The following is a 244296-nucleotide window of genomic DNA, read 5'->3' on the forward strand; positions in this document are numbered from 1 at the left end:
GAAGCCTATGACAATCTAACTTGTCACTGTCCCTCATGATTTTGATCTAAAAGGCCACTCCTTGGCCCCCTTCTCTCCAGGGACAACACTCCTGGCCTATCCAGAATCTCCTGATAACTCAATTGCCACAAGTCTGGCAACATCTTTGTGAACGTTTTCTGCAACTCTCTAGTTAAATCACATCACTCCTATAATATGGCAACCAAACCACATACACTGGAATACTCCAGGTGTAGCCTCACTAGGATCATGCCAATTGGTCATAACAAAATGTCCTAACTCTTGCCCCATCCAATAATGCCAAGCTCAATATACATCACCTTCATTATCTTGTTCACCTGTCACATCACTTCCAGGGAACTTATGTACATGTTCCCATGGGTCTTTCTGCTCAACAACACTCCATAGGTCACTGTTTTTTACAGTATAAATCCACCTTTATTCAGCTTAATTTCTTGACACTTGTCTGAGTTGAAAATCCATCTACAACCCATTTGCCCATCTTCCCACTTTCTCAGTTGATCGAGTTGCTGTTGCAACGTTCAAGTCCATTTTTAAATGTTTAAAGATGGTGCTCACAGCTGGACTTTTTATAATTATCATTGTAGGTTGTATTTTACTTTGCAACTACCATGCTGAAAAGCTTCCCTATAAAATATATTTTGTGCGAGTATCAATTTTTACTACAGAGTGAAAAAGAGGTTGAAGTTTGGTAAGTGATCATAATGAACTCAGGATATGCATCTTTACTTACAAGAGAAAATCTTCAGATGCTGGAAATCTGAGCTACACACACAAAATGCTGGAGGAACTCAGCAGACCAGGCAGCATCTATGGAAAAGAGTACAGTTGATGTTTCAGGCCGAGACCCTTCCAAGAGTCCTGTTGAGGGGTCTTGGTACAAAATGTCGACCGTACTTTTTCCCACAGATACTGCCTGGCCTGCTGAGTTCCTCCAGCATTTTGTGTGTGTTGCTCACATCTTTACTTAGATCAGTTTTAGACCACTCGCCTCAAGTTTCCGCCTCACTACTGAAGTTGATTATTTGGTGATTTGTATAATGAATTTCCTGTTCTCAAAATAGGGCAGAGTCATAGAAAAATCAAAGAACACTACAGTCCAGAAACAGTCTCCTTGTCCTGTTTAATTCATGCTAAACTATTATTCTACCTAGTCGCAGTGACCTACACCTGTACCATAGCCCTACACACCCCTCCCATCCTTGTCCCTATCCAAATTTCTCTTAAATGTTGCAACCGAACCTGCATGCACCACTTCCACTGGCAGCTTGTTCTACACTTCCACCACCCTCAGAGTGAAGAAGTTCCCTCTCATATTTGCAGCTTGCATTTATAATCAGAACCAGGATTACCCCTCTGTGACATTGCCACGATAGCCTACTTTCACCCATTATACTGTGTAACTCTATCCCTGCTCATCTTACCAGCCATTGTGTTGTAGATCACACCATTGAACCTCCCACAACATTCCTCCCACCTCCCCAGCTCCCCATGATATATATCCTGGTTGCTGAAGTCCTTAACCATCTGCTTGTGATTCCTTTTGCTCTTCTGACTAGTATCCCATCTTCCACCTTTCAACAACATCTTCCTGAACCTTTCCCCCTCCTGTCAATGCCACAGTGCTCAAAGTTCAATCATTTTACATTGTTCAGTATCTTATATCAACAATTATAAATTTATTATATAAATATAATAAAATATTATAAGCAACCCAAAGTCATAAAATTTCCTTCCTTATTTTCAAAAGTCTCCAAGACCTAACCTCCTTACGCTACAATCTCCTCTTAACCTGCGCTCCTCAATACACGTTGCCACATCATATCTGCCTCCAGTGTTAAGCCCACCAATGCTGAATGTGCTTCATACTGCCCAGACTCCTAAGTTCTAAAATTTTATCCTATAGCTTTTTGTATCTGCATCCTCTTTTAAAATGCTCTCTGAAGCCTAAGTTTGCCTTCAAACTTTGTCATTACCACACATCTCCATGGTGCAATAGGCATTGGATAAAATATTAAAGTGCTTTGTAAAAATAAACATTTTTGTTACATATATATAGCATTTTTTTGGAATTTGGAAACTTTAATCTGCTAATGTTGAGCTTATGCTCCAATGTTGATTATTGGCTTGGCTATTTGGCCAGACAGACCCACACTTCAACAAAGGACATTTTAAAAATCCTATTGAGCTAAAACTACCCTGCAAAATTGTTGCTTTCATAGTTTCATATTTTCTTTCCACTGTGGTGATTTCTGTTTGCTTAATACTTAAGACTAAAGGACTAAACCATTCCTAAATTACATATAACATTCAAGTGTTTTCTGGGAACATAAGAGAGTGAAGAAGGAATAAAAAGTTTTACAAGTCCTAAATTCAAGTTCAAAGTGCATTTAATTTCAAAGAGTTATACAACCTTGGGATTTGTTTGCTTACTGGCTGTCACAAAGCAAGGAATCTGAAAGAACCCAATTCGAAAATAAAATAAAAGACCAACCCCAGTGCTCACAAGGAAAGATAGAAAAAAACAAATCATGCAAAGAATAGAAGCAAGCAGCAACAGCATTCTGAACCAATGTCAAACTCAATTTTAATTACTGACAATCAAAGTAAGTTTTTTCCAGAACAAGTCAAAACATTTATTCTGATAACTTTAAGGCATCTTGATGTATCTGTACATGATAATTAAATGATTATGATCTGTTGTTAAAATGTCTAAAGGCAAGCTGCCATAATACTTCATTGGAGACTTTTGCTTCCTTTCCCTTTTGTTAAGAATTTATTATTAATATGATGGAACAATAATTATGGGTATGTTAGCAGTGTGAATGTAAACTGTAATAAACATTGTGCCAATTGTAAATTTTGCTGTAGATCATATTCAGTTGTACTTGTAATAAATGTAAAATATGTACCTTCTACCTGCCTGCCCTGTGGCAATCGTATTCTAAAAAGAGAATTAAACATTGCAAATTTCTAAGGTTATCATGATGTCCAAAATTAATCCAAGTATAAGTACTTACTCCAGATTTCAGATAACAAAATGCACTAACTCTTGTTCCATCTGATGAAGGCAAGCACATCATATATCTTCTTCACGGCCTTGTCCACCTACACCACTACCTACAGCAAACAATGTACTTGTACCCTCGGGTCACTCTGCTGAACAATAAGCCTCCGGTTAATGTTATTAACTGTGCATGTCCACCTTAGTTCAACTTCATCACTTGATACTTGCCCGGGTTAAATTCAATCTACCATTCTTTTGCCCACTTTCCTATTTGCTCAAGATGCTTGTTAGATCTAAAAGCTCCAGATTTCAGATGGTGGAGTGATTTTCTTTTACTTGCATTTAATTCTACTCATGGATGAGATGATTTAAGACGGAAGACACTAACATACTTTAATTTTATATGAGGCCTTTATTTCTGGCAAGGGGAAATTTCATATAGGAAAGCAACAAAATGAAAATTTGTATTGCTTTTTATTGTTTATTTGTAATGTATTTACAGTTCCATGTTATCACTTTTTATATACATTGCACATTTACATGATAGAAAAAGTACAAAACTATATATTTGGATGAATTTAGATCTGTCATGTTTGAAAATATAAAATTGTATCTGCAACATAATTTTAAGCAAAATGAAAAACCTGAACTGTTTTGCATTTGTCAAAACCTTTACAGCAACAACCCAGTAAAAGTCAACCTGATTATAATTCCATAAGATGAACCTGTAACCTTACAGTTGCAGAACATCTCCAGTTGACAGCACATTCCAGACACAGCATGTTTGATCAGTTACCATAAACAATATCTGAAGCTTTATTTACAATGTGTAACATATTCCAATAAATAAATATAAAAGGTAAAACATGCAGCTATTATAGCTAAAATCTCTAGTACAAAAGGAGAATGATCAGCCACATTTACAGCTATCATAATGCAATTTACAGTTCACTGGAAAAGTATACTTTACAGGCATCATATGTCACAATAAATTAATGATAACACTGTTCTTTTGACGAATATATTTCCAAATCATGTTGGCCTATTTTATGTATAAATTATAAACATGACAGTATAAATAAAAATCTACTAAACTCAACTATGTATACTTCTTCAAAATAAATAAGCGTACACTTATTTACAAATAAGTACACCGACTCCTTCCTCTTCGCACAGGGTGAGAAAATTACCAAATCGAAAACGCTGATTTAGGAAAGGTGTTATTTTCTTGCTCGTCTTCTTCATCTTCTTCTTCTTCAGTTATTGCTATGGGAGAATATAGGGTAGCTGTTGTATAAATAAGGATCACAACAGCACGGAAACTCAGTGCATGTTTTCAAATCTCTCTTACAGCCCCAATAGAGTTTCTTTTAAAGAGGCACAAGGATGCAATTTGTGTCATTTACTATTATGAAGTAATGTTTTATAACACCATTACTGACAGGGATGTGAATATTCAATGATCATGTTCTATGGCAGTGTTCTTCCAGTCTAACATTTACAGCTTTTCCATCCATTGTATTCTTCACTGCTACTGAAATAAACCTATCCATGAACTATTTAAATAGCCTTTACAACAGTGAAGCATTTGGAAGATCACTACTGATAAGAAGGCATCAGGCTCGATTGGAATCAATGTCGAAATTTATCACTATCATGGCATGTTAATCTCCCATGGCATCTTCTTGCCCTGATCGGGAGCAGGAAGCATCGTTGTCCAAGAAAGTGTTCACTATTTATTAACTTTAACATTTACTCAGAGCTGAAGCAGAAACACAACAATTCCTGGCGAACCTTTTAATCATATTTGAAGATAAGTTGATGCCCAGTTATTTCTTAAGGAATATTACATAATCCATTGACATACCGATATCATTGGATGTTCTTCCCTCTGGGAATCATGCAAACAGTGTTCGGAAAATAAATGTACAATTGTTACGTATATATTTTTAAAGTGTCTACTGTTACCACAGCAAAAAAAAGGCAGCATTTAATATGCGGAAGGGAGGTTTCGAGTGACGTGGGCTAAAAAAAAGGATAATATCTATAGGAATAAGAAGATTCACTTGGTCAGAATATTTCATCTGCTCCTCCGAAGAAGGCGTGTGCTTGAAACGCTCATCACGCGCCCCGCAAGTCCAGGCGTTAAATTCTCCCATTTCGTTAGTGAACGCAGTTGCACTTTTGGAGAGGCGGATAATTTCTTCGGTATATCGACATGTGACATAATCTTAAATGCGAGTGTAAAGACTGAGCTTATCATTTGACTACCCCCAACGAACAAATCAAATCTCCCTCCACTGTCCCTTGAAATGACGAGGAACATATGCATAGTCTTAATTGGTAGATAATAGGTGGCGATACATTTGATAAGATCCTTGTCATCGGAGAGCTCGAGCCGGCAATTGAAAACCATTTCACCGAAATATGGAAGAAAGAGCAAATCTTATTTTTGGCCTAAAAGTTACTTACAGTTGCAAGATCCCGTGTGTTTAACCTCCAGCAGGGTACCAGAGGAACAGGCTGAGTTTTTCATTGCGCACTCGTTGGGGTAGGTGGTGTTATCAGTCGCGCAGACTGGCTCGTCCCAACGTCCGGCCTGACAAGCATTGCAAAGTACGCATCGACCCCTGCCGAGCCGCCTGTCCCATAAACACTTCTTTCCGGAGCTACATTCTATGTCATCACAGGATTTCGCTTCTAAAAGAATAAGAGAAAGAAAACAAATTTATTTTAAAAATGGTCCTATTAGTCTTCAATAACATCGTCATCCTCCAAATTCTACTTTGAAACAGGCAAATAAGAAGTCTTCATGCATTGTGTACGAGCCAGCCGTTCGCACGCCACGAGTCCAACCATAAGAAAACTGTTCTTAACTCAAGTTTGATCCCTAGGCTTTCGCAGGTTCAAAGGATAGATGTTTCGTATGTTTCGCTACGATCATATATGAGAGTTAATGCAAAATAAAATTTAAAAGGAAGCGCCCTGCATCCCTGAACTTTTCCTTTGAATCAGATACAAAAATAAAACGTTAACAACTTTAGAAACTGATTTTCTAAATTAGACATCGATGAGATATACTTTTATCGTTGCATCATCCAATTCTTAGAGATAATAAAAATGTACGGAATGGAAGTAGGGATAGGCCATTCGGTCCACTGTATCCCCTCCAACAATCAACAAGTTCGTGGCTAAACTTTTACCCCAGCATTGTATTCCTTAACTAAACCTATGTCCATCGATTCCCGTAATATCTAGAAACCTGCGCCAGTCATTCAAAGTAGCAGTTCACGTGACCAAATCCAGCTTCCATCGTCACCCGAAATCACAGCTGGCTGGCTAATAAACCCTGGGAATACGTCATGCACCTTTACTGATATGGGAGCGCTTGAGAACTCCTTTAAAACGATTCGGTTCCTTAAAAGGCTCTTTTACAAAGACACGGAATAAGAGTTTGAGAAATATTTCTCCCCTTCGAAGCATAGCTTGAAGACTATTACTTCAGAATGAGAACTTAAAAGTTGAATATCTTTGAATTTCATGCAATTGCAATTTTGGATTTAGTTACTTTATGTAAATATAGTTTGGAAACAAAACATAGAACACAGTACAGGACAGTGCAGGCCTTTTGGCCCACGATGTGTGCCAACCTTTTAACTTACACCAGGATCAATCTAACCCTTACCTCCCAGAACTCTCCATTTTTCTTTCATCCACCCGCCTATCCAAGAAGCGTCCGAATCTTCATAATGTACCTATCTCTACCATAATCAGCCCTGCAGTGCATTCTACGCACTTACCACTCTCGGTGTAAAAAACATACACCTCTGACATCTCACTTACACTTTCCTCCAATAACCTTAACGTTATGCTCTCTCTAATTAGCCATTTCCGCCCTGGGAAAAAGGCGCTGACTGTCCTTTCTATATGGAAAACATGCCATTGCATTATGAAACAGACTCACTGCTCTGCTTTAGGAAGTTGAAAAGATAACGTGATTAGTAAAGATGACCTTTGTGCTACGTAGGTGGCCAGTGATCTAAACGGTATCAGTGATTAGGAATAATTGGTGAGACAGTGTTTCATCTGCATTTCATTTTGTCCACTGCATACTAATTATGCCAACAGAACGAAAACTCTTCCACGTGGTCTTCAGCCTCTGCAAATTTATGCGGGTTGCACTTGGTTAGGATTTGAGTACGTACTTATACATTTCCCTTCGTATGCTACTCCAATGGACCTTCCCATCAAGCAGGTGGCGCGTCTGATATGGCAAGCGCTGGCATACGTGATCCCATCATTACCACACAGATACTGCTCCGGACTTGAAGGTTCAGGACAAATCCTCGTGCTACACATTACACAGTAGGCACTGTTGGTCTGATCTACCACACACACCGAGCTGCCTGGACATAAGACATCCCGGCAGGTTTCTGAAAAAGAAAGGAAACACTAAAAAAAATGTGAAATGTACATCTGTTGAAAACAATCACGAGCAGTCGGCTGCGTTGATCTTTGTGAGGACCGACTTAAGGTCAAAATGTGCTTATAGCAAATGCACAGCAATCCTAATTATGCAGAAACTATTTAGTAGACAAGAATTTGAACCATAATTATCCAAAAGAATGAACCACATGCATATTTAAAATCAAATATGTGTATAATAAATCATTCAAAAGTCGACTCTGCATTTGAGTCGAGCAATTCGTTATTTGGTACAGTTTAAGAGAGCTTCTTTCTCAGTTCCTGAAAGACGTTGCCATTGAGCGTAATCCTGTCGCACACGTACTTCTGCATTTGCCTTGGTACTGGACCTCCAGTTCGGGATGTCCTTTGCATCTCGCCTTAAGAAGAACGCACTCGTCTTTGTAAGTTTTCCCGTCGGTCCCGCACACAGATCCCTTCCAGGTGACGTTAGAGCAGTCGGGGGCACAGACACATCGAGGCTTGTTCTTCTTGTTCATCTTGCACCTTTTACCGGGCCCGCAATCGACGTTATCGCACGTTTCTGGAAAGAAAATGACACAGATGCAATTGTCTGCAGACCGTTTCAATGCAGCAATTAAGAAAGGGAAATTGAGTCAATTGTCCTTGTTTGCCAAACTAATCACATAACCAGCAAATGAGAAATGTGCTTTAATGTTATTTTCCTGATTTTTAATATTAAGCAGCCGCCATTTTATTAGTTCTGCACACCGAAAAGATCCAAGCTATTCCATGTAAATTAAACTCTAAAGCATGTTAGACTGAGCAATTGTCAACGACAAGTGTGTATATCAAAGTATGTATTAGAATTGTTTAGCCACTACGCGCAGAATATAATACACATTGTTCGAAATTTGATTTTAAGATGTATTGATGCAAAAGGTTTCGATTCACGGAGACTAACAAAGGTGTACCTTTACAAGGCGTGCAGCCAGGGGCTCCTCCGTTAAAGATGATCCACCGAAAAAGCGTGCTAGACGGGACGTCATCCTCAGTCCAAGCCGTACCCAATCTTCCACTTTTGCAGCACTCTTCCCGGTTGACCCCAGTCATATAGAGGACTTGGCATTTGCCATTTTTGGCTTGCTGTAGCCAGCAGTTCCCAGCTGCAACGCACAGTCATATTACTGTCAGGTCTACTGATCTAACACGTGCACTGTTACAATAATGTGTACTTCAAGTATTTTGCATCAGTCCATGAAAAGCACAGAAGCTGAAGTAATCGATATTCCCCAGCGGTAAGCTTGTGACGTTTTTGAATATCACGATTGTTAAGTTATCTGGCTCCAAATCAACACAAGCTGAGGGCTGCATACGCGTGCGTTGAAGGAAAAGCACAGTCGATTAGGCTCATCGATACTGAGGTTCCAGAAAGAACCACATCGGCAGGGAATGGTATGACGAGCTACTCGTCATTTGGGCGTGAAAAAAAACCTGGGGGCTGTCAGTTTGACAGCATCTATACCAAGCATCCCAAACCTTAACGCAGCTATCGATAAATCATGATCTCGTGACTTTATTTATCGACATTGTCACTCAGGAATAGAAACGATCACAGTATTCCTGTATTCTAAGCATGTCTGAACTCTGCTGCCTCTTCTGGAGAGTCTAGACACAGTTGATACCGCCTAATATAAATCTCTTTATTTATATGTATAGCGTGTTTGGTTCTACTATAACTTCTATGTTAGCAATATAAGCGGGGCTTATTATAAGACACGTGGCGATTATTTCCACTGGGCCAAAAATATTAGTTCAGTGTTTAAGTAACGCTGCAGCTTCGCCTGATACAGTGATGTACCTCACCTCCACTCACCCTACCGGACGCTTACGCGACGGTTCATATGCCGATCAATGGAGCGTTTTGCCTCTAAGTAATACCCTTTTGATTTTACTAATTGAATAAAGACCTACACAACGTTGTTTCCAAGGGTCCAGACTCAATTTCCTATTTACTTTCTGCTTGAGTCCATGGAATGCCCGCACAGGTAACGCGATTTTGCACCTTACTCTTCAGCGCGACGGTGTTCCAATAAATGTGAATAAAGTACAGAAACACGTGTTCGAAAGGTAACTTGCTACATCGCATTGTATGCTGCGAGTCTTGAACTAGAAACAAAATGTAAGTACGCTTTGTGGATTATTGTCAGGGTTTTCGGGATGGAGAGGGAGAGGGAGAGAGAGGGAGAGGGAGAGGGAGAGGGAGAGAGAGAGAGAGAGAGAGAGAGAGAGAGAGAGAGAGAGAGAGAGAGAGAGAGAGAGAGAGAGAGAGACGAAGCGCAAATTGAAACAAATTTGAAACTAAGAGCCATATTTACACATCTAACATGAGAGAGCGAACTCTTCCCATTCTGTTTTTAACTTACCCTGCACTCGCTCGTCTCCAATGGTGAGGAAGATATAAAGTAAAAAAACGCGAGACACAGCTCTGTTGCTTAGCATCCTTAACATTGTTGCACTCAGTTTCGCCGCAGATAAGTACTGATCTGAGAACACCAGTCTAGTCTGATCGCAGACTTGAATGAACGTCAAACTGTGAATGCAGTCACTCTTAAATATTTTGGCTGAAAAGGGTCTTGGCTGGTCTGTTTGGTGGGCGGTCTTCTGATGGCATGGTAATGTGCTTGGCAGGATGGGGGGAGGAGGAAGTGATCACAAAGTTAAGGTGGACAGAAACTTAATCAGGTGACATTTCACCGCCTTCCCTAAAAGTTCTATACAATCTCAGTCAATTACACCACAAATATAAGATACAGAATTATGATCTGCGCGCCGGCTTGCAGGTGACACGACACCATAAGCTAATGGCGAGATAATGTGGCAATGAACGAACTTATCCCGACTGTTAGTCTTCACTTACTTGTAGTACGATCTTTGATTTTGTTTTGCTCTCGTGCCAGTATTAGCATTATATGATAACGATGGAATAAATACTAAAAAAACAGTATGTACTTTATTTCCCAGGGGTTTACATTCTCAGCAAGATATGCACCATTTGAGGGCAAATATAATCCGTCCTGTCTATTGATTATCACCCTCCCCCCCAACAAAACATTATCATATTTAATGAATTCCAGCTTTAAAGGTACGGTTCCTTTCGTAGCGCAATAATAACAAGCCATATAGGTCAATATTGATGTTTCGTCTAAAATCTACGAGTAGGAGGTTTGTTTACATGGAAAGCAAGTTACTATCATAATTGACCTCCTTAAGTTTAGTCTCAAAACACACAGGGGGAGAATTTTTTTTATTGCTGCAATATTGGCTTAGAAGATCAGAGCCATCTGACTATTTCGGTGGGACCAATCAATGTATTAAATAATAAAATAGGGAATCAGAAATGAAACCAAAGAAACGGATACCGTGCATGCATTCTGCTGTCTCGTATGAGAAAAGCAGTTAGATTTAATATGCAGAACTGGCAAAGTTTCACGTCTATTACTGGATCAGACTTCGCGTGTCTATGAAATGCCGTAGGCGGTCTCCTATTCTCATTTAGGAGATTGTGACATCGAAAGTCGAATCTTACTGTTGCTCAATGAAGTCACTTTTGGCAAGGAAGGAGAAGTATGTGGGAAACCTTCCTCCAGGAAAAGATAAAACGCATGATCCGATTTAAATCGTGATCGCCCTTAATCCCGGGCAACTTTTTAGTTGTGATAGGTGTATGGACCTCACTCGAAATAACTCAGTGATAACAGACGTTTTCCACCAGCTGCGGGATATAATGGTAATCTTTTAATAAAGACTTATTACAATAGGCTCTTTATAATAAATGCCAGAAATGCAATCGTTCTAATATTAGAGTAGACAGTTGTTTGGATGATCGTAATACTTATCACACAAGAGGGTTCAAAATAGACATCCCAATAAAAGAAGGCCCTAGGCATCATCATATATACAGCAAAAAAAAATCACCTTCTCGATACAGCAATTCCATGTAAATCATTTTCGGGCTCAGCGCCTCGGAACTCCAGTCCCAGCATCTGGAGCATCCTGGATTGTTGTTCCACAACATGGCAATTCTGACCTACAGCATTAATTCTCTCTTTTTGGGAAAACGTTATGCAGCCCCCTAACGATTCAAATAGGGTAACTGCAACAGAAAGGACCAGTTTTGAAAGAGCCAGTCCCCCCCCCCCCCCCCCCCCACCACCCCACTCCCGGACCCAAATGACTAAATGATTTCCACTCTCAACAACTGTTTTCGTTGCTTTGTCATAGCAGTGGAGAGTCAAATGAAAGCGGAAATATTGCGAGTCACGTTTTCAGATTGCAGTTCGGAGGCCCGAGTTTGGATTCATTTCGACCAACATGAAATTATACTTAACGGCACGAACAGCCTTCCATTCCTAAATCGGTTTTAGGTTTAGAAAATGGCACTCGGCTGAGGCGAAATAAGTTTCACAGGATTTAATTTACGGTTTTAAATAAAACCATTAAAAGGTGCTAATAAGTGATCGATCGACTATCACTGCACACAATGCTTCTCGGTGGTGTCATTAAGAATTTGTTTCATAGGGAGGGAAATGGCTTCTAATCAGAATCTTGACTACCCTTTAGCGGGCAGGTGATCAGCTTTGGTCAGGGAATATTTACTGCGCAAATTTAATATTTTTGCCTGATAAATCCCACACAGCACTGCTTATCAGCACCTGTAGCTAAATCAGAAACTTGAATCAAACTATGGGAACTCCTCCAAGGCAGAACATTGACAGAAAAATGGAAGTGCAAACTAGAGTTGAAGCTGGAGATTATGTGTTAGTTAGGGATGGTCGTGGCCGGATAGAACGGTGCAAGCAGAGAATAACATCAAGTTTAGAGAAAATGAATGGAGATAAATGTAAGCAGGATTCACGAAAAGGAAAACACAAGGATATTGCATACAGAGAGATGGCCACGAAGCTTGAGAAATGTGATAGACTATTAGAGATGGGGAGCGCTGAAAATTCGGATAAAAACATTCAGATTGAAACGCAGCCACTGTGTGGGTCTTGTGTAAAACCAAAGTGAGACATCTGGAGGACGAAAGTTGCATGCGCTCATCCACCTTTACAACGTGATTTCAGGAACTCGACAGGTACGCTTCCAATTTCAGTTAATACCATTCTATATATGAATTTCAACTTGCATTAAAACCACTATTTTATGTGACCGGGTTTATTTTTTTAACTGCAAATAGTTTAAGATTTAGTGTGTAATATGCGCCCCATCACAATTTATAAAACAAATTATTGAACTTTTTGTGTTATTCCCGGTTCTATATCTGGATCATTAATACATCTTTATAAATTAAACTACTCCCCATTTTTAAAATACGACAGAACTTGATTTCTCCTGAAGTCCTAACTTTGCTAGATCGAAATTATTTATCAATTCGTTTTACATCGGACCTCTTAATGAGTATAAATCTTTGATAACAGAGGCCTAGTCGAATGGATGATACAGATTAACAAATCCTCATAAAATACTATCGACTGTGTGTGCTGAAGTCTGTACAAATATTGCACCGTAAATTCTTATGCATTACTGACAAAAAAGAAGTTCAATGTCGACAGGTCGTCTTAATTTATTGCCTATTGGCTGTACAGAAATAACAGTTTTATTGATAATTGATTGTGTGCTTTATTATTTAGTTGGAAAGTATTATTTAAAATCGAGTTATATTGAAATCAAGCGTTTAACTTTTCTCCTTGTAAGTAATTCAAAATATATATTTGAAAATATTCTTCTCTAGACGATATCAAATTAGTGCTACAAAATGTATTTATTATTGTTGCTGCTCCGCACGCACAAGAGTGATATTTATTAAGTTATATCCACGGGAAATATTTCTTTCAAAATATTAAATCATTCAAAAAATAAGAGTAATGTGAACATGAGGTAATGAAGATCGGCTAAATCAAATTCAGTTAAATGTGAAAGCGTTTCCCTTTCTGGTTTCAGAGGGTATTATCTTCTTACAGTCCTGTACTGTTATGAAAATATACAGCGTATCAAGGGCACACGCTCTCAAGTAGAATAGGTTACCAAACTGTTTGCGGAGTAAAATGCTTGTTCATTTGACACAATTTATTCAGACTTGATCAGATCCGATCTAAGTACGTCCAAAGCACAAATCATTTCATATCAGTCATCACCCATGAGTAGAAATGGAAGCAAACGTAAGGCCACTAATCAACTAATGATAAATTCAAAGCAGACCAGTGCGACCTCACATGAAGTAGGAAATTTGTTCCGATGGCGTGTACTATTTAAAGGAACCTGTGATTGGTACGCAATTATATCCAGTATCAAAATTGATTCTACACTCCGGACTGTTTTATCTAACACCCACTTTATTGAATTTCTTGTTTTCGAGATCAAGAAGAATTCCACACGAGTCAATTAATTTGAGTGGGCATATTCGGATATTGTAAATCATTATGAAATAAATCTGGTAATTATGTGTTCAGAGGACCATTTTACTCATCCTGCGACATAATTCTTATTAATTATTCGTCTGTATAAAACAAACATAGAAACGAGTAACTAACGTGCCACTGGCAACATTAAGGTCAGTCCCGGTCTTTATTACAGTTGCTTCATTTCTGAAAGAGAAGGACATACGGAAGTAAACACAGAGAAAACTGAGGCAAGGATTTTATCGGTGACATTTTCCAGGACTATTTAACATTTCTGCTGTCAATAAACCAGATAACTATCTGAACTTCGACAAACTGCATCTCCGCTCTTGTATGATGTATTAATTTCATGTCAAAGTTGATCTACTTATTAAAGTGACTAAAAAGGATTGGACCACTATACCCAAAATCATAATGAACTTTAATTAGTTTCTGACCATTGAAATGTAATAGTTACGCTTTCAGAGTACAAATGGTATTTGGAGGAAATGGTAGCCGAGTTTAATCCTAAAACAACATTAGAACCTGGATGTAGTTTCTCAATAGATTAGGATGTGAAAATAGACTATGGACAGCGTACTTTGGTTGTGCATAACTTGTATCTGGTCTCATTTGATTTAAACTGACGCTGCAATGTTAAACTCCCCCACCCCAACAAAGCACTAGTGAATCAAGTTTTCCAGATAACGCCTTGTGAAACGCCATTAACATTTCATTACAACTTATTACTGCTATTTTCTTTTAATCTTTAATACTCGTACTGTGTTTAATGGAACATACTTTAACATCTGATCCGACAAGCGAAGGATCCAATTGGAAGCCGAGGAAACCAATTGGGTTCCACTAACAGACCAATAAGGTGACAGAGAACAGCAAAACGATTACCGACAGGACGAATCAGACGGGAAAAAAAAGCGAACCAGAGCAAAAATTAAAATGAATAAAAGAGCTTTATTGAACATAAACCTTGAACAAAATACATTTGACGTCAGACCTCAGTGTAATCGGACGTAACTGAGCACACGGTAATGGTTTGCACCAGCCGCTGGATTCTTGAAGTGTAATCACTGGGAAAACGACAGAATTCAAAATTCTGAAACCAAAAAAAAAATGCAGCTTTCTGTTACTGACTTATCACAACCCGATAATACTCAATAGCAAACCTTTGGTGTAATCAAGACAAAATCTGTCTCTCTTTTTTAGTAGAAAAATGAGTAGAAGCACAGAATTAAATCCTCAAAACACATAAAATAATAGGAATCTGGTTTACAGAAGGATGAGCTCAGTTCAACTGATGATCCAGTGTACAATTATCAGCAGTATTTCATTTATTATCAAACAATCTTTTATGGGAGTGGAAGACAACAATAATGCCTTCATTTAGCTATGAAGGGAATGGCATAAAGTGAAGAAAATTGTAGAACTGCAGATTTAGTCCTGAACTTTTTAATAAACCATCACAGTTACATATCCTAGAAATCTTTCTTGCTAAAGAAAAGATTCTATCATAAATCATCTCAGCTTTGGGAAATTAACTGAGCATCTCTAAAACATTTATTGTGACACAAACCTGATGTAAAGTTAAAATAAAAATCTAAAAAGAGGTAACTTGAGGCTCAAGTCAGACACATTTATGAATTTACAAATAAAATCTGATCTGGAAAAAATAGAGCAGGAAATATAACTTCCAAGTCTGTAGAAATGCAAAAATGGACTATTCCTGATCATTGACCAAGGTGAGGCAATTGTGTTATGTGAAGAATACTTAGTGTTATGATCAGTTTCTCATATGAATACCATAAAAGCTCAACAAATATGTATTTCATTGACAAGCAGTTGGATACATGACATTCCTAGCCTACCAGCACACTTGATTGCACCATACAAGGCTCATTATGTTGCATCTGTTTCATGTATTTTGGTTATGGCCTTCATGTCCATTTAGCCTGAACATATTTATTAATCATAATCTGGTAATTTATCCCTGTTGCCTTCTACCCAACATACAGCAGTTCATGATTGATGCTTAATTGTGAAGATATTGCACCTCCTTCGACATTATTTGTTTACTGAGTTCAATTGCCAGAGGTGAGCTTCTCCAAGTAAATACAACATTTAGATTATAAAGTTAAATGAACGCACATGAATTCCATGACTGGAATGAAAGCACTTTGGATCAACAAGTGCAGTGGCAATGAATATAACCCTTTTAAAGGTTTTGCTTTATTCACCAAAGGCACCCAATAAAATGTTCTCAGTTTACATCTGTCAAAGTTTCTACTGATAGCATTTGCGGATCATGTTAAAGGTGAATTAGGTCTGCTGGACTGTAGACTTCGTTGTGATTTTCTTAAGGAGCTGTGAGATCTATCGACCTTTGTTTTGATTGTTTTATGGATTCGAAATTTCCGAAATGCTTTCTGTATTGTCATGGCAGCCTTGATCTCTTTTCGTATCATTAGTGTAGTTGTGGTTGTTTCCATGGTGATACGAATTGGGAATATTTTCGTTGACATTTTAAAAACATCACCACTTAGCTTTTTCAAGGGCTCCGACTGAGTTACCTTTCCAACAATTACAGCACTTAGCGCTTCGAGGACATCCAAGCAATGTAACTTATTGCCATCAATTAGTGGCAGATTCAGAGCTGCAAGTTTAACTGCATTGGGCTTTGGTATTCGTAAAGGAGATTTCAGCTCATTTAGGAAATCAGATAACTGATCGTATGTGATGAATTGTGTAGCTTTCACATCATAGTTACTCCAGACTTCATAAAACATGTCAACATCTTCATCAGTAACTCCAGCGAGTTCTTGTTCTTGGGCTTCATGAAAGTTTTCTAATATAACAGCTACATACATATTGATGATCACAATATTTGCAACAACAATATATGATGTCATGTACATGAATGATACAAATTGACGTTGAACATGAGAATTAATCATCACATGAAGGATCTCATTCCATGCAGCAGCCGTTGTCAATCTAAACAGAAGCATCATACTGTTTCCAAAAGTTTCAAAATTTACCATGTCATTTATTGGAGGTTCTCTTGGTAGATCCCGAAACAAACTCATGCCCAATATTGAATAAATAAACATTACGAGACCCAGCAGGAGTCCAATGTTGAAAAGAGCTGGGATAGATATGACTAGAGTAAAGAGCAGCTTCCGAATTCCTTTTAAAGATCGGACCAGCCTCAACAATCTTGCAAGTCTTACAATTCTGAACACTCGCAAAATAGTTGGGGAGACACCTTGCTTTTTGGATGCAGATGAATCTAATGCAATTCCTGAAGGAATGAAGAGAGCAAAATATTAGTAAAAGGGGAAAATGAGTGGTTAAATTCCAAAGTAACAAAGCATACAGTAAAGGTGAATTTGTGTCACATTTAGAATTGACTAAATCAAAGCAAACTGAATCTAAAAGTAAGAAGATAAACAATGATGTACACTTATTATACCCTATAATAAAAGTTTTTGAAAGTATTCAATGGTTCAATTCAATATCTGAGAATGTATCAGTATACAAGCTGAAATTATTACTGTTTGTAGACATCCACAAAACAGAAAAATACCATAACAAATTTTTTGCATATTTAAAAATAATTGCCAGATATATTTATTTCTACAATTTTCTGGTTAGAAAGGAGATACAGTGAGTGTAGTGACTTCTGACAGGGTGTACTAAACAAGTACTATTAATTATTGGTAGAGGTATTGAACAGAATTATACTTAACCTTAAAAGTTTGTTAAAATAATTTTTCACTTTCTAAGTTATGTTTTGTTTTTATTGGTCTTTATGCCTTAAATGTAATTTGTCATCAAATTGATGCTTCAAAGAAGAGATTTTTTTTTTACCTTAACAGGATGGGAGTAAAGGGAAAACAAATTGAGAGCTTCCAACAATAATTGTATATTCCAGAAGTCCAATGTTGAATATTTAAATTGGATTAAATGTGTGAACATTATAATAAATCAATGAGAGCAGTATGAGTAAAGAGTTAAGAGAAGGGTCAAAAGTAGCAGGCTTTTAGGAATTCCACCACCTAGAAAACAACTTTCAAGTGATCTTGAAGTAGATCCTTCATCACTGATGAATCAAAGTCCTGTACAACTCTACTTGATAACACTTTGTCATGAACTACAATGGTACAATATAGAAAGTCAAGACCACCTTCTTAATGACAGAAATTGGCATTAAATCCTGGCCTTTTCAATCATGAACAGCAAATTTTAAAATTTTATTACCTCACAGCAGCATATATGGTAGAGGAAGGGGAGAATATGCTGGTATAAAAGGAAGTTAGCATTAAATCAGGAATGGTAACTCACGAAGATTAACAGAAGCAAATTAACAGTAAGGCAGAAAGTAAAAGCGTAAAAGAGTTAGAATTTCCAAAAATTAGGAAGTTTACACTGCAGGTTTATAATACTTACTTATATATATCATTTTATTTATTTTTCTATAAATATTTAGATATAACCACATTTATATTTTTTCAAATTTATCTTGATTCAGTATTAATCACTATGGATAGGAAATGTACAAATGTCAGAAAAATGAAGGATGAAAACCAAAAAGTAACAGAGTAGTTAGGCTGAGATCTATCCTAGGGAAATTGCTAGTGTCCATTATGTTCACTGGACTGATATCTGAGATAGTGGGGTTGACATATGAAAAGAGATATGTATTCATTAAGCTTGTATTCACTAAAATTTAGTAGATCAAGAGGGAATATTTTAGAAATTTACAAAAATCCTAACAAGAGTGGATAGATTAGATGTATAAAAAAGGGAAAGGGAAAGGTATTTAAGGTGGAGATGAGGAGAACTTTCTCCTCCCAGAGTAGTGAACCTATGGAATTCTGTACCACAGATGGTGAATGAAGCCATATTCCAGAAGAAATATGTTACTTTTTTCCGGGGCTAGCAGGATCAAAGGATATGGGAAAAGGGTGGAACAGGGCATTGGATCTGGATGATCAGTCAAAATTGATGTGCCAATAGGTTGTGCCTGAGTAAAATAATCAGAATGTTCAAAAAAATTACTAAAAGGTGTATGAAGGTTGTTTATATGTGTTTTCTAATTGCCTTCAACAAACGTCAGAATATTCAGGCAAATTATTGACTGGAATGCATGTAATTGTGATTGTACTCAAATTGGCAGGATGTGACTGATGATTCCCAGTAAGACTTAGGTATTCCCTTTGAAAAACAAACTGAAACAATGTCTGCACTGTACAGAATAAAGGACATGATTTTACATATATTATGTTGGCTTTTATCTTCCGCATCCGGCTGAAGGCACAACAAAATTAAAATCCAGGCAATTCTAAATGATTCAAGCAGAAGGGATTGCACAATATTAAAATATATAGATAGCCAAGGTATTCCCTTGATAAAATTTGTATACCAAAAGGAATCCACTATCATTTGGTGGCACCCCTTGCATTTAGTAGAAATGCTGCCACACAGTGAGAAAGACCTGATTTCAATCCTTTCTGTCAATCAGTTGTATGTTCTCCTTATGTATGTGTAGATTTGCTCTAGGAGCTCTACTTTCCTTTCATATCCCAAACACATATGGGTTGGCAGGTTAATAGATCATTGTAAATTGCATCTCCTCTGTAGATGAGTGGTAGAACTGATGACAATGTGGGGAGAACATAAAACGGGATCAATGTAAGATTATTTTAAATGGGGGAATTGTTGCTCAGGGGACCGATGAGCCTGTTTCCATGTTCTATCTTTCTTATTAACCACAAATGAAACAAATGCGATCCTGTAGCGGTGTGCTACACGCAGCGCTAAAATTACGACACGGAGTCGGTAACTGCAGTCGAAGGAAAAAACTTTATTCGAAATCTTCAGCCTCACTTTTAAGCCTCCCTCAACCTGCCCCCCGTGGCGCAGAGGCTCCAAAGCTCTGTGCTCGCAAACCCCCGTAGGCTATCTAATTGTGAGTCGGTTCGGATGTGCCAGGAAATGGGTCGCCACAGTCCAACACCTTATATGATGTTGAGTGCTCCATGTACCTTAGAGGGATGGGATTTATAACATTTTAATAGGTGCATTTTGTAATAGTGGATTGTAAATCTAGTCTGGTATTTTACAAATTAGATCTGCAAAGTAAATATCAAGAGTCAACAGCATATTTTCCAAAGAAATGCACATGTTAGTGACATCACTCCCTTAAGAACAACATAAGTTTGATTATATAAAACAATGATAATGGAAAACTGACTTCAAAAAAGTCTTGCGACACACACAAAATGCTGGTGGAATGCAGCAGGCCAGGCAGCATCTATAGGGAGAAGCACTGTCGACATTTTGGGCCGAGACCCTTTGTCAGGACTTATTTTGTATGGAGGTGAAGAAGATCCAGTTTGCTTGCAGTCTTGGATTCCTTCTGGGTTGTGGTTGCCTGGCCCATCTGACAACGTAGCATGAATTCCATCACCCCAAAATCAGTTTTCTTTCACTCCCATTCACATGTAAATGAGATATTAAAATAATCTGCAGATGCTGGAAATCTAAAATAAAACAAGAAGATTCTGGAAATATTCAACAGGCCAAGCCACATCAGTAGAAACATTTCAGTTCAGACCTGAAGCATGGACCGTGTTTCGTTTTCCACACATGCAGCCTGATCTGTTAAGTATTTCCAACATTTTTCTCTTTTTATTTTAGGTTTCCTTAGAAAACCTTGCCTAAAGTATTTTTATTTATCACAGAAGAACGTTAATAGTAAATGCGACTTACCTACAAGGGAAAGAACAACGACTAGAAAATCAAAGATATTCCATGCCTGAGTGAAGTAGTATTGTCGTTGGCCCAAAAGTTTTAAAATTGCTTCAACGGTAAACAGAGCGGCAAATATTACGTTGAACCGATTTAATACTAAAGCAAACATTTTTGATTGGCCATAATGATCACATGCCATCACCAGCACATTCAATGTAATCAAAGCAATAGTGAATGGTTCAAACCATTTGTTGCTCACAAGTTTGTAGAACTTGTAAAGTATTATATTCTAGGGAAAAGAAATGAATAATTAGTAACTAAGTATTGCATTAATTTCTGTTATATACTTAAAACAAGTTGATTTTGCAATCATTTCATGCTGATTGATATTCCACTAATACAAAAATATTACATATAAAACCCTGCAACAGTATGATGTCCACTGTAAAGTAAAGCAAATTTTCTGACAGAGAAAGCAATGCTCTCCTCTCAATATGCAATTGACTTGAGCAAATATGAAATTGTGATGGTTGTATGGGAATTGCATGTTCAGATCTCCTTATGTGATTTTTGGGACTAATCATCACTATTGTGAGCTTTAGTAGTGATACATACTCCTAGTTGTCTGAACTACCTGCCAACAATAACCAACCCTTACTCTAAAATGGGAAATCATTTGGAGTTGCAAATATTATGGAAATCATACCTTAGATGAGGGAATACTATGGCAAATAGTAGACAAAGGAGAAGAACCACAGCTAGAAAAGGAGATGGAGAGATGTTCATTACTGATAGAGAAAAAGGAAGCCCCCGTTCATCAGCAGAAGAAGTTCCAGAAGAAGGAGTGAATTGCAGATCAAACTCCGGAGAAATGTATCTATATATGGGAAAACATTTATAGAGCAGTTCAGCACAGTACAGGGCCCTTGGCCCATCATTTACCCCATAACCTTTATCCTACTCCAAGATTAATGTAATTCTTCCTTCCCACATACTCTTCAGTTTACTTCTGTTCATGTGTCTGTACAGTAAAAAAGTCTTTTAAATGTTCCTCATGTATCACCAATCTTGGCAGCCCATTCCATGCACCTACTAATCTCTGTGTAAAGATAGCCATCTCTGACATTCCCCCTATACTTTCCTCCATACACCTAAAGATTATATCTAAATGTTATGCCAACTTGTATTAGCCATTTCAACTCTGGGAAGAAAAGATTCTGGCTGCCATTTGATCAGTGCCTCTTATAATCTTGTACACCTCTATCAAGTCAACTCTCATCTTCCTGCTCTTCAAAAAGAAAAGCCCTAGCTCAAGCTATCCTCATAAGACATGCTTTGTAATCCAACCTTCATCCTGGTAAATCCCCTCTGCAACCCCTCTAAAACTATCACATCCTCCCTGTTCTATAATGAAGTGACCATAACTGAACACAATGCTCCAAGAGTAGTCTAACTAGAGTTTTATAGAACTGCAACATTACTTTATAGCTGTTGAACTCAGTCCATGACTAATGAAGATCACCACATCATATATCTTCTTAACCATCCTATCAACTTGTACTGCAACTTTGAAATATCTTTAGATAGGATCCCAAGATCCCACTGTTCTTCTGTTAAGAAACTTGCTATTAACCTTGTATTCTGTAGTTTGACCTAAAATGAATCACTTCAAACTTGTCCAGAATTGAATTCCATCTGCCACATCCAGACCAGCACTGCGTCTTATCAATATCCCAATGTAACCTACAATATCCACATCAATTAAAGTTCAAAGTAAAATTTATTATCGAGTACATACATGCCACACATACAACCCTGAGATTCTTCTTTCTGCGTGCATACTCAGCAAATCTATAGAATAGTAACTGTACACAAGATCAATGAAAGAGCAAGAGCATAGAAGGCAACAAACTGTTAAAATACAACTATAAATAAATAAATAGCAATAAATAATGAGAGCATGAAATAACAAAAAAAAAGAGTCCTTAAAGTGAGATCATTGGCTGTGGGAACATCTTCTTTTGTCCAAGAGTCTGATGGCTGAGGGGTAGTAATTGTTCTTGAACCTGGTGGTGTGAGTCCTGAGGCACTTGTATCTTCTGCCTGATGGTGGAAGCAAGAAAGGAGCATGGCTTGGGTGGTGAGGATCTTTGATATTGATACTGCTTTCCTACAATAGCATTTCATGTAGATGCACTCAATAGCAGGATTCCCAGAACAGATCTCTGCAGAACACCACTAGTCACATACTTCCAGATAGAATATCCTCTATCTATTATCACCCTCTGCCTTCCATGGGCAAGCCAACTCCAAATCCACACAGACATGTTTCCCTGGATCCTGACTTTATGAATTGGTCTATCATAAGGAAATTTGTCAAATGTCTTACTAAAATCCATGAATACCATATTCATTTCTCTGCCTTCACCAATTTGCATTGTCACTTCTTCAAGAATTAGAACATAGAACATAGAACACTACAGCACAGTACAGACCAATTGACCCATGATATTATGCCAATCTTTTAACCTACTCTAAAATCAATCTAATTGAATCAGGCCCACGAGGCACAGTTTGCCCCTCACAATGCTATGTTGAGTATCCCTGAATGGATTATGCTTCTTCAAGGATCCTCTGCAATAATTTTCCCACCACTGATGTAAAACTCACTGGTCTATAATTCCCAGGGTTATCCCTTTTACCTTTCTTGAACAAAGGAATAACATTGTTCACCCTCCAGTCCTCTGGTACTATCTAAGTGACCAGTAAGGATGCAAAGAAATCATTGCTATTGGCACAGAAGTTTCAGTGTACCCTCTGCTTAACCTTGACATGTTCCAGCATAACCGCCTCTTCTACGCTGACCTCACATTTGTCAAGGTGACTTTCACTGGTGAATACTTATGCACAGTATTTATTAAGGACCTTTTCTATCTCCTCCGATTCAGGCATGTTTTATCCCTGATCAGCCTACCCTCACTCTAGTCATCCTTATGTTCTTCGTGGATGCATAGAACACCTTGGGCACTTTTTAATTCTACTTTACCAAAGCCTTTTCATCTGCCTTTCTACCGCAGCTCTCCTAAGTTCATTCATAAGTTTCTCCCTGGCTACCTTGTAATTTTTATAAGCTCTCTCTGATCCTTGCTTCCTAAACCTTAAATATGCTTCTATATTGATCTAATCATCATGGCCAAAGATCATCACCAAAGGCACAGGAATCTTTTTCCTTGCTTCCCATAGTAATCTGGGTTATGTCCTGTCCGGGCCTGGGGACTTATCTGCCCTAATGTTTTTCAAAAGTTTCAGTACATCTTTTTCCTTAGCATCACTTCCCAGCATATCAGCCTGGTCTACGCTGACCTCACATTTGTCAAGGTCTCTCTCACTGGTGAATACTTAAGCAAAGTATTGGAGAATTGGTACAACTCCATTTCCCTTCTGCAAAATCTTTATACAATTTTATTATGTAATAACCTCATTACTCACTTAACCTCAATCTGTCTGGAGTAGGATTTGGGAATAGCACTTGTTTGTTCCACTACATCCCCACGCTTACCACCTGCTGCTTACAATATGTTTCACAGCTTACATATACTGCCAGCTGTTCAACTACAGCATTGTTACACACACACACACACACACAGGCCAAGGGTGGACAGAATTGCCAACAACAGTAGCAGACTGACAGGCCATACATGTTGGTATCAGCTCACTCACCCAGATAAGAGAACTCTCACTGTTATTGCAGTTGAAGCTGAAACTGCTGGAGAAGCAAGGACCACAGAAATGATTTATGACATATCCTCCATCAAACATTCCACATCTCCTTACTCCTGCTGTCTCTTTGGACTTAAGGGAAGCCTAGACTGTATACTTACACCTTCTCTACCCTATCACTCTGGCCTTGTGCTTTTTGGTTCATTTAGGATCATTAAGAAATTTACTCTGGCCCAGCAGAGTTGGCCAAATATTGAGTAGGAATGAAGGAGACATTCTTCCATTTGAAGTGGGGAGCTGGAAGGTGATGGGTGGAGGTGCTGAAGGCTGAAGAAGGTGAATCTGATAGGAGAGCACCATATCGCCTACCATCTCTTCCCCCAACATTTTTATGCTAGCTCCCTTTCTTCCCAGTCCTGATGAAAGGGCTCAACCTAAAACATCAACTGTTTGTTCCCCTCCACAGATGCTGCCCGACTTACTGAGTTCCTTTAGTATTTTGTGTGAATGTTGCTCAAGATTTTCACTGTCTGCAGAATCTCATGTGTTTGCGACTCTGCCATTTGGTCTCATGTTTGGAGAAGCAAAATGAGACATAAGTGAGCTGTGCATTTGATGCTAGATTCTGAAGGATTATTACCAAGCATATATGGGCCTCAGGAAAGCCAGGTGAAACACTGTGAAGAGGGTTTTCCTCTCTACAGGGGAGAGCTGTTGGAATGTCCAGGTCCAACCTCACACAGGCTTTGCTCAGAGCTGGAGACCACCTTTCCAGCACAGAAATTCTGGCCAGACCTATGTCTTTACTGGAGGATCCAATCACCTTGTAGGTCTGAAAGCTGATGTCTTTCCTTACACTAAAGCAAAATCATTTAAAGCCTGCATGCCACTGTTGGAAGCTCACATGACTGCCATCATGGAATCAGGTACGAGTACTGGACTGGGATTAGCGCAAGACATGACGTCCTCTGACAGGTTACTAAAATCAGTGACGTAGCACATCAGGGGAGTGCGAGTAGTTTGGGAACCTTGGAGCTGGTAGACCCTTTCAGCATAACAGAATGCATCCTGCATCCCAGCCTGCAGCTTGATCAGCGTCCTTGCTGTCGCTTATTCCTACCAGTCTGCCTTTATTACCTGCAGTCATGTGCCACTTTTACTTGTAAGAGGCAAGATAGGAAATTAGTCTGCATGATTTGGTTGGTGTGCCTTCCTTTGCTGAAAACTAATCAGCCTGTGGAAGCTGTGGTATCAGTATTAGAGTTCTGTTACCATGGCAGTCTGTGCCAGGACATTTCTGAGACCTATTTTATATAAGGGCAGGGAGATTAAGTTGCCTTCACTGACATCTTGCATGTGACCCCACTTAACTTCTCCCTACACTGGATCCAAGCACTTAGGGTTGGACTCCTGCTGGTCAGTTGCTCTGCAGCTTTCTCTTAGACAATAGCGTGCCCAGAGAACTTCCTTCCCTGGGAGAGAAGAGAGCACATTTCATCTACAAGCACTGGCAGCTCAGAAATGGGGAATCACTTTCTTCTATTGACAATCATCACTTTGAAAGACATGTCATCTGTTGAGTAATGTCCAAAGAGACCCATTCCTCCAAGGGGAATTTTAGATTTTTGCTGATATCTATGACTAAGGAGTATAGTTCTAAGAACAGCAATAGTAATATTATCACTAGCTTGTTTGAGTTTTTTGGAAAATAACTGACATTATTAGGGTTTCTTAAATGTAATTCTGAGTGCCCTTTAGTTTGTGAGGCCATTGTTTGCGTAGAGGAAGCAATCTCGTTGGTGGTTTTGTTGTCATGTATATTAATGACGGAAATCCTTATCTGAAGAACATTAATAGACTCAAAGGTGTGACAATCTGCTAGTCTTATGGTCACTATTATTGAATTTGCAGAGGTATTTAATGACTTGAATTTAAATTCTCCTCCTGCTGTTGAGTCCTTTGATTCATTGCCAAGTCTCTGACTATCAGCCCATTAACTTAACAACTATGCTACCACACCTCTCCAAGTATGCAAAACATCATACACGAGTCTTTTGTATGACCTTTGTAGGCTCAAACAGGTGCCAGTCATATGTAGGTTGCAAGCCATGGACATATGTTCTAATACAATTAAATTTTCCCTTATGAAGTATGTATTTGATCATTTTTATTTACTACAGAATCTACACTTGCCTAATTTAAACGTTTGACAATATATCACAATCCTTGGTTCAGACACTGAATGTTATTGATTTTATCCCCAATTAAGTTAATGAATGCACATACTCATTTGACTTTACAGTACTGCACTCAGATGCTCTCTTTCAAACGAAAGATATAGGAGCAGAATTAGGCCATTCAACCCATTAAGTCTTCACCACCATTTTATCATGGTTGATTTATTAATCCCTCTCAATCCCATTCCCCTGCCTGCCTTCTCCCTGTAACCTTTAACACCCTTACTAAACAAGAACCTATCAACCGTGGCTTTAAATATGCCCAATGACTTGGTCTCCATGGCTGCCTGTGGCAAAGAATTCCACAGATTCATTATCCTCTGACTAAAGAAATTTATCCTCATCTTTGTTCTAAAGGGACATCCTTTTATACTGAGAATGTCACCCATGCTCTTAGACTCTTCCACTATTGGAAACATTTTCTCCACATCCACTCATTTCAGGCCTTTCGATATTCGGTAGTAAGAGACAGAACCAAAGCTCTGGCGAATATTTGAACCTTGATAGACTACCGGAATATGCATGCATATCTAAGTTATTTTCCTATGAATACTATGGAATTTTGTTTCATTATTTTTAAAATTGCTGGTTAATAATTTTTGATTCCAAAACACTGCAATCGATAGTCAGGCTAAGGACGTAAGTCTATGCACAACTTTTCTTATGCTTTATCTTCAAAGACTGATGCATCTTCAGCCTAAGCTGAAGTTTTTTTAATGGGTGGTTAAATCTTACATAACGTTTTAGAATGAGTCTGTGTGCATGTACCGGTAAGGCATGTTTTCCCTGGTGGCTCAATGCAATAAAGGAGTGTGTTATGCCCTTAACGCACGGGTCAAATAGATTCCAAACAACTGATTGATTAGAAACTCAGTGATGGAATTAAGGCAAAAAATGATCAAAAACTATTAAATTTAGAAAGTAATTATGGCAGAAGCTTTGTTAATGTCCTCATAGGAAACAAGAATGTACAGTAGTGGTATATTTTTATTTACGCAGAATACTGTTCCTTCTTTATTCTGTACAGAATAGTGAGTTAAGCCTTGGTGTAGCATGCTTTTTTTTTCATTTTATCTGTTAATGATGAAGTGAGTCATGGCATGGCATATAAGACATTTCAATAGCCATTAAACCGCAGTAAAAATTCTCTTTAGAATTGGCTGACAGCTACTATTGTTCACTAGATACTGAACAAGTATTAGCATACAGTCTAATGCCTCACAACCAGATGAACTCAACACTTGCTATGCCCACTTTGAAAGGGAGAACACAACTACAGCTGTGAAGATCTCTGTGGCACCTGATAACGCAGTGATTTCTGTCTCAGAGGCCAATGTTAGGCTGTCTTTAAAGAGGAAGAACACTTGCAAGGTGGAAAGCCCGATGGAGTACCTGATAAGGCTCTGAAAACTTCTGCCAACCATCTAGCGGGAGTATACAAGGATATTTTCAACCTCTCACTGCTACAGGCAGAAGTTGCCACTAGCTTCAAAAAGGCAACAATTATACCAGTGCCTAAGAAGAATAATGTAAGCTGCCTTAATGATCTACAGTGATGAAATGCTTTGAGAGGTTGGTCATGACTAGACTAAACACCTGCCTCAGCAAGAACCTGGACCCATTGTAATTTGCCTATCACCACAATAGGTCAACGGCAGATGCAATTTCAATGGCTCTTCACATGGCTTTAGACCACCTGGACAACACAAACACCTACGTCAGGATGCCGTTCACTGACTATAGCTCAGCATTTAGTACAATCATTCCCACAATCCTAATTGAGAAGTTACAGAATCTGGGTCTCTGTACCTCCCTCTGCAATTGGATCTTCAATTTCCTAACTGAAAGATCACAATCTGTGAGAATTGGTGATAACATTACCTCCTTGCTGACGATCAACAATGATGCACCTCAAGGGCGTGTGCTTAGCCCACTTCTCTATTCTCTCTATACCCATGACCGTGTGACTAGGTATAGCTCAAGTACCATCTGTAAATTTGCTGATGATACAACCATTGATGGTAGAATTTCAGAGGTGACAAGAGGGCGTACAGGAGTGAGATATGTCAGATCAGGGGAAGGATGTCTGAATACGAAGATGGGGGGATGGGAAGGAGGACAATCTAGAATGTGATAAGTGAAGCCAGGTGCATGGGAGAGGAGAGATGTAGTAAGAAGCTGGGAGGTGATAGGTGTCAAAGATAAAGGCTGGCAAAGAAGGAATCTTACAAGAAAGGAGAGTAGATCATGGGAGAAAGGGAAGGATGAGGGGCATTAGGGGAAGTGATAGGCATATGAGGAGAGTTCAGGATTTCTGCATGTCCTTAAGAAAAGTATGATTGCTAGAACATTGTTGGTAATTCAATCCCACCATATTGAGAATAGTCTAAAGTGTCATATTATTTGAACCAAATGATTTAAGTTGCATCAATTGGGTCTTTCTCTCTTTTTCAACTGTGATTATACTCTCATTATCTGTGATAATCAAGAGTAAGATATAAACTTTATTTTAAGAAATATCTTCAAGTGAAGCATGAAAAAATGTTCTATCAATTCTACAGAGATCAGGATTGAACCTTATCCCTTATTCTGTCCACACTCTCTCTAGCCTTCTCTGACCCACTCCTCTGGAAACTTTCTCAAACAGTAATAATGAAGTTAATAATGTAAAACTGGCAATTCCTATCAAATTGTTTGTATGTAGATATGAAACCAAATTTTGCTTAATTATACCAGTGAAGTCCAGATAGTTTCCACCCATGTTTAACATTTTGTTTCATGCTGCTTTTGTAAAATTGGGCCCAGATCAACTGCATATGTTCGAAGCAATGAGTCATCAGATGATGGCTGGACCAAAGACTGAGGAATTCCAAGTGCAAAGTCTTTCTGCACATGAAGATTGCAAGAAAGATTTTGCCATCTGTTGAGTAATTTCTAGCACTATTTACAATTCCATAGCCTCTTTCCTCTAGGCTGCATGTCAGATTTTTTTTTATTGATAACCTGGAATAAAGGAATGCATATTAGAGCTAGGACCATCAATATAATGTTATCACTAGCATATTCATTTGATTTTTTTGGAAAAACACTTGCAATATTAGTGCACAGTTCCAAATGTCCTTCAGTTTGCAAGGCCATCCAGCATGAATGAGTATTGATTTTCCCCTAGTAAGATATTAAAAGCTGAGGTATGCATGCCATTCTGCATGCCTAGCACAACAAAATAATTTGCTGGGAAAGAAATAAACCCTCACAATGCTTAGCTTTTTTCACAACTTTCTCTATTAGGGATGCAGCTGATAATAGTCTACAGTAGGATTTAGCCACCAAGTGAGAGGCAATGAATACTTCCACCAAATAAAGGACCAAGTGCCTTGCTGTGACCTTCGATAATGTCCTCAGTTCTAAGCCCCAGCATCTACTGGTCACCATGTGCAATAGTTTGGTTTTAATGAGGGCACATCAGAGACTGCAGCACTGAACTGGTTCCATGGCTCTGGACTCACTTCCAGAGACTCTGTGGTTCATGTTCTTTGCTGCATTGGTTTACTTTATTTTATATTTTTGCATGATGTGTTTATTTTTTCTCACATTGAGTATTTGATGGTTTTTATTGTGTTGGCTTTTTTAGTGGGCTCCATTGTGTTTCTTTGCTTTGTGGCTGTCTGTAATAAGATGAATCTCCAAGCAGTATATGGTATACATACTTTGATAATAAGTGTACTTTGAGACTGGGTAACTTGTGGCATATGAATCATCAAACGAATTAAGAATGTTGTGAAACATTTATCATACACCTGGAGCAATATTCAGGAACCCTGTCAGCATTTACGTCAAAAACGATTGCAGAAACTGGAATCTGGAGCAACAAGCAATCTGCTGGAGGAAAGGATCTGTTCACATTCTGCATTGAAACAATGTACCAGGGCCTGGCCTAATCTGCATCCTGTTGAAGAGTTTTGACCCTTAAAATGTTGACAGTTCTTTTCCTCCCATAGATGCTGCTCAATCTGCCATGTGCCTCCAGCAGATGGGTTGTCCTAGATCAAAGTAGTCTGTTGACATTATGAGTCATGATTTCTACTCACAGAAAATTGTAATTGCTATATGATGCTTTGTATGGAATGCTCTGTAATAACCCAGCGACAAAGAAAGACTGCCATGTGAATAATATTGCTACCATCAACTTGACCAAAAATACAGGGAAGATACTAAATGAGGTGAGGCAGACAGAGAAGCTGAGGGGTTTAGGGAATTATTTTCAGAATTCATCATCTGGCTCTTAAGATCACACTTGAATTTTTTTTTCAAAGGTTCTTTCCAGTTTCAGATTAAATTCAAATAACTGGCTTCTTTGTAAATAAACATCAGGATATGTTGCCTGGCTTTTGGTGAGAAAATCTGTTCTTCTCAGGGCATCACTATATTCTGCAATTCCGCTAACCTTTGATTTTATTCCCTTTTATCGATAATTATTAAAGCAAATGGTATAAGTCTTAGCAGCATGTAAAGACAGAGATAATCTGGGGTATCTTTGAAAATAGTAGGACATATTGAAAAGTCTGGCAGTAAAGATGGAATCTTGGCTGTATTAAAAAGGCACTGATTACAAAGATGAGGAGATTATGTTACATTTTTGGCCCCATTTGGATTACTGTACTTAACTTTGTACAGTCATTTGTGGCCTGGAAGGTACCACATGAAGAGATTGTGAGGCAGATGAAGGAACAAATGTTAAAGTGGAACTAGATGGACATTTCAGATGAAAAATATTGCAGGACAATAAGAAATGCATAAGAGTGTGATTAATTGAATTGTAAAGGCTCCTAATTGACTATCAAAGAGGCAACCTGGATACAATGTCCATCCACTGTGCTGTATCATTTCAAGGAGAAGTAAGGATTGAAAGCGCAAGTTGCTGGAGTAGGAGAAATCAAATTTTGTGTGGTTTATCAGCTGGAATTGAATATAAAGATAGAAACATTGAACAAATACATGACCATTTTGTTTTGAATCTAATGGGAGATCTGAAGCCAATAAGGAACAGTCTCAACAGGTGTATCAGGCAAGCAGGATGGAGGACAGGATGTGAAAATTGCAGATCTAGCTGAATTAATATTAGCTGTTTGGAAGATGGAGGTCTAATCAGCACAATTTTGGCAGAGTCAACTCTAAAGATTGCAAAAAGCAGGGCTGATAATTTCAGCAGCAAAATGACATATACTGTATAGTTATGGGCTTGGATGATTTACTGGAAGTGAAAGTTATATGTGATGCATTGGACATGGCAGCATATGATAAAAATGTAAGCAGTTTGAAAAAGTTGGGATAAACTTTGGCTCTAAGGTGCTTGAATTTGAGGACAAGGGTGTGCTGTTTCTGTTCTAAGATGATGGACATTTTGAAGTTAACTTCTCTAGGTTTAGTTAGTTTACTTCATGTGGTTTCACACACTTGATATTCAAGTTGTGGAACTTTGCACAGCTGATATAAGCTGGAAGTATCCAACAGCTGATTATTTCCAGATGATAAGCACAGTACGTTCAATCCTTTTAATCAACAATGTGCCCCAGTTCTGATGATGAACAGTACAGAAGGTCAAAACCTAAAACTGCAGATCCTTGAAATCTGAAATAAAAGCAGAAATTGCTGGAAATAGTCCATAGATCTAGCCGTATTGGAAACAGAACTAACAGTTCAGATTGAGGACCTTTCATAAGAACTGGTGATAACTAGAAATCAAACATGTATTAAGTTGCGGAGATGTGGGTGGGTTGAAAAAAAACAAAGAGTAACATTTATGATATATTGGAGAACAAGGGAAACTGTGATGCAAATGTTGGTGTGGCTGGCTAAGAAAGGATGGTGAGCACTTGTTACTTGTAGATGATCTGTTTGGGAAGAAGATGAATGAGGATAGAGGAGACAAAGAAGAAAGTGCTGAAACTGTGAAATCTTGTACATTGTTGTTGCTCGAAGTCTGAAATTAAAGAGATTCTGGAAATCTCCAGCTGCTTTGACAGCATCTGTTTTTGTTTCTTTTTGGCAGACAATCTGAGGAAAGAGTAAAATTAAGTCAATATTACAGACTCATAGCCTTTTACGTTACAGGGTGATTGGCCAAATCAATATTTTTCCACAGGTATTGCTTGCTCTAACCTATCTCCATCTATAGAGGAAACACTCTGTTCATTAATCAACCCCCAGAATTGTCATCAAACCTATTGACAAAGATGACACTGTTATTGTTCTGCAAAGTGAACTCTGACTCACCTCCTCATATTCCCTTACATTTAATTGGAATAAAGGAGTTAATTATTATCCACTGAGAAACTATGATTGCATCAGATAGATATCTACACCCTATCAATTAATTTTAAATGGACCAGCGTTAATTTCCTTTTTAGCTGATTTTGGTGAAGATCATCCTAATGGAAGTGGTCCAAATGAAAGTCATGGATAAAACCCAGTGGAGGCAAAACCCTCCCCACCATTGAACATATTTACATTGAACACTGCCCTATGAAAGAAACACTCATCATCAAAGACATTCACCATCCTGGTCACACCCTCTCCTTGCTACAACTAGTACAGAAGACTTAATTTCTTCACCATCAGGTTCAGGAGAAGATACTTCCCTACAACCATCGGGTTCCTGAGCTGACATGAATAACTTAGTTTACCACTAATTTGAACAGATACTACAACCTCAGGCTCACTTTCATGGACTCTTTACCACTCATGTTCTCAGCATTGTTTTCATTTGCAGTTTGCCTTCTTTTGCACATTTGTTCATCTTTAAGATCATAAGAACATAAGATGTCAGAGCAGAATTAGGTCATTTAACCCATCTAGTTTACTTAGCTATTCAGTCACAAATGATTTATTTTCCCACTAAACCATTGTCTATGTATAGTATTTTGTGATACTCTATTGCATTTCCTTTTTCTTGTAAATACCTCTAAGAAAATGAATCTCAAGGTAGTATTTCGTAATCTATATGTAAATTGATAATAAATTTACTTTGAACTTCTTGAAATTTTGGACTTAATGAACATACACTTAACTGAAATAATTTCATGGTAGGAACTTCTCAAGAACTACCTCTATAGCTTTATTGGAGATGGTGCAGTAATGACAGGAATGGGAGTTTCTAGCTAGTTATGCTGTTTGTCGATTTTACTTACTTTCCGCCAAAGTTATGTCAGGAAATCTAGAGAACCCCTGTGGAAATTCCTGACAAATGTGCTCAGAGAAGAAGGCTTACATTTGGAAACAGAGACATAAAGCAATTTCTGACAGTTCCTGTGCAATAAGGCACAATGCTTAGCACACTGTTAGAATGTGAAGGTTTAAACCTCCAAGATCACTTGAATTTCAGGGAAGTGTTGCAATGGTGTGAAGAAGATTTAAAAAGAAAAATAATTGATTTGTTTCTGGCAATCTATAGATCTTGGACACCAAAGAAAGCATTTCATCTGATGAGGAAGAAATGAAGCTGTGCATTTTATTTCTGTTCAAGGAATAACCAAAGATATGGAACCTGAAGGCAATAATAAGCACATCTGAAAAACATTTCATATTATATATGAAAAATATTTGCTTAATACTATGTTTCTATCTGAGGGATGGGGAGAGGGGGAGAGGGAGAGGGAGAGAGTGAGAGTGAGAGAGTGTGAGAGAGTGTGAGAGAGTGTGAGAGAGTGTGAGAGAGTGTGAGATAGTATGTGTGTGTGTGAGAGAGAGAGAGAGAGAGAGAGAGAGAGAGAGACAGAGAGACAGAGAGAGAGAGAGAGAGAGAGAGAGAGAGAGAGAGAGAGAGAGAGAGAGAGAATTGACCAATATACAATAGACTTGTTGCCAAATCATGTTGAGAGCACATTAGATAGACGGTCATAGCTAGGATAAAAGTTAATGAAATTAAAGCCAGATTACTGAGAGAGGAAAAAAAAGAGTTCAGATCTTTAGAAGGCTTGAGATATTTGCAGTATAGCAGAAGCCAGGAAAAGATAGTGAGAGTTCTTAAGCAATACCAGCATCATTATATGTTATGAGTGCAACAGAGATGTCACTTCATACAGTGAAATAATCCAATCCAGCTGGTCAAACAGATTGTGAACTGTAGAGATTGAGGGAAATTGGATAAAATGGCCAATGTCTAGCCTCCAGCTGAATGTGTGTGTATGTAATGGAAAAAATACTATTTGCTACAGAATGCCATCCATATCGGATAGCAAGGAATAAAAAAGAGCTTGGAAAAACAGATAAGAGTGAAAATAATATGAATGATGATGTCTGGCAAGTGGTGATATTATATGGCTAGTTGATCACTTGAACAATAAAAAAGTTTATTTCAAATTCAATCATTTTATTGATTTGGCTTTATAATAAACATGTATGGATTGAGTACCAGGAGAAAAGACAGAAAGCAGGGTAGGAATAAGTTTGTCTTTCCCTGCTGTTGGTGGTCTCCAACATTTGCAGGTTCGGAAAATGCTACCAACAGGGATACACAGGAAATAGTACTGAGACTTCAGCTGCTCACGGTTCATGTTAATAGGTTAGATGAAAGTTAAAATTGTAAAAAAAATCTAACTTTACTGAAGATACAAGCAAGATTTCAACTTAAACTGTGGGAGGATGCAAAGTGAATAAAGAATGACATAGTCAGGCAGATGAAGTATAATTTTGGAACATGTAAGATTGTGTTCTTTGGTAAATAAAATTAAAAGAATTGAAAACTTAGTCAATGTTAGTGCTTATTGTGTTGTTTTGTGAGATATAAAATATAAGCAGGTGAGTAGAGTAAATGGTTAGGAAAGCAAATGCCATGTTAGTCTTTCTTGAGTTAGGTTTAGACTACAATAGCAGAGAGGTGTTATTAAATTTGTACAGAATGTTGGTGAAATCTCACTTTTTTGGTATCCATATATATAGCAGGATATTTTTACTTCGGGTTCAGAGCAGCTTTTTTTCACAAGGTAGTCATCTAACGAAGAGAGACTGAATAAGATTAATTTGTATTCACTGGATTTTAGAAGAATAAATGGTGATAGGATGGTGACATATAAAATTCTGAAGACTGACAGAAGCGTTATAGAAAGTTAGCTTCTTTCAGCTGGGAATTCCAGAATAAGGCAAAGTTTTATGTTCAGAGTTTGGACATTTAAAACTGAGGTGAGAAGAAGATGAAGAGATATTTCTCTTCCTATAGAATGTCCTAAATCTTTGGAATATAGACATTATACACAGTTCTGAGTTTGGAAGGCTTTTTACACTAAATGGCTAGAAGATATTGGGATTGGGGCAGGAGAGTAGTGGACTGAAACATAGGACAGGGCAGGATAGTGGTTCATGGCTGAGGATCATTAATGATATTAAATAATAGAATGGGCTAAGGTGTGGTTTTGGACTGCTATTTTCTCTGTTTTTATATTATGCCACTCTCATAAGAAGCCAGATGCAGTCCACAAATCATTTGCAATTTTGTTATATATTTTAGTGACAATATCAAGCCAATGGAAAATGAATTGTGGCCTGTGAAATACAAAAAATATCAAAGTACATCATTATAATTATAGACCAAAAGTGTAGGCAATCCATGAACATTTGCAGATGTGAACAAGAAGACAAACCTAAAGAATAGAGCAGTCATTAAGAATAAGTTCATAAAAGAACGTTAACACATTCAGAGACTTATAATACATGGGCTTGACAGCAGAGGCAAGTGTACAATTAAGCACTCACCCATCAAAGGTAGTGACATTTATCCCCTCTGACTAAATTCAGAATGAGATAGATACAAATTCAAAACATCAATTATATGAAAAAGAAGGCAGGAGCATAACGGCTGTGGTCAACTTACAGAGCGGAAATGAGAAAATACAGAAAATATAGAGCCACAAGCATCTCATTATCCCAAACAGATCATTAAAAAATGTTAACTGTTATGAAAGCTAAAATATATTAGCATGTTTACAACATGTTTTGGCTACAGGCAAATACAATTAGATGGACTTTTCAAAAGTATGCACATTTAATGGTCTCCTGGCAGATACGCCCTTTGGTAAAACTCAGTTGAGGAAATTACGCAACAGATCTCATTGAACATGACATTGAAGTTATGTTATAACGGATACTTTGTTTAATCAGGATCTTACAACAGAAGCATGGCCCATGATGGAAAATGTACTCATGTTAGGCAGAACACTGAACTAGGACAACCCTGATACATTGAAGTCATGGTCCCATCAACATTACTCTAATGAAAAAGCAGTAATTGTATAGATAGGAACTTCCATTGTTATCTGTTGCATATGTAGGTAAGGTTCTTCCTACTTGTTCAGATGCCATAAAATGAAAAAAAATGTGCTTATGAATGTACAGAAAATATGCTTATATAACAACTTAATAGTTACAATATCTTGAAACCTGGAGGACTATGCAACAAAGGTGCTGATGGAAAGTAAACTACCTGAGTAGTGATCCTGAAAGAATCAGATCTGCAGACTTTACAAAGGGAGTGATGGGGCAGCAAAACTTGCCATTTTTTTCCTATGGATATGGCTCATTCTAACACAGTTTGCATTTTCCTGGGACAGATGAGGGGCAAAAAAATTAAAGAACTCTCTATTACCCTTGACTTTTGGTGGGGGTAAAGCTATAAATTATGACATAAATCAAAATTTGTGTTGCATTGTCAGTTTGTGGGTTTGGGTCAGATTTTCAATAAAGGTTTGGTAGGAGTTATTTGTACAAAACCATTAAATCAATGTGGTTAAAGGATGGACAAGTGCCAGTTTCTTCCTTCTTTAATGGAGTGCACACATGATTAGTTACATAACCTTCCAAAGAAATAAAGAATAACAAAGAAATGTTCTATACTTTACTATAGAAAGATTCTTCCAAGGACTCAGTAATGAAGTACACACTTGCTTTACACACAGCCTCTTCCATTATCACCTAACAGCTGTTAATGCTTATGTTTTCACTACTAGAGGTGTTGTTAAGCATGTGGAAAAGGAATCGTTTTCCTGTAAATATAACATAATAGTTCACATTTTTAATTTGTACCTTACAATGAAAATATTTATAAATTGGTTTTGGAAGAATTCAACTATTTCATCAGATCTTATGCCAGTGTAACTCAACAGTTCAGCATTTTTTCCCAATGAGTAGTGCCCAAGTGTCATAAAAGCATCATAGGTGGAATTGGAAGGGCTTCAGGAAGGGCAGTTGTTTTGAGCATTCCGTTGATTCTGTGTAATGGTGGAAATTTTCCTCAAAAAATAAGTGGAGGAAATTGTTCATGTTTTAGACTTGGAGGAACGTGGGGAGATGAGCATGGAAAATAATAAGGATTTAGTGATACAATCCTCATGTGCTAAACACACCATGATGTTTGAAAACTCTGAATACCCACCAGAGTCAGATGACCCACTAAAATTCAAATCATTGACCTGCAATATGGTTATAGACTGGCTGCTGTCTCCATATCACCAGTAGCTCAGATGGGGAAGAGACAGCAGCAAGTCGGCTTGTGTTAGGGTTGAGGAGTTGGTAGGGAGCTGGAGTGCCTTTCTGTTCTGTACAAAACCAGCGTGAGCCACTGTCACTCTGCTTTAATCCTCCCTTAGATTGGTTCTTGTCCTAGGAAGTCTCCTGCTGGAAATCAAAATTCACTCGAGTAAAGATGTACACAGATGGAGGTCCTAAAGCTATCATGGGCATCAAACATATAACTTGTAATGCTGCTTAATTCTATAAATACAGTTCTTCCATAACAATGATAATTTATTGTTAGCTGTTAAATATATTAGTCATGTAAAAGTTTTTGAACACTTTTTTAATAATGCAGTTTCTTATTATAAAAGTGTACCTTTGGAGTTGGGATTTTCTTAACTGGTTTTGTCTTACTTAGACGTTTAAGTGTGCCATAAAATCTTCTTTGATCTTCTGTGAGAACTGTAACCAAAGCCCCTTCTTTTCGTGACTGCAACAAAGTCAATGGGAAATTCAGAAATGCATAAACTTAGACAAAATCTTTACTTATTGCAGCATAGATTTCAGCTGTGATTACAGCATTTTAACAAAGTGTTGTCTGTTTTAGTGAGACATACAATTTCTGTTGTGTTTTCTTTGACTTAGCAGTACTCCCTCTGAGAATATCAGTAACAAAGAGGTATATGCCTGTTTTCAATTACTGAATCATATATGTCAACCCATAGTTCAACCAAATTCCCAACTTCAACAGAAATAAACAAACAATGCTGTCTATGAGCCTCGACTAAATAATGTTAATTTTAATTACTGTAGCTAAAGTTCACATTCAATGAAAAATAAATAAGTAGGCATGACTATATAATTCAATTCTAATAAAACTTTGTTTTTGGCTTATTGTGCTAATAATGGAATTAGCATGCATCACACTGGCTCACAGTAGGATTGGGGAGGAATAATAGAGGCCATTTTCGTCTCAGTTGGGATGCTAGTGGGACAGTAGACAGTCAGTTCTGCCAGATTCCTACTCACTTAATTCCCTATCTGGTTTTCATAGAAGTATTTCAGCAAGGATTGTTGGACAGTGTATGCCATCTTCATGCCCATGGGTGTGTTGGATGCCAAGTTTCAAGTTTGGTAGTAAAACCCAGCAAAGTTAAAGGCCTTGGCAAGACTGGCAGGTAGTGAAATATTTAATGGGTTAAGTGCATCAAATCTTGCTTTTTAAAATTTGCAACTGGTACCTGCCTGGACGTTGGAGCAAATCCATTTCTTTTAAATCTTAATCAGTGATTTCTCTAAAAAAAATCATCAAATTTACTTGCTTGGAAAACATGAGGAATGTAGAGTCAATGCAAAGCTGTTGGATTGCTTGAGGAATACTCAGGGTCCCCTATAATCAGCAGCAGCCAAATACATTTACAGAATGAGGTCATCAACCTGAAGTGTTAACTCTGGTTCTCTCTCTGCAGATGCAGTCGAATTCCTCTGAGTATATCCAGCATTTTCTGTTTTCATTTCAAACAGTATTTCCTCTTGGGAATACTGATTGACATGAAACACTTTTTGATATCTTGCAAGGACGAAGGAGCTATTTAAATGAAATGCATTTTTGTTCAGTTTTTTTCCTGTTAAGAGATCTACTAATGTAAAATGAAAGTCATTTGACACTTATCAATGCCATACTGAATGTTGCAAATTTCTTATTGCTTCACTAACTGGGGAGTTGCAATTGGAATGGAAATCTGTGGAATCTTGGGCAGTTGACCCACTTCTGACCTTATAGTGGAGGGCAGGTCATTGTTGAACAAGTTAAAGATGTTTGAGCATGGAATACTACATTATTAAACTCCTATAATAAATGGTCTGGATCTGAAGTTACTGATTTGCAACAACAGTCACCCATGTTTATGTAACCAATGGAACCAGTCAATCAGTAAAGAGTTTACCCATGACTGCCAATACATTTGATTTTATGATTTTACTAGGTCCCACACATGGTGTCAGTGTGGCAGTTATTCTCCCTCTGTCTAACTGAACTCTTTTGCCCATGTTTTGTCCAACAATGAAAAGAGATCTGAAGCTGTATGTCAACTGCTGGAATTCAAACTGGGCAGGTTATGGTCAGTGTTACTTAAATGTACCTGAAGTTAATGGAACAAACTTTCAGAGTTGTAATATAAAGAGCAGCCAGTGCTACTTAAAATTGTGCCAAGCATTTGTTTTGTTAGGTTAGAGCTTTTTTTTAAATCTCAGTAACTATATTGTAATATTTGTGTTCAAGCATCACATTTGGTTTGGTTGAAAGGAAAATAGCTTACACACTTAGATATTATAGAATATAAAATGGCCATACAGCCTTTAGTTCCATGCTGGCCTGATGCAGAGAAATTCTAATTGTCCCCTTCCCCTTTACCCATTTAACCCTCCAGGTAGTTCCTCCTCTCTCATCAACATTTGTACGTCTTGAACTCCCCTTTGATTCTTCTGCCATTGATGGTGGTGGGGGTTTTATAGTAGCTAATTAACCTATTGGCACAGTTTTGGGATGAGGAAGAAATTAGAGCAACTAGCAGAAACCCCTGTCACAGGGAGATCCTGCGTGCTCCACACAGACAGCACCAGAGATCAGGATCAGGATTGAACCAGATTTCCTGGAGCTGCAAGGCAGCAGTGCTGACTATTGCAGCACTCATTGACTAAATTAATCAATTCTTAGCATAAAATTATAAAAACATAAAATGAATGGGTTCAGTTTGATCATCTCTAAAAGTATAAGCATCCCCAATGATTTTGCAGTTTAATTTGGAAACCATATGAAAGAGTTGTAATTTTCCATGACTATTTTAAGTTTACTTATCACTTCTTCAAATATTCTTGACTAAATCTGAAATAATTATGTCAATTATATTAATTTGGGCAATCTTATAATGTTATAGATTTAAATTAGGTCTCAATTAAATACTTACTTTCAAATTTGTTCTATTTCTGCTCTACTCACAAAATTGCTCTGAGCCTGGCTGGTCAATTTTACATCCATTTCAAAACATAAATATGTGCTATGAAAATCATGATTCAGGCAAAACTTTAAGAGAGCTCTGCCAATGCACTTTAAAACTTTTAGTATAGCCACTGGAGACTGCACTCAATTATCTTTACACTATTGGATTTCTAATTGCTTTCCCAATTTGTCTAGACATTGAATGTGATAAATCTGCCATCACTCCAATGTTGCTCCCTAAATCTTCCCTTGATAGTTTAATTCCATTCAGTTTCAACTTATTCATGCTTTCAGAACTCATGAACAATATTTCACATTTATCAGCATTCAATTTAGTTTGCAATTTGTCTGGTTAATTATATTGATTAAAATCCTTATGCAAAACTTCAAGTCTGAGGAGTTCATCAACATGTCACTGTGATTTAGGCCATCCATTCAGCAGTCTCTGCCACTCCTCTCTCTTATGAGCAAGTCAGGTTCTCCTACGTCTGGCCTTGCATCTTTGTCTAGTTTCTCCTATCTCCCCTTGCAGAACTTCTCATTGAGCCCACTATTAAATGCCTTGATCTAATTCACTCCAAATTCACCCCAATTTATTAATCAATCAACATTAATTGTTACCCTGAATATTAGCTGTTGTTAACACTTCTTTCTCCTCAGTTACTGTTCTATCAGTTAACTCTTCTGGAATTAACTGAATCTTCAATTAAGTTCTTGCATGTTAACATCTCTGAAGATCTATCTATCCTGGGCCCAACATATTGATAGAATTCTGAAGAAGGCACAACAGTGATTATACTTCATGAAGAGTTTTAGAGCATATCTTTATTTCATGCAGGAAATTTGCACAGGAGAAACAACAAATGTTGCAACAATTATGCAAAATAGGACTGGTAGAGAACAGTGTTAAAGGTTTATTGCAATGTGGGGAGAGTGATCAGGGGAGGAAATGGCTGTTAATGTTTTTTAAGGGTGACGGGACTGGAAAGACGACTTTAGGCAGTCAAGTGAATGGACAATGAGGGACAATAAATCCTGAGGATGGCAGTGTGGACACAAACCGCCATTAAAAACACAAGGAAGATGAAGAAGAGTTTGAGGAGACTTGGTATTTCGCCAAAGACTCATGCAAATTTCTACAGATGAACCATGGAGGACATTCTAACTGGCTGTATCTGGTATGGAGGGACCCTGCACAGGATCAGCTAAAGCTGCTGAAAACTCCATCTTGGGCATTAGCCGTGCCAGCATCAATGACATTTTCAAAAGGTGATGCCTCAAAAAGGCATCATTCATCATTAAAGACTCCCATCACCCTCTTCTCATTGCTGCCATCAGGGAGGAGGTACAGGAGCCTGAAGACACACACTCAATGCTTTAGGAACAGCTTTTGCATCTCCACCATCAGATTTCTGAATGAACAGTGAACCCATGTACACTACCTCACATTTTTTTCTTTTTTTGCTCTCTATTTGCACTAATCTAATTTAAATACTAAATACAAATTAAATTATTATATAGGTTTATCATTGAAATTTATCATTTTAAACTATATATCACAATGTACTGCAGCTGAAAAGCAAAATACTTCATGACATATGCTAGTGGTATTAAAATTGTTACTGATTTTGGTTATATCTTCTCTGTTTTGGAGCTATCAGATTTTCTCTTTAGTGTAGCAACCACATTTAATTACAATGTTCACATTGTGCTTATTATTTCTGCTTTTCCATGTCATGCTATTCTCTGATCTCATTTGTCCAGTAAAAACATCAATAGCTGGGGATTTTAAAAAAAATGTTTATTTATTTTTTTCTCTGTATTGCTGGCAAGGTCAGCAGTAATTGTTCATCATTAATTCCTTTTGAACTGAATGATGTGTTAGGCCATATTAAAGCCAACAAACTTTAATATTTCTGCAGGTACAGGAAGGCCACAGCTGGTAAGAAGGCATGTTTCCTCCACTGTAATAAATGAGATGGATTTCCGTGACTAAATTCACGAGATGATTTTTGAGCTACTGTTTAGGGAATCAAAAGCTTCAATTTTTTCATGAATATTCACTTTCAGATTAAAATTATTCCTAATTATACTCTTTTCTTCACACCACTTCCCTATCAATCTCCTCAGAATCTCCACGTCAAACCCTTGACTAACCTGTGTAGAACTAACAACATCTTGCAAAGCCTCCAGTGCCAATGATCATCTCCATTTTTGACCTTCCTTCCCATTATTGTCTCAACAGCAAGATCAGCTCTCCAGGCTTTCCAAGGAATTCACCCTCACCAAAATATGGTTCCAAAACATTTCTTTTGCATCCTCCAACATCCCCTCTGGTGGAAGTTTGCAGAGGAATTGCTGAGATGCAGAAGGCCAATCTGTTTGAAAATGCCTTTGGCTTCATGAGTGATTGAACATTGAAGCCCAAAGTCTGTGAAAAGCCTCCTGGAGTTCATATTAAGGAAAAATAAAATCGAGTATTACAGTTCTTCAGGTGCCGTCAAAGTTTTTTTTAAATATGGAGAGGATAGTGGAGGAAAAGAAAGAGTAGGATGTCCAACTACAACTTCAACCATTACGTAGTTGTGGACCCTAGAGTCCATGGATTCCAAAACCCAAAATTGGTATTCTCAGTTCATGTACAAACAAAACAATTACAATTATTTCTATAGTAAAAAATATACAGTACTCACCCTTTTGTGCATGGTGTTGAAATTATCAATAATTATACCAATGAAAAGGTTTAGAGTAAAAAATGTTCCAATGACAATAAAAGCTACGAAGTAGAAGAGGCTGTATGGATTTGCACCCATTTCTGGTTGAAGGTCAATCTGTAGGAGATATTACAAAATTCAGTATTCAGAAGAGGTGATGCAATTGATTGATGGAAGGTAAAGCTGCGGACGTTTTCTACATGGATTTTAGTGAGGCATTTGACAAGGTCCCTCATGGGAGGCTCATTAAGATGCATGGGATCAATGGTGAATTGGCTCTTTGGATTCATAACTGGCTTGCCTGTAGAAGATAGAGTGTACTGGTTAAAGAGACTTATTCTAGCTTGAGGTCTATGATTAGTGGTGTTATGCAGTGATCTGGACTGGGATCTCTGCTGTTTGTGATGTACAGTATATAAATGACCTGGATGAAAATGGGTAAGTTAGTAAATTTGCAGCTGATACAAAGATTTACTGTGTTATCAATAGCATAGATAATGGGCAATGAATACAGTGGGATATGCAAACGTTTGTAGATTAGTAACAGATATGGGCAGAGAAATGGCAGAAAGAGTTTACCTTAGCTGAATGTGAAGTGGTTGCACTTTAGTAGGTCAAGTATAAAGAGACAGTACATGGTTCAGGGCAAGATCCTTAATAGGGTTGATGACCGGAGGGATTTTGGGGTCCATGTTCATAGCCCCCTGAAAGTGGCTACACAGGTTGACAGGATGGTTAAGAAGGGATATGGCATGCTTGCTTTCATTAGTTTAGGTATTGAGTCAAAAGTCAGTAAGTTACGTTGCACCTTTATAAAACTCTAGTTAGGCTATGCTGGAGTATCGCATACAGTCCTGGTGCCCATGATAGGAATGATGTTGAAGAGGTTTATCAGAACACTACCTGGATTGGAGGGCACATGCTATAACGGGAGATTGTACCAACGTGGGTTGTTTTCGCTGGAGCGGTGGAGGCTTAGGGGAGATTTGATAGAGGTTTATAAGATTATGTGTGCTGTATTGTTTTATGTTTTATTCTCCAATAGGATTGTAACAGTTTAAATTCCATTCCACAGCATTCAGCCCAATATGTTTATGCTAGTCAAAATTGAAATCTCCAGCTTAATCCTATCTTCCAGCACTAGAGCCATAGTCCCACAAGTTACAATTTTTCTATTGCATATCCAATACTTTTTAAATATGATGAGGGTTTTGCTTTTCCCCTTTGAGTTCAGTCCCCTGCAATTCTTTTGGTGATCTTACTTTGCCATTAAAGTCTTCCGAAATGGCAAATGATCTTAATTTTCTGAATTGTTAGCAAAAATTACTTTCTTCAGATGTAGACATTAATTAGATTACCTTAATTATTTAATCAACTTACACGATCATCAAATTATGCCTTAATACAAATACCACAATATTAAATCTTCAGCTGGTAAATAGATAGAACTATCTATACCTCAGATTAAGGATTCAAAAATAACTTATTACTGAAAGATAAGCAGCTCGGTGATTTCTCACTGTTGTGCATCTTATATAAAGTGGATGCATTCTGATAATGTCAGAAGGAAGCAGCTCCAATGGAATTGGAAGCTGGATTTCTATTCTTTGCACACATTCTAATTGGAGTTTAAAAATTTAAAATAGGGAAAATATTGTGGAGATTACCACTGCTGGCATAGGTATTCACAATTCTGTTTGTCTGGTTGGTAGTCTGGATTTTTAAAGATCTTTACGGAATCTTTAGAGTGAAAGGATATGATGGCCACCATTTTTGTTGGAGTGATGATGGCTGAACTGGTGGTGTTTCCCATTGTTAAGTCTTGAAACTGAAATCATCTTTCGCATTTCCAGACATATGTGAGTTAATGTTGGAATCTGGAAGCTGCTGTCATTGTCAAAGTAGGAACTATGCTGACCACCTATCCCATTTGGGTGGGACAGTCCTGAATTCTAGAAGTCCATTCTTGATAAATGTGCTTTGATCGTAGAACATTATTTGGCAAGCAGAACCCTGAGCTCCAACATGCACCACCATACTGCAGCTTCCTCAAAGCAGGAAAACTCCAAATGGGGCTTAGTGATTGGAAATGAAGAACCAGGGAATAGATGTTGTGGGAGATGTGATGCTGAGTGACAACTGCAAAGGTAACAAGGCTCCAGATGTTATTGGCTGAAAGGTGGGGCCCTGGAGGCTGCAGAGGGAGTGGTGTCCTTAGGGATTGGAACAGTGTTGAGGTCTCAGAAGTGGCAGGACTAGTAGAGGTTTGGTACATTGTAAGGAGGAGGGGGATTCCTTGCCCATGTTTGATCTGATCCAATGAAACATCATGGAGTTTGAAGTTAATGCTGAAAACTCCCAGAGCCAATTCTGTTGCTCCGGTATGCAATTATACTGCCATCCCTACTGGTTCTGTCCTGTTGGTGGGCCAGGACATTTCTTGGAATTGTGATAGAGTATCTGGGGAGCCGGGTGAAAGGTATGATTCTGAGAATATGAGCCTTTTAGATTTTTGCCTGACTGATCTGTCCCAGTTTAGACACCACTGTCCAGATATTTTTGAGGGGGACTCTGGAAGGTTGATCAGGCTGTGAGAAATGTTGGATTGGGATTAATTTTTTGCATGGTGTCTGAATGGTTTCAATTTATTGATAAGGAAGATCAGGAAAGCACTGCAGATTGGTGAAGTAGATCTGTTTAAATAACAACCCATCTAATAGATATTTATCATTACAGCACTGAGCATTTATTTAAAAATCCAATTAGCAAATGAAAATCATTAGCTGTCTAGGTCGAATATTATCTCATTGCTGGAACATTAGTCCAGATCTTTGATATACTAATCTGGTAATTTATCTACTAATTTAATCATTTATCCATTGGAGCATTTAACTCTGTTTTGTTAATGATTTACTTCTCCGCCAACTTTGGCATAGCTGGACTTCACTGAAATCAAAAGAAATTGGATGATTTGACTGGGGTTTTAAGTATTTGTGAATTTATTTCACTGTAAGTTAACTTAATAATGTTATCACAATACCTATATCATAAAAAGAGAAATTCATATTGCAGAGATCATTTTGTGGGGTGCTTTCTTCAGAAGCTAAAAAAAAAATCAAAAAACCTACCCCACGGGTATCCGCAGCATTTGCCATAATTTCTAGCCAACCCTCAAATGTTGCCTGTAGATATAAGAATAAGAGAAATGTGTAATTAACATGAATTTTGTAAGCATGAGAATAATATTATTATAAGTGCTCACTGCCATAGAACTAAGTTGTAACTTTGTAATAGTTTCTCTGATGATGTATTTTGATTTGAAATGTTGAACTGGATTATGTTCGACCCAGTCTTAATCTTGTTTTCATCACCCAAGTGATACCTATAGCTGCACTATTGTTTTGGAGCTCTGCAGGTCCATATGCACTTGAGACTTCACTACTTTGGCTAAACCTCAAAATGGAATAGGCAACCCTTAGGCAGTGATTGCACCTTAGGAGCTGGAACCCAAGGCTCTTTTGGTGGGCCTTCTGTGTCCAGTAATTTTTAAATATTTTTGAAAATCAGAGACATTTAAGATGGTTCAAATAGATTCAGCTAATTTAAAAACTAAAACTTTAAAAAAATATTTGTCTTTAAATTGCAAATTTAAACATAAATGTTAATTAAAATTTTTTAAAAAACTGTTTTTCTTCAGCTATCTCTTCCATCATGATTGGTGATCTCATTCAAATGAATGGCTCTGTGCTAGGTAGGTGGACGTGAAGTTGAGAGGTCAGATACAGAGTGTATCCAGCTACAGTACTTGTTTCAGTATGATCTGGGAGTAACCTGGACTCAGCTAAGATTGCAGTCAGAAATACTAATCTTTAACCTCCATGTGTTCTATATTTCAGCATTAAGGAGTGCACAACTGTTGGAGACACGCTGAATGGCAGAGGTGGATGGGAGCGGCAACTCACAATAAAGTACAAACTGGCCCGTCGTTTTGTTTCATTTCCCACAGGTTCTGTCTGACGTAGTGAGCATTTCCATTTTATGTTGTAAACTTGCTGAGTATTTTGATTTTACTCTGATTCATTTCAGTCATTCTGATTTTGCAAACTGTTTCCTTTAGCGCCGATCTCAACATGGATACTAACACTCGCCAGGTTCACTTACTATGACTGAGCCCCTTTTACAAGCTGTGTGCTGCATCTTGTCTGTTTTATAATTTTGCTAACTTGAAAGGACGGCTAATGCCCCAACTGTGCAGTTAGGAGAAAATTAATTGTTTAGTCTTTTATTCAAAAAGTTAAGTTTGTTATAAAGCAGACCAATGCAAAGAACAGTTTGACAGGATCCTAGTTGTGGCCTCTCAATTGCAATCTTCAAAGAAGCTTCATAGAGAGTTCCTGGGAAGATATTAAATGTGGCAACTCCCACCAACTTCAAACATGTACCATATTTACATTTTGCAGGTTTTCAGACAAACCACTCAAAATATGCAACATTCAGTGCCTAGAAGAGTTCAGTTTATGAAATGAGGCAACACAATTAGAAGTTCTACTACCACTTGTAATGCTTTGCATCTAAATTAGGAATACCCTTTCCACATACTAAATTTTATAACTGTATAACCATATAACAATTACAGCACAGAAACAGGCCATCTTGGCCCTTCTAGTCCGTGCTGAATGCTTACTCTCACCTAGTCCCACCGACCTGCACCCAGCCCATAACCCTCCATTCCTTTCCTGCCCAGATACCTATCCAATTTTTTTTTAATGACAAAACCGAACCTGCCACTGGAAGTTACTCTTACTCTTGAAGAGAGGAATTATAAAGAGAATATGAGGCATCAGCACTTTTAAGCAAAGCATAGAGAAGAAAAAAAGTTTTCAAAATACTTTGCAGTCATTTCTTTTTCATCATTATACTGTAGAAAATACAGCAACCAATTCTAAAAGCTGCAATGAGCGTTTTCAATTACATTGATTGAAGGTAACTATCCACCAGCATTCTAGGGATACTTCACCGGATCTTCTTCAGCTTAGTTCCTTGGCATTTGTAACCCCACTTAAGGTAGGAAATTATATCTAAGTTTTTCATCTAAAGGGTAACAAATCTGAAACTGTGTGGGATGCTAGAACCACGAGGCCAATCTGGAATTTTGTCTTTAGTACCTGGAGTGGGATTTGAACTCATAAACTTCTGATTCAGAAGCAAATTTAATGACTGCTAAGCCACAGGTGTCAACAAATGAAAGAGATTGTTCTTTGAACATAATTAGCATTAGACAAATGGCTTAAGGAATTGTTTCAAAATAATATAATATTTAAAATTTCCTCTTGCTCTTAACACTAAGTTTTTAAACGTTGTATGAATTTCCCCAAAGGTGATGGACTATAGCATGTATGTGTGGCTACCAGCATCAAGAATGTAGGGCAGGTGGTTGAAACCAAAAGGTTATACGTAAGCATCCCCAAGAATATATACAACCAGTGCCGATGATGTTCAAACAGGTCCTTTAATAGGAAATATTTTGAGAGTACAGACTAAATGCTGGTAAATGGGACTAGCTCAGATAGGCACCTTGGTTGGCATGGATGAGTTGGGCCAAAGGGCATGTTTCTGTGCTGTATAACTCTGACCCTATGATCAAAACTGAGAGATCCTGCTTATCTAAGTCTTTTTTCTTTCAGTTTCATCATTTGGTGAAATTTGTTATCCTTGTTTAGAAATCTTTGAGATCAAGATTAAATTTAGTTTTACTAGGCAGCCATTACTAGGCAGTTCATTATTTAGGGAGCGTTTTATAGTTGGCTTCGCTGCCTCTCTGTTGAGGTGGATGGGTAAGATATCGCCACATTGCTGCAAGAAGGAACTTAAAATTCTTCTTAACTCTTGGCTGATGTTTGATCCAAACTCCCAGATTAAGGGGCCACTTACTAAATGTGGGACCATACTTTCAATGTGGACCTTGGCTACATGTTTGCATACAAACCAACAGCAATTCTTCAGATGTGAAGTGGTTTAAAATGTGCAAGATCATGAAAAAATCCAAATTAATTCAACAACCTTTCCTTTGGCAAATGGTGTTAGAAAATTTCGAATAGGGAATTATCACACCACTAGTGCTTTACACCAGCTGGATTGTAAGTGAACCCAGATTTTTAAATAACAGTGATTTCACTGAAGAAAATTATTCATTGACTGTGAAAAGGCTTTGGGAAAAAATTATGATTTCAATGGATCTGCACACTGTATATTATAAACATTGACTGTTCTTTAACGTTAGAAAATGTCACATATATACAACCCATAGATTTAAATCTACACCTGTGAACTTAGAATTTCCTCATTATTGACAGTGTAACTTGTAGTTTACAGCTCAAACAAGTTGAAAGTCATACTTAAACACAAAAGATGCCATTAGTAATTATAATATTTATGTTAGTAAAAACAGATTTCACTATGTAATTATCCTACAATTGGCCTATGATTTACCCAAGTGTATAAGCATTTTTTTACTAATAGTGTATGTCAAGCATAAAGATTCTAGCTTGGATCTTCAGTTAAGCATTCAGTTGTTTGTGCAAAACTGCAGTGTTTTTACACAAGTAATCATGTAGAAATACACAAATTCAGAAGTTGACCTTTTACTCAGGTGGTCCTTCCTGGGAGGAACAAGGAGCCTTGTAGAATAATATAACCTTCTACAGATTTCCCTGCCCTTATGCTGGGAAATCTACCCACTGTTCTTACAGCAGGGTTGGGCTGTGCAAGAACAGCAAGAGAATTTGAATGTGAAGAAATGGCTGCATTTTTAGTGTTTTAATTTATTTGTAATCCTTTCACTAATTTTTTAATAGAACAGTTTAATACTTTTGAATTTCAATGTTAGAGATTTTGTTTGGAAAGCTTGTAAGCTTAGTGGTATGGCTGAACTGCTGTCAAAATACTCAGTGGGTTGGCCTTGTTCAGATGCTGGACTGGGCCTCGCTAATAGCTCCCTGTGGGTCACCGATGGAAGATAGTTTCCGGCAGAATTGCTCCAGGTCAGACAGAGTTTAATGGGGTTGTGACTGGTGTGCTCAGTTGGATTGCTGGTCACTATAAGGTTGCAGCTAACGTTTTGATATTTATTTATTTAATGTCAAATCTATTTATTGACAACATGCATAAAATTAATAATTTTAACATTGTTAATTGACGTGGGCAACAAGCTTTATGATCACTAAGAGGAAAAATGCTGTAATCTATTAATAGGGAAGTTATATGGCCTTCAGCCAGGCCTAGCAATGAGACCAAGGAATGAGTCTACAAGGGTGGTTCAAGGTAAGGCCAATTGGTTAGTTCTTCCTGACAGGTTTAGCATTGAGGTTGAGGACACAGTTTAAAAGGGAAGCAGAGTTTGATGGGATTGACCACTTTGAGAAATGCTGTCTTGATGTAAAAGTTCTGAGCTTGTTGTCTAAGTTCAGCTGCTTTGATGAGGGAGGCTTAGCCAAGATAAGGTATGGTAAGTCAAAGTTAGTTCCATCTTCTTTTCCTTTTCGGTAGTCAGTGGTATGGTATGCTCCTCTTGTGAGTTATGGGAGATGAGGGAGAAGTGAAATGTCTGCGATGACTACATTTATTTATTTTTTGAGATACTACGCAGAATAGGGTCTCCTGGCCCTTTGAGCCAAGCCGCCCAGCAACTCCCAATTTAACCCTAGCCTATTCACAGGACAATTTTCAATCTCCACTTAATTTATTTACTGGTACAACTTTGGACTATGGAGAAAACCAGAAAACCTATGCATACCATGGGGAGGATGTACAGACTCCTTACAGATGACATCGGAATTGAACTCCAAACTCCGATGCCCTGAGTGGTAATAGCATCGCACTAACTCCTATGCTACCGTGGCACCCAAGAAGTGTGCCGTCAAGGATGTTTTCACAGGAAGGTGCTGGAAAAGGGCAGTAACATCATGAAGGACCCCACCCATCCTGCTCATGTCTGTCCCATTCCCATCAGGGAGGATGCAACATGGAACCCACACCAGGCCCACCCGATTCAAAAGCAGTTACTTTCCTCAAGCAGTAAGGCTGATCAATACCTCCACCAACTAACTCCACCCCTACTTTATTATTTCCTGTCAGTCACCTTACGTACAGCCTAGTGTCACATTATGGACATACAATCAGTCTATGTATATAAGCTATCTTATGTACATATATTTATTTTGTGTTTTATTAATATTATCGTGCTCTTTAATTTTTGTGTCTTTTTTGTGCTCTATCAGATCTGGAGTAACAATTATTTTGTTCTCCTTACCCATGTGTACAGGAAATGACATTAATTAATTTCGAACTGCCTTCTTGTTTACTTACCACCTGCAGCAGTGCCATGTAGGCTGCCAATACATTATCAAAATTAATCTTGGGGTTGACCCATTGGTAGCCAATATCCTGATTTGCTTCACATTCGGATCGATTATTTACAATACTTATGGGAAGACGCTCATTATTTTTATCCACACATTCAAAGAAAGTTCCACCGAAGATCTGAACTCCAACAATGCCAAATATCAGCCAGAATATGAGACAAACAAACATAACATTTGAAATTGATGGGATTGAAGCAACCAGAGCATTAACCACAAGCTGTAAGACAAAAGAAAAGGATTATATTGGTAAACCAACAAATCTAATATAATGGACAAGTTTGACAGCCCATTTCTTGACATAGAAAATTATGTTTGCAATAATAATGTGATTTGTTACTAACCCAGGAATATCATAAATTAATGTTTTTGTAGTTAAAATGTATGTCAAATGTAGGTCTAAATTTAAAATAAAGCAAAAATATTGTGATCATTTCCACAAATAGTCTGATATAAGCAGTGACAAAAATATCAGGTGGATACCTGTATTTGTCCAACTATTTAAAAGGAATATAACAGTACACTTAAAAACCCTGCCTTGAGGAAATTGGTAGTACAGGGGTTAAAACTTAATGAGTAAATGCGAGACTTGAAACTCACTCATTGGCGTTATAAGGGAGCTGTGTTTTTGACAGTTGATGCTGCTGTATTGAGGTCCTGAAACTATTTTAATGATCTCTTGGGAAAAGGGCTAGAACAAAGTGTTTAACCTCAGCCTATTCCACTATTCATTCTGCTTGGCAACACAGAAATTTGCTCAGGGAATAAGTTGTAATGCGACAAAGAGTGGCTACAGGGAAGAAGTGATTACTATTAGGTTAGCCATATAGGAACATTTTGAGTTAAAAGTTTCAAATGGGAAATTAATGGAAGAAGACAGGACTTTCTAAAAGGCATTCTCTAGTCCTTGTGCTAGCAGTCTAACCTCTATGGAATATGTAACAAACTGTCCATCTGTTCTGAAAAAATCTATTGAATCAGCCTCTGATTTGACAACGAGCTGAGAGGGGTGGGATGAATCACACCAAATTCCAATATCCTATTCTGTCCCTGTTTCTGAGAAGGATGTGGCAGGTTACATTGCTACTAATTTCACAAGGCTTACAGGCAGGTTATGGCTCTTCTTCAGACTCGACTTGAGGAACTTGGCAAGAATGTTTGGATCATATTTATCCCTGGGTGGCAAGTTTGCTCTAAAAGGAGAAGTTAAGCAGACTAGACATGTAGACTTTGATTTGAGATGATTGAGAAGTGATGTCACTGAAACATTCAATTTTCTTACAGAGCTTGTCAGCGTAGATATTGAGTTGATGATTCACCTGGTTGAAATGTCCAGTACTAAGGGCCACAATCTCTTACAAGCACCTTGCCTGCATTCAGATATTAGCCTATTTTATGCCAAAAATTCATGCACAACTTTTGCCCACCACAATGGCTTACTTTCAAGCCTTAAGCAAATTGACATCTTGTTTCACTTAATAAATTTTTTTCCCACTCTCTCCATAAAAGATTCTGATAAATCTTTATGTGATGTTGTTAAAACTTCTTCCAAATGGTGATCTAATGGTGGTCACAATCTTGAAATGGTTTCAAGATTGAGAAGGATATGGGATACAGTTGTAAATATGGGACAAGAAATGGCAGATGGAGTATAATCTGGTCAAGTGTGACGTGTTGCATTTGGGATTTCAAATATAAAGGGGCAGAACAGTTAATGGCGGGACCTTTAACAGGGTTGATGTACAAATGGAAATTGGGATTGAAGTTCGTAGTTCCTTTAAAGTGGTTGCACAAGTTAAAACAGAAGTAAGGAAGGCATATGGCACACTTGCCTTTATTAGTCAAGGAAATGAGCTTGTGTCAGGAAATTATCTTCCAGATTTAAAAACACTGATCAGGCCACATCTGGATTATTGCATTCATTTCTGGTCACTATTATAGGATGGATTTGCAGAATTTGAAGCGAGTGCAGGAGAGGTTTGCCAGGATGCTAAAGATGAGGGATGTAAGCTCAAAGAGAATGCTTGGGGCAAGTAGTTTTTAAAGAGAGAGTGGTAGATGCCTGAAATGTGATACCAGGGTGGAAGTTGAAGCAAATACAATTGAGGTGTTCAAGAAGCTCTTTGATAGGCATCTAAATATACAGAGAATGGAGGGATAATGAACATGTGTAGGCAGAAGAGATTAGTTTTGTTAGGCTTTTGATTATTAGCACAATTAGTTTGGCCCAATGTTGTGGGCCAAAGAGCCTATTACAGTGCTGTACTGTTCTATGTACTACACTCAGTGGACGTTTAATTAGGTACCTTCCATGCATAAAGTTTAAAGTAAAAATTATTATCAGAGTATCAGAGAAAATTGGCTTAAAGAGAGAAAGCAGAGGTTAGTTGTGGAAGGAAAGTATTCTGCCTGGAGGTCAGTGACTAGTGGAGTGCCGTAGGGATCTGTCCTGGGACCCCTGCTATTTGTGATTTTTATAAATGACCTGGATGTAGAGGTGGAAGGATGGGTGAGTAAGTTTGCAGATGACACGAAGATTGGAGGAGTTGTGGATGGAGCTGTAGGTTGTTGCAGGTTACAAGAGGATATAGTCAGGCTGCAGAGTTGGGCAGAAAAATGGCGATGGAATTCAATCCGGACAAGTGTGAGGTGATGCATTTTGGAAGGGCAATCCAGAATACTGAGTACAGGGTTAATGGTCAGTTACTTAAGAGTGTGGATGAACAAAGCGACCTTGGGGTTCAATTCCACACATCCCTCAAGGTCGCTGCGCAGGTTGATAGGGTAGTTAAGAAGGCCTATGGGATGCTAGGCTTCATAAACGGGGGATTGAGTTCAAGAGGAGAGAGGTCATGTTGCAACTCTACAAATCTCTGGTGAGACTACACTTAGAGTATTGTGTTCAATTCTGGTCACCTCATTATAGGAAGGATGTGGAAGCTATGGAGAGGGTGCAGAGGAGATTTACCAGGATGTTACCTGGTTTGGAGAACAAGTCATATGAAGCAAGGTTAGCAGAGCTGGGACTTTTCTCTTTGGAGCGTAGAAGAATGAGAGGGGATTTGATAGAGGTCTACAAGATTATGTGAGGCACAGATAGGGTGGATAGTCAGTACCTGTTACCCAGGGCACCAATAGCAAACACCAGAGGGTATATGTACAAAATTAAGGGAGGGAAGTTTAGGGGCGACATCAGGGGTAAGTTTTTTTGCACAGAGGGTTGTGAGTGCCTGGAATGGCTTGCCAGGGATGGTGGTGGAGGCTAAAACATAAGGGGTATTTAAGAGCTTCTTGGACAGATCATAAAAAAAAGAGATCAGATAAAGAGAGATCATTGGTTGTGGGAACATCTCAATAGATGAATGTGGTTTTTCTCTTTTGTTCAAGAGCCTGATGGTTGAGGTGTAGTAACTGTTCTCGAACTTGGTGGTGCAAATCCTGATGGCAGCAGCTAGAAAAAAGCTTGGTCCATATGATGTGTCCAGGACAGGTCCTCTGAGATAGTGACACGTGGGAGTATAAAGTCATTGACCCTCTCCACTTTTGATCCTCTGATGATTACTGGCTCATAGACCTCTGGTTTCCCTCTCCTGAAGTCAACAATCAATTCCTTGATTTTGCTGACATTGAGTGAGAGGTTGTTGTTATGACACCAGTCAGCCAAATTTTCAATACCCCTTTTGTATGCTGATTCATCACCCCACCTTTGATACAGCCCACAACTGTGGTGTCATCAGTAAAATTGAATATGGTCTTGGAGCTGAACTTAACCACACGGTCATAGGTGTAAAGTGAGTAGTGCAAGGGACTAAGTACACATCTCTTTGGTGCTCCTGTGCTGATAGAGATTGTGGAAGAAATGTTTTAGCCAATCCGAACTGACTGGGGTCGGCAAGTAAGGAAATCTACTTGCACAAGGGGTATTGAGGCCCAGGTCTTGGAGGGGTTGATGGTGTTAAATGCCATGCTCTAATTGATAAAGAACATTCTGATGTATGCATCTTTCCTGTCCAGATGTTCCAGGGTTGTGTGCAGAGCCAATGAGATGGTGTCAACTGTGGACCTGTTATACGGGAAGGCAAATTGGAGTGGATCCAAGTTGCCATTCAGACAGGAGCCTCTCAAAACACTGTATCACTGTGGATGTAAGTACCACTGGGTGATAGTCATTGAGACATGTTACCACGCTCTTCTTGGGGACCAGTATGATTGAAGGCTGCTTGAAGCAGTTGGGCACGACATACTGCCAAAATGAGAGGTTGAAGACATCTGTAAACATATCAGCCAATTGGTCAAGACAGGCCTTCAGTACTTGGCCAGGTACTTCGTCCAGACTGGATGCTTTCTTTGGATTCACTCTCTTGAAGGCAGCCTGCACATCATCCTCAGACACTGAGACCAAAGGATCATGCGGGTGTGTGATGGTTCCTCCCTGTTTTGGTGGTCAAAACGAGCGTAGAAGGCATTGAGCTCATCTTCAAGTAAAGCTCTGCTGTCCCCCACGTCTCTCGATTTAACTTTGCAGAAGGTTATGGAATTTAATCCCTGCCACAGTTGTTGAACTTCCCTCGTTGATTCCAGTCTAGTCCAGAATCTCCACTTTGCCTGTGAGAGGTTTTTCCAAAGATCATACCTGCACCTCTTGAAGCATTCTTGATCTCCAGTCTTGTATACCTCTGATCCGCCTCTCAGCAAATTCCAGATTTCATGGTTTGTCCAGGGCTTCTGATTGAGGTAGACCCTGAATGATTTCACAGGGACACACTCATCTACAGTTGTTTTAATAAAGTCTCTACAACCCTGGTGTAGTCATACAGATCCACAGATGAGTGCTTGAACACGGAGCAGTCTACTGACTCAAAGCAAACCTGTAGCCGTTCCTCTGCCTCCTGTGACCATCTCTTAGTTGTCTTAATCTCTGCTTTGCTCTATAGGCTCTGTCTCTATGCAGTTGGTAGGAGAATAGACAAATGGTCCAATTTGCCAAAATGCAGTCTAGAAAAGGAACAATAGGCATTCATTATTGTAGTGTAACAGTGGTCTAGTGTGTTGGGGCCTCTGATGCAACAGGTTATATGCTGATGATAACTCCAACCAGCCTGGTTGAAGTCACCAACTATAATTTGAAATGCATCAGGATGGGCTGTCTCTTGTCTGCAGATGATAATCTGCAGGATCACAGATGAGAACTTCTGATGCAAACAGAATGGTATGCATTTGATTGTTAGGTGTTCTAAGTCGGGAAGCAAAAGGTTGACATAACTCCCACATCCAAGCACCAAAGAGACTAACTAAAAATACACGCCATCACCTTTTTCCTTACAGACTTCGCAGTTCGATCCATTCTGAAAATCGTAAAAACTTCTTGTCTGTCCACTGCATCTGTTGTGACCACTGATACCCAGGTCTCGTGCAGCAAACAATTGAGATCTGTCTCATCTACCTCTGATACAACAGCCTTGCCCTGAGATTGTCAATCTTGTTTTTCAGCCATTCATGGTCGCCAACAAGATTCTGGGTAGAGGAGGCCTCATCCCTCTGGGCTTCAGTCTGACTGAATCCCTCCTCTCTTGCTGCATTTCTGGCCATGGCAATGACGTTTAGAGGTGCTGTGCTTAATTGCCATGTGGTCTTCTGTTGCTGTAGCCTACCCAGTATAATGTTTTATGCATTCAGAGATGTTCTCTGCACACCACTTTTGTAATGAGTGGTTATTTGAGTTACTGTTGTCAGCTTGAACCAGTCTGGCTGTTCTCTTCTGAACTCTCTCATTAATAAGGCATTTTTGCCACAGAACTGCCACTCACTGATCTTTTTAGTTTTTTGCACCATTCTCTGCAAACTCTACAGATTGTTGTGCATGAAAATTCCAGGAGATCAGTAGTTTCTGAGATAATCAAACCACCTCATCTGGTGCCAATGATAATTCTATGGTCAAAGTCACCTAGATCACATTTCTTCCCCATTCTGATGTTTGGTCTGAACAACAACTGAACCTCTTGACTTTGTCTACATGCTTTTATGCATTGAGTTGCTGCTGTATGATTGGCTGATTAGATACTTGCATTAGCGAGCTGGTGGACCTAATAAAGTGGCTACTGAGCATAAGCTTCCACTGTACATTTAGGACAAGGATTTTGATTCATTGAAGGGACATGGGTATCCCAGGCATCTGGTTGGAAGACTTACATTTGTGTCAGTTATGAAAACAAAAGAACTGAAGAGGCTAAATAGCTGCAGTATAATCGAAAATGCATTGCTGAAAGGAGAAATGGTTATTGCAATTGAGCCAGACAATTTTGTAGCATTCTGGGGTAACATTGAAGATGTTCAAGGAAGTCAATGAGCCATTCCTCAAGAGGGGAATGGAGTTGGAGAGGGTTGGTAGCTTAAAATTCCTTGGTGTCACTATATTAGAGGATTTGTCCTGGGACCTGTACAGAGGTATCAGCACAAAAATAGACACCAGAGTGCCTTTAGCTTCTTTGAAGTTTGTGTAGATTCAGCATGTCACCAAAAACTTTGACAGACTTCTATAGATACACAGTAGGGAGTATGCTTACTGGTTGCATCACAGCCTGGTACTGAAATACCAATGCTGAGGAACAGTAAAGGCAACAGAAATACAGCCCAGTCCATCACAGGTGAAGCCGTCTCCACTATTGAGTACATTTATAAGGTGCACTGCCACATAAAGCAGCATACATCATCAAAGATCCCCTCCAACATCCAGGCCATGCCCTCTTTTCGCTACTATCATTGGGTAGAAGGTACAGAAGCCTTAGCTCCCACACACCAGGTTCAGGAACTGTTATTACCCGACAACAATTTGGCTCCAGAACTGACATGGATCAACTTATTTATCCATATTCTGAACAAATTCCTTGACCTACAAACTCACTTTCAGGGATTCTTAACAGCCTATGTTCCCTGCATTAAATGGTTTTCTGGTACTTTGGGAGATCTGTACATTAGGTCTTAAGTGAATTAATTCCCCAAAATATCTCCATACATTGTTCAATGTCTTTAACTTTTAGTTCTTGTCGGCTGAGACAAATAGAGTCACAGCGTTGTATACCAAAGAAACAGGTCCTTCAGCCCACTGCATCTAAGTCTGTATCATAAGACCATTAGATATAGGAGCAGAATTAGGCCATTTGGCCCACTGAGTCTACTTGCCTTTTCATTTTATCTGATCCAATTTTCCTCTCAGCCCCTGCCCATCTCCTGCCTTCTCCCTGTATCCCTTCATCCCCTGACCAATCAAGAATCTATCATCTATCTATCATGTCCATCTTGACTACATTAATTGCACACCCATCTCTGCTTATTCAAATACCCATCAGGATAATTCTTAAATGTTGTTATTATTCCTGCTTCCACCGCTTCCTCTGGAATCATATTCCAGATCCCAACCATTCTTTGTATGAAAGCTTAGCCCTCAGCTCCCCTTTAACATCCACTTTCCCACTTTAAAAATATGCTCCCTGGTTGTTAGAAATCCCTATCATGGGAAATTGACACTGGCTCTCTATCCTATCAGTCCTTTATTTTATTTTAGTTATTTAGAAGTTCAGCATGGTACAGACCCTTCCAGTCCAATGAAGCTGTGCCACCCAATTTCACCCATGTGACCAATTAACCTACGAAACTGTACGTAAGACCATAAGACATGGAGCAGAACTACACTATTTGGCCTATTGAGTTTACTCCGCCATTCCATCATGGCTGATTTACTATCCCTCTTAACTCCATTCTCTTGCTTCTTCCTGTAACCGCTGACACCCTTACCACTCAAGAACCTATCAACCTCTGCTTTAAGTATACCCAATGACTTGGCCTCCACAGCCTTCTGTGGTAATGAATTCCACATACTCACAAACCTTTGGCTAAGGAAATTCCTAATAATCTCTGATCTGAAATGAAGTCCTTCAAGATACCATGAATTTGATAATTGACTGCATAGACCTCATATCAGAGGGAAGACATAAAGCTCAGATCTGTGCTACATACACTAGTTGGTTACTCACCATGACTGGTACAAATTTATTACAGCTTGATGCACATCAAGTATCAAATTGGGTATCAGATGAGCAACTAAAACAATGAGTTGTGGACAAGTGCCCTTGTGTCGCATTAGAAATCTTACACTAACCACTAGAGTACCGGATACATGTGATGATGGTTATGACCAAGGATGTGATGCTGAAGCATTATAAGGCACTGGTGAAGCCTCACCTTGAGAATTGTGAACAGTTTTGGGCCCCTCATCTTAGAGAAGATGTGCTGGCATTGGAGAGGGTTTGGAGGAGGTTCACAAGGATATTCTAGGGATGAAAGGGTTATCAAACAAGGAACGTTTGATGGCCCTGGGCTTGTACTCACTGGAATTCAGAAAGATGAGGGGGGTTCTCATTGAAACCTTTTGAATGTTGAAAAGACCTAGACAGGGTAGATGTGGAAAGGATGTTTCCCATGGTGGAAGAGTCTAGGACAAGAGGGCGCAGCCTCCGGATAGAGGGGCACCCTTTCATAACAGAGATGAGGAGAAATTTCTTTAGCTAAAGGGAGGTGAATTTGTTTCCACGTGCAAGCCAGGTCATTGGGTGTATTTAAGGCAGAGATTGATAAGTTCTTTTTTGGACATGGCATCAAAGGTTACGTGGAGAAGGTTGGGAACTGGGGTTGAGGAGGAAAAAAAAAGAAAAGATCAGGCATGATTGAATGGTGGAGCAGACTTGATGGGCCATACGACCTAATTCTGCTCCTCTGTCTTATGGTCTTATGGTAAAGGAAGGTTTTATGTCAGTGTGGCATTTCATATTCCCTGACATGGAAATAATTTAACCTAATCTTTGAAAAGAGTTCACAATCGGGGCAACTATCATGAGTCTTAGAAGTTCTTATGTCATGCACCAACACATACTATTGTTATGAATGGTGCCAGGAAAGGGATATCTTTTATCAAGATGGCATAAAAGGGGAAAACCACTGGGCATGTCCAGAAGAGATTACAAGACATAAACTTCTGGCTGGTGGTTTCAGTACTTATTGAAATTGTTTATTGTACGTTCTACCTGTGACTAATGAGTTCTTCTTACAACGTGCATTGGTGGGACTGATGTATTATAGAAAAAGCAGCCATGGGTTATACCGAGGGACGAAAAGAGTGTCCCTTGGAGAATCCCAATGTTGCAATTGGGAGCATGACTCCAGATTTGGCTATTGCAGGATGAACTTTCCCTCAAAAGCAGTGGAGAATATGGCGAAGGAGAACCTTACAATCAAACCAAGATGTTTGTGGGACTGTATTATTACTGAGTTGTCACCAATTACTCATTTGACCGCTGACTGGATACAAGTTGTGGAGGAGACAAAGGAGATCAATGGATTAAACATACAAAAGTTATTCAGACATGTTGATAAAACAAATGAAATATTGAGTGACTCAGACTCCTGGGAAAAGCTTTGTAATTGGGGATCAAATGTTCAAATATATCCATGGGTGAGGATAGTATTGTATGTTGTGGTAATATCAATTTTATGTATGCTGATATTGTTTAATGTGTATCAACTCAGAAGGTGAAAGGCTGAAGTTGTGTAAAAGGAAGAGGATGATGGTTTTGCAACACAGAGAAGATGATTGCCTGTATACAGAGTGTATGAATTCAGTAAGTAAATGGTACCTTTATCTTTATATAATGCTGGTGTTCATAGAAGTCCGATGAATAGTCAATATACTAGAGAAAGATAGTGATCTTAAGTTAAATATCTGGATCAAGAGGAGGGAGATGTTGGCCAGAAAGAACTACAATCTGAAAATCAGTGAATTTGAATGGATCAAGGGCAGTGGAAACAGACAGACCAATTGCCTTTGTTCTTGCCATGAGTGAGGAGATGGAGGTTGCCACTATATGAAGAAGATGGAGTTTGCCAATTTGTGAGTCAGTCACTTGTCTTGACCAGTGTTTTAAAGTAGACACACTGATGCCTCAGGTAATTTGCTGAACTAGGGATCATTTCCAAATTGTGAGGTGTTCTTTGGTTGGATATAACATGCACGTTTGTGAATATTTGTCAGTGTGATTCAAGCATGTGGCTGATTGAGAACAAACAAAGAGCCATAAATTACTGACTATCATTTGCTGGGAAGAGGGCAATAAATGGATGCTGGTCTGGAGCAGAGCAAATAAAAAGGTATTAAAGGTCAGATACCTGGCCTGCAGCATTCTGACACCGGAATGCAATTTTTTAATTGTTAAGAAATGGATAAAGAGGCAGACACTTCAAGTGTTCTGGTAGCGATAACTCTGTAGGAGACTAACAATCGAGGAAGTGGGGTGCCCCACAGAAATGTGGAGATTCAAATGAGACTACGAGGAAGATGTGGCCAGCAGCAGAAACTCCTTTTTAATTAATAATATCCTTTCTGTTCTTTGACTGTTCATGGAAAGTCAGGAAAACTTAAATGGTGTGCACACAGCTATTGGTTGTGTAAGTTCACATGTTTTTTGCTTGAGAAAATAAAGGTACTTATCGGTAATTACAGGTTCTCTCTCTGCGCCTCCCTGATAATTTTTACAAGGGCTGATTCTTGTAACAGTATGAATGGTTAGCCCTCAGCTCCCCTTTAACATCCACTATCATGCTTTAGAACTATGTTCCCTGGTTGTAGAAATCCCTATCATGGGAAATAGACACTGGCAATCTATCCTGTCTGTTCTTTATTTTACTTACAGTGCCTATAAAAAGTATTCACCCCTCTTGGAAGCTTTCATGTTTTATTGTCTTACAACATTGAATCTAGAGAATTTAATTTGGCTTTTTGACACTGGTCAAGAGGAAAACACTCTTCTGTGTCAAAGTGAAAACAGTTCTCTACAAACGGATCTAAATTAATTAGAAATATAAAACAGAAAATAATTGATTGCATAAGTATTCACCCCTTCAAGTCAGTAAATAGTAGATGCAGCTTTGTCAGCAATTACAGCCTTGAGTCTGTGTGGATAGGACTCTATCAGCTTTGCACATCTGGACATGTGCAATTCTCCCCATTCTTCTTTACAAAACTGCTCAAGCTCTGTTAGATTGCATGGGGATCATGAGCAAACACCCCTTTTCAAGTCCAGTCACTAATTCTTAATTGAATTGAGATCTGGTCTCTGACTTGGCCACTTCAAGACATTAACTTTGTTGTTTTTAAACTGTTCCTGTGTAGCTTTGGCTTTGTGCTTGGGGTCATCGTCTTGTTGGAAAACAAATCTTCTCCCAAGTCACAGTTGTCTTGTAGATTGCATCAGGTTTTCCTCTAGAATTTCCTGTATTCTGCTGCTTTCATTTTACCCTCTACTATCACAAGTCTTCTAGGGCCTGCTGCTGTGAAGCATCCCCACAGCATTATGCAGTCACCACTATGCTTCACGGTGGGGATAGTTTATTTTTGATGTGTGGTGTTTGGCTTATGCCAAATAGTGTTTAGTCCGATGGCCAAGAAGCTCAGTTTTAGTTTCATCAGACCATAGAACCTTCTTCCAGCTGACTTCTGAGTCTCCCACATGCCTTCTGGCAAACTCTAGCTGAGAATTCATGTGAGGTTTTTACAACAGTGGCTTTCTCTCTACCACTCTCACATAAAGCTGAGACTGGTGAAGCACCTGCACAATAGTTGTATGCCACCTCTACCATCTCAGCCACTGAAGCTCATTCTTCTAAACTTCAGTGAGTTCAAGCCCAGAGCCATCAAGCACTCCTCATTCATTAACTATTTCATTCCTGGAATCATTCCCATGAACATCCTCTGGATGCTCTCCAATGCCAGCTCATACGTTTCTGGATAATGTCCAAATTTGCTCACACTATTCCAAGTGTGGACTGACTGATGCCTAATAAAGTATTTGGAGGAAATACTTTTCCCACTGTTTGCTCTAAAATTGATTTTGTGCAACCTTTCATGTAGAACAAACAAAGCAAATTTTCAACTGTACTTCAAAATACTTTTTTTCTGATTAATCCCATATTTTGAGGCTAATGATGTCACCAATGCAATGTGATAAAGTGAGAGTGGAAATAATTTAACTTTCATTCTTAAGAATCCACAAGAGTACTATAAACCCATGCTTATCTCCTTCAGTGCCAAGCATGTACAAATCAGATGTCAGCTCAGAGTAGTGTTATAAAGCCAACAAAGAAAATTACTTCATGTCCCCGAGCTAGATGTATTTTCTTGTAAATTAAATTTTTAAAATCATTTTCCTAAGAATTACATTGGCAGAACATTTGCTACAACAACATCTGGATTTTGTATATTCCTTAATGCCTATTCCCAGAGCAGAGTTTAAGCCTTGAACCTTCAAGATGATGAGCTTTCTTCATATTAATTTTTGTAACATCCAGTTCTCTTCCTTTGATTATAAGTTGTTTCTTATGTGCTTATGAGCAAGAATTTATTAATCTTTAAGCCTAATGTGCACTGTCATTTAAGCATGTGTTGAACTCTCAGATTTTGGAAGTTATTACAGGACACACACCCAAGGTCAGCTATGTTAAAGTATTCCAGTTACCGCACAAAGTGTAGTGCATATAAATGTAAGTGAACCTTCTAGTCTGACTTTGAAACAAGATTGTATGAGAACTTCTTTTTGTTGAAAGTGAGTCATAAGCCCACCAAGTCTGTCTTGACCATCATACACCCAGTACATTAAACTTACCTTGACCCATTTTATCCTGCACACACTCATCAAATCCACCTTTCACCTACACAATAGGAACAATTCACAGTGGCCGATTGACCTACTAACTCACATGTCTTTGCGCTGTGGGAGGAAATTGGAGTACCCAGGGGAAGCTCATCCATGCAGAAAGCACTGGAGGTCAGGATTGAACCGAGGTTGTTGGAGCTGAGCCACTGATAGCTCTGACTTCGTATTTTATTATGCAAGTAGCAACAGTAAAAAGCCAGTAAAAACTACGTTGGTGTTGAGTTTGGGATGCTGCTGGCTGAAGCAGTATCAGAATAACGATCTACTGTGGAGTAAGTAGCATGGCTCAACAACTGAAACAATGTTCAACTAAACTTTGGGCAGAAGTTGTTGGCTATGAAGCATCCTCTGGTTCAAGAATCTTTACCAAGAAATGGAAGAAAAGAACTGCAGAGCAAAGAAACAAGCTCATTCAGAGAATCAGACCAGGATAATGATTCAAGGGAGATAGTCTGTGTTTGGAGCCAGTGGATGTCTGTCCATTATGAGCTGCCTGTGTCAGAGGCATCATTTGAGACATTAAAATATCTTGCAATTAAAATACTTAATTAAAGTATTTTGACTTGGCCATTATAAGAACGTACTATCAATGTGAATACCAAGAATATCTACAAGCATCTTGCCTTTCCTCAGAGATGCTGCCTGAGTTCCAATAGCATCTTACGCTTGTTACTTTCGGTATTGTTTAATGTGGGGGAGATTTGTTCAATAACATTTGGTAGATCTTTCTCAGCTTTTTCCTGAGATCCCCATCTCAGAAGCCAGGTTTCAACCTTCTTTGAATCATAGCATGTGTTATCAAGATATCAGCACTCATTACAGCAAAGGTTATTGCACATACCTGCTGTAGTGTTAAAGACCTGCACTGTAGAACCAACTGTACCTTTTACCAAGCTCATTAATTGCCACCTATTCAGCCTACTCTCAGTCAGCAGCAGAGTGAAGCAAGGTGTTGTTAATACTGGTTCCAAATTGCAGTAGGCACCAATAACCCTGAGCACTGATGACTAATGTGTATTTTCTGGGTGGCATTCAGTTGCAAACCTGATCACAGCCTTGGTACAAAAATGATTGGAAATCTCAATTCCAGAGTTGAGATGAGAGTGACCCCACTTAACATGAAAGCAGCATTTTGTCAGGAATGGAAACAAGAAACTTTGGCCAATTAATATCAGGGAAAATACCTAAATGGCTGAACTCATGATCTGCCAAAAGGAAAGTTATGGAGGTTGTAATTGTTAGAGGCAAATCATCCCAAACCCAGGACACCATTTTAGCTGTTCTCAATGGCTTTTATTCTCTTGTAAGGGTGGGAATTGGTAATGTTTGCTGATAAGTGCACAATATCAAATTGAATTTGCAACTCCTTAGCAAATGAAGCAGCCCCTAGTTGCATGCAGCAAGTCCTAGACAACGTTCTAGAATGGGCTGATAAACCAAAGAAATATTTGTCCAATAGAAGTTCTGTCAAAGACCACATCCAATCACCTATTCTTCACATTCAATGTCAATACCATTAGCATCTATGGTGACTTTTGAGTAGAAACTCTGCTGAATTGTATTTACAGGAATGGATCAATAGCTGGGTACCTTGCAGCCTGGGTCTCCTCTCCTGACTCCAAATCTCTACAAGGTATAAATCAGGTGTGTAAGGAAACACTTGCCATTTGCCTCAGTGACTGCAGATCCAATAACACTGAAGAATGTAAGATATAACATACAGCACAGGAACCAACTCTTCAGCCCACAATGTCTGTGCCAAATTAAACGAAATCTTTTCTGTTTGCAAATGATCCATATCCCTCCCATTGCCCACACATCTATGCACCTTTCTAAAAGTCTCTTAAACGTATCCACTGTACCTGCTTCCACCACTACACTGGGCAGCCCATTCCAGGGACCTACTATTCTCAGTGTAAAGAACGTGCATTGCACATTTCCTGTAAACTTTACTTTTCTCTTCTTAAAGGCTTGTGTGCTAGTATTTGACATTTCCAATTTGGATAAAAGACTTTGGGTCTACCCTACCTATAGCTTTAAGCTTAACACCACCCCACATAAACTACTGTTTGAGTTGTACTTCATCCACCAAGCCAACTATTAACTTCTTCCATCATAGGCACATTGTGGCTGTAGTTGCAAATACACTGTAATTACTCTCCTAGGCATTTCAGCTGTACCTCCCCATCCTTTTACCTCTAATACTAGTATCAAGGCACTGGATTGCATTGGAATACCATCATCTGCATGTCCCCCTTCAAATTACACATTATCCTGATTTGGATGTATATCACTTTCCTTAATTGTTGCTAGGCCCTAGTCTTGGAAGTCTCTACCCAGAAGTAGTGTGGGAATACCTTAACCATAATGACTAGAGTTACTCAAGAAACCAGAACACTAGCGCCTTCTTAGAGGCGGTTAGGGATCAGCATTAATTCCTGCTCTTGCCTGTAATCAGACCAAGATAAGTTCATTAAAATAAAGTGCTTTATTGCCTTATTCAAGCATTAATTGAGTTGGAAGTTTTCATAGAGAACTTCATTACCATGAGAAAGTAGTTCAAAACCGTTGAAAATCCAAGGAAGGATATCAGATTGGTCTGTCTTTATTAATCTCAGCCTGATGGTCTACAACCAGTTTACAGCAAGTTGGATTTAAAAAATCATGACATTGAAGTTGAAAAAATTGGAGATGATCCAGAAAAAGAAAATCAGAGGAGATAATTTTGTGACTTCAAACAGGACAGCAGGAAACAGAAGAGGTCCTTGTGGGAGTGAGAATACAGAGGAACAAAGATGGACAACTTTAAGAAAATAACTAACAGGAAGTGTCAAAATGAATTTTTGGCATCCAATAATGTACAAAATACAGTGTATAATTGTTACTATTATTGTTACCTCTGAGAGTTATTGGCAGGTGTTAAGTCTTATTTGAACAGTTTAATGTGTACAAGAGAAAGTCTAAGGAGATAGTGGGCAAGAATATATGCTTAGTGGCTACTTTATTAGGTATCTCCTGTACCTAATAAAGTGGCCACTGATGTATGTTTGTGGTCTTCTGCTGCTGTAGCCCATCCATTTCAAGGGTTGATGTGTTGTGCATTCAGAGCTACCCTTCTGCACTCCACTGTTGTAATGTGTGCTAACTTGAGCTACTGCCTCTTTCCTGTCAGCTTAAACCAGTCTGGCCGTTCTCCTCAAACATGAGAAAATCTGTAGATGTTGGAAATTCATGCAACACACACAAAATGCTGGAGGAACTCAGCAGGCCAGGCAGCATCTATGGAAAAGAGGACTCAGACATCCTGATGAAGGGTCTCGGCCCAAAACATCAACTGTTTACTCTTTGCCAGAGATGCTGCCTGGCTTGCTGAGTTCCTCCAGCATTTTCTGTGTGTTGCTTGGCCATTTCCCCTTTCTCACTAACAAGACATTTTCACCCACTAAGCTGCTAATCACTGGATGTTTTCTGTTTCTCATACCATTCTCTGTAAACTCTAGAGACTGTTGTGTGTGAAAATCCCAGGAGATACGCAGTTTTTAAGATACTCAAACCACCCCATCAGGCTCCAACAATCATTCCATGGTCAAAGCCACTTAGATCACATTTCTTCTCCATTCTGATGTTTGATGTGAACAACACCTGAAACTCTTGACCATGTCTGCTTGCTTTTATGCATTGAGTTGTTGCCAGATGATTAGCTGATTAGATAATTGCATTAACAAGCAGGTGTACAGATGTACCTAATAAAATGGCCACTGCATGTATATTGTAATATATTTACAATTATAAAGACAATTACGCTGAAGCAACAAGTGCATGATAAATGTGGGGGAATATATATATGAAGTCTATTTCAAGAAATGGTCCACTAGAAGCAGTGATGCCTGGATTGGATAGTTCAGCAGTAAAAGGGATAGTTCAACAGTAAAAGTTATAGTTTGTAATAAAGAGAAAGGAAACCAGAGTGAGTGAATTTATAGTTGGTTGGATTTACAAGCCTATGTCAATGTAAATATTTAACAGCAAAATTTCATGTATAAAGACAATTCATTTCAGGTTATAAATTCAGCAGATTCTGCAGATGCTAGAAATTCAGAGTAATACACAAAAATGCTGGAGGAAGTCATCAGATCTGGCAGCAACTATTGAAAGAAATAAAGAGTTGACGCTTCAGTGCTTTGGGATATGATGATATAAAAAGAAAAGTGGAAATAGATACTTGTTTTCATAAAGGCATTTCCTGACCACAGAATATCCTTAAGCCAGTTATCTAATTTGAAGTGGCTTTGCAGGAAATAATTCAATGCTCAGTCTGGGCATGGCACTACAAGGAGCCACGTGATAGTCACTAGAACATTTATTTTAGTGATGTTGGCTGAGGGTTAAGTTTTGATGTCTAGATGAAATTGTCTACTCTTCCCTGAATGGATACCATGTTCAAATTTTCTGCTAACTTAAAATGGGCTAGCATTGTTGTAATGTTAAGGTATTTAGAACACCAGAGTTCTTGTTAAGTATTCTTTGACGTTCATCAGAAAGACTAGGCGTACAGCACCTTCTGACTCAGGTTGTGAGGCATTCCCCGGACATGGTTTTTGTGTATGGTTTTGAAGCTGAACTTTCTGACTAAGAAATGAGCATGCTGTTATTTTTAATCTAAATCCATCTGCACAAACAGATCATAAACCTCAGTAGATTCATCTGCTGCACTGAGTGTTCACTGAACATGAGTCAACATCAATCTGTGGTCAAACAAAAGGAAAAACATTTGTAAAAGTGAGGGCCATTGTGGTTGCAGAAAGTGTTTTGAGCACCATTACTCTGAGCTGCGGAATGATAGAATGCTAACATTTGACCACAATTCTCCACATATGGGAAGAAGATTTTGCTATTGTTGGTGTAATTATAAACACATGTATAAAGAATGCATTTATGATTTTGTTACCAATAACAAAAAGACAAACTCTTCTGTTCACCCAAATCACTCATTTCAGCTCTTCAGTCAGAATGGTGCACAGCTGGCTTTATTACAAGAAGGTCGGAAAATCATGAGTAACATCAATCCAAGTCAATCCAATGTTAATGAAAAAGCAAAGGAAGGGATTGACAAAATGACAGGACTGCGCCGTTATTGAAAAGCCACTTTCGATTACATCAGTAGAATTAGGGTAACAAGCATGGTAGTTAAATGTTTTCTTCAAAGCCTTAATTGAAATAAAAGTCATCGGCTTTGCTCACATAATCTAAGAGATAACACTTTTTACCAATGATTAATCAGGAAATTACATGTTGTTCTCCATATCATATTGGCCAAACTTGTATATCTAGACTGTTAGGACACAATATCCATGGTCACCTCTGACTGATGGAGGCCCCTCAATCAGGAAATTACTTAAGTTGATGCGATAAGTTTATCATTATTGGATATCTATTGATAGTCAATTTTTTTCTCCAATCTTTTAAAGATATAAAAATCTTTTGGAATATTTATAAACATAAGGTATGTAGGAAACACTGAATTTGTGGTGAAGATTTCTTGTTAAGTGTAGAAGATTCAATGCACCTACCTTAGTGAAAGAACAATATGTAGTAAATGAACCATAGAACCATAGAACCATAAAACATTACAGCACAGTACAGGCTCTTCAGCCCTCCATGTTGTGGCGACCCATATAATCCTTAAAAAAATACTAAACCCACACTACCCCATAAACCTCTATTCTTCTTTCATCAGGTGCCTGTCCAAGAAGCTCTTAAATACCCCTAATGTTTTAGCCTCCACCACCATCCCTGGCAAGCCATTCCAGCCACTCACAACCCTCTGTGTAAAAAGCTTACCCCTGATGTCTCTCCTAAACTTCCCTCCCTTAATTTTGTACATATGCCCTCTGGTGTTTGCTATTGGTGCCCTGGGAAACAGGTACTGACTATTCCCCTATCTAGGCCTCTCATAATCTTGTAGACCTCTATCAAGTCCCCTCTCAATCTTCTATGATCCAAAGAGAAAAGTCCCAGCTCTGCTAACCTTGCTTCATATGTCTTGTTCTCCAAACCAGGTGACATCCTGGTAAATCTCCCCTGCACCCTCTCCATAGCTTTCACATCCTTCCTATAATGAGGTGACCAGAATTGAACACAATACTAAGTGCAGTCTCACCAGATATTTGTAGAGTTGCAACATGACCTCTCTACTCTTGAACTCCATCCCCCTGTTAATGAAGCCTAGCATCCCATAGGCCTTCTTAACTACCCTATCAACCAGTGCAGCGACCTTGAGGGATGTATGGATCTGAACCCCAAGGTCCCTCTGTACATCCACGCTCTTAAGTAACTGACCATCAATCCTGACCATTAACAGCAAGGTTAGGCTGCATATTTGGAGAGAGCAGCACCCAATAATTAATGTCAATGATCTTCCAGATGACACCTGATCCATTCTCCATTTCCTAATTTTATTTCAGATATTCACTACCCATAGTATAATACAAAGTTTAAAACAATGTATGCTGTCATAAAGTACAGTTGAAGAACTAAATCATATTATTTCTCTTCATAACAGCAGTCTTAATTTTTTTACTGAAATTCCAGTGCCCTCAGATGTTCTGTATGTGGCATACATGCTCCTAATTTTATTTAAGTGAGTTGGTTCCTGTAATTTTGGGTTGTATTATTGCCTGGTATACTTGGTTAAAGTTTCTATTCTGATGCATTTCTAATGATAAATTTCCAGATATAAATGTTAATAACTGCAGGAAAATCATGGTGCTAGAAGTCATTGGCTTGCCAGAGTCGTGCACAGGAAAAAAACATGCTTAATCATTGGAAGAGAGGGATACTTGTTGGGATAATCATGGTGTGAATGGTGCAAAGCATGAAAATGACACTTCAGATTAAAAGTTACATCTACAGGTAATATTTTTCACACAGGTAGCTGGATCTATGCACACTGATAATTGAAAGAGTCAAAGAGGATTTTTCACGCAGAGCCCTTTATCCACATATGTGGAGATTATATACAGGATCCTGATCTTAATTGGTAGGGAAATGCATACATCACAAAAAAAAACAGACAGATATTACAACAATTTTATGGTATTATCCATGTCAATTCTTCAGGGTAGTAACTCAATTTCAGAGGAACTGAATGTCAGGCTTGTGCGAAACAGACAGTCAATATGATCATGCCTGATTTGATCTATCACCTCAAAGGAAGTTTGGCCTCAGTGTATTTACATTATTATGCCTGCCAGAGGTTTATAACTTTAGCTTTGATGTAAAATTACTGAAAATTTGCACACATTATGAAAATAAGCACTACCAACCCTCATTCCTTCCCAACGAGAAATGGCTCGCAAGGGCCTCAAAGCACGTAATGTTCTCAGGGATCGCAGGGATTTGAAGGCCTGAATGCTGCTGCCCAGCATACTGAGCCACCCAATCTGCAAGGAAAAGAAAAAACATTGAAAATATAGTTGACTACTTACATGGTCTCATATGATTACATAAAGTCAGTACTTTAAAACAAAATCAACTGTTATTTTGTAAATTAGTTGTCATTTTTAAAGTTTTGGAATTTCTTTGGGTGCAATTCGAATGTTTCATGCAGAAAGTAAAAGGATCAGAGCAATGATGTCCAATATCCATCTCTGGCTCAGACAGAGTACCTGGCCAAGCACTGAAGACCTGTGCTGATCAATTGGCTGGAATGTTCACCGATATCTTTAACCACTTGCGTCAGCAGTCTGAGGTACCCACCTGCTTAAAGCAGGCTTCAGTTATACTGGTGCCTAAGAAGAATGTGGTAACCTGCCTCAATGACTAGAGCTGAATAACACTTACATCCACTGTGATGAAGTTCTTTGAGAGGTTGGTGATAAAACTTATTGACTGCTACCTGAGAAGCGCCCGAGATCCACTCTAATTTTCTTACCACCATAACAGATCAACATCAGATGCCATTTCATTGGCTCTTCACTCAACCCTGGAACATCTGGACAGCAAAGATGCATACATCAGGATGCTTTTCATTGATTACTGCTTGGCATTCAATAATATCATCTCCTCAAAACTAATCAATAAGCTTCATAATCTAGGCCTCACTACCTCCTTGTACAAATGGATTCTCAATTTGCACACTTGCAGACCCCATTTTGTTAAGACTGGCAAAAGCACTTCCTCCAGAATCGCTATCAGCAAAGGAGAACCACATGGCTGTGCGCTTAGCTCTACTCGCTTTATACTTATGACTGTGAGGCTAAGCACAGATACAAAGCCATATTTTAGCCTGTTGACTGACGACGTCACTGCTGGCTGAATCAAAGGTACAGATCAATCAGCATATAGGAGGGAGATAGAAGATCTAGTTGAGTGGTGCCATCTCTCACTCTCACAACCAGTCACTCAATGTCAGCAAGGTCAAGGACTTCAGGAGGACAAGATAAAGGTCTATGAGCCAGTCCTCAATGGGGGATTGGAGGTGGAGTGGGTCAGCAACTTCAAATTTCTTGGTGTTATCATTTCAGGACATCCATTTTGGTTCCAGCACATAATTTCGAAGAAGGCATGTCAGTGCCTCTACTTTCTTAGAAGTTTGTGAAGATTTGGCATATCGTCTAAAACTTTAACAAACTTCTGAAGATGTTCAATTGATTGGCTGCATCATGGCTTGGTATGGAAACACCAATGTCCTTGAACAGAAGTAAAGGGTACAGCCCAGTCCATCACCAGGTAAAACCATACCCACCACCGAGCACATTTACACAGAGCACTGTTGCAGGAAAGCAGTATCCATCATCAAGGACCCCCACTATCCAGAACACGTTCTCTTCTTACTGTTTCCATCAGGAAGAAAGTATAGAGGCCTCAGAACCCACTTTGCTAGGTTCAGGAACAGGTATTACCCCTCAGCCATCAGACTCATGAACCAGAGGGAATAACTTCACTCAACTTCAATCACCCATCACAACTCATGGACTCACTTTCAAGGACTCTTCATCTCATGTTCTTGATATTTATTGCTTATTTATTATTATTATTATTATTATTATTATTATTATTATTGTTGTATTTTTATTTTTTCTCAGTTCCAGCTGGTAAAGCTTGAGGTATGGGCATAGCCAAGCACATTCATTCAAATTAGTGATCATTTCTTCATTTTTCTGGGTTGTGCTCTCATTTAAGTTTAGTGGCATGTACTTCTTATCTGAATTGCACGTGCTCATGTTTATTCCATAATCCTGCTTTCATTGATGGAAGTACATTCTTTTGTCCAGATTTTGTTAATCTAAATGTGTTTGAGTGTACATAGCATTTTCTAAAATTTGTCATTTCTATTCTTATTTTTCTTTGTAAATTTTCCAGATTGGTTTTGGACCAAATTATTATGCCAAAAGAATGTGTTAGTATGGGTAGAGTTAAAATGTTTATTGCCTTTGTTATATTTTTACAATTGAGCTCTGTTTGGCAGAGTTTCGTGTGCCTTGAAGAAATTCTGTGGAAAGTTTTCCCCTTATTGCACTTTGATCTACTTACTTTGTTTTTTAATATTCCAGACACTTATATATTTCATATTAATTCATTGGTTGTATTGTATCCTGCTGCTCTGTTTTATATTCTACTAAATCTATTGCACCTTTCTTTACGTTTACTGTTCTGCATTTATCTCAACCACGGTTCATGTTTATAACTTTCGATGATAGTTCTACTATTTGAATTAATTCCTCTAGCTTTACTAATGAAGGAGCATATAATTTCAAATCATCCATGTATAGAATGTGTGTCAAGGTATAACTTGTTTGGTTGTCTCTGATTTGATACTCTATTTTCATCCAATTCAGTAAATTAAAGAGAAGATTTAAAGCTAGACAAAACCATTGTGGGCTTAGAGAGCCACTTTGTAAAATTCCTTGCAACAGACACAAAATGCTGGAGGAGCTCAGCAGGCCAGGCAGCATCTATGGAAAAAACGCCATCTGTACTTTTTTCCCTAGATGCTGCCTGGCCTGCTGAGTTCCTCCATCATTTTGTGTGTGTTGCTCAGATTTCCAGTATCTGCTGATTTTGTGTTGTCTGTAAAATGCCTTGGTTTATTTTGATAATGCTGGGTCTTTTTTGGTTGTTAATAGATAAGGTTATTATAGTACTCCAAGCTTCAACAGATGTTGCACTCTTTACCACACTATCCACTTGTGGTGCCACTTTCAGGGAGCTATAGACTTGCATCCCAAATCCCTCTGTACATCAGTGCTTCTAAGGGTACTACCATTTACTACATACTTTTCTCCTACATTTTGCCTCCCCAAGTGTATCACCTCACAGTTGTCCAGATCAAATTTCACTTGCCATTTTTTGGCTTGTATTTTCAACTGATCTATTCCCACTGTATCATTTGAAAACTTGCCTCACTGACCACAGCCCTTCTAATTTTTGTGTTATTTATACAGTATATGTCACAAACAGCAGAGGTTCTTGCTGATCCTTGCGCAACAGCACTGGTCACAGACCTGCTGTCAAAGTGACACCACTCCACCGCTATCCTCCGTGTTCCACAGGTAAAGCAATTTTGAATCCAATATACCATGTTTCCATTGATCCCACGTGTCTTAATCTTTTGGATAAGTTTACCATAAAAAACCTTGTCAAATGCTTTATTAAAGACCATGTAGACAAATTCTACCACCCTATCCTTATGAATTATCTTCTTCATCTCCTCAGAAAACTCAGCAAAGTTTGTAAGACATGACCTCCCCAACACGAAGATAAGCTGACACTCCCTAATAACTCCACACTTCTCCAGACGTGTGTAAATCCTATCCTAAGAATATTCTCCAATAACATATCTACCATTGATGTAAGCCCTCCTCTTGTCTATATTTCCTTGTTTGTCTTCAGTGCCCTAATTAAGTATGCTTCTTTCTTATACATCATAGAACTCTGAGTAACTAGAGGTGGTGCTGTTAATAGTATTATAATTCAGAAGTACTTTTAATTACTCCTATGTTTTATCTGTGGACTTATGGTTTTTTATGATTCTAGAAGATCTTTTTTTTTAAATTTTCAGTCAGAGAACGTCCCAAAATATCAGCAACTGTGTAAGCTTGAGCAAAAGACAAAAAGAGAAGAGAGATCAGCTATGGTCCTTTCGCTTGATAGATGACTGTTATTTCTCTCCACAGGGGACTGGAGTATTGTGTGTGGGAGGGAATTAAAGGAAGAGAAAATAGTTTAATTTCCAAAAGATTTCAAATCTCTAATGTTATTTAGATATTTTTGTGTTGACATGTTGTATCTTATAATTGGATGGATGTGCTCCTCACAGTGAAATCTTATTCTAACAATAGCATAACTATATGTAGCATGATCACAAGAAGTAACTTGCAACATTGAAAACAATAGACTGACAAATCAGTATTGTATTGAACCGATCTCAGTTTTTCAGACACCACACCAGTAATACAATGGATAAGTAAATGCTTTTTATCCACTATTGGATTAAGATAATAAAGATCCTTTTAAAATCACAGGTGACTACTCATCATATGTGTGCCTAGTAGTGTCCAGATATGAGCCGAGATATCCTTTCTGAATTTGAATATGTCCTCACCTAATGCTGACATATGTGCATTTTTCCAGAAGTCCTAAGAACCCAGTAAGTTTGGGAAGTTCTGCTAAGTTACCCTCCTCTCTTTAAGTAAAAAGTACTGAAGGACTTAGTTCCAATCATATCGCCACCAAAAGATTTTATGCTTCTGGGGACACTAAGTGATAAACTTAAACAAATTGTATGATATATAAGATAGAATGTTTTTGGTGGAAATTAGGACAGATTGAACTGATGCAATTTCGCTCGCTGACATGAAGTGCATGGTCTTGGACTTCACTGCTGTGATTCCAGCACAATAAATATTTGATGTTATTTGGTATGGTGAAGAGAGGAGAGTGGTGCAAATCAGAGATAGTCCTCTTCAGGGACAGAGATGAAATCAGTGAGCAAGTTACATTATTTAGTTTCTAGGTCATAGGAGCTCCCTTTAATCTGGAAGTAATAATTATATATTTTTTAAAAAAAGGCAAAACTCCAGTTGCCACAATATAACTATTATAGCTAAATTAAGTGACAAAAGCATTTTAAAAAAGTATGTTTCCCATCAAAATAATTTGTCTGGTGTTTACAATTCTGTTTACTTTGAATAAGACATCTGTATGTAATGAGATAATTCACTGCTGTAGCTACACGACTAACCCACAGATGTGTATCAGGTGTTTATAAGAAGATGTTTCTCCAGGCAGTTTCCATACATCTTACATTTGTTAAGAAACACACATTGTCCTTTGAACACTAATATCATCTGAATAAACAACCATGCTACATATTGAAAAATGGTGTGCAGATGTTCACTAATTATTACAAGCCTGAGAACAGAATCAAAATCCTATTCTTTACTAACAACTTGTAAAGTAATCAAAGCAACACTAACACATGAAAAATTACTCCAGAAAGAGCATTAACACTAAAACCAATAGACAAAACTTACCACTACAAGGAAGAAATCCAGTAATGTCCAGACATTTGTAAAATAGTCTGTTAAGCCAAGTCCCAGTACCTTAACAATCATTTCAAAATTGAAAAAGAAGGTGTAAAAGTAATCCAGATACTTCAGTGCCAGCTGGACCTTTTCATCTTTTTGCAAATATTTGTCGTCTAATGTCTACAAGGATAAAGAAGATATTCTTAAGCATATTAAGTTTACCAATATAATACAAATTTAGTTAGGACTTTTGAATTCAAAAGTCAAATAAATTCCAGAAATCTGAAATAAAAGTGGAAAATACTGGTAATACCCAGCACATTTGGCAGCATTTATCGAATAAAAAGCATTGTTAATATTTAAAAGATAGCAGATTTACTCAAATCTTAATAGGCAGGAAGTGTGATAGCACAGGGTGACATGCTCCAGGTTACTGCTGGCTCTGGAACACCTACTCTGCGCCAGTGGGCTCCACCTGGAGTTAAACAGGGCAACACAGACTTCCTCAGATTTCCTTCTCAGACTAGGATATCTGTCTGCTGAATCCAAGCCAGATTAGTTCTGGTGCAAATTATCAAGGTCCAACTGAAAATTAGTGGGAAGGAATGGCTGCTGTGACAATGTGGTTGACTTTTTAAATCTAATTTAATTCAGTTGGTTTAAAATGTTTTGATATATTATTTAAAGCATATTTTAATAGTTCTACTTTAAAATGCTTTTAAAAAATAGTTCCTGACTGCTTTTGAATATTTGAAAATGTTAAAAATATGTAAATGACAGCTTTGACATCTGGTGAATTGGGGATGCAAACGATCTGACAGTCAATGACACCAGTATCAGGTTTATTATAACCGGCATGTGTCGTGAAATTTGTTTCTGAAGGTGGAGACACCTTGTATTCATGCTTAGAGACTCTCTGCATTCTGCAGCGCCTGGCTAATCAACTGGGAGCTAGCCTCCTAGAGAAGATTGTGCTCATGAACACACTGGAGGAAACACCATGAGCAGGTGGGCCAGTGACTTCAGGTGGCTCACTAGCCAATAGAATCTGTGGCCCAATATTACAGTAATCAACATGATCAGAAATGTATCACACTACAAAACTGACAATTACATCTATAAGTGCCAGCAAATGCATATGTTCTGATCTTGATGGACATAGCCCACTGCATTCCAATATATGAGACCCACTGGGAAAATCTGTTTGCTAAACCTGTGTCAGATTAAACCTATTGTAAAAACAGCACGTCCAGTTATTTCACTGGAGATGAACAGCTGTGAGATGGAGGGGGCAAGCAGATTTGTTTTGAACTTATTAAGTTAGTTTTAATGTAAATTGTTTAAAATGATTCAGATATACTGTACTTCTTTGTTTTTAATGATTTATAATTGTCTGATGTACATTTTATTAGTTGGTATACTAACGTACAAAGTTTGTATTTCACACTGAGCAGAAATAGAATGTTGCATGTTTGATGTGTGAGAAACCCATTGATCTACTGGAATCTTCGGTGCTTGCACAATACCAGCTGATTGTAAGGTGATAGCATGCTTGCTGTCTCATAAAAGATTACTACACAATTTTCCAGACCATTGATGTTGTACTGGAGCATATAAATTTTCCCCCACTATCTTTGAGATGTATTGCATACCATGAAAATCAAGCAATCATGGTATACAATAGCAACACATGCTGCAGAAAACCACTGCTTCTGATCATTATTCTTCCTGCTACAGAGCCAGTTTTAGGTTCAATTTGGATCACATGGGCTTACATGTCCGGTTGGTGCGCCATATGGGACTTATCCATGTGGAATATGTCATGTATTGTCCATATCAATCCTTGTTATCTTCTGAAAATATTTAAATGACAGTCACAAACAACCTTCTCTTAACATGCTGATTAGTCAGATTTTTCTTTCAATATTTACTAACCACTGATGTTCAGTTGACTGCCCTATATCTTCATTTAGTATAGCTTTCTCCCTTTTTAATTAACAGTTACACAGAAGTAGATTTTAGGTTATTGAGCACAATGTCAGTAGCTAAAGAGGATTGGTAAATTATATTATGAGTCTGTTATTCCCCCCTTACTTTGCCTAAGACCTTGAGATAATTATTAATCTTACTTGACGTTTTATTCACTGAAAAAATTTAGACCCCTTGAATATGCCCACTCTCCCTCAATGCTTATTGTGCATACAACTAAGTAGGCTGATTGTACAAAGTAGGATGGCAGTGTGAGTTGTGAGGAGAATGCAGAGAAGTTCCAAGGGGTATATGGGCAGGTTTAGTAAACGGGCAAGGAGATGCAGAATACAGTGTTTACTACTTTGACAAAAGAAGTTAATGCAGAGCATTTTTTAAATTAATGAGAAATAGAAAAGTATTGGTGTTCAGACTGACTAGAGTATACTTATACACTAAACACTGCACTGTTAATGTTTAGTGTATAAGGATACTCTGGCCGTCTGGCACAACAAGCAATTAGGAAGGCCAACAGGATGTTAGCCATTATTTCAGAGGGATATAAGTACAAAAATGTTGCAATTATAAAGGACCCTGTGGAGAACTCTACCTGAAAAGTTGTGTGCAGTTTGGGTCTCGCTACATTAAGAAGGATATGCTGGTTACAGAAAGAGTTCAGTGAAACATGAGATTATGGAATGGGGGAATTGTCCTGAGTTAATGGAGTAGTTAATTTATAATCTGCAGATTATTCAGCTGGTAAAGATAAAGAGAAAGACAAGGAAATTTTGAACAAAGAATTACCTTATCTATATACTTCTAGCTTTAAAAATAACTTGTTGCCAAAATAAGCTTAAATATTTTATATGCCTTAAAAAGATTTTGCCAATTAATCTTCTCACATCATTGAAATCCATGTTGTATACTGGCTAGCATTTTAAGATTTAAAAAAGTTTCAGACATATGAATAAAAGAGACAAAATGAGAGAAATACAATACAAATAAAGAATTCTATTTAGGACCAATATCTCAAGGTATTTTCTAACAAATGAATTTTGCAAATTTGAAAGGAGAAATTGTAGAAAATTACAACGCAAACGATAACAAAGTCTTTGATTAGAAATTCAAGTTATAGTGGAGGTTTGGGAAATATGTTCAAAGCTGGTTTAATAGGATTAAAACCAACATTTATGAAAGGAAATCTCGCCGCAATGTAATGGACCAATTAGGAACAATGCCATGAAAGCAGCAGAAACGTCTTTTAATTTAAGTCTATGATTTACATAAATGGAACTGTGTAAAACAGGCTTAAGTCTGATTTAGTGGGGATTTAATTTACAGTCTTGGCAAATGTGAATTTGAATTGACACCAGCATGAAATGTATTGTTGCATTCTTGTGAAAATCTATACAGTTTGGCTGCTCTATATTGTGATAAAGAGGCCAACCCACAGTTGGCTCAGGATGCAATCCAGTTTAGAAATACCAGCACAAACTGGGTATTGTTCAAAAGCTGCTTATGTTCATTTACTAGCAACAGTGATTAGCTGTTAGATACCAAGCAGCTGCACATTGTTTGTCTTCCTCAAAGATACAAGTACAATGGCAAGACTGCCTGCGAGAAGCCAACAGACATGTGTATGAATAGTTATGCCTGTAAGGACAATGCAATTTGAAGAATCTGTTTGTAATCTTTGTAGAAAAATGTTGCTTTGATGTGCATTTTGAAAACAGCCAGGTACACCTGATTGTATTTCAGTGCTTCAGCCAACTAACGACAAAAACAGCTTGGGCTGGAAATACAATTATGTTGGGTAATGTTTTTGTGGGCTCCAGAATTAAATTTTATCTGAAAATTACTTATGAATGTGATCAGGTACTTACTACATCTTTAATAACATCTGCAAAAATTAATTCCAGGTCCTCCATGTGTTTGAGGTATTGATGCATGTAAATCTCCAGACGTGTGCAGTAGCATTCAGCAACAGTCAAGGAATGTTTGAATTATACTTTTGCGATGTTCAATTCTGCTCCCATGCCTGCAGATTGCATGTGTCAGTGATGCAGAAACAAGACTTCATTCTGTAAGTGAACTTATTTTGCATTACTGGCTGCCAGTAAGTGATCGTTAAGTTAGAAACTTGTCCCATGTATGAGTCACTTTTGGTCCCACCACTACCAGATTCAAATCATGGCTTCATTCTTGAATCTCCAACCCTCACCCACCTGATGTCCTTATCCAACATTTGTGGACCCAGTTTTTTCTAGTGGTAACTTAAACCTAACCCTAGGGCTGGGTCCATTGCAATTCCAAAAACTTAGTCAATGACCAACCTGAGAACCTTCAACCTTTCCACAATGAGGGATAAGCATGCAAAAGGATCTTGTAGTAGCTGATCCTTGTGCAAGACATATAATTGTCAGAAACAGCAAAGAAAAACAAGTTATTCACTCACCTGCTCGGTGTGTCTTTTCTGGTACTGAACAAGTCAGTTCCAAGTGATAACCTGCACAATTAGACCATAAGATTTAGGAGCAGAAGGTAGGCCATTCAGCCCATCAAGTCTGCTCTGCCATTCAAAATGGGCTGACCCACTTCATCCAGTCATCCCCACACAGCTGCTTTCACCCCATACCCTTTGATGCCCTGGGTAATCAAGGACATATCTATCTCTGGTTTAAATACACCCAATGACTTGGCCTCCACCGCCACTCATGGCAACAAATTCCACAGATTTACCACCCTCTGACTAAAGTAATTTCTCCGCATCTCAGTTCTAAATGGACGTCCCTCAGTCCTGAAATCGTGCCCTCTTGTCCTAGAATCCCCTATAACGGGAAATAACTTTGTCATAACTAATCTGTTCAGGCCTTCTAACATTTGGAATGTTTCTATGAGATTCCCCCTCATTCTCCTGAACTCCCCAGGGAATACAGCCCAAGAGCTGCCAGACGTTCCTCATACGGTAACCCTCTCATTCCTGGAATATTCTCGTTAGATCTCGTTATAATTCTGTCAGTCAGTATTATAAATACTGATGGGGAGTCCAAAGCACAGAAACAGGCTCAACTATCCAGCTAGTCTGTACTGGAACACTCCACAAGAATTTCAAACCGCTAATAAATTTTTCAGCCATTTTCCTAATAATCACTCTCTTCCCTTTTCCCACATTTATTTTTTGTTGATATATACTGTACATTCTCTTTTAATATTTATTTTTTCGATATTTTGTTTCTCAGTATTCACTAAATACTGTGGTATCATATACAAATGGAAATTATTTCACAGTGAGTATTGAAAAGGTATTCAATAATGGGGAAATAAAACCAAGTCTGTGCCCTGATGTTAAGCTCATACAAACTTTTTCCATCATGAGAGTTTGGAGAACTGCACTAATTACTTTTGCCCCTGTGGTGAACTACATATACCTGTCTGGACATGCCCCCCCTGCTGACTGCTCCTGTGCCTCCTCCCACAGACCCCGGTATAAAGGCGATTGGAGGCACTGCTCCTCCCTCAGTCTCCAGGATGTTGTGTGATGGTCTCTTGCTGCTGATAGTGCTTTCTCTTCCAGCTAATAAAAGCCTATCTCTCGCCTCATGTCTCTGAGAGTTATTGATGGTGCATCAATTTTAATAGCTGGAAGTTTAAAACATGGAGAGTATTTTACTTCCAGAAAAATTGGACATTGATCCTCAAGCTCCAGAAGCAGCTCTTGCCTTTCAACTCTGGCTTGCATGCTTTCAATCATACCTGGAAGAGATTCCCGTGACTGAGCCTGTTATCATGCACAATATCCTCCTCTCGAAGGTCAGTCTGAGGGTATACTCCCTCATCAGGGACCTGCCGACTTACCAAGGGGCACTGGACGCCCTCAAAAGACACTACCTGTGGCCGGTGAACACCGTCTATGCAAGACAACGCTTAGCGACGCAGCGGCAGCGGGCCAGAGATTTGAGCGCTGAGTTTGTCCGGGTCCTACAGACACTTGTGTGGGCCTGCGACTGCAGGGGACTGATGGTGGAACAGTATGCGGAGCTCCTGGTACGAGACGCCTTCGTTACGGGGATCAGGTCAGTGTATGTGCGCCAGCGGCTGCTGGAAAACGCCAATCTTACCTTACGCTCGGCGATCAAGCTGGCCGACACACTGGAGGCTGCTCTGCATAACGCTGATGCTGTCCAGCCGCACGATCTCCCGCCAGCCCCGTGGACGCCGCAGACCCCGCCACCCGGCCAATTGACCTCAGCTGCTGCCACTTGCAAGTCCGTGAACTCCCCGCAACCCTCCGGTGAATCAACCACAGCTGCTGCCAGTCGCAAGTCCGTGCAGTGCTACTTCTGTGGACTCGAAAAGCACCCCCGAAAACGCTGCCCAGCCCGAGAAGCTACCTGCACCAGTTGCGGAAAGGGCCATTTCGCCAAGGCCTGTAAGTCTAAACCACGAGCGGGGTTGAGCATCGCCGCGTGCGAGGCATGGGGGTCGCCATCTTGGTTGCCACCATCTTGCCTGCCCGCCTTGTGCAAGGCATGGGGGCGGCCATCTTTGTTGGCGCCACCTCGCTTCCTGCACGTCCCCTTCAGTGTCACAAATGGTGTCTCTGTCTTCCAGAGGGAAATGGACCAGATGGTAGACCAGTGCCAACTTAAGGCCACATTTCCCTATCTGGATAACATCACCATCTGTGGTCGCGACTGGCTGGATCACAACGCCAACCTCCAACGATTTTTCCAAGCGGCCAAAGCTCTGAACCTTACTTATAACAGGGACAAGTGTGTGTTCGGAACCACCTGACTCGCTATCCTTGGGTATGTCGTGGAGAATGGGGTCATTGGCCCTGATCCTGACTGTATACGCCCCCTGTTAGAACTCCCTCTTCCCACCACCCTCAGAGCCCTCAGACGGTGCCTGGGCTTCTTTTCCTATTATGCCCAATGGGTCCCTCATTACGCAGACAAGGCCCGCCCCCTGGTCAAGTTCACCGCATTTCCCCTCTCAGCCGAGGACTGCGTGGCCTTCAGCCGCATTAAAGGGGACATTGCCAAAGCAATGATGCATGTGGTGGATGAGACCATTCCCTTCCAAATAGAGAGTGATGCCTCCGACTTTGTGCTGGCTGCTACCCTCAATCAGGCAGGCAGGCCAGTAGCATTCTTTTCTCTTGTACCCTCCAAGGCTCTGAAATTCGGCACTCAGCGTTGGAGAAAGAAGCCCAGGCCATAGTGGAGGCTGTTAGCACTGGAGGCACTATCTTGCTGGCAAAAGGTTCACCTTGCTGACCGACCAGCGCTCAGTTGCGTTCATGTTCAGCAACCAACAGCGGGCCAAAATCAAAAATGATAAAATTTTGCGGTGGAGAATAGAACTCTCCACCTACATCTACGACATCTTGTACCAGCCTGGAAGGCTCAATGAGCCCCCTGATGCCCTATCCCAGGGAGCGTGTGCCAGCGCGCAGCTCGACCGGCTATATGCCCTCCATGCAGATCTTTGCCACCCGGGGGTCACCCGATTTTATCATTTCATGAAAGCCCAGAACCTGCCTTACTCCTTTGAGGACGTCAGGACAATGACCAGGGACTGCCAAGTCTGTGCTGAGTGCAAACCGCACTTCTACCGTCCTGAAACGGCGCAACTTGTCAAGGCCACCCGCCCCTTTGAGTGACTGAGTGTTGACTTTAAGGGCCCCTTCCCTCCACCGACCGCAATGTCTACTTTCTCAACATAATCAACGAGTACTTATGGTTCCCTTTTGCCATCCCCTGCCCCGATACCACTGCCACGTCCGTCATAAAAGCCCTGCGCCAGCTCTTCACTCTGTTCGGATATCCCTGCTATATCCACAGTGATAGAGGGTCCTCCTTTATGAGTGATGAGCTGTGCCAGTACTTGCTGGCTAGGGGTATTGCTACTAGTCGGACCACGAGCTATAATCCCCGGGGAAATGGACAGATGGAGAGGGAGAATGCAACCGTGTGGAAGGCCACACTTTTAGCCCTTAAGTCAAAGGCGTTCCCAGTCTCTCGCTGGCAGGAGGTCCTCCCCGAGGCACTCCACTCCATCCGCTCCCTGTTATGTACGTCCGCCAATGCCACCCCTCATGAGCGCCTCTTTTCTTTTCCCAGGAAGTCTGTCACTGGGACCACCCTACCGGCTTGGCTGACGTCCCCAGGGCCAGTGCTGCTCCGGAAACATGTGAGGAGCAATAAATACTCTCCGCTGGTTGATAGGGTTCACCTACTACATGCGAACCCCCAGTATGCCTACGTGGTCTTACCTGATAGGCGGGAGGACACGGTCTCCGTCTGCAACCTGGCGCCCGCAGGAGCAGCAGACCATTACCCCGAACACTCCACAGTAACTATGAACCCTGTACCTGATGTGACACCGCGCACACCAAGCCGTACACAGACTCCTCACGACACTCATATACTGGGCACCTCACACACGCATGAGGGGTCACTGACGCTTAATGGGCCGACTCCTCCAGTCAGGCCGGAACCAGCACAACCACCGTCTCCGGTGCAATCACCGCCGGTGCTACGTAGATCGCAGTGACAGATTCGACCACCTGATAGACTTAACCTGTAAATATACTTGTAAGAAACTTTGTCCCATGGGGACTCACTTTTAAAACAAAGGGGGGGGGGGTGAATGTGGTGAACTTCATATACCTGTCTGGAGACGCCCCCCCCCCCCCCCCACCGCTGACTGCTCCTGTGGCTCCTCCCACAGACCCCTGTATAAAGTCGATTGGAGTCACTGCTCTTCCCTCAGTCTCCAGGATGTTGTGTGATGGTCTCTTGCTGCTGACAGTACTTTCTTCCAGATAATAAAAGCCTATCTCTTGCCTCACGTCTCCAAGAGTTATTGATGGTACATCAGCCCCTTCTTAGCCTAGGTGCACAGGGAATGATTCTGTTGAAACTATGATTGCTTCAGCCATGATTGGTAAACTCTGCACTCAACAGCAAATACCCTTATAATTCATATTGTGCAGTTTCATTTGAGCTCCACAGTTACCAATGAAACACCAAGGTAGAACAGTGAGTCATCAACACATCAAGAATAATCTATGAGTAAATGACTTGTCTTTCAGAATCAGGTTTAACATCACTGGCATATGTCATGAAATTTGTTGTTCTGCTGCAAGAGTACATTGCAATACATAGCAATAAAAATGGTAAATTGTTACAGTTCTTCCTGTTGTTTTCAAAAGAACAAGATCTGATTATTACCTTATTACCTGAATTAAAATTAAGCAAGGTCTCAGATTTCTGGGCATCAGTTAAGGCTTACTATTCTGATTTCTTTTGCATTTTAAGATTAGAAGGATGTTTGCAGTTAAGACATGAGTAAGCATGTGATTAGATGACAGATAAAAGCGCAATAGGTTGGCAAAAAATACAAACAGAAAGCTACATCAGATCTGTGATCTTTGTTGGTGGATGTTAAAGATGAGCACCATAATAGAATTTTCTTTAAATATGTTAGTACTTACCAGGGTCATCGTACTCAAAAGTATGACAAATAATACACTTCCATCAAATACTCGATTATTCACCACTTTGAACATCAATGTCCTCACTTTCAGAAAGATTTCTGTCAAGAATGTACTCCTAATTATATTGCAACAATTGCACTTCTCATTGCAAATGGCTGGCAAGCAGGGTTGCATTATCTTTGTCTCTGCTTTGGGTTCCTCGTCCTCAGCTTCTTCCACAGAGGATGCCTGTTTTTGATCTGCTGCTTTATTATCTTCACAGACACGCTTATCATTGATTTGTTTTTCTTTTTCTAGACTATTGATGTTCACAGATGGAGATACCTGTTCACTTTCCATTTCTTGCTGCACTTCTTCCAAAGTCTCCAGCTTTTGTGAGAAAAAAGAGCGTCAGACATTTTTGTCTGATTGCAAACCCTTAAATACTAATTCTCAAATGTCTATTCAATGCAATAGGATGCAACATACTCTGTATTCATGGAATTTAGGAGTGAGACAAAATTTGAAAATAATAATAGTGCTCAGCAGGTTATGTAGAATCTATGGAAGGAGAGAAAAAGAGCCAACATTTCGAGTCAATTACCTTTTATGAGAATAGTAACAAAAAGGATTAACAGTCTGAATTGCTGGGAGTAACCTTAGTCCCAAAAAGATATGGTCTAGGTCAAGTGGAATAGAAACATTCTAAGAATCTCTAACCTGAGTTCAACCCACCTCAAGACCACATACTTCCAGTTTTACTGGAGCCATTAGGCATCCAATATACTCCCAGAGGATGGGCTGCACAGTCAGGTATTTCAAAGATGCCATTGTTTTCATATTTAATCAGTTTTGTTGTTTGATAATGGCTGGTTGGTTATTACAAGACTAATTTAAGGGAAGCAAGGACTATTCTGCCATTGCCTATTCTGGCAATGCTTGTGAACCTGGAGAAGTCTGAGACCTTTAGTAGTCCACAGAGGCCTTTGAAGACCTATTGCCCCCTTTATGACCAATCCTATGCAAATAAAATCACTCCTATCATTTTCATGTGCTTTCAAAAATAAGTTTCATGCATGATCTCAGCATCAAGGAATGTCTGATATTTTGGATCTAACTTAAAATCTGGTTCACACATGGCAACTTATATATTCTTAATAAGTTCACCATATCTGACTTCCTGTCCCCAGTTTATCATATCATATACTGTGCAATGCTCATTTTCAAAATTCATTGGAACTTTTCCTCTACTGGTCTAGTTACCTTTATATTTAAATATCCCTTGGTATTAAAGCAATGGAAGGAAGAAAATTACTGCTTTTTTGTCAGAATTATGCAGCATGCCACACCATATCCCTTAAACCCTTTCCTATCCATGTTACTGGTCAGATGTCTATTCAATGTTGTAATTGTAACTGCTTCTATCTCTTCCTCTGGCTGGATATTCACCATCCTCTGTGTAAGAAAAAAAATTGCTTCAGGTTAAAACTTTCCTCACTCTCCTTAATATAATGCTCTCTAGATTTAGATTCCCCTACTTTGAGAAAAAAAGACTGTGCTAATCTATCTTATCTATACACCTCATGATTTTATAAATCTCTATAAGGTCACCTATCAGACTCAGTCTATGCAGTCTCTCCATATAACCTAAACCTTCCTAAACCAGTAAAATCCCTGTGGATCTTCTCAGCACCCTCCCTAATTTAAATGCATTGTTCCTTTAGCATCATGAGCAGAACAGCACCCAATACTCCAAGTGAAGTCTCACCAGTGTCTTCTACACAATGTCCAAGCTCCGGTACACTGTACCCCAACTATTCAAAGCAAGCATGATGTACACCTCTTTACCACCCTGTGACATTATTTCCAGGGAACTATGTACTTGGACTCCTTAGCCCCACTGTTTTCCAGGACTCCAATGGGTCCGGCTGTTCACTGTGTATATTCTGTCCCAGTTTAATTTCCCAAAATACTTCCCTGTCCACTTGTCTAACTTAAATTCCATTCCTTTCCCCACTTCCCCAGTTGATCTCATTCTGGTTGTAACCTTAGACAACCTTCATCATTGGCCACTACATCATGAATTTAAGTGTCACCCGCAAACTTACTAATCATGTCACCTCCATACTTTTCCAATCACTGATATACATGACAAACACAGGGGACTCAGCACTGATCCCTGAGGTCACAAGCCTACAATCTGAGAAGCAACTCTCATCTACCACTCTCTGACTCCTTCAAGCAAGACGATTTTGTATGCATTCTGTCAGCTCCCACTGGATCTCATATGATCTAACCTTCAGACCAGCCTATCCTGTGGGACCTTGGCAAAAGCCTTGCTAGTCCACGGGAGAAAGAGAAGGAAGAGGGGCACCAGGGTGGAAGTGATAAGCAGGTGAAGAGAAGAGAAGCGGTAATGGGAGGGGTCAGAGTGGGGTATTGAAGAAGAGGGAAGGGAGTGGGGGAAAATTACTGGAAGTTGGAGAAATTGATACTCAAATGTATCATGTCCTCTTTTTTCCCACCAGATTTCCATCGTAACTATATTCCCATATTTCTTATACTCTTCAAGGGATACACTTGCTCCCAGGTGCCTATATCTGACATATGCATTTTTCTTTAGTTTGACAAGAACTCTAATATCCCTCATCAACCAGATGCCCTAATCCCACCAGACGTGTCCTTCACTCTGACAGGAACATGTTGGTTCTGAACTTAACCTTTCGTGTTTAAAAGAGCAGCCCACTACCAGATGTCTCTTTACCTACTAATAGCCTTTCACAATCAACCTGTCTAATGCCATTAAATTTACGTTGCCCAAATTTAGGGCTTCAATTCTATTCCTAAATTATTCCATAATTATTTCAAAAGTAATGGAATTATGATCACTGGTCCCAAAGCGCTCCCTTATTAATATGTCAGTCACTTGCACAGAGGAGGTCAAGTGTAGCCCTATCCCTAGCATATCCATTTAAATATTGCCTTAGTTGTCTGGCAGTTCCAGTCAATAACAGGGAAGATAGAAACCCCAACTATTATATCTCTGTTGTTATTATACTAATCTGCGATACTGCTACATTTTGCTCCTCTAATTCCAGCTGACTGTTGGGGACCCTATCTCATTGAAGTGATCGCACCATTCTTATTTAGAAGTTCTACCTCTTCAGCCTCACTGAATGTTCCCCCAGGAATACCCTCTCTAAGTTTTGCCATGGTATCCTCCTTGATCACTATCACAACCCACCCCTCCTTACTCCACTTTTATCAACCCTATTGCTCTGAAATCCTGCACCACTCAGCTACTAGGTCCTGTCTCTGCCTCAGTGTTTCAGTGAAAGCTGTAATTCACAATTCATCTGTAATGTTTACATGATTGATGTTGCTGCCTGTTCTTTGCTACTTTACACAGCTTGTGATGAATTGTTGGGTATATCTGCAGCACAGATTGCAAGCCTGTATCCCATTCCTGGATGACTCCTAATTCTCAGATAATGAACCTAATTGATGGGAATGCAACAAAGGGCAACCCAAGATAAGTACGTCACACTTGGACTGTGTTAGTTGTTGATGCGAGCAAAGCTTTTCACTGCATGTTTTGAAGTACATGATGGTTTTGATGATCTAATCTTAATTCCAACCTGTGACAATGTTGAAAAGATCCTCATAGAGGCCATTACTAAGAACTGAATAGTATAGTGTTATTGGGGCAGGTGCTCAAAAGGTTGGTTGAAGTAACATCATAAAGGAGGAAAGAAGTGGAGGCAATTAACTTAGGAAGGAATTTCCAGAGTCATGGCAGCTGACGGACTGAGCCTTGAAATAACCAAGGGTTGAAATTCTGCAGCGTGGATGTCTTGGGTGAAAAATAGGACTGGAGCATTTATGCTTCAAGTAGTTCAAAAATACGGAGGACTTTGAAACCAAGTCTGAGAATTTTCAGTGGAATCTTCATGAGTCAGCAACTTGTGGAAAAATGAGTGAGATATTATGAAGAGTAAGGTAAAGTAAGTTTCTTGAGCTAAGGGGTTGGTGTATCTGTGGAATTCATTGCCACAGACAGCTGTGGAGGACAAGACATTGGGTATGTATTTAAAGCAGGGTTTGATAGCTTCTTGATTAATAAGGATGTCAAAGACTATATGGACAAAACAGAAGAGTGGGGTAGAGAGTGGAAATGAATCAACCATGATCAAATGTCAGAGCAGACCCAATAGCGGAATGGCCTAATTCTGCTCTTGTGTTTTATACAGTGCCTATAAAAAGTATTGACCCCTCCTCCCACCTGCATGGGAATCATGTTTTATAGTTTTACAATATTGAATCACAGTGGGTTTAATTTGTTTTTTGTTGACACTGATCTACAGAAAAAAGACTCTTTCGTGTCAAAGTGAAACAGATCTCTACAAAGTGATCTAAGTTAATTACAAAGCACAGTACAATTGATTGCAAAAGTATTCCCTCTCATCAATATGATACACCAAATCATCACTGGTACAGGCAGTTGGTTTTAGAAATCACATAATTAGATAAATGGAGATACGTTTTTGGAGACTTGTGTGCAGTCACAGTGTTTCAATTGATGGTAGTAAAACTACACCTGTATCTGAAAGGTCCAACAGCTGATGACTCAGTAGCCTGGGGAAATGACATCATGAAGACAAAAGAACTGTCCAAGGAACTCTGCAAAAGGGTAACTGAAAAGCACAAGACTGGAGATGGATACAAAAAGTTTCCAAGTCACTGAATATAATTTGTACAGTTAAGTCAATTATCAAAGAATGGAAAGAATATGGCACAGCTGTAAAGTTGCCTAGAGCATGCTGTCCTCAAAAACTGAGTGACCGTGCAAGGAGGGGACAATTGAGGGAGGCCACCAAGAGACTTATAACAGCTCTGGAGGAGTTACAAGCTTCAGTGGCTGAGATAGGAAAGACTGCACCTACAACAACTGTTGCCTGGGTGCTTCACCAATTGCAGCTTTATGGGAAAATGCAAAAAGAAAGCCACTGTTGAAAGAAACTCATATGAAATCGCAGTTAGAGTTTGCCAGAAGCCATGTGGGAGACTCTGAAGTCAGCTGGAAAAAGGTTCTATGGTCTGATGAAACTAACATTGAGCTTTTTGGCCATTAGACTAAATGCTAAGTTTGCCTTTTGCAAGTCATCATAAACACATTATTCCCACGACGAATCATGGTGGTGGCTGCATCATGCTGTGGGGGTGGTTCACTGCAGCAGGCCCTGGAAGACTTGTGAAGGTAGAGGGTAAAACAAAAGCATCAAAATACAGGGAAACCTGGAGGAAAACCTGATGCAGTCTGTAAGAGAATTGCATCTTGGGACAAGATTTGTTTTCCAACAATACAATCACCCCAAGCATAAAGCCAAAGCTTCACTGCAATGGCTTAAAAGCAAGTAAGTTAATATACTGGAGGGACCAAGTCAGAGTCCAGACCTCAATCCACTTGAGAGTTTGGGGCTTGATTGAAAAGGGCTGTTCACTCACGATCCTCATGTAATCTGACAGAGCTTGAGCAGTTTTGTAAAGCAGAATGGGGAAAAATTGCAGTGACCAGATATGCAAAGCTGAAAGAGATCTATCCACACAGACTCAAGGCTGTATTTGCTACCAAAGGTATGTCTACTAAATATTGACTTGAAGGGGGTGAATACTTATGCAATAAATTATTTTGAGTTTTATATTTATAATTAATTTAGATCTTTGTAGAGGTCTCTTTTCACTTTGATACAAAAAATATTTTTCTGTTGATCAGTGTCAAAAAAGCTAAATTAAATCCACTGTGATTTAATGTTATAAAACAATAAAATATGAGGACTTCCAAGGCGGATGAATACTTTTCATAGGCACTGTAGTTTTGGAAGCAACTTAGCAGCTTTTGCATTTGGCTTGAACTGGGTTTGTTCATCCTGAAAGGCTTGTGGAGGTAGAGGTTAAAATGAGTACAGCAAAATACAAGGAATACCTGGAAGAAAACCTGATGTAGTCTGCAAAAGAACTGCGACATGGGAGAAGACTTTGTCCAGGGAAAGAGCGTTGCATTCAGTGGAAACAATTTTGGAAGTCAAGCAATGCACAACTACTCCTACAGTGCACAATTACCATTGATGGACTAGGGTGACCAAATACAAATTTGTCACAATTATGACATCTGCCACATCTACTATATTTACATAATGTTAACTTCAAAGCAATTCACCAAATTGAAGCATTTTGGGATATTTCTAATACAATTCTGCACGAATTTAAGTCAATATTTCAGGAGACTGTTTTAATATGCTTAAAATACATATAAAATACAAATAACTTCGAAGTTTCTGTGTAGATGAAGGACAGATTTTTTTGTGAGCAAGAACTTTGTATAGTACCTAATTCTGCAAGGATCCCATCCTGATGGTTTTCCAGCTATTTCCTGGTCATATGACAGGGACACTAGGCAGATCTTCCATTCTTACTACACGAGGAGAGGTCAGGACTATGAGCTTGCATGTTAAAGATTGCCCTGGGGCAACCCTTAACATTCTATCATTGAAAGCCCCAGCTAAACACATGCCAGCTGAGTCTCTTTAAATATTTTCAAAAGGCTTGAAACTTTTCCAAGAATTAAGGTATCATGAAGGGGATTAATTATTTTCTGCCTGGAGGAAGCCGAAGATTCTATAGTTTATTTATATCTTTGATTCCAAAAGGCCTGGCATTGAAATATCCTTCCAGATTTGCTCTAACCATGAAAATAATCCCATCCTTGCTATCTGAGATAAAGCTTATGGCTAACCACATAAGTGGAGAGAGTTTTTCTCTATGACTTGTTCATTTGGGAAGCAGCCATGATGACAATTTGTTTCCACTAACTATGAGACTAAGAGCTAAGTCTAAATAAAGTAATTTCCATACCATCAAGACTGCTGATCCATTTTCATACTTCCGCCCACCAACAACTGGATCACACAGTGCACTGACAGTCGGCACTTCGTTTTTGTCTGGTGCAGGGAGTACACCACTGTGGGACAATGTTTGCATTGCTGTTGGTTCAACAATACTTGACAATGTTGTTTCCTTTTGGATGTCTATAAGAGGGAACAAATAGTTTCAAGTGATGCCATCAGAAAGCGGGATCTTATTTTATGTTTGCAGAGCATCATTAGGTCAAACGTATGCATAGCACCAGCTGAATTTGACAAGCCACACTTTAACAAATTACTACTTTGTCTTATTTAATCAAAGAAGAATTCTTTCACTTTAAACTAACATTGCATTTGTTCTTGTTCTAATCATCCTCTATTACTGTCACCACTGGAAGTGTACTCACAGAATGGAGTAGAAGTCTAATGCAAAAAGAAGTGATTGTATCTCTAAATAAGGTTTAACTTGCATGTGATTTCTTAGTTCTACAAAAGATTTCTAATAATATTGTACCTGCACTGGAATAATATGTGCAAAATAATCATTAATAATGGTACACATATTGCATGCACTTTGTAGCATGAAAAAGTGCGTGGTTTATTGTATCTGGGGTTCTCATTTAATAAGTCCTCAGCCTCTGCAACATTACCATTGGGCGGCATCAAGTGGAACCTTCAACACATCCCAGCAAAAAGGAATAAAGATTGGACAAAGGTTGAAGTTGGTAGGTACAGAAATCTTTATTTCAGCCTTCCATTATTCATTTTCTGTGCCTTATCATTTTTTATTCTATGAATTGTTAAATTTCATGTTTTTTGATATAAACTACTATTATACAATTCTCAAAACTACCATCAAAACTAGTCAGTACTTTACTAAGTGTGAAATGGACCATATTGATTGTAATTGTGGGAAATTATTCTGCTATTTTATATTAGAAATGATATAATATTTTGGTTAGATTGAAAAGGGATATATATGGAATAAATAAGTTATTAATTAATTCACTCAATTATTATTTTAACTGCTTGTATAATAAATAAAAACACTGAATGTAGATTTGCAAATCTCCTGCTGGACCATGAAAATGATTAAAAATTTAAAAAAGAATGGAATTTGATTTGTGATAAAAGGAAGGTATCCTTACTTATATTGTGTTCCACGTTGCAGTTTGCTAAAGGCACCTCATTGGAAGGATGAACACTATCTGCTTCTGAGGTATTGTTTTGCTCTTCTGGTTGTACTTTACCCAAAAATGGTTTATTTGTTTTTCGACTTGCTAGCAGAAATAGGAAGTTCTTGATATAATCTTTATATGGCGATCCCTTTTCTTCTTTTGTGTTTGCAGTTAGTGTATCTCCAGAAAAGAAATTGAGGAGAAGAGCCAAGAACAAGTTTAACACCTGCAGGTTAGCACAGAGTAAGTTTAAAATTATTATTTGCAGTTAAATGGGTAACACCATTATTTCACAATTATGACTTGCTAATGATTTGGGCAAGATGGCTGAAAGGCCTAATTCAAAGTACAAAGTTCAAAGTGAATATATATATATATATAAAACTACATATATGTCACCATATACTAAACCTGCGATTCATTTTTTTGAGGTCATTCACAGTAGATACTAAGAAACACACCAGAATCAATGAAAATGGCAAAGATGGACAAACAGCTAATGAGCAAAAGACAGCAAATTGTGCAAGTACAGTAAAGATAAAACAAACAAACAAACAAACAAATGCATAGTAAATATTGAGAACATGATTTGTAGTGCCCTTGAAAGTAAGTCCATAGATTGTGGAATCAATTCAGTAATGGGTGAGTGAAGTTATTGTGGTTGAGAAGTAATAACTGTTTCAAAACCTGGTGGTGTGGGACCTAAGGCTCTTGTACCACTATCCAGGTGGCAGCAGCGAGAAGAGAGCATGGCCTGGATGGTGGGGGTTCTTGATCATGCATGCTGCTTTCCTGCGACAAAGCTTCTTGTAGATGTACACAATAGTGGGAAGCCTTTACCTGTGATGGACCGGGCTATATCTGCTACTTTTTTGTAGGTTTTTCTGTTTAAGGGTATTGATACTCATGTACCAGGCTGTGATATAACTGGTCAGTATACACTCCACCTTACATCTATAGAAAATTGCCCAAGTTTTAGATGACATACTGAATCTTCACAAATTTCTAAGAAAATAGAAACACTGCCATGCCTTCTTTTTAAAGGCAATTACATGCTGGACCCAGGATAGGTCCTGTGAAATTATAACACTGAGGAAATTAAAGTTGCTGACCCTCTCACCTGATGGACCTCTAGTATCCTCCTTCACTCTTTAGTTCTGCTGACATTGAGTGAGAGGTTGTTGTTCTGGCACCATTCAGATATATTTTCAATCTTCCAAATTGTTTACGGATTCATCCCCACCCTTCAGTTGGCAAACAAAAATGGTACCACCAGTAAACTAGCATTGGAGTTTACTTGGCCTTATAGTCATAAGTATAAAGTGAGCAGAGCATGGGGCTAAGTGCATAGCCTTGTGGTGCACCTACATTGATGGTGACTGTGGAGCTGACTGTGATTCTAATCCAAACAGACTGGGATCTGCAAGTGAGGATATCCAGGATCCAGTTACACAAAGAAGTATCGAGGCATAGACCTTGGAGCTTATTATTTCGGACGGGCTGATGGTGTTGAATACAGAGCTGTGGTCAATGAAGAACATCTTGATGTATGAATCTTCACTGTCCTGATGTTCCATGGTTGAGTGAAGAGCCAATAAAATGCTGTTGTCCCATCGTGATGGAAGACAAATCGCATCGGATCTAAGTTGCCCCTCAGGCAGGAGTTGATATTATTCATCATCAACCTCTGTAAGTGCTGCTGGATAATAGTCATTGAGGTAGGTTACCACATTTTCCTTGGACACTGGTATAATTGAAGCCTGCATGAAGCAGGTGGGTACCTCAGACTGTCGAAGTGAAAGGTTGAAAATGTCAGTCAATACTCCAGCCAATTGCTTAGTACAGATCTTCAGTACTTGGCTTGGTACACTGTGTGGGCCAGTATCCAGGGGAAGGATACGCTCAGGTCGACCTCATATGTCTTATGACCTATGGTCTAAGATTTCTACATGCTTGATCAGTCCTGATGAAGGCTCTCAGCCCAAAATGTTGACCCTTCATTCCTTTCCATAGACGCTGCTTGACCCATTGAGTTTGTCCTGTATTACTCAAGATCCCAATGCATCCTTAATTTGCCCAAGCTTATCTGGATATTATTTACCGTAGATGCACTTGAAGGCAATTTCAAAGTGTGAACACTTACTTCATGGCATCGACTGAATCTAATTTTCCTTCCTGGCTTAATTGGTCGCATGTTTGACTTGGGGACAGTTGTTCTGGGCTTAATTCCCATGTCAGAAGTTAGAATATAAAAATCAATGCTAACAATTTGAGGCAAAGTAGGCAGTGCCATCTGTAGATTGTCTGGAAAACTGATGTACTTTAGTCTTAATCAGTCTATTTAACTTGTAAGATCTCATGGCACTATTTCAAAGAGCAGCAGAGTTGATGTGCCTGGCACTGTGCCTGACACTGAATCCACATTCAGCAGACCACAAATGATAATTGTCACAATAATATTTGATAAAGCTGGCTCCAATCACTAGATTCTGGAATGCTTCCGGAGGACTGGAAAATTGTAAATGTCACTTCTCTCTTTAAATGTGGTGTCGGGGGCGGGGGGGGGGGGGGATGGTTTGTAAATGACAGGAAATAATTCATCTGTCTGTCTGACTTAGTAAGATGTTGGAGTTCCATTAATAAGGATGAAGGTTTGGGGTATCGGGGGCATGTCCTTCAGGGAAAACCTTGCCTGACAAATCTGTTGGAATTGTTTGAGGAAATAACAAGTTGTTTACTTGGATTTTCAGAAAGCCTTTGACATGGTGTTGTTTGTGAGGCTGCTAAGCAAGATAAGAGCCAATTGTATTACATGAAACATACTAGCATGGACAGAATTTTGGCGGACTGGCAGGAGATAAAGAAAGGGAATTAAAAGGGTCTATTCTGGTTGGTTGTTAGTGACTCATGGTGTTCTGCAGGCATTGAGACCACTTCTTTTCATGTTATATATTGATGATTTGGATGATGGAGTTGATGGCTTTGTGACCAAATTTGTGGATGGTACAAAGATAGATGGATGGGCAGGTAGCGTTGAGAAAGCAGGGAGTCTGCAGAAGGACTTATACAGGTTAGGAAAATAGGCAAAGAGGTGGAAGATGGAAGTGTATGGTCATGCATTTTGGTAGAAGGAATAAAGCCATAGATTTTATCCAAACAGGGAGTAAATTCAGAAATCAGAGGTGTAAGGGGACTTGGAAGTCATCTTACAGGATTGCCTAAATGTTAACTTACAGTTTGAGTTGGGGGTAAGGAAGGCAAATGCAATTATTAGCATTCATTTTGAGAGGCAATATAAAAGCAAGGACATAATGCTGAGATTTTATAAGGCATTTGTCAGACTGCAGTTGGAGTATTGTGAGCAGTTTTTGGCTGCTTACCTCAGAAAGGATGTGCTGACATTGGAGAAGGCCCAGAGTAGCTTCATGAGAATAATCTCAGAGTGAAAGGTTTGACGCATGAGGAGCATTTGATTGTGCTGGGCGTGTGCTTGCTAGAGTTCAGAAGAACAGTGCAGATCTCTTTGAAATCTATTGAATATTGAAAAGCCACTATGGATTCTGGTGTTTTAATCTAAGATTCTTTTAGAAGTCAGGAACAAGGCACAAAACTTGTTGCTTCATGGTTGTTTTAGTAAGCATTTTTAGAACAGAAGAACACTGAACAGTGATAGGGAAAGCGGAGACTCAAAGATGAAGATGATGCTGTGTTGTGTTTAGTTATTTCATATCCATAGAGATAAGGAAAATTCCATTCACATCTATAGATAATAAACCAATTAGAAAGTACTTATAATTGCTCATAGCTGCACATGTTCCCTCTCTTAACTGCTAACAGAAAATCTAATGTCATATGTATGATTTTGGAGAACCATCTTATGCATGGCAACTATTCAGCAATTTCATTGCTTACTATTTCTAAGTCTGCAGCAGCATTTTTAATCTCTTATTCTCCTTGCAACACCATATTCCCTGAGACTACAACTAGAGGTCATGGGTTAAGGATGAAAGGTGAAATGTTTAATAGGAACATGAGGGGAACCTGCTTCACTCAGAGGGGGGTGAGAGTGAGGAACAAGTTGCTAGAAAGTGGTGGGTGCGAATTCAATTTCAATTTTTAAGAGAAGTTTGAATATGTACATGGATGGGGAGCGGTATGGAGGGCTGTCGATAGGACTAGGCCGGGGGTCGGCAACCTGCGGCTCCCGAGCCATTTGTGGCTCTTTCACCTCTGTGCTGCGGCTCCCTGTGGCTTTGGGAAATAATTGGTCAGTATTTAATTAAAATGTATTTTATGTTAGTTTGTTAGCTTTTGAAATGTAATTCTAAATTTGAAGATTATGGTGATCTTGTACAATCTAAGTGTGGCGACACATTTCCTCACAATTAGCCAGCATTCCGGCTAAGGGAGATAGCCTACGGGGGTTTGTGAGTACGCGTCTTTTGCAGCATCTGCGTCCATGGGGGCTGAGTTGAGGGAGGCTTAAAAGCAAGGCTGTTTAGTTCGAATAAAGTTATTCGACTGCAGTTTACTGACTGCGTGAGCACACCGCTACAACGTGTTTTTATCGCTATTAATATACGTCACCACTGCCAATACCTGACACCCGCCAGTGCGCGATTTCTTTAATTTTTCGATCCAAGGTAAGCCAACTATGGAGAATTCTAAAAAAAGAAAAGTGACTGAAGAAAACAGAACGTTTAATGATACGTGGACAGATTCATTTGCTTTCACTGTTGACGAGACTGGTTTACCGGTATGCTTAATATGCAATGAGAAACTAGCAAACAACAAAAAGTCAAATGTCGCAAGGCATTTCCAGAATAAACACGCAGCCTTTGCTCAAAAATATCCGGATGGAGATGAGAGAAAAAAAGCCGTTTCGGAACTGATGCGGAAGGTTGATCTGAGCAAAAATCATTTCCAGAAATGGATGAAGTCTGGAAAATCAACGACATACGCCAGTTATATTGCCGCTCAGGAAATAGTCAGGCACGGGAAGCAGTTTACAGATGGTGAATATATAAAAGAATCTTTCATTAAGATTTCAGAACATCTATTCACGGACTTTAAAAACAAGAGTGAAATTGTGCAGAAAATCAGGGATATGCCCCTCTCTGCAAAGACTGTCAAAGACAGAACCATAAAAATGGCAGAAGACATCACAAGACAGCAAATTAAAGACATCAATTCAGCTGTGGCCTACTCGATTGCCTGTGACGAGTCTAAAGACAAAGGTGATATTGAACAAATAGCGTTGTTCTGCCGGTATGTAAACTCTGCCGGGCCACAGGAAGAACTGATTGAGTTGATACCTCTAAAAGACCAAACACGGGGGAAGGACATCTGTGAGGCTGTCTTGAATTGTTTAAGAGCCAAAGGAATAAAGACCACCCATCTGGTGTCAGTAGCTACTGATGGGGCACCGAATATGACGGGAACGCACAAGGGATTTGTGGCTTTACTGCAGAAGTCGCTGGACAGAAAGCTGCTGACTTTTCACTGCATCTTGCACCAAGAGGCACTGTGCGCTCAAACATTTCCTCCGGAATGCACAGAAGTAATGGATGTTGTCATTCAGATTGTCAATAAAATAATGGCAAAAAGTTTAAATCACCGTCAATTCCGTTTGTTACTGGACGAGCTGGAAAGCGCATATTCTGATCTCCTGCTGCACAACAAAGTCCGGTGGCTGTCCAAAGGGGAGGTGCTGAAATGCTTTGTCGCGTGTCTGGAAGAAGTGAAAACTTTCCTGGGCAGCAAAGGGCTCACCTTTCCTGAGCTGGAACAGCCAGAGTGGCTGGAAAAGCTACACTTCATGGTAGACATGACAGCGCACCTGAACACGCTGAACACAGCTCTTCAGGGGTAAGGACGTACAGCCCTGCACATGTTGGAGGATGTTTTGGCATTCGAGCGCAAGTTGACAGTGCTTGCCAGAGATTTACAGAAAGGCACATTGTCTCACTTCCCCAATTTGAGAGAGTTCAAACAAGGTCACGACATGATAAATTCGGAGTATTTACATTCTGCAATCATCGCAATGCAAACATCGTTTGGGAAACGCTTCTGTGAGTTCAGAGAGGAAAAAAACACATTATCCTTCCCGGTCACTCCCCTAAGCATCGATCCATCCCTACTAAATACGACTGCATTGTCAGGTGTGAGTCAACCTGAACAAGTATGATAAATATTTTAATTGCCTATTATTTTACGTATATTCATATGTTTTCATTGTTCAGTGAAATAGTCCTTTTATTTTTCAGGTTGACAGCTGGCTGACGTTATTTTTGGTTTGCTGCTGGCGGCAAATTTAAGTTTGGCGTTTTTCATAAATACAAGAAGGACTCAAATAGACGTTGAGTATTTTACTTAAAAGTAACCTTCAACCCAACGTCTTTTTTTCGGAGTTCAAAATGTTTTTGTTGCATGCAGAAATGTAATTTCATTTTCTCTGCAGGAGTTCATCAATTTCATAAATGCAACACATTATAGTTTGTTTATACATAGCATAAAGGCAAAACAAAATGTTGTATGCAGTGTTATTTCATTTTAAATGTCAAGCGGGTTTTGCGGCTCCCAGTGTTTTCTTTTCTGTGGGAAACGGGTCCAAGTGGCTCTTTCAGTGGTAAAGGTTGCTGACCCCTGGACTAGGCTGTTTAAATGGTTCGGCACAGACTAGATGGGCTGAAGGGCCTGTTTCTGTGCTGTAGCTTTCTATGACTCTTTGACTCTCTATAATGGGAATAAAATTGGTGCAAAGAAATCTCCTCCTGAAATGTCTCGTTTACTTCCCTACTGGGAGGTAAAGGCAAGTTGTGTGATCATCTCATGGCAAGAAAAACATGCTTAGATAACCAGATACTAACCAATTATGTGGAAGAGCTATGTAGTCTCCACTTCCACATAAAAGTGTGTACAGTATTGTTCCATGAACTTAGACCATTTCTTATCACTTGACAAGAGCTTTGTTGAATTGTAATATTTTCCTTATCATCAATAATACGTGAAAAGTCATTTCAACTAGCACATTATGAGTATGGAAAATTGGCAAAAAGATAACAACAATAATATTCAAATAAACATTACAATGTCCAGTAGTTGTCGACTTGCTCTAAGTCTTCAGGCTCACTGTAGCCCAGCACTGTGACCAAGAGGATACCAGCATGTTATCCACAGCATTTAGTTCACTTGCGGTGCTAGGTGTGTGTCCACTTACTTTTTCCTTCTATTTTCACAGCCAAGTTAGTAACTAACAGTACTTGAAAGGGGACTTTCTATCCAGCTACCAATGGTTCCTTTTGTGCCTTTTTAATCAGGGCTCACCCGCTTGGGAAGAACCCCCTTCTGTTGGTTCTTACCAAGCGGCAAAAATCTGCTGAGAAGCAGAGTGGGCAGCTTGAGTTAGTTTCACACAATAGTTAACTAAACTGTCATAATGTGTATATCAGCCTCTGCGAGATCAAGGGCTCCAGGCAGTGACATACCTGTTATCACCTCAAATGCTCTTAATTTAATTTTCTTGTTTTGATACTACACTAGACCAGAGGAAGAACCATAGGATATGGAACGTCTTCCTCATGATACTTAGTCAGCCATAGTTTGATGATACCATTCATTCATTTGTCTTGTCCCGATGACTTTGTGTGATATGGACAATGAAAAGACTATTCAGTGTTCATCAGTTGACATAATTCCTGAAAAATAGTCCCAGTGAAGTGTTTTACTTTATCAAAGTCGATGTGATATGACAATCCTTATCTAGGAATTTGGTCCTCATTGATAGTTTTTGCTGTGTGTGTGTGGGAATGGCTTTCCTTGCTGGAAATTTTTTCACCCATCTCGAAACCTTGTCCACTGTTACCAGCATGTCTGAGTATCTCTGACACTTTGGCAAAGTAATACAGTATACTTGTAGTGTAAAAATGGACCAAGTGGGGCAGGAACATTTAATTGAGGTAGCTTTTCCGCTGCTCCAGGATTTGAGTTATGGCATATTTTGCTTCTTTCAAACATTTGTTGAGCTTGTGCCCTGAACTTTGGATTCCACCACCATTGGGAGAATCTGTTGATCATCTTTTGCACTTCAATGTGTGATGCACCATCAATAACTCTCCGAGATGTGAGGCGAGATATAGGCTTTTATTGGCTGGAAGAAAGAACAAGCAACAATTGACCACCACACTACATCCTGGAGACTGAGACCAGGGCTCAGGCTCCAATTGCCTTTATACCGGGATCCGTGGGAGGAGCCACAGGAGCAGTCAGCCGGGGGTGGGGGGGGGGGGGTGTCCAGACAGGTAAATGTAGTTCACAACAATGTGTTTTAGAGAGTGTATTTGCTGTACCAGATAATCTTGTATGTTTGTCTGTGACACAGAATTCAACTTGTTTCCATAACTCCAGTTGTCGGGTTCATTGTAAACATTCTCGGTACTTCTTCTACCCCTTCCGGTGCTGCCCCTTTTGTAATTTCATTTTGGAGTGGCTTTTACAGTTTAATATGATAACTTCTGATGGCAGTTGTATGACATCCATTACTACTTGTACAAGCTACTTGATTTGGTTTTCTACAGAAATCCTCTTTGTCTCCACATGTTTCCAAAATCATGACCATCTTCAAAAGCATATTAAAAAACCATAGAGATATTAGCTGATCTTCCTTCTGACAACCTGCAACTTCAATCAAAGCTTTTTGTTCTGCCTATTGCATAGAGGTACTGGGAACCAGGTTTCCTAATGCCAGCGTTTCAGTTTCAGAAACAACTGCTATTCAAATTCCTCTCTCAATTGTTGAGGAACCAGTCTTGTACAGAATCAGATCTTTGGCAAAGTAATAAACAAGAAGATGCTATTGGTCTCCATGTTCTTGAGTTAAGACTGACATCATGCAGTCATGTTCCTCGTTAACATAGTGTAAATAGTCTATCTGTATAAGGGATTACTAATACAGATTCAATGGCACCTTTAAAGTTTGATAACCTTCCAGCTGTTCTTCATTTAGAATCACAGGGTCATCTGAGCACTTACTGTCCTTCAGCAGATTGTTTTGTGGTTGAGCAATAGTTGATGGATCTGCTGCAGGTAGCTTGTCAATACATTGATTAACAGTGGTCTTATCTTCAGTCCTGTGTGTCTTCACTCCCTTGGTCTTTATTGGAGCAAGCTGTTAATCTTAGTGTTCCATCGCTGTCATCCTCACTTATGTTTCTAGAGGCCTGCTGTAGAGTCCATGTCATGTCCATCCTGTAATTCCTTGAACTTCAGGTGTTGTTGCTGTCCCAGTTGACCGTCTGACGTAGTATACTTGAGTTCTCCAGAGTTTGAACGGTGGTGCTGTAGAGTGAGACTGCTTGACGTGAGTTGTAATTCCTCAGCTGGAGGTTCAGAAGTCGTCGTATCCCTGGGCGGATCGTCAGCAGTATTAGCATTAGCAATGTCACCGGAAGCATCACTAGCATGACTGCCAGCTCGAATTCATGGCTGCACTTCCTTATATTGTTTCTGTTTGTTTAGAAATTCCGTACATTGCATGTTAATTGAATTACCCTGTTGTTCTTTTGCTCATTTGGTTAATGCATGCAAAGATGTTCTCTTTAGATTCTTCACTGTCTCTGTCATGCTGTTTTTGTAGTTTATCATAAATTTTGTGTTTCTATCAATTAGTAAAAGACTTTATTTGCCTTGTTAACTTTCAATCATTCACAGATTCAATCAAACCGACCACACAGTCTTGTACCTAAATCAGTAGCAGCCATTTTCTTTTGCTTAGGCATTTTCTGCATCATAATAAAATCAACACTGTTGGTATATTTTGTCTGGACTTTTTCATTGATTTTATCCAACCGAGATGTTTTATTCAAGTCAAGTCACTTTTTATTGCCATTTCGACCATAACTGCTGGTACAGTACACAAAGTTCTTTGTATATTTCAATATGTTGGTCATTGATTCGATCTTAATTTATAGATACTTCTATCAGTTTAAGCGTGACCTTGAAATACTAACAGATTGTAACCAAACAGCAAATAGATTGACCTAGCAACTGCATTGGTTGATCCAACAACCATAGATTGATCCAGCGACCAAACTGATCGCAACCAAATAGATTGTACAACCACTATTTCAACAGGTACCAAAATAGATCGCCATGTGACCCGAGATTGTAACTGAACAGGTCAGGACCAAATAGATTGCAACCAATATTTCCACAGTTGTTTTTCTTCTTAAATAGAAATGCAGTAGTCCTCAAACCTGATTTCCATCTGGCATTCAAAGCTGGAACTTTTATCTCGCAGACAATAGATGAACAGAGGAAGTTCTTACCCTTTTGTTGCAGGCTAGAAACTCCAGTACTTGTCTTCAAATGTTGATAAATTCTAAACTCTGGAATATCCTGTTGTCAGCAATGCCACTTGATAAGATTCTGGTGTTTTAATCCAAGGTTCTTTTGGAAGTCAGGAATGAGGTACAAAACTTACTTCATGATTGTTTTATTATTAGTTGATAGAACAGAAGAAAACTGAACAGACAGTGACAGGGAAAGCTGAGATTCAAGAAGATTAAGATAGCACCGCTTTGTGTTTAGCTATTTTATACCCACAGAGGTAAGGAAAATTCCATTCAAATCACTAGATAGAATAAAGCAATTAGAAAGTACTTATGCACTTAATGCAGTACAAAGAAGTTTCCAGAGCATTTCAGAATTATAGTTTGTATAACCACTAAAGGCATATTATACTGTTATTTGCATACTATAGCCACTAGGAATTGTTATAAGCAGCTACTTGTCTATAAGTAATTATATAAAATACAAACAGATAATTAATTGTTAAACTAAAAAGAAAATGGCAATTAAAAAAATCTAATCCAAGAGTTAAACATTCAGACCCAACACCAAGTTAGAGCAGATGTGGAGATGTTTCTTATAGTGGGGAATTTAGGACTGGAGGCACAGTCTCAGATACAAGGAATGCCTCTTTAGAACAGAGATGTGGAAGAATTCCTTTAGTCTGAGGGTGGTGAATCTGCGGAATTCATTGTCACAGATGGCTGTGAATGCCAAGTCACTGGGTATATGTAAAGCGGAGGCTGATAGTTTCTTGTTTAGTATGGGGATTGATGATTATGGGGAAGGCAGGTGAATGGAGTTGAGAGGGTTAATAAGTCAGCCACGATAGAATGGTGGAGTAGACTTTATGGGCTGAATGGCCCAATTCTGCTCCTTTGTCTTATGGTCCTATATTTCCCACATACAGTAATGCACTTTAAAAGTACATTGGCTTCAAACTGTTTGGAATGACCTTGTGGTCATAGAACTTCAAATTATACCAGTATATAGTCAACAAACATGTCAATGACAATTATATCCTTTATATTTTGTGTGGTCCCGTTTGTCAGAATAATGAATGGTCATGTTTTCATAAAATGAGTGATGCATGGCAATCATTAAAGGAATGTGCAGTCAACTAGGTAATATTTAACTCAAGGAGGCTGTGTTAGAATTAAGGTGTTTTAGTTTTGTTAATAAATTCAGTCATTAGTCATTGGAAATCAGAACCTTGTCCTGAAGCCAATTCAGGCCAATATTCAGTTCATGTGAGGGAGGAATTCTGTTTTTTATACAAAGTGTCACTAACTCTCCTATGTTTAGGATGACTTTTTTGGCTGAATTGAATGATATTTGGATCAGAGAAAATTAGCAATTTTTTGCAGAGACAGGTAAGGGGCAAGAGTCATTCAGATTAATAGTTTGAAGTCTCAGTGATGTCCTCCCATTCAGCAAAAGCTGACTAAAAGCAAGAAAATTGCTAGATATTGCTTTCAAAGGGCTAAATAGAGAACTCACAGTTGTAATTATATAACAATGTTACTATTTATTGATTAATTGATCAACTTGTAAATTATTTTTTTTCATATCTTCAATAGCTGAAAGTTAATAGAGATTATTTTGTTCTATTATTGATTGATATATTGTACATTCTGGAAAGCTAACCCAGATATTGAGTTTAGTGAAAAGATTCCTTAATTCTTAGGAAGCTGAGACAAACCAATATACAGAGAAGCCTATAAAAGAATATGTAGACGATGAGGTATTGTCAGAGACTCTTAGGTAGGCACGTGGATGAAAGAAAAATGGAGGGCCCTGTGGGAGAAAGGGTTAAATTGATCCTGGGGTACGTAAAAACTTGACTTATCATCATGGGCCAAAGAGCCTATATTGGGCTATGTTCTGTGTTCTAAAGGGAAGATGGCAAAACACTAAACAAAACCAGCACAAACTTAATGATTGAACTTTAAGTTGAGGTACTAAAGAACTTTGGGGATAGATGGTTGGAAGGGATGAGGCAGTTACCAAATGACTGGTTCCCAGAAAGTATACACCTAACAAAGTTATGGGTTAAGGTTACTGAATTATAAGGAATGAATGGTTTCTACAGTTATATTAAAAGCAAGAGGATAGTGAGGGATAAAATTGGCCCCTTAGAGAATCAGAGTGGTCAGCTATGTGTGGAACCGAAGGAGATGGGAGAGATTTTGAATGATTTCTTCTCTTCGGTATTCACTAAGGAGAAGGATATTGAATTGTCTAAGGTGTGGGAAACAAGTAAGGAAGTTATGGAACCCATGACAATGAAAGAGGTGGAGGTACTGGCGCTTTTAAGAAATTTAAAAGTGGATAAATCTCCGGGTCCTGACAGGATATTCCCCAGGACCTTGAGGGAAGTTTGTGTAGAAATAGCAGGAGCTCTGACGGAGATCTTTAAGATGTCATTAGAAACGGGGATTGTGCCGGAGGATTGGCGTATTGCTCATGTGGTTCCATTGTTTAAAAAGGGTTCTAGAAGGAAGCCTAGCAATTATAGACCTGTCAGTTTGACATCAGTGGTGGGTAAATTAATGGAAAGTATTCTTAGAGATAGTATTTATAATTATCTGGATAGACGGGATCTGATTAGAAGTAGCCAGCATGGATTTGTGCGTGGAAGGTCATGTTTGACAAACCTTATTGAATTTTTTGAAGAAGTTACGAGGAATGTTGACGAGGGTAAGGCAGTGGATGTAGTCTATATGGACTTCAGCAAAGCCTTTGACAAAGTTCCACATGGAAGGTTAGTTAAGAAGGTTCAGTCGTTAGGTATTAATGCTGGAGTAATAAAATGGATTCAACAGTGGCTAGATGGGAGATGCCAGAGAGTAGTGGTGGATAATTGTTTATCGGGATGGAGGCCGGTGACTAGCGGGGTGCCTCAGGGAACTGTTTTGGGCCCAATGTTGTTTGTAATATACATAAATGATCTGGATGATGGGGTGGTAAATTGGATTAGTAAGTATGCCGATGATACTAAGGTAGGAGGTGTTGTGGATAATGAGGTGGATTTTCAAAGCTTGCAGGGAGATTTATGCCGGTTAGAAGAATGGGCCGGTTAGAAGTGAGGTTCTACATTTTGGCAGGAATAATCCAAATAGAACATACAGAGTAAATGGTAGGGCATTGAGGAATGCAGAGGAACAGAGAGATCTAGGAATAACTGTACATAGTTCCCTGAAAGTGGAATCTCATGTAGATAGGGTGGTGAAGAGGGCTTTTGGAACGCTGGCCTTTATAAATCAAAGCATTGAGTACAGAAGTTGGGATGTAATGCTAAAGTTGTACAAGGCATTGGTAAGGCCAAATTTGGAATATTGTGTGCAGTTCTGGTCACCGAATTATAGGAAAGATATCAATAAATTAGAGAGAGTGCAGAGACGATTTACTAGGATGTTACCTGGGTTTCAGCAATTAAGTTACAGAGAAAGGTTGAACAAGTTAGGTCTCTATTCATTGGAGCGTAGAAGGTTGAGGGGGGATTTGATCGAGGTATTTAAAATTTTGAGAGGGATAGATAGAGTTGACGTGAACAGGCTGTTTCCATTGAGAGTAGGGGAGATTCAAACTAGAGGACATGATTTGAGAGTTAGGGGGCAGAAGTTTAAGGGAAACACGAGGGGGTATTTCTTTACTCAAAGAGTGATAGCTGTGTGGAATGAACTTCCTGTAGAAGTAGTAGAGGCCAGTTCAGTTGTGTCATTTAAGGTAAAATTGGATAGGTATATGGACAGGAAAGGAGTAAAGGGTTATGGGCTGAGTGCGGGTAGGTGGGACTAGGTGAGATTAAGGGTTCGGCACGGATTAGGAGGGCCGAGATGGCCTGTTTCCATGCTGTGATTGTTATATGGTTATATATGGTTATAAGAATTTACTTCCACTACATCTTGTATGGTGCAAGACATTTACATTTAAGTTGTAGACATTTGAACTCTGCAAATAGATAAAGTTAAATAGAATGAGTGAGCAAAAGCTTGGCAAATAGACCCCAATATGGGTAATTGTGAAGTTAGGCATTTCAAACCTTAAGGCAAGCGATACTCTTAATGGGAAAAAGAGTGCAGATGAGCAAACTGAGTGGATCTAGGTGTCCTGGTACATGGGTTGGAAACTGGTAATAGGCAGGTCCAGCAAGCAGCTTGAATGGCAAATGGCGTATTGATCCTGCGTTGCAAAATGGCTGGAGCTCAGAAATGGGGAAATCTAGTTTCAGGAGGACGACTAAAGTGAGGCTAGGACCATCCAGGGATAAAAGAAAAAAAAACACGCATGGAGTAGATGAAGTAGGGGAGGTTCTTAGTGAATACTTTGCTTCAGTATTCACCAGTGAGAGGGACCTTGATAAATGTAAGGATCTTGATGATTGCCACCTTCCATTACAACAAAGCTACATTGACTAAACCTATGCTTCTCCAAATCCTCATAAATCCCATCTCAGAGTATCCTCTCCAATAGTTTGCCCACCAATGATTTAAGACTGACAAGTCTACAATTCCCAGAATTATCTTTTTTGATTTTCCTGAACAAAGGAGTAACATTTGCCACTCTCCAATCTTCTATTACTATTCCTGTGGCTGGTAAGGCTGCAAAGATGATCACCAACAACGCAGCTTCCCATAGCTTCCCTAGCTTCCCATTATAACCTGGAGTATATCCTGTTTGGGGACTTATCTATCCTACATTTTTCAAAAGATCCAACAACTCCAGCACCTCTTCTGCAGGGGACCACTGCTCAATACAAGAGGACATGACTTTAAGTTAAGGGGTGCTAAATTTAAAGGGGGATATTAGAGGAAGGTTTTTACCCAGAGAGTGGTTGGTGTGTGGAATGCACTGCCTGAGTCAGTGGTGGAGGCAGATACACTAGTGAAGTTTAAGAGACTATTAGACAGGTATATGGAGGAATTTAAGGTGGAGGTTTGTATGGGAGGCAGGGATTAAGTGTTGGCACAACATTGTGGGCTGGAGCGCCTGTACTGTGCTGTATTGTTCTATGTTCTATGTTCCACAATTCATCTTTCTTAACCTCAACATGTTCCAGACCAATAGCCTGTTCTATGCTGATCTCACATTTGCCTTAGTTCCTCTCACTGGTGAGTACTGAAGCAAAGTATTTATTAAGGACCTCCCTACCTCCTCTGACTCTAGGCACATGCTTCCTCTTTTATCCCTGATTGGTCCTACCCTCACTCTAGTTATTCAGTGTACATGAAGTCAGACGCTTTCTGTATTTGACTTCAAACCACATTGACTCAGCAACTGTTCCCTCCATGACGTCCTCCTTTTCTGCAGCTGTTATATTATCCATGATTAGCAATGCCACCCCTACCCACCATTTTTCACCTCCCTGCCTGGCCCTGGCCATAGAAATATTATGCTAATTTTTGTATCATAAGTTAGATTGAATCTCTTTATGCTTTGCAAAATGCTAATGAACATGTTTTCTATAATATAATGCCCATCGAAATTTCATTCTTTTCTTTGAACCAAGACTCCACAAGACAATGAGCCAAAATAGACTCATTATTATATCTACATTTCAAATCCAAAGCAATAGAAATCACTGCTTTAAATATGAATGAATATCAACAGATCTCTTAATGAATGCTGAAGAATGGTAAGGATACTAGTAATGGATTTGCATTTAAAAATTTGATCCACAGTTGGCTGTGGTTATTTTACCAAACTGAAAGCAAATAACCTACATTGAATTATTTTTTTAACATACTTCACATTCTTTTTATAGGTACTAAGACATTTAGAATATCATAGTAACAAACTAACACCTTGATGCCAGCTGAAGGCATGTATAGTCTGCACTTACCAGAAAATTTCCAGCTATATATGTCAGCAGGAACAGCGGGAGACAGAAGTAGATCTTTGAACAACGCATACAATCATATAATGGTTCTATCCACTCTCCACATAAAATTCGAAACACCATTATAAAGGAATTGTAAAAGCCTCTGAAATTCCATCTTGGTATTCTATTTCCAGCAAATGCCTCCTGTAACATAACATAATATCACATAAAAAAGATTTGATGAGTGAAAAACAGTGAGCAGGGACAGGTGAAATATTCATCTTGTTCCATAAAGGTTATATAATAGTCTACTGAATCTAAAAATATGAAACATGAACCTTTAGAAAATAAAAAAAGACATTGTTGTTTTCCATTGTATGTTTTGTTAACATCTTTTATTGTTATGGGAATTATTCTTGGCAGTACAAGTGGATAAACAATGATCATATTTACAACTATGCTTTCCATGCTATAGTTATATTAGCATGATTAAATTGTGTAAATACTCCTTTTACAACTGAATCATAAAGCCAAATAGCACAGAACCATATCATTTGGCTCAACTCATCCACAACGACTAAGATGCCCATCTAAATAAATCATATTTTCCTGCATTTGACCCATATCCTTGTATTTCTTTCCCATGCATGTATCCATCAAAATAATGTTTAAGCACTGTGTTTTGATCTAACACATGCCCCTTTCCCCCACCATCTCTTTGACAGCTTGTTCTATATTCCCACTATACTCTGTGGAAAAACTTGTCACTCAAATCTCTTTTAAATATTTTCCCTCTCTAATTGAACCTACATGCTTGAATTTTAGACTCTTCTCCCCTTTGGAAAGGATTCTATCCATCTATACCCCATATAATTTTATTGACCTCTATAATGTCATTTTACATCCTGCATTCCATTGAGAACCATCCCAGCCTTTTGCAATATCTCTTTGTAACTAAAGCTCTCCATTCCAGGCAAATCTTGCTGAATCTCTTTTCCACTTTTTATAATCCTACACACCCTTTCTATAATGTGATGACGAGAAATGCATGTAGTTTTCCAGATGTGATCCAACCAATATCTTGAAACAGCTGCAATATGATGTCCAACTTTTACACTCAATACTCCTATCTATGAAGGCAAGCAAACTAAACACTTTCTTCATGACCCCATCTACTTAGATGACCCAACATGCATCACATCACATTTGTCAAGATTAAATTTCATCTGCTACTATTCCACCCAACTTTTCAGCTGATCTATATCCCTCTGTATGTCCCCAAAATCTTTTCTACCTACAATTACAACTATCTATTTTGTCAGTTAACTTACTTATCAGACCATGGACATCCTTATTCAGGACATTCACATATATGACTGACCACAAAGGTCCCGGCACTAACATTCACAATATGACTGGTTACAAAATTCCAGTCAGGAAAACAACCTTCCACTAATACCCTCTGCCTCCTATCACCAAGCTGGTTTTGGATTCTTTTTGACTTCAGGTACCATGTGCCCCAATGTGCTGGGCCACCCTAATGCTTAAGGCCTTGTCAGAAGGAAATTTTCAATTGTCTGTATGCATTGCTCATATAGTAAGAGTAAACTCAAGGTTATAAATGTACTTTTTTTTAAAAAAAGAAAAAAACACTATGAATGATCTGAAATTACACTTTTGGATTATTAGTGGGATGCTGTTTTGAAAATCCTCTAAATATTATGAGATATCTCTACTTTCAAAATTGTTTGCTTCCCATGGGTAACAGAACTAGTATGAATCATTGACATATGATAATGGTATGATCATTTTATTTTTTTTCTACAGTTTCTAATTTATTATCAGCTTTTCTGCAACCTGATATCCTATTGATGCTGTTTAAGTTAAGACATAAGGAATGCCATGATCTCAAAGAACTCTTGTGGAATTGCATGCAATGACAAAAGAAGTGAACCAAACAAAATGGGGATAAACAGACACAAGGGGATAGAAATTGTCAAGTGTTCTTTGTTGTATATTATTGTATGGTGTTTACATGACATGCTGATGATCATTTTGATTGACGTCCTAGACCCAGGGTCATTACTGAACCAATGTTACATAATTTTCTTTGCACAAAGTGCAAGGGACAAGTAGGGGGATGGTGGATGAATGGTATGGCTGATGAAGAAACATCTAGCAGTGATACAGGTAGGTCCAATTGGGGCCAAAGAGCTTGATTTCAGATTGAGGTGAGAGTGATTGCCCTTTTCATCAAGGCAGTAATTGAATAACATTGTATCAAGGGTACCTAATAAAATCGATCTAGAGAACTCAAAGGGTGATGTCTTTTGCACCACCATTCCAGTGGTGCAAATCATAACTCACAGAAAAGAAGATGGATACTGTTGTCAGAGGCCAATCATCTCAGCCAAGTGACGTCACTGCAAGTGCAATGTCAACCTTCAGGCTTTTAAATTAAAATAAATTCAGATTAAATTAATAGAAATATCAGAATCAGATTTAATATCACTGGGATAAGTCATGAGATTGGTTAACTTTACAGCAGCACTACAATGAAATACGTGATAAATATTTAAGTAATGCAAAAAACAGAAATTAAAAAAACATAGTGAGATAGAGTTCATGGGTTCAAAGTCCATCTAAAAATCAGATGGCAAAGGGGAAGAAGCTGTTCCTGAATCATTGAGTGTGTGCCTTCAGGCTTCTGTACCTCTTTCCTGATGGCAACAATGAGAAGAGGGCATTTCCTGGGTGGTAGGGATCCTTAATGATCCACCTGCTCCTTGAAGATGTTTTGGATACTGCGGAGGCTAGTACCTGTGATAGAGTGACAAATTTATGCAGTAAATCCAAGCTGACTTCAAAAGTTAACTCTCTAAGCCCTGATATCAAAGCTCTTCTGAACTGCTCTGAGCTTTACCTCCTCTAACACTGATGCACCATCAATAACTCTCAGAGACGTGAGGCGAGATATAGGCTTTTATTGGCTGGAAGAAAGAACAAGCAGCAATTGACCACCACACTACATCCTGGAGACTGAGGCCGGGGCTGTGTCTCCAATCGCCTTTATACCGGGGTCCGTGGGAGGAGCCACAGGAGCAGTCAGCAGGGGGGACGTGTCCAGACAAGTATATGTAGTTCACCACAAACACTTAACTAAGCCCTTCACTAGGTGAATCTATTTAGATGCTGACAACACAGGACACTGTGAGATGTTCACTTGAGGATGCATGACCAGCCCAGCTTAGCAACACCCTTCAGGATACGCAGAGCAGCAAAACCCACCATTGCATGTTACAAAACTGTATCTTTATAAAATCTTTAATTAATTTGTAGCACATAGCAATGAAATAGATATACAATCAGAAACAAACCTGGTTCAAAAACATACAGAAGAATTAAGACTTTGTAATATACTTACTTTATTTTCATAATCGTGCCCAACAAGCTGCATTCCTATTACAGTGAATATATAAATGACTATGATGACGATAAGTGTCAGATTTCCCATCTCTTTCAATGATTTGAATATGATGTTAATTAATGTATTTAGCGTTTTCCAATTCTTTGCCAATTTAAAAACTCTTAGCTGTGTTTAAAAGAAAACAACAAATATGACACATTCAAATTTTGGAAGAAGAGACAGTTGATAATGTTATTTTCCAATTTTACCGATGAAATAATTTCTCCAAGTTGGATGTTTATAACCTTTCTGTGTTCAATGGTGGGGTGGGGTGGGGGGGGGGGGTCTGCAAAAAGCAATACGCATTACGTCCTTATCTTACTGTGTTCATAAGAAGAAGTGACATTTCTAAGGATTTTTAAATATTCTTTATCAAAACTGGGGTGACTACGTACTCAAAATGTTATTTCTCTTTTGTATTTTTAACCTATTGATCATCTCCTTTGTTGTGTCCACAGATCTTGCAGGCACAGAAAGCAAATTGGGAAACTACGATAAACAGATTGTGCTGAAAGTTTGGAAATGATATGTCATAGAACATAGAACAATACAGCTCCGTACAGGCCCCTTGGCCCACAATGTTGTGCTGACCCTCAAACCCTGCCTTCCATATAACCCCCCACCTTAAACTCCTCCATATACCTGTCTAGTAGTCCCTTAAATTTCACTAATGTATCTGCCTCCACCACTGACTTAGGCAGTGCATTCCACGCACCAACCACTCTCTGAGTGAAAAAACCTTCCTCTAATATCCCCCTTGAACTTTCCACCCCTTACCTTAAAGCCATGTACTCTTCTACTGAGCAGTGTTGCCCTGGGGAAGAGGTGCTTGCTGTCCTCTCTATCTATTCCTCTTACTATTTTGTATACCTCTATCATGTCTCCTCTCATCCTCCTTCTCTCCAGAGAGTAAAGCCCTAGTTCCCTTAATCTCTGATCATAATGCATACTTTCTAAACCAGGCAGCATCCTGTTAAATTTCCTCTGTACCCTTTCCAATGCTTCCACATCCTTCTTATACTGAGGCGACCAGAATTGTACTCCAAGTGTGGCCTAACCAGAGTCTTATAGAGCGGCATCATTAACCCGCGACACTTAAACTCTGTTCCTCGACTTAAGAAAGCTAACACACCATAAGCTTTTTTAACTACCCTATCTATCTGTGAGGCAACTTTCAGGGATCTGTGGACATGTACCCCCAGATCCCTCTGCTCCTCCACACTCCCAAGTATCCTGTCATTTACTTTGTACTCTGCCTTGGAGTTTGTCCTTCCAAAATGTACCACCTCACACTTCTCCGGGTTGAACTCCATCTGCCACTTCTCAGCCCACTTCTGCATTCTATCAATGTCTCTCTGCAGTCTTTGACAATCCTCAACACTGTCCACAACATCACTACCCTTAGTGTCATCTGCAAACTTGCCAACCCACCCTTCTACTCCCACATCCAGGTTACAGAGAAAGTGCAGTGCAGGTAGATGACAACTGAATTGAATAGAATTGACTTTATTTCTTACATCCTTCACATACGGGAGGAGTGAAATTCTTTATGTTACGTCTCCGTCTAAATGTGCAAATGTGCATAGTAATTTATAATAAATACAACGGTCAATGTAACATAGAAATACACTCAAATCAGCATGAGTTAATCAGTCTGATGGCCTGGTGGAAGAAGCTGTCCCGGAGCCTGTTGGTTCTGGCTTTTATGCTGTGGTACCACTTCCCGGATGGTAGCAGCTGGAATAGATTGTGGTTGGGGTGACTTTTTACACACCTGTCTTTGTAAATGTCCTGAATCATGGGAGGTTCACAACAGATGTGCTGGGACATCTGCAGAATCCTGCCATTAAGGGATGTACAGTTCCCATACCAGGCAGTGATGCAGCCAGTCAAGGTGCTCTCAATTTTGCCCCTGTGGAAAGTTTTTAGGATTTTGGGGCCCATACCAAATTTTCTCAACCATCTGAGGTGAAAGAGGTGCTGTTGTGTCTTTTTCACCACACAGCTAGTGTGTACAGATCACGTGAGATGCAAGGATCATGATTGGAAGTCAAGAACATACAAGACGTCAATTAAAAATAGTGAGATTGAAGCTGTCCTTCAGCCTGGTACTAATGCTGCTTATTTCCCACACACATAGCATGAGGATAAAAGGATCCAAGCTAGCAAAGCTTTAAGTCAGTTGTTTCCAAGGCTGAATGGTTGGCCAACTTCATCAGATCACCTATGGAACCAAACACATTGGTATAATCTCATGAGCAAACACGAGGAAATCTGTAGATTCAAACAACACACACAAAATGCTGGTGGAACACAGCACGTCAGTCCTGACGAAGGGTCTCGGCCCAAAACGTCAACAGTGCTTCTCCTTATAGATGCTGCCTGGCCTGCTGTGTTCCACCAGCATTTTGTGTGTGTTGATGTAATCTCATGGCTGACGTCGCAAGCTATATTAACTGTAAGAAATTTGCAGAGATATTCTGAGTGCTGTAGCGCGAGCTCAGATAATGTTACCCAAGATCAGTTTCTCTCCATTGAAGTTCACTCATGCCTCACTTCAAAAGGGTCTCTTGAGTACCAACAGATTATCAGAATTGCTGAAGCACCACACAAGGAAATGGCATGAGGTGTGTGGTGTACAAAGCTGTTTTCTCAGGATGGCTGTACTCATATTCCTACTATTGCTGCTCTGTCAGTGCCCTCGCTGTTGTGTGAATGCCAGTCAGTCCAGACTGCTGCAGCCTGGGCTAAGATGATGGAGCAAATCTTCAAATTAAAAGCTGAGAGTTCTATCTGGATTGCTGATCTCCAAAATGTAAAGTTCAAAGTAAATATATTATCGCAGTACATATATGTCACCATATACAACCCTGAGATTTGTTTTCTTGCGTGCTTACTCAATAAATCTAATAATCATAATCATAGAATCATAGAAATCTACTGCACATTACAGGCCCTTTGGCCCACTATGTTGTGTCAACCATGTATCCAACTCCAGAAACTGCCTAGAAGTATCGTACTGCTTTATAACCCTCTATTTCTCTAAGCTCCATGTACCTATCTAAAAATCTCTTAAAAGAGCCTATTGTGTCGTCCTCTACCACTGTTGCTGGCAGTGCATGCCATACATCCACCATTCTCTGCACAAAAAACCTATCCCTGACATCTCCCTTGTACCTACTTCCAAGCAACTGAAAACGATGTCCCTTCATGTTAGCCATTTCAGCCCTGGGGGAAATCCTCTGGCTATCCACACGATCAATGCCTCTCATCAGCTTATACACCTCTATCAGGTCATCTCTCATTCTCCGTCACTCCAAGAAGAAAAGATCAAGTTCATTCAACCTATTCTCAAAAGGCACACTCTCCAGTCCAGGCAACATCCTTGTAAATCTCCTCTGCATCCTTCCTGTAGTGAGGTGACCAGAACTGAACACAGTAATAGGGTCAATGAAAGATCATATCCAACTGGGTGGACAACCTGTTATGCAAATACAATAAAATATATAAATGAGCAATAAATATCAAGAACATGAAATGAAGAGTCCTTGAAAGTGGGTTCATTAGTTGTGCGAACAGTTCAGTGATGGGGCAAGTGATGTTGAGTGAAGTTATCCCCTCTGGTTCAAGAGCCTGATGGTTGATGGGTAATAACTGTTCCTGAACCCGGTGATGTAAGTCCTGAAGCTCCTGTACATTCTTCCTAATAGTAGCAGCGAGAAGAGAGCATGACCTGGGTGGTGGGGGTCACTGATGATGGATGCTCTATGTAGATGTGCTCAATGTTGGGGAGGGCTTTATCCATGATGGACTGGGATATATCCATTACTTTTTGTAGGATTTTCTGTTCAAGGGAAATGATGTTTCCATACCAGGCTCTGATACAGCCAGTTAGTATACTCTCCGCTACATATCTATAGGAGTTTGTCACATGTTACATGTTATTACAAAAGCATTTGACACTGTGTTAATTCTCTGAAGAAAACCTGGCAAGTTATCAGTATTCTAGTGGAGTTCTGAATATTGAAGCAGAGGCATACACCTCCAACAAGGACCGTAATTTTTTTTCTCTGTTTGGCATCAGGTCAATCTGAGTTGGAGCTGCATTGGTCAGGCATTTATGGGGCATTTACTGCTGAGCTGCTCACTTGGTAAACGTTAGCTCTATCCCCACAAACACTATATTTTAGCATTTGTCAACCAAGCACTGTTTTGAATCAGTTCGTGGGGTATAGATGTGCTGCAACAGGTAACATATAACAATCACAAATATATGTGCCTGGCTGACCAAGAAAAATTACTCCACTGCTTAATTGGTTTCTTGGTGAATACCCTGCTCTGGGGCAACAGCAGAGGGGCCAGTTAGGGCACTTGCTTGATTCTGTTTTGCTGAAATGAGTAAATGGTTGCTATCCTTGGTGGAGGAAATAAATAAGCAGGAGTTCCGTACCTTTTTATGCCATGGTGCCTTACCATTAACCGAGGGGTGCATAGACTTCTGGCTGAGAACCCCTGATTTCGGGGTCTGCTGCTTTTCACTAACCAATGCCATCTGATGATAGATGCTCACATGGATAGTAGGTAAGGACACAGTAAGGTTCAAATAAAATATCCAGAATGATGAACGGTTTGAAAACATCAATTTTCCAATAATCCTTTGTTATTATAGTGAATTTCTGTTATAGTCCCAGAAGAAGTCCACCAGAACAAAAACAATTTGGATAGGATCCAGATATTCCATATTTCAGTTTGAATTTGGTGATTCCTCCAAGGTCTTAATGGGGCAGAAACATTCCGTGAAACAATAACAAATGCCTTTGACATGGGAGAAGAGTGAATACTCAGGAATTCCAGTTTTCCAGCCTTTCTGGCTCAACATTGATACAGTGAGCACATATCTGATAACATTTCTGAGAGGAATAAAGCACAAAGCACCAGAGCTCACCTTGTCAACAGCGTTTGTTAGAATTTTGTGCCTCCTCAATACACTACCAAAGACTTATTCCTCTCAGCTCACCCCCCCCCCCCACCCGTTCACCAAGATAATACAGAATATTACTGGCAAAAGCTGAGGTAAGACTGCAAAAGAATTTTGAGGTCCTATGGTGTAAGCTGAAGAAAAAAAAACAATCCTAATGTGATTTGACAGCCTTTACAATTGAAGTATTAGCCAGCACCTTCAGGAGGGGAAAGAAAAACTATGAGGGAGTAAAAAAGTGTTTACTGCCATTTTCTGAGTAGATTGCCTATTTTTAGTTAGCATGTATCCTATCAAATAATGACATTGCCACATTTTATTTAATCACCAATATTTACATACCATGAATACAGCTTTTAAAACTATCTTCTTAAAATGCAGCTTCATTAGATTTGTAATTGTAACAGTGCATTTTGTAATAACTAATAAAATAAAAATGTACCTACCATTCTCAGTGATCTTATCATGGAAAGTTTAAGTGTTGGAATATTTATTGTGGAGAGTACCCACTCTAAGCAAGTCAGAAGAACAATGATAAAATCAAATGCATTCCATCCATTTCTAAAATAGGGTAGAGGATTTAGTGCTGTCACCTTCAAAATAGCTTCTATTATAAAAATAATTGATAAAACCTAAAAACAAATGAGAAACAGTTGTTAATAATCAGTAACAAATCTAGATATAATAGGTGCAATCATAATTCAATGAATAAATAACTTGGAAAATACAATTCATGTCAAAAAACCTCCACCTCTGCACTATTTTAATAAAGATTTATTAAAGTAATATTACAAATAGTTGTTTTCACAAATCTTTTCGTTCTTGAAACAGAAGTATGTATTTACTGATTTGTACCTTGTTATCTCCAAATCTTCTGTGGACTGAAAGCTCACTGAAAATTAATTAATGCATTAACAAAGTACAAATAGTGTATGAGAATTAAGTGACTGACTTGCTAGGCTCTTGAACCTCTCAACCAATTTACACTACTTTGTCCATAAGAGCAATTCACTCTTGTTATTTTTAAAAGCTTACTGCATAAGAAATCTCTAACTTGAAGGTATCTGTAAAAATGTGTTTTTGCGAGTGCAAATTTAGTTGACAATTGGTCAAATGAAGCAAGAGATCCTGAGATAAACAGGTCCCAAAAATACTTCATATCTAGTTCATCCCAATCCTTAAAGACTTTGTCAGTCATGGAAGGGATAAAAAAATAATTAAGGAGAATGTGAGATGATAATGAAAAATTCGCTAAACCAAAAAATTTTCTAAATTGAGACCAGATCCTTAAAGTTTGCTTAACAATTATGTTATCTGTTGTTTTATTTGCTGAAAAAGAAGAGTATGATCCAAGAAGAGAGACAATAGAGGAATTTTTTATAGAATTAACTTCTAAGGAGACCCATGATGGGCAATCTTTACGATAAATATAATGGGACCAAAAAGTAATATTACTTATATTGGCAGCCCAATAGTAAAACCTAAAATTGGGTAGGGCAAATCCACCCATCTCTTTATTTCTTTGTAGGTAAACTTTACTTAAATGAGCTTGTTTGGTATTATTGCAAATGAAGATATAACTTTAAATACTCCTAACCTACAGGTTTTAGTTTTTACCTCTCTTTTAGCAAGGAGAGCAATCTTGCTCAAATGGAAGGAGTCTACCCCTCCTACACACCTTCAATGGCTACGTGATATTATGTCTTATTTGAATTTAGAAAAGATCCGCTGCTCAGTCTTAAATTCAAAACAATCTTTTTATATCTGGGGACCTTTCCTAAATTACTTTTCTAATTTATGAAGTTTAACAGTGCACAGACTTTTATGTATATTTTTATCTTCTCTTAAGCGAATACGTTTTTTTTCTAATTATCCATTATCATCCATCAGCTTTTTTCTTTGGTAGTTGGTAAGGGGTTGACTTTTTTTTATATCAAAATTTCTTTTATGATGTATGACGTATCTTTAAATTTTTGATTACAGTGGTATACCTTTATGTGATATGCTACAACATTTTGATCAATTTTATTACAATATATGAATGTACACAATTTATGTTGAGATGTATCTATGTGTTCCACTCTGTAAATCTTGTTTTTTTTTCTGAATAAAAATATTGTAAAAAGAAAAGACCATGACCATGACCATGACCATAAAGTGTTATGCATGGTTGTTAGGAGTGCAAGGATGTTTTACCAACATGATAGGTGACAATGAATTGGTAATAAAGCAGTTCATCCTGAAATTAAACAACTCTGAAGTCTCAAACGTTTATGTTCTTGGAAATATTAGCAATTTCAGTTTTTAATATGATTTCCTCTTCTCTCCAGCCTCTGCTTATTCTCTCTCTTAACTACTTCTTCCATCTTCATCTTTTCTGTTTTTATATCTGCCTCATTTAATCCTTTCCTATGACAGTTCCTCCCAATTTATATATCTCTCTTTATATCACTCTTTATATCTGGCAAATCCAGAATGTTATTGATTAAAAGGTGGAGATAATATTGTAGCTAATGAGGACCACTTCAAAATGCTTTTCTCTAGCAAAATCCATCCCATTTCTCATTTTATCATTTTATATTTTCAATCCATTGACAGAAATCTTTCTTATATTTATTAAAGTTATAAATTTAATGTGTAATCCTTTCAGTATAAAATTGATGATAAATTCACAATATTAAAAATATCAACATTTTAAATCTGAGACACAACTGGCTGACAGTCAATGTCAAATGTGTGTAAACAGTTGAAGCCAGGAACGAATCAAGGTGAAGCCTGTATGAGGTAGTAATACTTAAAAGTGTGATCTTATCCAGACTTTATAATAAACCTCATGCCTAAAGCTCAAAATCTTTAAAGCAAATATCTGCAATGGCATTTTGTAAAACATTCCATCCTGCCTCCTAATGAAATATGAAATGATATAATGATAATGAAATGCTAATGGAAATGTTAGTTAATGGGCTGTTTAGTTTTTGCCACCAGTTTTTTACAATTTGTATTTTTCTGCAAAGGTTCTTCTGATACATAGATAGCTATGCAAGACAAAATCATGTATGACTTAATTTGAACTGTCAGTCTGGCTTGATTTATTGAATTATATTCAAGCTAATACTTGAGTACTTATCAAATTTCCCATAGCTTTTCTCATCTGAAAAATGGACGGGCGGGGGGAAGGGGAAGGGTCGACGTAGGTAAAAACTAGAATGTGGCAGCTGGCTGGAGTGGTGGGGTGTGGATTTATTGGGAATAGACGTTTTTCGCACATTTGGCAGCTAACACTATTTTCAGCATGTTCATGTAAAGCAGGCTGGAGACAACATGCACTTACATGCTGAGTCCTATCCTATTCTAAAAACTTGTTTGCAGGTGCAAGTACCTTGATCATACAGCATACGCACTCCAACTATTTAGTAAAAAATCATTCTGTCATTTGGTAGCCCTCTCCTGCTCCACAGTTGGCCTCCTCAGCTAGTTGCTCATTCTGGGTTTGTTTATAATGGGGTCACTGATATTCGCACCCTATAGGGGTTGGTGACTGTCTATCAGAGTAGGGGTGGAAGGCTGTAATGCTGGCTGGAGGTCTATGACCAGTGATGTTCTGTAAGGATCAATGTTGGAACCTGTGTTCTTTGTGATATAGCTCAATGACATGGATGAAAATGTAGATGGGTGGAATAGCAAGTTTGCAGATGACACCAAAATTGGTGGAGTTGTGGACTGTCTGAAGGACTAGCAAAGCATACTGCAGGATATAGATCAGTTACAAACAAGCACAGAGAAGTGGCAGATGAAGTTTAATCTCAGTGAGTGTGAGGTATTGTACTTTGGGAGGCTAAATGAAAGGAGAAAGTACACTAACCTGTTAATGTTAGGCTATTTAACAGCATTGAAGTACAGAGGGATCATGGAGTTCAGATTCACAGTTCACTGAGAGTGGATACACAAGTAGATGAGATGGTATATAAGGTATATAGTCCTTATTTTTTGGGGTGTTGAGTATAAAGGAAGGGAAATCATGCTGCAGCTATATAAAACTTCCATCAGACTGCACTTGGAATATTGTGCCTAGATCTGGAACGATGTGCAGACTGTGGAAAGGATAGAGAAGATGTTGTCTAGATTAAAGGGTATGAACTATAAGGAGGGTCATTCTCCTACAGTATCAGAGACTGAGGGGGAGACGAAAAAAAAAGTTTTTAAAATTCTGAGAGGCATGGATAGAGAAGACAGCCTGAATCTTTTTTCGGGGGGTAGAAATTTCAAACACCAGGTATACTTTAAAGGTTTGGGGGGGAACAATGTAAAGGCAATGTGAGGGGCAGTTTTTTAGACAGAGAGTGATAGGTGCCTGAAATGGGTGACTATGGATAACAGTGGAATCAGGCAGTTTGGCAGAATTTAAGAGGCTTTTACAAACCCCATTTCCAGAAAAGTTGGGATATTTTCCAAAATGCAATAAAAAAAAATCTGTGATATGCTAATTCACATGAACCTTTATTTAATTGACAAAAGTACAAAGAAAAGATTTTCAATAGTTTTACTGACCAACTTAATTGTATCTTGTAAATATACACAAATTTAGAATTTGATGGTTGCAACACACTCAACAAAAGTTGGGACAGAGTTAAAATAAGATTGAAAAGTGCACAGAATATTCAGGTAACTCCGGTTTGGAAGACTCCACATTAAACAGGCTAATTGGTAGCAGGTGAGGTATCATGACTGGGTATAAAAGTAGCATCCATCAAAGGCTCAGTCTTTGCAAGCAAGGATGGGTCGTGGCTCACCCCTTTGTGCCAAAATGCGTGAGAGAATTGTTAGTCAGTTCAAAAGGAACATTTCCCAATGCAAGATTGCAGAGAATTTAGGTCTTTCAGCATCTACAGTACATAATATTGTGAAAAGATTCAGAGAATTCAGAGACACCTCAGTGCGTAAAGGGCAAGGTTGGAAACCACTGTGTGATCTTCGAGCCCTCAGGCGGCACCGCCTAAGAAACCGTCATGCTACTGTGACAATTATAGGCACCTCGGCTCGGGAGTACTTTGGATAACCATTGTCACTTAACACAGTCCGTCGCTGCATCCAGAAATGCAACTTGAAACTGTATTACGCAAGGAGGAAGCCATACCCCAACTCTATGCAGAAATGCCAGAAAGCTCTCTGGGCCCGAGCTCATCTCAGATGGACCGAAAGACTGTGGAACTGTGTGCTGTGGTCAGATGAGTCCACATTTCAGCTAGTTTTCGGAAAAAACGGGCATTGAGTTCTCCGTGCCAAAGATGAAAACGACCATCCTGATTGTTATCAGCGAAAGGTGCAAAAGCCAGCATCTGTGATGGTATGGGGGTGCATCAGTGCCCACGGTATGGGTGAGTTGCATGTATGTGAAGGTACCATTGACTCCGAGGCATATATTAGGATTTTAGAGAGACATATGTTGCCATCAAGGTGACGTCTCTTCCTGGGACGTCCATGCTTATTTCAGCAGGACAATGCCAGACCACATTCTGCACGGGCTACAACAGCGTGGCTTTGTAGACACAGAGTGCGTGTGCTTGATTGGCCTGCTGCCTGTCCAGATCTATCTCCTATTGAAAATGTATGGCGCATCATGAAGAGGAGAATCAGACAACGGAGACCACGGACTGTTGAGCAGCTGAAGTCTTATGTCAAGCAAGAATGGACAAAATTTCCATTTGCTAATCTACTACAATTAGTATCCTCAGTTCTAAAATGATTAAAAAGTGTTATTAAAAAGAAAGGTGATGTAACACAATGGTAAACATGCCTCTGTCCCAACTTTTGTTGAGTGTGTTGCAGCCATCAAATTCTAAATTTGTGTATATTTACAAAATACAATTAAGTTGGTCAGTAAAAGTATTGAAAATCTTTTCTTTGTACTTTTGTCAGTTAAATAAAGGTTCACGTGAATTAACATATCACAGATTTTTGTTTTTATTGCATTTTGGAAAATATCCCAACTTTTCTGGAAATGGAGTTTGTAGTTAGACAAGTAGATATGAAAGGAATGGGGAAATTTGGATAATACACAGGAACAGGACAACTGACATCAAAGTCAGTACAACATTGTGGGCCAAGTGGCCTGTTTAGTGCTGTACTGTTTCATGTTCTCGAAGCCTTTATCTAGGGGTCAGCTTGACAAGATGATGCTGGCAAGGCCTCTATCCTTGCAGCTTAAGGTGAAACAAAGCTATAAAAAAAAGTAGTGTTTTAATACAGGAACTGAGAAAAGTACTGTGTTTACAAACATAAAACAGGTCTTATTTTGGCAAAGCAGTGTAAATGTTCTACTAAGAATTTCTGGTGGGCCCTCCAAGGTTATGGATGGGTTCCAAATTGCCTACATCTCAGCAGCTGCTGTTGTATAGATGGTGCAAGGCCAGGGAAAATCATCAGAAGAAATTTAGTGCAGCTACTATGTCCATTTTTTAGGAGGAGTACATTTGAAAGAAAATCACACTTCTATATTATTCAATGATTCAAGTCCAAGTTTTGACCTGGACCTCCAAGGTGGGGTTCATGTCTGTCTGTCAGAGAATAGGTTTAATGCATCTATTTTCCTACCTACTATTTATTACATCTCCTTGACACTGTTTGATGCAGGTTTTCCAGAGAAGGAAGTCTTGACAAACTTATGACAGTAACTACACCTAAGAGCATCATTTGGTCCCGGTTTCTGATCATCTGGGTGCTGGTATAGTTTCTGACATTCTTACAGACATCCACGAAAGCAGGAAAATGCTGAAAGAATGCAGACATTCTGGCTTTTATTGAATACTTTGATTATATAACATTTCTTGTGCTTATCTTTATGCAATACTTACCGTGTTCCCACTTTCTAATGAATGAGTATATGGTGCCTGATGGTAGTCTATTGACAACAATAGAGTATTTATTAGGATGCAGATAGTAATCACTCCTTCAAAAACTGGGTGTGAAACAACCATTATTAGATACTCCTGCAGTCTTAGGAATCCTGGACAACAGATCCAAGAACAGAACATTCGCCTCAGTCTTTTTTTCAAGGGGTTACATTTTGAATTCTTTTGGTTTTCAGTTTCTTCCTTGTCGCCTGCAGAAATGCATACAATATTAGAAAGTGTCATTTCAGAACGTATCAGATTATAAGCATGGAAACAGATATTCCTGAGCTATACAAAACAATTAGTAACTGTACATTCATTCCCAAATACCTGTTGCAGGATAGTAAAAGCAGTACATCCACAGTCATGGTACTGAAGGCAAAGAGATATGTCTGCAAATATCTGTCTCTGCAGTGACTTTAACAAAGCAGAGGACGACACATAGTATCTTTTGTACTCCCTCTTAAGAAATGTACATTACATCATCAGTAGAGAGGCACTTTATCAAATTAGACTTTTCTGATATCTGCACTGATAAATTTAGGTGAAAATAAAGCAATGCTACATGACACTTAATACACACAAAGGATTGAACTCATATATGAAGCTACTATGTGGAGAATATCGACACCATATTTTAGCTGACCTATAACTCAGAATCAGTTGTTAACTTGTTTTACTAATGTCCAGCATTCACGTAAATTAAGGGAACAATACACAGATGAGCAAAGGCAAAATAATAGGTATTGCATAATTTCAATGCAGCATCTTAGTTCAAAATATTGTAAACTACTTTGCTTGATAAAAGGTCATGGATATGTCTATTTTTCCCACACTATTGCAGACTGATTTGCTGAGGAGTTCCAGCATTATTCTGTCCTTATTTCAAATTTCTATTGTAGCACAGATAATCTTGGTTGCAAAAAAATAATTTACTTCTTTCAGCCAATCACCTTTTAAGGATTGTGATAAATTGCACTCTGGGCTGAAGAACATGCAATGAAAACCCCGGAAGCAGTCTGTGAGAAGCCCTTGAATACACCACAAATACCCATGTGTATAAAATGCTACACTCTGCAATGGATGCTTTTCATGGTTTAGAATCCTCTAAAAACAGATAATTTGCACTATTGGCAAGAGTAGGGTGGTGAAGAATCATAGCCATTAAAAATGACAATGTTAAAGATGCTTGATGACTACACTTGTTGATGGTAGACTGCTTCTGAAGTGCACAGATTAACATGGCACGTCTGAGGTATAGGCTTGAGTTAGAGAAAAATAGAGTCAGCTGCAAAAGTAGTTATGAGTGAAAAGACAACCCTATTTACTGTTTTAATAGTAGTCCAGTCCTCGGTTGATTGCATTGAAAATTTCAGTAGCTGTAACGAATTGTGGGAGCCCTTCTGTTTACACATCCATTGAATGGAAATGTTTTGCAGAGTGAATAACATTGCTGATGTAAAGGATGAATGCCAGAGACATAAGCAAGAAGGTTTCCTGTTAGTACTAATGATGACAGCGAGCAATGTAGCATTGGCAAACATATCAATCCCAATGGATGATTGACATCCCATTTAAGGAAGTAATAGGAAAGCTACAAAGATACTTCAATTTAGTGCAGTCGGAGAATGTAGAAAATTACAAGCATGGAATGGATACTCCTGAGCTACAAGAAACAATTATTAACTGTACATTCATTCCAAATTACAACTGCACTGCTTCTTTGTAGTTCATCCATAGTCATGGTACTGTAGGCAAAGATCTGTCTCTGCAGTGATTTTAACAGAGCAGAGGACACCACACAATAGCTTTTGCACTCCTCTTAGGAAGTCAAGTCAAGTTTATTGTAATTTGACTATATACAAGCATACTGTCAAATGAGATGTTTCTTTGAACTAGAGTGTAAAGCACATAATACACAATAACTTATGAAAGTAAGGATGAAATCTACAGAGGGATCATACATAGATAAATAAACTAAAATACATTAATTAAATATTGCAAGATTAACCAGTGACACCTTGAATGCAATGCAGCAGGGAGCTCAGAAGGCTAATGGTCTGCATAAGAAATTGTTTCCCATCCTGACCAATCTTGTTTTTATGCATTGGAGTCTCCTGCCTGATGGTAGAAAGTCAAAGAGAATGCTGGATGGATGGGTGGGATCCTTAATAATACCAAGCACCTTGCATACACAGCACTCTTGATAAGTATCCCAGATGGATGGTAGGGAGACCCCTATGATCCTCTCAGCCATTCTCACAGTCCTTTGTAGGGACTTGCAGTCCGGTGCTCAGCTGCTCCCATACCAGATGGAGATACAACTTATCAGGGGAGAGAGATTCATTTTCCTCAATCTCCTCAGGAAGTGGAGATGCTGTTGTGCTTTCTTGTTCAGGGAGGTGATATTAAGGGACTAGGTGAGGTAATCTGCAATGTGATCTCCCAGGAACTTGGTGTACTTAACTCACTCTACAGAGGAACCATGTATCAGCAGAGGGGGATGGTTCATCTGCACCTTTCTGAAGCCAGCAATGATTTCTCCACATTCAGACATAGGTTGTTCCTCTTACACCTGTCCACCAGCCGCTCCATTTCTCCTAGTACTCGGACTCATTGTTGCTTATGAGCCCGACCACTGCTATTTCATCAGCAAACTTGATGACTCAGTTTGATCTGAATCCTGCTACACAGTAATGTGTCAGCAGTGAGAACAGCAGTGGGCTAAGCACACAGCCGTGGAGGATGCCAGTGCTCGGTATAATGGGACTGGAGATGTTGCTGCTCACATGGACTGACTGTGGCCTTTCTGTTAAGAAGTCCAGGATCCAGTTGCAGTGGGAGGTGTTGTGGCCCAGCGAGGACAGTTTCCCCACCAGTTTCTGGGGTATGATGGTGTTAAACTCCAAACTGAAATCTCTAAAGTGCAACATAAATCCCACAGTGGGGCCAGTGTATCATCACTCTGAGCACAATCAAGATGTGAAACATCATTCAGCAGATGATACTGCAACAATACCTGCTAAATCTATGAGTTCAAAACAAGTAACACGAATGCCAGTATAAAAATTACAGAGTGAATAGAAACCTGTGACTTGGTTAAGTAGGTAAAAGTCGTAAATATTTTAGATCCGTTTATATTTTCTATTTTGAAAATGAGGAAGCCATGCGATATATGTAATGTTACTTGCTCTGATAAGTCCCTTCAAAGATTGCTTCGTGTGGCAGAGTGCCTCGTTGATTCATAGAAACATAGGAAACCTACAGCACAATAGAGGGCCTTTGGCCCACAAAGCTGTGCCGAACATGTCCTTACCTGAGAAATTACCTTGGGTTACTTATAGCCTCCTATTTTTCTAAGCTCCACGTACCTATCCAGGAATCTCTTAAAAGACCCTATTGTATTTGCCTCCATCACCGTCACCGGCAGCCCATTGCATGCACTTAGGTTTCTATGCATAAAAAACTTACCCCTCATATCTTCTCTGTAACTATTTCCAAGCACCTTAAAGCTGTGCCCTCCCATGCTAGCCATTTCAGTCCTCGGAAAAAGCCTCTGACTATCCGCATGATCAATGCCTCTCATCATTTTGTACACCTCCGTCAGGTCACCTCTCATCCTCCGCCGCTCCAAGGAGAAAAGGCCGAGTTCACTCAACCTATTCTCATAAGGCATGCTCCCCAATCCAGGCAACATCCTTGTAAATCTCCTCTGCACCCTTTCTATGGTTTCCACATCATTCTTTTAAATTCATTTTGTCTTCATGGGCATTGGGGCAAGGCCAGTGTTGTGCAGAACCCAAATACTCAAGAGGATGAAGATGAGGTATCTACATTGTTTTCAGTGAAAATACTCCACAGATGCCTTTGGGTGGGAGAGTTCCAGGAGTTGGAATGATGAGGGACTGATGATATAGTTCCAAGTCAGGATAATACATAGAATGCAGGGGGGATATTTCAGATGGTGTATTTCAATTTGTCTGTTGTACTTGTCCTTGTTGGTGGAGGAGGTAGTGCGAAATGCAGCTGAAGTAAACTAGATGAATAACCACGGTACATTTTGTTGATTGTACACTTTGCAGTCACCTGCACCAGTGGTGGAGAAAATGCATACTTAGGGTGACTGATGGAGTACAAATCAAGGGGACTGCTTTGTCCTGGATAGTATCAATGTTGCAACCGATGCACACATTCAGATGAATAGAAAATATTCTATCACACCTTTGTTCTGTGCCTTGTAGACAGTAAACAAATCTGGAGGTATTATTTGTCCCTGTTCATGTCCTGAACTTATTCATGTGGCTTGTTTTTTTTTACTCCTGCTCGTTGGTAACACCCTACGATTGTGAGGGACTCAGTGATCGTCAAAGGCAAGTGGCCAGATTTTCTCCTGCTGATGATGTCACTGCTGTAACTTCTGTACCATGAATATTTCTTGCTACTCATTACCCTATTCCAGAATATTGTCTAGGTCTTTTTTGCATGCAGTTAGGAATGCTTCATTGCCAATTGTTCAGTAATAAGCAAATATCCCCTTTTTTGACCTTATCATGGAAGGAAGGTCATTGATGAAGTAGCCGAGGATGTTAGGCCTATGATACTCTCCTAAGGAATTCCTGCAACGAAGTCCAGGAATGAATGATTTCAAACAACCACAACCATCTTTCTGTGGTCTGACTCCAATCACATGCTATGTATCACTGAATCTAGAACACAACAGAAGCAGAAAGTTTTGAAGCATTGACTAAACTATGCACACTTTGGTCTACCTATGTTTTAAATATTTCAATCAGCCTCTCAGCATTGGACTGACCCAATGAACATATGTAATTTTATATGCTACATTTGCAATGCTTTACTCTTGCATAGCATTTGGTTCAGCTAACAGAGACACGAAAGATTTGGCAAAGAGCATTGTCAACATCAAGTTTAACTTTCCTTCAGATTGGTTCATGATATACTTCCGTGCAGTGTTCTCCAAGGAAGCCAGGAACTAGATTCATGGGACAGCATAAATATTGAGCAATCAAACTGCATGTCAATAAATTACTTTTAGGCTGAGGAGTATCTGACTGTATTTCCCATTTGAGAATGGTAGGCATCGACATAGTCAAATTTATGCCAGTATGAACATCTTTCATCTGTCTATCAGCAGTGCAGAGGGGACCTATAAAAGTAGTTTTGTTTAAGAAGACATTCTTAACAACAAATGATCCTTGTATGAGAATGGAAGTTCTGCTCTAATATGATAGCAGCTTTCTTTCCCATTTCCTTTTCAAACAAAAACTGACTTGTGCAAAAATAAAGGGGATTAGAATGAGAATAACAATTGCAGGCCTATCAGTTTAACTTCATTTCTGGAAAAGCTGTTAGAAATATTGATTCAATGAAGGATTGTTTGTCACCTGGTTGAACAAAGGATCAACCAAGGCAAGCCAGCATAGGTTTGTTAAGATAAACTTGTACTCAATGAATCTGACAGATCTTTATTTACTTAGATAACTGGTAGAATTGTTGAAGGTAATTCAGTTGACATGACGGACAAGGACTTTGGAAGGCGTTTGATATGAAGCCGCATGACAGGATATCAGTGAAGCTGAAGTGCATGGCATACAATAAGTGGGACATTGACTATGTGGATACAAAGCTGTCTAAATCATCAGAATCAGAATCAGGTTTACTATCACCGTGTGACATGAAATTTGTTAACTTAGTAGCAGCAGTTCAATGCAATACATAATCTAAGAGACAGAAAAAAAGTAATAAAAAATAAAATAAAACAATAATAAATAAACAAGTAAATTACACATATTGAATAGATTATCAAAAATGTGCAAAAACAGAAATAAATATTAAAAAAGTGTATATTAAAAAAGTGAGTCTGAAGCTTCAAAGTCCATTCAGGAATCAGATGGCAGAGGGAAAGAAGCTGTTCCTGAATCACTGAGTGTGTGCCTTCAGGCTTCTGTACCTCCTACCTGATGGTAACAGTGAGAAAAGGGCATGCCCTGGGTGCTGGAGGTCCTTAATAATGGACACTGCCTTTCTGAGATACCTTTCCCTAAAGATGTCCTGGGTACTTTGCAGGCTAGGGCCCAAGATGGAGCTGACTAGATTTACAACCTTCTGCAGCTTCTTTTGGTCCTGTGCAGTAGCCTCCCCACACCAGACAGTGATGCAGCCTGTCAGAAAGCTCTCCACGGTACAACTATATGTGCCAAATCTCTTCAAACTGCTAATAAAATATAGACTCTGTCTGTGGAGGGTTGTAGCCAAATTATGATTTTTGGATAGGAGAAAACTGAATAATGGCATTCTGTAGGGTTTGGTTTTCTTTCTTACCTACAGTACTGTGCAAAATCTGAGGCACACACACACACACATATATATATATATATATAGCTTGTGTTCCTAAGACTTTTGCACAGTACTGTATTTGTCAATATGGAGCAGAGAGTGAGTTTGTAGATCTTGCAGGAGCAAAGGATGTTCGGAATGGCAAGGTCAAGCACACCTGAGGGATGTGGTACAGGTGGTAGAGAAGGATTGCCAGGGGTGGGTTTGGCGCAGGTGCAGACACACCCGGCCCTGAGACACCAGACAACATCATTTGATTCCAAACAATTGATTTATTGATCATTACAGAATGTCTCTCAGGTGCTTTGCACTCCTTCCCCTCTCCCTTTCCCTTTTCCCAAGCATGGATACCCTCTCCCTTCTCCCTCCCCCCTCTCAGTCCATAATAAAGACCCATATCAGAATCAGGTTTATCATCACTCACATGTCATGAAATTTTTTGCAGCATTTGTACAGTGAGTGAGTGACCACCATACTACATCCTGGAGACTGAGAGGCCGGGCTCAGGCCTCAATCGCCTTTATACAGGGGTCTGTGGGAGGAGCCACAGGAGCAGTCAGCAGGGGGCGTGTCCTTCGGTGTCACGAATGGTGTCTCTATCTTCCAGAGGGAAATGGACCAGATGGTGGACCAGTGCCAACTGCAGGCCACATTTCCCTATCTGGATAACATCACCATCTGTGGTCACGACTGGTCGGATCACAACACCAACCTCCAACGATTTTTCCAAGTGGCCAAAGCTCTGAACCTTACTTATAACAGGGACAAGTGTGTGTTCGGAACCACCCGACTCGCTATCCTTGGGTATGTCGTGGTAAACGGGGTCATTGGCCCTGATCCCAACCGTATGCGCTCCCTGTTAGAACTCCCTCTTCCCACCACTCTCAAAGCCCTCAGACGGTGCCTGGGTTTTTTTTTCCTATTACGCCCAATGGGCCCCCCATTACGCAGACAAGGCCTGTCCCCTGGTCAAGTCTACCACTTTTCCCCTCTCTGCTGAGGCCTGCGCGGCCTCCAGCTGCATTAAAGGGGACATTGCCAAAGCAACGATGAATGTGGTGGACGAGACCATTCCCTTCCAAGTAGAGAGTGATGCCTCTGATTTCGCACTGGCTGTTACACTCAATCAGGAAGGCAGGCCAGTAGCATTCTTTTCTCGTACCCTTCAAGGCTCTGAAATTTGGCACTCCACAGTGGAGAAAGAAGCCCAGGTCATAGTGGAAGCTATTAGGCACTGGAGGCGCTATCTCGCTGGCAAAAGGTTCACCTTGCTGACCGACCAGCGCTCGGTTGCGTTCATGTTCAGCAACCAACAGCGGGGCAAAATCAAAAATGATAAGATTTTACGGTGGAGAATAGAACTCTCCACCTACAACTATGATACCCTGTACCGGCCTGGCAGACTCAATGAGCCCCCTGATGCCCTATCCCGGGGAACGTGTGCTAGCACACAGCTCGACCAGCTATACGCCCTTCATGCACAACTTTGCCATCCGGGGGTCACCCGATTTTACCATTTTGTGAAAGCCCGGAACCTGCTTTACTCCCTGGAGGACATCAGGACGATGACCAGGGACTGCCAAGTCTGCGCTGAGTGCAAACCGCACTTCTACCGTCCTGAAACGGCACAACTTGTCAAGGCCACCCACCCTTTTGAGTGACTGAGTGTTGACTTTAAGGGCCCCCTTCCCTCCACCGACCGCAATGTCTATTTTCTCAATATTATCGACGAGTACTCGCGGTTCCCCTTTGCCATCCCCTGCCCTGACACCACTACCACGTCCGTCATAAAAGCCCTGCGCCAGCTCTTCACTCTATTCGGATATCCCTGCTATATCCACAGTGATAGAGGGTCCTCCTTTATGAGTGACGAGCTGCGCCAGTACCTGCTGGCTAGGGGCATTGCTACTAGTAGGACCACGAGCGATAATCCCCGGGGAAATGGACAGGTGGAGAGGGAGAATGCCAGAGTGTGGAAGGCCACACTTTTAGCCCTTAAGTCAAAAGGGTTGCCGGTCTCTCGATGGCAGGAGGTCCTCCCTGAGGCACTCCACTCTATCCGCTCCCTGTTATGTACGTCTACCAATGCCACCCCTCACGAATGCCTATTCTCTTTTCCCAGGAAGTCTGTCACTGGGACTACCCTACCAGTTTGGTTGACATCCCCAGGGCCAGTGCTGCTCCGAAGACATGTGAGGAGTACTAAATACTCTCCGCTGGTCGAGAGGGTTCACGTTCTACATGCGAACCCCCAGTATGTCTACGTGGTCTTACCTGATGGGCGGGAAGACACGGGTCTCCGTCTGCGACCTGGTGCCCGCAGGAGCAGCAGACCACTACCCTGAACACTCTCCGGTAACTATGAACCCTGTACCCGAGGTGACACCGCGCGCACCGAGCCCTACACAGACTCCTCACGACACTCATATACCGGGCATTTCGTACGCGTATATACCAGGCGCCTTGCACATGCGTGAGGGATCACTGACACCTAGTGGGCTGATACCTCCAGTTAGGCCGGAACCAGCACAACCTCTGAATCCTGTGCAATCACCACCGGCACCTGTGCAATCACCACCACCAGCACCTGTGCAATCACCACCACCGGCACCTGTGCAATCACCACCACTGGCACCTGTGCAATCACCACCACCAGCACCTGTGCAATCACCACCACCGGCACCTGTGCAATCACCACCACCGGCACCTGTGCAATCACCACCACCGGCTCCTGTGCAATCACCACCACCGGCACCTGTGCAATCACAGCCGGTGCTACGTAGATCGCAGTGACAGATTCGACCACCTGATAGACTTAACCTGTAAGAAACTTTGCCACATGGGGACTCTCTTTTAAAACAAAGGGGGGGGGGTGGTGAATGTGGTGAACTACATATACCTGTCTGGACACGCCCCCTGCTGACTGCTCCTGTGGCTCCTCCCACAGACCCCTGTATAAAGGCAATTGAGGCCTGAGCCCGGCCTCTCAGTCTCCAGGATGTAGTATGGTGGTCACTCACTGCTTGTTCCTTCTTCCAGTCAATAAAAGCCGATATCTAGCCTTCACGTCTCAGAGTGAGTTATTGATGGTGCATCACAGTGGAATACATAAAATTGCGGCAGTACTGTGCAAAAGACTTAAGCACCTAGCTATATATATGTACCTAAGACTTTTGTATACTTGTGACTTAGACTGGGACTCAAACTACAGTTTTTAGATTTGTAATGTCACAGAATGGCAATAATCTGAAGTTGAAGAGGATAATGATACATCAGAGCAGGATTCAAACAGATTGGATGAATAGACAGGAGCTTGGAAAATAAATTTTAGTTTAAGGAAATGTGAAGTCTTGCATTTTGCTTGGAAGAATGAGGAGGCAATATGGAATAAGGGGTCAGGGGAGCTGAACCCATGGGGATATCTGTGCACAAACCGTTGATAGAGGTGGCGTAAGTTGAAAAAAGGGATAGAAAATAATGGGGTTTAACAACAAAAAGTATTAAAGTACAGAGATTACGCTATAATATTGTGTTCCATTTAGAGTTGCCATTTTACAGAAGGGATGTGAAGGTATTAGAGACAATCTTGAAAAAAAAAGAAAATGGATGAGGGATTACATTTACAAGGATAAATTAGAGAGAATAAAACTGCTTCCAACAACTTGTCTTTGAATGTGAGCAAAACAAAAGAGATGGTTGTTGACTTCAGGAGGGCATGGAGCGACCACTCCCCGCTGAACATCAACAGCTCCTCCGCAGAGATCATTAAGAGCACCAAATTTCTTGCTGTTCACCTGGTGGAGAATCCCACCTGGTCCTTCAACACCAGCTCCATAGGAAAGAAAGCCTAGCAGCGTCTCTACTTTCTGCAAAGGCTGAGTAAAGTCCATCTCCCACCCCACATCCTCATCACATTCTACAGGGGTTGTATTGAGAGCATCCTGAGCCGTTGCATCACTGCCTGGTTCAGAAATTGCACCGTCTCGGATTGCAAGACCCTGCAGCAGATAGTGAGGTCAGCTGAGAAGATCATCAGGGTCTCCCCGCCATTACAGACATTACACTACACGCTGCATCCGCAAAGCAAACAGCATTATGAAGGACCCCACGCACCCCTCATACAAACCCCTCTCCCTCCTGCCATCTGGGACAAGGCACTGAAGCATTTGGGCTCTCATGACCAGTCTATGTAACAGTTTCTTCCCCCAAGCCATCAGACTCCTCAATACCCAGAGTCTGGACTGACACCAACTTACTGCCCTTTACTGTGCCTATTGTCTTGTTTATTAATTATTGTAATGTCTGCACTGTTTTGTGCACTTTATGCAGTCCTGGGTAGGTCTATAGTCTAGTGTAGTTTTATCTGTGTTGTTTTTACACAGTTCAGTGTAGTTTTGTATAGTTTTATGTAGCACCATGGTCCTGAAAAACATTGTCACATTTTTACTGTGTACTGTACCAGCAGCTATGGTTGAAATGACAATAAAAAGTGTCTTGACTTGACTTGATAGAAGTGTGTAAAATTATGAAGGATCTGGACAGAGTGGATAGTGAGAGGCCATTTGCTAGAGGGGTCAAGCACTAGTAGTCACAGCTATAACATTAGAGAAAGAGAATCAAAAGTGAATGAGGGAAGATTTTTTAATGTGTTTGGTATCTGAAATTCTTTGCCTGCGTATGTGGTAAAGATAGACTCCATTGTGGCCTTCAAACAGGAATTAGGTTAAGTGTATGAAATAGTTGCAAAGCGACAGATGAAGGTCCAGTGTGTAGAAGTGGAGAGTTGCTTTGGTAGAGAACTTGTGTGAATATGACAGGCTGAAAGTCTTTTACGTGAACTGAAATTTCTAAGCTGGCACAATAGGTTTAGAATTCATGTTCATTATTGATTATTAGTCCAAAACTCTGGATTTCTAATCTTGCAACATTGCCCCTGTGCAAATATATTTATGTTACTTGCCTTTTACTATACTTAATCAGTCTATTTTTGCTCTCATGATGACATATCTGTTAATGTAAGAATGTACAGTTTTGTTATACAGGAAGCATCAGAAAGTTTGTAAAGTTCATCAAATTGGAGATTTTATATTCCTCAAGGGTCAACTTTATTCACCACATACACTTACATGTATTAGGAATTGGCTGTGTGTGTTGGAGCTACATGCAATCAAATCATCAACATTCAATGATGCAGAATAACAGATTATATCAAAATAAAATTAGCAAAGATATGGAATAAAATGTGCATAAATACATAAATACCAGTATATATTTACAATGTAAACAACATTATAAGAAGTGGTTTAAAGTGTTTACAGTGCAGTGGAGGGACTGTGGCACAGATAGAGGTGGTGGTGCGGGCTAACCAGAATGGCTGATCAGATTAACTGCCTGGGGGAAGAAAAAATCACAGAATAAATCTCTTTTAGCATCAACATTTAAGAAATGTAGCCTTTTTTCAGTTTGCTGATTTAGGCAAGGCTACCTTTATTACACATCCTGAGCTGACTGTTAATTAATTGTTTAGGTCGTCCTCCAGCCCATATTGGGAACTACCCGGACCCTTGAATGTTTAGCATCACATTTAGATTAGAATCTATTCTCTGACGTCTTTTGATGGTCAAGTTTTTAGGCCTTACATTGAACTGAATGTCAAGACTCACTATGCCGGAATATTGGTTGGATGGCGTGGTACCATACTAGCAGGTCAGCTCTAATTTCATAAATTCAAATATATGTTCATCTCCTTAATACCCTTGATACTTGTGAAAATATTCAACAACTAGCTGTTACTTTGATTTATGACTAAGCAGCCCTCTTTGGACTTGGAGCTGGCATTGATTTTGGGGTGAAATGTTGACACACCAAGTGGCTGTTGTGAAAGCCAGAAATACCACCTGCACTTTGACAAATGTTCTCATATTTCAATATTCCAGTTAGCTAGGGAGAAAAATGATTGACAAACCTCATGATCAATACAATATAAAGCTCTTGCCTCTTGCCTCAAACGTTAATTTGTATTTAGCATTTGGAATGAGATGTGGAAAAATGTGGAAAGTACTTCTATGCTTAGCTGCATATATATTGAAATGGCAATATTAATTAAAAAAAACAATTGATTCACAAGTATACCAAAGTGAACTCACCGAACTGTGACAGTTGTGTCGTTTGAGACAAGGCAGAATCCACTGAGAAACCTCGAACCAGCTTTTGTCCACATTTGCGAAAGCGATCTTTTGGATTTAGATGACTACATTTTCTATTCTTATAAAAGAATAATTTAACAAGTGTGATTAAGGGTATAAAAAGAAAGAATACTTCTTGATATTAAGCAGTAATAACAATGTCGTGTAGAACCAGCATCAATGTGGGAAAATCAAAGGTTACTAATTTTTATTTAGAAGGTTCCCTGTGTTCCACAAACTAGAAGCATGCAGCATAATTTAGATGAATTGCCCCCTGTGACACTGACTTCTTGATATTAAGCAATAATAATAATGCAGAGTAGAACCAGCATCACAGTGAGCAAATCAAGGGTTACTAATTTTTATTTAAAAAGTTACCTGTTTTCCATAAGCCTGAATTATACAGCATAAGTTAGATTAATTTCCTCTTCATGACAATGTGTAACTCTGGTTTTTAAATCTCTATACTGAGAATGATTATCAAACTTATTTGTACTGTATGTTGTTAATTATCAGTTAAATTACTGTTGAAATAAAGCAGCTAAGTAAGGACCATATTTATAAACAATTATGTTGATACAAATATTGGGTGACTTATAACTTGTGTGTTAACATGGAGATCAACTGCAATGAGTTGTAGAGTGCATTGGATATTGGAATTAATTTAAAAATCATGCAGTCAGTTGTTAACTTGTTCATGCCATTTGGAAGAGGCAATGATAGCTGGGTACTTAACATAGAACTAATTGACTTAGATTCCACGTGGCTGACAATAGATCTACAGAGGACAAGGAGTAGGGTATCAACACATTTTTTTCAATGATGTATGGTGTATGATGCAGCAACACCTAAAAAAAGAGAATATGTGCACTACTTATAAAAATATTGGGAAAAAGTGATCGCTTTGAGGAAGTGGCAAAAATAACAGACCCCTCCCAATAAATGATTCATCCCATTTGAAATATCAGCAGCTTCATGGAAAATCAACCTCTCTTTACTTTGGCACTTTATAATCCCATTCAATCATTGCTTCATAAACAAAGCAAAATCATAGATATTCAGATCCAATGTATTATCCTTCTATCCTTAAGGTCACAAAGTACTATTACTGGTAAATAAAGACCAGGTGAGTTGTTCACCAGTTGAGAAAGATGTTATAAATATTTCACGACAAGTATCATGTGCTAGTGGAAAGTTCCATTGTTTCTTCACAATTTTTGAAATATGATACAGAAGTTTGAGTGACATTGGAAGCATGCTGGGTAGCACTTTTGTGAATTGCGTGACAGATCTGCAATAGTGTTCTGAGATTTTAGAAGAATGTGCTGTTACCAAAGTGATGCTATCAGAAATATTAATTCATGGCTAGTATGAGTAGGCATATTTTTAAGGTGATTGGCGGAAAGCATAGGGGATGTCAGGGCTTTTTTTACAGATAGATGCTGTGTGCATGAACATGCTGGCAGGGGTAGTGGTAGAGGCAGATACATTAGGGACTTTTGACAGACTATTAGATAGGCACATGGATGAAAGAAAACTGGAGCGTTCTGTGGGAGGGAAGGATTAGGTTGATTTCAGAATAGGGTAAAAGGTCAGCACAACATTGTGGGCCAAGGGGTCTGTACAGTGCTGTACAGTTCTATATTCTATGTTCTATAAACTTTCAATAAGGTCCTGGAATTGAGAGAAGTAACTCCAGTGTGGTATACTTTGACACGATAACATTACTCATTTTCTCCTCCAAATGTTGAAATCCTCATTTGTGGCTTTATTACCATAGGATTGACTGTACCAATGCTGGGGCTCAGGTATGTAGATTCTCTCCAGGATACATGGAGCAACCTTTGCTTAACTTCTATTAGGGTCTCCTCCTTCAATTTCTTTTTCAGAAATTGATGCTTATTCCATTTATACAAGATTGGTAAATGTCATATTTTTGCTATCACCCTCATGTAGTCCACCTGAAGCTCTTCTCTTCCCTTTTTTTGATCTTCCTATTTCCTTCTGAATGGTTAAAATCACCACAAACATTGAGTAGCTGCCCAAATACTGAAGACCTGTGTTGACCAACTGGCTAGTGTATTCCTGGATACCTTCAACCTCTTGTTCTCATAGTGTGTTGTACCCACCTACTTCAAGCAGGCTTCAATTGTAATGGTGCCCAAGAAGAGTGTGGTTACCTGTCTAAATGACTATTGCCCAGTGGCACTTACATCCACAGTGATGAAGTATTTTGAAAGGCTGGTGTTGAAGCATATCAGCTCCTGTCTGAGTGGGAACTTGGATCTGCTCCAGTTTGCCTATTGAAGTTATAGGTCTACAGCAGATGCTATTTCATTGCCTCTTCACACAACCCTTCAACATCTGGACAGCAAAGATGCATACATCAGGATGCTCTTTATCAATTACAGCTCAGCATTTAACACCAGCATCCCCTCAAAACTAATCAGTAAACTCCAAGACCTGAGCCTCAGTACCTCCTTATGCAATTGGATCCTGGATTTCCTCACTTGTAGACCCCAATCAGTTCAGTTTAGCAAAAAAATCTCCTCCACAATCTCCATCAGCACAGAAGCAGCACAGGGCTGTGTGTTTAGCACCCTGCTCTACTCGCTTTACATCTATGATTGTGACTATGTGGCTAAGTACAGCTCCAATACCATATACACATTTGCTGATGACACTGCTGTTGTGGGCTGTATCAAAGCTGGTGATGAATAAGCATACAGGAGGGAGTCTGAAAATTTGGCTGAGTGGTGTAATAACAACAACCTCTCACTCAAAGTCAATTAGACTAGGGAACTGATTGTAGACTTCAGGAGAGGGAAACCAGAGGTGCATGAGCTAGTAATCATCAGAGGATCAGAGGTGGAGAAGGTCAGTAACTTTAAATTTCTGGCAAACCTCTACAGATGTATGGTGGAAAGTGTGCTGACTGGCTACATTTCATCCTGAGGTGGGAACACCTACGCCTTTGAGTGGAAAATCCTACAAAGGTAGTGACATCATTTTCAATGAATTATGGACCTGTATTTCCCGATCCCTTTGTTCAACCACACTCCTCAGTGCTCTACTGCTCACTGTGTCAGACCTATCTTGCTTGGTCCTATCAAATTGTAAAACTGTGCACACATCTGTATTAAAATCCATCTGCCATTATTGAGACTATATCCCCAGCTGATGCAGATTCCTCTGCAAGCCATGATAGCCTTCCTCACTGTCCACTACACTTCCAAAAATCCAAAAATCTGCTGATCCAGTTAACCACATTATCATCCAGGTCATTGATATAGATGAAAAACAAAAATGATCCAGCATCAATCCCTGTGGCACACCAGTAATTACAGGCCTCCAGTCAGAGAGGTACCCCTGTACAACCACTCTCTGGCTTCTCTCACAAAGCCAATGTCGAATCCAATTTACCAGCTCATCCTGAATGCCGAGCGACTGAACCTTCTTGATCAGCCTCCCATGCGGTACCTTGTCAAATGCCTTAGAAATCCATGTAGACACCATCCACTGCCTTGCCTTCATCCACTTTCCTGGTAACTTCCTCAAAAGACTCTGTAAGATTGGTTAGACATGACCTACCATGCACGAAGCCACGCTGACTGTCCTTAATCAGTCCATGTCTATCCAAATACTTATATATCTGGTCCCTTCGAATACCTTCCAATAACTTTCCCACAGCTCATGTCAGATTCACCAGCTGATAACTTCCTGGTTTCCATTTAGAGGCTTTTATAAACAGCAGAAAAACATTGGCTATCCTCCAATTCTCTGGTACCTCTGCTGTCCCAAAAGATGTTTCTAATATCTCTGCTAGGGCCCTGGCAATTTCTGTACATACCTTTTGTAGAGTACGAGGGAATGCCTTGTCAGGCCCTGGGGATTTATTTACCCTGAGTTGCCTCAGGGTAGCAAACACCTCTTCCTCTGTAATCTGTACAGGGTCCATGAAGTTGATGCCACGATAGCTCACTTCTAAAGACTCTGTATTTGTCTGCTGAGTAAATACAGATGCAAAAAGTTCATTTAAAATCTCCGCCATCTGTTTTTGCTCCACATATGGATTACCATTCTGGTCTTTGAGAGGACCAATTCTGTCCCTTGCAATCCTTTTGCTCTTAAAGTAGCTATGGAATCCCTTAGGATTCTCCTTCACCTTGTCTGCTAAAGCAAATTTTTGCCATCTTTAAGCCTTCCTGATTGCTTTCAAATGCTAGTGTCCTCTTGCATTTCTTTTACTCCATGAGCACCATATTTGTTCCTACTTGTTCCTGCTCTGCACCTCTTTTTTCCTCCTAATCAGGGCCTCAAAATCTCTTGAAAAGCAAGGTTCTCTGTACCTGATATCCTTACATTTTCTTCTGGCAGGCAGATACAAGCTTTGTACTCTCAAAATTTCATTTTTGAAGGCCTCCCACTTTCCAACTGCATGTTTGCCAGAAAACAGCCTGTTTCAATCTATATTTGCCAGGTCATTCCTAATTCCATCAAAATTGGTCTCCAGTTGAGAATCTCAAACTGCCCATCAGACCCATGTTTTTGCATATTTACTTTGAAACTAATGGCATTGTGGTCACTGGATGCAAGTGATCCCCTACACAAACTTCTGTCACATGCCCTGTCTTGTTCCCTAATAAGAGATCCAGGATCACATGTTCTCTCTTTGGGACTTCTATGTACTGCTGAAGGAATCTATCCTGAACACATTTGACAAACTCTATCCCACCTAGCCTTTTTACAGTATAGGATTCCCAGTCAATATGTGGAAAGTTAGAATCACCTACTATAACAACCTTATGTTCCTTGCGACAGTCTATGACCATTTTACAAATATGTTCCTCTAAATCCCTCGGTCTGTTGGGTGGTTCATAATACAGCCCCATTAACATCAGAGGGTTGAGAGACTCTGGAGCATGTTGCCAGCACAAGTAGTGCATGCAAGCTTGATTGCAATGCTTAAGAAAAGTTTGGAAAGTTACATGGATAGTAGAGGTATGGAGGGCTATGGTCCCAGTGCAGATTGATGGGAGTAGTCAGTTCAAATGGTTCAGACAGACTAAATGGGCTGAAGGGATTGTTTCATGCTGTACTCTAAGGGTCTTTGACCTTGAAAATTCTCAGTGGACCAGTAGGATCCCTCAGTGTAAACACTGATGCTACTTGATCAGCCGTGTTTTTAAACGTTTTTAAAAATTTCATTTCAGAGGATAGGTTCTATTTGCTTAATCTCTTCTTATAGGACAAACATTTCCAGGTATCAATTTGGTGAAATTCTATTGCTCTCCGTCTGTCATAAATACATATTTTCTTCAAGACCTATGCACAATATCCCAGATATGATCTCACTGGGGCTCCATTAACTGTAACTGCATATAAATGTTTTTACCCTGGTATTCAAATCCTCTTGAAATAATAGCTTTCATACTGTTTGGCTCCCTAACTTTTACGGCACCTTCATCTTAACCTTCAGTGATCTGTATACAGAGAGACACAGATCCTTTTCAATAGCAACATCTTTCCTTCTCTCACCATTTAAGATGATACTCACACACTATTTTTCTAGCAAAGTCAATAATATACAGTTACACCCAATCTGCCAATTCATTGCCGATTCACTTAGTCTACCTATAACATCTTGGCATCCTTCCAAGTCACACCCCCAACTAACTTAGATTCATTAGCAAATTGGATGTGGTCTCTCCATTTAAATCATCAATCCACCCCACAATCTTGAATGAACATTACTATAAGAACTTCAGCAGTTCAAGAAGGCAACTCATGAGCAATGATGACTCCTTGTGTATCATTAATTATCTTTGTTCTGTTATTGGTGGTCAATATCTTCAGCTGTCTCAGCCTTGCACACTTGAATTCAAAGGTTACAGAAGTTCCAAAGGTACATTTAATGTCAAAGGAATGTATACAATATACATCCTGAATTTTTTTTTCTTTGCAACCATCCACAAAAACAGTGTTCCCCAAAGAATGAATGACAGTTAAGTGTTAGAACCCCAAAACCACCCCTCCAGCTCCCCCCTCCCAAGCTTAAGCAGCAGCAAAGCAACGTTCCTCTTCTCCCCCATCATCAAAATAAGCATCAGTGCCTCCAACAAGCACTCAAGCTGACAGCAAAGCATCAATAAAAACACAGACTTGCAGTACCCCAATGACTACTCGTTCACCCAGTAATTCGACACACCACAGGCTCTCTCTCTCTCCCCCCCTCCCTAGTAAGGGAAAAAGAAATGTCTCCATTTCACAGCAGGAGGAGAGACATAACAATTCCCTTGTTAATCCTCTCAGCTAAGCTCTCTCTCTCTCCCTCAAGCAAGATATTCACACATTGAACACCTCCCTAAGCCTCAGGACATTCCAATGTGCTTTAAATTCAATGTAACAGTTTTGATGAGTTTCACTGCTGTATAGAGAAGAATGAGCAAGCAATTTATGCACAGCAAGCTTGTAAACAATGTGATTATGAGCAGAGTATCATAGCAGCTAGAACACGTTCCTAATTTTCCCTGACTTCCCTGATTTGACAGTATTCATCATTGATGAAATTGCTAATTTATTTATATCTTTAGCAGTACAGCTAGGCCCCTGCAGCCCTTCTAACTGCACAACTCCAATTAGCCCTAACCTAATCACGGGACAACCTATAATGACCAATTAACCTACCCTGTATGTCTTTGGACAGTGGGAGGAAACCAGAACACCTGGAGGAAACCCACACATTCTATGAGGAGGACATACAGAGACTCCTTACGGAATGGTGTTGGAATTGAACTCCAACCTCTAACCACCACACTACTAAACAGTAATATACTGACGTGGATTCATTGGTTAATAGAAAATGGTAGGAATAACTAGGCGTACATGGCCTCATTCTGCTTATTTTATGTTTTTATATTCTTATGTCTTCCTCATGCACCTTGCCCTATAGCTTTATGTCAAGTTTTCTTTCATAATTGCTTTCATTAGGGTTTTGGGAATCTTCATGCAAAATTAAGCAATATTGTTCAATGAACAGGTGAAAGGTAATGGCTCTTTTGCTGCCATCTTGTGGAGGCAATCTTTAGCTAATGAAAAATTAACCACTCTGCATGAGAGTGGCATTCATAGATTTTTTTCCATTCTTTTTAAGGAGATGACAACAGAATAGGCCATTTCTCCCCTCCAGTCCATTCCATCATTAATGAGATCACTGACTCAACTCTATAAATGCACTTTTCTCCAGTATCAATCAATACCTTTTCACTGCTCTAGAATCAAGACTCAAGATTGTTTAATGTCATTTCCAGTACACAAGCGTAAAGGAGAACGAAATAATTGTTACACCAAATCTGGTGCAGCACCAATAAAGGATCACACACAATAGAATAAAGAACACAATAAATACAAATGCATAAGGTAGCTTCTATACATAGAGAGACTGCATGCACATAAATTGACACTAGGCACAGGTATTTAAGGTGATTCTGACAGGAAATGAAAAAGCAGTGCTTGTGGGGGGGGGGGTGGTGTTGTGGTGTGAGCTTGTGGGTCGAAGTGTTGATCAACCTTACTGCTTGGCGATAGTAACTGTTTTGAGTCTGGTGGTCCTTGTGTGGATGCTACATAGTTACAGATCGTAAAAAAGTAATTCCAAGTTCTCTTTTGCCTGTGTAATTTTGCTCTCCACTCCTATAATGCCTATTTATCATACCCTTGAAGTCCAGATTCCAGGGGCTTGGGAAGAGTTTCTCTGTCTTTATCCCAAATCCTGTTATTTTTAATTCTCTATTCTTCCAAATTTCAGGGAACACAATCTTGTTTCTCTAAAGTTAATCTTAGATGAATATGTCTTACCAAAGGATGTTGCATGGAACTGCTCACATTGCTGTTCAAAGTGGTCCAGCTTGGGCTTGGGCTTTTTATAATTAAAGTATTACTTTTATATTCCTGTTCTCTAGTTTTGTAGATAGAGTCCTATCTGCTTTTTTTTTTCAGTCTTTTTGATTATCTTCTGTATCTGGATTTGTACCATCAGTATGTGTATTACACTTGGTCCCTCCATCTAAATCATTGATATAGATTTTGAATGTGGATCCCTGCATTGAATGAATGTCACTATAAGAACATCAAAAGTTCAAGAAGGCAACTCATGGACAACAATGGCTTCTAGGTATCATTAATTATTTCAATGATATGACCACCAAAGACTCTATGGACTACCTGTAGCCTTTATTACAAAAATATCTGTTCTGCCCTTTTATGATCAAAAGGGTGGTATCACATTTACTGTAGTTTTGACCACTTGCTCAAAGTGCTACAATCACTCAACAGAAAATTAAAGTAATGCACCAGAGAACATCAGTGAATGCTAATGATTTAAGTTTCAGGTAGCAATGGGTAAGGTTCATCCCTTATCAAATAAGATGATACTATAATACATCCATCTGCACTGCTTGTAACATCACCTACTTTTGTGTCACAGGCAAACGTGGGAATCTCAGCCATTCATAAATACAATGGATAGTTGAGACTCAACGCAGATCATGCATTGTAGGGTTGTAGGGTTCCTACAAGTTGTGTCCTTCCACTCTTGAGTAACTGCACTTTATCCTGAGGGTTTGTCTTTTGCTGCACAGTTATGTCTTATCCATGTCAATTGCTTTCAAGTCCATGGGTTTATAGTCAACATGGTTTTTTGAAGGGTAAGTCAATGTTGATTGAGAGGAACTTGTAGATGTAGTGTATTTATATGTCAAAAAGACAATTGAGCATTGAATTTGGGAGTTGGGATATCCTGTTACAGCTCATACAACTCATTGTTGAGACTACACTTGGAGTAACGTGAACAGTTCCTGTTGTCACAATATAGTGGTTAAATTAGAGAGGGTAGACTGAAGATACACATGGATCTTACAAAGATCAGAGGATTTGAGAGGCTGTTACTGTTTTCCCCACAGTGAAGAAGACTGAAAGAGGTTTATAAAATCATGGACATAGAACAGGTGATGGTTATGGTCCTTTTGTCATCAGAGTAGGGAAGTGTAAAAGTAGAGAGTGTAGGTTTAAGTTGAGAGAAGAATGATTAAAAGGGGATTTTGAGGAGTAAGATTATCACACAGAGGGTTGTGGTTATATGGACAGAATTGCCTGAGGAAATGGTAGGGGCAGATATAGACCAAACATACAGACAAAATAGTGAAAAAGGCTTTTGGTACTCTGACCTTCATTATTCGGGACACTAAGTGTGAGGTATTGAAGTGGTGCGACGATTAAGTGTGAGGTATTGAAGTGGTGCGACGATCAAGTGTGGGGTATTGAAATGGTGCGACGATTAAGTGTGGGGTATTGAAGTGGTGCGACGATTAAGTGTGGGGTATTGAAATGGTGCGACGATTAAGTGTGGGGTATTGAAATGGTGCAACGATTAAGTGTGGGGTATTGAAGTGGTGCGACGATTAAGTGTGGGGTATTGAAGTGGTGCGACGATTAAGTGTGGGGTATTGAAGTGGTGCGACGATTAAGTGTGGGGTATTGAAGTGGTGCGACGATTAAGTGTGAGGTATTGAAGTGGTGCGACGATTAAGTGTGGGGTATTGAAGTGGTGCGACGATTAAGTGTGGGGTATTGAAGTGGTGCGACGATTAAGTGTGGGGTATTGAAGTGGTGCGACGATTAAGTGTGGGGTATTGAAGTGGTGCGACGATTAAGTGTGAGGTATTGAAGTGGTGCGACGATCAAGTGTGGGGTATTGAAGTGGTGCGACGATTAAGTGTGAGGTATTGAAGTGGTGCGACGATTAAGTGTGGGGTATTGAAGTGGTGCGACGATTAAGTGTGGGGTATTCAAGTGGTGCGACGATTAAGTGTGAGGTATTGAAGTGGTGCGACGATTAAGTGTGGGGTATTGAAGTGGTGCGACGATTAAGTGTGGGGTATTGAAGTGGTGCGACGATTAAGTGTGGGGTATTGAAGTGGTGCGACGATTAAGTGTGGGGTATTGAAGTGGTGCGACGATTAAGTGTGAGGTATTGAAGTGGTGCGACGATTAAGTGTGGGGTATTGAAGTGGTGCGACGATTAAGTGTGGGGTATTGAAGTGGTGCGACGATTAAGTGTGAGGTATTGAAGTGGTGCGAAGATTAAGTGTGGGGTATTGAAGTGGTGCAACGATTAAGTGTAGGGTATTGAAGTGGTGCGACGATTAAGTGTGAGGTATTGAAGTGGTGCGCCGATTAAGTGTGGGGTATTGAAGTGGTGCAACGATTAAGTGTGACATATTGAAGTGGTGCAACGATTAAGTGTGGGGTATTGAAGTGGTGCAATGATTGTGTGGGGTATTGAAGTGGTGCGACGACTAAGTGTGAGGTATTGAAGTGGTGCGACGATTAAGTGTGAGGTATTGAAGTGGTGCAATGATTGTGTGTGGTATTGAAGTGGTGCAACGATTAAGTGTGGGGTATTGAAGTGGTGCAATGATTGTGTGGGGTATTGAAGTGGTGCGACGACTAAGTGTGGGGTATTGAAGTGGTGCGATGATTAAGTGTGGGGTATTGAAGTGGTGCGATGATTAAGTGTGGGGCATTGAAGTGGTGCAATGATTAAGTGTGGGGTATTGAAGTGGTGCGACGATCAAGTGTGGGGTATTGAAGTGGTGCAATGATTAAGTGGGGTATTGAAGTGGTGCGATGATTAAGTGTGAGGTATTTAAATGGTGCGACGATTAAGTGTGGGGTATTGAAATGGTGCGACGACTAAGTGTGAGGTATTGAAGTGGTGCAATGATCAAGTGTGAGGTATTGAAGTGGTGCAATGATTGTGTGGGGTATTGAAATGCTGCGACGATTAAGTGTGGGGTATATAAGTGGTGCAACGATTAAGTGTGGGGTATTGAAGTGGTGCAACGATTAAGTGTGGGGTATTGAAGTGGTGCAACGATTAAGTGTGGGGTATATAAGTGGTGCAACGATTAAGTGTGGGGTATTGAAGTGGTGCAACGATTAAGTGTGAGGTATATAAGTGGTGCAACGATTAAGTGTGAGGTATTGAAGTGGTGCAATGATCAAGTGTGGGGTATTGAAGTGGTGCAACGATTAAGTGTGAGGTATTGAAGTGGTGCAACGATTAAGTGTGGGGTATTGAAGTGGTGCGACGATTAAGTGTGGGGTATTGAAGTGGTGCAATGATTAAGTGTGAGGTATATAAGTGGTGCAACGAATAAGTGTGAGGTATTGAAGTGGTGCGACGATTAAGTGTGGGGTATTGAAGTGGTGCAACGATTAAGTGTGAGGTATTGAAGTGGTGCGACGATTAAGTGTGGGGTATTGAAGTGGTGCAACGATTAAGTGTGGGGTATTGAAGTGGTGCGACGATTAAGTGTGGGGTATTGAAGTGGTGCGACGATTAAGTGTGAGGTATTGAAGTGGTGCGACGACTAAGTGTGGGGTATTGAAGTGGTGCGACGATTAAGTGTGAGGTATTGAAGTGGTGCGACGATTAAGTGTGGGGTATTGAAGTGGTGCAACGATTAAGTGTGGGGTATTGAAGTGGTGCAACGATTAAGTGTGAGGTATATAAGTGGTGCAACGAATAAGTGTGAGGTATTGAAGTGGTGCGACGATTAAGTGTGGGGTATTGAAATGGTGCGACGACTAAGTGTGGGGTATTGAAGTGGTGCAACGATTAAGTGTGAGGTATTGAAGTGGTGCGACGATTAAGTGTGGGGTATTGAAGTGGTGCAACGATTAAGTGTGGGGTATTGAAGTGGTGCGACGATTAAGTGTGGGGTATTGAAGTGGTGCGACGATTAAGTGTGAGGTATTGAAGTGGTGCGACGACTAAGTGTGGGGTATTGAAGTGGTGCGACGATTAAGTGTGAGGTATTGAAGTGGTGCGACGATTAAGTGTGAGGTATTGAAGTGGTGCGACGACTAAGTGTGGGGTATTGAAGTGGTGCGACGATTAAGTGTGGGGTATTGAAGTGGTGCGACGACTAAGTGTGGGGTATTGAAGTGGTGCGACGATCAAGTGTGGGGTATTGAAGTGGTGCGACGATTAAGTGTGAGGTATTGAAGTGGTGCGCCGATTAAGTGTGGGGTATTGAAGTGTTGCAACGATTAAGTGTGGGGTATTGAAGTGGTGCGACGATTAAGTGTGAGATATTGAAGTGGTGCAACGATTAAGTGTGGGGTATTGAAGTGGTGCAATGATTGTGTGGGGTATTGAAGTGGTGCGACGACTAAGTGTGAGGTATTGAAGTGGTGCGACGATTAAGTGTGAGGTATTGAAGTGGTGCAATGATTGTGTGGGGTATTGAAGTGGTGCAACGATTAAGTGTGGGGTATTGAAGTGGTGCAATGATTGTGTGGGGTATTGAAGTGGTGCGACGACTAAGTGTGGGGTATTGAAGTGGTGCGACGATTAAGTGTGAGGTATTGAAGTGGTGCGACGACTAAGTGTGGGGTATTGAAGTGGTGCGACGATTAAGTGTGAGGTATTGAAGTGGTGCGACGATTAAGTGTGGGGTATTGAAGTGGTGCGACGATTAAGTGTGAGGTATTGAAGTGGTGCGACGACTAAGTGTGGGGTATTGAAGTGGTGCAACGATTAAGTGTGAGGTATTGAAATGGTGCGACGATTAAGTGTGAGGTATTGAAGTGGTGCAACGATCAAGTGTGAGGTATTGAAGTGGTGCGACGATTAAGTGTGGGGTATTGAAGTGGTGCAACGATTAAGTGTGAGGTATTGAAGTGGTGCGACGATTAAGTGTGGGGTATTGAAGTGGTGCGACGATTAAGTGTGAGGTATTGAAGTGGTGCGACGACTAAGTGTGGGGTATTGAAGTGGTGCGACGATTAAGTGTGAGGTATTGAAGTGGTGCGACGACTAAGTGTGGGGTATTGAAGTGGTGCGACGATTAAGTGTGGGGTATTGAAATGCTGCGACGATTAAGTGTGGGGTATTGAAATGGTGCAACGATTAAGTGTGAGGTATATAAGTGGTGCAACGATTAAGTGTGGGGTATTGAAGTGGTGCAACGACTAAGTGTGAGGTATTGAAGTGGTGCAACGATTAAGTGTGGGGTATTGAAGTGGTGCAACGAATAAGTGTGAGGTATTGAAGTGGTGCGACGATTAAGTGTGGGGTATTGAAATGCTGCGACGATTAAGTGTGGGGTATTGAAATGGTGCGACGATTAAGTGTGGGGTATTGAAGTGGTGCGACGATCAAGTGTGGGGTATTGAAGTGGTGCGACGATTAAGTGTGGGGTATATAAGTGGTGCAACGATTAAGTGTGGGGTATTGAAGTGGTGCGACGATTAAGTGTGGGGTATTGAAGTGGTGCGACGATTAAGTGTGGGGTATTGAAGTGGTGCGACGATTAAGTGTGAGGTATTGAAGTGGTGCGACGATTAAGTGTGGGGTATTGAAGTGGTGCGACGATCAAGTGTGGGGTATTGCAATGGTGCGACGACTAAGTGTGAGGTATTGAAGTGGTGCGACGATCAAGTGTGAGGTATTGAAGTGGTGCGACGATTAAGTGTGGGGTATTGAAGTGGTGCAACGATTAAGTGTGAGGTATTGAAGTGGTGCGACGATTAAGTGTGGGGTATTGAAGTGGTGCAACGATTAAGTGTGGGGTATTGAAGTGGTGCGCCGATTAAGTGTGGGGTATTGAAGTGGTGCGACGATCAAGTGTGGGGTATTGAAGTGGTGCGACGATTAAGTGTGAGGTATTGAAGTGGTGCGACGACTAAGTGTGAGGTATTGAAGTGGTGCAACGATCAAGTGTGAGGTATTGAAGTGGTGCGACGATTAAGTGTGGGGTATTGAAATGGTGCGACGATTAAGTGTGGGGTATTGAAGTGGTGCGACGATCAAGTGTGGGGTATTGCAATGGTGCGACGACTAAGTGTGAGGTATTGAAGTGGAGCAACGATCAAGTGTGAGGTATTGAAGTGGTGCGACGATTAAGTGTGGGGTATTGAAGTGGTTCAACGATTAAGTGTGAGGTATTGAAGTGGTGCGACGATTAAGTGTGGGGTATTGAAGTGGTGCAACGATTAAGTGTGGGGTATTGAAGTGGTGCGCCGATTAAGTGTGGGATATTGAAGTGGTGCGACGATCAAGTGTGGGGTATTGAAGTGGTGCGACGATTAAGTGTGAGGTATTGAAGTGGTGCGACGACTAAGTGTGGGGTATTGAAGTGGTGCGACGATTAAGTGTGAGGTATTGAAGTGGTGCGACGATTAAGTGTGGGGTATTGAAGTGGTGCGACGATTAAGTGTGAGGTATTGAAGTGGTGCGACGACTAAGTGTGGGGTATTGAAGTGGTGCGACGATTAAGTGTGAGGTATTGAAATGGTGCGACGATTAAGTGTGGGGTATTGAAGTGGTGCGACGATCAAGTGTGGGGTATTGCAATGGTGCGACGACTAAGTGTGAGGTATTGAAGTGGTGCAACGATCAAGTGTGAGGTATTGAAGTGGTGCGATGATTAAGTGTGGGGTATTGAAGTGGTGCAACGATTAAGTGTGGGGTATTGAAGTGGTGCGACGATTAAGTGTGAGGTATTGAAGTGGTGCAACGACTAAGTGTGGGGTATTGAAGTGGTGCGACGATTAAGTGTGAGGTATTGAAGTGGTGCGACGATTAAGTGTGGGGTATTGAAGTGGTGCGATGATTAAGTGTGGGGCATTGAAGTGGTGCAATGATTAAGTGTGGGGTATTGAAGTGGTGCGACAATCAAGTGTGGGGTATTGAAGTGGTGCAATGATTAAGTGTGGGGTATTGAAGTGGTGCGATGATTAAGTGTGAGGTATTGAAATGGTGCGACGATTAAGTGTGGGGTATTGAAGTGGTGCGACGATCAAGTGTGGGGTATTGAAGTGGTGCGATGATTAAGTGTGGGGCATTGAAGTGGTGCAATGATTAAGTGTGGGGTATTGAAGTGGTGCGACAATCAAGTGTGGGGTATTGAAGTGGTGCAATGATTAAGTGTGGGGTATTGAAGTGGTGCGATGATTAAGTGTGAGGTATTGAAGTGGTGCAACGATTAAGTGTGAGGTATTGAAATGGTGCGACGATTAAGTGTGAGGTATTGAAGTGGTGCAACGATCAAGTGTGAGGTATTGAAGTGGTGCGACGATTAAGTGTGGGGTATTGAAGTGGTGCAACGATTAAGTGTGAGGTATTGAAGTGGTGCGACGATTAAGTGTGGGGTATTGAAGTGGTGCGACGATTAAGTGTGAGGTATTGAAGTGGTGCGACGACTAAGTGTGGGGTATTGAAGTGGTGCGACGATTAAGTGTGAGGTATTGAAGTGGTGCGACGACTAAGTGTGGGGTATTGAAGTGGTGCGACGATTAAGTGTGGGGTATTGAAATGCTGCGACGATTAAGTGTGGGGTATTGAAATGGTGCAACGATTAAGTGTGAGGTATATAAGTGGTGCAACGATTAAGTGTGGGGTATTGAAGTGGTGCAACGACTAAGTGTGAGGTATTGAAGTGGTGCGACGATCAAGTGTGGGGTATTGCAATGGTGCGACGACTAAGTGTGAGGTATTGAAGTGGTGCAACGATCAAGTGTGAGGTATTGAAGTGGTGCGATGATTAAGTGTGGGGTATTGAAGTGGTGCAACGATTAAGTGTGGGGTATTGAAGTGGTGCGACGATTAAGTGTGAGGTATTGAAGTGGTGCAACGACTAAGTGTGGGGTATTGAAGTGGTGCGACGATTAAGTGTGAGGTATTGAAGTGGTGCGACGATTAAGTGTGGGGTATTGAAGTGGTGCGATGATTAAGTGTGGGGCATTGAAGTGGTGCAATGATTAAGTGTGGGGTATTGAAGTGGTGCGACAATCAAGTGTGGGGTATTGAAGTGGTGCAATGATTAAGTGTGGGGTATTGAAGTGGTGCGATGATTAAGTGTGAGGTATTGAAATGGTGCGACGATTAAGTGTGGGGTATTGAAGTGGTGCGACGATCAAGTGTGGGGTATTGAAGTGGTGCAACGATTAAGTGTGAGGTATTGAAGTGGTGCGACGATTAAGTGTGGGGTATTGAAGTGGTGCAACGATTAAGTGTGGGGTATTGAAGTGGTGCGCCGATTAAGTGTGGGGTATTGAAGTGGTGCAACGATCAAGTGTGGGGTATTGAAGTGGTGCGACGATTAAGTGTGGGGTATTGAAGTGGTGCAACGATTAAGTGTGAGGTATTGAAGTGGTGCGACGATTAAGTGTGGGGTATTGAAGTGGTGCAACGATTAAGTGTGGGGTATTGAAGTGGTGCGACGATTAAGTGTGGGGTATTGAAGTGGTGCGATGATTAAGTGTGGGGCATTGAAGTGGTGCAATGATTAAGTGTGGGGTATTGAAGTGGTGCGACAATCAAGTGTGGGGTATTGAAGTGGTGCAATGATTAAGTGTGGGGTATTGAAGTGGTGCGATGATTAAGTGTGAGGTATTGAAATGGTGCGACGATTAAGTGTGGGGTATTGAAGTGGTGCGACGATCAAGTGTGGGGTATTGAAGTGGTGCAACGATTAAGTGTGAGGTATTGAAGTGGTGCGACGATTAAGTGTGGGGTATTGAAGTGGTGCAACGATTAAGTGTGGGGTATTGAAGTGGTGCGCCGATTAAGTGTGGGGTATTGAAGTGGTGCAACGATCAAGTGTGGGGTATTGAAGTGGTGCGACGATTAAGTGTGGGGTATTGAAGTGGTGCAACGATTAAGTGTGAGGTATTGAAGTGGTGCGACGATTAAGTGTGGGGTATTGAAGTGGTGCAACGATTAAGTGTGGGGTATTGAAGTGGTGCGACGATTAAGTGTGGGGTATTGAAGTGGTGCGACGATTAAGTGTGAGGTATTGAAGTGGTGCGACGATTAAGTGTGGGGTATTGAAGTGGTGCGACGATCAAGTGTGGGGTATTGAAGTGGTGCGACGATTAAGTGTGAGGTATTGAAGTGGTGCGACGACTAAGTGTGGGGTATTGAAGTGGTGCGACGATTAAGTGTGAGGTATTGAAGTGGTGCGACGATTAAGTGTGGGGTATTGAAGTGGTGCGACGATTAAGTGTGAGGTATTGAAGTGGTGCAACGACTAAGTGTGGGGTATTGAAGTGGTGCGACGATTAAGTGTGAGGTATTGAAGTGGTGCGATGATTAAGTGTGGGGTATTGAAGTGGTGCGATGATTAAGTGTGGGGCATTGAAGTGGTGCAATGATTAAGTGTGGGGTATTGAAGTGGTGCGACAATCAAGTGAGGGGTATTGAAGTGGTGCAATGATTAAGTGTGGGGTATTGAAGTGGTGCGATGATTAAGTGTGAGGTATTGAAATGGTGCGACGATTAAGTGTGGGGTATTGAAGTGGTGCGACGATCAAGTGTGGGGTATTGCAATGGTGCGACGACTAAGTGTGAGGTATTGAAGTGGTGCGACGATTAAGTGTGGGGTATTGAAGTGGTGCAACGATTAAGTGTGGGGTATTGAAGTGGTGCAACGATTAAGTGTGAGGTATTGAAGTGGTGCGACGATTAAGTGTGGGGTATTGAAGTGGTGCGACGATTAAGTGTGAGGTATTGAAGTGGTGCAACGATTAAGTGTGGGGTATTGAAGTGGTGCGACGATTAAGTGTGGGGTATTGAAGTGGTGCAACGATTAAGTGTGAGGTATTGAAGTGGTGCGACGATTAAGTGTGGGGTATTGAAGTGGTGCAACGATTAAGTGTGGGGTATTGAAGTGGTGCGCCGATTAAGTGTGGGGTATTGAAGTGGTGCGACGATCAAGTGTGGGGTATTGAAGTGGTGCGACGATTAAGTGTGAGGTATTGAAGTGGTGCGACGACTAAGTGTGGGGTATTGAAGTGGTGCGACGATTAAGTGTGAGGTATTGAAGTGGTGCGACGACTAAGTGTGGGGTATTGAAATGGTGCGACGATTAAGTGTGGGGTATTGAAGTGGTGCGACGATCAAGTGTGGGGTATTGCAATGGTGCGACGACTAAGTGTGAGGTATTGAAGTGGTGCAACGATCAAGTGTGAGGTATTGAAGTGGTGCGACGATTAAGTGTGGGGTATTGAAGTGGTGCAACGATTAAGTGTGAGGTATTGAAGTGGTGCGACGATTAAGTGTGAGGTATTGAAGTGGTGCAACGACTAAGTGTGGGGTATTGAAGTGGTGCAGCGATTAAGTTTGGGTATTGAAGTGGTGCGACGATTAAGTGTGAGGTATTGAAGTGGTGCGACGATTAAGTGTGAGGTATTGAAGTGGTGCGATGATTAAGTGTGGGGTATTGAAGTGGTGCGATGATTAAGTGTGGGGCATTGAAGTGGTGCAATGATTAAGTGTGGGGTATTGAAGTGGTGCGACAATCAAGTGTGGGGTATTGAAGTGGTGCGACGATTAAGTGTGAGGTATTGAAGTGGTGCGACGATTAAGTGTGAGGTATTGAAGTGGTGCGACGATTAAGTGTGAGGTATTGAAGTGGTGCGACGATTAAGTGTGAGGTATTGAAGTGGTGCGACGACTAAGTGTGGGGTATTGAAGTGGTGCGACGATTAAGTGTGAGGTATTGAAGTGGTGCGACGATTAAGTGTGAGGTATTGAAGTGGTGCGACGATTAAGTGTGGGGTATTGAAGTGGTGCGCCGATTAAGTGTGGGGTATTGAAGTGGTGCGCCGATTAAGTGTGGGGTATTGAAGTGGTGCAACGATTAAGTGTGGGGTATTGAAGTGGTGCGACGATTAAGTGTGAGATATTGAAGTGGTGCAACGATTAAGTGTGGGGTATTGAAGTGGTGCAATGATTGTGTGGGGTATTGAAGTGGTGCGACGACTAAGTGTGAGGTATTGAAGTGGTGCGACGATTAAGTGTGGGGTATTGAAGTGGTGCGCCGATTAAGTGTGGGGTATTGAAGTGGTGTGACGATCAAGTGTGGGGTATTGAAGTGGTGCGACGATTAAGTGTGAGGTATTGAAGTGGTGCGCCGATTAAGTGTGAGGTATTGAAGTGGTGCAACGATTAAGTGTGAGGTATTGAAGTGGTGCAACGATTAAGTGTGGGGTATTGAAGTGGTGCAACGATTAAGTGTGGGGTATTGAAGTGGTGCGATGATTAAGTGTGGGGTATTGAAGTGGTGCGACGATTAAGTGTGAGGTATTGAAGTGGTGCGATGATTAAGTGTGGGGTATTGAAGTGGTGCGACGATTAAGTGTGAGGTATTGAAGTGGTGCGATGATTAAGTGTGGGGTATTGAAGTGGTGCGACGATTAAGTGTGGGGTATTGAAGTGGTGCGACAATTAAGTATGGGGTATTGAAGTGGTGCGACGATTAAGTGTGAGGTATTGAAGTGGTGCGCCGATTAAGTGTGGGGTATTGAAGTGGTGCAACGATTAAGTGTGGGGTATTGAAGTGGTGCAACGATTAAGTGTGGGGTATTGAAGTGGTGCAATGATTGTGTGGGGTATTGAAGTGGTGCGACGACTAAGTGTGAGGTATTGAAGTGGTGCGACGATTAAGTGTGAGGTATTGAAGTGGTGCAATGATTGTGTGGGGTATTGAAGTGGTGCGACGACTAAGTGTGGGGTATTGAAGTGGTGCGACGACTAAGTGTGGGGTATTGAAGTGGTGCGACAATTAAGTATGGGGTATTGAAGTGGTGCGACGATTAAGTGTGAGGTATTGAAGTGGTGCGCCGATTAAGTGTGGGGTATTGAAGTGGTGCAACGATTAAGTGTGGGGTATTGAAGTGGTGCGACGATTAAGTGTGAGATATTGAAGTGGTGCAACGATTAAGTGTGGGGTATTGAAGTGGTGCAATGATTGTGTGGGGTATTGAAGTGGTGCGACGACTAAGTGTGAGGTATTGAAGTGGTGCGACGATTAAGTGTGAGGTATAGAAGTGGTGCAATGATTGTGTGGGGTATTGAAGTGGTGCAACGATTAAGTGTGGGGTATTGAAGTGGTGCAATGATTGTGTGGGGTATTGAAGTGGTGCGACGACTAAGTGTGGGGTATTGAAGTGGTGCGACGACTAAGTGTGGGGTATTGAAGTGGTGCGATGATTAAGTGTGGGGTATTGAAGTGGTGCAACGATTAAGTGTGAGGTATTGAAGTGGTGCGATGATTAAGTGTGGGGTATTGAAGTGGTGCGACGATTAAGTGTGGGGTATTAAAGTGGTGCGATGATTAAGTGTGGGGTATTGAAGTGGTGCAACGATTAAGTGTGAGGTATTGAAGTGGTGCGATGATTAAGTGTGGGGTATTGAAGTGGTGCGACGATTAAGTGTGGGGTATTAAAGTGGTGCGATGATTAAGTGTGGGGTATTGAAGTGGTGCGATGATTAAGTGTGGGGCATTGAAGTGGTGCAATGATTAAGTGTGGGGTATTGAAGTGGTGCGACAATCAAGTGTGGGGTATTGAAGTGGTGCAATGATTAAGTGTGGGGTATTGAAGTGGTGCGATGATTAAGTGTGAGGTATTGAAATGGTGCGACGATTAAGTGTGGGGTATTGAAGTGGTGCGACGATCAAGTGTGGGGTATTGAAGTGGTGCAACGATTAAGTGTGAGGTATTGAAGTGGTGCGACGATTAAGTGTGGGGTATTGAAGTGGTGCAACGATTAAGTGTGGGGTATTGAAGTGGTGCGCCGATTAAGTGTGGGGTATTGAAGTGGTGCAACGATCAAGTGTGGGGTATTGAAGTGGTGCGACGATTAAGTGTGGGGTATTGAAGTGGTGCAACGATTAAGTGTGAGGTATTGAAGTGGTGCGACGATTAAGTGTGGGGTATTGAAGTGGTGCAACGATTAAGTGTGGGGTATTGAAGTGGTGCGACGATTAAGTGTGGGGTATTGAAGTGGTGCGATGATTAAGTGTGGGGCATTGAAGTGGTGCAATGATTAAGTGTGGGGTATTGAAGTGGTGCGACAATCAAGTGTGGGGTATTGAAGTGGTGCAATGATTAAGTGTGGGGTATTGAAGTGGTGCGATGATTAAGTGTGAGGTATTGAAATGGTGCGACGATTAAGTGTGGGGTATTGAAGTGGTGCGACGATCAAGTGTGGGGTATTGAAGTGGTGCAACGATTAAGTGTGAGGTATTGAAGTGGTGCGACGATTAAGTGTGGGGTATTGAAGTGGTGCAACGATTAAGTGTGGGGTATTGAAGTGGTGCGCCGATTAAGTGTGGGGTATTGAAGTGGTGCAACGATCAAGTGTGGGGTATTGAAGTGGTGCGACGATTAAGTGTGGGGTATTGAAGTGGTGCAACGATTAAGTGTGAGGTATTGAAGTGGTGCGACGATTAAGTGTGGGGTATTGAAGTGGTGCAACGATTAAGTGTGGGGTATTGAAGTGGTGCGACGATTAAGTGTGGGGTATTGAAGTGGTGCGACGATTAAGTGTGAGGTATTGAAGTGGTGCGACGATTAAGTGTGGGGTATTGAAGTGGTGCGACGATCAAGTGTGGGGTATTGAAGTGGTGCGACGATTAAGTGTGAGGTATTGAAGTGGTGCGACGACTAAGTGTGGGGTATTGAAGTGGTGCGACGATTAAGTGTGAGGTATTGAAGTGGTGCGACGATTAAGTGTGGGGTATTGAAGTGGTGCGACGATTAAGTGTGAGGTATTGAAGTGGTGCAACGACTAAGTGTGGGGTATTGAAGTGGTGCGACGATTAAGTGTGAGGTATTGAAGTGGTGCGATGATTAAGTGTGGGGTATTGAAGTGGTGCGATGATTAAGTGTGGGGCATTGAAGTGGTGCAATGATTAAGTGTGGGGTATTGAAGTGGTGCGACAATCAAGTGAGGGGTATTGAAGTGGTGCAATGATTAAGTGTGGGGTATTGAAGTGGTGCGATGATTAAGTGTGAGGTATTGAAATGGTGCGACGATTAAGTGTGGGGTATTGAAGTGGTGCGACGATCAAGTGTGGGGTATTGCAATGGTGCGACGACTAAGTGTGAGGTATTGAAGTGGTGCGACGATTAAGTGTGGGGTATTGAAGTGGTGCAACGATTAAGTGTGGGGTATTGAAGTGGTGCAACGATTAAGTGTGAGGTATTGAAGTGGTGCGACGATTAAGTGTGGGGTATTGAAGTGGTGCGACGATTAAGTGTGAGGTATTGAAGTGGTGCAACGATTAAGTGTGGGGTATTGAAGTGGTGCGACGATTAAGTGTGGGGTATTGAAGTGGTGCAACGATTAAGTGTGAGGTATTGAAGTGGTGCGACGATTAAGTGTGGGGTATTGAAGTGGTGCAACGATTAAGTGTGGGGTATTGAAGTGGTGCGCCGATTAAGTGTGGGGTATTGAAGTGGTGCGACGATCAAGTGTGGGGTATTGAAGTGGTGCGACGATTAAGTGTGAGGTATTGAAGTGGTGCGACGACTAAGTGTGGGGTATTGAAGTGGTGCGACGATTAAGTGTGAGGTATTGAAGTGGTGCGACGACTAAGTGTGGGGTATTGAAATGGTGCGACGATTAAGTGTGGGGTATTGAAGTGGTGCGACGATCAAGTGTGGGGTATTGCAATGGTGCGACGACTAAGTGTGAGGTATTGAAGTGGTGCAACGATCAAGTGTGAGGTATTGAAGTGGTGCGACGATTAAGTGTGGGGTATTGAAGTGGTGCAACGATTAAGTGTGAGGTATTGAAGTGGTGCGACGATTAAGTGTGAGGTATTGAAGTGGTGCAACGACTAAGTGTGGGGTATTGAAGTGGTGCAGCGATTAAGTTTGGGTATTGAAGTGGTGCGACGATTAAGTGTGAGGTATTGAAGTGGTGCGACGATTAAGTGTGAGGTATTGAAGTGGTGCGATGATTAAGTGTGGGGTATTGAAGTGGTGCGATGATTAAGTGTGGGGCATTGAAGTGGTGCAATGATTAAGTGTGGGGTATTGAAGTGGTGCGACAATCAAGTGTGGGGTATTGAAGTGGTGCGACGATTAAGTGTGAGGTATTGAAGTGGTGCGACGATTAAGTGTGAGGTATTGAAGTGGTGCGACGATTAAGTGTGAGGTATTGAAGTGGTGCGACGATTAAGTGTGAGGTATTGAAGTGGTGCGACGACTAAGTGTGGGGTATTGAAGTGGTGCGACGATTAAGTGTGAGGTATTGAAGTGGTGCGACGATTAAGTGTGAGGTATTGAAGTGGTGCGACGATTAAGTGTGGGGTATTGAAGTGGTGCGCCGATTAAGTGTGGGGTATTGAAGTGGTGCGCCGATTAAGTGTGGGGTATTGAAGTGGTGCAACGATTAAGTGTGGGGTATTGAAGTGGTGCGACGATTAAGTGTGAGATATTGAAGTGGTGCAACGATTAAGTGTGGGGTATTGAAGTGGTGCAATGATTGTGTGGGGTATTGAAGTGGTGCGACGACTAAGTGTGAGGTATTGAAGTGGTGCGACGATTAAGTGTGGGGTATTGAAGTGGTGCGCCGATTAAGTGTGGGGTATTGAAGTGGTGTGACGATCAAGTGTGGGGTATTGAAGTGGTGCGACGATTAAGTGTGAGGTATTGAAGTGGTGCGCCGATTAAGTGTGAGGTATTGAAGTGGTGCAACGATGAAGTGTGAGGTATTGAAGTGGTGCAACGATTAAGTGTGGGGTATTGAAGTGGTGCAACGATTAAGTGTGGGGTATTGAAGTGGTGCGATGATTAAGTGTGGGGTATTGAAGTGGTGCGACGATTAAGTGTGAGGTATTGAAGTGGTGCGATGATTAAGTGTGGGGTATTGAAGTGGTGCGACGATTAAGTGTGAGGTATTGAAGTGGTGCGATGATTAAGTGTGGGGTATTGAAGTGGTGCGACGATTAAGTGTGGGGTATTGAAGTGGTGCGACAATTAAGTATGGGGTATTGAAGTGGTGCGACGATTAAGTGTGAGGTATTGAAGTGGTGCGCCGATTAAGTGTGGGGTATTGAAGTGGTGCAACGATTAAGTGTGGGGTATTGAAGTGGTGCAACGATTAAGTGTGGGGTATTGAAGTGGTGCAATGATTGTGTGGGGTATTGAAGTGGTGCGACGACTAAGTGTGAGGTATTGAAGTGGTGCGACGATTAAGTGTGAGGTATTGAAGTGGTGCAATGATTGTGTGGGGTATTGAAGTGGTGCGACGACTAAGTGTGGGGTATTGAAGTGGTGCGACGACTAAGTGTGGGGTATTGAAGTGGTGCGACAATTAAGTATGGGGTATTGAAGTGGTGCGACGATTAAGTGTGAGGTATTGAAGTGGTGCGCCGATTAAGTGTGGGGTATTGAAGTGGTGCAACGATTAAGTGTGGGGTATTGAAGTGGTGCGACGATTAAGTGTGAGATATTGAAGTGGTGCAACGATTAAGTGTGGGGTATTGAAGTGGTGCAATGATTGTGTGGGGTATTGAAGTGGTGCGACGACTAAGTGTGAGGTATTGAAGTGGTGCGACGATTAAGTGTGAGGTATTGAAGTGGTGCAATGATTGTGTGGGGTATTGAAGTGGTGCAACGATTAAGTGTGGGGTATTGAAGTGGTGCAATGATTGTGTGGGGTATTGAAGTGGTGCGACGACTAAGTGTGGGGTATTGAAGTGGTGCGACGACTAAGTGTGGGGTATTGAAGTGGTGCGATGATTAAGTGTGGGGTATTGAAGTGGTGCAACGATTAAGTGTGAGGTATTGAAGTGGTGCGATGATTAAGTGTGGGGTATTGAAGTGGTGCGACGATTAAGTGTGGGGTATTAAAGTGGTGCGATGATTAAGTGTGGGGTATTGAAGTGGTGCAACGATTAAGTGTGAGGTATCGAAGTGGTGCAACGATTAAGTGTGAGGTATTGAAGTGGTGCGCCGATTAAGTGTGGGGTATTGAAGTGGTGCAACGATTAAGTGTGGGGTATTGAAGTGGTGCGACGATTAAGTGTGAGATATTGAAGTGGTGCAACGATTAAGTGTGGGGTATTGAAGTGGTGCAATGATTGTGTGGGGTATTGAAGTGGTGCGACGACTAAGTGTGAGGTATTGAAGTGGTGCGACGATTAAGTGTGAGGTATTGAAGTGGTGCAATGATTGTGTGGGGTATTGAAGTGGTGCAACGATTAAGTGTGGGGTATTGAAGTGGTGCAATGATTGTGTGGGGTATTGAAGTGGTGCGACGATTAAGTGTGAGGTATTGAAGTGGTGCGCCGATTAAGTGTGGGGTATTGAAGTGGTGCAACGATTAAGTGTGGGGTATTGAAGTGGTGCGACGATTAAGTGTGAGATATTGAAGTGGTGCAACGATTAAGTGTGGGGTATTGAAGTGGTGCAATGATTGTGTGAGGTATTGAAGTGGTGCGACGATTAAGTGTGAGGTATTGAAGTGGTGCGACGATTAAGTGTGAGGTATTGAAGTGGTGCAACGATTAAGTGTGGGGTATTGAAGTGGTGCAATGATTGTGTGGGGTATTGAAGTGGTGCAACGATTAAGTGTGGGGTATTGAAGTGGTGCAATGATTATGTGGGGTATTGAAGTGGTGCGACGACTAAGTGTGGGGTATTGAAGTGGTGCGACGATTAAGTGTGGGGTATTAAAGTGGTGCGATGATTAAGTGTGGGGTATTGAAGTGGTGCAACGATTAAGTGTGAGGTATCAAAGTGGTGCGACAATTAAGTGTGGGGTATTGAAGTTGTGCGACGATTAAGTGTGGGGTATTGAAGTGGTGCGACGATTAAGTGTGGGGTATTGAAGTGGTGCGACAATTAAGTGTGGGGTATTGAAGTGGTGCAACGATTAAGTGTGGGGTATTAAAGTGGTGCGATGATTAAGTGTGGGGTATTGAAGTGGTGCGACGATTAAGTGTGGGGTATTGAAGTGGTGCGACGATTAAGTGTGGGGTATTGAAGTGGTGCGACGATTAAGTGTGGGGTATTGAAGTGGTGCGACGATTAAGTGTGGGGTATTGAAGTGGTGCGACGATCAAGTGTGGGGTATTGAAGTGGTGCGACGATTAAGTGTGGGGTATTGAAGTGGTGCGACGATTAAGTGTGGGGTATTGAAGTGGTGCGACGATTAAGTGTGGGGTATTGAAGTGGTGCGACGATCAAGTGTGGGGTATTGAAGTGGTGCGACGATTAAGTGTGGGGTATTGAAGTGGTGCGACGATTAAGTGTGGGGTATTGAAGTGGTGCAACGATTAAGTGTGAGGTATTGAAGTGGTGCGACGATTAAGTGTGGGGTATTGAAGTGGTGCAACGATTAAGTGTGAGGTATTGAAGTGGTGCGACGATTAAGTGTGGGGTATTGAAGTGGTGCGACGATCAAGTGTGGGGTATTGAAGTGGTGCAATGATTGTGTGGGGTATTGAAGTGGTTCAACGATCAGGTGTGGGGTATTGAAGTGGTGTGACGATCAAGTGTGAGGTATTGAAGTGGTGCGACGATTAAGTGTGAGGTATTGAAGTGGTGCGACGATTAAGTGTGAGGTATTGAAGTGGTGCGACGATTAAGTGTGGGGTATTGAAGTGGTGCAACGATTAAGTGTGGGGTATTGAAGTGGTGCGACGATTAAGTGTGAGGTATTGAAGTGGTGCAACGATTAAGTGTGGGGTATTGAAGTGGTGCGACAATTAAGTGTGGGGTATTGAAGTGGTGCAACGATTAAGTGTGAGGTATTGAAGTGGTGCGACGATTAAGTGTGAGGTATTGAAGTGGTGCAACGATTAAGTGTGGGGTATTGAAGTGGTGCGACGATTAAGTGTGGGGTATTGAAGTGGTGCGACGACTAAGTGTGAGGTATTGAAGTTATGCGACGATTAAGTGTGGGGTATTGAAGTGGTGCAACGATTAAGTGTGGGGTATTGAAGTGGTGCAACGATTAAGTGTGAGGTATTGAAGTGGTGCGACGATTAAGTGTGGGGTATTGAAGTGGTGCAACGACTAAGTGTGGGGTATTGAAGTGGTGCGACGACTAAGTGTGGGGTATTGAAGTGGTGCGACGATTAAGTGTAGGGTATTGAAGTGGTGCGACGATTAAGTGTGAGGTATTGAAGTGGTGCAACGATTAAGTGTGGGGTATTGAAGTGGTGCGACGATTAAGTGTGAGGTATTGATGTGGTGCGATGATTAAGTGTGGGGTATTGAAGTGGTGCGACGATCAAGTGTGGGGTATTGAAGTGGTGCAATGATTGTGTGGGGTATTGAAGTGGTTCAACGATCAAGTGTGGGCTATTGAAGTGGTGCGACGATTAAGTGTGAGGTATTGAAGTGGTGCAACGATCAAGTGTGGGGTATTGAAGTGGTGCGACTATTAAGTGTGGGGTATTGAAGTGGTGCGATGATTAAGTGTGGGGTATTGAAGTGGTGCGACGATTAAGTGTGAGGTATTGAAGTGGTGCGACGATTAAGTGTGGGGTATTGAAGTGGTGCGACGATTAAGTGTGAGGTATTGAAGTGGTGCAACGATTAAGTGTGGGGTATTGAAGTGGTGCAACGATTAAGTGTGGGGTATTGAAGTGGTGCGACGATTAAGTGTGGGGTATTGAAGTGGTGCGATGATTAAGTGTGGGGTATTGAAGTGGTGCGACGATTAAGTGTGGGGTATTGAAGTGGTGCGACGATTAAGTGTGGGGTATTGAAGTGGTGCAACGATTAAGTGTGGGGTATTGAAGTGGTGCGACGATTAAGTGTGAGGTATTGAAGTGGTGCGATGATTAAGTGTGGGGTATTGAAGTGGTGCGACGATTAAGTGTGGGGTATTGAAGTGGTGCAACGATTAAGTGTGGGGTATTGAAGTGGTGCGACAATTAAGTATGGGGTATTGAAGTGGTGCGACGATTAAGTGTGGGGTATTGAAGTGGTGCGACGATCAAGTGTGGGGCATTGAAGTGGTGCAACGATTAAGTGTAGGGTATTGAAGTGGTGCGACGATTAAGTGTGAGGTATTGAAGTGGTGCGACGATTAAGTGTGGGGTATTGAAGTGGTGCGACGATCAAGTGTGGGGTATTGAAGTGGTGCGACGATCAAGTGTGGGGCATTGAAGTGGTGCAACGATTAAGTGTGAGGTATTGAAGTGGTGCAATGATTGTGTGGGGTATTGAAGTGGTGCAACGATTAAGTGTGGGGTATTGAAGTGGTGCAATGATTGTGTGGGGTATTGAAGTGGTGCGACGATTAAGTGTGAGGTATTGAAGTGGTGCGCCGATTAAGTGTGGGGTATTGAAGTGGTGCAACGATTAAGTGTGGGGTATTGAAGTGGTGCGACGACTAAGTGTGAGGTATTGAAGTGGTGCGACGATTAAGTGTGAGGTATTGAAGTGGTGCAATGATTGTGTGGGGTATTGAAGTGGTGCAACGATTAAGTGTGGGGTATTGAAGTGGTGCAATGATTGTGTGGGGTATTGAAGTGGTGCGACGACTAAGTGTGGGGTATTGAAGTGGTGCGACGACTAAGTGTGGGGTATTGAAGTGGTGCGACGATTAAGTGTTGGGTATTAAAGTGGTGCGACAATTAAGTGTGGGGTATTGAAGTTGTGCGACGATTAAGTGTGGGGTATTGAAGTGGTGCGATGATTAAGTGTGGGGTATTGAAGTGGTGCGACAATTAAGTGTGGGGTATTGAAGTGGTGCAACGATTAAGTGTGAGGTATTGAAGTGGTGCGATGATTAAGTGTGGGGTATTGAAGTGGTGCGACGATTAAGTGTGGGGTATTAAAGTGGTGCGATGATTAAGTGTGGGGTATTGAAGTGGTGCAACGATTAAGTGTGAGGTATCGAAGTGGTGCAACGATTAAGTGTGAGGTATTGAAGTGGTGCGCCGATTAAGTGTGGGGTATTGAAGTGGTGCAACGATTAAGTGTGGGGTATTGAAGTGGTGCAACGATTAAGTGTGGGGTATTGAAGTGGTGCGACGACTAAGTGTGAGGTATTGAAGTGGTGCGACGATTAAGTGTGAGGTATTGAAGTGGTGCAATGATTGTGTGGGGTATTGAAGTGGTGCAACGATTAAGTGTGGGGTATTGAAGTGGTGCAATGATTGTGTGGGGTATTGAAGTGGTGCGACGATTAAGTGTGAGGTATTGAAGTGGTGCGCCGATTAAGTGTGGGGTATTGAAGTGGTGCAACGATTAAGTGTGGGGTATTGAAGTGGTGCAATGATTGTGTGGGGTATTGAAGTGGTTCAACGATCAAGTGTGGGGTATTGAAGTGGTGCGACTATTAAGTGTGGGGTATTGAAGTGGTGCGATGATTAAGTGTGAGGTATTGAAGTGGTGCAACGATCAAGTGTGGGGTATTGAAGTGGTGCGACTATTAAGTGTGGGGTATTGAAGTGGTGCGATGATTAAGTGTGGGGTATTGAAGTGGTGCGACGATTAAGTGTGAGGTATTGAAGTGGTGCGACGATTAAGTGTGGGGTATTGAAGTGGTGCGACGATTAAGTGTGGGGTATTGAAGTGGTGCGACGATTAAGTGTGGGGTATTGAAGTGGTGCGACGATTAAGTGTGGGGTATTGAAGTGGTGCAACGACTAAGTGTGGGGTATTGAAGTGGTGCAACGACTAAGTGTGGGGTATTGAAGTGGTGCGACGATTAAGTGTGGGGTATTGAAGTGGTGCAACGACTAAGTGTGGGGTATTGAAGTGGTGCGACGACTAAGTGTGGGGTATTGAAGTGGTGCAACGACTAAGTGTGGGGTATTGAAGTGGTGCGACGATTAAGTGTGGGGTATTGAAGTGGTGCGACGATTAAGTGTGAGGTATTGAAGTGGTGCGACGATTAAGTGTGAGGTATTGATGTGGTGCGATGATTAAGTGTGGGGTATTGAAGTGGTGCGACGATCAAGTGTGGGGTATTGAAGTGGTGCAATGATTGTGTGGGGTATTGAAGTGGTTCAACGATCAAGTGTGGGCTATTGAAGTGGTGCGACGATTAAGTGTGAGGTATTGAAGTGGTGCAACGATCAAGTGTGGGGTATTGAAGTGGTGCGACTATTAAGTGTGGGGTATTGAAGTGGTGCGATGATTAAGTGTGGGGTATTGAAGTGGTGCGATGATTAAGTGTGAGGTATTGAAGTGGTGCAACGATTAAGTGTGGGGTATTGAAGTGGTGCGACGATTAAGTGTGGGGTATTGAAGTGGTGCGATGATTAAGTGTGAGGTATTGAAGTGGTGCAACGATTAAGTGTGAGGTATTGAAGTGGTGCGACGATTAAGTGTGAGGTATTGAAGTGGTGCGACGATTAAGTGTGAGGTATTGAAGTGGTGCGACGATTAAGTGTGAGGTATTGAAGTGGTGCAACGATTAAGTGTGGGGTATTGAAGTGGTGCGACGACTAAGTGTGAGGTATTGAAGTGGTGCGACGATTAAGTGTGAGGTATTGAAGTGGTGCAACGATTAAGTGTGAGGTATTGAAGTGGTGCAACGATTAAGTGTGGGGTATTGAAGTGGTGCAACGATTAAGTGTGGGGTATTGAAGTGGTGCGACGATCAAGTGTGGGGTATTGAAGTGGTGCAATGATTGTGTGAGGTATTGAAGTGGTGCAACGATTAAGTGTGGGGTATTGAAGTGGTGCAACGATTAAGTGTGAGGTATTGAAGTGGTGCGACGATCAAGTGTGAGGTATTGAAGTGGTGCGACTATTAAGTGTGGGGTATTGAAGTGGTGCAACGATTAAGTGTGAGGTATTGAAGTGGTGCAACGATCAAGTGTGGGGTATTGAAGTGGTGCGACTATTAAGTGTGGGGTATTGAAGTGGTGCGATGATTAAGTGTGGGGTATTGAAGTGGTGCGACGATTAAGTGTGAGGTATTGAAGTGGTGCGACGATTAAGTGTGGGGTATTGAAGTGGTGCGACGATTAAGTGTGAGGTATTGAAGTGGTGCGACGATTAAGTGTGGGGTATTGAAGTGGTGCGACGATTAAGTGTGAGGTATTGAAGTGGTGCGACGATTAAGTGTGGGGTATTGAAGTGGTGCGACTATTAAGTGTGAGGTATTGAAGTGGTGCGACGATTAAGTGTGAGGTATTGAAGTGGTGCGACGACTAAGTGTGAGGTATTGAAGTGGTGCAACGATTAAGTGTGGGGTATTGAAGTGGTGCAATGATTGTGTGGGGTATTGAAGTGGTGCAACGATTGTGTGGGGTATTGAAGTGGTGCACTGCAGTTGTTCACAAGGCCACACTTGGAAATTCCAATTCAGTTGAAAAATCAATAAGCAGAAAGACAACTTATGACAATGATGCTAAAACCCAAGGGACTGGGTTACAGGGAGAGGTTGGTAGGGTAGCATGGGATGCTGAGGGGTGATTTTATAGAGGAGTATAAAATCTCAAAGGGCACAGACAGAGTGAATGCACGCAATCTTTTTCCCAGGTTTGAGGAATCAAGAACTAGAGGGCATAGGTTTAAGGTGAGGGAGAGAGATCCAGTGTAATAGGAAACTGAAGGACAACTTTCTCACTTAGAAGGTGCGATGTATGTAGAATGAGCTGCCAGAGGAAGTGTTTGAGACAGGAATAATAACAGCGTTTAATAGGTAAATGGATAGAAATGGTACAGAGAGATATGAATCAGACTTAGATGGTCAGCATGGACTAGCTGGGCTGAAGACTCTGTTTCTGTGCTGTATAACTCGATGACTCTATAACATGGTTTAGCATTTACCGTTTCTGCGAGACTAACTTCACTGACATTGGGCTGTAAGGCAATCTACCACCTGTAGAGTTGAGGATAACTACTCATCAGAAAGTGCTAAAAGCATCCTTACCTTGTGTCAAGGTTAAAATTAAACAGTGGGGTTTAGAAGGGCTTAGCTGTCCTTAAGTATGAATCTCTGAAATTTAATATACAGGTTTGGCAAGGAATTGGAAGGCAAATGATATGTTGGCCTTGATTTGAAGAAGAGCCAAGAACAAGAATAATAAAGGAGTTTTGATCCTAATATCAATGGCCCTGCATCAGCATTGCAATGTACAGGTCTGATCTCCATACCCAAGATGGGATATACTTGCTCGGAAGGGCGTGCAATAGAGGTTCACCAGAATGATTTTTAGGATCGCTGAATGTGAAATATTGAGTGATGAAGCAGACAATTGTTATGCTCTCTGAAGTTTAGAAGAATGAGAGGTCATTTCATAGAGATGTTCAGAATTCTTGGGGAATACAACAAAATGCATTGGGAGTGAATGGAGTGTGGAGGTCTTAAAATTCACATCTGGCAATTCAGGACTAGGAAGAAGAAATGTTTTTTTTATAGAATATAGGACAGCACAACACAATGCTGTCCTTCATTCAGAGACTGGAGAATTCTTGGAATTTCATACCTAAGAGAGCTGTGGAGACTAAGTCACTGAATATATTCAAGAGAGCGAGAGAGAGGGATAGAATTTTTAGGGAATGAGTAGATATGTGGATAGTGCAAGAAAATGATGAGGTAAAAGATCAGTCATAATCTCATTGAATAAAAAAGTAAGAATAAGCAGCTGAATAGTCTATGCCTGCTCCTATTTCTTCTGTTATCATATATTTATGTTATCTTTTGGAGCATATAGACTAATAACAGGGCATCATCAATGAACAGCCAGTCCAAATCTTGATTTACCAGCATATTTGATTAAGTGGCACCTGTCCAGTCTACCTTGTGCTGGGTTACCAAGCCTTTACTGTTTGGCTATCTAATCTACTTTCTGCAATCTGTAATATACCAGTAATTTCTTCTGCCGTCTTAGCTCCAAAATTCGTTCTTCCTCCTCTTTTGCTTCTTGTTTCCTTTTTGCTTCTTTTTCATAAGAAGCTGCCACAACTGCCAGCACCAGGTTTACGATATAGTGAGCACCAAACATGACGACAACTATGAAGAATATAATATAGTGAGCTCCACTAGCACGAAGCACCTAGAATAGAAAGAGTATAAAGAGGCTTTATCAATGACATAAATATTGGGAAAAAAAGCAAAGAATAAAATATGAACACAAATAATTTAATCACAACTGCAACCTGATAGTATTGTAGGAACATCCTTGTAATTACACAACAGTTCAGTGCAGTGTACACTCAATATATGTGCTAACAGAGTTTCTATTAGTAGTTATGATTAAGGTTATTAAAGGGCAAGTATAGTGACTACAATAATAGAGAAATGCTGACAACCAGTAGGTGTAGAAACTCCCATAAACATCAAACCAATATTCAGCTCCAATTTATTGTCAATCTAGCAATTTATATCCAAATATGACATAGTTCCTTACTGTTAAGGACCGTGAGGGAACATCACTGCGAAGTACAACAGAAAGAAAGAAGGTGGGATTTACTATAATGAGTAAATATGACGACTATGTTTTGTATAGCATTATTTTTTGCAATCATTAGAATTCATACCAAATTATATGTGTTTTCCCAGAAGTCAAGTGTGATGAGTTGAAATGCTGTAATTAATGCCCATCCAATATTATCAAAGTTTGTATATCCATTATTTGGATTGATTCCAATGCCAGCCATACATGTAAAGTTTTTGGGGCATCTTCTGCAAATAAAGTAGCAATATTCAGAATCACATTAGTATTATGAACTATAGTTATCAACTTAAGAGATAATGAGTATATTTTGCACCTTTTTCAAAAAATAGTATCTCTAGTATTATAATTATTTTTATTTATTTAGAGATGCTGCGCAGAACAGGCCTTTCCAGCCCAATGAATTGCACTGACTAGCAACCCACATGTCTAATCCTGGACTACTCACAGAATAATTGAAAATGGTCAGTTAGCTTAATAACTGGTATGTCTTTGGACTGTGGGAGGAAACCAGAGGATACTGGAATTGAACTCTGAACTCCGATGCCCTGAGCTGTAATAGTGTTGTGCTAACCACTATACCACCAAGGTGCCCTAACATCTGTAATGTTTTCTTAGCATTTGAGTTAGAATGTTGGAAAGGTACACAGCAGAAGATCATAGATGTCAGCGTTGGTTCTTCCATCAACCTATCCAATTAATCCTATTTATCTGCCATGTTCTGTTCAGTGCTCCAAGGTGGAAAAAGCATTGCAAGTAGATGTTTAACAACGTCAAGTTGAAAGAGTTTGATGTTGTTAAAAATTAAGCAACATCATAAAGGCGACATGATGTATTGTTGTAGAAGGACTCCATATGAAGACGAGCATGGTATATTTTTAACTTTCTTCAAATGTACCAAAAAATATTAATGCCGAATTTCAGCAAACTGCAATGTGAAAATATGATGTGAAACATTAAATTACCTTAACTTGAGTAGCAATATATAGAGAAGGTCAGCCAACAAGTTCAAGAAAAACTGAAACCAGCCAGTGTTAATTTAATTAACCACATGCTGATAAAAAGGGCTGTTAAAGTGATCAGGATTGGCAAAGTTAATAGAACAGATAATTACTTCTCTAATTTGTTACTGAATAAGGTATAGCAATAAAAAAAATTGACTCCAATTTTTTGACTAGATAAAAATATCTAGAAAGAAACTGAATCTCAGAAAATCTGGAAAAAAATGCTAAAAACATTGCCATCCTAGAACATAGCTAATCACCAGAGATTCCGTTGTGATTAATGACATATCTCATTCATGTAAGATCATAAATAAAATGCATCATTAACTCCCAGCTGCCAAATGCATAAGCCAGACTAGTCACAACTTTAACCTGATGCCCATGCTTGCTGTTCCTACTTAATTTAATGATCTCATGTGTCGAATCATTTTTGATGTTTGGTTGCATTTGCTTTCCCAGGAGGCAGAGCTGGCCTCAGGCAGTGAATTCTGGGCTCTGCCTTCAGACTGATCTGATGGATTTTTGATAAGTCAAAATTGTCAAAGGCCTTTGAACAATTTTTAAATGTTTTTGATGATCAGAAAGTTATGAAAACTGTTCAAATTGATTCAAAGGAAAAAATACTAACAATTAAAATGGCAGCATGGTAGTGTAGTGGTTAGCACAATGTTTTATAGTACAGAGGACTTGTTTCAATTCCTGCCACTGCCAGTAAGGAGTTTGTACATTCTCCTTGTGACTGTGTAGGTTTCCTCCGGGTACTCTGGTTTCCTCCCACAGTCCAAAGGCATTCCAGTTGGTAGGTTAATTGGTCATTGTAAATTGTCCCATGATTAGGCTAGGATTAAATTAAGAGATTGTAGGGCGGTGTAGCTCGAGGAGTTGGAAGGGCCTATTCTACGCTGTATCTCAATAAATAAAAAATAAATAATAAGCAAAAATAAATCTATAGATGACAGGTTTAAACACTGAAGATTAATTACAAACGTAAATTAAAAAATGAAAACAAACAGATCTGATTGCATCTCTTTAATCAATGTGAATGGTCCAATTCAAAGTTGGGGCAGCACCCCATTCTCCAGCCATGGCCGGTGTAAATTTGAGAGGCCTGCAAAATGTACCTGCCCCACTTTGCTCAAGACATCGATGCTCAGTCCCTGGGCTCAGTTCTGGATTTTAAGGAATGCTAAAGAAAACATTTTTTTAGAGACATTACAGCTGCCTGTAACACTGTATGGCACTGAGGCTTTTTGTTTGACTGAAAATTACACACTTTTACACTGAACAGGCACTTCAAATATGGCCTGTCAAGGAGAACAAAATAATAGTTTAAGAACCTTGAAGGATGGAATTCCCAAGGGTCAGTACCAGCAGCAGTACACTCCACGGTTCTTGTCTACACAATATAGGTATGAGTGCCCAAGGAACACACATGACAGAAAATATTGTTGTCTAGAAGTTCATCCCTAGCCAGCTTTGCTTAAAATGTTGTATTATAATGCATCATGTTAACACTTTGTATTCTACATTTGTACTTGCCGAATAATTTATAGACACTGCATTACCAGGGAAAGCATTACTGGTTCCTTTCACACGATTGGTAAATTGGTATAATCACTCTTCCACTTGTAGCAATAATCAAGTGGAAAGCAAGCTGTATATGATAGTGAGTAACAACTTTCCAATGGAATACCTTTCTCCTGAGCACAATTCAGTCTTCCTAAGCATTGTGTTAAATTGCTTCTTCTATTACTACTGTAACATTCAGAACAGAAGAAGATTCTTCAGGACTTGCTGTCATAAATTATCCACCGAGCAGAGCACGGGAAGACATATTCCAGTCAGCACAAAACTACCATGCTAGTGGGTGGTGTAGTGGCATCTGCACTGGACTTTGAGGCAAACGGTCCCGAGTTCAAATCTGGAGGGCTCTTTGCACGCTTTCCATCCATGCTGGGTTGAGTGTTGAATTAGTAACTCGACCTCGTAAAAAAGAGTCAATTGCTATGGAAATGGCAAAAACACACACAGAAGTACGGTGTCTTCTGCAGCTGTCCCCTCCTTCTCCCTACCTCCTCACCACTAGTTGCCTTTGCTTCTCTTAATTTTTATCAGCAATGTCTTCCAATTCCAAAAAGAGATACTAATCTAAAATGTCAATACTGTATTTCTCTCTCCACAGCCTGCAAGTGCTCCTGGGTGTTTCAAGCATAACAATATTGTTCATTTTGAAATATGGTTTCAATTGTGAGTCATAAAGTCAGCAACCCATCAATAAACTCGTCATTATTAATGTTTGATCAGCTAAACCTTGATTAAAAGAATTCACCTCTTGAGTGATTGAGGCAGGAACTAGTTTTTAAATCTGTTTAAACATCTTAAAGGAAATGGCACTAAAATTCAGAAGTTCAAAATTCAAAGTAAATTTATTATCAAAGTTCATCTGTGTCACTATATGTGACCCTGAGATTCATTTTCTTGCAGGCATATTCAATAAATCCAATAATCATAATAGAATCAATGAAAGATAACTAGTGTGCAAAAGACAACAAAGTGTTCATCTACAAAAAGAAAGAAAAAAAGAAATAATAATAATAAATATATAAGAAATAAATATCGAGAACATGAGGTGAAGAGTCATTGAAAGCATCTAGGTGTTGTGGCAGCAGTTCAGTGATGGGGTATGTGAAGTTGTTCCCACTAGTTCACAGGCCTGAGGCTGAAGGGTAATAACTGTTCCTGAACAAGGTGGTGTAAGCCCTGAGCCACCTGTACCTTCTTCCTGAAGGCAGGAGCCGGAAGAGAGCATGATCTGGGTGATGGGGTCCCCTGGTGAAGGATGCTGCTTTCCTGTGATAACCCTCCTGAAGGATGCTCGCACATCTAGGTCTTTGACTTAAGAATAAAGGTTAATTAATCACAGTTTGTCAGTTGCTTGGGTTTCCTCTTAGCTGGTTTTAATAATTCTGATATTAGGAAAGCTGAGGGAATGAATTGCCAAGGTTATCGCTGATAAACATATCACAAAAAAGAGCTGGCTCAGTACTACTTCAATGCAAAGAGAAGAAGATAAAAATGAAGTTAATTTTTACATCTATAATTGGGAGAATGCTGTTCATAGGAGTATGCATTGACTTAGTCTCACAGTAAACAGAGCTGGTAGAATTTAATGTTTATCTGTACACATTAATTACACTGTTTTCTTAACAATAGCTTTCCTTCATTGTTTACAGTTCTTGAAGCCAGTACTTACCCAGTGCCTGTTCCATTTCCGCAGACCATTATGTCAATATCTTCCTGCACAAGCCAGTTAGCTGTAAAAGTAGAATGGATTTTATTTAGTAAGGGTATATAAGCTGAAAGGAAAAGCTATTTTGTCAATCCATGCACAATATTTTAATTCAGAAAAACGATTTTCTCCCTTGTTCATACTACAAGTACCAGGTAATAACCAGGTATTTGTCATATCTGGCAACATTTAGTGTTGAATTGAACTCTACAGAGGAGAATCTCTGTGCTAATTTAGGGTATTTTGACATTAGAGGAGTAGTAAACTGGTTTCCAATCCCTGAATTGGGAATTTGGAAAAGTGGATAATGATAAATCAGCCAGTGTTCTTATTTCTTGGCTTGCTTAATGTGTTCCTTAATTTATTTTATGGGTTGCTGAGCCAAATTAGTCACAAAGGTCCTTCTTCTCTACCTTTATTAAGTTTCATGTGCTCAGCCTTGGAGCTACACCTTGATGCACCATCAATAACTATTGGAGACGGGAGGTGAACGATAGGATTTTATTAGCTGCAAGACACCACGATTAGTAGCAAGAGACCACCACACAACATCCTGGAGACTGAGGGAGGAGCAGTGCCTCCAACTGCCTTTATACAGGGGTCTGTGGGAGGAGCCACAGGAGCAGTCAGCAGAGGGGCATGTCCAGACAGGTATATGTAGTTCACCACACACCTAGTCCCAACAATTGTGCTTTAGCAATGCAAACACTGCCCAATGTTCCAGCACTTGATCAGTACTTTAAGATCTCTGCTGTAAGTCTAAAAGTTGGTACAGTTGAATCATTCTCAGCTCTGATATTGTCCAGTGATTTGTCAAAATAAACTACAAGCTGTCCCCAGGTTATGACTGCCTAACTTAAAGATACCCCTGCATGAGCTGGCAGAAAATTCTTAAATTCAAAGTACAAAGGTAGAGACATACAGTACATTCATTCATTTAAATGGCAGAACTGGTTTCCTTTCCTTCTTTATCTTTGGTAATTGTTCTTTCTTATCAGTCTTATGTGTTTTGATAACCATTTATTACAATGCACTGGAGGCATGGATATCATATCAAATAGTTTTGTGTATTGTACAGACAAAATTGATTTCTGGATGTTGGAAACAATGGAACCCATTGGTACTTGGGGATTGTCTGTGTCAAAGGTTCACAAAAGGATATACTACTCATCCTCAACTGTACTTGAGTACAGCCATCTTGTACCTCAAAAGTGCAATTGGTAAAGATATTTCCCCAAAATTATTGAGGAGCAATTTGGGAAACTTTGATCCTGTAACAATTTCAAACTAAGTTTCCACATCAGAATGATGTGCCACTTAGAAGGATGCATCTGACTTAACATGATTGGTTAAATGTGACTCTTGGGTCAACATCCTATCAGCTGATGTTGCAATTGCAATTTTGGTTGTGATCCACAGTTTAGGTAACAGGCACAAGTTTGAAAGCAAAATATAAAACTGTGGTTTAAAACAATTTCCACACACAGCTGTTCCAAGATCAGGCCAAGTCAAAGAGATTACTCATTCCTGTTAATCTTATTTGCCAAAGTCCTGCAGGTGATATATCAGATTGTTTAAGAAAAACAACCATGAACGCATTTTGTACTTGTCTTTGCAATTTGGTTGGTAATGCTAGATCTAACAGAAAGTGAGGTAGAACTCTAGGCTTTTAGATTTTAATTGAAAGCAAAGAAATGCGCAAACAGTCTCCAAAAGTATCTGCTACTAACACATTTAAATAATAGTTACTTTTCTTAGTTATAAATGTATGAAACAAGTACTTACATTTGTTTTGAACAAAATCTTGCCATTGTTTATGAGTAATATTTATTCCTTGCTCCATATTCTTTACACACTTATGTGTCAGAACACCTTTGAAAATTTGTAGTCCAAACAGTGCAATAATTAGAAGAACAAACATCATGAGAAGGAGGACCTCCATTAATAGCCTGGCAGACTTGAATATAGCACCAATTATGGTCTTTAGTCCTGCAGAGATATAAATTTTCCTTTGACTGAGGCTAGGTCACAGTTATAATATAAATAACAGTCGACTTATATTTAGGTTTGTGGAAATAATACTTCTGCTGGTTAGCGGGAGTTAACCACATTCAATTACTATCATATAGCTAATGCTCAATTTCTGAAAATACTATATCAATTTTTGTTTTAAGCAAACAAAGCAAAAAATAATTTTAATCTTTTTTTTGGAGAGGCAATTTCATATCCTCTGGAATTATCATAATATTGCTGGGAATCTTTCAAAATATCTGGAAGATCTCCTGGAACCCATGTATGCTTAGGTCTGACTCTAACAACTGGTCTCAGCCTCAAATGTTAACTTTGTTTTTCTATCCTCAAAAGCTGTTTAACCTTCTGAGAGTTCCCAGTACTTTCTATTTTTATTTTTGACTCAAAATAATAGCTGTGTTTCTCTCTGTACAGTGTTAGTTTTGCTTGCAGATCATTGCCAACATTTTGGCTTTAGTTCAAATTTCCAAATGAACTTATTACTATTGTAATGTATTCAACAGAATGGAAAGAGGCTCAAAAGAGTATTCCATTGTATTGTTGATACCAGGTATGGAATCCGAATGAAAATTGCTATGCTAAATTACTCCACCGATCTTACCAGGTAAAATAGCAATCATCTTAAGAGCTCGGAAGGCCCTTAATGCAGATAATCCAGGAATCATTGGAAATGCCAACGTCAAATAACTGCAAACAAACAAATAATGAAATGAACAGCAACATCACAGTATTTTGCTCTGCATTAGTAATAAGAAATATTAATAACTTTATTTACATAATGACATCTACGATCTTTGGAAATGAAGTCACCATGATGATGGAGGAAACAAAGCTTCCAAAGAAAGCTCTCACAAATAATTACATGATCAGATAATCATTTTTGGTAAAGAGGGGAAATAAATGATCTATCACAACAGGCACTATTATCTTGCTTTCCTTCAGTAAATGAATCACTTTAATTAATCTGTGCATGATAAACCAATTCAGCCAAGCTAGCAAAAATAACGGTGTCATTTCCTCTCATGTGGTCTCATGTTTCCCACAGGTTACACTCACTTTCTGTCTCAGAAGTAAGGGTGCTATCAACTAAACCATAATTAAAGACTCAGGTTTTTTTCTTCTTTTTGTTTTTCTAACATAATAGAGTTTTAAATGACAGACATATATCAAGAAAATATCCGGTGAGCTGATCTCTGTGGTCAATTCTTGGAACTATTCATTGTTCAAAAATAACTCCTTTTGAAAGTGGGTTTCTATTATGATTATCTCTGTAGGTAGATGGAATATTGTGGCCAATTGAATTCTTATTAAGTATTAACTGATTTAAATTTGTATTTGGCAGAATTAACATTTCTATAGCATGGCTGTCATTCATTTTTTCAGGAGCAAAAGAGTACTAGAGAATACGCACAAAGAATGGTGGTTGACAGGTCTGTATGTAAAATGTTGTTTTAAAATCAACAGAGAAACATATAACATTTTACTGCCACATCCCATGAAGTCTTATTATCCCATTAATATTATGCTGATTAGATTTAATCTGAACATTTTGAGTATGACTCTTTTAGTTTCCAAGAGTGGGAGAGGAATGGAGGATATGGAGGAAGAACTAACTGCAAAATGCCAGAAAAATGTGCATATGGATTATACTAGGTGATCAACTCAACTTGGAACAAGCAGGGACTCAAACCTATTCTGTTTGCCAGTTATGATTTCATTGTCCATTTACGACCAACAGTGTTGATTCTTTTACAGGATAAACAAGACATTTATTTTCACCATTGAATCACACCATTTCGAACTAGTCCTCTAATCTTTTGCCCCAGGAGAACTTTTTTGAGGTGATTATAACTTATAGGAAAACATGGCACCAAACACAAGGATCTGGCTTCTTCAGTTGTGTTAACTACACTGGAAGACTAGGTCTACAAAGGCTACAGTACAAAGGAGACCAGTACTGCATCCACTGAAGTTCAGGAGATGCTCCAATGGTACACTTAAATGATCTAGGGATGACAGGGAGCAACAGGAGTAAATATAAGAAATCAAGCACTGAGTACTTAGATACTGTGCTGCAAAAAGCTCATGTTTTGTCAAGGTCAGTGAATATATGACACTTCAGTGTACTGTTAAAGGACTGCTTCGCTGACAGGGGTGTCATCTTTCAGATTAACCCACTTTACACAACCTTGAGATGCTTCAAAACCAAAGGTGTACCATTGTGACATACCATTCAGACATGAAACCTTCATGGCTGGTGCAGATATAGGACGCTGAAGGGCCTGTTCCTTTGCTGTACAATTCTCTGTTCTATATTTACAAATGTCACATGTCACCAACTGTGTCAAACACAGGTCGGTGCAGAGAATCAGTCACACACTATTATCCTCCATCTTCTTCCCTGTAGGCCACCTCGTTATTGTCTGAGATAAGGTCAATTAATGTAGTGTCATCAACAAATTTAATTATGGATTTAAATTTAAAGATGGAGTATAGTACTTATTCATAAACAGTTCTTTCCTCCGGCAGGTAACAAGATGACACATGCTAAAGTTAAGAGGACTAGCCAGGGAAGAACAGATGAGCCTGCATATCCTAACTTGTTCTGGAGAATGCCAATGGCTTAAGCACGCTATTTTCTCTCAGGATTTCAGCATTGATTTTGTTAATCCTGCAATTCTGTCCTTGTTCTTGTGCATGCTCTCTGCCGGCAAACCCGACTTCTCTTACAAACATGAGAAAATCAGCAGATGCTACAACCTGCAATGTGGTCATCTCTGAGGCACGCAGATGTTTCCAACAAGCGAACAGTGGCAAGGCTGCGGGACTGGAGAGCATTCCAGGGCGAGTACTCAGGATGTGCGCAGCACAAATGGCAGGCGTGTTCCCAGTGTAGAGTGCCCTCCTGCTTAAAATTATCCACTATTGTCCCTGTACCAAAAAAGACCACAGTAACATGCCTGAACGACTGGCGTCCTGTCACACTCACCTCAATAATAAGCAAATGCTTTGAGAGGCTGGTCAAGGATTACATCTGCAGCTTGCTACCACCCAAACTGGATCTCCTACAATTCGCCTACTGACATAACGGATCGACTGAATAGCCACTGCTCCACATACTGTCCTTACACATCTGGATGCTTATGTGAGAATGCTGTTCTTGGACTGCAGTTCAGCATTCAACACCATGGTTCCATCCAGGCTCGACAAGAAGCTCAGAGACCTCGGCCTTGACCCTGCATTGTGCAGCTAGATCCTGGACTTCCTGTCAAATCGCCAGCAGGTTGTAAGAGTGGGCTCCCTCACCTCCACCCTTCGGACTCTCAATACAGGAGCCCCTCAGGGCTGTGTACTGAGTCCCCTCCTTTACTCACTGTATACCCATGACTGTATCACCAACCACAGCTCCAATCTGCTAATTAAATTTGTCAATGACACTACATTAATTGGCCTTATCTCAGACAATAACGAGGTGGCCTACAGGGAAGAAGTCATCCCTTTGACACAGTGATGTCAAGAAAACAACCTCTCCCTCAATGTCGCAAAAACAAAGGAGCTGGTTATGGATTACAGGAGGAATGGAGATGGGCTAACCCCTGCTGATATTAATGGATCTGGGATTGAGAGGGCAAACAAACAGCTTCGAGTTGCTCGACATCCACATCATCGAGGACCTCAAGTGGTCTGTACACACCAGCTGTGTGGTACAAAAGGCACAACAGCACCTCTTTCACCTCAGACGGTTGAGGAAGTTTGGTATGAGCTCCCATATCCAATAACTTTCTACAGGGGCACAATTGAGACTGGCTGCATCACTGTACCTCCCTTAATCACAGGACTCTGCAGAGAGTGGTGTGGACAGCCCAGCGCACCTGTAGTTGTGAACTTCCCATGATTCAGGACATTTACAAGGACAGGTGAGTAAGAGGGGCCCAAAGGATCATTGGGGACCCAAGCCATCCCAATCATAATCTATTCCAGCTGCTACCATCCGGGAAGCCAGGACCAACAGGCTCTGGGACAGGTTCTTCCACCAGGCCATCAGACTGATGAACTCATGCTGACTTGAGTGTACTCTATATGACATTGACTGTTCTATTTATTATAAATGACTATGATTGCATATTGCACATTTAGATGGAGACGTAATGTAAAAATTATTACTCCTCATGTATGTGAAGGATGTAAAAAATAAAGTCAATTCAATTCAGTTCAATATGAGCAACACAGGTGTGTGTTGCCCATAGTTTTCTTGCCCATGCCCTGCTGATGTAGTCCTTTGTAGAGTTGCTTGAAGTCATCTTACTGTCACTTCCGATGAATCTTCCATCAGTAACCGATGACAACCTTCTATGCTATCCACAACACCACCAACCTCATGTCATCTGCAAACTTACTAACATTTCCTCATTATAAAAATCTCAAAGAGCAGTGGTCCCAGAGCAAATCTCTGTGGATCACTGGTCACTGGTCACTGCCCTCCAGGCAGAATATGCTCCATCTACAGCCACCTTCTATCGGCAAACCAATTCTGAATTTGAATGGGATTCAGAGGGTGGATCTTCATGAATGGAAAGTTTGGAATGAAGCTACTGGTAGAACATTGAATATAGTACTATACTGCAGGCAAGGAGCAAAAAGACCTGTTAAGATTGTCTCCTCCTACCTTTTCCCTGTACCACTCTTTCTTGAGTGCTCACTGTATAGCTGGTGAGAAAGGCTATGTCCTCATAAGAATGTACGAACAAAAGAAACAAAAGCAGGACTGGGTAATTTAGCTCATAATACCTGCCACTTAATGAGATCATGGCTAATCTTTTAACACTTCCCTCCACCTTCCAAAACATTTTCTTGTCTTGGCCATAAGTATACCCAGGCACCAAACTTCCACACCCTCTAGGGTGGAAAATTATCATTTCTGTTTTCAAAGTCTGGATCTTATTTGATTTATCTTTCCATAACCCTTTCAAGCTGTGCAGTGTAGTTGAGCAGAATACATCAAATCACCACTGATTTTGAAACCTATTCTGCAGCTACTGCAGAACATCTAGAGAGGTGTGCAGACAAGTAAAATATGTCAAAAGTAGAAAAATGTTGCCGAGACTCTATGGGTCAGACAGCATCTGTAGGAAGAGAAATACTGTTAGCACTTCAAACTAAAGCACCCATATCAGAACAGGAATTGGAATCAGAGTTCAGTATCAGAATCAGGTTTAATATCATTGGCATATATTGTGAAATTTGGTGTTTACTGGCAGCAGGATTGTGCAATACGCAGTAACAAAAATACTATAAATGACAATAAATACATATTAAACATAAATATAGGTAGTGCAAAAAAAGAGCAAATGAAGAAAAAAATAGTGAGGTTGTGTATATAGTTTCATTGTCCATTCAGAGATCCAGAAGAAGGAATGGAAAGGAAAATAAAGGAAAAATAGAGAAAGTGAGTGAGAGAAAGAAGGAAGATCAAAGAAAGTTGCCAAATAGCTGCTAAGGGTCTCGGCCCGAAACGTCGACAGTGCTTCTCCTTATAGATGTTGCCTGGCCAGCTGTGTTCCACCAGCATTTTGTGTGTGTTGCTAAATATAGCTCAGGATTGTACGAAAGGCTCTGCAGGTTAGGCAGTATCAGTAGATAAAGTTAAACTGAGTTAATATTACAGCTGTATATCTTACAGCAGAACTGTCTTGTCATGATGCAACAGAAAAACCGCGTTAGCTTGCTTTTTTTTTGGTGTTGAGTGTCAAAAGCTGCAATGTGTCCGGGTGGAAAGGAAAGAGGAAAGTCAAACAGAGGGACATGAATAAGCTATGAAATGAAAGCCAGAGGTATAAGAAATGAGCAACAGATCAGGCAGTGGGAGTAGATGGTTTGCTTGATCAGATTTTGAGTGACACCAGCAAGTGTTTCATTGTATATGTGCTGTGATCATGGATTGTGCAAGGTGTCAAGCCTTGACTGGCATGATTGACAGCAGAATATGTGACCATGCAATAGCTAAAAGTCAAGGTAGTTCCAATATATGCTGAAGTTGACAACTGTATCCTGGCATAGCTCTTTGTATAATCCACTGGATTCAAGTGGCATCTTGCACATTATTTCCTGTTGAAGTTCTAGTTGGAGGATTGATTCCAAATTCCTGATGGATGTAGATTCCTGTTGGAACCTCTTCCAGTAACTTGACCTGCTTGGGCGATCCTGTTGTTTATCCCAATATTGCTGCTTTTCAGGAAAATCCTAACACTAACACCTGAGAGCAAATGGTTTGTGGGGAAATCTTCAAGTTAGCAAAAATTGCAAACTGTAACTTCCTGCACCCTGAAAGAACCAGGGGAAACATCAACCACAAATGAAAAAAAAACATCAATAGTGAAGAGATCTATGTTACTGAAAACCTCTTTAAACAGCATCGGTTGTATCCTTCCTGCATTGTATTTTGTTGATTTTTTATATGTGAATTGTTTCAGCATTTTGGTAAATTTTGTAAGTTATCTAAGTTTTGAAAATTAAAGTTTGCAAGTTGTGTACTAGGGTCCTGTATGAAATTCTACCGAGGAGGAAAGATTCCAAGCATTTTCAGCGAAAATGAAATTCATTTGATTAAAAAGATGATTTTTGCCCATTTATTTGATATGTCTAGAGGTAGTGTAGTTGTTAGCACAGCACTTTATAGTACCAGTGACCCGGGTTCAATTCCCACCACAGTCCGTAAGTAGTTAGTACCATCTCACCATGACCGTATAGAACTTCTCTGGGTGCTCTTGTTTCCTCTCACAGTCCAAAGACGTCTGGGTTAGTAAGTTAATTGGTCAATGTAAATTGTCCAACGATTAGGCTAGGATTAAATCTGAGGCTGCCGGGTGGTGGCTTGGAGGGCTAGAAGAGCCTATTCCTTGCTGTATCTCAATAAATCAATTTGTTCCCTGAATCTGGCCTCTGTGATGGTGGTCACTTCAGAAGAAAGTTGAGATGAAGCACCAATTTAGAAGAGTTAAGGATGTTTATAAATGTTTTAGCACTCACAGGACGGGATCCTTCAAAATTGTGGAGGTTCTTGGAGACCATTACTTTAATTGCCCACACAAATCATAATTAAATGTGGCAGGCTTGTGAAGCCAAACTATGTCGTTTCAGCTATGTGTACACCTAACTCCATCTATTGTATGCTACAATTGTTGTTTAGCACACACATTGCTCTGTGTTGGAGCTCTGCCAGCATAGTGCCTCAATTTTAGTCAAGAACCTTTTACATCTGAATGAAATTATTTCTAATTTTTCTGTGCTCTGGAGAGTGGAGTCAATCTTGTGTAATCTCACCTCATTCGACACATAGTGGTGCCACAACAACACCTCTCACCCAATGTCAGCAAGACCAAGGACTTCAGGAGGAGGAAGCCAGAAATCCATTAGCCAGTTCTCATCAGGGGTTCAGAGGTGGAGAGGGTCAGCAACTTTAAATTCTTCAGTGCTATTATTTCAGGGGACCTGTCCGCTGTCCAGCACATAAGTGCAATTATAAAGAAAGCATGTTAGCACTTCTACTTCCTCAGAAGTTTGTAAAGATCTGGCATGTCATCTAAAACTTTGACAAACTTTTGTAGCTGTGTATTGGGGAGTATATTGACTGGCCTAGTATGGAAGCACCAATGCCCTTGAAGGGAAAAGCCTAGAAAAACTAATGGATATGTCCTAGTCCATCTTGGGTAAAGCTCTCACCACCATTGTCGCAAGAAAACAGCATCCATCATCAACAGCCCCACCATCCGGGACATGCTCTCTTCTTGCTGCTGGCATTAGGAAGAAGATATGGGAGCCCCAGGACCTACACCATCAGGTTCAGGAACGGCTATTAACCCTCAACTATCAGGCTTTTGAACCAGAGGGGATAATTTCACTCAACTTCACTTGACACATCTTTGAAATGCTTCCACAAATGGTGGACTTACTTTTTTAATATAATTTTTAAATTATTTCTTCTTCTTATTTCTTTTTTTTGTATTTGCACATTGTTGTCTTTTTTGGTGATATATATGTACTTTGATAATATATTTACTTTGAACTTTGAAACACCTCTGTAAATGCATCTTGTGAATCTATTCTGTACTGACTGTGCTACCAGAACACACTTCTATAGGAAGGTAGATTGAAGTGTACAAATGCACTGGATTCCAGTTAATTGCACCATTGATTAATTGGGGCAGCTGCTTATTTGGGCCAGCAATTACAGAACAAAAACTAATTGGGAAAATAGCCAGGATTCCTTTAATTTATTTGGTTACTATGTCACTAAGTTTGGCAAGGAGATTGTTGCCGAACAGTTTCTAACTAACATCAATTGTGTGCACTTGTGTGGCCGTTAAGCTCTACACCATGCTCAGAGGATGTGCAGACCAGCTAGCAGATGTTCTCACTGACATCTTCAACATCTCCCCGAGCAGCGCCACCATTCCAACGTGCTTCAAGGCCACCACCATCATCCCCTTGCTGAAGAAGTCTTCAGTGTTCTGCCTAAATAGCTACCGTCCCATTGCACTCACTTCCATCATCATGAAGTGTTTCGAGAGGCTCGTCATGAGGCATAACAAGACCCTGCTGCCCCCTTCACTGGACCCCCTGCAGTTTGCGTACCATCCCAACTGCTTAACAGACGATGCCATTGCCATCACCCTCCACCTGGCCCTAACCCAGCTGGACAAAAAAGACACATACGTTCGGATGCTGTTCATAGACTTCAGTTCAGCATTCAACACAATCATCCCTCAGAAACTGATTGGAAAGCTGAGCCTACTGGGCCTGAACACCTCCTTCTGTAACTGGATACTAGACTTCCTGACTGGGAGACCTCAGTCAGTCTGGATCGGGAGCAACATCTCCAACACCATCACACTGAGCACAGGGGGTCCTCAGGGTTGGGTGCTCAGTCCACTGCTGTTCACTCTGCTGACCCACGACTGTGCTGCAACACACAGCTCGAACCACATCATCAAGTTGGCCGATGACACGACCGTGGTGGGCCTCATCAGCAAGAATAACGAGTCAGCTTACAGAGAGGAGGTGCAGCGGCTAACGGACTGGTGCAGAGCCAACAACCTGTCTCTTAATGTGAACAAAACAAAAGAGATGGTTGTTGACTTCAGGAGGGCACGGAGCGACCACTCCCCACTGAACATCGACGGCTCCTCGGTGGAGATCGTAAAGAGCACCAAATTTCTTGGTGATCACTTGGCAGAGAATCTCACTTGACCCCTCAACATCAGCTCCATAGCAAAGAAGGCCCAGCAGCATCTCTACTTTCTGCAAAGGCTGAGGAAAGTCCATCTCCCACCCTCCCATCCTCATCACATTCTACAGGGGTTGTATTGAGAGCATCCTGAGCAGCTGCATCATTGCCTGGTTCCATCTCAGATCGCAAGATCCTGCAGCGGATAGTGAGGTCAGCTGAGAAGATCATGGTGGTCTCTCTTCCCACCATTACATTTACACTACACACTGCATCCGCAAGGCAAACAGCATTATGAAGGACACCACGCACCCCTCATACAAACTCTTCTCCCTCCTGCCATCTGGGAAAAGGCACTGAAGCATTCAGGCTCTCATGACCAGACTATGTAACAGTTTCTTGCCTCAAGCCATCAGACTCCTCAATACCCAGAGCCTGGACTGACACCTTACTGCCCAATTATCATGTTTATTATTTATTGTAATGCCTGCACTGTTTTGTGCACTTTATGCAGTCCTGGGTAGGTCTGTAGTCTAGTGTAGTTGTTTTTTTCTCTGTTTTGTTTTTTACATAGTTCAGTCTAGTTTTTGTACTGTGTCAAGTAACATCATGGTGATGAAAAACGTTGTCTCATTTTACTATGTACTGTACATAGCAGTTATGGCTGAAATGACAATAAAAGTGACTTGACTTGACTTGACTAGAGACCGCAGTTTTTAAATAGCATCAGTTGCATGTGTTGTGTTCAAAAAGCAGTGATTTTTGTTGCTGATAGTTAGTAAGAAATAAGTAGTAAGACAATTCAAAACAGTTTTGTTCACTGCGGTTTCAAGCATTGAGGCTTGGAGATGCTGAAATGGCCTGGAGTGAAAATGAAATAATTTCACTACTTCAACAAGTTGGACATTACAAAGAATTTGAAGGTATCAACAATCATCTTGAATGTTACAATGAAAATGAAGATTTGGAGGATGTAGACATTAATAATATTGTCTAGATGTCTATGATGATTATGTTCACTGGATGAATTCCTCCGCCAATAACTATAATACACAATTTTATAGTATTGTATTAGTATTGATAGTCTTCTAAATTGTTCTATTTTTCATTTAAATACTTAATTTGTTACTCAATTAAATGGTAATTTGTTTTTTAAAAATATATATTTAAACTATTTCCATGAAACTTTGGCTAATCGGGCCAAAATGTACTGGTTCTGATGTGCCCCAATTAACTGTAATCTGCTGTACTTCACATAGAAACCCTGCACAATCTCAACAAAACCTCCCTACTTTTGAACTCCAAACTCCTTGCAATAAATGCCAATACATAATTTGCCTTTCTAGTTATTTACTGTACATGTAAGTTTATTTCTTGTGTTGGCACATAAAAATCACACTGTTTTTAAATATTCATTACTTTCTCACTGTCTAGCAGGTATTTGTTTTTTCCTCTCTGCTCTTCCCACAGCTAGTTAAGCTGCTGCCTCATAGCTCCAGATGGTGTCTGTGGAGTTTTCACATTCTCCCTGTAACCACATAGGTTTCCTCCAGGTCCTTTTGTTTCATTCCACATTCCAAAGATGTGTGGGTTTATTGGTCAAATGGCTGCTGTAAATTGTTCCTCATTTGTAGATGACTGGTCGAATTTGGGAGAACTGGATCGGAATACGTGGAGTTAGTGTAGGATTGGTATAAATGGGTGTCTGGGGATTGAAATAAGTTAGAGTACGATTGGTATAAATAGGTGCTCGATGGTTGGCATAGACTTGATGGAGAAGGCATACTTTCTTCAAAGTTTGTGCAGATTCAGCATTGCACATTTGTTTTTTTTTGTCAGTCTTGGTTTGTGTGTAGTTTTTCATTGATTCTACTATATTTCTTTGTTCCACTATGAATGCCCAGAAGAAACTGAATCTCAAGGTAGTATATGGTAACATATATTTACTGCAATAATAAACTTAGGTTTTGAACATTTTTGAACTTTTTGTTTCCAAACTGTAAAGCACTATGAGTTGATGAATATTCCATCTTGCATCTTCTTATGCAGTTGCTTAATCTATCTGTAGTCCCTTTTCAAACTCTATGTATTCTTCTCAGTGCTCACTTCCCCTTCTAGCTTTGTATCATCCATACTATTTCCTGGAATATAGAATACTATACTAATTAAGTGATTCTATAAGAGATTGTCATTCAATCATTTGCTTTTGATCTTCTGTTTTCATAAGTTTATCCACCCATCATGGGTAACCAACAATAGAAGGAGATTTGTCCAGACAATTGTCAGTACAGTTTCAAAACCGTTCTCATCAACATATTTTCAGTATTTAATGAGAGAAGTATTTTCTACAAAAAAAACACAGAACTTAACCTTTCATTTAACATGACATAATTTTGGAATCTGTTGCACACATCTCTTTTCAATTAGCAGGGAAGAAAAATTGTAACTGTGAGTCACCTCAGTTGCTCTCACACAGCTGCCAGCAGCTAAATAATATGAATTGGCAAAGGTGAAAGCCCAGATTGTGCTCATAATCAATGTGTGAGATGTGTGCATTACACCAATCAGTTCCAATTCAACCATCAGAGCAATCCAAAGACTTTTGCTTTTAATATAAATGTTTTCCCCTTCAGTGACCTGGAGAAGAAAAAAATAACAGAAACAGATAAAACATGAATAATTTAAACATGGGAGGGTATTATGTACCTGATGTACCAACTAAACAGTTGGAAACGATCAAAATAAGCCTGCAAGTGGAGTAGAACTTGGAGTTTCACCATTTTATTCTTTGAACTGTTTGGTCCTTTCACATGCATTTTCAGTTTATTTTATGTTTTGTATAATTTTACATTTAATGGTGTGCAACTGGTTCTTTAATCTTTTAACCACTAAACCTTGCCATAATCAGTTCTCAAGAATCGAACTTGAACAATCACTTATAGCTAAGTGCTATTAATAATTGCAGGTACAAAGCAAACATGAAGCATTCTGAAGTCAATATTTGTAGAACAATAACAAAATTTCACTTACGCTAACAAAACTACTGTAAAGTCCAACCAGTTCCAAGGATTTCGGAGGTATGAAAATGTGTGTAGGGCAAAGCCTCGAGCCAATACTTTAATAATTACTTCCAATGTATATATTGCTGTAAAAAGGAGACTAACAAAGATAAATAGAATATTAGGAATATACATATATGCAAGTAATTTAGACTCAATATGCTTCATAAATAAATCTGGTTGCTATGTTTCAAAGTTCTGGCTGCAATTAACTTGATCTGTGTCTTGGGGGTAGGGTTCAACATTTACTAATTGTTGAAAACAAAACAAGGAAAAACAAATTAAGGGCACCAGAAAGCATTGCAGATTCAACAATGATTTGTATTATAATAGAAGGGAAAAAGCACCCTTGAATGGGAACATATTCATTTAAGGTGGTGGGTATGCGGAGTTGGGAGTGGGGGTGATGAGAATACTGGCTGTGTAACCGGGTCTCCCCAAAAACAGTCAAAGTTAACTTCTTACCTTAAGGATGAAAATAAAATGTGAAGGCAGGGTGAAATATTTGAACATGACCAATTATGCTTCTCTGATGGAATTTGAACTGGGTTAGGAGATACTACGTTGTGACAAAAATATCATTTTGGCTCATGTAGTTCTGATCCATAAATCACCCCTTTTTTTTTCATTGTAAAAATTTCTTCAACAATCCATTACTATTCCATTAGATGGAACTAAACCACTCAGTGTAGTCAGGCTAATTTTGAAAGTTCGTCAATAAACTTATTAGCTTTGTACTAGATAATGGAAAATTATCTCTAGAGGTTCCAATTGCATTGGTGTTTAGTGTTCATTACAATTTCCTTTTTGTATACATATTGTTTAATTCTAACCCCTCCTCTTTGCGTTAGCATATTCTGCCATTCCTTTCCTACCAAACCCACCACCACTTCCACCTCATCTTTCTTGATTCTCTTTTTATTTACTTCTAGGTCAAATGCATAGATCCAACACTTCCAATGTGAGACACATTAAGGAAACACAAGGCATTACAATACTGTATCTCATTCTATAACCTTTTCTCCTAAAAAAACACAGAAATTCAAAGAGCACCTAAGTGGAAGTTTATCTGACTGTCTCTCGCTTTTTTTTTCCTCTATAAAAGGGAAAAATGGAAGGATATCCATTAAAGCAGTAGTTAAGAATTGTAAGTTTGGAGATAGAGATAGATGGTTAGAGAGAGAGAGAGAGAGAGAGAGAGAGAGAGAGAGAGAGAGAGAGAGAGAGAGAGAGAGAGAAGGAGGTGGAGGAGAGAGAGATTTGATTACAGCATATCTGTAACTGTTACATATGTTTAGTGATTCAGGTAATACCAAAACTCCAGAACTGGCTTCAGAAAATGGAATACTATGGTCATTGTGCTTCTGACTGGAGTCACTTCACATACCATCAGAACCAGGTTGCTACGGGAAGGTGATCAATGATGATCCCATCTGATGACTGTAATCATTACAGGTTTATTGAATGATTGAAGCAGCATTTTCACTGCATGGGCAGTAATCTGAATATGTTTGGTTCCCAAGTCCATTGATATTGTCAGATAATGAACTACATGGAAAAATTATAGCACAGAGAAAGGCCATTTGGGCCATCAGATCTATGGTAATCTTTAAACTCCGCAGGAGCCTCCCCCGCCGTAGTTAATCCCACATTAATTAATACTCCCATGTTTTTCTCCTTCAAACACTGGAAGGCAGATATGTTATTTGCCTCAGCTACTCCATTTGGCAGTGAATTCTCATCACTCTCTCAGAAGAGGGTTTGCAATAAATAATAAAACCTGCTGCCAAAACTGTCTTTCCCCCTTACGTAAATGTGACCAGTAAAAGTTTCCTCTGGTCTGTGCCTTTAATACAAACACAAAACAGAGAAAAAGGAACATTTTGTTTCTGTGACATACAGTCCAACCTAGTGCAACCCCACATCATACTAGCTACTTAATTAACTAATCTTTACGTAATTGTGTAGCATATATATTAAAGTACATGCTAGATGACATATACTCACTCAATAATGACAAAATTTTTATTCATTGCCAGCAGTAGCATATTCACAAAGATTGTTCCAATGATAACTAAATTAAAATATGTATCCATATGCTAAGGAAAACAATCAGAACTCTTAGAAATGCAAACAGAAAAAACATTCAACCAAACCTGAAAACATTATATAAAAAGATAATTTAATCAATCTGAGAGCATGCTACTTAAATTTACCTGACTATCTCATAGTTGCCAAAATATACTGTGGTTGCTGATGATTGAACAGTTGCTATAAATTGATTGTGATATAATGGTACACTACAACATAGATGCTATTCTGTTGTAGATACTATTCTGAAAAAATGAAGTAGGATTGTGATAAGTAGTCCCAGAGTGGTACTGGAGACAAAGTGATGCTTTTGTATACAAAAGTAATGGGTTTTCCTGAATCACTCAGAAGGCAGTGCTATCCTAAATGAATGTACTCCTCATCATTGTTGATGGCAGAAATTGGTGGCGGAGGGGGGGGATGGGGAGAGGGCAGAGGGCAAAACCTGCAGCTCTGTGATAGAGGGAGATCATCAGTACAAGAAGGTTTTTGGTGATTATATGTCATTACTTTGAACATCCGATCAAATCTAAGAAATAAGAAAAATTCTCAATCACATTTCAAGAACTTGTGTTCAAACTGTTGCATCTCGGACTTTTAAAAAAACCTGCCATGGCATGCAAGCAAGCTATAATAAAAAGTTTGGCCTTTTTCCATAACAATTGAATCCTGAGGCAATATTGAAGAACCAGTTCTTGAACATATGTGTACTATTAGAAGACAAAGACCGAAAAATTAATTCAGGCCGGTAGGCTGTCACAAAATTGGTCTTGGAATCAAGCTCTTAATGGGAATGGTTAGGCATGTGTCAAACTTGATAATAGACTTCTGTTCTTGTTTACATGAGGCCAATGAACTGAAGGAGCCGGCTGAGCATCATGTGGCAGCTCACCAGCTGAGAGCTTGGAAGAAGGAACAAAAAGGATGAATTGACTGCTGGAGGGGGCTTGGGGAAGCATTACATTAGGGATATGAAACTGAAAAGGCTGAGAGCAATTGAATGGGGCTTAAGCAGTTACTAGTAATGGTCTTAGCAATTCAGCAGGGCTGAGAATGATCTTCCACATTTATTCTCTTCATTCAGTTCAATTTATTTTAGAAGTTTCATTTTGGTGATGGTCTTCGAAACAGTGTTCCAGTCTTCTTGGTTTTGTAAAGTGATGGAATGGCTTTAAAATATTCATAGCCTATGGAACTGTCACTGGTTTCAGATAATAGCCTTGGATTGTCTTTTCTCTATCATTATCAGTATCCATGTGTGGCATTTCTGGCAATCAATGAACATAATTGTTTTCCACATTCTCAAACTGGAAGCATTGTTAACTGAAAATGGGGACATCTATCAAACAACTCATCCACTAGCGATACTATAATCAAACTTTGTGGTACGGACATCATGGTTTGTATTGAAATTATGTAACTTATTAGAATGCAGAAATCCAAAACACTTCCAAGAAAGCAATTAAAAAAGGATATTGATGAGTCACTGTGCGAATTGCCACCTTTCTCACTAAGTGGTTATGTGCAAATAAAAAGAGAGATTTCTGACAGCTGAAGCGAAACAAATACTGGGCACCGAATCTCGTTGACAGCACACAGAATGTCTGAGAAAATAAAAATAAAAATTAGACAAAACTTCAACAGCTGTTCAGTATTAGTAGTATAATGTTGGCACAAGATAAAACAGTTTAAACAAACATTTCTGATGTTGAGTAAATTTTCAGTAGAACATCCCATGGCACAAGTTCTTTTTAGTTTGTAAATTTTTTAAGAAGTTCATTTCCTTATATAGTTGAAACTTCTAAACATTCATCATATTATAAAGTTTAATGTACAGAATAATTAGACGCTAGTGAATGCTGCTCTTGGATTTTCTATGAATGTACAGCTGCCTGTATGCTTTGGGAATAGCTAGATAACTCAAGTTCAGAAATGCCATCAATAATATGAAAAAAAACTTAGTTGTTATTGTTATTATACAAAATATGACAGCTAGTTTGTGACAGTTGAATTTCAATACTCATACAAACAGATGTAGGAAATGGCACAAATAGATCTGGGGAAATTGAAGCCAAAAACAAGTAAATGGCACTTAAAAACACATTAAAAAGAAATGGAAAAGGAAGAACAAATTGTTGCTTAAGTAAACTTCTAAAGTAAATAATCAATAGCGTAATGAATAATTTATCCACATATTTTGTAGCTTTCAGTATCAGTAAAGTTTGTAATATTCTTGAATGTTACATTTGGGAAACATCTGGAATGGTGAAGGCTATACCCTGGAATCAGTTAAGACACAATTAGATATCACAAAGAGGATTTGTAGAGTCTTTTTGGATAGATTAATTAACATTGGCCAAGTGGTCTTCATCCATAATTGTAATGTGATGGGTCATTAAGGACATCCAAACACACTAAGGAAGATTTATCAGGTTTAATAAAAATCTTACAGTGATAAAAGTGACAAGCATGGTAGTTTCTGACATGATGAGTACAGGTGAGTGGGTGACAAAGTTTTTGCAATCATACGATACCACTGAACTTCAGTGTAGCATCACCAATTGCTTTGATGATCAAGCCATTACAAGTATGCTTGTAATTTAATACAGCAATTTACTTAATTTGATTTTTTTTCTAATAGCCATTTTTAATCAGGGAAGAAAATGACAGCTGCATTTAGAAACACAATCAGTCCCAAGGAGGTAGATACACCTGTGAGTGCAGGTGTATCTGGCTTTGGAGATATGCTCACATGAGTACTTATCATGGAATCCTAATGAAAAATTAGGTTTAGGATGCTTGGGGTATTTGTTTATTAAACATCCCCAAGAAAAAAGTTGATGGAATATAGTCAATTAGTTAAAGACATGAATAAGATAATTTGAAATAAGTAGTCTTGTATTGTTAATGTACCAGAAGTTTTATGGAAGGTCATAACTTATACTCATGGTTTCTCATTAGAGAACAAATAGATCCTATTGTGCAGATTTGTTGAAGGTAGATTAACTTGTAATTAGAGCATGTTCAGACATTGGTATTACATTAAGAGGACACAATGAAGCATATCTGAAGATACAGGTGATAGAGCTGCTTGGGGAAATTTTAACCATCATTCTCTGGTTATTACAGGTTATTAAAGACTTCAGGCTTTAGGTGGTCCTGAGGAGTTTCATTTATATGCAATTTATACCTGAATCTGGTATTCACCCTGTTATAAAAGGTTTTGTTTTATTTAGCCATTTTTTGATTTAATGGAGAGTATTATCCAGATGCTTAAGTGATCCCTAGTTCTCCAAGTTGTATTAGATGAAGCTTATCAATACGCTGCAGTACATGAAATAGAGCATTAGGGAAAATAAAAACTGTCATATATGTAAATCCAACAATGACAGTCAGAGAGAGAGCTTATATTTTTATTGTTCCCAGTGTACCTTACAGTCAAAGTATTTAAATATAATTACTGGTTTTAACTTTTGACATTCATTCATTTCTATTTTGATGTATGTTTGTGTTGACTTTGTTGAAAGAGTAATCTCTTTCAAGAAAGTGTAATCTCTGTTCAGGGGTAAGATAAAAAAACAAAATGGAGGAAAATGTAATCTATTATATATTCTGTATTGTGTCATTCCTTCAATAAAAATATATTTCAAAAAAAAGAAAGAGTAATCTCTGAAATATTTTCCAATTTGGATTTAATAATCTGATAACCAAAACAATGCCTGATCCAGAGGTGCGGAGATTTGAACTGTAGCAGTTATCTTACGTTGATCAGAACGAAGTCAATCCAGATTCAGAATTTAGCCTGCCATTCGTCTGCAGTGGAAGTGTATATATATATACAGGCGAGGCTAAATAACAACCTTATGGGTTGCTATACTGAAATTCAAGCTGGGTTAAACCTTTGTCCTCATGTCTGCAGCCTTCTCTTTATCAGTTTCCTCAATCACTGTTGAAGAAAGTGTTGAATCATAGAATTATTATGAAGTAGGTAGGTTGCCAAACACATGTTAGATCCTCAGAGAGCATTCAGTCAGACCATTTTCCTGCTCTCTCCCCAAGGGCCTGCAAAGTACTTTTGCTCAAGTGTCTATGCAAATCCTTTTAGAAAGAATGAATTCCACAGCATGAACATACTCCGACTACAACCTTCCGCACCCGTGTCTTTTGCACATAATTAATCCTTGAACCATATGCCAATGCTAATATTTTATTGAGTTTCTAAATAAAGTCCTAATTTCAATATAAATTAGGGAACAGGAATTTCTCCCATGACAATAACATTGGGATTGGGATTGTTTAATGGCTTCACAAGATGGTAAAATATACTTAATTTTTTTTCTGTTTTCTGTAACCATTCCTTTCAAAATTTGTCCCTTTTTTTATTGCCTAGGCCCAAGCAGATCTTCTGTCAGTTTGCTATTTCAGAATCAGATTCAGGTTTGTCATCACCGGCATGTGGTGTGGAATTTGTTAACTTAGCAGCAGCAGTTCAATGCAATACATTATCCAGCAGGGAGAGAGAGAAAGAGAAAAAAATAATAAATAAAATAAAGCATAATAATAAATAAACAAATAAATCAAGTACGTATATTAGATAGATTATTTAAAATGTGCAAAAACAGAAATACTGTATATTAAAAAAAGTGAGGTAGTGTCCAGAGCTCCAATTGTCCATTTAGGAATTGGATGGCAGAGGGGAAGAAGCTGTTCCTGAATTGCTGAGTGTGTGTCTTCAGGCTTCTGTACCTCCTACCTGATGGTGACAGTGAGAAAAGGGCATGCCCTGGATGCTGGAGGTCCTTAATAATGGACACTGCCTTTCTGAGATACCGCCCCCTAAAGATGTCCTGGGTACTTTTAGTCTAGTGCCAAAGATGGAGCTGACTAGATTTACAAACTTCTGCAGCTTCTTTCGGTCCTTTGCAGAAGCCCCTCAAAATCTGACAGTGATGCAGACGGTCAGAATGCTCTCCACACTACAACTATAGAATTTTTTGAGTGTATTTGTTGACATGCCAAATTGCTTCAAACTCCTAATAAAGTATAACCACTGTCTTGCCTTCTTTATGACTACATCAATATGCTGGGACCAGGTTAGATCCTCAGAGATCTTGATATTCAGGAACTTGAAACAGCTCACTCTCTCCACTTCTGATCCCTCTATGAAGATTGGTATGTGCTCCTTCGTCTTACCCTTCCTGAAGTCCACAATCAGCTCTTTCATCTTACTGACATTGAGTGACAGGTTGTTGCTGCAGCACCATTCCACTAGTTGGCATATCTCACTCCTGTACACCCTCTCGACACCACCTGAGATTCTACCAACAATGGTTGTATCGTCAGCAAATTTATAGATGGTACTTGAGCTATGCCTGGCCACACAGTTGTGTGTACAGAGAGTAGAGCTGTGGGCTAAGCACACACGCCTGAGGTGCACCAGTGTTGCAGTATTTTCTTGCGACAATGTATCGACTCTGTCTGTCTGTCTCTGTCTCTCTCCCCTTCTCATTCTCTCTCTCCCCCTCTCATTCTCTCTCTCTCTTTCTCTCTTTCTCTTTGCTCTCCTTTCTTTTCTCCTGCATGGATCAAACCTATTTTGGCAGATCTACTACTTGCTGGCCTACATCTACTTGCAAAGTGGGAAGGATGCATAGTCCTATGTTTGATCAAAGTATGATTATGAAGGCTTGGAAGCTTGAAATTCAAGTACATTCACCCGTGATAGACATGAGGCATCTACCTTAAATATATTGTATAACAACTCATTTTTGAAAGGAAGACTTCAAATGGTAATAATGGATAATAGAAGTAAAAACTTGGCCTATTGTTCACAAAGGAACTGATTTTCAATCTGTGCCTTCTTCCTTAACATAACTTGTGCTATCTAGACCTCCACTCAATGATTTTAAATCCTGCATTAAAGTTCTTATATAAATGTAAATCATTTTTTGCTAATACTATACAGTTGTTGAATTGGTTATGATTGCTATTTCTTGACTTTTATCTCTGTCCACATGCAGTACTGGGAATGTATTGAACACTGCATTTTCCACTGGGCTCCTGCTTTACATACTTAGATGACAATATTTCCTCCCATTTTTGCTGCAGTATAAACCACGCTTTTGCCCAATGTATGGCACTCATGTTAATCATCTTGGACTAGAGATCTAAATACCATTTATCATCAGATTGCTAAAGGAAGTAAGGAAGATTTTATATCAGCTTCTGGATCCTGTATTTAATGGCTTGTCAGGAAGCTAGCATCTCTCTAATATTGAAAAAGAAATCAAATCTTAGATAGGACAGAAATCAGACAGAAAAAAAATTGAGTCATTGCAAAGCATTATGCCATTTTGAGAGGTTAGCATACACTCAAGAATCCTATCCTATTTAGGAAATGGAGCTCCTGCAATCACGAGACAAATGGGATCTTTGAGAAAATTAATGGATATTGGTACCATAAATACTGTGTACCCTAACTTCTGGGAGACACAATCTTAACTGAGAAGCTCTCCGCATCTATTTTATCATGGGAGATCAGATGTCATGTATTATATCCAACTGGAAACTGGAAACAATTACACAAACAGAGGGACATTATTTATATAAATAGATACGTGTGGACCTTCAGAGTTCAGGATCAGGATGATTGTCATTGGTCATTTTCAAAGAAAATCTGGATGAAAGTCATTGATGTTGCAAATGGAATCTCTGGTCATCTATGCACCATGCATCATAATATTCATCAAATATTATGAACATATGAATGCAGAAGCCGGAGAAATGTGGTGAACTATGTGCCTGTCTGGACACGCCCCCTGCTGACTGCTCCTGTGGCTCCTCCCACAGGCCCCTGTATAAAGGCGATCTGAGGCCTGACGCTCGGACTCAGTCTCCAGGACATAGTATGAAGGACACTCACTCCTGGTTCCTTCTTCCAGTCAATAAAAGCCGATATCTCGCCTTACGTCTCAGTGTGAGTTATTGATGGTGCATCAAGTAAATTAATCAACCCCATGAGGCTGTCAGAATTAGAATCTAATTCATCTATGTGCAAGAGAAATCAATGTTGGGAGCCACAGTTAATATATTATAATTGCCTAATGCAGTTTGATGAAAGATTGTGTTAGATTGTGTAAAATTTAAAACTATTTGATAAGTATATACTTAGTGTATTGTGTATAGTTTTAATTTCCTTAAGCAGCAGAGAATCTTAGAGATGATTCAAAAGACAATGATCAAAACAATACTAAATTTCAAGAATAGTTATACCATTCCATTGGTCTAAGGATTGGAGGTATTTTAAATTAAAACCACAGTGATTGATTGCGGCCTCTCAACTATAAAGGAAACTGATTCCGTCCTATTGTAAAATGCAGGCATTTGAAATACAAAAGTAAGGAGATGGTTATATGACAGGATCTATTTTCTTCTCAGAGAATTATTATCTGCTAGAGTAGATTTTTAAAGAATGCTGTAAATATAGATTCGCTGCAATACTCCAAAATAGAACCAGGCAGAATAATAACAGAAAAAAAGTATTTCAATGAATGATGAAAGGATTTGCATCAATGATTACATATCACAATCTTAGGACAAATCTAAGAACTTCATAGACAATGAACAACTTTTGATGTATTGTTCCTATGCTAAGGAACGTACCAGTCAATTTGTATACAGCAGTACTCCACTTTCTGCTGTTAGTTAATGAATCTGGGCCGGTGGTGCTGTAAAGCTTTGCACTAACTGCTACACCACAGTGCCGCCTCTCTTGCTGCTGAAGAGGTGAGTTGTGTTTTACTGTGATTGGTGCTCTTTACTTGGTCTCCCTTCTTTATCCATAAAAAAATTATTCTTTCAAGAGTTTGATCCATACGTGCTCACCATTTCCTGGCACATTTAATATTCTTATATGATAATAATTAGAAGGGTAAGATATTGTGGGACATCACTGCAGAGGTCCCATCAAACAGAAAGGGGGAAAGGGTAATACAGAAAGAAACAAGTGAAAGAGAGAAGCAGAATAGGAAAATTGGAGCCATAAAGATAAGTTTTGAAAAACAATCAGAAATAAGTATTAGTAATGGCTGAAGGACAACTATTGCCAAAGACTGAAAAGAGCTCACTGTCATTCCTTGAATAATATTATGGAATGTTAAGTCCAATTAAAAAGTAACATAGGACCTTAATGTTATGCCTCTCTCAAAAGACAATTGACAGTAAAACATTCTGGCTGTAATTCATTGAAGAATCAGGCTAGTTTATAACATCAGATATCAAGAACGGAACCAACTTGTACACTTCCACTAGAGCCAAGACTTAAGTTATTAAATCTCAGTTGCCAAGAAGCTGGAAATAGTGAATCAGCTTGGTTATTGGAGCTTGTTTGGTTGATGTTGGGTTAGTAGACAAATTTCTAAGTTTACATGGAAGTTTAGTGTATTTTACTAGATTGCTCCTTTGAGTTTCATTCCTGGTCAGCTACACTAAACACGTAATATGGTGTTTTGCATTCTATCTTCAAAATTAATTCCGTTGCATGTGTAGCTCTCATGATCATGCCGCAAACTTTTATGCATTTGCATTTGTTCAGTCTGGACATTAATGATGCAAGTAATTACACTGGTTTTGGATGGGTTGGGCTTAATGTATTGGTTGACTGTTCTCCATACTTAAGTTGCTCTAATTGTGTTTTCCCTTCTCCTCTTTTCCAACATCATTTTTAATTGTTTTTCAAAACTTATTTTTATGGTTCCATAACCTTCTTGGTTATTTTCCTATTCTGCTTCTTTCACTTGTTTCTTTCTGTATTACCCTTTCCCCCTTTCTGTTTGATGGGACCTCTGCAGTGATGTCCCACAATATCTTACCCTCCTAATCATTAACATGTAAGAATATTAAATATGTGAGGAAATGATGTGCACATATGGATCAAATTCTTGCATGACTCATTTCTTACAGATAAAGAAGAGAGACCAAATAGAGAGCAGCAATCGCAGTAAAACACAATTCTCTCCAGTAGCAAGAGAGCGGCATTTTAGCGTAAGCGGTTAATGCAAAACTTTACAACACCACTGACCCGGGTTCAGTACCTGCCACTGACTGTATGAAGTTTGTAATTATTCCTGTTATTGTATGGGTTTCCTCTCACATTTTAAAAATGTATGGGTTAGTAGGTTAATTAGTCACATGTGTGTAATTGGGTGGTGAGTACTTGTTGGGCTGGAAGACTGTTACCATGCTGTGTCTCTAAAGCAAAGATTTACAAGAACAGCAAAGGGTATATAGAGACAAACAGGAATCCTCGTTCAAGGTTCTATGAAGGGTTAACGTAAGTAGGTTGAATCAGTAATAAAGAGGGCAAATGTCATTTTAGCATTCATTTTTCAATTGAGAATATAAAAAAAGCAAGGATGTATTGCTGAGGTTTTATAAGGCATTGATCTGCCTGCATCTGGAATATTGTGAGCAATTTTAGGTGCCACATCAGTGAAAAGAAGTGTTGGCCCTGGGGAGGGTCCAGAGGAAGTTAATAGGAATGATCCCAGCAATCAAACACTTAACATTTGAGGAGCAGTTGATGTCTCTGAACCTGTAATTGAAAGAGTTCAGAAGGATGAAGGGGAATCTCATTGAAAATTACCAGACACAAAAAGGTCTAGGTGGAATGGATGTAGAGAAGGCTTTTCCATTTATAGGACAGTCTAGAATCCAAGGATACAGCCTCAGAATAAAGGGATGCCCTTTTAAAATTAACATAAGGAGGAATTTCTTTAGCCAGTAGATGATGAATATGTAGAATTCGTTGCTACAGAGGGCGGTGGAAGCTAAGTCACTAGAGTCTCCCTAAGGCAAATATTGATTGATTCTTGATTGGTAAGGAGGTTAACAGTTATGGGAAGATGACAGAACAGTGGGGTTGAAAACAATCAAGAGAAGACACGATGGACTGAAGAACCTAATTCTACTCCTATAGCTTATGGTCTCATAGAGACAGCGGATGCTGAGTTCTGGAACAAAAAAAAAGTGCAGAAGGAACTCATCGGGTCAGGCAGCACCTGTGGAGGCAAAGGGATAGTTGAAGATTTCATGCCAAAGTTCTAGGTGAGGAGTGAGAGCTTGAAGGGGATTTAGCTAGCATAAAGATATAAGGGGAAGGTGAGGCAGGGGCTGGCAAGAGATAGATCAATCCAGGCGAGGAGCAGTTGATGGGCAAATTGAACTAGGTGGGGAAGGAAGAGGTGGAGATAGTGACAGAGGCTGGGAGGTAATTAGACACAAAGTGCAGCAAATTATAGAATCTGATTATAAGGAAGGTGAGGAGTAATACTGGATTAGGGTGAGACACTGGGCAGGTGCAAACGGTGGGAGGTGGGGATAGGATTGGGGAATGAGTAGGTCGACTGTGTGGGAGGTGGGTAGATGGAGTCAGCTGGGGAAAGAAACTGGATAATAGGGAATGTAGGAGGGGGTTTCCGCCATAACTCTCCTTTTTCTCAATATTCACCCCAATAAAAACCTAAAGAGTGACAAAATCTATTGAGAGATCTTTTACCCTCCTTCTAAAATTTGAAGTGATCAGATAACATACATCTGGAACTTGAAAACGTTGCCAGGAATTAGATATGAAGCTAACCTTGGAAACCTTGGGAGGGGTCCACTTGTCTCCCTGCCCTGGCATTGCCAATGAAAGGATGATCTAGGGCATGATGCATGCCACATTCATCAATTTACCCTCTCCCTTATTTAGCTTTTCTTCCTTTTGTTTCCCAGTTCTTCTCCTCATTTATGATTCCCACTCCTGTTGTGTTTTACTTTGCCTTTCAGTTTGCACTTTCCTCTGTGCCTTTCTCTATTCTTTTTCTCACCAAGATTCTGCTTTCTTCCCTCTCCATCACCACCTTCTCAGTCTTTATGCATCTGTTGCTGGATCTACTGAAATCATCAATAGTTGGTTTTTGTCAATAGTGCTCAGACTACCTACTTTCCCACTAGCTAGCACTCTGTGTTTGTGTGACCATTGCAAAGGATGACTGCAATGATCAAGTCACCAACATTAACATGCCAAGCAACTGTTGATTTGTTACCTGGTATGATGAAGTAGCTTCTACGGTAAGGATGTCCATAACTGGACATGCTCTGGGTGCGAATGGAGACTGAAAACAAGGCTGAAAACAAGAACTTCTCAAAGTACTCCAGACTGAAACGTATCGGACTTCATATCAGACAGGGCAAGATTTGGTGAATACTGACTCTATTCTTAACTGTTTTTGAGAATGATGAATTTAAAACAATTTTCTACTCTCGAACTCTCTGTCCTCCTCTACTTAGAATATCCACTGTAGATAGGTCAGGGGTCACCAACCTTTTTTGCACTGCAGACCAGTTTAATATTAACAATATTCTTGCAGACCGGCCGACGGGACGGGGGAATTAATCACAACCAGAATATAGGTTGTAAGTCACTTATAAGTGGCTAATACACTCAATTTCATTTCTAAAAAGGTTTATCTAACAAATTTAATATTAAACACACAGTGCATATTTTCCTCGCATGAATTTAGTGATAAGTCAATTATAACTCACTTATAAGCATCATAACATTTTAAGTAACGTTTAGATATTAAACACACAGCGCATATTTTCCTCGAATGAACATATAAAATCATTGCAGCACACCAATATTGCTGAATCAGTGGGAGCCCTGGGCTTGTTTCCCTGCCACAAGACGATCCCATCATGGGCTGATGGGAGACAGCGATACTCGAAGGGGGTTCCTTATGCCCAGTCTATTCTGCAATTTAGTTTTCACTGCATTCATTGCAGAAAACCCTGCTTCACAAAGATATGATGTTGGAAATGGAAGCAACGTTTTCAGTGCTTTCGTGGCTATCTCAGGATATTCAGCCTTGACTTTGATCCAGAATGCTGGCAGAGATGTTATGTCAAACATACTTTTCTGCCTGCTGTCATTTGCAAGCTTGAGGAGCTGATCTTCTTCCCGCGCTGACATGGATGATTCACCAGGGACATTCAGAAATGGGTCACAGACCCATTCCTTTGCACAACTTAGGTCATTTGCGGTTGGCAAGTAAGTCTCAAATTCTGTCGACAGCGAAGATAGGTGATCGCGCATCAGCTGTGAGAAGGACGGTGCAGCCTCAGTCTCTCCCAAAATCCCAGCTAATGTTGGGAACATGTCAAATATGCCCCTGTCCACTCGCCATCCCCACAGTTCCAGTTCGGCTTTGAAAGCAGACACTTCATCTGCCAACTTGAAGACAGTTGTCATTTTCCCCTGAAGTGACAAATTGAGTTCATTGAGCAGGTTGAAGATGTCACACAGATAAGCGAGTTTTGCTATCCACTCCTTGTCACTGAATTGTGCAGCCAGTGGTGACTTTTTTCCTGAAAGAAACCTCTGTAGTGGCTCTCTTAACTCAAAAACCCTGGCCAGGGCTCTCCTTGATAGCCAGCTAATTTCAGTGTGCAGGAGAAAACGCAACAGGTTTGTATTTAGATGCAGGGTGTTTGTACTCAAGGTGCCGAGGCAGTTTTGAGGGCTTCATTGCCTCATTAGAGAGCTTGTCTCCACATATCAGACACAGTGGGCTTGGAGTGTGTGAGCCACTGGTCGCATTAAAGCCATATTTTATGTATGACATGTCGTATTTTCTGTTGAAGGAAGCTTTTTTTTTGCAGTCTTGGCCTCAGCTGTCTCTGCATTGTCATCGTCGTTAGGCCTTTTTTTTTCCTACCACCTTTTCCAAAGAAACTCTCAAGCGACGTTTATTTTTTACTCATCAAGTAGTTGTAGGTTAATGACTGACTGATGACCTCGCGTGGGTAATGACCTTGCATGCGTTCAGGTTCAACAGTGAGCATGACAGGGAATGAGGAAAGGTGCAGCTGACTCATATCGTTTTATATCGCCAAATCATGTTGTTTCCTCACAGCCCTGTAGCACATGCTTTGGGGCCCGGTGATTGGGGACCACTGATAGGTCATAGGTGCTACTGATTCAAGAACCAACTTCACTAAATGAGATCTCTGTAACCTGAGAACACAGGTAAACTAGAATGCACAAGAGATTCTGCATGTGCTGGAAATTCTGACCAAAACACACAAAATGCTGGAGGATTTCAGCAGGTCAGGCAGCATCAATGGAGGGGAATAAACAGTTGATGTTTCAGAAATGTTGACTATTTATTCTTGTCCATAGATGCTGCCTGACCTACTGAGTTTCTCTAGCATTTTGTACAGATAAGCTTCAAGTACCTGCTGTTAATTTGAACAGTTACAAATGGAATTTTTGGAGCTTGCATATAACTTGCTAACAGATGAGAAAAGCTAGATTTTGTATAGCGAAGATGAAAGTTGTTATAAGAGGTGTTAGGTTCCTAATACAAAAGCACTTGATTACCCTTTACCCTTTACTTTGCAACAAACACAAACATCAAAGAAAAATATGCTTGCTTTTGTTACGTACCCCATAACTGGGTGTCTTACCAGCAAAGATAGAAGTGTCTGTTGGAGTCTGGTGATACTATTTTCAACAATATTTATTAGCAAAAATATACAAAATAATATCAATGTGAATATACAGAGAATATACGTTAGCAATACTAAACCTCAAAGTGCGGGTATAATAATAATCACTAATAAAACAAGTTCTATTGTTGTCTAGGGGATAATGAATTGTCAGATGGAAATATAAAGTTCAGTTCAGTTCAGTTCATGCAGGCTGCGATAGTTGTTTGTCGATGTATTGCAACTGTTGGAGAGAGAAAGAGAGAGAGAGAGAGAAAACGTGTGAACGGTAACAGCTATTATCTTGCCAACCTTCCTTTACGATTTTGATCCGTCGATGCGTTGTTGTTGTGGCCATTCATGCATGACCCCTCCGTCCTTTAGCTAGACCGTTCTTCCGTGGTGGACTCGTCACCCAGTCAAGGGTGGACACACACACAAGCCCCCACCGGTCTCGCTACAAAACACTGTGAGTTAAAATTTACCCACCCTTCATTCGGTCTCCAACCTCCCTCCCTGTCTCGTGGGGGTTCTGATGCTCACTAGCATTTCTCCTGGTGCGTCTGAGGAGCGTTACCCCAGACCTCACTTTTATCCCCATTCACAGGGTCTCAGGTGTCAATCAGGTTGGGATGATGTAACTCATCAAACCAGCCCACTCTGGTTGTCCCCTGTGGGGTTTCAATGAATAGAACAGTACCAAGTACACAATCCTTCTCCAAACGACAATAGCAGTAAATCTCCTCTTTTGTCACTAGGGGACGAACCACCCTAGCTGTGTCTCTCTCTCTCTCATTCTCTTTCATGAGCTGTTATCAATAACAACTGCCCTGACAGATTTCCTTTTGTCTCTCTTACTTCCTTGTTAGCAGCATCGAAATAGTAGCGATTTGAGTTTCTCCAAAATAAAGGGGGGGGGGGGTCAGGGGCCACTCTACACCCTTCTGCCCATTGGCGTTGTTCATCCTTCGTAACACTTTACATGGTGACCGGAATGTGAAAGATGGTAGCTAAGCACATACAGATTGGGGATAGCGTACAGAATAAAACTAATGATGGAGGGCTGAGATTGTCAGAATTTATATTACTGTATACAGGCAAATTGGTTTACCTACATTAACCAGCAAAAAGAATGACATAGCTGTTTCGTGATGACATCTGCCAGGATCAAATGGGCCACATTCACATGTCTAATCAATTCTGTTCAATTATTAACCTGAATAAGATCAGATCACTTGCTGATATTGGCAGTGAAAACATACTAATAATAATGACAATATTATGGAACTGAGGAACATCACAAATAATAATTTACCATGAATTAAGTGTGACCAGGAAAGTCTCAAAGATCCCACAAAGCAATAGACTTTAAAACAAATGCAACTTACATTTGAATAACTTCCAAGGAAAATAGTTACAAAACATTACTTTTAGATTTATTTGGGTAATCAAAGAAAGAAGAGATGATGTGCTTGAGAGATCCAAGAATGAATAACAATACTGTGAGAATATTAAATGTATGATAAACCCTGAATGCTACATGTTATGTTCAGAATTCTGCAGACTGCATCCCAAAATCAGCATCGTGTAGAATGGATCAAAGAAAGGAGGTTATACACTTGACAGGTATGCAAAAAAATTAAAAACAATAACAGCATAAAACACACTTGAAGGTCTGAAGAGAATAACTACAATACACAGGCAAGAAAAATTACAACAGATGTTAAGGAAGGAAGACTGCTTACAGAAAATAAAACTTACACAAGAGAAATACAGCATGTATTACCAAAGTATGGTGCCTCTGGGATTAAAGCAAGTAAAATGCCACAGAACAAATATACAACATTAAATTCCTGTACTAAAAGAAAGCTCATGGTACAATTTTGTGTGAAAAGCTTTGGCTCGCAAGGAAGACCACCAGCACGAAAAATTCTTTAGTGACGCAAGTAGCAGTCAATTATTTGCAACTTCTGTTGGAGTAAGGGAGCTGCAGAAAATTTAAGGAAAAGCGTGTGGCAAAAATTGAAGTTAAAGCTTTAGGCTCTTTATCTGAATGCACATATTTACAACAAGATAGATGAACTGACAGCACAAGTAAAAATAAGCACATTTGATTTAATATGTTCAGGAGAAGTAAACCAGAGGTTCATGAGCCAGTCCTCATCAGAGACCAGAGGTGGAGAGGGTCAGCAAACCTCTGCCACCCCATCAGGGGTAGGTTTCCTCTTGTCGCCACCTACTTCTCCACCAGACTGTGTCCAGCACATAATCCTCCATAACTTCCACATCTCCAATGGAACCCCATCACCAAGTACATCTTTCTCTTTCTACTTTCCGCAGGGATTGCTTCCTTGTCCATTCATCCCTCCTCACTGATCTCCCTTTGGTTCTTATCCTTGCAAGTGGAACAAATGCCTCACCTACCCCTACACCTCCCCTCTCACTCCAATTCAGGGCCCTAAACTGTCCTTCCAGGTGAGGCGACACTTCAGCTGTGAGTCTGTTGGGGTCATTTACTGTGTCAGGCGCTCCTGGTAAGAATTCCTTTATATCAGTGAGACCCAGTATAGACTGGGAGATGGTTTCACCGAGCATCTATGATCTATCCACCAGAAGAAGTGGGATCTCCCAATGGCCACCCATTTCAATTCTACTTCCCATTCCCATTCTGACATGTGAGTCCATGGCCTTCTCGACTGGCCCAGTGAGGCCACACTCTGTATTAGGAGCAACACCTTATATTCCATCTGGGTAGCCTCTGGTCTGATGTCATGAACATTGATTTCTCAAACTTCTGGTAATTGCCCACCCCACCACTCTCCTTTACCATTTCTCTTTAAGTTCCCTCACCTTATCTGCCCATCACCTCCTCTAGTGCTCCTCCCCCTTCTCTTTCTTCCATGGTCTTCTATGTCTTCTCTCAGATTCTCCCTTCTCCAGCTCTTTATCTCGTTCACCAGTCAACTTCCCAGCTCTTTACTTTATCCCTCCCCATCCCATGGTTTTACCTATCACATCACCTTGTACTGCTTCCTCCTCTCGCCGCCAACTTCTTACTTTGGCTTCTCATCTTTTTTCCAGTCCTGATGAAGGGTCTCGTCCCAAAACGTCAACTGTTTACTCTTTTTCATAGATGCCTGGCCTGCTGAGTTCCTCTAGCGTTTTGTGTGTTTTGCTTGGTTTTCCAACATCTGCAGATGTTCTTGTGTTTTAAATTCCTTGGTGTTATTATTTTAGAGGACCTGTCCTTGGCTAAGTACGTAAGTGCCTCTATTTTCTTAGGACTTTGCGAAGATCCAGTATGACATCTAAAAAAAATCTGACAAACTTCTATAGATGTGTGGTATACTGACTGGCTGCATCACAGCCTTGTATGGAAACACCAATGCCCTTGATTGGAAAATTCTACAAAAAAGTTATGGATATAGTCCAGTCCATCGTGGGTAAAGCTCTCCCCACCTTTGGACACATCTATACAAAACATTGTCGCAGGAAGGCAGCATCCATCATCAGAGAACCCCACCACCCATGACATGCTTTCTTCTTATTGCTGACATCAGGAAGAAGATAAAGGAACTCAGCAGGTCAGGCAGCATCTGTGGAAATGAACAGTGAATGTTATGGGCCGAGACACTTTGTCAGGAAGGGTCCTGACGAAGGGTCTCGGCCCGTAACGTTCATTATTCATTTCCACGGATGCTGCCCAACCTGCTGAGTTCTTCCAGTGTGTTGTGAGTGTTGCTTTGACCCCAACATCTGCTGAGTATTTTGTGTTTAGTAAGAAGATAAGGTGAGGGAGCTTAAAGAGGATTGGTAAAGGAGAGTGGTGGGGTGGTCAATTAACAGAAGTTTGAGAAATCAATGTTCATGACATTAATTCACAATACTAGGTTTACTCAACTTCACTTGCCCTATGATTGAAATGTTCCCACAACCTATGGACTTATTTTCAAGGACTCTTCATTTTATGTTTTCAATATTTATTGCTTATTTATTTATTTTTATTATTTCTTTCTTTTTGTATTTGCACAGTTTGTTGTCTTTTGCATACAGGTTGAATCCCCAAGTTGGTGTAGACTTTCAATGATTATACTATGGTTATTAATCTATTATGTATTGAGTATGCCATAAGAAAATTAATCTCAGAGTTGTGTATGGTGACATATATGTACTTTGATAATAAATTTACTTTGAACTACTGCAGAGATGAGATTGCAGGTGAATAGCACTGAGAACTCAATCTCACATGCGGTGACAATTCCAGAACAACTTGAATCACAGAAAGATGCTCCACACCTGCAACAGTGCTTGAATGCTATCACCTCCTACAAACCAAAACCAAGCTACATATGTGACAACAAGTTTTTTCTCCCATTTGAGGTCAATGCCTTTTATGTTAGCTTTGACAGATAGAACATGCACGCACCTTCGTGAACTCTCACGACCCTTGATGACCTTGTGACTTCAGTCTCCAAGGCTGATTTGAGAGTATCCTTTAGGACGGTGATCCCATGGAAAACATCTGGCCCAGACGGTGTACCTGATCAAGTACTGAAGACCTGTGCTGATCAATAAGCTGGAGTGTTACTGACATCTTTAACTAGTTTCAGCAGTTTGAGGCACCCATCTGCTTCAAGTGGCTTTAATCATGCTGCTGCTCTACAAGAACATGGTAACTACACCCAGTAGTACTGTACCCACTGTGATTAAGTGCTTTGACCTTGTTGGTCACAAAGTCTATCAGCTATTGCCCGAGGAGCAACTTGGATCCACTCATATTTGCCTACCATTATCACAGGTCAACAGCAGATACCAATTCATTGGCTCTGCATTCAGCCCTAGAACATCTGGAAAATAAAGATGCATACTCCAGGATGCTCTTCATTGACCATTGCACTGCATTCAACACTATCTACCCCTTGTAAATATTCAATAGGCTCCAAGACCTAGGGCTCAATACCTCCTTGTGCAACTTGATCCTTGATTTCCTCATTTGCAGACCCTAGTCAGTTTGGATTGGCAATCTCTATCAGCACAAGTGCACCACAAGGCTGTTTGCTTGGCTTCCAGCACTATTTGCTTTATACTTATGACTTCGAGGCTAATGCCATGTCTAATTATTTCTGATGACACCACTGTTATTGGTCAAATCAAGAGTGGTGATGAATTGCATATAGGAGGGAGATGGAAAATCTGGTTGATTTGTACCACAACAACAGAGGAGGAGAGGGACAATAGCTTTAAATACATTGGTGTTATCATTTTGGATGATCTGTCCTGGGGCCAGAGTGTAAGTGCCATTACAAAGAAGGCATGGCAGGGTCTCTACTTTCTAGAAGTTTGAGGAGATTTGGCATTTCATCTGAAACTTTGACAAACTTCTATAGATGCACAGTGAAGACTATCCTGATTGATTGCATCATGGCCTGGTATGGAAACTCCAATGTCCAAGAACAGAAAAGTCTACAGAAAGTAGTGGATACAGCCCAGTCCATCATAGTCCTCCCCAGCATTGGGCACATTTACAAGAAGAGCTACCATAAGAAAGCAACAGCCATCATCAAGGATTCCCAGCATCTAGGCCATGCTCTCTTTTCACTGTTGTCTTTGGGAACTAGGTATAGGAGCTTTAGGTTTCACACCACCAGGTTGAAGAATACTTTATTACCTTGCTCCTACATCAGGCTCCTGAACCAATGCGGAGAAATTCATTTATTTCAACAATGATCTATCGACTCATGTTCTCAGTATTATTAATTTATTTATTATTTGTTTTCTTTTTGTAATTTCACAGTTTGCCTTCTTTTCAGATGACAGTGAGGAGATGTACAGGAGTGAGGCTGATCAGTAGGTTGAGAGGTACTGCAACAACCTTGCACTCAACATCAGTAGGACAAAGGAATTGAATGTGGACTTCAGGAAGTCAAGAGAACACACACCAGTCCTCAGGAGGGATTCACAGTGGAAAGGGTGAGTGGATTCAGGTTCCAGGGTGTCGGCATCTCTAAAGATCTATCGTGAGTTCAACATACTGATGCAATTACAAAGAAAGCACATCGGTGACTATTGGGCGTCATGGTAGTCTAGCAGTTAGTGCAATGCTTTTAAGTTCAGAGCGTTGGAATTTAATTCCTTGTCATCTGTAAGGATTCTGTACATCCTCCCTATTGAATATGTGGATTTTCTATGGCTGATCTGGTTTTCTCCCATAGTCCAAAGGCATACTGATTATTAGGTTAATTGGACATTGTAAATTGTCCAGTGATTAGGCTAGTGTTAAATCGGGGGTTGCTTGGTGGTGCACTTTGAAGGGCTGGTAGGACTTATTCTGCTCTGTATCTCAATAAATAAATAATTCCATTGGGTGTTTGAGGACATTCTGTATGTCACTAAAGAACCTAGAAAATTTCTACAGATGTACTGTGGAGGCATTCTAACTGGTTGCAGAACCATCTGATATCGATGGGCCACTGCAGAGGATTGGAAAAAGCAGAAAAGGGTTGCAAATTCAGCCAGCTCCATCATGGGCACTCGCCTCCCCAGCATCGAGGACATCTTCAATAGGCAGCATCCATTATTATCCAGGACATGCTCTCTTCTCATTGCTACCACCAGGAAGGAGGTAATAGGAGCCTGTCAACATCTTAGGAACAGCTTCTTAGCCTCTGCCATCAGATTTCTGAATAGACAATGAACCAACCCACTACTTCACTATTTTTGCTCTCTTATTGTACTACTTATTTAATTTAAATAAAATAAAATATGTATTTCTTATAATAGTTTATAGTTCTTTTTATGTATTGTATTGTGATGATGCCAGAAAACAAATTTCATGGCATAGTATATCAGTGATATTAAACCTGATTTTGATTCTGATTTTGCACATTGGTTGTTTGTCAATCTTTATGCATAGTTTTTCACTGACTCTCTGTAGTTCTTTGTTCTACTGCGAATGCCTGCAAGAAAATGAAAATGAATATGGTGACATATTCATAGTTTGATAATAAATTTACTTAGAACAAGATCTTGTGTTGTTCCATGATCAAATAGGTTATGTGAAAAGAAAAAGGAAGTTGGGTAGTGCTGCTAATCAAGGAAGTTCTGTAGCAGATGGTCATATAGGTGCAGAAGATCCTGATGTTGAATCAGTTTGGAAATAAGAAATAACAGGGTAAAGAAGACAAGTGCTACCTTATAGATGTCGCACATCAAGATAAAGCATAAGCTGGGAAGTGAAGAAGGCACGAAAGAAGGAAGTGCAATTATCATAGGTGGTTTAATCCGCACAGTGATTTGAGTAGTGCAACTACCAAGGATGATATGGAAGAGATATTTGTGAAGTGTTTCCAGGATTACTTCTTGCTGCAGCATGTTATGCAAGCTATCAATGGACAAGTTATTCTGGATTTGATCATATGTAACAAAATGGGATTCATAAAAGATTTAGTGAGTAATGATCACAATGTAGTAGTTCAATGTAATAGAACATATAAACACAGAACATGGAAAATCTACAGCACATTACAGGCTCTTCAGCCCACGATGTTGTGCTGACCATATAACCTACTCCAGAAGCTGCCTAGAATTATCCTACCGCATAGCCCTCTATTTTACTAAGCTCCATGTACCTATGTAAGAGTCTCTTAAAAGAACCTATTGTATCCGCCTTTATCACCTTTGCTGGCAATGCATTCCATGCATCCATCACTCTCTGTGTGAAAAACTTACCTCTGACATCCCCCTTGTACCTACTTCCAAGCACCTTAAAACTATGCCGCCTGTGTTAGCCATTTTAGCCCTGGGAAAAAGTGCCTGGTTATCCATATGATCAATGCCTCTCATCATCTTATACACCTCTATCAGGTTATCTTTCATCCTCTGTCACTCCAAGAGAAAAGGCCAAGTTCACTCAACCTTTTCTCATAAGGCATGCTCTCCAATCCAGGCAACATCCTTGTAACTCTCCTCTGCATTCTCTCTAGAGAATCCACGTCCTTCCTTAGTTAGAGCATCTACATCCTTCATGTAATGAGGTGACCAGAACTGAACACAGTACTCCAAGTGGGGTCTAACTAAGGTCTTGTATAGTGGTAACATTAACTCACGGCTCTTGAACTCAATCTCATGATCGATAAAGGCCAACACACAATACGCCTTCTTAACAACACTATCAACCTGCATAGCAGGTTTGAGTGTCCTATGGACATGGACTCCAAGATCTCGTTGATCCTCCACACTGCCAAGAGTCTTATCATTAATATTATATTCTGACTTCAAATTTGACCTACCAAAATGACCCACTTCATGCTTATCTGGGTTGAACTCCATCTACCACTACTCAACCCAATTCTGCATCCTATCAATATCCTGCTGTAACCTCTGACAACCTCCAGATTTTCCACACCTCCTCCAACTTCTGTATCATTAGCAAACTTACTAACCCATCCTTTTACTTCCTCATCCAGGTCATTTATAAAAATCACAAAGAGGAGAGGTCCCAGAACAGATCCCTGTGGTCACCGTCCTGCGTGCAGAATACAAGCCATCTGCAACCACCCTTTGCCTTCTGTGGTCAAGCCAATTCTGGATCCACAAATCAAGGTCTCCTTGGATCCCATGGGGCACCTTAACAAATACCTTACTGAAATCCATATACACTACATCTAATGCTCTACCTTCATTAATGTGTTTTGATACATCCTCAAAGAATTCAATCAGGTTCATAAGGCATGATCTGTTCTTGACAAAGCCATGCTGACTATTCCTAATCAGATTATGTCTCTCCAGATGCTCATAAATCCTGCCTCTCAGGATTTTCACTAACAACTTGCCCACCCCTGAAGTGAGACTCACTGGGTCTATACTTTCCTGGGTTATCTTTTCTCCCTTTCTTGAACAAGGGAACAACGTGTGCTATCTTCCAATCCTCTGGTACTTCTCCCGTCCCTATTGATGATGCAAAGATCACGAGGATCAGCAATCTCCTCCCTTGCTTCCCTTAGTAGCCTAGGGTATATCTCATCCAGTCCCAGCGACTTATCTAACATAATACCTTTCAAAAGCTCCAACACATCCTCTTTCATAATGTCTATACATTCAAGTGTTTCAGTCCACTTTAAGTCATCCCCACAATTGCCAAAGACCTTTACACTGCTGAGTGCTGAAGCAAAGTATTCATTAATTACCTCCGCTACCTCTTCCGACTCCACGCACATGTTTCCACTCTCATTTCAAGTTGAGAGCCAGTGCCCTTAATGGTGTTAGAAAGATGTGAAGGAACAATTGTCTAGAATGAACTGGGAAAATATTGACTGGCAACCGTAGTGGTAAACCAGAGGATTTTCAATTCTTTCAGGAACCAGCAGTCAAGGGCTAAAATGCTGATAAGGGTAGACAATATTCAGCAGCTGGATAAATATTAAAGCTATTTAGTGTTGGAACATGCACCACTATTTCCTGAATGGTGTTCACAATTACTGCACGTTGTGGTTATCTCTACTATGCTTTATATTTAACAGACATTTGAAGAGAATTTGAAATGTGTTGTGATAATAGACTTTTGCATGGCTTGCATACGGATAGGATATACCAAGCTGCAGATCATTATTTTCATACTTCAAACACCAAGAAATTCTTGCAATAAATTGGAACCCATGAACCATTGTTAAACGTCATGCAAAAGAAGAAGACTGAATTTGTTTGGATTTATCATGAAATGGCGAGAAATCTAATCAGTACCATTATGCAGAACAATGTGGATTAAATTACTTTCTCAAGCAGTCTCCTATGGATACATAATGATGTATTTTCACTGCAGTTCTGTGCATTCTGAGATTCCCTGTGTGGGACTGTAGGGTGTACCATGTGTCAGCAGGTGGAGCTCGATGGGACGATTGGGTGGCTGATTTGGAATACTCGGTACCCCTTCTGCTATTTGTTCTCCAGGTTCTCTATTGGAGACTATCAATCTTTAAGACTCTCCCATATCTATTTCCATTTGAGTGATCTTGAACCATGAGGTCTGGGATCAACATTGGCAACTCCAAGGGGCATTCCTTCTCACTTGCACTTTTCTGGCAGGACATGAGGTACTGAGGGATTGTGATGGGGCATCTAACAAACTGCAAGGTAAAATTTTGTGAGCCATGACTATGAGGTCTATTGCTTGACTAGTTTGTGGGAAAATTCACACAATTTACAATCCTAGATTACTGTGATGAGGATTTTGCAAGGTCAACTGCAGAGAGGAGGAGTTGGTGACCCACCTCTTTGCACACTGTGGGTTTGCAGAGAACGTGTGGAGGAGGATGGAAGGGGCAGTGTCGAGGTTCATCCCTGGCAGCTGCGTAATAGAGGACTCTCTGATCTACGGGCTGTTCCCGGGGACACACACGGAGAACAACATCCAGTGCAGTGCAGATCATCAACTCGGTCGAAGACGCTCTTTGGTCGGCCCGAAACTTGATGGTCTACCAGCACACGGAGATCTCCGTGGAGGAATGCTGCTGACTGGCACATTCTCAGCTGCAGGAGTATGTGCTGAGGGATGCACTCAAACTCGGTGCAGCCACCGCAAGGGCCCGGTGGGGAAGGAACACAGTCTAGGGTCCTTCTCCCGTGGGAGTTGAGGTGTGGGGTTTGGAGGTATACCCCCTGAATGTAAATATGAAAGAACAAAGTGCCACGTGGGTGGCAAAACATTAGAACTTTGAAACTGTAAAGACAGTAATGGTACCAACTGTAAAGAACTGAAAGTCTTTGAATGGTTATTGTATATAATTTTATTTTGGAATAAAGTATATTTTGTTTAATAAAAAAAAAACTGGGCTCACATCTACTTTGCTGTGTCTGAACACGATGCCCAGATTAATGCCAGGCAGTTGACTGTCATTAACTCCTTTGTGTTTTGTTTTCTCTCTTCGTGGGCTGCAGATCATCTTGACAGTTTTGCAGAATTTGTACGCCCCATGGTTGCGTCTGGTTGCTGTATCTCCTGCTCTCTTTACGCCTTCATCTGTTCCTGAACTCAGAAGACGGAATATAGCGGAACAGCCAGTAACTAACTTTCACCCGACAGAGCACAAACTAGCACGTGGTGTAAATGTCTGTTAGCAGCAGCCTCAGGACTGACTTCATGACAGCGATACACGCAGCTCTTTCCAAAGACTCTGGCCTAAGGGTTGGCAAGCCTCCACTGTCCACAAATAACAAGTCATGTCAGTAAACACACCCTTTAATCTGGCGTTGCTTCCTTTTGATTTTGATTAAATCTACTTTCCACCCCCCCCCCCCTGTTTTTTTTTGTAAATGTTGTGACATCTGAAAGTAGCCGGAAGAGTGCTTCTCTCTAAGGAAGAGGCAGGAGAACTGGACGAGCCGGAGCGCCGTTGTTCGCTGCTGGATTTTAGCAGAAGGTGCGGTTTCCAAGTCTTCTGAATGACCGCCCAGGTAAGGCCCAGGACCCCGGCATTCGTCCAGAGACACCCGTTGACAACCGCCGCCTCACCGGAGCTGCTCCTTACGGCAGCCGGCGCAGCCTGGTGCTGGATTTGTGAGTGGCGCGGAGCCGGCCCCGTCTCCTCCGCCGTCGAGGCCTCCAGCTGCTCCGACTTCACGGCGCCGACGGCGAGTCTGTGGGAAGCATGGGGCGGGTGAGCCGCACGGCTGGGACTTTTGGGGAATGAACGAACGAACGTCCTCGGAATCCCTCGGTTTACTTTGGCGCTCAGGCTGACCTGCAGACGGTACTTGATATTTTGCCTCTCCTACAATATTAATAAATATTTTTACCACTCGTAAATTGGCTCCTGGGCAAAAATTGCATATTGCAGGGATATGGGGCTGTTGTTCTTGTGATTCCTGCTATCACTGCATCCCGGGTTCGTGTTTCTCAAAGAAAATGTCACTTGGGCTAGTAGCTGTTATATGACAGTCCTTTAAATCACTGTTGATTTTTTTGTTGGGGGGGGGGGTAGATTGTTACAGTTCAGTATGAACAAAACATGAAGCAATGAGAGCTTTTTGCGAAAGTTATAAATAAAAGTTTCAGAAATAACTTGATTTTTGAATGATAAAGAACAAATAATTGATTTGGCATGCCTTGTGCATTAAATAAAGTTTACAGGATGATTAATGCCTCCCATAACTAAGCTGTACATCACCACAATTTAGAATGTTTTATTTTAGTGCATTATTGACTATCCAAGCATTAAACAAATACAGTATGCCTAAAGAATCATAGAAACATACAGCTTTAAGTCTGGCTCTTTCAGTTCACTGCGTCAATGTTGATGGTGATGCCTTTCTACCCTAATTTTATTTGGCTGCATTAGGCCCGGGTGTCAATCTCTGTTTTATTTTAACCTATTTACCTGTCGAAATAACTTTTAAACGTTGTAATTGTATCTGCTTCTACCATCCCCTCGGGGAACTTGATCCAGATATGCACTATCTTCTTTGTGGAAAAACTTGCCCCTCATGTTTCCCCTCTCACCTTTCACCTTAAACATCAGGCTTTTAATTCTAGACACTGCTGCCCTGGGGAAAAAATTCTTGAGTGTGCCCCTCGTAACTTTGTAAAAGGTCACTTCCTCAGTCTCCTGTACTTCAGAGAGAATAAACCGAACCTAACTACAGTCCTCTGTTCCAGGCTGCATACTGATGTCTTCTGCACTTTCTTTATAGACACCACGTTCTCTATTTGGTCTACCCAATGTTTTGTGCAACTGCAATGTGACATCCTAACTCTTATACTCAATACCTGTACTTATTAAGGAAAGTACACTAAATATAACATATAACCATATAACAATTAGAGCACGGAAACAGGCCATCTCGGCCCTTCTAGTCCGTGCTGATGCTTACACTCACCTAGTCCCACTGGCCCACACTCAGCTCATAACCCTCCATTCCTTTCCTGACCATATACCTATCCAATTTTACTTTAAATGACAATACCGAACCTGCCTCTACCAGTTCTAGTGGAAGCTCATTCCACACAGCTACCACTCTCTGAGTAAAGAAATTCCCCCTAGTGTTACCCTTAAACTTTTGCCCCCTAACTCTCAAATCATGTCTTCTTGTTTGAATCTCCCTTACTCTCAATGGAAAAAGCCTATCCATGTCAACTCGATCTATGCTCCTCATTATTTTAAATACCTCTATTAAATCCCTCTTCAACCTTCTATGTTCCAAAGAATAACGACCTAACTTGTTCAGCCTTTCCCTGTAACTTAGGTGCTGAAACCCAGGTAACATTCTAGTAAATCTCTGTACTCTCTCTATTTTGTTGATATCTTTCCTATAATTTGGTGACCAGAACTGTACACAATACTCCAAATTCAGCCTTACCAATGCCTTGTACAATTTTAACATTATATCCCAACTCCTATACTCAATGCTCTGATTTATAAAGGCCAGCATACCAAAAGCTTTCTTCACCACCCTACCCACATGAGATTCCACCTTCAGGGAACTATGCACCATTATTCCTAGATCACCCTGTTCTACCGCATTCTTCAATGCCCTACCATTTACGATGTATGTCCTATTTGGATTATTCCTACCAAAATGTAGCACCTCACACTTATCAGCATTAAACTCCATCTTCCATCGTTCAGCCCACTCCTTCTAACTGGCCTAAATCTCTCTGCAAACTTTGAAAACCTACTTCATTATCCACAACGCCACCTACCTTAGTATCATCTGCATACTTACTAATCCAATTTACCATCCCATCATCCAGATCATTAATGTATATGACAAACAACATTGGACCCAATACAGATCGCTGAAGCACACCACTAGTCACTGGCCTCCAACCTGACAAACAGTTATCCACCACTATTATCAGGCATCTCCCATCCAGCCACTGTTGAATCCATTTTACTACTTCAATATTAATACCTAACGATTGAACCTTCCTAACTAACCTTGTGGAACCTTGTCAAAGGCCTTACTGAAGTCCATATAGACAACATCCACTGCTTTTTCACTATCCTACTCACCCGTGTTGCTACTTTCAGTGAGCTATGGATTTAGATCCTGAATTCTCTATGTACATCAATACTCCCAAGGTCCTTACCATTTACTCTAAGTACCCTACAGAATTTGACTTCCTGGCTTCATTCCCCTTCCTTTCCAGTCCTGATGAAGGGTTTTGACCTGTTATTCCTCTGCATAAATATTGCCTGACTTGCTGAGTTTTTCCAGCACTTTATTTGTGTTGTCTCACACTTGTCTGGTTAAGTTCCATTTGCTTCTACTTCACCCAACTTCCCAGCTGATCTATATCCCACTTCATTCTTAGACAACCTTCTTTGCAATTTTCAAGCCTTTTTTGTATCCATTTTGATGGCTAGCCTCTGATCCATTTTGACTTAAGCTTCTGGATCACATCAAAAAGTTGCCTGTAAGCTGTCATCTTTGTCTCTGTCTCAGAGAGATACTTAATGATACATAAGAGACACTTTTTATATAAACAACAATTTATATTTCTGTATTGTAGATGTGGTAACCCCCCCCCCCCCCCCCATACTTCACAGAAATGTATAAAACAAAATTACATTTGGTTTACCTCAAAAAGCATGAGGGTATTTTAGGATAGATATTGAAAGCTTGGTCATAAAGGTAGGTCTTATGAAATTCCTTCAAAGAGAAAGATTGGTAGACAGAGAAGTTTAGTGAGAGAAAACCAGAACATGAAGTGCCTTATAGAGTATTCAGCCCCAAACCCTTTGTTCACAGAAACAAGTATTACAGTCAGGGATTTTGATCAATTTAACTGAGAATTTTCATTTGTGATTCAAATGGTCCTTTTTTCACAGTAGAGCCCCCCAAGAAAATTGAGGAAAAACTGAAATGTCAGCAGTTCAAAAGTATTCACATTCCCACCCCCTTTTGTCAAGTACATAATGGAACCACTTCACACAGCTATTACAGCCTTTTTGGATAAATTTCTATTAGTTTTGCACAATGTGGTGGAGCAAGATTTACCCATTCCTCCTTGCAGAATTGCTCAAGCTGTGCCAGATTAGTTGGGGAATGGCTGTGGTCAGTAATCTTGAGACCTTGCCAGAGATGTTTGATTGAATTAAGTTCAGGATTGGCTAAGTCACTCAAGGACATCAGTTTTCTTCATTTTCATTTGAAGCCACTCCATGGTTGCTCTGGCAGTGTGCTTTGGGTTGCTGTCCTGCTGAAAGACAAACTTCCTCCCCTGGTCAGCTGGTTTTTATCGAGGATCTTTTTGTATTTAGCAGCATTCTTCTTCCCATCAGTCATGACCAGACTTGCAGTCTCTGCTGCTGAGAAGCATTCCCACTGCATGATGCTCCATCCACCATACTTTACAGTAGGGATGGTGTCACCTGGTTGATGTATTAGATTTTCGCTATATGTACCGTTTAGTGTTAAGGCCAAAAAGTTCCACTTTAGTTTCATCCAACTTTCTTCCACATCTTCACAGTATATTTTAAGTGATGCCGTACAAAATCTTTATGGGAAAGCATATGCTTTTTTTTTAGCCAGGGCTTCTTCCTTTCCACTCTTTCATAAACACCCTTTTGGGCAAGGCCTTAGAGATTGTGGAGCCATGAACTTCATCTTGTTTGCAGTCATTGACCTTTGCAGCTGACTCAGAGTGACTGTTGCGTCATAGAAGCCTCTCTTACAAGTGCCATTCTTCACCTGCAACAAAGCATAGGGTGGGGGAGTGTGCAGCCAGACCTTGGCAGTGTGGCTATGATTTCATAATTTTTCCACTTTTTCATGTACTGAGCTCTGAGGTATATTCAGTGCCTTTCAAATGGACTCGTACCCTTCCCCAGATTTGTGCTTTTTATTTTTTCTATTACCATATAAATTCACTGACTTGTCTTGAATGCTCTTTTGTCTTTACTTTGGTTTGGTCTGATGAAAGATTTCCATACTATTGGACCTTACAGAGCAAGGGGGTATTTATTTTGTGAATTTATTGGAAACAGGTGATTCCTCAGTTTTCTGCATCAACAAATTGGGTGAGTTGGTAAGGTAATATGTAGTATTACACCTGAGGAAATTTAGCACACTGGGGATGAACACATTTTCGGCCTCAAACTTTTGGTTTTTAATTTTTAGTAAATTGTTGACAGGTTTTGAAATTTTTCTTGTGATTTGATATGACAAACGATGTTTTATAGATTTGCTTAAAAAATCTTACTTCAAAATATTTTCATGATTTCATAGTCATGCAAAATATTGCATGTTCTTTGAAACAATAAGTAGGATAGGCAAAGGAGAATTGGTTGATGTTTGTACTTGGATTTTCAGAAGTCTTTTGACAAGGCTGCTTAACAAGCTATGGGCCCATGGTATTACAGGAAAGAGCCTAGTATGGGTAAAACAGTGGCTCATTGGCAGGAGGTAAAGTGTGGGAATAAAGGTAGCCTTTTATGGTTGGCTGCCAGTGACTAGTGGTGTTACACAGGGGTCTGAGTTGGGACCTGTTCTTTTTTTTTGTTATATGTTAATCATTTGGATGATGAAATTGATGGCTTTGTTGCAAAGTTTACAGATGATATGAAAATAGGTGGAGGGCCAGGTAGTTTTGTGGAAGCAGAGAGGCTACCAAAGTACTTGGACTGAATAGGAGAATGGGCACGAAAATGGCAGATGAAATATAGTGTTGGGAAGTGTATGGTCAGGCATTTCTTGGTGGAAGAAATGAGAGGGTTGACTATTTTTTAAATGGAGAGAAAATATGAATAAACTGAGGCACAAGGGGACTTGGGAATACTTGTGCAGGATTCCCTAAAATTTGAGACTGTAGTGAAGGTGGCAAATCTGATGTTAGTATTCATTTCGAGAGGACTGGAATTTAAAAACAAGGATGTAATTTGAGGCTTGATAAAGTACTGGTGAGGCTTCGCTTGGAGTGTTGTGTGCAGTTTTGGGCCCCTTATCTTATAAAGGATGTGTTTAAACTGGAGAGGATTCCAAGGAGGTTCACAAAAATGATTCCACGATTGAATGGCTTGTCCTATGAAGAGCGTTTAATGGCTCTGTGCCTGTATTCACTAGAATTCAGAAGAATGAGGTGAGACCTAATTGAAATCTATTGAATGGAGGGATTGAGAGGAAGTTTCCTATGGTGGGAGAGTATAAGACCAGAGGACACAGCCTCACGACACCCTTTTAGAACGGAGATGAGAAATTTCTTTAGCCAGAGAGTGGTGAATCTGTGGAAATCTTTGCCACAGTCAGCTGTGGAGGCCAGGTCTTTATATTTAAGGTGAGGATGATAGATTTTTGATTAGCCAGTGCATGAAGGGGTATAGGGAGAAGGCAGGAGATTGGGGCTGGGAGAAAAATTGGATCAGCTAAGTTTAAGTGGTGGAGCATACCCAATGGGCTAAGTGGTCTAATTCTTATGGTCTTAGATTTAGAAGATGAGACAGTAAAATGTGAAAATAGTTGTGGGGGCTGAATACTTTTTCAAGGTACTGTAAGGCCTTAACAGTTGAAGCTCAAGTGTCAATAATAAAGTAGTTACATTTGCTAATGAATGAGAGACCATAAATGGAAGAGTAGATATTTTGGGTATTTGGAAGTGAAGATGCTAGAGAGAGCAAAGACTGTGGGGACCAGTAAAATATAGCACTTTTAAAATTGCTGGAATTTTACTGTTGAGGTTATAATTACTATTTACCCCCTTAGGTATATGGCTATAAACAAATTAAAATGTTGCTTCTGTACTGCTAATTAACATCTGTAGATTGCTATTTGATTAACATTTCAATGGAACAATTAAAAATATTAAGAAACATTTTTACTATTTTTGCAAGGTTAAATGTGGCTTTCTGATTTCTGCAACATGTTTCAAACTGAAAGCCATTAAATTCACTTGAAAAATGTAGAACTTTTCACCTTTTCTCACAATATTTGAGTCCATTTAGGCATGTAGCTCTAATCATGTTAAGCACACTTGTTGCAATGGGAGGTAGAAAAGGCATTCAAAAAGGGCGATAGTCATGGGGGATTTCAGTATGCAGATAGATTAGGAAAATAAGGTTGGTGCTGGATCCCAAGAAAGTCAATTTGTGGAATGCCCACGAGATGGCTTTTTGGAGCAGTATGTGGTTGAGCCCAATGGGGGAACAATATTTTGAGATTGGGTATTATGTATTCACACAGATTTGATTAGGGAGTTTCAGGTAAAGGAGCCCTTAGGAGCCAGTGATCATAGTACGACAGAATTCACTGCAGTTTGAGAAGGAGAAGCTAAAACCAAATATATTAGTATTACAGTGGAGTAAAGGGAATTACAGAAGCATGAGAGAGGAGCTGGCCAGTGTTGTTTGGTTGGGAATACTGGCAGGCATGATGGCAGAACAGCAATGTGCAGGTTTCTAGGACCAATTTGGAAGGTGCGTGAAGGATGCATCCCAAAGATGAAGAAATATTCTAAAGGGAAGATGAGGCAACCGTGGCTCACTAGGGAAGTGAAAGACAGCATAAAACCAAAAGAGAGGGCACGTAATATAGCAAAAATTAGTGAGGATTGGGAAGCTTTTATAAACCAACAGAAGGCAACTAAATAGCTATAAGAGAGAAAAGATGAAATGTGAAGGTAAGCTGACCAATAATATAAAAGAGGATAAAAAAGTTTTTTTCATATACAAAAAGTAAAAGAGAGACGAGAGTGGATATCAGATAATTGGAAAATGATGCTGGAGAGGCCGTAATGAGAGACAGATAATTGGCTGATGAAGTATTTTGCATCAGTCTTCACCATAGAAGAAACTAGCAGAATGTCAGAAATGCGAGAATGTAAGGATCAGAAGTGAGTGTCATTGCTATTACTAAGGAGAAAGTGTTTGAGAAGCTGAACAGTTTGAAGGTACACAAGTTACCTGGACCAGGTGGACTACATCTCAGGGTTCTGAAAGAGGGAGCTAAGGAGATTGTGGAGGCATTAGTAATGATTTTTCAAGAATTACTAGATTCTGGGATGGTCCTGGAGGACTGGAGAATTGCAAAGGTTACTCCACTCTTAAGAACGGAGGCAGGCAGAAGAAAGGAAATTATAGACTAATTAGCCTGACTTCAATGGTTGGAGTCTGTTATTAAGGATGAAGTTTCAGGGTACTTGGAGGCCCATTTCATAGTAAACCGAAGTCAGCATGGTTTCATGCAGTCCTGATTGAAAACCTCCAGAACCTGGGCTTCTATACCTTCCTCTGTAACTGGATCCTTCACTTCCTAATTGGTGGACTACTATCTGGGTGGATCAGAAACAAAATCTCCACCTCATTGACAATCAACCCTTGTGCACTTCAGGGATATGTGCTTAGTCTACTTCTCTACTCTCTACACCTGTGGCTGCGTGGCTAGGTAAAGCGCAACTGTCATCTATAAATTTGACGATGATTACAATTGCTGGCAGTTTCAAATGGTGACAAGAAGGCGTGCAGGAGTGAGATATATCAGTTAGTTGAGCAGTGTCGTAGCAGCAACCTTGCACTCAACAACAGTAAGACCAAAGAGCTGATTGTGGACTTCAGAAAGGGTAAGATGAGGGAACATACAGCAGTCCTCATAGAGGCATCAGAAGTGGAGAGAGTGAACAATTTCAAATTGCTTGGTGTCAATATCCCCGAGGATCTAACCTGGAGCTAACATATCAATGCTGCTACAAAGAAGGCATGACAGCGGCTATATTTCATTAGGAAGTTGAGAAGATTTGGTATATCTCCAAAAATGCTCGTTAATTTCTACAGATGTACTTTGGAGAACATTCTAAATGGCTGCATCACCGTTTGGTATGGGGGAGGGGTTACTGCACAGGATTGAAGTAAGCTGCAGAGAGCTCCATCATGACTAACCATTGTATCCAGGACATCTTCAAGGAGTGATCCCTCAAAATGGTGGCATCCAACATTAAGGACCCCCGTCACCCAGGTCATGACTTGTTCTCATTGCTACCATCAGGAAGGAGGGATAGAAGCATGAAGGCATGTACTTAATGATTCTTCCCGCCCCCTGCCACCGATTTCTGAATGCACGTTGAACCTGTGAACACTACCTCACTACTTTTTTATTTCAATTTTTGCACTACTTATTTAATTGAATTATTTAATATACATGATATAAAAAATGTGAATTACATATAAGTATATTTTTCCCTCCATTACTATGTATTGCATTGAACTGCTGCCATAAAGTCAACAAATTTCGTGCCATATGCCAGTGATATTAAACCTGCTTCTGATTCTGACAAATCTGTTGAAATTCTTTGAGAAAATAACAGGCAGGATAGACAAAGGAGAGTCCGTGGATGTTGTTTATTTGGATTTTCAGAAAGCCTTTGATGAGGTACCACGCATAAGGCTGTTCCAACAAGATGGGAGCCATGATATTACATGGAAGGTACTAGCATGGATAGAAGATTGGCTGACTGGCAGATGGCAAAGAGTTAGAATAAATGGGGCCTTTTCTGGTTGGCTGACAGTGACTAGTAGTACTCCTCAGGGTTTGGTATTGGGACCACTTCTTGTATATGTAAGTTATTTGGATGACGGAATTGATGGTTTTGTGGCCAAGTTTGCGGATGATCAAAGATAGATGGAGGGGTAGAATGTGCTGAAGATGTAGAGTGACTGCAGAAGGATTTAGGCAGATTGGGAGAATAGACAAAGAAGTGGCAGATGGAATATAGGGAAGTGCATGGTTATGCATTTTGGTAGTAGGAATAAAGGAGTGGACTATTTTCTAAATTCAGAAAAACAGGTGCAAAGGGATCTGGGAGTCCTCGTGAAGGATTCCCTAAAGGCTAACTTGCAGGTTGAATCAGTGGTAAGGAAGACAAATGCAATGTTAACATTAATTTTGAGAGGACTAGAGTACAAAAGCAAGGATGTAATGCTGAGGCTTTAGAAAGCATTGGTCAGACTGCATTTGGAGTATTGTAAGTAGTTTTGGGCCCCTGATCTAAGAAAAGATGTGCTGGCATTGGACAATGTCTATAGAAGGTTCATAAGAATGATTCAATGAATGAAAGTGTTAACATATGAGGAGCGTTTGATGGTTTGGGCCTGTATACAGAGTTTAGAAGTATAAGGGGAGATTTCATGGAAATCAATTGAATATTGAATGGCCTAGATAGAGTGGATGTGAAGGGCATATTTCCTCTAGTGGGGGAGTCTAGGACCAAAGGGCACAGCCTGAGAATAGAGGGAGATCTATTTAGAATAGAGTTGAGTTCTTTAGCCAGAGGCTATGACTCTGTGGAATTATTGCCAAAGATGGCTGTGTAGGTCAAATCATTGGGTATATTTAAGGCAGAGATCGATATGTTCTAGATTAATCTGGGTATCAAAGGTTATGGGGGAGAGAGAAGGAGAATGGGGATGAGAGGGACAATAAATCTGCCACAATGGAATGGCAGAGCAGATTCAATAGGCTGAATGGCCTAATTCTGATCCTATGTCTTATGGTCTTAAATGGACCTTTAATACTTCAATAGGAACTTACATATCATAAATAATATACACTAAGAGAATGGTGGTTGTAGAATGAGGCCAGTATCTTAGTACATACCCTTTATTAGGAGCCTTGCATTAATTGTTAAAAATGTTTTTGATAAAGTACATATTTTGAAATGCATTTTACAGTATACAAATGATTTGAGAAGTCCACACTTGATTTGATAACAAGTGCTTATTCTTAATTGAGTTCTTTTCACATGAGAATAGGTAAATAAGTTTTTCGTTCTTTGAGTATTTGTGGTTTTGCTGCATTAAATACTTGTCTTTTAACAACAGGTTACAGTGCTGTACTTTGCCAAGAGTGCTGAACTCTCAGGAATTCATTCTGAGGTGCTTTCTGTTCCACATCAGCTTACTTCTTTACAACTATGGGAGGAAATCGTTAGGAAACATCCCAGGTACTGCAATTTGATATCTTCATAAGAAAGTCTTTTTTCCCTGGAAGACCAATCTTGATCTTGAGTTTGTGATTTCACTTGTATTAGGAATGCTCGAATTAGTATTTTGATTTTCTAATTTGCATTAAGAAAAATGTTTTTGTACAGTGGCCTAAACTAAAATAAAGACATTGGGTCCTAGTTATATTGAGTTACTGGGCATCTGATCCTCAGTAAACTTATCCATGTGACGAAGCTTTCCATTCTCCTAATATCTGTATTGGTTTATTATCAATTTAAGAGCACAAGAAGTAGGACCACAAGTAGGTCATGGGGCCCTGTTGCTGTTCTGCTATCCAGTGAAATGAATGGTGATCTGATCATTTTCTCAACTTCATTTTGTGGCTCAGTTGCTTATCATCTAAGTGTATATATGTGTGTATATATATGTATATATTTTTTTTTAATCTCAGCCTTGAAAATAATTCAATGATTTGTCCTTGACAGCTCTCTGAGATAGAGGACTATAAAGATTTGCAACAGACTAGAAGAAATAACTCCTCATCGAGTCAGAGTCACAAAGCAGAGAAATGGGTCACTTGGCCCACCAGGTCCATGTTGACTTTTTTTGCCCATCTACTCTAATCCCATTTGCCCTTGTTTGGATTTCTATCTGAAATGAGTTCCTTATTTTAAGACTGAACCCCCTTTTCCTGGATTTCCACCATGAGGGAAAGCATCATATCAGCATATTATTTGTTAATTCCTTTCTGAATATTATTTACTTCAATAAGATAATAACTCATTCCTCTAAGTTCCAGTCAGCTTTGCCCCAACCAGCTGGTTGTTTGTCATAAAATTATCTCTTCACTACAGTTAATAACCATGTTTGAATTACCTCCAATGTGAGAATATCTCTTCAGAAGTAATTTCAAAGTAAATGTATGATCAAAGTATCATCATTTACAACCCTGAGATTCATTTTCTTGCAGGCATGCACAGTAATTCTAAGAAGCTCAGTAGAGTTGATTTAAAGACTGCACCCAGCGGAATGGACAATCAATGTGCAAAATATGATAAACTGCAAATTACAAAAAAAGGAAAAAAAAACAAAAAAAGTAAATAAATAGCAATAAATATCAAAAACATGAGATGAAGAGACCTTCAATGTGAGTTCATAGGTTGTGGGAACAGTTCAGTGTTAGGGTGAGTGAAGTTTATTGAAGTTATTCCCTCTGGTTCAAGAGTCTGGAGTCTGACAGTTGCAGGGTAATAGCTGTTCTTGAACCTGATGGTGTGAGTTTTCAGGCTCTTGTACCTTATTCCTGATGGAGAGTACTGTAAATCTGAACTTGTTATTCTAGGTGTGATGTCACTGATGTTTTCGGCATCTGTTGCAAGACTTCCCTACTGATTCCTGGGGCACCTAAGTTGATACAACTTAACAACTTCAAAAGTACCCATTTATTTCTGACTGTCTTTTATGCTTACTAATCTGTTAGCCACCCTCCTCTTATTCTGCAAACTTTTATGTAGCACTTTACCAAATACTTATTGTAAAAAAAACTAAGTGCTATCTATTGATTCAACCTTCTCTACCCTGCAAATGCCAAATCACAAGGCCTTGAATCGCATTTTTAATAGATTTCATACTTGTGAAAAATGTTTGAGATTTTTCTATGCAGCTGAATGAATACATCAGAGAACAGTAAAGAGCAGAAAAAAAGTAATTTTATTGAATAGCCCTGACAATTTTCATCCAGGTAACCTCACTTCACTATTCTTTCCCCATTCTTTGCCTGCTGCAAATATCTCATGTTCACTTATGTACTCTTTCCTTTTGAAGCTGTGAATTCCAAATCCTAATCATATTGCTAATAATAGGTTTTCCTCAGTTCACTTGTCAGCCAGTTTTCAGGTTATCACCATTTCAGCCATTTGATACAAATTTTCTAAATTTCTTATATCAAAACCTACATAATTTTAACCACATCAAAATTTTCTTTTAATATTCCTTTCTGCAAGAAAAACAACTCCAGCATCATTAATTTAATCATATAATCTTAAACCCTGCTGCTTGTATCCATTTTAATAAATATCTTCTGTACCTTTTTTTAAAGCTTTCATATTCTTGTGGAGCCCTAGATTGGAAGCAGTTGTCCAACAAAGCAAAAATAAATCTTTATTAGGGGTAGCATAATCTCTTGTTATTGTACTTTTGTCCTCATGTATAAAAGTGCTTTTAATATTTCTGCGCTAAATTTCAATCAAAAGTTTTTGCTATTTTTCTTATCAAAGGCTAATTGACTTGACGATAATTAATTAGACTGAGAAATGATTTCCACAAATCCCCTAGGATCTAATGCATTTAAGTTTGCATTTAAAATGAATGAAAAGTCTGTATTTGTCTGCATTTGTACATCTGGCCGAAACAAATTTGTATCACCTATAAAATAGTCTCTTTGAAAATAAAGCTGATTTAGCTCCTTAAATACCTTTGCAAAGTAAAAGAAAACATTGTCATGATAAATTTTTCATTATGTTGTGCCTGTGGATTCCTCCTGTGAAAGAAACTGAGCAGAATCACTACCATAGTCTTTAATTCTCCATCTTAGTACAATTGATTCAGTTGCTTTTCTATCACTTGATCCTGACACATGTTCACTGTCCTGGGTTGAGTGGAGGGGGGATTATTTTTGTTGTTTTTAGATGCATGTGATTGTACAGTTTTTAATAATTTATTCTAATGCAATAATGTTATAGCATTAATATGGTGCTGTAACCATGGTAATGATTCAAGATTGTTCAGTATCATTTCCTGTATATAAGCACAAGGAAAATGAAATAATAGTTACTCAGGATCTGATGTAGCACAAAACAATTACAAAAGATAAAGAACACAATAATAATAAAAACACACAATAAATATAAGTACACAAGATAGCATAAATACATAGATTGATTGTATGTCCATAAAGTGACAGAAAGTAACTGTGAGGAAGTAATAAAATGGTGGTAGAGTTAGTGAGTGGAGGTGTTGATCAATATTCCTGTTTGGGGAAAGTAACCGTGTTTTGAGTATGGTGGTCCTGGCATGGATGCAACATAGATTTCTCCCAGATGGGAGTGTGACAAGCAGTCCGTGAGTGGGGTGTGTGGATCATATGGATGATGTTACTGATTCTTTACTGACACCTTTCTGTATATATGTCCTTAGTGGTTGGTTAGCTGGTGCTAGTGATGCGTTGGGTTATTTTGACTACGTGTTGTGGAGCCTTCCTGTCCGCCACAGTGCAGTTTTCATACCAAAGTCTAAGAGTTCAGTGGCTCTCTATTCAGAGGGCTTTGGACAACTGAAATCCCTGTCTAGAATCTTAGAAATACTATCTAAGAATTTAAAGCTAGCACCATTATTGGGAGCCAGAGTAGCCCCTGTGTCCCAGCATGCCGCCATCTGGATATCTAAACTAAATGTTTACACTCAAAATCTGTATGCAGCGTTAATAATTTCATCCACTTGTCCTGTACTTTAATCTTTTCCACTGGCAGCAGAAAAAAATATGAGGAATATTCAGCCATAAATATTTGGGTGCCAAGGGTTAGAGTGATGCTAATACAGCTGGGGTGTTGGAGTTCAGAGTTCATCTCTGGTTTGTATGTTCTCCCCATGACCTTGTAAGTTTCCTCCGGGCACTCTGATTTCCTACGACAGTTTTGAGATGCACTGGTTAGTCGGTTAGTTGGTCATTGTAAATTGCACTCTGATTATGCTAAGGTTAAGTAGGCGGGTTGTTGGGCCGGAGGGCCTAAATAAAAAAATGCAATGATGAATATTCTATATATTGACTTGGAACTTAGTGCGAAATGCTGGCATTTCATTGCTAACAGTCTGTATTTCTCCAAGTGAGTGCTACCATACTTGGGATTTCTTGTAAATTAGGAGGCCCTGAACATTCTGGTTGCTCTGAGCTGGGTTTTTACAGACATCTTCCCAATTTGGACCCCTTGTGGAATTCAGACTATTAGCAGTTCCTTAGCACTTGCGCTGCTAAATTTGTTGACTGAACACATTGGAATAGTAAGCCTGTTCAGTTAAATCAGAGGTTCTCAAGCTGAGGTCCACAGAGCGCTTGGTTAATGGTAGGGGTCCATGGCATAAAGAAGTTTGGGAGTCCCTGATTTAAGTGGAGTGCAAGAGCTTTGAGGAAGAAAAGATTTCATGTATATATTTAAATTAATTTTTAGTTTTAAGTGCATTTATTTTTACTGTTTGTTATTCTTTGATATTTTCAAATTGTTCCCCAAGTTTTATTTTTTTAAACTGTCATTGAATGTTTTTGGATATCAGTTTTGAGGTTGGCAGAGCTGGTGTTTGTGTTGGCCATTTGTAGAAACTTGTTTTGGATCTTTTCGGGATGTTTACAAATAAATGCCAGAAAGTTGACAGGCTCTCCTCCATCTTTCATTGGAAGTGCTATTTTGTGAAATGTTGAAACCTGCATATTTGATCAAAACTGTCATCTTATATTTGTTTTTACAAAATGTTCTACACACTGAGCATAAGAAGACAATATTGCTTAGGCTATAGAACCCATATGAAAAGCAACAATGATACTAAGTGCTTAATTTTTGCCACGCAAATTGATAGTGTTATATCCAGTTGCTCCTCCAGTTGATGGAATTCATTGGTAAAATGCAGCATTTCCGAGCGCTCAATCAAGAATTGACTATATTTTCTTCAGGGGTGAGAATAGATTGTAATTACGCACAGTTTTGTTTGGAAACCTGAAATCATATTTAGAGAACTTTGTAGACCATTACCTGGGAGAACCTGAACGATCTAGTTGAAATCAGAAAAGTTAAGCTCTCAGTATTAAATGACACAAATACATTGAATGCTTTTCCTTTCTTACCGGATCTACAGACTTGGTACCATAAGGGATCATATCATTCTTGCTGTTCGTCAGGAATTCATCATCCTGGGAGATCAACTTCTGTTCCTCGAGCCAGGAGACGAGATTGCTGTCATCCCCCCTATCAGTGGGGGCTAGTTCCTGGGATACATATGCAGGTATTTCCAGCTTCTCTTCAAATATAACATCAGGTGCAGGAGGACGAATGTTAAAATTCCTGATTGACTCTTTGATTTTAGCTAGATCCAAAGATTCCGTTGATCCATGTCTTCTGATTTTTCCTTTTCGTCTACATCCACTTGGTTTTGAGTCTTTATTATATGGAGCCATATTATTTTTATGTAGATGTCACTGTAAATAAACATGACTTATTTGAGTATGAACAAAAAGAAACAGAATAGGAATATTTAGTTATTTTATTAGGGAAAGGGATTTGATGTAGTATAAACCTTTCTAGAGCCTGGAGCATTTTGTACCACCACATTAAATAAGAACCAAACTAAAAAAACTGAAGTCTGGAAACATTCAGCAGGTCAGAAGGCATCTATGGAAAGAAAAACAGAGTTAATATTTTGGGTTGAAAACTTTTAATTGGAACTGGAATGGTAAAGAGGTGGTAACTGTGGGCACAGCATCTAAGGAAAGATTTACTGGTCCTGGAGAAAGTTCAGAGGAGATTCACAAAAATGGTCACAGGAATGAAATGCTTAACAAATGAAGGGCATTTTATGTTTCTAGACATCTGTTCGGTAAAGTTCAGAAGGATGAGGGGAGAATATTCATTGAGACCTACTTGATACTGAAAGGCCTGGATAGAGTAAACATGGAGAGGATGTTTCCATTAATAGGAGAGTCTAGGATTCAAGAGCACAGACTCAGAATAAAAGGATGTTCTTTAAAACAGATGAATGTCTTTAAAAATAGGGTGGTAAATCTGTGGAATTTGTTGCCACTGATGGATTGTGGACATAAGGGGGTGTTCAAGGCAGAGACTGATAGTTTTCTGACTGGTACGGGGTTTAAGTGTTACAGGGAGAAGATGAGAGAATGGTGTTTCTAAAAAAAAAAGCAGCCATGCTTGAGTGGTAGAGTGGATCAGATGGGTAAATAGTCTACTACTGCACCATGTCTTGTGATCTTGTAACTTGAAGTTACAGTGTTGTTAAACGACCCACGCTGATTATAACCTTAGATTTGATAAGGTCTTATTGGGAAGAAATGTGCCCTTTAGCACTTCAATTAGAAACTGCTGGCTGATGTGTCTAAAAAAAGCATACCAATTCCATTTTCACTGATGTTGTGGCACAAACTTGTAATTCCTACAGGCATCTTATCGTATGAGACTACTGCCATCACGTGCCGAAATGCCTAATTATGATAAAGCTGTTAACATGGCATCATTAGCATATGTTTATTCAATTTGCTTTGAAACCATATATATTTGTAGTGAAACCAAATATTTTTCTGTTTTATCTTAATTCTTTACTTCAGAGTATTTCTGATGAATAATGTAAATTTTATGGTACTGTGGTCTGATAACCAATATTTATTTTCTTCTTAAACTTTAAAGTTACAAATTCAGAATGACCTGTTAAAGTAAGTTTTAAAAGTATCAGAATCCTGTTATTGGCATTGCCATTCTTTGAGGTATATCACATTCACTTTCAGGCAACCAGGAAATCATTCTGAGTATCTTCACTAGATTTATTTAAACATAAAACGTAGAACATTCCAGCACAATACAGGCCCTTCGGTCCATGATTTTATGCTGACCTTTTAACACTACTCTTAAGATCAATATAACCCTTTCCTCCTTCATAACCCCCCCATTTTTCTCTCATCCATGTGCTTATCTTAAGAGTTTTTTAAATGCCCCTCATGCATCTGCCTTCATCACCACCCCTGCCAGGGTATTCATTGCACCCACCATCTACCTCTGACGTCCTTCTTATATTTTCCTTCAATCACCTTAAAATCCCTCAGATTAGTCGTTATGGGCCTTGGAAAAAATGTATTTGGCTATCTACCCTTTCTGTGCCTCTTATTAGCCAATCTCTCATTCTCCTTCACTCCAAAGATTAAGGCCCTAGCTCGCTCAGCCTTTCTTCATAAGACATGCCCTTTTGTCCAGGTAGCATCCTGGTAAACCTCCTCTGCACCCTCTCTAAAGTTTTCACATCCTTCTTGTAATGAGGCGACCAGAACTGAGCACAATATTCTAAGTGTGGTCTAACTAGGATTTTATAGATCTGCAACATTACCTTGTGACTCGAGTACCTCAAATGTTTGAGCACATACTCTGTTTTAACTTCAACATGTTGAAGAATACCTGCCTGTTTTATGCTGTCCTCACAAACATCAAAGTTTCTCTTGCTGGTGGATCCTGTATTCAGTAAGGACCTCTCTGAGTCCAGGCATACATTTCCTCTACAATCCCTGATCAGTCCTACCTTCACTCTGGCCAACCTCTTGTTCTTCACATACATGTAGAACACCTTGTGGCTTTCTTTAATTCTACTTGCCAGGACCTTCTCATACCCCTTCTAACACTCCTAAGTCCATTCTTCAGCTATCTTGCAACTTTCTAGAGCCCAGTCTGCTACTTGCTTCCTTTTTTTCCTTTTGACTAGATATTTCACATCTCTTGTCAACCATGGTTCCTTCACCTGCCTCAAAGGGACAAGCCTATCTAAAACCCCCAGCAAGTGCTCCCGAAACAACCTCCACATTTCTGCTGTACATTTCCCTGAGTACATCTGCTCCCAATGTACTCCCCAGTTCTTGACTGATTATAATTCCCCCTCTTACAATTAAATACTGTCCCATACTGTCTATTTCTATCCCTGTCTAAGGTCTGGGATTTGTGGTCATTGTCTCTGAAATGCTCTCCTACCAAGAGGTCTGATACCTGATCTGATTAATTGCATAGCACCAAATCCAATATGTCATAGAAACATAAACCTACAGTACAATACAGGCCCTTTGGCCCACAAAGTTGTGCCGAACATGTCCCTACCTTAGAAATTACTAGAGTTACCCATGGCCTTCTATTTTTCATCCTGTCTACATATTTTGTTAGGAATCCTTTCTGGACACACCTAATAAATTCTGGCCCATGCATACCTTTTGCACTAAGGAGCTAGCAATCAATATCGGGGAAGTTGAAGTCCCCTGTGACAACAACCTTGTTATTTTTGCACCTTTCTAAGATCTGCATCCTGATCTGTTTCTCACTGTCTCTATTGCTATTGGGAAGTCGATTGAATACCTTCAGAGTGTTTGCTCCCTTCCTATTTTTGACAATAATTCTAAATTATCTATTCATGATTAAAAGAACTATGGCTGATGCTGACATAACTTTTCCTTAGAAGACCATGACACAGGTTAAATTAATATGTTTAGGGATTATGGTTTAATAGAAGGAGTAAAAGTACCTCACGAAGAGAAAACTAAAAGTTAGAGAGTAGGAATTGATTAAAGAGTCTGGAACAGAGTGTTTTTGCTTCGAATGTAACAGCAGAATGTTTTGTTACATCTCCATGGGTTTAAAAAAAATTAACTGAAAAGCACCAAAATTGACCTGCTGTAAGACATTTTATTATGGAGAGCATACCTGTCCTAATAAGACACAATGTTCACATCCCTGATACTAATATCATTTGACAAGGTCCCTCATGAGAGACTCATCCAGAAAGTCATGAGGCATGGGATAAGTGGAGCCTTGGCTGTTTGGATAAAAAATTGGCTTAAAGGAAGAAAGCAGAGGGTAGTTTTGAAAGGAAAGTATTCTGCCTGGAGGTAGGTGACTAGTGGAGTGCCGCAGGGACTGGGACTGTCCTGGGACCCCTGCTATTTGTGATTTTTATGAATGACCTGGATGTAGAGGTGGAAGGATGGGTGAGTAAGTTTGCGGATGACACAAAGATTGGAGGGGTTGTGGATGGAGCTGTAGGTGGTCGAAGGTTACAAGAGGGTATAGATAGGCTGCAGAATTGGGCAGAAAAATGGCAGATGGAGTTCACTCTGGACAAGTATGAGGTAATGCATTTTGGAAGGACAAACCAGAAGATTGAGTACAGGATTAATGGTGAATTACTTAAGAGTGTGGATGAGCAAAGGGACCTTGGGGTTCAAATCCATATATCCCTCAAGGTCGCTGCACAGGTTGATAGGGTAGTTAAGAAGGCCTATGGGATGCTAGGCTTCATTAACAGGGGGATTGAGTTCAAGAGTAGAGAGGTCATGTTGCAACTCTACAAATCTCTGGTACCAGAGACTGCACTTAGAGTATTGTGCTCAATTCTGGTCACCTCATTATAGGAAGGATGTGGAAGCTTTGGAGAGGGTGCAGAGGAGATTTACCAGGATGTTGCCTGGATTGGAGAACAAGTCATATGAAGCAAGATTAGCAGAGCTGGGACTTTTCTCTTTGGAGTATAGAAGAATGAGAGGGGACTTGATAGAGGTCTACAAGATTATGAGAGGCATAGATAGGGTGGATAGTCAGTACCTGTTACCCAGGGCACCAATAGCAAACACCAGAAGGCATATGTACAAAATTAAGGGAGGGAAGTTTAGGGGAGACTTCAGGGGTAAGTTTTTTTTACACAGTGTTGTGAGTGCCTGGAATGACTTGCCAGGGATGGTGGTGGAGGTTAAAACATTAGGGGTATTTAAGAGCCTCTTGGACAGGCACATGAATGAAAGAAGAATGGAGGGTTATGGGGTAGGGTGGGATTTAGTACTTTTTTTTAAAAGGATTATATGGGTCAGCACAACACAGAGGGCTGAAGGGCCTGTACTGTGCTGTAGTGTTCTATGGTTCTAGTAGCAAATTCGAACAGTATTGCATCTTTAATCATGACCCATTTTAAAATTGCACACTCCCTTCCAGTGTAAGTCAATTCACACTCTCTTACTCAAAAGCAAAAAGATGGTGCACATTTTAACTTCCGTTTATAATTCGAATGGTACATGACTCCTTTAAAGTGAATAAAATATACATATAAACAAAAGAGCAAGGATGATAATACATATTGAGAAGACCACCAGAATTAAGAAGCACGCAGAAGAAAAGGCAAACAGAAGAATTGGGAAGCAGGTTTAGAGGTACAAACAGTGTGTATAAAAACATGAACAGTGGAAATTTGTGTTAAACTGGAAGATAAATGAAGATACGACTGTATTGATAAAGTTATCCAATTGATTCTATTTAGTATTATTTAATTATCACAATGACATTGTACGATTCTTACTTTCTGAGGTAACTTCATAGTGTATTCACACACTATTAACTTTTCTATAGTTTGTCTCATTAGAAATAAACAGCAAATACTGGTTTTAGAGTCAGCAGTGTATGGCTTTTCCAAATAATGTAAAATTAAAGTTCCATTAACATTGAAAAATGTTTTCCACTGAAAAAATGGTTAATTTGTTTAACCTTTTGGAAACATTCAGATGATCGCTTTCATTCAGATCTTGTTGTAAGTGGCATTGGTGAGTAGAGTATTGACCACCTTTGTACATTGGATAGAGAGGAATGCAAATTCTCTTTATCCAAGGACTACAAGTCAAGTATAAGGCAAGTTCATTTCTTGCAGCAACATAAACAACAAGTAAACACCAATATTTGCATAAATTTCACAATTGTTATCATACTTGTGTTTATGTCGCATCAAATCAGTTATTTCTATAGTAATATTTTAGCAGATTACTGCATAAATAAGATAGGTTAAATTAATTGTGAAAAAATCCATATCTGGAGATTAGCCTTTTGGGCTCTACCTCACTATTCAATATTTTATAGAAGTGCTTGTATATCTAGATAATGTCTGGATAATGTTTGAAGCTCCCGTCAGCATCTAACCGTTGACAATGGAACATATTTATCCTTTTTTAACTTGCAGAATATCTGTTTCAACTCGAGTCTCTCACAAACTTGGCACAGCATAAAGTAAATTAATTGTCCTTATGTGGTAAACTTCACTTTTAGGTCTTTGCCAAATAAATTTGTCTGCATTCAGTGTGAAAAGATATGTCAGATTACAAAGAAAGCCCTTGGTGTTACTTTTCTTTTTTAAAACAAATAACCTGCTTTTCTAGATTAACATAATGTTTCTTTTTCACTTTTGGGCATCCTTGTTATTTCAGCAATACTGAATTTTAAATGCGATTATGTTTCTTTTATGTTTGAACAAGACTGCCACTGTTTCTTCCAAACTCAGACAATATAGGTATAGTGTTTTTTTTTATTAGTTCATGAAAGAACGGTCCTTCCATTCAATAATTAGTGTTGCAACTCTCTTCTGGACTGTCTCCAATGATGGTGTATCCTTTCTTAAATTAGGTGTGCAAACTTTACGTTGTATTCTAGGTATATCCTTATCAACATCCCATATAACAACAACATTACTTTTCTATTTCCAAACCCCAAACCCTCTGCAATAACAGCCAATGTGCAATTTGCTTTCCTATGTGCTGTATTTATATGCAAATTTTTGAGTATTTTGCATAAGAACTCCTAGACACCTCTGTACTCTCTATTAAAGTCTGTGCTTTGGTTCATTTTGTCAAAGTGCATGAACTTATACTTTCCCATATTAAATGCCATTTGCCAAGGTTTTATCCATTCTCACAACCTATCAATGTCATGTGGAATAGAAATACATATATTTTTTTAAAATCAGAGCACGACCTCTTGCCTATTTTTGTGTCATCAGCAAACTTGGATACCCTTGGAAGGGTGCAGTCAGTCAGTCAAGGTAATAGTGATAGGAGACTTGATAGTGATTGGGACAGACAGGAGATTCTGTGGCCTCAGAAGAGATGTCTGATGGGGTGTTGCTTCCTGGGTGCCAGGGTAAAAGGTCTGAGCAACTGCAGAAAATTCTTGAAGGGGAGGGTGAACAGTCAGCTGTTTATGTATTTTTTTTGTGTGTGCCATACTCTGCCAGAGTCTCGGCGACCGCTTTTTTCAAAGTGCTTTTGTATACATAGTATACACTGTTATTGTATACGTTGGTACAAATGACTTGGGTAGTACAAGAGATGAGGTTCTGTAGAATGAGTATTGGGAGTTAGATAAGAAACCAAGTCCTTAAGCATAGTGATCGCCAGATTCCTCCTGGTACCACCTGCTATTGAATCCAGGAATAGATAGACAAGCCAGATAACTATGTGGCTGAGGATCTGGTGCAGGGGGCCAGGAATTCCGGATCTTAGATCGTTGAGATCTCTTCTGGGGTAAAGACAACCTGTACTTGAACCAGAGGAGGACCAATATCCTAGCGGGATATTTCCTTTTGCCACAAACACTGTTTGAAACTAGATTGATAGGGGGTTGTCATTTGAGAGAGTGAAGTCCATGATAACACAGGGGTACGTGCAGCAACCAAAGAGTGTAAGCCTAGCAATTGGGATAGCCATGGTTATAGTAAAATTGAAGATATAATCACTGCTTTAGTTATATCTATTTCAATGCATGTAGCTTAACAGCGAATCAGATGAACTGATGGTGTGGATTTCCTCTCAGCACTGGGATATCATGGCCATAGCAAAAATGTGGCTGAGAGAAGGACAGGACTGGTAGTGCAATGTTCTAGAATATTTATGCTTCAGGCATGAAAGAGGAACAGTTAAGAGTGGAGGGGTGTTGCGTTTTCGATAAGGGAGGACGTAACAACAGTGCTTAGAGAAGATATTCTTGAGAGATCATCTAATGAGGCCATTTGGGTAGAAAAGTAGGAATGAGAAGGGAATGATCACTTTGTTATAGCTGTATTATAGACCCACCCAGTCATCAACAGGAACCTGAGGAGCTGATGTCGAGGAATTGCCTGTCATTTTGAGAAAAGCAGAGTAATGCTAGTGGGAGACTTGATTGTCTGAGCAACTCAGAGTGCAAGGGGCCTCGATGTGATGGAATTTATTCAGTGCTTCCACACAATATTTGGAAAAACCTTAATTGGGAAGGAGCAATACTGGACCATTGTTTAGGGAATGGGATGGGTCACGTCACTGAAGTGGCAGTTGAGGACCACTTATGTCCAGTGACCACAATTCTATTAGTTTTAAAATAGTTGTGGACAAAGGTAGTACAGACCTACATGAGGGCATTAGGCAGAATCTAGCTGGGGATGACTGTGTGATGTGTCTTTATTTAAAAACAAGGAACAGTTAGCTAGTGGGAGGCTTTTAAAAACAGTCATATCCAGAGCTAAAACATAGCATGTTCCTGATAGGGTGAAAGGTAAATGTACCAAATTCGGGGAACCCCAGCTGATGACATATCTTAGAAAGGATGTGCTGAAACTAGAGAGGTTTCAAAGGAGGTTCACAAAAATGATTCCAGGATTGAATGGCTTGTCAAATGAAGAGCATTTGCTAGCTCTGGACCTGTATTCACCAGAATTCAGAAGAATGAGTGATGACCTGATTGAAATTTATCAAATGGTGAAAGGCCTTGGAGGAGTGGATGTGGAGAGGGTGTTTTCTGTGGTGTGTGGGTCAAAGACCAGAGGACTCAGCCTCAGAATAAAGTGGTGTCCTTTCAGAACAGAAATGAGGAGGAATTTCTTTAGCCAGTGAGTGGTGAATCTGTGGAGTTCATTGCTATAGGTAGCTGTGAAGGCCAAGTGTTAATGGATATTTAAGGCAGAGGTTGGTCAGAGCATGAAGGGATATAGTGGGGGGGGGGTGTGGGTGGAAGGCAGGAGATTGGATCACTCATAAGGCATTGATCATGTAGATAGTCAGAGGCTTTTTCCCTGAGCTTAAATGGCTAACACGAGAGGGCACAGTCTTAAGGTGCTTAGAAGTAGGTATAGAGGAGATGTCAGGGGTAATTTTTTAAGGAAAGAGAGTGGTGAGTGTGTGGAATGGGCTGCCAGGGATAGTGAGTGGTGGAGGTGGATACAATGGGGTCTTTTACGAGACTCCTGGATAGGTACATGGAGCTCAGAAAAGTAGAGGGCTATGGGTAACCCTAGGTAATTTCTAAAGTAAGTCAATGTTCGGCACAGCATTGTGGGCCAAAGGGCCTGTACTGTGCTGTAGGTTGAAATGATGGTGCAGACTCAATGGTCAAGAAACCTAATTTTCTCCTACGTCTTATGGTCTTGTATGGAGACACTAGTCAGGAAAAAGAAACAAGCATTTACACAATTGAGTATGAATGCACCACTGAATATGAATGATGAACATAAAATTCGAGACCATGCTTAAGACGGAAATTGGGATGGCAAAAAGAGGATATTAAATGGCTTTGGCAGGCAGGGTTAAAGATAATCCCGAGAGGTTCTTCAGTTATATTAACAGTGAAAGAGGGACTAGATAGAGACCGGGTCCTCTTAACAACTATCAGGACTGCCTATGTGTGGAGCCCTAGTAGATGGCTGAGATTTTTAATGTCTTTTTTTTAGCTTAACCCCATTGCTTTGACATTCATGGTATTCTCAGTGCTTACTTGGGTGAATATCACGAATACCAAAACAAAAGGTTTATAAGTAGAGAGGAATTGGATCATTTATACATTATAAGGAAGGAGGTATATGCCGCATTGAACCACATTGTGGTGGACAAATCCTTAGGTCTGTTCTGGACTTTATAGGAAGAAATTGTGGAGGCCCTTGTGGAGGTACCTGCTTTGTTGTTCTCCACTATTGAAGTTCCAGGAGCTAGAGGGTGGCTAATGTTTCATTGTTCAAGAAAGGTAGCAAGGATAGGCCAGGGAACAGCAGGATGGTGAGCCTGACTTCAGTTGCAGGGAAGTTACTGGAGGAAATTCTAAGTGGCAAGATTTACCATCACTGATCAGGAATAGTCAGCACGGTTTTGTGCATGGGAGGACATGTTTAACAAATCTTTTGGAGCTTTTTGAAGAGCTAACTTAGGGGAAAGATGGAGGTACAGCAGCATCATGTTCAGCATAATGCTTCACACTGCCAGTAAGTGGAAGATTGTGGTTCAATTCCCACCACTCTCTGTAAGAAGTTTGCATGTTTTCCCATTGACCATGTGTGCTTCCTCTAAGTGCTACAGTTTTCTCCCACATTCCAAAGACATACAGGTTTTGGTTAATAAATTGTGCTATGTTGGTGCTGGAAGCATGGAGCCACTTGTGGGCTGCCCCCAGCACATCTTTGGAATGTGTTTGCCATTGATGCAAAACGATGCTTTTCACTGCATGTTTCAATGTAATACATCTTGGATGGTCAAACTAGGGTAGGACTTATATAGGTTTAGATAAGTGTTGTGGAAGAGAGGGACCTGGGAATATGAATGCACAGTTCACTGAAAGTGGGCCATGCAGAAAAAAGCATTTAGCATGTTGACCTTTATTAGTCAAGGCATCAAGTTTATGAGTAGGGACATTAAGTTGTAGTTACACAAGTCATTGGTGACGCTACACTTGCAGTATTATGTACAGTTTGGTCACCCCGTTACAGGACAGATATTGTCAAGCTGGAGAGGGTGCAGAAGAAATTTATGCCTTGACTACAGGGCCCGAGATATAGGGAGAAGTTGAGCACACTAGATCATTATTCCTGTAGTGCAGGAGAATGATGGGTATGGATAAGGTTGACGGTCACAGTCTTTTCCCCAGCATTGGTTAGTCCAAAACTTGAGGGTACAGACACAAGAAAAGAGGGAGAGATTTAAAAGAAACCTGAGAGGTAACTTATTTACATAGAGAGTGGTAACTACCTGCCAGAGGAATTGGTTGAGGCAGGTATAATTGCATCATTTAAGAGGGGAGGGGCTTGGAGGATTATGGGCCAGATGTGGGCATCTAGGACTAACAGGAAGGATACTGTGATTGGCATGGACCAGTTGGGTCAAATGGCTTGTTTTGGTGCTATATTACTCTATGACTATTA

General features: G+C 39.9%; 3 protein-coding genes and 1 long non-coding RNA gene across 4 annotated transcripts; 2 read left to right on the forward strand and 2 right to left on the reverse strand.

Annotated features, from left to right (window-relative positions):
* Positions 1–3476: 3476 nt before the first annotated feature.
* LOC132404869 (follistatin-A-like) lies at positions 3477–11559 on the reverse strand. Its single transcript, XM_059989431.1, has 7 exons — positions 11432–11559; positions 9880–10136; positions 8428–8619; positions 7818–8036; positions 7234–7461; positions 5501–5728; positions 3477–4294 (listed from the first exon to the last, which is right to left on the reverse strand). Exons 1-7 carry the CDS (start codon positions 11506–11508, stop codon positions 4215–4217), a joined length of 1281 nt encoding a protein of 426 aa, XP_059845414.1. The 5' UTR covers positions 11509–11559; the 3' UTR covers positions 3477–4214.
* A 4230-nt stretch (positions 11560–15789) lies between these two features.
* Positions 15790–177217, reverse strand: LOC132404505 (sodium channel protein type 4 subunit alpha A-like). The gene is made up of 17 exons (XM_059988659.1): positions 177085–177217; positions 176636–176696; positions 172464–172608; positions 171791–171979; positions 139101–139218; positions 126559–126806; positions 95063–95318; positions 93907–94079; positions 87013–87384; positions 77550–77723; positions 72339–72455; positions 52203–52475; positions 46967–47020; positions 43814–43955; positions 38503–38606; positions 20686–20956; positions 15790–17212 (listed from the first exon to the last, which is right to left on the reverse strand). Exons 1-17 carry the CDS (start codon positions 177098–177100, stop codon positions 16215–16217), a joined length of 3711 nt encoding a protein of 1236 aa, XP_059844642.1. The 5' UTR covers positions 177101–177217; the 3' UTR covers positions 15790–16214.
* On the forward strand, positions 95085–96593 carry LOC132404870 (uncharacterized). The gene is made up of 3 exons (XR_009515692.1): positions 95085–95133; positions 95264–95335; positions 96505–96593. It is a non-coding gene; the product is annotated as an uncharacterized LOC132404870 (long non-coding RNA).
* Positions 177218–217425: 40208 nt separating the features above from the next.
* LOC132404872 (molybdopterin synthase sulfur carrier subunit) lies at positions 217426–233564 on the forward strand. The gene is made up of 3 exons (XM_059989434.1): positions 217426–218053; positions 228406–228527; positions 233431–233564. Exons 1-3 carry the CDS (start codon positions 218042–218044, stop codon positions 233555–233557), a joined length of 261 nt encoding a protein of 86 aa, XP_059845417.1. The 5' UTR covers positions 217426–218041; the 3' UTR covers positions 233558–233564.
* The last annotated feature ends 10732 nt before the right edge of the window (positions 233565–244296 follow it).

Source organism: Hypanus sabinus, chromosome 14, assembly GCF_030144855.1.
Source record: "Hypanus sabinus isolate sHypSab1 chromosome 14, sHypSab1.hap1, whole genome shotgun sequence".
NCBI classification, from domain to species: Eukaryota; Metazoa; Chordata; class Chondrichthyes; order Myliobatiformes; family Dasyatidae; genus Hypanus; species Hypanus sabinus.

What these genes read in the sequence shown, in the direction of transcription:
- LOC132404869 (XM_059989431.1), bottom strand. Translation starts at nt 11,508, where the DNA reads ATGCTCCAGATGCTGGGACTGGAGTTCCGAGGCGCTGAGCCCGAAAAT. An exon ending in TGGAGACGAGCGAGTGCAGG is followed by an intron (nt 8,620 to 9,879) that starts GTAAGTTAAAAA and finishes TGTGCGTTGCAG; the next exon opens with CTGGGAACTGCTGGCTACAG. An exon ending in ACACACGGGATCTTGCAACT is followed by an intron (nt 4,295 to 5,500) that starts GTAAGTAACTTT and finishes ATTCTCCCATAG; the next exon opens with CAATAACTGAAGAAGAAGAA.
- LOC132404505 (XM_059988659.1), bottom strand. An exon ending in ATGGATCAGCAGTCTTGATG is followed by an intron (nt 87,385 to 93,906) that starts GTATGGAAATTA and finishes TTCTCACAAAAG; the next exon opens with CTGGAGACTTTGGAAGAAGT. An exon ending in TGGATTTCTTCCTTGTAGTG is followed by an intron (nt 72,456 to 77,549) that starts GTAAGTTTTGTC and finishes TTTTCCTTGCAG; the next exon opens with ATTGGGTGGCTCAGTATGCT.
- LOC132404872 (XM_059989434.1), top strand. An exon ending in ATCGTTAGGAAACATCCCAG is followed by an intron (nt 228,528 to 233,430) that starts GTACTGCAATTT and finishes CCGGATCTACAG; the next exon opens with ACTTGGTACCATAAGGGATC.